This window comes from Carassius gibelio, chromosome B19, assembly GCF_023724105.1.
Source record: "Carassius gibelio isolate Cgi1373 ecotype wild population from Czech Republic chromosome B19, carGib1.2-hapl.c, whole genome shotgun sequence".
In the NCBI taxonomy this organism is placed as follows: Eukaryota; Metazoa; Chordata; class Actinopteri; order Cypriniformes; family Cyprinidae; genus Carassius; species Carassius gibelio.
The window spans coordinates 22,699,837-22,962,331 of record NC_068414.1 but is presented as its reverse complement, the minus strand read 5'-3'; the positions used below and the strand labels follow the sequence as shown (position 1 = coordinate 22,962,331).

The 262,495-nt window shown below is 37.5% G+C and overlaps 8 protein-coding genes across 28 annotated transcripts; 3 read left to right on the top strand and 5 right to left on the bottom strand.

The window, feature by feature from the left end:
- The first annotated feature begins 632 nt into the window (after positions 1-632).
- On the top strand, positions 633-9,832 carry si:ch211-191i18.2 (uncharacterized protein LOC564095 homolog). 2 transcript variants are annotated; one of them, XR_008158546.1, is made up of 5 exons: positions 633-787; positions 5,626-5,715; positions 6,456-6,568; positions 8,073-8,192; positions 8,873-9,832. XR_008158546.1 is itself a non-coding variant. In XM_052583297.1 (5 exons), the coding sequence occupies exons 1-4, from the start codon at positions 709-711 to the stop codon at positions 8,145-8,147; spliced, it is 357 nt and encodes a 118-aa protein (XP_052439257.1). In that variant the 5' UTR covers positions 633-708; the 3' UTR covers positions 8,148-8,192; positions 8,620-8,843. The 2 variants fall into 2 exon arrangements, 1 of the variants encoding a protein (XP_052439257.1); XM_052583297.1 differs by lacking the exon at positions 8,873-9,832 and adding an exon at positions 8,620-8,843.
- Positions 9,833-19,611: 9,779 nt separating this feature from the next.
- Positions 19,612-21,377, top strand: cart4 (cocaine- and amphetamine-regulated transcript 4). Its single transcript, XM_052583264.1, has 3 exons — positions 19,612-20,477; positions 20,810-20,890; positions 20,995-21,377. The coding sequence occupies exons 1-3, from the start codon at positions 20,352-20,354 to the stop codon at positions 21,100-21,102; spliced, it is 315 nt and encodes a 104-aa protein (XP_052439224.1). The 5' UTR covers positions 19,612-20,351; the 3' UTR covers positions 21,103-21,377.
- A 5,664-nt stretch (positions 21,378-27,041) lies between these two features.
- jtb (jumping translocation breakpoint) lies at positions 27,042-30,981 on the bottom strand. Of its 2 annotated transcripts, none has more exons than XM_052583263.1 (6): positions 30,772-30,981; positions 29,796-29,988; positions 29,637-29,677; positions 29,451-29,542; positions 28,036-28,115; positions 27,042-27,694 (listed from the first exon to the last, which is right to left on the bottom strand). In XM_052583263.1, exons 2-6 carry the CDS (start codon positions 29,882-29,884, stop codon positions 27,538-27,540), a joined length of 459 nt encoding a protein of 152 aa, XP_052439223.1. In that variant the 5' UTR covers positions 29,885-29,988; positions 30,772-30,981; the 3' UTR covers positions 27,042-27,537. The 2 variants fall into 2 exon arrangements, with proteins under 2 accessions (XP_052439223.1, XP_052439222.1); XM_052583262.1 differs by having other exon boundaries at positions 29,796-29,985.
- Positions 30,982-31,688: 707 nt separating this feature from the next.
- On the bottom strand, positions 31,689-76,071 carry LOC127978534 (potassium voltage-gated channel subfamily KQT member 4). The gene is made up of 14 exons (XM_052583258.1): positions 74,430-76,071; positions 52,068-52,158; positions 49,759-49,885; positions 48,806-48,981; positions 48,504-48,629; positions 46,164-46,274; positions 45,981-46,076; positions 45,768-45,856; positions 44,613-44,738; positions 39,864-40,090; positions 39,624-39,723; positions 36,133-36,264; positions 35,868-36,006; positions 31,689-35,271 (listed from the first exon to the last, which is right to left on the bottom strand). Exons 1-14 carry the CDS (start codon positions 74,729-74,731, stop codon positions 35,068-35,070), a joined length of 2,046 nt encoding a protein of 681 aa, XP_052439218.1. The 5' UTR covers positions 74,732-76,071; the 3' UTR covers positions 31,689-35,067.
- A 10,032-nt stretch (positions 76,072-86,103) lies between these two features.
- On the bottom strand, positions 86,104-107,649 carry nfyc (nuclear transcription factor Y, gamma). Of its 9 annotated transcripts, none has more exons than XM_052584291.1 (11): positions 107,484-107,649; positions 98,230-98,339; positions 97,967-98,038; positions 95,399-95,512; positions 93,365-93,460; positions 91,828-92,004; positions 89,649-89,720; positions 88,322-88,483; positions 88,082-88,189; positions 87,844-87,903; positions 86,104-87,114 (listed from the first exon to the last, which is right to left on the bottom strand). In XM_052584291.1, the coding sequence occupies exons 2-11, from the start codon at positions 98,326-98,328 to the stop codon at positions 86,992-86,994; spliced, it is 1,083 nt and encodes a 360-aa protein (XP_052440251.1). In that variant the 5' UTR covers positions 98,329-98,339; positions 107,484-107,649; the 3' UTR covers positions 86,104-86,991. The 9 variants fall into 9 exon arrangements, with proteins under 9 accessions (XP_052440251.1, XP_052440255.1, XP_052440252.1 ...); XM_052584295.1 differs by having other exon boundaries at positions 97,967-98,035; XM_052584292.1 differs by having other exon boundaries at positions 98,230-98,336; positions 107,484-107,635.
- A 385-nt stretch (positions 107,650-108,034) lies between these two features.
- Positions 108,035-118,604, bottom strand: LOC127979029 (uncharacterized). 3 transcript variants are annotated; one of them, XM_052584135.1, is made up of 14 exons: positions 118,382-118,604; positions 118,144-118,212; positions 117,943-118,011; positions 115,956-115,980; positions 112,178-112,264; positions 111,721-111,869; positions 111,524-111,640; positions 111,373-111,415; positions 110,537-111,272; positions 110,325-110,388; positions 109,664-109,741; positions 109,473-109,574; positions 108,822-109,389; positions 108,035-108,667 (listed from the first exon to the last, which is right to left on the bottom strand). In XM_052584135.1, the coding sequence occupies exons 2-14, from the start codon at positions 118,201-118,203 to the stop codon at positions 108,441-108,443; spliced, it is 2,325 nt and encodes a 774-aa protein (XP_052440095.1). In that variant the 5' UTR covers positions 118,204-118,212; positions 118,382-118,604; the 3' UTR covers positions 108,035-108,440. The 3 variants fall into 3 exon arrangements, with proteins under 3 accessions (XP_052440095.1, XP_052440096.1, XP_052440097.1); XM_052584136.1 differs by having other exon boundaries at positions 110,537-111,269; XM_052584137.1 differs by lacking the exons at positions 115,956-115,980; positions 118,382-118,604 and having other exon boundaries at positions 118,144-118,216.
- A 1,675-nt stretch (positions 118,605-120,279) lies between these two features.
- Positions 120,280-222,746, top strand: trioa (trio Rho guanine nucleotide exchange factor a). Of its 9 annotated transcripts, none has more exons than XM_052584825.1 (59): positions 120,283-120,553; positions 140,849-140,902; positions 162,917-162,991; positions 165,770-165,884; positions 167,211-167,403; positions 172,994-173,536; positions 174,637-174,759; positions 176,076-176,267; positions 177,559-177,690; positions 177,939-178,169; positions 182,833-182,955; positions 184,264-184,455; positions 185,135-185,304; positions 190,154-190,328; positions 190,913-191,108; positions 192,160-192,326; positions 192,420-192,539; positions 193,999-194,190; positions 194,376-194,525; positions 195,744-195,858; positions 197,609-197,724; positions 198,168-198,290; positions 198,381-198,575; positions 201,897-202,012; positions 202,122-202,188; positions 202,334-202,443; positions 202,564-202,633; positions 202,724-202,813; positions 202,919-203,011; positions 203,095-203,206; positions 203,295-203,485; positions 203,571-203,672; positions 205,101-205,130; positions 205,251-205,402; positions 205,549-205,648; positions 206,603-206,846; positions 206,931-207,226; positions 207,314-207,484; positions 210,296-210,391; positions 210,477-210,625; positions 210,710-210,776; positions 210,867-210,970; positions 211,098-211,167; positions 211,257-211,346; positions 211,546-211,638; positions 211,734-211,784; positions 212,369-212,446; positions 212,538-212,729; positions 212,818-212,998; positions 213,489-214,222; positions 216,413-216,660; positions 216,792-216,936; positions 217,041-217,068; positions 217,153-217,315; positions 217,901-218,022; positions 218,100-218,178; positions 218,258-218,458; positions 218,550-218,688; positions 220,219-222,746. In XM_052584825.1, the coding sequence occupies exons 1-59, from the start codon at positions 120,484-120,486 to the stop codon at positions 220,762-220,764; spliced, it is 9,282 nt and encodes a 3,093-aa protein (XP_052440785.1). In that variant the 5' UTR covers positions 120,283-120,483; the 3' UTR covers positions 220,765-222,746. The 9 variants fall into 9 exon arrangements, with proteins under 9 accessions (XP_052440788.1, XP_052440785.1, XP_052440783.1 ...); XM_052584823.1 differs by having other exon boundaries at positions 213,471-214,222; positions 216,795-216,936; XM_052584822.1 differs by having other exon boundaries at positions 213,471-214,222.
- A 2,541-nt stretch (positions 222,747-225,287) lies between these two features.
- tinagl1 (tubulointerstitial nephritis antigen-like 1) lies at positions 225,288-246,216 on the bottom strand. The gene is made up of 12 exons (XM_052584829.1): positions 246,049-246,216; positions 241,974-242,290; positions 240,019-240,085; positions 236,709-236,801; positions 236,485-236,599; positions 233,447-233,570; positions 233,168-233,318; positions 232,861-233,047; positions 232,509-232,554; positions 231,428-231,551; positions 227,558-227,603; positions 225,288-227,481 (listed from the first exon to the last, which is right to left on the bottom strand). Exons 2-12 carry the CDS (start codon positions 242,281-242,283, stop codon positions 227,317-227,319), a joined length of 1,428 nt encoding a protein of 475 aa, XP_052440789.1. The 5' UTR covers positions 242,284-242,290; positions 246,049-246,216; the 3' UTR covers positions 225,288-227,316.
- Positions 246,217-262,495: the final 16,279 nt, after the last annotated feature.

Below are 262,495 nucleotides of genomic sequence, written 5' to 3'. Positions count from 1 at the left end.
ACTGCTCCCCGGGCGCCGCAGCATAAATGGCTGCCCACTGCTCCGGGTGTGTGCTCACAGTGTGTGTGTGTGTGTTCACTGCTCTGTGTGTGTGCATTTCGGATGGGTTAAATGCAGAGCACAAATTCTGAGTATGGGTCACCATACTTGGCTGAATGTCACTTCACTTCACTTTGTTAAGTGATCTTGAAATATCCTTTCCGAACCATTAACTGCACAGCAGGCAGCAGCAAGTTTATCACTATTCAAGACCAGTTGACAAACAGCAGATACAACACCAGAGTCACACAGCTGCCTGGATGACATTTAGATCTGCTGACCTACCAACATCTTCACTGACCTTTCCGTGGGCTCTGTGACCCACATCCCAACCCCGGCTGACTCTTTACATCTCACTGCCTGTCATCAAATTCATACTACTACAAATAATCTGCTTAAATGAATGAGAATTATGATGCTATTATGAGAATACTATGGTGCAAATCCACTTTCAGGGTTGAGACAATCACTGTAGTATTGTTTAAAGGCGGTGCTCTAGTTAACAGATGAATGAGGCATCTTAAACTTTGGAGTTCCCACCCCCTCCTACCCCTTCCTCCCACCCCTTCTCCTGGCGGTTTCCTCTCCTCACACTCCCTCACATGCTGCAGTCTTTCAGAGGCAGAGCGTGGAGGCTGCACATACACACATCAACACGTTTAGAGCGACATGGCAAGACTACCTCACCACTGTGTGATGATATCAGTGTGTTTGGCAGGAGCTCTCCTACTGCTGCCGCTCTGCTTGGGTGAGTGTGTGTGTGTGCGTGAGAGAGAGAGAGAGTGAGGCTGAGATTGATTATGTCTTTAATGGGGGAACTTGCTATGTGTGAATGTTTGGAATGAGGCACAGATCTAGTGTGAGATAAAGTTGCAAAAATGCTCCTAGGGGACATTATATATAAAAAAGATTTGCTTTTGAAAAGATGTTTGCATGTGTTATTGTATTTGAGGCTGAGAACACTGTACAAAGTGGGAACTTGCAGTTGTTTTGGGAATTTTACAAAAAAATTGATAATGAAAAAATCACCTTTGTGTTGTTCCTGACTTTATTTCCTCCGTGGAACACAAAATAATATAGTATACACAATGTCTGAACTGTTTTAATTGTTAATATAATGAAAGTCAATGGGGTCCAAAAGAACACCGGGCCCCACTTACTTTCACTGTATAGACAAAAACCCATTGAGACATTTTTCAGAACTTATCCTTTATGTTCCAAAGAAAGAAAGAAAGACATGCATATTTTGTTCATTTTTGTTGTTGTAACCAAATGCATTTTGCTTGATAAAGGTTAAATAGCTTACCCATTTTGTCACTGTACTGAATTTTAAGACACTAAAAAATGCCTTAACATGCAAAAATCCACTGACAGGAAAAGGGAGCGTTGAGAATCTGGTTTTGATTTGTGTCTTCTACGTTCTCAGTCTTTGGTTAGTCATCTGCAGCAGGTACAATGAAAATGAGGCAAACATGTGGTAACATCTAAATGTTAAATTGTGATTTAACAGAAGAGAAAAAACAGAAGAGGGAAAATAAATAGGGATTTAAAAGACAGAAGAGGAAAAAAAGTTGACCACAAAACCGTCTGAAAAAAGCATAGCACAAAATTGCTTGGAACAAAAGAAGAAACAGTATTAAGTCACCATGGAACTTGTTAAATCAGTTGAATCCTGTTCATTTCTAAAGTTAGCTCTTGAAACTCAGTTGGAGATAACTTAGTTTAGAAAATGCTCAGTGACAAATTCAGTGCATCTTTATAGAGTTGTACGACAGGGATAACTCTTTGGCATGACAGACAGCCCCAGGGGGTCATAACAATCACGAGGGCAAAGTAATCCCACCGTGTCCCTTGCGCAGCTGTTTTCTGTCGACGCACACTCACAGCTCTGACTTCCTTCTCTTTTTTTGTTCATTGACTACCAACAGAAACAAGCAGGAATTTGTTCTTTTGTGCTGAGGAAGTGACAGAACATCCATGACTACAATAAGTGATAATTAGGAGTAGAAGACTGAATGATATCCTTTGCAAGAATAAAACCTTCACAGAAAAGATTTACCCCCAAACTACTATACACAAGGTGTCAAACTTTACAAACAGCCACATTATTCCTGGTAAACACCAGAGGAATGAACTAATGTGTTGTCTGCTTTCAGTGCACAGAAAATTTACGTTGAAATGTGTTCAACCGAGCACTTGGCAGACTGCCCCGGGAGATGTGAACAAATTTGCCAAGAGTCTTGTGATTTTATGAATGAATTACTGGAAAACAGAAGATAACCTGAGAATTAATAAAGCAGATGTCATGAGATGAGTAACATGCATGCTGGTTTTACTGTTGGACTGAACCCACCACCTCCTGGGGTTCGGGTAAAGCGATAAGGGTTGGCCAAAATCATTATGAGAGTGAATTGTTAGGCTCATGGTTGTTTTGACATTTGTTTGGGATAACATCTTGAAATCACAAGTTTGGGGGCTCTGAATGACTGATGGTGGTTGGTGGGAGTTGAAGGGTCAAGTTCCGCCTGACTAAATTTCCCAATGCCTCACAAGAAACGATGTTTGTCAGTGACTGCTATGAAATGTCCATCTCAGCTTCAAAGCACTATATTCTTAGTTTAAATAATGTTTCTGAGGTTTGTTCCCAGCTTTCATTGCTGTCGTCTATGCTTTAGCGTTCGTGTTCCAACTTGTTGCTCTGTTTGATTGGTGTGACCAGGTTAGGTTTTATAGTCTATACTAAGAACATGAAGTTGGGTGAAAGCCAGACAGTACACTGAACGTCTAAACTCTGGAATTTTGCTCATATCTCAGTGGCAATGGCACAAGGATAATAAGTCTTAGGGATAAAGACTAATATAATGGGGTAAAACTTGTGAAAACCATGTGTTTGAGCCATAGGTTCACAGCTCAGCTTCATTAACTTTCCTCACTAAAGCAGAAGTTGAAAGAAAAACTAATTTAGTAGGGCATGTGAATACCTTCACCCTAAAATCCACCATGTCAATCTGTAGACAAAACACAACACTGTTATTTTTGTTTCTTTATTTGGCAAAGCTATCTGATTAAGGGGCACGATAATGTTTGGATAAGAACCCAGTTGTGAGTTGTGGACTTACACAGGACTCCATTTGCAGTATTCAGATGGAACTTAATAGACAGTGACTGCTTTACTCTAGGGGATGATGACATTTAAATAAACAGCACATTGCATACTTAACACAGACCTGGCCAGACATCCCACTCACTGATAGCTAGAAGCGTTTAGCCTCATGCTGTTTATGGTACCACATGTTTATTGGTGTTGATCCAGGTATTAACTCTGCCTTGTTTCCCACGAATCTCGAGAGAAAGTGAAAACATTATGCTTACAGATATCCTATAGATGACAGTCTCCAAAGAAGTATGACTGCATTATTGCATGTTTGATCATGACTTGTTTGAAAAGGTCAAGAAGAACTTGTTATGGAGGATGGTGCAGCGTAAGAAAGAACTACTCAGAGCTTTCTTATTGCTTGTTCCTTCAGGGATGATTGATATGATAAAGCAAGGTGAGTCTGGGAAAAGGTTTAGAGTCATAATGTTCTTGCAAACATCCATAACCTAAAGGCCAAGTGTCATTTCTTGGTCATGTGTGGCAAAACATTTAGGGTTATAATATGTTCTATGATGCTGTCCATCAAACACACTCCTCTACACTAAGAAATAATGTAATGTGTTTTGTATCTAAAATAACCTCCATGATTACAAAAAAAAAAAAAAAAAAAAAATGAAATCTTTAGAATTAATGTTAATGTAAGTAATGTTTAATGCCATAATTGACTTTTTATCTCATAATTTCAACTTTTAATGTCATAATCATAATTTACCAAAGCATGACTTTTTTTTCTCATGCGGTGGAAATGGACTACCATAGATTCCTGATATGGCTCTTTGTATGAAACTAGCGGGAGTAGTACTGGCTTCAGTTATCCTTTTGCGTGAACAGATATCTAGTGTTGTGTAACGATGAGTCAACAGAGTATTCACCTGACTGAAACCAACATTTAAAGATTAAATCAGACAGAAATAGTTCCTTTCCAGATAAGCCTAAGGCATATGAGATGGGCTTCTTGGGCTCAACTCCCAGGTGTAGTCTGGATATCATTCACATTCCCTCAAGAAAAAAATACTGACACTGATCACCTTGGTCTTCTCTAAACAGCTGCATAAATGAATAACATGTAAAAGGAAAATTCATTTTTTCAGCCTGAGGAAGTAGATTCTCGGGTCAGTTCCCATCCTCTGTAGTTTAAAACTGAGTTCTGTAGAGGGTCAGCACTTAAGGGACTCCTGTGTATCCAGGGGCCTTAAGTCCCATAAATAGACATTGACCCAAAGGTTTAGAAGATTTCCATATGATCCTGAGGAATAATCATCAATCAAGTTTTTTATAGTGCCAGCCTTGATCATGAAACAGATGCTCCATGTCTGCCTGTTACTGAATTAAGAAAAACGGTTTCCTTTTCCAAGCATTCCAAGAATAAAACACAGTTTGGATCTCATTAATTTCACTTTGAAAATATCTGTTAGATAACATACACTACTGTTCAAATATTTTGGGTCTGTATGTGTTTTTTTTCTTTCTTTTTTGAAAATGTAAGAAATTAATACTTGTACATTCTATTCATCAAAACATCCTGAAATGTATTACACTTTCCATGAAAATATTAAGCAGCACAACTGAATTGAACATTGATAACAATAAGAAATGTTTCTTGAACACCAGATCAGCACATTACTGTTTTCTGAAGGATCATGTGACGCTGAAGACTGGCGTAATAACTGCTGAAAATTCAGCTTTGCCATCAAAGGAATAATTGGCATTTTTAAATAAATAAAATATATTTTTTATTGTGATAATATTTCACAATATTATTGTTTTGCTGTATTTTTCATCAAAAATACAGCCTTGATAAGCACGAGAGACATCTTTCAAAAATGTTTTACGGAGCCCAAACTTTAAATGGTGAGTCACACTAGCAGCAAGCTATCAAATCTACATAAATTGTGAGAAATAACCAAACGTCTTCCTGACCTCTTGAGCCTGACTGAACCAGCTTCACAGATGTTACTGCCGGCTCTTCATTCATTAACATCTCAGGCTCTAGTAATCTCACAGTATCACATATGTCACCAAAAGACAGGATGCTTGGGAAAAAAGAAATGTCATGGTGAATAGTCTCACATAACTGACAAATGGCAATAGTATGTGAGAAGCAATACAAAGATCTCAAGTTACTGACACTGCTTCTTTTCAATGGAAAACAATGTCCTCTATGGTTCAGTGAGGTGACTGAGCGGTGATGCAGTAAAGATGGCCAGATAATGTTCAAAGCATTAATTGTATTTGTGAAATGAAGACAAGTCATAATTGATGGCTAACATGCTGTGACAGTCACTGTGTGACTGGTGTGAATGTAAGACCATCAGAAGGACAGACAGGATGAGTGATCTGTCCAGAAACTGACCTCTGCATTGCTTTCCATGTAAAATTTGATGTTTTTCATAAATAATAGCTGAATCGAATCTTCTTTGTCTTCGCAGGTGTCGAGGAGGACCAATATAATTCGAACTACGATACTACTCCAACCCCGGAGTATGACTACAATTCAACATTCGAGTTCTGGTTCTTCAGTAGGTTTTCAATTTTCACATTTTAACATCATTGCACATTTTATTACCTAAGATGTTTCACATTTACATAAGGTTTGTTTAAATCTGGCCATTATGTTCCTCAGACTTGATCAGATTAGTAAGTATATAAGCTAAGAGTTCCCCCATTATTCTAGTCATAGACCCCCTAGTTATTATGATTTAAAATAAATCTTAGTCATAAACTAATTATGCAAACATTTGTGTGGAAAAATATGAGAAATGTCCAAAAGACAGGGTTTTTGGTTTGCCATATAGTTGTAAAATGACTTTTCCCCTTAAAATTATTAAAATACATAACTGTTTTTGAAAATCTCAAAAAATAATTTATAAAAATCTAAAAATTATCTAGCAAATTCAGTCTAATGGGACAAGAAAAGTCTTAATATATAACTATAGGAATGAATTAAAAGATCCTACCAATATACTGAACATCATCAGTGATAATCAGCATATATTATACACATGATGTCTTTTGTAGATAGATTTCATACTTTGTACATTTTATGAATCTTAATGAAAATACTTTATTAAAGTCATACATTTATTCAGCAAAGTTACAATCAATTACATTTGAAAATATATTAAAACAGTACTTGTTTTACTTATTACAAATACATTAAAAGGAATACCTCAAACCTTTGAACAGTACAGTAATGTATGTGTTTTACTTTTTATTTATTTGCATGGTTTTTTATGACCCACTGTATTTGTGTCTCTAGGCAATGTCAGCAGTGAAGAACTAGAGAAGTATTTAATGGAAAACGGAACAGAAACAGAAACCTTTCGAGGTGAAGAAGAGCCTACTGAGCCCACAATCTTTGATACGGATCAGGTATTTCTTGAACCACTTCTGTTGCATTACATTATATACATCTTGATGCATTACAAAATGCTGAATACACAAAACACTCGCACGTGTCACAGCCAATACAGTCCTGAGTAATGTGGTTTATCTTTCCTTAGAAACAAAGGCCTTGTGTCTTTGAGATGAGATTATGAAAGGGGGCTGGCTTACTTTACCATTTTTGTGGGCGGACAGAACTCCTCCACACAGGACTTAGCTGAGGTCAGATGTTCAGCATCTTAAACCCTGTATTCACAAAACGACAAATAAATGATAAATCTGCGCAATAACAGAGAAGTGTTATCTTCTGTGAAATATGAGAGAAATATGTCACTGACCTGTTCTTACACCCCAGGAAAAGAAACAAACATTGTGAAATTCTGAGTTGCTGACCTTTTAGCATATCTGGACGATTTCAAGAGCACATCGCTTCCATAAAACACATAAATGCTATGTGGTGATTAGAAATGAAATACCCATCTCTATATTTAATGCCAGCACTGTACGTTGTGAAAATATCAGTGGAGGAGCTAATATTCATGTTTAATGAGTGCAATAAAACTCTGCTAGGTGAAATGTCATTTTGTATTAGATTAGCTGCGGTGTGTCTGATGAGACACTATAGACCTGCTGATGTGACAAACTGGGAGTGAACATGAATGTAAACAGGTGTCCCATTATATGTATATATATAAAAAAAGAAAAAAATCAAACAAAAAAAAAAACCTGAATCCCTTCCTCCATCTGCTTCTTATCCTCGTGTGTGGGGAAGTTAAACAATGGTTCTGCACTGCGTAAAAGGAAGGCATCTGCAAATAGAGGAAATGCGGAGGGAAAGACAGTCCCAGAGGTGCAACACTCAACCTATTTAAGCATGCACATTTAATTAAACAAGCTACTAATTATACAAAGTCATTTGAATTCCTGGGAGAATGCAAATGCATTTCATTTGAAAAAACAAAACACTTGGTCACACTGCTCCACATAGTGGAGAGAACTATAAAACACTAAAGCGCATGATTCACTTAATGATTGTGTCAGCAACTAGCATCAAATGTACAAACTAGACTGCTGGAAGTACATTAGAGAAGCAAAAATCTTAATGTTGTTAAAACTATATTAAAGAAGATAAGAAGTACTCTACCACACAGCAAGCATTACAAAAGTGTTATCCAGCTCACAACTCAAATATTGTACTTTAAAAGGATTGTCCATTAAACATTGAGAATTAATTTACTCACCCTCATGTTGTTCCAACACTGTATGAATTTCTTTTTTCTGTGGAAAAGAAGACATTTTACATAATGTTGGTAATACTGATTTTCACCAACAATCTATTTTTGTGTAGACTATCCCTTTAATACATTAAACAGAATCTTTTTTTTTTTTTTATAGTTGAGTCTTTCACTTCAACCACAAGCATCCTCAAAATCTCAAGCGTGTTCAGCAGCAGTATATTGATGCAATGCCTTTTTTATTATTATAATTTTAGGCATCTCAGTCAACGCCTCTATGTTCCCTTCTTACTTTGGTTGTGATGGTTCATCCACTGCTCAGACTACTATAGCAGACACACTGCACATTACAGGACCCTCTTACACAATCTGAACAGGTAAGTCAAATTAACCCTGAATCCAATAAAAGTCACAATTCAGTGTTTATTTCCATTTGGGACATTGAGTAAAAAAATAGAATAAATTAATCAGAGATGCACTCATACTGAAATTCTGGCCCATACCAGAGACAAATGACTGATATTAGCCTATATATCTACAACAAAAAGATCAGGCCAACTCTACAAGCTAAAAAGATTTTATGCTAAAATGTATTACAACATTAAAAAGGCTACAATACATACTCCTATTTAAAATTCTTATAATTTTTTTAGTTTGAATAAAAATTATAATAATAATAAAAAAAGCATTTACAACAACAGAAGAAGCAATTATGTTTAGGAAGTCATCCTAAACATTATAAAATCTATAGTGTTTTCGAACCATTTAGTAACATGTCTTATACTGTATGTATTATCTTTGCAGCCTGCAGAGGGCACTCAAACCTTGGTGACGTAACAGGAGCAACAGTACAGGAGCAATGTACTGTGATTTGAAATGATTAAAATGATTAGACTTCTTGACACTCATTAAGTTGCAGTACATTGCTTTATGTGCGCTCTGCTCTCCACCCAATACAACTGCACTCATCATGAGATATATATCTAGCCAATAAGCAAGTGATAACATCTTTTAATATTTTAGACTCAGGAGCTTTCTGTTTCTCCAATTATTCTAGAAGTCCAGGAAGAAGAAGAGCAGATGGACAGATAACCTGAACGAAAGACATGTGGGCATCCATCACAGACAGACACATGCTCATGCACCCACAGAGCTCAAGCAAAAACAACGTTGGATCCATGACAAATCATGACAACACACGGCTTGCAAGCTGTAAATGAAAAGACACATTGTTTGCTATTCTTTGTCACAGCAAAACAGGCACACGGATGTCAGAGGTCTCATAGGCTTGATCAATGGAATGGAATATGAATGTGAAATAGGGCTAAACTAAATGACAGGTTCTTTTGTGGGTATTTTTTTTCAGGTTGTGACTCAGAGGAGGTGATTTGAGGAGTCTGAATAACAAAGAAACTGAGAAAAACAAGATCGTTCTCTTTTTTAATGCAGGCTGTCCACTGTTATGTAAAACAATGCAATTTTTAGCAATAATCAAACATATTTTAATACATTTGTCTCTTTTATAAGACTTTGTCTAAGCATTTTTTTTTATCCGCAGTGCACATCCTTTGATTGCCACGACAAAAATAAATGTGTCAAAGATGTAATTGAGAAACAAGAAAATCAGACATCAGTGTTACATAATGTACTAATTTAGCAAAGCTTTACACAAACTAACTTGGATTCATGTTAAGTTCATTCAAGTTGGGGAACTGTAGAAACACTCTGAAGTTTTACAATTAGACTGAGATTTTCTAGTAATTTTAAGCATCATGACCTCTTGCAGATATTACATGTAGGCACTTTCCTTCACCACTGCACTTCTAAGCCTCACTATTTCTTCAGTAATCCTCGATACAAGCACATTTGTAACATTTTGTAATGGATTTATTATTATACATAAAAAAATTACAAATACTGATGGTGATTTACACCAAAATGCACATGAATTTGTGAGCCAGTTGAGCTTTTTTTATGCGTTGTTACCAATAATGAATAAATATTTTTTCAAGTAATACACCCCTGTCTTCATTTCTATAAAGCCTGAGATCACACAGATGATACAAAACATGCTGAAAATAATGCATTATTCATTATTCAGAATGTCTGTTAAACCTGATCAATTTTTAAATGCAGTCCCATTGTTCTGTATTCAAAGCCACACATACATTCCTTTATCAATAAGGAGGCAAACACTATTCTGAGTCACATTATAAGAGATAGTCAGTGGTTAGTCAGCATTAGCCAATTAAAAGCACTTGAAAACATGCCACAAATGTGTCAGGAACAGCCTTTCTGTATCAACAGCACAAATTAACTTCTGGCCTCTTTTCTGCACTTATTCATTTAAGTGCTGACAGTGGGTGTCAATCAGATCATTAAAACAGGAGAAAAATATCATGCAGCCTGTACATGCGTCAGCCGGTTTCAGCATCAATCTGTAAGATATTCATGATTTTGAGTTGTTATTCTGCTATAACAGTCAATAGGTCAGTGGGAGAAAACACAGACAGAGGCGTCTAGGGGTTTATAAACAAACAGAGTAAGGTCAGAAACGTTGTAATGTGGCTCAGCTCTGATGACGACAGGCGATATCTAAAATGGATTCTTATCAGAACTCTTCAGACAGTTGATGTTCTACACTGCTCATTTTAAAGCAGCTCTCCGAGATGTGCTTCCGATAAAGGGAGCCAGTTCTTCTCCGGAAAATCTCACCGGCTGAATGTGACGTTTTAGTCAGCCGATATGTTCTCTTTTCAAAGACTGGCTCTTAAAGGATAAGGAATGAGGAATAGATCAGACTGACTTCCAGACAGGATACCAGACTACAATTGTTCAGATAAACTGCAGTCTTTTCTCTGCTGAAAACAATAGAAACCACCACAAGTTCTAATGGCCTTTCATTACATACAACAAACATTACAAACCATCAACTGTTAACCATTAAAACCATTACATGTAGTGTTTTAGGCCATATTCCACTTCATTAAGTGGTTTTAACATGCCACCAAAATAATGCAACACATTACCAGTGCATTACCACAAGACCCACAGGGACCATTACAGCTTGCATTAACTCCTATTTTAACCATTAAAACCATTACTTATTTTGTAAGGGATTATCTTTGTTTTTTTCAGCAGGGTTCTCTGACTTGTTCACCAGGGCCCGGGGGGGGGGGGGGGGGGTTGTTATGGAGGCTAGAGCAACTGCCCCTTTGCCCTCATCGGGTGAGTCTCAAATACTCGTTGGACACAATTATTGGCACCCCTAGAAATTCTTATGAGTAAAATATCTCTGAAGTATATTCCCATTCATATTCACACATTTTGAGCACTCCAGCATGATTATAAACATGAAATTTGACTGGAGAATTGGAGAAAATTGTTGAGTTTCTGGTTCAGAAAACCTTTAAAAAAATTGTCAAACAGAACCTACATCACCACATGTTGTTTGAGAGGGTTACAAGAAAAATTATCCTAGCTCATCCAAAAACAAACTAAAGCATATTCAGTTATTAGACACGACTGGAACTTCAAATGGGACTGGCTTCTATGATCAGATGAAACTAAAAATTAGCTTTTTAGCAGTAAACACTCAAGATGGGTTTGGTGAAAACAGGGATAAAAAGTACCCCATGTGTACAATGAAATATACAGCTGTATTTTTGATTTAGTGGGCCTATATTTCTGCTGGAGGTCCTGGACATCTTGTTTAGACACATGGCATCATGGATTCTATTGAATACCAACAGATAAAAAAATCAAAAAGTGTCTTACTCTGTTAGAAATCTTATAATGGGCCATGTTTGGATCATTCAACCGTACAATAATCCAAACACAAACCTCAAAAACAACACTGAAATGGGTCACTGAGCTCAAAACCAAGCTTCTGCTATAGCCATTCCAGTCCTCTGACCTGAACCCTACAGAACATGAGAGGAGTGAACTGAAGAGGAGAAGCTGGGAATCTGAAGGGTCTGGGGTGATTCTGGATGAAGGAATGGTCTCTGATCTCTTGTCAGGTGTTCTCTAACCTCATCATGCATTATAGGAGACAGTTTTGAGCTGTTAAACTGGCAAATGGAGGTTTAAAAATAATTCAATAAAAGGGTGTCCTTAATTGTGGTCTAAATTCTTATTATCCAATGAAAGTATACATTTTTGTGAATTTTTCAAATAAAACATCAAAAGGATTAACAATGCAGATTAATTTTCACAGCCTTATTTGATCATATTTGCCAAGGGTGCCAATATTTGTGGGCATGACTGTAAGTATATTTCCCATTATAATCACTTGTCTTGATACTAGTAATATATAACACATTTTATTAAAACCATATTAAAAGTATGCCTATAAGTAGTTGAAAAATAATATGAATGTTCTAAATTAGTTGTTTATTAGTATATAATATAGATTTGTGCTGTAAAATATTAAATTAAATGTCTAATACTTATAGGGGGTAAGATTAGCCATTTTCAGATAAGTTAAAATGATGCAGAAGTACAATGAAAGTATCTATTCTGTCCTATTCTATCCTAATGAAAGTATTCATATCATTTTAAATGATCAGAATGTATCCATGACAAAAGGTTCTAAAAATATGTTTTCTTATAAAAAAAAAGAAAAAAAAAAAGGAAAAGTGTTCCCATGGCTCAGTTTGCCCAGGGTTAGGGGTAAGTTGACCCTAGTCGAGTCAGTAAAATGACCATCAGACCAAATCTTATTCAAACCAATGTAAAATAAATAATAATTCAAAAACTAATTTAATAATTTCCCTTTTCAAACAATCTTATTTATTTTCATAAAGTTAACTTTAACAACATAAAACCAACCAAATTAAGTTTAAATTTCAAAATTTAATTGTTTGCATTTCTGAAACAATATGTTGAACACCAAAGTTGTAGCCTTCCTAAAATCAGACTAAACAGAGTTTGTTGGCCATTAGTGACTACAGGTGGAAAGATATATCTTTTTATAATGTGAAAAGCATTTTCTGGTTCTTATCACAGAAGGATTTGGTGTACTTGTACAGTACACTGTCCCTATCAAATAAACTACAGATAATATTTATATAAAATAAACTAAACCAGTGATATCACATTAAAACATCAGTTTATAATTCAGAGATTTAACTTAACTACAGTGCCTTAGGGTTGGGTAAGTTAAAATTCTGACTCAATTTACCCAACAGCATTTGGCTCACTTTGCCCCATAGGCCATTTTGGAAAAATAGCTACTGTTGCTAACTAATTCAAGCTAATATTTAGCTAAATGATTTGCATGGTTTTATATGTTGCTAAATCACCTATACATTTATGTATCATAAATATTTTTGAGACCTGGCTTAAATTTGCTTTGGTGTAACAACTATTACATCTGTTATGCTAAAAGTTTACTTTGACAAGCCAAAAACTGTTTTTTAAGTAAATTGGTGCCTTCCATTCCCATGTGTTTCTCATTTTCACAGTCTGGCAGAAATGATAGGTGGTTCCAAAAAACATGGTCACTTGACAGCAAAAGTGTACAGTTGCCAAGAAACAGGGGGTGGATCAACTTACCCACTGGCTCAACTTACCCCATTCTCCCCTACTTCTCCCTACTAAGATGAGGCAGAAGCAGGCTCATAGAGTGACGGAAAGCCCATTCTTATCAAAACATCTATTATCTATTGTATATTTGTAACATTACAATTTGTATTAACAAGCACCCACCCCCCAGTTCCCCTTTTTTGGTTTGGGCCACTGCCCCTCAAAATGTCTGTGCACTGTCCTGTTGTTCACCAAACATAACTTTTCAGGGCATGTGCAAAAAATTATAAATGCAAAAGAGTTGAAATATGCTTAAAATAATCACTTAAGATTAAAAAAACTCCAGATATACCATTCTAGAGACAGAAATCACCCCCTAATGTTGAGATCACATGATAAGCATCATACAATTGACTAACTTTCCACAGACACAACAGTATTATCTAGAGGAATAGAATATATTTTAACTATATATTCGAAAAGAATGAGTGCTAATAAAATATCTAAACAAGCAGTACCTAATGTTGTGGTGATGTTACAAACCTCAAAAACATTGAACCAATTTCATGGATCCAGGCCAATCAGAGTCAGTAAAGAGTTAAAAAAAAACACTGGTGCTACTGGGATGAATAAGAACCAGATAAACAGAACCTAAGGCGCTATTTGTGCCTGACTTGTCTCTAAAAAATGACTTTTGTTGGTGTAACCTCATGTAGAAAGGTTGATTCTCTTGTATTAACTAACTCAATTGTTAAATGAAATGTAGTGAGGTTCTTTTCAAAATGAGAAAACAGGTTCTGTGAAACTTTAACTTCACTGTCATTCAATAGAAACCTGTATTTAAACAAAGTTATCTGACAAAGATCAAATAAAGTATTTTTTTGTTACTTTTTTTAATTAAATTTGTGAATCACTGGGTTTATACAGCCAGTCTGATGTTTCATCCAGTATAACTGATCATTCGCACTCATGGTCATGCTCCAGTAATGATTCATTTCAGCCATGTTCTTTGTTTTCCTGCCCCATTGTGTTTCCATATCAACACTTTCATATCAGTTTTGACAATTATAAGGTAAAGAACAGCTGAGGACGGCGAGGAAGAGGAGAGATGAAGCGAGTTTTTCTTCATCTCTCACCGTGCACAGTCAGAACACTTTCAGTGGTGTTCTAAACAGACCAAGCCATCAGGAGACAGCAGATTCAGATAGGTGATGCAATGCAAGCTAAAATCTGGTGGGACTTGGCCAGAAAAGTATTACTTCAGCTGATGATGTCCCAATGCATTCTTCACATCCTGCCTTGAAACCTGTCAAGTTCTTTCTGTTACATCTTTTTATTATATTCTGTGACGTGTTTACATTGTGATTCATATAATATCCTGGCAAATTAATTATGTGACTTCTCTCTGGACATTTTCTTGGCATGTCATATTTAACTATCAGATCATCAGTGTCAGAAATCTTTGCTCCCCATTAAGTGTGGCCTTGACAGGTTTATTCTAAGTTCATTTGAAGCTCTGTTCTAAAGGTTCTAAAGATTTTTTTTTACTAAAATTATACTTTTAGGATTACAGCAGTTTACCAGTAACCATAAACAGACAGTTCACCCAAAAACTAAAAGTTTATTTTCCTTTATCCATATGGCTTTTTGTGTGGAACAAAAAAGAACATGCGTTAAAGAATGTTGGTAACAGTTTAGTCAGTCAGTAGGAACTCATATAGGTTTGGAATGACTTGAGGGTGAGTAAATGTGACAGAATTTGAATTTTTGGGCAGACTGTCACTTTAAATTGACATCTTTGTACCTTATTTATCACTTATATCTTACAATAAGCAGTGGTGGAAATGGCCAAAATTCACTTGGGGGACTAGGGGTCATCTTTTGTGCCAAAAATTTAGATTTATAAACTTTAACCAAAGATTTTAATTAAACAATAAATTCATTGAAAATATGTATAAGTTACAAGTCAAATAAAATCAGCATCAACAATTCATCTCTGCACAGCACAGAAGAGCACAAATGTGGTGTTAAGGAATATTTACAGACTTTTTGACAAGACTCAGAGGTGGAATTAATGCATTTCATAATAACAATGTTATCAAATTAACGTTTTAAATATACATTTTTGAATATAGGAATATTAAATCATTTAAATTGCTCAATTTACACTTTCAAAATAAAACAGCTGGTAGGTGGCAGCAAGTTACTGTCTTTGTCACGGAGTTATTAATTCATTTGATTCTTTCAAAAGGCTGATTCATTTAGGAATGAAGCAAAAGTGACTCTCTTTATGAATGGGTCATTGAGTCATTGAATCACTAGATTTGTTAAAAAAAATGCAGATTCATTCATAAACTAAATGGAGCGCTGTGAGAGATGGCCCTCATTGCTGAACACAAGATCCAGGGGGCGTGGTTAGATTAAGATCAAACTCCTCCCACCTGACATATAGAGACAGAGCGCATTTAGACCATTCCCACACCGGTATAACAAAAAACAGAGCAATGCCTAGGCAGGCAAGCAGGCAGGCAAGCTCCACGGCAGACTTCTGCCTACTCTCACGTAGCCAGACTTTCAGACTGACGGCTGAAGGTCTTGAATCCATGGCAGCTTTCTTTGGCCAAGGCCCACCCATGAGGCCGACTGACCGACATATCAAACAACCAATCACAGTTCATTTTGTCCAGCAGCACGTTCCGGGGTGTGGAAGTGTCGCCACAATAAATGTGGTTTTATTAACAAAGTTCGGGAGAAGCACGATCAGATAATCATTCAGTTTGGCACAGGTGCATCTCGTTTAGCTAATCATCCTAAATAGCACACAAGCTTATATATATATATATATATATATATATATATATCCAGTCTTCCTACCTCCTGTCCCACGACAGTTTTTTCGGCATCCCTCCTCCACCCCAACTCCTCACTTCTAATCTATTTATCCCAAATTGGGGATAGGGGGCGTTATTTTGGTTCGGGCTGTGCTCCGGGCCCGGACCCCACCCCCAGGACAGCACGCCAAAATATGCCTACTATTCGCCTTCAGATTAGATGTAAGGGTGAACTCGTGAACAGACCAGTGTGTAAAACTCAGACATATTTTAAGGATTCTGTGCTGAACTTTAAATATTTTACATACTTTTGAGAATCCAGTGTTTAGTTGATCCTGATAAGTGCTCGTCGTCACAGTAGTAAACAGGGCGGCTTTCTTCATTCATGAGGGGATTTGGTATCTTTGTTTCCAGGAGGAACGTTAAAGGAACGCGAGACACACGTCTCCCAGAAAACCTGTATAATTCTACCAATCCGATGACGCCTTCAAAACTCCTGAGGTGTTCCACTTTTGTGTGCCGTATGCATCAGACGTTCAGCCAATGGTCTGTGGGTGTGACGTCTGAGGCGGAGACTAATTTCTACATTTACATTTACATTTGATCATTTAGCAGACGCTTTTATCCAAAACAGCTTACAAATGAGAACGATAGAAGCAGTCAGGTCAACAAGAGAACAACAACAGTATACAAGTGCCATGACAAGTCTCAGTTAGTCTGGTACAAAACGCATAGCCAGGTTTTTTTTTTTTTATATAAATGAAATGACAAGAAAATAAGGAAAAGTGCTAGTATGAGTTGGTTAAGTGTTTGTGAAAAAGATAGATGACATTATGTCACAAAATTGTGGACTCAAGATGGAACACAGCGAACCATATACACAAATATATCACACTAGATATATGTGCACAGAACTGGGATTGCTTTCGTAGTCTTTTGAATGGATAAAATACAGATATCACTTTAATTCATTTTAAAATAATCCTAATGAGATGGAAATGAAACACTGCTCGAAATTCAATCCACAGACTCCACGGAAAGGAACAAAGTTATTCCTTTAAGGGCACTGTTCCTGTGACAAGGCTATCAGTTCATGCCTGTATATTTACTTCTATGATGTTTACAAGCGTCTACACACTTTATTTTTCTGTAACAGCAGGCACAGCTATTTGTACATTTTATGGGACTGGCTTCCGGTGTAATTCGTTTCCAGTTATTTTTCACTGTACAAAAAGCTTGTTTAGCTGCATGATTTTGCAAACTAGCTTGTCTTACCATGATATTTTAACGTTTTTTCTTGATTATGAAAACACTGGTTTGTAGTACAGTTTTCCGTTGATTGGTTATTCTTCTTGTATTTCCCAACATCGGTTAAAAATATGTGGGACACACATAGATTCACAAGTTTGTGTGCTATAGGGACCTTCACATTCATGGACTGATTTGGGACATAGGAGCACATGCGTCTTCTTTGTAAGGTCTTTCATTTATGCATCAGGTCATACATTTTGTATAAACCTGGCTCCTCCGTGTGCTCCACAAGGTTACTGTGCTAACCAGATGAAGGGTTGAATAATGGTCTGACAGTCCAGAGATGTGGATCTGTGGCAGATCCAGCACTCCTGAATAATTCAAGGAGCAAACAATCAGCAAACACACATTAACACACACACCTTTAAATGAAGGACCACTCAGTATCAGATATTTAAAATATTGGCTGTAATTTGGTCTTAATTATAGTAAATATCAGTTTAAGTCTAATACTTATTCTTGGACTGTTTATAGTTTATAATACTTGGACACTTTTTAAACTGATGATACTGTTGAACATTAATAATTATTTTTTGTACCTTTCTGAAATCACATCACATAGAGAGCAAGTGAATGGATTTCAGTGCATTACATACATTAATAGATTCTTGTGGGAGGTTAAAAATGAAGCAGTCCTAGTTCTGTTAAAAGACCAGTTCACCCAAAATGTAACATTTGCTTAAAAATTACTCACCCTAAGGACATTCAGATGTAGTTTGTTTCTTCGTCAAAGCGGTTTTGGAGAAATTCATCATTACAGCTCTTGTTCACCAATGGATCCTCTGCAGTGAATTTTACACTGGAGAAATCAATGTTAAATAGGTTAAAAACACCTTATTAATGAATTTGTTTCTTAAAAATAGCTTGCAATTTGGAGACATGAAGATTACTTGTAGATTCTTGCAATGTTTTAATCAGTGCTTTGGACATTAATTCTGATGGCACCCATTCATTACAGAAGATCCACTGCTGAGCGAATTATTTAATGCTTTTTCTCTGCTTCTTTAAGGTGACAAAACTAATTAACATGAACTCTTGACTACGTAAAGATGAATTCCCTATGGACTAGTGGTAGATGTATTGAAGATCTGGTATGGATGAGCCACTTATATGTTCACACTTAAATACATTTGTACCTTCCCTTTAATGGCTTACAGGAATGTGAGCTTTGGCATGAGAAGAGCAGAGCTTTAATTACGTGCTGCTGAGAAGATGAGTAACTCCCCCAGAGGAGAGAAATGAGACACACCGAGGTGGTGAAAATGTCAGACATCTGACCGCACCTAATCAGAATGTACGACATTGTAGAAGATCTGTCTTCATCCTGTCATGGTCTGCTCAGGACATTATGGGGGAAAAAAAACAGAGTGAGATAATGAGTAAGAATGAAAAGAATTCTAAGAATACTTAGAAATGAACTGTGTGATAATTTTTTTTAATTGTAATAATTAGCTGCTTGATCCTTCAATTCATATTTCTTAGGTAATTATTTTCAAAGATATTTAAAATAAAAAACTGACAAAAGGCAAGACGTCTTTTAATAAAAGAATTACGCATTCAATTTAAGAGACAAAAGATTCAGAGAACCTATAACATTTGAGATGTAGTCTGTGAAATGTTTTTCTTTTGACATCACATTTATACATCTAAACTTGTGATGTTGATGTTGGATCATTTCATCACAGCACTTTTTGCAGAAACACTATGTCCATTCATTTAAGATGCCAAATACTCACATAGTGCATCCTAATTAAAACACACACACACACACACAAAACACAGTCTTGTCAAACACAAAACATTTCACATGTTTCAGGTAAATCTTGGCATACAAAGGTCAGAACAAGGCAGTGTTGGATGAAAAATTATCAATTTTTATTCTGAAGGGCATTGACAGATGAGATATAGGTCAGATGTATGTAGGAGAATAACATCTCAAGATATGGTCACAAATCAATGTGACACCTGGACACCTCCCATTGCCAATTAGAAGTGTGTAACCTTCTAGACATGGAATTGATGGCCCACTCAGAGGTTATTTATAAAACCTTTCATTAAAAAAAAAAAAAAAAAAAAACTTTCATTGATGCTCATGTGCTCAGCACACATTTACTGTTGTCGACTCTTTAACTATTGTGGTCACTGCTAAAGGTTCACATAACTTTTGATACAACAACAAACAGAGAAAGTGCCATGTCTGACTTTTAAATACATGATCGACACACTTATAGAGTCATGCAGATTTAAAGAGAGAGAAAAGAATATAAAGACACATTGTACTTCACGATTTTAACAGCTAATTTGTAACCCTTTTTGTACATCTTAATGTCACTTTACAATTTTGAAAATTATCTTTAAAAATGTTCTAATTGGCATTTAGATTCATGAAGAATCTTACATGACACATTTCATCCATTGAATAAAGACTAACTTAATTTTTGTAATATTATGTACCTGTGTTATTTTTACTAAGTAAAGAGCACAATATGCATTATGACACACAACCACAGTCGTTTCAAACAATTGCATATCAATAAATAAATTAAACAAATTATCTCAGAGGACAAACAGCGGATTTAAACTGCACGGATGTCAAAGCGATACCATCTCTGATTCAAACCGACTCTCAGCTGGTTCTTAAAAAAAAAAAAAAAACGGATTCAGTGACGTTACGTGAATACATCAGGAAGCAGGAACACCGTATAAATAGAGAAAGTTTCCAAGCAACTCAGCGAAGCAATAGAAAGCGGCAACAAGAGCACAAGCGCTTAACGCTGTTATCGCTAAAACAGAAAATAGTTATAAAAAGGATTTTGTATTTTAAATTCTCCGTTTTACCTTACTTACGCCAAAGCATCCAGCACCATGGACAGCGTCCGCGCGGCGGTTTACCTGAGCGTGCTCCTCTCGCTGCTCTGCGTCTGCAGGGGTCAGATGTCACTGGACAACCGACTGAGCGCGCAAGAGGAGCAGGACATCAAAAGAGACCTGGTAAGAGAATGAAAGAGAGTGTCATATGGCATGCCTCATCAAGTACATTTTCAACCTGAAAAAAAGTTTCAGCCACATCTGAAAAACTGTATGTGAGCAGCTTAAACAATCAGGATTGAGTTCTCTACATTGAATGGGTTCAGAAAATTCAAGTGAAACTATGTTCATCACTATGAAAGCATGCAATTCGCTGTGCTTTCATTGTAGAAATGGCTGTTACTAAGGTTTCATTTGGATACATATAAGGAATTTAAAAAAATATTAGGAATTAAATTATCGTTTCTAATCTATCTGTCTTCGAAATTCATGCTTTCTCCCCGTTCACTGTTTAGGCTGAGGCGCTCGGTGAACTTTTGGATGGAGATCAGGACGATCGGATATCTGTGGAGAAAAAAGCTAGTGTCATTCCAAGGGTAAACTCGTCCATTTTTTTATGTTTTCTTAGAAATAACGTTCATCATCAAGTAGAAGAGGTTGACTATGCAAGTATCTAATGCGCTGCATCGTGTTGTTTTAGTGTGATGTGGGGGAGCGCTGCGCCATGAAGCACGGACCGCGCATCGGGAGACTGTGTGATTGCATGCGAGGAACAGCCTGCAATACTTTCTTCTTGCGCTGCTACTGATGGAGCTCGAGCAGCTCTCTTCTCTCAGGCACTGTGCTAAGAAACTCGTGACAGAAATGCTTGGGACACCTCATCTATTTATAACGCGTGAAATGACATGGGTGATGTATTGATACTGTTGTTTTGTTCGTCAACTTGTCTATGTGTATATGATTAAACGTTTATTTTAAGTGAATAAAACGTTTTTAGGCTCATTCGTTCTGAACACTGTCTACTCTAAATGGAAGTATGCATACATTCTCTGTGAGTTTTTAATGTAACTGTTTAATAAAACCGTAAAAACTGCTAGAATAACGTCTGAAGTGAGTCATTGCAGGGTGCGATCAATGATGATCAACAAGTGTCATGATCAGCAGCTAACATCTTGATTTGAATAATCATTAATCATTGGTTTCTAGTGAATCCTCTGGAATCCTATAATAACAAAAGGCTGAGATTTAATTAAGTGTTGGGTGGACATTATGTCAGCGGTCATCTTAAAGCTTTAAAAGCGTCAGCGGTTTGTAATTATATTTGTGATAGCCTAGGTCTATACCTAATGCAGTGACAGTCCGATACTCATCGGAAATCACTAGAGATGGTACAGTTGCTATGGTTATCTTCATCTTCTCGGGCAAACTGATTAGTGAGCGTCTGTTTGGCGCAAAACTTGTAAGACATTTTTTGTGGTTAGCCTACTGAAACCTTGATTGAAAACGCTGCTGAAACATAGCTACTTATAAAAATAATTCATAGCCTACTTTATATATTTTTAAACAAAGCTATACATTTTCTCGTAAACACTTTTACAACAAAAATAACTAAGAATAACTAGCCTACATTACATAATGCAAGCAGATCCCAAGCCTGGTGCTAGACCTAGACTCGTCCTGTTTCTTTAAATCTTCTTCGAAACAAATAGGATTAGGCTGTTGTGAGAACGGTCCACAGAAATGATGTGCTCACCAATCACTATTAGGCTATATGAATTGAAGAAAGTGTCTCAGAGGGAAGATAAATCTACATGTAATGGCCCTGATAAACTCTGGACAATCTCATCATCCCGCTCTTTCAGCAGGAGGGGGTCACTGTGACGTAGAAGCAGGTAATACTTTTAAATCCCAAAGACTTTGCGTGAAAACTCAAGCCGGACCCCTCGCGACTAGAAGCACTCCTACGTGACTATCATAAAACACAATGTCAAATGTATGTATACTTCTCGTAGCGCTTCATTGTGTTGTATATATTTATTCTGAAATCAGTGGCGTGGATTCAAGACCACCGGAGCTCGAACCGACCGGACCGTTCAGTAACGACGCGACACACGCGGTGAGTGAAATACTGCGCGCTGGTTATTTGCACCGCGGGCCGTTGGATAATCAGAAAACTAACGGTTTATTTCAGACAAGAGCGGTCACAGAATACTACAACGAAAATCTTCAGAGACAGGTCGTGCCCATTCTGAAGAGAAAGTTCAACCGTCTTCCAGGAGTATGCAGACGTCTCAAAAGGAGGAGGATAACCATTCTGGTACTTCACTTCGGCTTATTAGAAGTCTGTATACATTGATCAACACGACTGTTGTGTATGTTCTGCATGAAAGTAACAACTCGTGCTACATTTAGGATTTAAAGAGATAGTTCAATTAAACAATAACGTGTGTTATGCATTTACCCTCAAGTCGTTTTATGTATGAGGTTCGTTCATTTTGAACGATGTTTGTAGACAAACATTGCTGGTAGCCACATACTTCCATAGTATGGAAAAGAATACTAATGGATGTCAATAGCTACCTGTTGAAAACATTATTCAAAATATCATCTTTCTTCAACAGAATAAATTATTTGATACTCGTTTGGAACAACTTGAGGGTGAATAAATACGAAACATTTTCATTTTTAGATCAACTATCCCTTTAAAAAGGATGACCACATGAAAAAATAAAATAAAACAATGGCTTGTGGTCCCAGACTTTTTTTTTTTTGGCAGATGAACACTTCAAATCGAACACCTCAATTTCTTTAAGTACTTTCTGAGAGGAAGACTAATAGTTTTTTTCTTGTTACCTGTGACACATTATAATGGTCATTATTTTAATGGGAATTATAAAATCACAAGTCCCTTGGGTTTTCAAAAGTCAGTGTGTTCACTTGAGCAAAAACATGAGTAGTAGAGAAATATGTCTTACCATTTGTCTTTTTGTTTCCTTCCACAGTGTAACACAGCAAAGTTCTGTTCTGCGATGACACGTTCTCCGCATGGCCACATCTGCTCCTGTCCAAAAGGATCAAAGTGCACCCATTTCTTTTTATGGAGTTTGTGATTTTTTTTTTTTACTTTCAACACACAATAGATAATTGTCCATCCTGACAGAATCACACGACACTAGACAAACTAGGGCAGACAATTCCTTTTCCGCATTTATTCCTCAGTTCATTATCAACAGAGAACAGGAAACGTCACCCATCTTTCATAAAAATGCACCCTTTACATTTTAAGTAGATCATTAAAATCAAATTCACATGGCTTCCTTTTTAACTTGTGGAGTTAAGTAAAAAACAAAAAACAAAACAAAAAAAACAATCAGTTTTAATAAAAAGGCATTATGCCATCAAACCAATCATAATGTAAATAAACTTATGGGGAAAAGTTATGTCCCTTTGTACCCAAAGCCAGCAGAGTAATGTCTTACTGAAGCTGATGGCACAAAATATCTCCTTCAGCAAACGAGATGCAGATGCAATATTGAAATTAACTGTGAAGTGTTTGCAAAAATATATAAATAAAACAAAAAGGTGGGTTGATTTCAATACATCTCAGCCTCTTCATTTCAAGTCAAGCAGCTATAACATACACTACAATGCAGTCTTGCATTCAATTATATAAGAACAGAGCTGGTATTTTTGAGACTGATGTTATGAACCAAGATGTTTGTTCACATAACTTTATATAAAATATTTATTTTTGCTCAGGAGGGCAAAGACTAAAAGTAAACGTCATGAATGAAAACAAACTAAACAAAACCTTTAATAAAGAGCACCTGTAGAAGTCTCTAAAGAATGTGTCAAAACACTATAAGGGTCATTCTACAGAAACGTCCACATTTGGTATGGCAAGATCTCTTAAAATTGATTTCTTTTTCTAACATTTAAACTTAGACCACATTATTAGATTACCCTTTGACTTTATGAGTACACATAAATTACAGCTTAATGATTTTTTATTTTTTGTGTGCATGTATTTAAAGACCGCATACACCATTTTTTTGTCACTGGTGTTACCTTACTTCTTTAGCGATATTAAAGGTGTTTATGAATTTTTTTTTTTTTTTTTTTTCAGCACATGCAGTCAGAGGTACAGCAAATTAATGATGATCTAACTAATACGGTGATTATGTTTTATTTATTTTAATCAGGTTTGTTAAAAGTGTGACTGAATGATGTTAGTTCAATTGCACAACCATGTATTTGCTATAACAATGAAAATATTTGAAAAAAAGGTTTTAAACAAGCAATAATACAATCATTTAAAGCTTAACTCTTAAGTGCAGCAGAATTCAATGAATTTAAATTGATCATTATGCCACATATGACAGATTTTATTTAATGTGAAAGAAAAAAAAACAGTAACACCAGTGACACAACAAATCACCAGTGACATACATAACATATACAAATGACTCATTTCATAAGAACTGAAATCAGAGTTAGAAAAATATCATAGACAACATTTTAACTTAACATTTTAACTTCATTTCTTCACCATTTCATATCTTTGTTTCTAACCGATGATCTTGTCTTTCAGTTTCTTTATTTCCCTTTGTTTCCTTTGTGCATCTCTCCTACGTTGTCTCCTCCCTCGTTGTAGTTGTCTGTAAAGCAAAATATTTTCTTGAAAAAAAGTTCTCACTCATTTAACCCTAGCTTGAGTGTGTGTGAGAGAGATAGAGAGAGTGTGTGTGTGTGAGAGTGAGCGAGAGAGAGTGCTCTTGTTTCTGTATCATATCAGGACACAACTCTGTATAATGACATGGGTATGATACAGGTATTACAAGGAGAGGGTGACTTATGAGGACATAACCCTTCTCCCTATTTTTCAAAATGCATATAAATCATACAGAATGAGATTTTTTGAGAAATGAAAAATGCACAAAGTTTCCTGTGAGGGTTAGGGTTAGGTGTAGGGTTGGTGAAGGGCCATAGAATATACAGTTTGTACAGTATAAAAACCATTACACCTATGGGATGAACACACTTTACACAAAAACAAACGTGTGTGTGTGTGTGTGTGTGTGAGAGAGTGAGTATGAGTGTGTGTGCGAGAGTGTGTGTGTGTGTGAGAGAGAGAGAGAGAGAGAGTGTGTTTGTGAGTGAGTGTGAGTGTGTGTGCGAGAGTGTGTGTGTGTGTGAGAGAGAGAGAGAGAGAGAGAGAGAGTGTGTTTGTGAGTGAGTGTGAGTGTGTATGTGGAGGTACTGAATGCTATGCACTTTTATATCTCTTTCACCATTTATTTCTGTATTTGTAACAGTTCAGTTTGTACCTTGAAATGCTGGGTGATCTATCTGGTGATGATGGGGGGGGGGGGGGGGTCAATGCTTCTGTTCTGACTCTTTGCATGCATCTTTGCTGACGGGCCCTCCATGCCTTTCACTCATATCTCTTCTCCCTTTCACTCAAATTACTTACTCTCTTTCTTTTTTGTGTGACAATGTCACGGACATAGCTCTGTTTCCTTTTCTGCAAATACTCTGCTCTGTGTTCAGGATCATCATCCCTACGCTTTCTGTATAGTCGCTGTTTCTCAGCTGCGCTCAGTGACCAAAGGAGGATTAACAATGACAAAGAAAAGTTAGAATCACAATTTTAGTGCTATTTTATGCAAAATAACTAAATGAATAGCTTTGAACAAAGTTTATCTATAACAGGGAGTCACTGGTGTTACTGATCTTCACTGGTGTTACCCATAAGGAAGGTGACACCAGTGACAGTAACACCAGTGACATTTTTCATGAAAACTGCATTTTACTAAATGGCTGCTGCAAGGTATCAAACCACATGATGTCAATCATGGTATACTCACTAAATTAAGTAGTTTAATCCATTTGTATTCTAGTTTTTTACAATGCCCAAACAATAAAAGAGGTCATACCAGTGACTTCAACTAAAAGCTTCATATGAAATCATGAGATAAATGAGAAGATTTCTGATAATTGAAAAGAGACAGTGGACTTACCATGGGCTTCTCTTCATAGATCTCCAGAAAATTGGAAGAAGAAAGTCGAGTGATGTCATCAGCGTGATTGTTATTTCACAATAAGAGCTTTTTTGTTAAACGGTAACACCAGTGACACAACTCCAGGGGACCACTACTTTCATTATATATTTTATAATATTTATTTAGCATTTTGTTTTTTATTGTAATTTACATCATATATTTTATAGTTATGGACACATGGTTGTATTTTAAATGGAAGAAAACACTGTTTTTGACCTCAAAATAAAGCATTTTCCCTCTGTACATGACTGTGGGGACGAGCACTTCTGTGGTGCTTGGAATTCTAATTAATTAATAAAAATCAAATATTGCCACATTGATGGCTCAAGAAAGTGTAATTGTTCAAATTACATATTGTTTCATTTTTAAATATAAAAAAATTGTAAACCTAATGTGTTTTTCAAGTGTAATATTTCTGTAAAGGCTAGGGACAGAAAAATGGACATTTCTGTAGAATGACCCATAAAAGTATATGCTGAAAATAAGGTTTTAACAAACAAAAACTGCACATATAAGATTAATTAAATTACTGTTAATGTTTCTGGAAGAAACATGTCGATGTTAATGGATGGACGAGTGTGTCAGGTTGGAGAAAGTCATCTGTGATTCATGAATGGTAGCGTGTTCCAAAATGAATGAAGCCAAATAAACAAACTCCAAAACTTTGCTATTCACTGAAACTGAACCTGACAAACAAACCCATTGTGAAGAAACACTAAATCATACATTCTTTCAAGACTTTGACCATATAGTTCATTCTCGGCTTGAGAAAATACTTCATGTGCTTTTGGATTATTGAAAACATGCATCATACTCATATCTTGTTCTACACACATCACCTTCACAGCATTTAAAAGAACAGGTGTACACAGATCTGTACATCTTCAGTTACAAAATAGGGCCTAGACTCCTGTCTTGCATAAAGTTTGCTGATTTGATGGGATGATCTTGAGATTCACATCTAGTTAGTTAAATCCTGCACAGAAGCAGCATCCACAAGTAATGTCAGTCTGGGGAGTTAGAGCACACTGTGTCCGTTCAGAGCTTCGTCTTTGTGCGTCCAGTAAGATAAAACCAGTGATAAAGTCTGGAAGCTTCCATGAACTGTGGGGTTATGCCCTTTGCTGAGAGTTTATAACACCAGGCCACAGGCCCATTAGTATTTAATGCAGTCCGATCTACTAAATAGACTCGATCTGTCGCCGAACCTTGTCTGAGGCTTGGCGGTCAAGTGAGTGTTGTCTAGTGACCACTAGTATTGCAAAGACAACAGTGAGAGCCAGCATTGCACCCTCAAATTTCCAGAAGAGATGCTCCTCCATTTTGGTAGAGCGACAGCTGAATCGAATATAAAGAGAAAGAGTGAAGTAAATTAGTTTGACCTTTTAATGGCTGGATTTATAATATTGTAAGACGGATTAACATTTGCTATTTTGCACGGAAAGAAGTGGAATGTTGCGAAAACGAAGGGCAGAGTAACACAAAACTGACATTTAAGTTGTAGCTATTGGGAAAGCCACAGTGACTCTTCTATTAAATGTAATAAATTACCCGTGGGTTTAGAACATGTAGACAAAACAACTCAATATGCAACATTTGCATAAATGTTTATAGTTGGAGAACCGGCTAATGATTTCCAAACAAAACAGGATATACGTTTTTGGTGAAGGGCCACTCACCTCTTGTATTCATCTCTGTTAGAATTGGTGCAGTTGATCTTTTCTACAAATCCTGTTTGGCTGCAGGCTGATATAGTTTTCTGTAAAAATGACAGCAGGTTTACAGGTTCAGGTAAACAGAGGAAACTTTTACATTTATTCACAAAAATGAAATGCTCATCTGTGTGTGTGTACACAATTCCTGCATTGTAGAGTTCTAGAATGTTACTAAATATTTATATTGCAAATAAATGCGGTTCTCTTGCAGTTATAAGCCGGTCTTCAAATGCTTTCATTTTTGAACTTGGGATTTTGTTTTCACATTTTACAAGAAAAAATAATAGTCTGATGTGCTAACATAATCTTCACATATTCAGGTTTAGGGAGTCTATTTACACTAAGAGCAAATCTGGTAGGGTTTGACCATTAAAAAGACACCTAATTGAGACACGTGGTGATAAGATTTGACACAACTGACCCAAGTTTGAATCTGCCTTATGCCATATCTTCTTACATGGTATAAATAGAACTTAAAGGGTTAGTTCACCGAAAAATGAAAATTGTCATTATCATACGGACTAAATCTAAAATATCTTAAACTGTGTTCCGAAGATGAACAGAGGTCTTACCCTCATATCATTTTCATTTTTGGGTGAACTATCCCTTTAATGCAAATAACCACTGCCTTCAAAATAAATCCACATCAGAAGAAGTACTTGTTTTAAGAGTAAAACAAAAGATGGATTCTGTGTTATTCTTAATTAAAAATCAAAACAACAATAAAACAGCAAGATACAATGACAAACTAGCTTACAAAACATTTATTAACAAAAATAGAATAAGATGAGGCATACACCACATGCTGTATTATATACCAACTAATAAATTACAGAACGTTAAGCAATCACTGAGGAATCAGATAAATGCTTCAATAACATAACGTGAGATAAACAGTAAAGATAACAAGCTTTTCAAAATGAAAACAAAAAGTAAAACTAAACTTGCTGTCATTGACAGTACCTGCATGTTTTTCCCCCATAAGAATACCAACATGTTCACCTTCTCTGGTTTAAGAATTGTTCTTTTACTTTAGCTTGAAAACCATCCATAGTTTCCTCAATATTTGTGTAATTTTTGCTGCGTGCACCTTTGTGCTCATGCTGACGTGGCGAGTATAAACCAGGCTCTACACTCTTAAGCGCTGGCAGTTCAACAGGTACCAAAGTTTCGTTGAGGTTTTGTTTGCCGTTTGATCTTTCTCATATGCAACAGAAATGGCAGAGCTTATGAATTGAACAATGCGGTGGTCGTGCCAGTCCGACCGCACACAAAATTTAGTTGCACAGGAAGAAAAAATGGTTGGAAAACTAGACCATTTGGTTTCAGTCTGGAGCCCTGGTTTTAAACAATTTGAGTGTGTGTGTTTATACCCTCACCGATTGCAAACCTTCGCATGAACTGCACTCTTTAGCCACCACAAACTCCTCATGCTGCCAACACGGTGCTGTCACTGCCTTTGTCACCGCAACTACAAAATAAAAACAGATGGACAATTACAAGTATATAAACCTGGTACACTTTAGAAGAACATTCTTTAATTTAATCCTGCTTTTTGGAAGTACCTGCTGCCTTCTCATCGCTAAGAAGAGCTGCTCCAAACACTCTAGAAAAAAAGAAAAAAAAAGTTTAAACTTGGAATAAATGAGCATGATTAAAGCTTAGTTTCACATTTCTCTGCATAAGAAAATCACATATGGCAATCTGTATTTTTTTTTTCTCACCTAAGAGACACTAAGCCCCAGAATAAAGCATGCAGGGCCAGGATCCGGGGTCTCAGACATGCCATGGGGATCCTACAGTCACTCTCCATCACTCTGGTGCACGTGCGTTTATGAAGTAACACAACTGACGTTTACTGCCGGCTCATAGCGTAAAGTTTCATCCCTTAGAGCAGTAAAACATCCAAAGTACCTGCTAAGACAAACGTGAAACAAAATGAACACACCAAACGTCATATAAACACTAAACACATATTGCGAGGTTAATGAGACACGGGTCAACATTTTGAGGAGTGTTGCAGTCAAAGGCGACCTTCGACCGATCTGAAATCTGTTCCCCATTCACAATGAGTGCATCATCAGCCTGACAGACTATTTGAAGACAGCTTCTGAAGACGGACATTATCTAGGCTGTTTACATGGTGTATCAAGACACAAATAAAATGTTAAAGAAAACGGAGTACTAAAATATTTATCACTTTTCTGCTATAGTGGAAACTACGCTAGCAGAGAAGCTAAAAACACAGAGGAAGATTAAGTGAAGTTTGCCACTCTTTACATAACATGAAAGCGATTAAACTAACGTTACAATGAAGCCACACATGAAGTTACAGACAAAAACTAGCAAACGACGATAAAGATACTTCAAATGTAATGTCATTTAAATAATAAACTATTAAATGATTTAGTCAAAGCGTGTTTAACTAACGTTAACGTTAACGTAAAGTCTAATGTTACTGAAACACACCTAACGTTACCGTTAAATCAACAGACATGTAGTGTTTGATATAAAAAGGAAGGAACAACCGCCAAATAACAAATGACTTGACTTCGCTCACCGTCGACTGTGGATACATAACATACACACATAAATACAGAAGTAAGACCGCTGATGAGTTTACGAGTTTGATAAACAGAGAAAGTGTGATGAGCTCCAACTAAACAAGTTCCACATCAGCAGGGAACACGCAGTACTCACCCCAAATCACATCCTCCGAGGACATTCCCACGAGAGGACCTCTGAAACACTTAACGGCCAGCGGTCATCGATGACTACACATAAACACAGCGCTTAGTTCTGAACACACCGTAGAAATGTCTTTATTTACAGAGACCTCTAGACGAGGGCCTGGCTGCCATATTGAAACGGAGAGGATTACGTCACAGGAGGCTTTCAGATCAGATTGGAAGAGTATCGCCCTCCAGTGGATCGGCTCTCTATTATATGCATGTAGTTGTAGGGAATGCTACAGTGACTTTTGTATTAAATGTAATAAATTAGGTTTAGAAAAAAACAATACAACTCATTATGCAAAAGTTGAATGCATATGGTTGGAGAACCGGGTACTGTTATCCAAACAAAATAGAATATATATATTTATATTTTTGCTGGAGAGCCACTCACCTCTTGTATTCATCTCTGTTAGACTTCTGTGTTTTAATTGACACATCTAGACCCTCTGCAGGATTTGTGTATGGGAAAACATTACATGTTAATTAGATTTAATTACATTATAAACATTCATTTTCATAATTGTTATATTTTATTTTATAGGCTTTTATACGATTTAAGCGCATTCTATAAATTTTAATTACGCAAAGAGAATGTAATATATTGGTCTTCATTTTGTGCATTTTGTTCTAACTAAAATAAAAAGTTTGGGGTAAGTAAGTTTTTTTATTTAAAGAAAGAAATCATAAAGAAAGACAGAAATGTTCTGCAATGATGCACTAAACTGATCAAAATGGATTGAAAATTCCATGAATTTACACTATTCTTTGAAAAGTATATTTACAGTTTAGTTTAATTTTTACCCTCGCCAACTAAAAATATATACAGAGCATTAAATTACTGTAAATCACTTTCAGAAATCCGCTACACCTGATTTTCATAAACAAAATCTGGATTTATTCTTTTTTTTTTTTTACAATCATGTCAGAGTTAAACATACATATTATAGATCAAGTTATCTCTCACATTTGCAGTTACCAATAATGTCAATGAGGAAAAAAATATTATGTAATGCCTGAAGGTTCAGAGTTCTGTTTAAAGGGACAGAAAAGTTAGAGCGTGTGTGTTCAGGAAGCAAGACCTTCTGAAAACAAGTGTTTGTTTTCAAATACAGTCCAGTAGAAACAAATGTGGTGAAAGAAGAATGAGATTTTCAAAACGCATGTATTGGAATCTGTGAAGGTAGAAAACTCTACTTGAATTGTGTACTCCAGTTCTGTCCATTAGAATAATGAATGAATGCCATGACAAGTGGCCTAAACGATCTCTTAGGTCAACTGTTGTGCCGTAAACACATGGTCAGTGTGCTCTTGCTATGTCAGTAAGGCAGAGGGGTGCTGTATTCCCTACAATCCCCTCCATGCTGTCCGTTACCTGAACTGCATGTCATATAAAGCTGGAACCAGTCCCATAACTGCATGCATAGATATTACTGTTGAGATCATGCATCAATGCTCATCTCAATGACTCGGATTAGTCTTAGTGCTCCCCGATTACTCAAGTCTTCAAAAATTGTGGCAAGTCTGTATATGGTTGAGGGTAAGGTCACGTGCGAGACACTAGGAGAATCTTATTTGTTCTTGAATAATCGGATCAAGAAAAATAATGTATGATAAGTATTTCTTCATGCCGGATTGATCTCTGACCTATTGATCTTTAAGGGATGATGAATGTAGCCAGACAAGGCATTCACTGTGAGGTCATAACCTGGTGAAACATCGTAGAATTAAAGGGATAGTTCACCCAAAAATGACAATTCTGTCATCATTTACTCATGCTATTTCAGATGTGTATGGCTTTAATAGTTCTTAGCCAGAGTAGCACTGTATTTCATTTTGACAGGAATGAAAACGAGTCTTGAGGGATGGAAATACAGTGTGTTCATTCAATGGATTGTACTGTTGTTTAACAATATACTGATTGTTCAGTTGATGAAACATCTTTCTGGAAAAAAAAACCCAAACCTTTAAAAGAGGAAACACCACAAAACAGTTTTGAAAGTTGCGAGTTGTGAAAATGACATGATCTGGGACCATTGTGAAGACTGCAAGTCTGGTCCTCACAGTCTCATTTTCAACTGTTTTAAATTTAAAGAGAGAGCTCACCCAAAAATGAAAATTACCCTTTGATTTACTCACCCTCAAGCCATTGTAGGTGTTGACTCTCTTCTTTAAGACAAACATTATTATATTACATTTAATCAGAATTATATTAAAATGTCCCGGCTCTTCCAAGCTTTCTAATGGCAATAATTTGTAGCATCTGCTGTGTGTTCATGAAAGAGTGGTGTTCCTGTGGACAATATAGGTATAGTGTAAGCTCCAGTGAGAATATGAGAAGTTTTTTTTACACAAAAGGAAAACCATGCTTCTTTTGGCTTATAACAAAATCATAATTTTTCTAGAAATCTTTGTTTTGTACTTAGAATTTGAGGCCGTTTTGTTTTGCATTCTCCTTTGTGTTTTTTTAACCTCCCAGAGATCTATGGAACAATTTTTATGATGGATGGATGCACTTTTTTGGCCTTCAAAATCTCGACCACCATTCACTGCCATTATGAAGCTTGGAAGAGCCACGAAACGTTTGGATATAACGTCTGAAAGAAGAAAACGGACTGCAGCTAATCAATCAACATAATCCCTTAATTATTATTATTTGGTTTGGAAAGATTGCTATTAGGGAAATGTGAATGCAAAAATTATATTTGTATAATTGTTAATGTTGTTTCAATTCACCATTAAAAAGAAGCTTCTACAACTATGAAGACTTCTGCTTTTGGAGAACCCTAGACTCTACAAAAAAGAAAAAAAGAAAAAGGAAAATTTTTTTGGTAATTGTCCAGTAATTTTCCAAACATTTCCACTAACTCTAAAACACAATGCAATGTAGTGCAAAATTCAAACTACGGGTAAAACACCTGTATAAAATAAAAAATCCTAATACTGTATAGTATAGTACAGTATTAATACAGTACATAGTGCCATATTTTTACTGATTTCTTTAACAGTGTAGAAATGTGAAAAATGTCCATCATACAGGTTTGGAAGGATATACATGACCATTTTTTTTTTGTGAAATATGCCTTTAGATCTCAAATAATTGGGAGTCTCATTTGGGGAGAAGATAAAGACTACTTTTGATCCTCTAGTTCGTTTGCAGTTACACATGCTGAATGAAGAGATGGGCTGCAAGGCAAAGAGGCTGAGGATCAGAGAGAAGAGCATATGAATAGCCTCTATAACTAACCCCACTAAATTAAAACAAACCTGCCTGAACTATTCGAACTATACACATGCACTTTAATGCTGGCTATTTCATCAAAGAATATTTTTATTTATTTATTTGATTTGTGTTTTTTTTGCACGGTGGGCTTCTGAGAGATGATGCAGTGGCAGGGTGCTATCGCAGAAGAGAGGGACCCAATAAGCCAAAGGGATGTGAGAAGGAAACATGAGGGTCTCACATTTTGAAGTTCCTTTCTTCCTGGTGTGGCGAGAGGAACCATGCAAGAACATAATGACAGGAGATGATGCTTTGGTGGAAATACTGTCCGTCAGTCAATCATGCTGCATCGGTGATGCCGTTTTCTCAAAGGACATGTTAGTGATAAATAAAGGAAAAGTACTGGATGCAGTACATTCATTAGAAGCTCAGCGACTTCTAGTGGCACAAGGAGTCTATTGCATCAGGCCAAAGTGTAAGGCCAAGGCAAAGGAGAGTCCCAAATTCAAACTCAGTTCAAAATGCCCTGATTTCTTAGAAAAAAAGACAGAGAGAAAAATAGAATTGTTCTGCAGGCCTATTGGTTATCAAAACTCAACAAAACCAAGAAACGATATTGGCACAGAGACTTCCAGAAAGAAATGCCATCAATGAAATGTTTTGTAGCAGTCAGAGATTCATCCTCATTTGTTTTGGAAGACTGATAAAAAGTGATGGTTAAAGACCACTTCAGATAAAACTCTGCCATCTACTGGAAGAAGTCCAAATGTTCAACAAAACCTCAATAACATCTTCATCCACGTAAGAATATTTCTCTAAAACTTTCCTGAATCAGCTGAAATAAAGTAAAAAGAACTGGTACAAATAAAAACTGGACATTGCTAAAAATCAGGGCATAGTTTGCAAGGCAAAGTCTAGAAAGGTTGGCCAGAAGCCACCATCCAGTGTGCATAGGATGAACTCATGCAAGGATACAGCAGTTGTTTAGTTGTTGCCCTGATGCAACAGTCAGAGCGGGACTGCTGCAGTGTGTCTCTGGGGTCATTCCATGTTCCCACTGTCTGAGTGGGAGATATTAAGGGTGTTTGCGGAGGGGAACAGGTCGTGTTGATCGGTGGGACTGTGGTAGTCAGAGGTCAAGTCGGGTTCCAGCAGGGACGACAGGGTGAAGTGGGACGAGCCCTTTTTCAGGCACTGGGAGTAGAAGTTTAGGATCAGGTCCAGCTTGTTTTCGATGGACTGCACCTGAGTAGGGGAAAAAAAGAGATTGTAGTGAAGCTACAATGAGATCTAGTGTTATTTTATGGGATATTATTAAATACCAGCAGTTTTCAAAACCAAAACTCTATTAAGTGCAACACAGTGGGCTGCAATATAACCAGGTGATGATGAATTACTGCCATAACGTGAAAACTAAGCACACTAACATTAAAATACTAAAGATACCTTATAACATTAATTATAAATATCCTCCAAAAAACTTTGATTTGGTAAAACAAAGAATTGGTAGTGGTAGGTTGTTATCAACATGCAGAATCTCAATTCAAATTAAAAGGACCTGAAATTAATTTACCTGTATTTATTTAAATGGAGTTAGTATGATTTTTTTTTTAAATAATACTTTTAGTATTTTTTATTAATACTTTTATTAGTTAAGAATTGATTAAAAAAATGTATCGTACACAGAAGGTTTCTATTAAAAACTGTTTTTAAATTTGCTATTTAAATAATTTTAAAGTATCATGGTGTACAAAATAAAAAAAAAAACAGAAATAAATAAATAAAATATATAAGAGCACATAAGATAGATAAACAGATAGATATTAATATTCATAGCTTACTTGCTTCTCTACTTTCACCACACGTCCCATCATGCTTAATTCGTCCATCTGTTCCAGTTCAGGAGGAGTTTTCTCCCCCTTTTCAGACCTCATTTTTTTATCTGATGGAATGGTACCTCGGCCTATGATCTGATCCACCCTTAAAAACAACAACAACAACAAAAGATTAAATGAGACTTAATAGGAAAAAGCTTAATAGGTGTTAGGGGTAAAAGCTGATGGTAGGAATGATGGCTTGTGTGAAGTTTATTTCTACTGATCAAACCTTGTCTGCAGGCTTTTGATTCTGCCCAGCATATCGAGGTGTCCAGCTGAATATTGCTCAATCACATCTTTCACATCATATGGCCGCAGGGTTTCTTTAAACTTCCTCTTGGCCACCAGGAATTTAAAAATCCTACATTCACGTGAGACACAAAAGCACTTTAGAATGACCCGGAATCTAGGCAGAATGACGTAGAAGCCTCCATGGCCTTACAGGAAAAGATAAAACGGGAATACTGCAAACAAAAGCAAACCGCTGTGAAACAAGTCACAAGATTAATAAGTGAAAAAAGATTAATTACAGAAAGAGGCCTTATGAATTATACTAGTGACTCATAAACAGTCAGCACAGAGAGAGAGAGAGAATACTTCCCCCACTCCACGGCTGGTAATTATTCTGACGATGACACCCTCTTTACACAGAGAGAAAGCGTGTGCGTATGTATTGTGTAATCTAACCTCCAAGAAACCCCACATCACTGTACTGTAGTGTTTGAAGCATAAGATAAACAACAATCTTAAAAAACTGATTTATGTCTTATTGTGTGTATTCTCTAAAGGACAATCAAGACAATTAGCTAGAAAATGAAGAAAAAAGACAATTGTACAGTTATTTATTTATTATTATTTTCAAATTATGCTTTATCACAAATCAATTTAAGCTCATTTTATTTTTTTTAACGTCTCCCCTAAAACTTTGACATCCTAAAAATGTCAGGATTATAATAAAACAAACTGTTTTGTACGAACACTAGTTTTCCTATTTCATAATTTATTTTCTGTTTTATTAATCAATTTTAAAATGGGTGTTGCCTATCTAAACATACTGTCCAATTAGCAGGCAAAATGTAATACAAAAATGAATGTTTTTTAAATCTTCTCATGTGTTTTAGTCATGACCCAAGATTTCTCTTTACTGTTTACCAGGACAGTGGCATCTGTGGTGTCATAGAACAAAACATAAGAAATATATATGCACCCGTATGATAATTCAGTAGATCTCTGAGACTGTCTGAAGGCACAAGCAGCTGAAAATGTACTAGACATCATTGTTTGCGTCAGAGTATGAGCAGAAATGCCCTTGACCGCCACAGTGCTTCATTATTCTCCTAATGTGTTTTTCTTTCCCAGTTGTTAGTCAGAGACAAGTTAGCTCTCTCTAAATCAGCTCTGATCTTTACTGTCACAGTGCACTAGCAAGCCTTGCTGGCTCAACAGAAAACAGAACATGGGCAAATAGATCCACTCAAACTGTCATACTCCGCTGATTTTCTAATCTCACTCACTGTGGTTATCCATCAAAGCAAAGAGGATATCCTGTCTTTAGTACAGAGGCTTTTTATGTTGGATAAGCTTCAGTTACGGAGAGTATCTGCATCCAGCAGGGGGGGAAACCGAGCTAGGAAAGAATTCTTCTAGTGCTGGTTAATTCTACATAGTACTGAGGAGGATTTTTTTTTAAGAGCCATTGTTTCGCAGGAACAGCTTGCGTGTGCAACAGCAAATGTTGAGCTGTGCATCTCTGCCCGGGTGATGGTGCAGTTTCAGTCGGATCTCAGAAGAAGTCCACAGCTGCTCCACAGCACACGTCAACCTCCCCCACAGAACAAACAAGTTTCTTGATGACTCTAGAGTTTAGGCTTTCTGCTGTCTGTATATGTATTTTTTTTTTTTTTTCGGTTTTTAATTTTGCAGGTAGCTGCATATTTTGCCAGGGCGGGTCTCAGGTGTGGATAAAAGAGAGGGTAAGGAAAAAGAGAAGGAGAGAGGAAGGGAAAAAAGAAATCCCATTTATTTCCATCCTCCAAGGGTTTCCTTAAAATGCTGACTTGCTCACTTGATGGCAATGCACTGTACGGGTGTATCATTATACAGTCAGCTTTAGAATACCCCAGTCCACACAAGCATTTGAGATGGAACCTCTAAGAATAGCTGCATGCACAAATATCCCCCCTCATCATTTATCAGAGGTAGGGATAAATGCAAAATAACACACAGGAATCGTTAAATGAAATGTTTTGAGAATATAATTTTTTTTTTTTGTAATCAGACAGACATGATTCATGGCAATCATTTGGATGGTTTTCGAGGTGTGCTCACCAAAAACAAGGAAACTAAATTACATAAAATAAAATATTATTAGACTATAAACTGTGCAGAAAGTAACTCAAAGTTTATTTGAGGGAAATCTGGTTTTAGAGCATTCTACGTTCTTCTGTCCGAAGCCTGAATAGTACGCTGTACACATTCGTGCAGCCGAACACTGATAAACTGTGGGCCTTCCACAAAAGTGAAACCTCAGCACTGTGGTGAAGCTAAAATTTGCCCGTACCTTAACGACATCAATTTTATCGAGGGCTCTTATGTAAAACACAGAATCTTCTTGCCCAGATAACGGGGAATGATGCACCTGTGAGTATGTGCACACCTGGAGCTCTGCTTTGAGAAACTGTGTGGGTCCTCGATCTAATCACCCATGGTATACTGGTCAGGACAGAAGGCTAGAAGATGAGCTTGTTCTCAGAAAGTGTGACATTCACAGGTGCAGTATGGTGAAGGAAGGTGAAAATGTGAGATTTATGCATTACTACATACGGGTGATCCTTCAAATATACGACACCCCTGAAATCCTGAAAAATTAAACTTTCTTTTTTTGTTAAAACATTTATCACATGTCTTCTTATAAAGATCTGATGCTGGCCTGAACCTTTAACTGAATTATATATTACTATACCTGTGATGCTGATGACATTTTTCACATTTGCTTTTGACATTTACATTTAGGATTTCATCCAAAGTGACTCACATTTGAGCTACAGGAATCTGTAGGACAAATTATAATAAGGCTGGAGTACAAAGAAGAAATTCTCTAAAATGCTTTAACAGATGAAATGTAGTTTTTCTCATTCGAGGAGTCGTTTCACTCGAATAAACGTCACAAAAGGGGTGAAAGATTATTGCAACTTCCTTTTCACGCTAATAAACATGTTAATAGAAGAATTAAGCTAAATATAACAGTGTCTACAACGAAACAAAAGCTATTAAACGTCAACTCTAGTGGTGTAGATGGTAAAGTGTGTACTGCAGTCTTTTTGATGTTCCCATAACATCCTGTACTCACTGAACTAGGAGCTCATGCTGCACTGACCAATCACAGACAGGCCACTCCCTTCTCAGTAAGAACTTGATCATATTTTTAGAACATCTTCTATTACTTTCTGCTTGTTTAAGCAAGAAGTAGGAACCCCAACTGAAGGTTGCCATGCCCTTTATGAGTCTTAACCCCGTTTTGTCTCCATAATGGTCAACTGATGTAATTGCGCCGTGAAAAGGTCATGGCTGACGGAGCAGATTCTATACTAAGGTCCCTTTTGCAAAAGACCAACTTTTCATTCAAACTGAATGGCATGCATTGTCTAAGAATACTTGGTCATTAAGTGAACTATAGGACACTGTAGAGCTCTTTGGTGGTGTTTTCAACCCCTGACTCACCTAACAGCACGAATTAGGGTCTTTACTGCTGGTATCACTTCCTCCATGGCGAAATCACAGTAAGATTTGTCCTCTGTGTGCTCCTCTCCCACTCCCTCCACTATGAGAGATCAGTTCGTAATGAGAAGAGCAAAACATACATTACAGTTCAAAAGTCTGGGGTTAGTATTTTTTTTAAAGAAATTTATGTATGTAAATATGAATGTGAATAAAGTTAAACAGGTGGACAGAGATGGTTACCATCTGCAGCGGGGCGTGGTTTTAGGCGAAGAGAGGTACGGAATCGAGTCCGATCATTGAAGCTCCAACTCTTCTGGACCTTGCCAGGGCTGGTGGCTTCAGGAACATTCTCCGTGCTGGGGGAATGCTGAACATTACCTGGAGGTAAAGGAGAAGCCTTGCTCCGGATAGCCTGAGAGGACCGTGAATTGTTCATCCTAATGCGGTCACGGAAGCCCATCTTCCCACTGGCAAGAAAATTAGAGGAATGATCTGATTTGGTGACAAACAAGGAAATTAATCTTTTTTTAAACGTTCCATGATGTAAATTTTTTTTTTTTTCAGAGACTATGTTTGCTTATGTAAGAATACATTTCAATGAAGACAAACAGACAAAAGGGTTAGAAAACAGATCTATTAACAGGTGGTTTGTTTAATTTCATGGTCAAGTTGACACCACATAGAAGGAAAATGGCTTACTGAAGATAAGTTGCCCCGTGTGAGTGTCACGTAATTTCATGGTTTACAAGAAAAAGAAGTCAGAATTGACCTCCTTTTTAGACAATATCCTAGTATTTCAATATGGCCAGGACAGCTTGTGCTAACCGAAAAAAAAAAATCGTCTTATTTTTTCTACTAAAAATAAAATAAAAATCTTTAAAACGAGATTTTCAACTCCATTTAGTTTTTTTCTGGTTTCAAGCATATTTTCAAGACAAATAAAATGATTAGTATTGCACTTGCTTGTGACTCCTTCAAATGAACAAACTGTTAGAACGTATCAAAATGTTTATTTGTATTATGATTTAAAAAGTTAAGAAAGCATAGCAGATACTGAGCTTAATGTCTTAGTTGAATGAGGGGTGATGGTGTATTAACCTGTAGCATGCCATCAAAAGGAGCAACAGTAGAAATGCAAGAGAACTCTTTGAATCCATGGAACCAAGCACAAGCATGCTGAAGTAGGTATTTCTAGCTGTTAACCAAACTAAACCCATAACTTTATTGAAAATAAAAAAAATTGAATAATTGATGAAAACATGCTAGAGATTTTCTACAGTCCTAGTCATCATTTCAGCTTTTCACAAGTTGCTTTACCGCCACATATTGTCATTCTAAATCCTCTTTTAATATTTCACACTTGAAATGTAGAAGTGGTGTCAGCACCACTTTTACCTGTATGGACCCCTGCTCTGGAGAATGTTAAGCAAATAAAAATAAAGAGTGTGAAACGATTCGATATTCGAATGTTATGACAGCCAATCATGTGCCTCATTTTCATCTGCTTTGAACAGTCATGAAAATATTGTGTGTTGTAAAATCAATCGTTTGAGACAGCAAATGTGTGAATTTGAGGGGAACATTTTGAATTGTGACAGAAAACGTGTGAATTTGAGGGGAAAAAGTTAAATGCTGACGGAAAACATGTGAAATTGAGAGGCAATATTTGAATAGGGGCGGAAAACGTGTAAATTGGAGTGAAGAGACTTTTCTATTCTTACCTTTATAGTTCAAAAGGTGCATTCAGAACAAAAATGTATAGTAATCTGCTTTTTAAATGAGGATGTGCAATTATAGAGCATTTATGTACACAGGTCACGTGCTGCATTGTTCGTTTAATAAATGGCACAGACACATTAAATAGAAATATTATCCCAGGGTTGAAGAATGTACAGTGTGAGACCTCATTTTATAAATACCCATGATTAATTATTAACCCTAGGTAAATAACGAGCATTGTAAAATGTGAAGCAACATAACCATGGGTTTAGAATGACCCACGATTAATTATTTCAAGTGTGAAAAGCTGTGGATTAAAATAGTTTCAATCTCATGCACACAGAGGTCAAAAACCTCATGCACACTGCACTTCATTGTCAAGAGCAAACTTTAGAAACCCACAAATCTACATAAGATTACTTTTAGCATATGAACACATGCTTAAACACATTAAAATATATAAAGATCTAAGTCGAAGCATGACTCGTACATGCAGACCTCTCCTACAAATTGTTTAACAGGTCTGTTCTGTTTTTTTATATTCCTGCATCCAAATGCAACAACATGCCATTAGTGATTAAGCCTCGTTAAGTAAAAGTGACATGCATATTGAAATAAACCATGAAGAACAGGTATTCAGGTTTTTAATTACACCCCGGCTGCATGGTTTATCTTTGCCCTGTGAGCTCATGCAGGCCTCATCTGTGTGCATTCAGCAGAGATATACAGTACTCTGTTCTCTGGTCAGCCTCTCACAGATTAAAGGGCAGATTACTGAGATTATTGAGCTAGTGCAGCCTTTGTCTTTCGCAGTTTACGAGGAATGTAATCCAGTCACGGTGACTATGAATTTCTCTTCACACAAGGCATTATGAATCTCCCAGAATGGGTCGAGCTGCACTGGATCAGTAAGGCTCAGAGTGTTTCAGGCATCAGGGGAGGGACGGATCGTGCCCAGTGTGCACAGGCACATCACACATGGATACCTCTGTTTACTGCCAGTATGAATCCGGAAGAAACCCCTCTTTTTAGATATGAGCTGACTGAAGAGACACACAAGGCAGAGGGAGGGATATGTGAGGGGTCGTGAGGGTTAGTTGGCTGTGCCAGGACACGTGTTACACTTGTTTTTAGTGTGCATTTGCTAGAAATTGTTGGCCAACATTTAAATTTCATATGCAAGTATGTTATATAACCCAAGTGATGTTCTTGTAAGCGGAAATGGATTAATCGCTCTGTTAGTTTAGCTTAACATAAAAACATAACTTATATTCAGATTTTAAATTGAAATTAATAATACATCCAAAAATGCTAATTAATTTCTCTAAATTTCAAATATAGTATGACTTTCTTTCTTCTGTGGAGCACAAAAGGAGATGTTTTGATAAATTTCCTTGCTGCTTTTTTCCTAAACAATGAAATTCCTTGTTGAAAAAAAAAACAGTATATGGTGTTTAGTTAAGTTTTGACCAGCTTAAACCAGCTCAAACCAGCAGCCATGGTTCAAAATATATCTAACCAGTATATGCTGTTTTTTTTCAAAAGGACTGGGTGGTCAAGTTCTAAAAATGACAAAACACATCATTAAAAAATAGCATAAAAGTAATGGAACAGGCCAAAATTTAAGCCGCTAACTACTTAAATATTTATTTACATCGATGTATTCGAATCTCATAATGAATAACGTTTTAGTCTATTACTAAAATATATTGTACAGCTTCAGAAGATTTGGAATATAGCATATAAGTTGTATGAACCTCTGTTATAGTGCTTTAGTTTAGTTTTCTTCACAGCTCCAGCTCCCATTTACTCTTATTGAAAATATTGCTTAATATCTCTTACTGTGTTCCACAGATAAATGATAATAACACCAGTTTGCAGCAACATCGAGCTCACAATTAGTTGTGGGCAATAACGTGCACTTCAAAACAAAGTGTAACTCAGTAATAAGTAGAGAAATAAGTGTTTCTTGAGAAAGGGTCGGTTAGCTCACACACACATTCAGGATTCAGGATCAGCACTTGCAGCCTTTCAGCACATCTCTGATTTTTTTTTTTTGCACTGAAATTAAAACCTGCCCCAGGGTTGGTTGAAAGGGCTACAACATGTGCAACTTATAGGGGTGAAAGGTAATTGAGGAAAAGTAGAGTGAGAAAGTCGAGGCAGGCAGGGATGGGGTGGCATGCAGATACTGGCATGTGCGGTTACTGGATTAGATTTCAATGCATCTGAATGCAGCCGGACCATCGTTGCATCTTAGACCCAGTTAATTTCACTGTCACTCTAAACAAAAAAACACCTCAAACTGTAAACACAGCACGGCCAACGACACTTCCCACTGGAAGAAATACAGTCCTCTCAAAAGCCTACCACAAACCTGCATGGAACGTCTGTCCTCCTGAAAACGTGAAAGGATGGAGTGATGGCAGAGAGATGAGGAGGAGAGGAGGAGAATGGAGAAGTTGAACGAAGGGGTATGAAGATGGGTTGTGAGATACACTGAAAGGTCAAAGGGTAAAGAAATAATGCTCACACACAAATGTGTGAAGGCATTAACACACACACACACAGGCCATTGTACCAGTGATCAGCATCAGATATGTGATCAACTATGGAGATTTTCGGTTATATTTAAATACTATTTAACGTTTTACCCTCCAAATTCAAAACAATCTACCATTAATCAAATTGTACAACTTCATCACATATCTGATAAATCTTTCAATGTCCCAGTATAGACGTGTATTAGTATCAGCACAAAAAATAAGACAAGCAAACACAGAAAGGCACACAGAAAACATTAAAAGTCAGCCGTATTAACTGCAGCTTATTGGAGTGTCAGGTGTTGAACTTCTTGTAAACATTTACATTTAGTCATTTTGCAGATTTTTTTATCCAAAGCACTGGATAGACATTGTTCAAATAAGTAAAAGCTAGAAAAAGCTAGAATATATACAGAGAAAGGTTTTTGTTTAGGTTTTACGATGAAGCCAAGTAATTTCGAAAGAGATGAGTTTTCAGCTGTCGCTTGAAATTTGTCAGGGATTCAGCATTCTGGATGGGGAGGGAAGATCATTCCACCATCCAGGAATGGTGAACGAGAATGTTCTGGAAAGTGATTTTAAACAACTTACATATTGACAAATGCTTTAAGTAATGACCTGAGACTACACTATGGTATGCTAGTATGTGAATTTAACGGTATTACTGTAAATTGCAGGGAAGAGTTAGTGTCCTCTAGGAAGAAAGTTAAGCTGGACAGTGTCATACCTGTCCCCAGACAGGTAGGGGGAGCTATACGGCCGGAGCCCCGACAGCAGGGTTTGGTAGGAGTTGGGAAGAACCTTCTTGGTGCTACGCTGCCGTTGGAGGTGACTGAACAGTAATGTCAGTTCTCTGACCCACAAGCAAAAAGTAAAAATAATAAAACATGATAAAGAAACAAAACAAAACAAAAAAGAAAAGAAAACAGAAGCCAAACAAACAGAATACTAAAATGAAATGGCAAATTAACCATCAAAACACTTTAAAAAGACAGGGGCAATTCAGTTTTAAAAAACATTTTATGTCTAAGCAATGTTAAACAGAAATACAAACTTCCCTGTCATTTTAAATGAATGATAATTTGTCCAATTAATTCATATAAAGAAGAATGCATGTGGGATAAATATTATTAAAGGAAAAATAGAAATACATTATGATCAACCCAAAAATGTGGAACACTGAGATGCTTTATAAAAGAAAAATGTAATCATATATTGAATACCAATTATCGAACCAAAACATTGTAAAATTGAGAAAAAATATATTTGACATAGGATCAAAAATATTTGACATAGGATCTTTATGCACTGTAAAAATTACTTATTATTATTTAATTTGTGTTATGTCCACAAATATATATAAATCTCCAAAACAAATTATGATACACGACTTGTTTTCAGAGAAAGCATAAATGCTGGTTACAATTTCTATTTCTCCACATTTTTCATCCCACATTAACTGGGACCAAAACGAAATCTCACATAACTCATGAAAACTCATGTCATAATCTTTGCTTTCATTACATGCAAAAATTAATGTCGCTGATGAATAAAGCAAAATGATAAAAGGAACTGCAAAACTATCAATGAAATCATGATTTCTGGGTCAAAGTACCACTTTTAATTATACTGAAAGGGATTTCATAATAACACTGTGTGCAGGAAGGATTCACTGACTGTGTGTTTATCATGAATAAAGTATTGTTTTCTCAGAAGCTCGATTATAAATCTGTTTGACTAATGCTATTTGGGATATTTTGAAATCATGACCTCGAAACGGCAAAGCCACCAGTCAGTCATATCAGTTACACACAAGGCCAGTTTATTTTGCACGGCTAAGATAAGCATCTCCGCAGAGGGCTCTGTTACAGGTCATACTTACCTTAAAGACGGCAACATACTGTCATAGAAATACCAGGTGGCTGTGAGATATGAGTGCTGAGCATCTGTAGAGTAGAGACGCCATGCAGCCTGGGGAGACAACACGATACAGCACGGCACAAGATCACACACACAGACGTACATGTACACAACACACACAACATAGAAATCATGATTGTATTCGCTGCAGGTGTGTTGCTGACTGAGCAGTTACCTGTATGAGGTTGGCAGCGGGAGTCCTCCTCTTCTCAAAGTGTTTCTGCCGGTGCTGCTCCTGCACTTTCAGAGCAAAACCTGAACCCAGGATGCCCTTACAGAAAGGACAGGGGACCATTAGATTGTTTGGGATCGATGGGAAAAAAATGTCACCGACCTAAAAATCGACGGCAGTACTTACAGCCGGCAGGGCAAAGAAGGACACCCCCAGCAGGGCAAAACAAGCCGCTAAAAGCCGACCTTGCCAGGTGTGTGGCGTCTTGTCACCGTAGCCGATTGTAGTGAGGGTGATCTGGGAAAAACAGTAGAGGTATAAACAACATATAACACAAATAAAACATTTCTAAAACACAACACATGTCAATGGTTAATCACTGAATACAGTTTTTTTTTTTTACGATCGCTATGACAATTTTTTCAATACTTTTAACAATTTTCCAAAAAACTCTTAAGCTAGGCTATACAATTAACACATTTCTTGTCGCTTTGACACAAAATGCAAAGAGTTAACACAAATTTCAAATGCTTGAACTTTTTTTGTTTACAGACAAGCTCAACCAAGAACAAAACAATGTAATTTTACTGACAAATTTTCAAATGCTTTCACACTGTATGTCAGAACAGATAACATCATGTTCTAAAACTAACTTATAGGCTAAAGTCAAAGTGAACATCTGTATTGTTAATTGAAGAATGAAAATGCCCAATGTATTTTATTTTATTACATTGCTATTGATGAAGAGCTGGTTGAAGTTATGCAAATATATAAATTACAGCTGATACCCATCTAGGAAACACACTCAGGTGTTGAGGTTCTTTCAATCGCATGACCATATGATATACAGTAAAAGATGATATACAATAAATGTGAGATTTTAGAAGATCTGTACCAAAGACTGGTGCCAGAGAAAGGGGACAGGTGGGAGACCACTTGCCAATACATGGAACAATGTGGCATTCCGAGCCTGTCAACCAGTCAGAGCCTGGTTTGACACCCAAATCGAGAATGATGTTCCTTTCCATGCCCTTTACTCCCCTTTCCTCAACCCCATTGAGAAGTTTTACCGAGCCTGGAGATGGAGGGTTTTTCACCATCCTCTCTCCAGGATTCAATTGATGCTGAATGCCAAAACATCACAGCTGAACAAGGCCAGGAAGGATAAGGCATAGCAAAGGATTCTACCCAAGATGCCTTGCCAGAGAAGATATCAGGTGTGATGTGGATGAGAACATGTGACCAAACGCAGAAGACCAGGCAGATTAGATTGCATTTATTTCTTTATTTTTTATTCTTCTGTGGCTTTTTGTGTTCTGTATATTTTGTATTTTCACATAATAAATGACAGCTATATTGTACTTTTTTTCTGTCCTGTTGCAAATAAAGCCTTTACTGCAGCAATTCTGTCAACGTCTTTGTTCCCTGTTCATTCTATAAAGCTACTCTGAGTTGGTCATTCGATTTTTGTATTGAATTTCTGCAGCAAAATCAACAAAATGCATGTATTTACTAAACCCCAAAAGAAAAAGAAACTGTAGTGTAAAACACAATCTATGATCAATGCAGTTTCTGTAATTCCTTTTGATGTCAGTGTTTTTTTATGATATTGTGCTATGATTGACTAAATGTGGTAGCATTTTGGAATAATAATTAGATTTTGAGCAATGTTTGAAGTGTTTTGGTAGATGTAGTGTGTAATGTGTTGTTAGGGTATTATTGTAATTTGAAAATGTGTGTTGAAATTTAGTTTACAATGTGTGATTTTGAGCATGAAATTAACTGTTTTGTCAGTTGTATGTTGTAGGTGTGTTGGTGCGTTAAGAGTTTAGGAAGATTATTAGAAGTATTGAAAAAAATTCATAGCAATCGTAAAAAACTGTTATGATAATAGTTATTAATCAGTGTGCATGAAGTGCATTGCAAGGTCTGGAATATCAAAAAGTACAACACAATACAAAATATTTTATCAAATAAAATAAAACCAATATGAATAAAAATGAATAAAACATAAATAATAAAAAACACATTTAAAATGAATGACTCCAAAACTAACTGAAATATAATAAAACAACAGCTTTTTATAGCTTTTTAATAGATGATAAAACTTTTACAACCTGCCTGCATTGAACATGGAAATATTACTAGACAGCAATAACATTAGAACTTTGACCTTGAACCATAAAAACATTTAATGCATAAATTTAAATGCAAAAAACACTTTCTGAAAGATATAAAATTTTAATAGGAATAAAAAAAAAAACACAAAAAATATAATACCCCTTACTTGATACTCACTGGGTGCATGTAGGCGTGATGCTTCTAAAAAACATTTCTAACTCAGCAGATTCAGGGTATTATTCAGCAATCAGTCTATTAGAAGCAGAATTATAATCCCAGTAGAAATCAAACAAAATAGCTGCAACATCAATTCCCACAAAGCTATTCTGAGCCAGGGAACTGACTGAGAGAACATATCTGACAGCATCGACACGGGTCATTAGTTCAGTGGAGGGCAGTACTTACTGTTCCCCACCAGAGGGAGTCAGCATAAGTGGAAAACTCTGGGTTATCTTCCTTCTCAGCCAAATAGACCAAGAATGAGGCAAAGATAAGTACCAGGAAGCCGATGTACCAGGCTGTGATCAGCTCCTACAACAGAGAGGAAAGTGGACAATGGAAAGCTATAAAAAGAGTATTTCAGAAGATTTTATAACACTTCATTGGAGAACTCTGTATTGTATTGGATTATGTATATGTTTTATAAGTTAAAATATGGTTTAAACAAATGTCACAGTGACATTATATTGAATCATACTGTGATGGACCTTGCTGTGAGCGTACACCACAGAGCCCAGAAGCTTCCAGGTTCCTCCCCGGCGGTCCATGCGCACCATGCGCAAGATCTGCAGAAAACGCATGCTGCGCAGAGCAGACGTGGCGAAGATGTTTCCCTGTGTGCCCGCTGCTATCACTGCCAGCGACGCCACAAAGACAATGAAATCTACAAAATGAAAAGCCACAGATGACAAGAACAAAAATCAGAGGAAAGACAAAGAAAATAGGAGATTATGAAAAGAAAATATGCATATATATATATATAAAAAAATTAAATGCATTTTATTCCACTAATACAGGGCAACAAACGTCTATATATCTATACACACTACTGTTCAAAAGTGTGGGGTCAGTAACATTTGTCTTCCTTAAATTAATATTTTTATTCAGCAAGTACATAATAAATTTATCAAATGTGATAGTTAAGACATTTACAGTGTTACAAAAGAGACACATTAAATTGATAAACAGCGATAGTAAACACATTCACAAAGTTACAAAAATGTTTGGTAAAACTTCAGTATAGACCAATTCTCACTATTACCTAACTGCTTATTAGCATACATATCACTAGCATATTGGCTGTTTATTACTTATAGAGCACATATTCGTAATGATCATATTCTTTATCCCTAATTCTACCCAATACCTAAACTTAAAGGGTTAATTCAGCCAAAAATTAAGCCATAAATTCCTCACCCTGAAGTCATCCTAGGTGTATATGACTTTCTTCTTTATATAATAAAGATCGAATCTCATATATGTCTCGACAAAGATGACTGTGGGTAGATGATGACAGAATATTTAGGAGAAACCTGATTGGACTGACTAAACTTAAACATGTGAATGGTGTTTTCTGCTATAGATCTTTAGACAAACACTTGTTGTTCCCCTTCACTTTAAATAGACATGGTGCTTCTGTTCTCAGGCTCCAGGTCTTTACCTATGACGCAGAAGGGCTTCCTGGCGAACCGTAGCCGACCCTGCCATCCTCTGTAGCGACAGCAGCATCCAGCTGCCCAGATCCTCACAAAGTACTCCAGCCCAAAAACCACGATCATCACAAACTCCTGCAAGTCAAACCACATTCCTCTTAATAATGTCCGTCTTGTACTATGAATATGGTAATAAATACATCCAAAGAGCAATAAAAACATGATGACTGATTTTCCGTCAGTAATATATAAATATAAAAATAAACTACCTGGCAGTAAAGATTAAAGTTCTAGACTGGTCAAATACCTCTAATTCATTAAAAATGAGAGATTGTTATGAGAGTTATCATTTACGCCAACTCTCATCCTGTTGCTTGGATTCAAAGAAGCCCATGCTAAACGCTTGCATTGATTACAGATCCTGCAGTGGCACCTTGTGAACAAACACATTACAGACTGAGTCAATAGCAGAACTTGCATGATAGACAACATAGTCCTTTCCTGAAGGAGACCATTAAATGGAATGAAATTGGGAGAGAAAGTCGGTGTGAGAGGGAAAGCACTTCATAATGAATGAGTGATTATAGTATTGCAGCTAAGATTATTGGATGGAGTCGGCTACTTCTTGCATACTCGACAACACCTGAATCCTGCCGTGTGCTTACACTGCCATTTCCCAGAGCAAGGATCCCAGCGGAAAACAAAATGCACACTTAACGCAGCCACAGGGAGACATGAGACAGTACAAGAATGCTTACCGTGTGCCAATCAGATGAGAAATGAATCCGGCCTGAGATGCTGCTAAAACGGTAATGAAAATAAGGCCTAATAATTTTCAAAATGTGTTTCCTTGCAGTTATAAAGTGAGAAAACGCTCCCCTCATGTGTTATAATGGAGCCGTATGCAGAACACTGATAGTAGTTTATCATACTAAATAAAGTTTGCGATCCCTAAAGATGGACGGCATACTAAACATGCTTTCATTTAATAATTTGTAATCACGAAACTTTCTACTGCATATGTACGTGTTTATGCTTACGAAGAATTTCGGCTGGACTAATAAAATAACCTTCTTAGTAACACAATAGACAGCAAAACAGGCTTGCATACACGGCACATTTGATCCATAATGCTGGCAAACAGAAAAAAGACCAAATTCACCTTTTTTGAAGACACACCTCAAAAAATATATACAGACTGTGATTGGATGGACTAACTGCCACAGAGAAAGCCATGTGAGATTAATTATTCAGACAATGTGCTATTATGAATGTATTTAAAGACGCGCAGACAATGTGGATGCTGTTTAGTGAAGGTACTTAGACAGACCAGACAGTCCACGCCTGCCAACTTTGAATTCTCTTTAAACTACAATTTTGGATGTAAAACACAGGAAGGAAGTCAAACCATTTGCTCTACAGGTAAGAGAGAGTCAGCGGATTCATTTGAATGCAGTTCAATAGATATGAAACAATGTATACTGTGTCAGACTTAAATCTATCTGGAGATGAGGAAAGAGGTAGATTCATTCAATAATTAAGGAAAAAAAGAAACAGTTTTCCATGCCTGCTTGTGATTATTCCATTTATTCACAATTATGTGTTACACTTGCATTGCAAAGGGATTAATTCAATCAAAAATGAAAATTCTGTCATCATTTACTCACCCTCATGTAGCCATTGACTTTACAAAGGTTTTTTTTTCACACAATGGAAGTTAATTACTAAAGTCATTTGGTTACCCAAATTCTTCTAAATTTCTTCTTAAAAAAAAAAAAGAAAAAAGAAACTCATCATACAAGAGATCGATTTGAAAGGACATGAGGTCAATAAAGACAGAAATTTCATTTTTGAGTGAACTATGCAATTTTCAGTGCATTTCAGTATTTAAATATGGTAAAATTGGTTAAATGGATCTGAGAGTATACTACACCTGATAGATATTAGCCAAAATATTTAATAAATAAACATGCAAAGTGGCTGCTTCTGGCAGTATATATACCATCTAGGTACAAAAAAAGTCTGGCCATTTATTCTGAAAAGCATAAATTGCTAATATTTGATTACAGTAGATGTTTTACAGTGACTTTTTAAAAGCACAGGCTTAACTTCGCTTTGGATAAAAGCGTCTGCTAAATGAATAAATGTGAATGTAAATGTTTGATGTTCACGCTAAGGAAAGCTGCTAGTGAAGGGTTTGGGGACTGGGCTCTTGTGGTGTCATGAACCAATCAGCATTCTCATGATAGAATTTCCCTCTAAAGAGATTAGTATTGTTATTGTTTAAGGTATAGTTTGTGTCATTTTAACCCCTTACCAGGATGAAGAGCGCCTCGTTGGCAAATGTTTGATGGTCTGGGATGGTGGAGAAAACAGAAAGCACCAGACAGCTGGACACTAGGAGAAAACTGAAACACAAACAAACACACACAAACTAACAGGTCAAAATACAGTACAAAACTGGGATGAGCGTTGTATTTTTATTTGTAAGTTATACTTTATCATGTAAAACAATGTCAGATTTATTATTTGCTCTATACCTAAACACCTCAGGAAACAACAGTAAAAATACAAATCAACAACAACAAAAAAGCACAAATATCACAGCAACACAGCAAAGACTGAACAAAAACTCAAAAACAAACATGTGTTCTACACGTACTAATGACTATTGGCCTCTGGTGGACAGAGAAACTCGCCATGACAGCCCATAATCCAAGCTGGCGTTCAGCTCATACACACAGATGCTCTTAATCACTGCTGTCACAGACCCCGCTTGGAAAGCCCAGCATGCCCACTCAAAACGGAGTGGATAAAAGCAGAGATTACAGCCCCACTTCCTGCCATTTCTCTGGAGCACTCAGACTCTTTGGAAAAAGGGGCCCTTTCGCAAGAAACTGGGGTTCCCGGATGCCTCCAGGTGCTCCAGCTGAAGCTTTGTAAAATAAAAGCTGGATTCGCCCCGCGGTTATCAGAGAAGCTCTTGGAGTCCGACTGGGTCTGCGCAAGCAGCTGCTGCTGGGGATGATGCCAAACCGGACACATCTGGCCCGCTCACTCATACTTCTCAGCTCTGCGATTTCATTCTGTACAAGGACAGAATGAACATTTTCAGCTGTGTTTTTGGGTCTAATGTGACAGTTTGGAGCAACAGCATCTTGGTTGTGAGGAAAAGTAAGATGATTCAAATAGCCACAACAAAGGCACTTCATTGCTTAAAGGGATAGTTCACCCAAAAATAATAATTCTGTCATTAATTACTCAACCTCATGGCGTCTCAAACTTATAAGTCCTTTGTTCATCTCCAGGAAACAGATGAAGATATTTTTGATGAAATCCAAGAGCTTTCTGACCCTGCATAGGCAGCAACGCAACTACCACGTTCAAGGCCCAGAAGTGTAGTAAGGACATCGTCCACGTGACATCAATGGTTAACCTTAATTTTGTAAACTATGTCCTTACTACCTTACAGTCTTGGAACCACATGAGAAATGAATGACAGAGCGTTAATTTCTAGGTAAACTAGCCATAATGAGACCCATAAGTAACTCCTGGGGCATTAACAATCAATTATTGATAGAAACAGTAGGTTGCTAATAGCTAATAGCTAATGAATGAAGAGTATTATGACTGAGAGATCTACATGAGTTGCTGTACACTGATTCACTCAGAAAAGAGGAAGGAGACAAAGATAGGCAAACAGCCAGTTAACATCATCCTCAAAATACAGTACTGATAATACGCTGACATAAGAGGAGCCCATAAACACTTAAAAATGCCAAGGATAATAATACATTTTTCAGAGTTTACAGTGTCTACCATCCGCAATCCATGCCTTCGTGTGTTGGATGGAAAAGCAGCAGAAAACAAATCTATTCTGCAAATCACGGGTGAGTGGAAACACCTGTTGTTTCAAGTAAACAAACAAGATTAATAATACATGGATTTTAGTGCTAATTTAACATGCACAAACACTTTTCAAACGTATTTAATGGACTTGGTTTCTGGAGGCATTTCCAAAGTTTTACTTTTAAACAGTTTCTGAAAGGTTGAAATTTCCCCCATTTGCAGTTCGGAGTGCAAGAAAACAATTATGACTTTAAGATCAACAATAAAAAAAAAAAAAAAAAAAAAAAAAAATATTTTTGATAGCATATATCTTGACTGAGAGAATGATTGGTCTTATTAACATATATATAAGATTATGGGAACTATTAGGGCACTGATCTGAAGTTTTAAACATACTCTTCAAACATTATGCATAAATAATATTTTTTAAAATCTTAGAAGACTAAAAGGTCACTTCATCCCTAAACCGTTTCTGCTGAATGTGACTCATTACTGCTAAACTAATGTACTGTAGGTAAAACTATCCCTCATAAAACAACAGACTGAAAAAAAGGGCAAAAGCACTGAAAGCTAAGGCCCAGTTTCCCAGTCCTGAATCATCAACACTCTGACTGGACGGACAGAGGAAGAAAAATCCCAGAAACTGCTTAGCTGCCCCGAAAAGGTTTCCATCAAAAAACGATGAACACAGTAAAAAATAGATACATTAGAGCATGTGAAGCCCATGTGCAGCTTGCATTTCAGCTGAGAAGCAAGTTTTGAACCCAACCTCCAAGCCCAAAGTCAATCTGCCAAAAGCAGAAATCAAATCCTCAAATCAGCAGAAATGATAGTCTCATGAGGAGAAAACAATGCAGTGCCACGTGTATTTGTATTTCCTGGGAAGCACATGATTTGGCTGTAAATCATGTCGATACCATTCTCTGATGGTGTTCCTGTGTTGACAGTTGGTACAGGTTGAATTTTACACAAAAAAGGTAGCAAAAAAACTTTGAAAAATAATAATAGTCAATTTATAGTGTAAAAAAAAAGTTTCATCAAGAAAAAATGTACAGTGTAGGAAAAACCCATGTGAAATCAAATTCCCAGACATCAAATGGACCTTGTAAATGCAAGATTACTTCATAAGATTATTTCATACTTATACTTCCTTTAAATTGTGATTTAAAGATTTTTTTGTTGCTTTTGCGTTTTTCTTTTATAATATAATGTATATTAATAATAAAATAAAAATAAAAATTTGGCATAGCAGCATTCATGCTAACACACTGCAAAACAAAATATTTAATTAAATACAGATGAGAAAAAAAACATCATATCATATTTCATATCATTATTAATATGAGGGTGAGTGAATGATGACAGAATTTTGATTTTCAATTAAAACTATGTTTTTAATTTCAGGAAAACCAACAGTGTATTATTCATCACCAGATATTTCATACATAATCCAAACAATCCAACCATCCAGGTCTGGCACAAAGAAAACAGAAATCATTGGTAAACCTAAGAACCTTTTCTACTTTTATAAAACTGAATGTGGGTTATGAAATAATTATCGCAATAATGCAGCATAACCTTTTTCGCTGTTCTCATTCTCTGCGATATGCTAAGATGAAGTATGCTGTAGTGGACCCTGCTGTGGTCCTCATTAGACTAAATCTTAGGCTAAATTCATCACTTGGACTGTTAATACGCCATAAAAGCCACAGCGAGATGAAAGCATGAGGACACAGATATGGGCCATGTGGGTAAACAGGGGATGATGAATAGTGAGGGCTTTCACACATTGCTGAGCTGGACTCTTTATACTGTACGCCACAAAACATCTGCGCATAACGGCAGAGCCTCTGACCCTAATTCAATCACTGCAGGCTGATGGACCGGGTATCAGTTACACAACCAGAGAGATAAACATCAAGCTCCGCTGAGAGTGGAAGAAGGATAAATGTTTGGAAATGGAAAAAGTGGAAGGTGTAGTGATTTACCTAGGATTTCTTCATCCCAACACACAGGCCGAATAATATGTAGATGGGTTAAAAAAACTAGAAAACATACAGTACAGCAAATCAGAGAAAGAAGAGCATAAGATTATACCTCTAAGCAGAGGACAAAGGTGGCAGCAGTGGAAAGCTCTATAAATATCCACGTGCCGTGAATTGTGACAGCCTGCAAATTTGTCCAGTACACACAACCACATTGTTAATGCTGCGAGGTGTCTGTGGGGAATATAAGAAAAGGAAAGAAAGGCTGAAGACGCAAAAAAAGATGAATGCCTTGATACTGTACAAGGCTTTATATAGTGCAATTATGTGTGCATGGTAACCCGACAAAAGAAAGAACATCTAAACATCTGTCCAAGTCACTGTTAAAAATGATTACCCAAGCAAATATGGATAATATTAAATTAAATTAAATTAATGCCTTTTATCAGACGCTTTTATCCAAAGCGACTTACAGTGCATTCAGACTATCAACTTTTACATATCATATATATATATATATATATATATATATATATATACACACATATATATATATATATATATATATATATATATATATATATATATATATATATATATATATATATATATATATATATATATATATATATATATATATATATTATTATTATTGTTTATAATTTTGGCTTGTTTGGTAATGTGTAGAGAGTCCTAACAATATCCAGCTTTCAGGAATCCAAACAATGCAGCTTTTTTATAACAATATACTGTGATTTTGAATTGATTTTTCAAATAGGACTACTAGGAAAAACTGATTTTGAGGTTCAATACCATTTACGTTTTCCCAGCATACAATGGTGCAAGAATAATTAATACGGCTGCATTGTTTGACTATTTTTCAACAATCCTATATAGGAAATTTTTTTTGGAGAAAGGATAAATAAATGGATGTATGATGGATGTTTCACCATTTTCTGAATTATGTACATTCTTATTGATGATTTTGTTCATTTGTCTGCATAACACTAACAATAATTTACTTAAAATGATTAAAGTCAACGTAATAATGTTAAAGTTTTACAGTGATTGCAACAATTTTCATATGTAATTAGTTACTAAGTTATTTTTTTTGTGATTAAATTTTTTGCTTTGGTGAGTTAGTAAGAATACTGACAACACTTTAGTGTCCAATTCACACTATTAACCAGTTGGTTATTAGCATGAATATTACAGGGATATTGGCTGTTTATGATTACTTAAAAAAAACACATATTAATGTCTTATTCTGCAATCTGCAACCTTATTCGAAATCCTTAATCCTACCCAAGTCTTAAACTTACCTTTACTAAGTATTAATAAGCAGTAATTAGGAGTATATTGAGGCAAAAGTCATAATTAATAGTTAGTAAATAGTTGGACCCTAATGTAAAATGTGACCAGAATAATTTATGCAGTTATCTATTATTTATTTGAAAGAATTAAAATAACCGTTTCATGTCTATCCTTTTATAATTAACTTGTCGAGGCTGATACAGGAATCAGAAAGTAATTAGTAATTAAATACTTTTTGGAGAGAGTAATTTCTACATAACCTAATTACACTGTTCAAGATGTAATTAGTAACTAGTAATTAATTACTTTTTAGAGTAACTTGCTCAAAACTGGAAGGCAAACACAAATTAAGGAACTGTAAGACATTAAAGTTCAATTATGCAAATTTAAATAAAGTTAAAAAAAATTATGATTAAACTTAAAGCCATGCAAACTGTCAGCCTCATTTTTTTTTTAAATAAACAAATAGAGCTAAATAATTTTATTACTGCAAGAGTATGAAGGGGTATGCGGCCGTCTTCACATTCCAAGAGTTGAAAATTAAGAAAAACAACTCTTCTAATGAGGGGAAACATATTGCTGAAGCATTAATAAAACAAGACACAGGTTTGGCAACATAAGCTCTGCTGGGAAACACTGTGTAAAACCAAACAATCCATCCATAACACAAATCTGCTATCCACAGTCTAGAGAGCTGCCTGCTAAGTTCATAACAATTCATTTAATTGTAAAGTGGAATTGGAAGTCAGTGTTTAATACACTGTACACAGTTGTGAAAGATGTCAAAAAGAAGAAGTAGGAACAGACAACACAAGAGCGGGAAGTAAAGCTGCAACCAGACTGGAAAGCAGAAATCCTTAATGTCAGCGAAACAGGGTTAACACTGATACCTATCATACAGAACAGAAATACTATCAGTGAAAATGAACACAGACACTGCCCAGAAGAAAGCACAGGCTCCAGATACTTAATCATGAAAAACAGCTCTGCATGTGGAATCGGTTATTATATGGTCTTTTTTTTTTTTTAAATCACAAACAAAATATATATATATAAAAAGATAACTGTCACTTTTTATCTCATAATTCAGACTTTTTACCTCTGAGTTTACATGTCGTAATTCTGTTTTTGCTTCCGCCATGGAGTAAAATATAAATAAGACAGTTGCTTTATCATAATTTTCTTATCGCCATTTATAGTTTATATCTCACAATTATGACTTTTATTCCCAGAATTGTGTTCACATCTCACAATTCTCCGTTTATTTCTCGCAATTCTGACTAAAAATATAAACTCAGAATCACAAGTAAGAAAAGTCATAATTGTGAAATAAAACTTGCAATGACATTTTTTTTAATTCTGAGGAAGAAGCAGATTTAATTTCTGCAAGGAGCAAATCATAAAAAAGTGGTTATTCACCTTTGCTGAGGCTCGCACCCAGACTACTATTATGACACTTTTATGCTGTTGTAGTGGGTTTTTTTTTGTGCAAATTCAGCTATGAGAATACCATTCTTCTGCAGTCTTTATGTAAGCGGAAGATCATAAATTACTTCATTTTAATCAGATCACTGATTTTCTGTTGAGCCAACTGCAAATGGCATCTATCAGTGTGTCGCCACTATTCATTCATATCACATCCATTCACCAACACACACACTGTGGCCTTCTGAACACACTCAGCTATCTGGAAACTCTCATTCCCGCTATAGTTTGAAAGGGCACAATCATAGGCCACTGAGTCGCAGTATTGTGAGTGAGATATCTGCTGAGCTTGCTGAGAGGAAAAGCAGAAGAGCAGTGAGAGATGTTAATTGGACGGCAGAAGGATGATGAGAAGCTTGACATTTACAGACAATACAGTGACCATGAGCTGACAATTAGAGAATCCTCTCTAAATCCTGAACAAACAGGATGTCACATGCAAAAACATCTAACCTTCCATGTTACCACATCTGCAATGTTACACACAAGCTACTGCATGTTAATGGTAAATATCAGATCTAGAACATGATTTTATTTTCTTTATACACATATAAGTCATATTTTATAGTGGGAAATTACGCTATTTTTGTTTTTGTTATCAATATATATATATATACTGTGATAATTTTTTTCAGGATTCTTGGATAAACAGAAAATATAAAAGAACATCATTTTTTGTAACAGTTAAAAAATCTTTGCAGTCACTTTTAATAAATTTGTTGCATTTTAATGAGTAAAAGTATTAACTCTTATCACCCTAAACTTTTGAATGGTATTATAGATAGACATATAAAGAGGCAAAGATAAATAACACTAAAATATTACAATTCTATATTATCATCATAAAATATCAGTCAAATATTAAAGATCAAATACATATTTAATTATAAAATACTTTAAATGTTAAACTTCATAAAAAACGGAACTATTTTAATATGTATTTTGTGAACATATCACATTTTTACTTAAATGTGCCCAAAACCACATTCAATATCACACAAATATACATTGCACAGCAGCAAAAGATTTGAAGCAGTGCTTTCAAAGCACACACACCTTGCACACTTGCACTCATTCACGTGCACAGTTCATTGCCCAGATTTCCAGTATTAATGTGCTGACATTTCACCGCTCAATGGACTGCAAACGTCACTCCTAAAAGCCCAAACCCTTGCAAAATACAATGCCTTTATTTACACATGAGGTGAGAAGAAGCCGCTGCATGTGGCCCACAGCTCTGACAAAGAAGCTTTGATTTAATGCAGACTTCATTACACTCCAAACTGGATGCTTTCTGATTCAAACAATGATTGATATGCAAAAAATACTTTCTTTAAGTTACTATTAATATAATATGCATGCTCACTGAAAAAACATTGCATTATGTATTATTTATAAATGTAAAAATATTACATTTATGGGACAACCAAATATTTCTACTTATTTCTGATCATTTTTCATTACTCTAATCCAATTTGTATGGAGAAGAACCAGCAATCTTTCTTTTGATTAAGAGGAACACGTTCGGCATGGAGTACGGATAATTGTTTAATAGGTGCACGGTCAAACTGAGGTCTTTGTTCACTTAGAGAAGTGAACCTGCAATCGAATTGTCAGAAATAGACAGAACTTCTGTTCATTTAGTGGGAATTTCCTTTAGTGGATTATGAGATTAGCAGGAACTGGCCAGTGGATTGAACAACAACAAAAGAAAGAAGTGGCTTTAACTTTTGACCTGAGACCGACTGGATTAAGATATTTAGGAATTCGAGGGTTTGAGGAAAAACCCATTTTTGCATTTATGCATTCATGCATTAATACTTACATTGCACATACTGTATATCTGCACTTTGTTGTTTATGAGGAGAGAATTCACAAGAGAGCCAAATTTAGTCAGAGAGGCATGCAATGAACAACAACAGCAATAACTCATCTGGATAACTCTGATTGGCCATTGCATTCATAAGCTCAACATAATCATGTGTGATTGGTCATAATGAGCAACATTGTAAAAACACAAATAAGTAAGCGCTAATATTACTTACATAGTATTACAAAACAAGAATATAGCAGAAGACAGTAGATATTCCACTTGGTGTAGGCCTTTTACTCTGTAAGTGTTGTATGAAAGTGAAAGTAGGCTACACTACCTGTTCTAAGGTTTGGGGTCAGTGAAATTAAATTTTCTGAAAGGAATTAATACTTTTTGTCAGCAAAGATGCATTTAACTGATCAAAAGTGACTATAAAGACGTATAATGTTACAAAACGATTTCTATTTCAAATAAATGCTGTTCATATATGCATATAGAATTATAGGTAAGGGTCAAAGGTCACCTACATGTGTTTTGGATGTAACATCACAACCTTGAATAGTTAAAATAGCTTTTAAGGATATGAACCAGAGGCTTAAACTTACACTTTTATATATATATATATATATATATATATATACACACACACACACACATTTATTAGTTTATGTACATGTCTTCTTGTCAAAAAAAAAAAAAAAAACTTAATTTGAGTGTATACATTTTTGGGTGTTATAAATACTGTATGTACACACACACACACACACACACACAAACACACACTTATGAAGTATCCTAAAATGTGGATAACACTGGGTCTAAAAAAACAGTTCCTAGAAATAAGCCCCCTAAAAACATTTAGCCAATCAAAGTTACACGAGCCTGATCATGGAGTGTCATTGTGTCTGTTCGGCTGAGATGACACAGAATTGTCCCTTTGACCCTCGGGTGGGAACGTTCTTTTGAAGACAGCCTTATTAACAGACAAGTGATGGGAGCATCTGGCAGCAAAGAAGAGATGTTTATAGAGCACGCCAAAAGCTATCTCACCATTACGCTTATCATACACAGTACTATTTACAAGATCAGCAGGCTACCATCTTTGACCAAGACTTCAAACATGGACCTTCTGGTTCATCTAAACGACTGCAGTGGCACGCAAGAGTGTAATCACGGGTGCAGCACCTTGTCAACACTGCTGGAACTGACACAAAACACAGTACAGAGACTCCACCGCTGCTGTCTCATCACTACTGAGCTTTAACCTGGAGTTACTGATACAGTTACAGTGGATGCAGCAAACACATGTTAGATATAGAATGTTCTCCCATCTAACCTGACAACAAAGTAGGAAAGTAAGATTTCTTTTTTTAGGACATTTATCAGCAAGGATGAATTAATTGTAAAAATAAATAAAGAAATAAATAAGTGACATTTACATTATTACAAAAGATTTCCATTTCAAGTTAAATACATTTTTATGGCATATAATAAGAATCCTAAAGAAATGATCATGGTTTTCACAAAAATATCAAGCAGCATAACATCATTATTAGGAAAGAAATAATAAATGATCATGACTAACATAAATTGCTGCTGAAAATTCACCTTATTTATTTATTAAATAAATAAATAAATAAAATAATAAATAAAAATGTACATGTTAAAGTTGCCAATTGATAATTTGTTTAAAAAAAAAAATTCTGTAATTGTCAAGACAAGAATTCATTTTGTTTAGTAGCTAAACAATCAAAATATATAACTGTTTTAATAGACTAAAAAACTTTTATTTTTTATTTTTATAAATATACAATTCCTATATTGTTTATATAAAAAGATATATAAAGAGGAAGCAAGCAGAAAAGCTGAGGCTGAATAGATAGGTCTAATGCTGATCTAAATGATCTGTTTCTTTTTTTCTAGCTGTCTTGTTATCTTAGTAAAACTACTAAAACTACTAAGAGAGACACAACAAGAAACACTGAGATCATCTGTGAATTCTTTTCCTTCATCATATGACATCTTGTAGAAAACAGAGCCAAGATAAGGCCATCCAGGAAAACAGATGCTAGGGAGCTTTAGAAGCTTCACAAAGAAAAACATGCACAGTATCACACATACACAGATAAACACACACACGTATACTGTATACACACCTACTTGGATCTGTCAGGATTAATAAATAACTTTTAAAAACGTTACCTCATTGTTACATATCCAAGTACATACTCAGTTCAACTGTATCCATAACTAACAACACAGGGAAAACACATCAAAAATATTCCAAAATAAAAACTATTCTTTCATGGAAATTAAAAACTAGAATCTATGATCACAGAAAAAAAAACTCTATTAATTAATAAGATTCCCAGTGAATAAACTGATTTATAGTAGATAATGATATTATGGGGGCGGACTGACTTTCTGCATTCAAAAATTCCATAAAAACATTACTGATTTTCACAAATAGCATTTTTTTATGGATATTGGTACTAGCAACAAAATTTGCGGTTATTAGTTTACTAATATGTTAATTCAGATCAGATACGCAAAAACCAAACCACTTTGTGAGAGTCGTCAGGATGCTAGCCCTTATGAATACCTCTCTATATTATGAATTTGTTTTAGTACTGTTGCTATGGTGAGGTTTCCCGACATGTTTATAGAACCTGCCATTATAAATTAAAGGGCCTTAACAACACTTAAGGGGACTTACACAAGACATCAGCTGCAACCAGCAGGGAGGTGGGAGTAGGAGGTTAGCTCTGTCCATTTTTCAGTAAAGACATTCACATGGGTTCCTTATTTACTAAAGTCTCCATTTCTAATCATTCTATTCTACAGCACAACAGTCCATGATGTAGGAACACCTATGAATTCAGCAATTAATTGAGAATCAGAAGTTTAAGAATCATATGGCAATGTCAAATGTCCGTTTTCTCCACCAACAATTGGGGCACGTTGTCATGAAAGTCAATGCAAAGTATCTTTTTCATGCACAATAGCATTTTTGTAGTCAAAACTTTGAGGCATTATGTCGATTGTGAAAATAAATGTTAGAAAATAAAGTATTGAAAAATAATCACTAGATAATGTGTGACAAGTTTTGAGCCATTTTAACATTTTAAACCATTTCAGTCTGCAAATGTAGAAGTTTAATAACCATGTTTTCAATCACTACATTCTATTGTTCCTGTAAACTATAAAATACTTATGTTTTATGTAAAAGTGCCATTTCTGTGAATGCTCTGAAAATATCTTGACTGCTTATGTTTTAATTTACGACAAATTACTCAATTCATATTAAACATTACAGGGATAGTTCACCCAGGAATGAAATCTATACCGACCCTCATGTCGTTTCAAACCCAAACGATTCTGGTTAATTTTTTTAATTTATGGTGACCATAAAGGAACCATAAAATCAACCCATACCTGTATATTGAGCAGTCCAATCTTATGAAGGTATACAATCATTTTATATGATGAACAGATATAATTTAGACTTTTATTTAAATTTAAACAATTACTTTTGGGATAAACCACTGGATTTGAATGGATTCAATTTACAATGCCTTATTGACCTTTTTGGATTTTTTTTGTGACAATGGAGTTGAAGATCCAAATTCAAGGCTTTATTAAGTGCGTAGTCAGACAGGCTTGGTTAAACAATGGCAAAAAATGATACCCAAGGCAAGGCAAAAGTGTAATCCACTAAAAGACAGTGGTCAGGGCAGGCAGCAAACAATCAGAATCAAGGAAACAGTGCAGTGTCAAAATACAGGCAGGGCAAAACTAAGAAAACACAGGAAGAAACATGGAAACTAGTAATATGCTAAAGGCTAACAAACAATAATCAGTCCTGTGTGTGTCTGCGAGAGCATCTTTTATAGTCCTCCTGACTTGAAACAGGTGACAACAGATAGTTGGTTCCTAGGCAGAAGGTATCTAGGAAATGGAGTCAGGGGTGGAGTGGCAAGGGCATGGGGTGGAGTGTCCCAGGCAAAAGCTTACAGGCACTCCAGCTGGTAATTGTAACACTGGTTACCTGGACTTTATATGGAGGGAGACACTCAGGTTTCAATTTGTAATCCCAAAGATTAACCAAAGCTTTATGGGTTTGGAAAAACTTGACAGCAGTGCAATTGATGACAGAATTATCTAACTATCTACTATCTATTATAAGTCAAAATAATATATATTTTTAAAAGGTACTTTTCAGATCACTTTTAAATAAATAGTGTGAGTGGTTATTATCTGTGCACATACACATGCACACCAGTACACTAACATGCACCTACATACAGATATAAGTTTAAAACTAAACTGTTTCATAGTTTCAATCTGCTGAGTGTGTATTTCAGACAATTTAAGTTAATGGTATTTTACCCATTAATAATACACATATAAAACCGCTGTGACGAACCCTCTTAGTTTGCAGAGTGTTATTAACTTTTACTTTGGATGGCAAACAATAATATGAATAATGTATAATGCCACTGCAAATGAGGAGTGGTTAACCTTAATTCCAACCCCAAAATAAATCCAGGACCACAACATAAACCTCACAACAATCAAAACATCAAATGACTGAAATTCACTGTTACAGTGTTTATGAAAGCAGGATCAAATGCTAGAAATGTCCGCCAGCTACTTACAAAAGACAATGTTCTAAATGCAGAAATATTTGAAGCATCCCTATCATGCCTGAGTCTCCTGTGATGAACTTTGATGTCTGGGGTTGTGAAAACCACCTGAGTACAGTAAGATGGTTACATCCACTTAAAATAAGCCTCGGTCAAAGGCTTGCATCAGAATCTGAATCTAGCCTGGCAAAAATAACATTACATAAACAGAGATTACAGCAGATTAAAGGGGTATCAACACTGGTCTGGATCATGTTACACGGTATGACAGTTGTGCACTCTTGGGCCTTTGGTCTTTCCGTCTCTCTCTGTGCTTTCCAACACAGGTCACCATCAGATCTCCTTGTGAGGGGGTGTATTTGATTCCAAGATTCAGATGAAATTTTTTTTTTTTGATCACACATGGTTGCTTTACTATTTACTCGCTCTAGGAAATCTGTTAAGCATGGCCGACTTTGTGAAAGCAGTGATTTGACTGGCAGCTATGCACTTGCTAGATTAACATGGCAATTAATCACTGTGATTCATTGGGGAAAAAAAATAACACTAACAAAGCGCAGAATACACACAATCTTAACCCTGAGTCAGCGTTTGTAAATTACACTGCGAACACTAGACTATCAGCTGGAAAACAGTCTAAGCTCCTGTTCGTCATTATCCTGGAAACTTAAAACCCGCTGTGCCTCATCCTGGGAGAGACAGGTCGTCCCGCGGGAAACATTTTTGCCCTGAAAGGAGAAATGAATACACCGCATCAGGACTTCTTCTCCAACACTCTGTCACAAGGACGAACCACCACACCAAGCTATCTTTTACTGCAACTGCAATAATTTAACTTTATTTTCATCTTTAACATAATTTGAAAATGTACATATTAACATTTGGTGTAAACTGGCTAAAAGGCACATGAGAACCAGTGATGGGTGTCAGCATGACGTCACATATTTGGATATGCATAAAGATGAATGAGATTTGAGTGTGAATAAAAACGTGGTGTTTTAAAAAAATTGTGTTGTCCCCATACTTTGATTGTGTGGACAAGATCAGAATGAACTCTTATGTTTGAAAAAAAAAATTTGAAAGATTATGTGACACTGAAGACTGGAGTAATGGTTGCTGAAATTCCAGCTTTGCACCACAGGATCAAAATGCATTTTAAAGTGGACTTACAAATTCTACTATTTAACAACCCCCCCTCCCCCTTTTTTATGTTAAATTTTTTTAAATCAAACATTAAAAACACTAAAAAGACCCAGTTTTTTATTGTAATGTATGCATAAATTAAAATAATGTTTTTTTTTTTAAATAAAAATTATTAAACAAAATAATGAAAAATGAAAACTGTTTATCATTATTTCCTGTTACCTACTGTGTTAATATGACCTATTTAACTATACAGTCTTACCATAAGTGTTGCCAAAAGAAATCTTATTTTAGTCTGTCAATCAACTTTAAAAAAGGATGGCATGTTGGCAGCTGCCATAGCATGGATACACAAAATAAAATAAAAAAAACACCTCTCTCTCTCTCCACACACGTTCTTAACATTAGCACTGAATAACCTTCCTTGGTATAAATTTATCAGGAACCTGAGTAAAGCCGGTTGTGCCAGCTGGACGCTTTGCCATGTACAGAATGTGACAGGGTATTGAATGAGACATCAGTTTAGTGTCAGCAGGCGCTGCCACAGGAGTGACTCTGTGAAATCTAGGGATGCAACATTCATCGAAGGAGGCTGGAGAACAAAACTCCCCATGCATGTTTGGACTTGACTGGAAATGGCAAACTTTCTCTCACATTTCCTGAATGTACAGTATATTGAATTACAGTGACCCACCAATCAAACATTTAAAGGCTTTGAGAGTGATTGTTGCATAATCACCTCCTCCATTCTAATAAAATCTAATTAGCTCGATGCTAATCAAATTTTTTGCCTAATTATTGTTTTTTTTTCCAGGAAAAAAGGAGAGAGAAATAAGCACATCTTTCATAGAACCAGTAACCTTCAGCCTACTCTGTAAGTATTTCCTCTGAGAATGAGACATAATGAAGTCACTCAAAGCCTTAATAAACAACGTGAACTAATGCAGATAAAGAGAGCACACCCACACACCTCATTTAACTCAATCTGCTGAGCAACAACCTTCAGTCCTTGACTGAGAAAATAACGGCACCACTTTAATACAGGGCACCACCTTGTGAAAATTTTGAAGTTCAATGTTATGTAAAAACATAGCACAAAACAAAAAACAAACTTAAGAAAAAAAAAATGAAACAAAAAACATGACAAAAATAAATCCAACTTATTAAAACAAACAAACATAAATAAAAGAACTAGATGAAACAAGTACCAAAAAATACAAATACAATAAATAAATAAAATAAAACAGACAATTAAATGGAAACAAAAATCTAAAAAAGAAATTATAATAAAATCAATAAACAAAATTACTACCAAAACAAACAAACAAAAAAAGTTATTTTGAATCGCCTTAGAAAAAGCTAATTGTATAAAACTACACAAAACTAGCTAATTTATTTCAAATAAAAAAAGATCTACTGTATATGTTTCATCCTGGAAGGACAGGGCTATCATATTGATACCTAAGTGAAGCCAAAGACCTGAGGCCACAGTCCACTCACAAGTACTTAACAATCCATTCTAAATGTGCCCTCAACTAGCACTTAGCAGAAATGCTCAAAAGGCATTTCCTATTCTTCCACCTAATTCACCTTATTACCACTATTCAAATGAGTGGATAGCCACTGAAGTGAGTAGTATGGGCATGAGAGGGCCATAGCTTGAGCAGAAATTAAAGGTGGTGTGGGAAAAAGAGATAATACCCTGCTGAAGCATATAGTGGAATTGAGAGTGATCGCTAAATAAATATTGTTTTAATGGGGCATAATTTACACACTCCACTGACGCTAACCAATAAAAACAGGCTAATGGGAAACAAGCAACACTGCAGTCATTAGCAAAATAAATGAAAACGTTGAGCAGAAAGTTATATTCAATAAACAATTTTGGTACTGTAATGGATCACCACATGATTTTCAATATAAAATATAAAATATCCTGAAGGGAAATTTTCATATCTCCTGATTTGTTTAAAGGAACTATATGAAAGTTGCATCCATCTCAATCCTTAATCTATAAATATTGAGGAATGAAACATATTGTCTTAGCCCATATTGTAAAAATCTTAAATATGATCGATATTTATTCACTGGAATATATAAATACAGTGGTGCGAAAAAGAGTTTTACCCCTTCCTGTTTTTTTACTTTTTTTTTTTTTTTTGCATATGTGTCATACTTAAAAGATTCAGATTAAATTAATTTTAATATTGCACACAAGGATAACCTGAGTAAATACAAAATGCTGTTTTGAAATAAAGATTTCATTTATTAAGCGAAAAAAGCTGTCCAAACCTACCTGGCACTAAGTGAAAAAGTAATTGCCCCCTAAATCTAATAATTGGTTGTGCAACTCTTTGCAACAGCTGGCAACGAGTCTCACATCGCTGTGGAGGAATTTTGGCTCACTCTTCTTTGCAGAATTGTTTTAATTTAGCCACAGTGGAGGGTTTTTGAGCATGAATGGATTGTTCAAGATCATGCCACAGCATCTCAATCGAATTTAAGTCTGAACTTTGACTTGGCCACTCCAAACCCTTAATTATGTTTTTCTTGTGCCATTCAGAGATGGACTTGCTGGTGTGTTTGGGATCATTGTCCTGCTGCAGAACTCAAGTGTTTTTGAGCTTGAGGACAACAAACTGACGGCCGGACCTTCTCCTTCAGGACTTTTTGATCGAGTGAAGAATCCATGGTTCCATCAAATACGGAAAGTCATCCAGGTCCTTAAGACCAGACCATCACACTACCACCTGAATGTCTGACTTGATGCTCTTTTTATGAAATGCTGTGTTGGTTTTATGCCAGATGTAACGGGACACACACCTTCCAGTAAGTTCAACTTTTGTCTCATCAGTCCATATAATATTTGCCCAAAAGTCTTGGGGATAATCAAGATATTTGTGGGCAAATGTGAGACGAGCTTTTATTTTATTTTTGTTCAGCAGTGGATTTTGCCTGGGAACTCTCCCATGGATGCTGTTTTTGCCCAGTCTCTTTCTTATTCATGAAAACATGAACGTCATTCATTTATTCATTCAATTAAATAGGCCGATTCGTTCAGGAACCGCTGTGTTGCTCGAAGACGCACAACAATTCTGAATATGAAATGTAAGATGACATATAGGTCTGGGGTCCGGCCCAGTGCATTACCTGTGTTAAAATATTTACATTTTATTTTAAGTAAATATATATATATATATATATATATATATATATATATATATATATATATATATATATATATGTGTGTGTGTGACAGGTGCTTCTCAATAAATTAGAATGTCGAGGAAAATTTCATTTATTTCAATTCAGTGCACACAGACTGAAGTAGTTTAAGTCTTTGGATCTTTTAATTGTGATGATTTTGGTTCACATTTAACAAAAACCCACCAATTCACTATCCCAACCAATTAGAATATGGTGACATGCCAATCAGCTAATCAACTCAAAACACCTGCAAAGGTTTCCTGAGCCTTCAAAATAGTCTCTGACAATCATTGACACCCTTCACAATGAGTGTGTCACAAAAATTATAATATTGAAGTCACAAAGAGAGTATTTTCAAAAACAAAACAAACAAAGAACTAAATGAAAATAAAACCAAACAGAAAAAAAATTAAACAAAAACAAAAAATACAAAATATAATACACAATATATACAGCCACATTTTTTTAAATAAAATAAAATAAAAATAAAAAACGAAATAAAATAAAATACACAAATATATAATTAAATAAAAACAAACACAAAATAAATAAAACATTTCAAACCAAATCACACTAAAAAAAGGCAACTCAAAGCTGGAAACACAGTTGAAGGTATCACTCAACACACTGCTTACTGGAAAAGTGTCTACTATAAAGCATATATATTAAATCATTGCCTTGTCATCCAGAGGTGGACAGAACCAAATATCTGTGGTTTGTCTGGGGCCTACTAATCTTTTTGCTACAAATCTACTGTGCAAATCTGGCATCCTTCATGCTGCATATCCTAAAACGCTTGATGGTCAGCAGCTAGACTTGACAAGGTCATGGCCACCACAGAAGAAAAATCAATGACCTACCAGGATAAGAGGGTCCTATCCCCATTGGATTTATGATCGCTGCATAATTTCTTTAAAAGCACAAAAATGCATTATTGAGCAGCATAACAGCACTATGAGCACAAAAGCATTTCTTACACACGCAATTCAATCCTGCAAGTCTACATGTTTGTGCCGAGGGAGCGCAATTTTTATTATATATTTATTTTCTCAAACTGTACACCACTTTGAGGGACCGAGCACCAGTTCTGGACAAGCTGTTATTTCTGGCTGACTACTTTAAGTTGAAGAATGGGTAAAACTGCAAAACATACTGAATCCTAAAGGAGATAAAAATGCAGGGCTGTTCACTTTTCCCTCTAGTTCTCTCGCCTCCATATTTTCCTTGTCGTTTCGCTACGTCCATCTCTTTTGTGCTAAAGCAGCCAATACCAATGCATATTAAGCTGCAAAGCTGTTTCCATTAATCCAAAAGAAAGAAAGAAAGAAATTAATTCATAAATAGGGAAGTCATTTAACAAAATGAGACCTCGTTTATTGCTTAATTTGTAGGGTGAGGTTGAAGCGTGACTCGGGGGCTGTTCGAGGGCTGAAGATGTTTTCCACTCAAATCACTGCTGTTCACCTCTTCAGTTTGAAAGTGTTTAACAACTCCTGGCACCGTTGCCCCCATTTACAGTCCAAGAACCTTTGTGAAGCTCTGAAAGCCCTTGTGTTTGCTCAGGGCCTGTTAAAAACAGCATGCAATTTTCTATATGTGGTGCTGAGTAAAACGAATGCAACTAAAGGTCAGCTTCGGCCTACTGCGTCCTAGGCATCCGCTCATGTACATTATGTATGTTCACCTTTGACCCCTATCTCTTACAAACGTCACGTCAACACTCTGATAGCTTGTAAGTTTAGCCTCCGACAAGACATCTTAATCTGGGATGAGTGCAGGGGTGATAGAAAAAGAATACTGTCCCATGCATAAACGTTTTACAGGCTACCAGCCATTTGTGTAGAACGTCTAGCAGTGTCAAAGGTTCCTCTCGTGTCCTAGCAATGACTCCGTGTCACAACCAAAGGAATTTGTGCCAGTATCAGCAGCAGGTGTCCTTTTCGTTTGCATGTAATGCTTAAAATGCTTTTTCACAGATGTAATCTGTTATTACCCACCCAAATCAATCAATATATATAATGTGTGTGTGTTAATAAGTGTAATCCAGCTGTTGGTTACAAAGATAACTCCATCCAAATTGTCCTTTACGGTGTTTCAACTTCATGGTCAAAATATTGACCATGTCATATCATTCCCTATTATTTAATTTTGAAGGCATGTTTAAAAAAAATCATCTAACTGCTGGATTTTAGATAAAGAGTGTTCAGAATGAAAAGCATGTTTGAGAAGCTCTTCATGACAGTTTTGCAAAAAACAAGATACCATGAGAGAAACACATTGCCTCCAGCAGCCTAACAGGGCAGAGCTAATTAAGTGATTACATCCCTGCTTAATCGTGGTCTCAATTTAATTATCAATGTGCTACTTCATTTCCCTGAGCCATGCAGTATGGTTCTAATCTACAGTTAAAAGTTCCCATTATCACAGGGATATATTCGCAGGATAATTCAGACATTTAAGAGACTCTGGCTGAAGTACACTATAGCAATTAACTGGAATTTGTCATAAAAGTGTATAGACAATAAATAATTAATCAGACAGCTACTTACATTGATGCCCATGTCATGATAGATGTTCTCGGATGGCACATTCAGAAACCAATGCCATACACTAACAGAATTTACATCACCCAAATGCCACATGGCCAGGTGTTAATAGAAACAGAGAATTAGACACTGAGAGTCTGAAACTTGAGAGCAATAACCTTGACAAGTCAGGTATAACTCTTCACTGTGTTTCATTCATTGGACAGAGAGCTTATGTATTATTATAAGAATGCTCATCTGCATTTTAACTGTGTTGCTCCAAAGTGTTCAGTTTCAAGAGCTCTTATGCAGATGTTCTGTGAGTGGCAAAATATTTTCCTAAATCTTTAAATTTGTCAATTAATCTGCCATAAATGCAAATGAAGTAACTACCAAAAGTAAGATGTTTTTGTATGTAATTTTTGAATATATTTATATATATATTTATATGTGTGTGTGTGTGTGTGTGTGTGTGTGTGTGTATATATATATATATATATATATATATATATATATATATATATATATATATATATATATATATATATATCCATGTATAAAGATCCATTTATATGATGAAAAATGTGAATAATGAGTAAAATATAATTCTGGAAAATATTTACTTTCCATTAGGTAGAGAAAGCAAATATCCACTGTACTGAGTACTATTTGACGTATAAACCCAGCTTAATAAAATAATTATCAATCCCATGATTTCATACAAATCATGATCTGCTAAAAATGTAGTATATTTACAAAATATATTACAGTGAACTTATTTAGAACTTATATTATAAATATATGCGTGTATGTGCTTTTAGTAAGTATGAGTGTGCGGGTGAGAGAGGGAAAGAGTGAAAGAGAGAGGAGGAAGAGAGAGAGAGTGCTCAACATAGATGGTGTAAACAAATAGTGGCAGTGGCTTAGAGACCGCTATACTTGTTTAAATTACACCGGGGTGAAACACGCCAGACCAGACATCTTCTCTTCATGGACAAAAGGAAGGCTCTTTTAGCAGGCTGACCAAAAGTGATTTACCATTGAATAAAGGTACTTCACGTAACACTTACACTTACAGAAACAGTTACTGAGACTAGATTTAGTATTGAAACTTTAGTGACTTTCTGACTCACACTTCACATACTTTACATTTAAAAACGGCTATCAAAAAAGAGTTAATAGATGTTAAAATGTCTGTACATTTTTACCAGTGTTAATTTTTTTATTTATTGTATTAAAGTCAACTTTATAAGTATAAAATACAAACAGATGAGATCAAATCTATAATTTTATTTTAAAAAATACAGAAACATCTCACAAATGATCTTATAAAGCTTTTTCTTTTTTTTCTTCTGTGAACCCCCTGGTCTCGTTTTAGGAAAATCACATTCTGTCTGGCTCCACTCTGATATCCAACACCCCCTTTCCACGTGCTAATCACGGTGGATAAAATCAAGTCCCACCCTACATTTTTTGTCATTGAATATCCTGTTTCACTTAGAAGTATGTCATGTTACAGTAGTAAAAGTGTAAATATATATATATATTGGCACCAAATCACGTTGACTTTAAAGTACAAAAAGATGAATACTGTCATTTACACCCATACTTGTTCAAATAATCCAAATATACATATTTTTAAATCAAACTTGAATTGTTCACCCTGAAGCTGTGTGGTTACAAGTTGTTTTGGAATTTGCAATTAGCAATTAAAACTAAAAGCACTCATTAGAAAAATCAGTGAATGAATTCTGTGTTGTGGTTTTGAGTGAGGGAGATGAATGACAGGAGGAGGTATGACAGACTCTGATAAGCTCCCTTCTGCTCTCAAACTGTAAAAGAATGGAAGCGATGTCTATCTCCGCTTTAATGGCTCACTTATGGGTTTAAACCTCATTCAGAGGATAAAAACCACCAAAAAGGGCCTTCTTAAGAAAAATCACAAAACAGCTTTCAAGAAATAAATATATTAGAATGTTCAACAAGACATCAAACACCTGCCTCCTTTGCACAGGGCTAAAACTACAGTCACAGTCATAGACATCCATAAATGACCTCTGACGTGCCTGCCTGCAGGGAACAACTTTTGACCAGTCAAACACAAATGATATAGTGGATTATTTTAGAATAGGGACCATACAGGACTCTCAACCAAAGAGAAGTGGGCTAATAACTAACTTTGAATAAACAAATGTCGAAGTTAGCATGGTGGAGCACTTGCTCTACATCTCTTACTAAATATTCGGCCCTTTAAGTGGGCAAGACAATGAGCAACAATGAATAAAACATTTAATAATGTGCTGTATTAGAGCATCCCAAGGCATTTTATAATTTCAACCAAGTTAAAGCCATATACAATGCATCTGTAAATGTCAAACAGGTGCTCTCCTATTCAAGAAAACTTGATTTGTTAAAAGAATGCAGCATGGGAATTTAATCCAATTCTGAGAGATGAAAATCAATCTTGGCTGTTGCTGAAATTATATTGTCTATTGAAAGGGTCACCTAATAGGAAGATGTCTCAACTCAGCTTGTTCAGAATTAGAGACTACCACAACGAGTGCATGGCCGGTGGGCCATTTGTGTCAGCAAATTACGTTGCACTCATTAACTGTTTCTATGAGGTCATTTATCAAAACATTTCTTGCTTAGCTTAAGATTTTGTAAAACAAAAACTGAATGCGAAACAAAAAAAAATTGTGGGTGACTTACATGAAGGCATGGTAGATGAACGCCCATCCTCTGGGTCTCTCCAGCACGTTGTACAGGTAGTTCTGTAACTTTCTGTAGCGTTTGCTGGAGGCAGAAGGGGTCGCCCTCGGGCCCGGTGGCACCGGCAGTGGGGTGCCCAGTAAGCCGGTGCGGTGAGACAGGTGTCCACGCTCTGGGGTCGACGGCTCACTTCTTTCAGTGTGAACAGCTGTGAGAGCCACAAACTCAACCCGCCTGTCATCATTGGGTGCAGGGGGGGCCAGCATCCTAATCCCTCCGTTATTTGAAGGGCTACCCAACATTTTAGTGTTGACACAAGCAAACTAGTGCACCATTTACAGTGGAGATTAACCGATATTGATTTTAAATGATTATTGTATTTGTTTAAGTGTCTTACAGCTGAGTCGCAGAACTGTTCTTTTTATTTGAAAATTTGAACACATTGATATATAATGATCTTACTACACTAAAAATACATTATTTTAAATAATAATATAATTAATAATAATTCATACTGTGATTTTGTATTATTATTAACAATAATAGACTTCCTTAAATTTAGTTGCAAAGATCACCATTTAAATTAAAATTCAAACTTAATCTTGACAAACAAAATATATGGACACTTCAATTAAGAATGAATATCTGTAACATACTAATTTGAATAATTTATGCAAATAACCATAAAAAATAAGGCTATTTTAGAGACCTACTGGAATTTATTGGTGGGCTTAACCGATATGGCTCCTTGCGACCGATAACTGATTAAGTAGAACTGATTACACCGAGAAAAAAAAAAAAGATCTCTAATAGCATATACAGTAAAACTCACTCTATCAATCACTTTAGAACAAAAAAAAAATAGAATATAAGGTACATTTAAGTCAATTACTAATTAAACTTAAAGACATGTAATCCCTTTAAAACAACCTGAAAGTGAATAGGCAAAACGTGGCTTACTCAGGTGAAATAGTTGAAAAGCCTCGAGCGCATCTACATGTTATAACTGTTATTTTAAGGTAACTATCCCTAATAACAATGACACGTTCATTAAAGCCCTGACTCCACATTGATATGAATATTTCAGCTCCGTTTTCATCTTAAATCATAACTGGACAATGAGCACTTCATGTTGAGACGCTAACGTGCGAATTAATTACTCAAAAGTTTTGGAATACATCCAGCAGCACAAAAAAAGAAGCCCAAAGCATCCCATAATTCAAGTTTTCCTGTCTAAGCACACAGCAAAAAATGTTTAGAAGTAAACGACATGCCCGGTTTTCCATCTCCGGAGCGCGATGCTCATTCCGCTTCTTTGGGGGGGAGCGGAGCCGGTCCGTGAGAGATGAATTCAAAGTCGTGCCCGTAGTTCGGTAATTTCAAGACTGTCCCAAAAGTCCGTGACATATCATAGTCAAAGAGACGCTCAGCGGTGTAGACGGAGAGAGTGCGTAACCGGCACGTGCTGCGCGCGGCGCGCTGTTGATGAAAGTGAGAGCAGGATAGATGCGAGGAGAGGGAGGGATGACTGGCACCGCCACCAAATTTAGATGAACGGATTATGTTTTCTGTTTTCTCTCAGTACCAGTCACATCTTTTCCGAGATATCCACTGAGGTGTTCGGCGCGACTAATGTAGATGCTACGCCGGGGTTTGGCTAAGAGACATGCTTTAACAACGATTAAGCGCGTGACCCTTGTGCAAACGCTCCCTCAGTGAGTCAACTGTCAAAACAGAGGTGCTTTACACAGCGTGCGTATTGTGGCGGTTTGGGGAGCTCTGGCTCCTCTAATAAAGTCTCGAACATTCTAAAAGAATTTAACAAACATTTGAAATAAGACTCACTGTACCAAAAGTCAGTCATGGCACGTAAAGCTGAGGGGGTAAATACTTTTCCTACGATATTTTGGATTTATGAAATGAATTCCTAACACAAACTAAAAACTTTTGTTTAAAGGGTCTAATTATTTAGGCTACTTTACTTACTGTGACGCCAAATGACAGATTTCGAAATAAAAATATACCCCCGCTGTAACTGACAAACTGTGCAAACATCAAAGATTTATACAAGTGCATGCTGGATCAATGTACTTCTGTGGAAACATGCACTCAGTCGTATGGAGAGAATCAATCAAAAGGCCATCTTGTTGATGTCAAGGCCAAGATTAACCCTTTTGAACAGGTGCTGGGGATTGTGCTGTACAGTATTCTAAGCTCTGGACATGTGCTTCAGTAAATACCAATATTGTTTGCATGTGTCACCTAACCATGAGGACAAAAGTAAAATAAGAATAGTAATAGTCTCTCATCACTCTGTTATACTGCAGTAAACTATGGTTATAAAAGTTAGAGAATTAATGCCTAAGTTATGTGGGTGTTGATGGCTGATGATGGAGCGAAGAAAAGGGACATCAACAATCAATACCTTGCATTTAGTTTATGTAATTTTATGCAGACCGTCCTAATGGCTTCGGCTGCTGCTGCTTTAGAGCAATTGTGGAATGCATTAGTCCTTTGCCTCTTAAGCCTTATGCTTTATTTCCTGCATGCACTCTTGTGCAAGTTTGCAACATTCTTTTATAGTGGACCCCTTGTTTTTTTCGAAACTTAATGACATTTCAGTGCACATTCATTTATCAGTTATTTTTAAAGCTTTGGAATGAAATGTTTTGTGCAAATGAGCGAGGGTGAAAAAATGAAACGCTATTCATTTGTTTAACTTTTAAATGCATCCACCCATTTAGTCAGGAAAGAAGTGTGAAAGTTTAAAAGTGTAAAAGTTTACAAAGATACTTGTGGCTCAGACATTTCTAAAAATGTTTTGGGTTACTTTCCAATTCAGGTGAAATTTTCAAAAGGGGAAAAGCTGGTCTGGACACACTTAGCACACCTTAGCATTCCTGCAGCTCTAACAGTAGAATATGGCATCAGCAATGCCAAAGTCATGGGTTCGATTCCAAAGGAATGATCAAACTGACAACGTGTACACCCTAAATGCAATGTAATTTGTCAAATGCATAAATGTAAAAGTAATTATATCCTTAAAACTTTAAATAATAAGTAAATAAACAATAATAGCAATTAAAATCAATCAATCAGTGGAGATATGATTGGTTAATTATTTTCATGTAATATTAGTCAACATTAAACATGGAGTTTCTATATACTTCTCTTGAACATAAGACATCTGCAAGATGCATGACAAGATTGGTTTTACTTAATCGCATAACATTTCCTAAAATTGTAGACTGTGTAGTCCTTATTCAAGTGTAGGTGACCCATAGCAACCTCAGGATTAACTTCAAACGTTTCACAAGAGAGAATAAATCATGGTCCACCTATTCATAAATGAGCCCCCTCTTAACGCCAGCAATCAACATGAAAAGCGACTGATACAATTCCCAAACCTCTATCCCAGAATTCTGATGACACACGGCAGCTGGGCAAGGTCAGTGGGCACAGGAGAAATGCTCACGATTCTTTTGAGGGCCAAATGTCAATGCTGAGACAAATCTACTGAAAGACATAAACACCTTCTCGCTTTCCTTTGGCACATGGGTGCAAATAGACAACAAATGTGATGAGGGAATATGGGAAAACTTACGAGCTCTTTACACATAAATACTCACACTCACTGGACACATTCACTCATGTCCTAGAAAGCACTGTTATCCAAAACTGAATGCCCACAGAGGGACATTAGGAGAATTTAAAAATACACACATCAGCAGGACTGGTAAGACCTCAGGCCCTCACTTCCGCTGTGCTCTGTAGAACACGGGTGCTCAGCAATGTTTCCCACACCAAAAATATTGTTCGGCTTATTAAATTGTTTCTTTTTCATTGACTTCATCAATACCTTCTTTTTTACAGTCAACGTAAAAAAACAGATGTTCTACAATTGGTCTTGTAGATGTCAGGTAAGGTTAATTGCAGTCATATGAGTTTGTACAATTGCATTTGTGTGATCTGCTTGTAACCCACTGATGCTAGGTGCTTAGACACATTTTCATATGCTTTACTATTACTATTTTGGTCCCACTTTATATTAGGTGGCCTTAACTACTATGTACTTACATAAAAAATAAGTACAATGTACTTATTGTGCTCATATTGTATTGTAAAACACTTTTGCTGCTATTGAGGTGGGATAGGGGTAAGGTTAGGGAGAGGGTTGGAGGTATGGGTAAGTTTAAGGGTGGGTTAAGGTGTAAAGTATGGGTCAACGGTGTAATTATAAATGTAATTACAGAAATTAAATACAGATGTAATTACATGTAGTTTTTTTTAAAAATATAAATACATTGTAAAAACGTATGTACACAATAAGTACATTGTACTAAATTATTAATTAAAATGTAAGTACATAGTAGTTAAGGTCACTTAATATAAAGTGGGTCCACTATTTTTTTTAAATCACCCATTCCCATAGTTACACGAGTATGTATGGTGACACAAAATAAACAGTGGCAGATAAAAAAAAAAAAAAAAGATATCTATAATGTATGGCAAATGACCACTTCGCAGCACTTAGACCTCGGCGCAGTAATATTATCAGTCCTGAAAAATCGCCACTGTTTATTTGTGCCACCATACTTACTCGTGTAACTACTCATATTCCCGTGTTTACATAGGGAAAACATGAAGTGTTTGGTGGCTTCTAAATTCATCCCTGTTTAGATCCTAAGAAATGAATGGTGCTAAGCTACACACGCGCTACAGTGATTAAGTGCACACACTGAGAAGGGAGAGGTACATATCAACTCGCCTAAGTTGAGGGAAGAACATAGTGAAATATGGAAAAATGGTGGCGTTTTCCTTTAAAAGCCTCCTTCCTCCTACCACTAGTAAACCGCAATGCACTTTATTAACTGCTTTGCAATGAAACAGGAACCCAAAAATAATAACAAGAAGTTCAAGAACAGTTCAGAGCCATAAAAAAAAACATGACATAAGGCAAAAACAGCCCAAAACAAATTCAGCTCAGAACAAAACCAAGCTGTTTTAAAACATTACTAGAGCAAAGACAAGACGTGAGAACTTTTACAAGCAGATGGGAAACAAGCTCAAAAGACACATACACAAAGACTAAACAGGACTAATGAACAGCAACCAATAACAAGACAAGACTAAAGAATAAATCAATAGAAGAGGAAGAGGACATTTTAACAATGGCTGAATTCGGAATAGCATATTATCGTATATTTCAGAATATTAAGATAAATAGAAAAAGTATGCTATTCCTTATTCAGCTAGTGACTGGAAAAAGGAAGATACAAAATAATGAAATGAAACATAATGATACAAAATCCTAAAAACTTTGCAGAACCAATTATGTGGAATTTAAGATTATTCGGACTGTGACTAGACAATTACTTTTTACATAAATTATTTATACATCAAATTATACTCTGGGTCAGACAAGCACAAAACAAACACAGTTTGTGCAGTCTGTTGCTTGACTAGAACCTGTCTCTCTTAAACCAACTTCCAGATCCATTACTTCCTTTTCCAAAATGATGTCATGACTCATGTGCTGCCCAGAGGCTGGAACAGAAGCACAGTTGTATCTTCTGCTGAGCAGGACTAGCTGGTGTGGTTCCAGTACCTTGAATGAAAGAGACCTTTTGAAGGACCTGTGAGGGCAGAGACACCTTCCACCTACCCAAATACAAGGCCTTTTTGTGTCTAAACTCCATGACCTAGCATAGAACACATCTGTAAGGCAGTGTCCACCAAAGAGTTTTTTTTCCTGAGGCTAGCATATTTTTGAAATGTGCGTTTTTTACGGACTACAACAATATTAACATGAAAAATGCTTGGAGTAACATTTCATTACACATTAGAGCTCTCAAGCACTCACAACTGGGCGTTGTCAAAAAAGTACCTGGCTTAAAATGTTTTGGTGGACACAAGCTAAGTTTAAAATGTCCTTATATCACCCACCTCATGGTTAAAACATCGATTGCATGTACAGAATATCACAGTAGAAGGAGTTTGCTTTCCAGTTCCTGCCCACTTTTGTCACCTCAATCCCCCAAACATTAAGGCACCTGAACAGCGCAGGATTCGAGCTTGTCCATAAGAGTCTGGGCAAGGGTTGTGCAGCTCCAGGCTGTCTCTGAGATTACTGGTACAGACACTGGTGCAAATCGTAAGGAGCCAAATTCATAAAGCTTTGTCTCAAAATAAATGGGTCAGTCATTTACAAATTCCAAAATTGAACGGAGCACAAGGAACACATGGATTATCCTCAATATAACACAGCACTACTATGATTCCAGTTCAGAGTCCAACAGTTTAATCCAACAGTTATTTTCTTTAGTTTACTGAAAATAAATGCACAAAGCTCTTAGACCAATACCTCTCGCTTTAAAATACAATGGTTTGCACATACACAGAGTAAGAAAATCCAGCATGTTGAAAAAAATCATATATCAATATTATACTGGTTATCCACTAAAATACAAGATTTATTTTATTTATTTATGAGTATATATACTTGATATTATTATATATTTAATCATGCATGCTTACCCTATTTTGCAATTATTAAATGTTCACTTAAATTGAATTATTAAATATGTTTAGCAATTCTCAAAATTAATATCCACTTTTTACTGAAAAATTTTTGATGCCTAAATTCACTTGTAGAAGATAAAACAACTTATTAGATTTTTTTTTTAATTAACAGACGAATTTGTATAGAATCAGTCATTTATGGGTTATACTTTGTAAAATCAACAAAATGCCCAAGTTATATTATATTAAATACTAGTGACGTCTCTCTAGTGACATCTGCTCTAATAATGTTTGCATATGTACTGTTTGCATTTAAATAAGGTTTTATTATTATTTATTTATTATTATTATTTTGCTGTAAAGCTGTTATACAAATAAAGTTAGGGTTAGGTTTATTCAAATTACTTGAATAACCTTTCAAGGTAGACCAAGCAGTACTAAATCAGTATGAGAGCTCAGTAACTGAGGGTCACGTAATGGAATTTAGAACCACATCCAGAGTTGAATCCTAATCCAGTGGGTTTCCCCTTTGATATGATGAGGTGTCTAAACTATCAACACAACGGCTGTGCCAAGCAAACAGCTAAAAGTGCTTTCTCAATGACAACAATAGGCTGGCACAATGTGACCGGCTACAATAATAAATATAGCTGCAAGCAGCAATTACGGGGCCAAGCACTCCAGTGGAAAGTTGAGTAGCTTAGCATGGAATGGAGCATCACACGAAGTGCAACAATGAGCAATTAAAGTAATTTTAGGATGATTGTATTTGAAATGCCTGAAAAATCATAAATACAACCACTAATAATACGATTAAATGGCTTATCACTTTTGACCAACAGGTGGTGCTGTAATCAAACCATTTTGGTGTGTTCTATGAGAGATGACAATGGCACACACAAAGTTTGGTGTCAATATGCCAAAGCATAGCAGAGACACATGGTGAAGTGTCATATTGGCATGATGCCTCAAATTTGTTGCAGTGGTATGCGAAAGTGGCTTCGTGTATTGATACAAAATCCGTAACATTTTGTTACACATATTGTAATGTAGAGTCAGAGACGTTTGGATCCAACTGCGTATGTTTAATAAGAGAAAGAGCTGGGTGATATATCTAACGATATGATAATGCGCATCTAGTCAGTAAATCTGTTTCCGTGATTAGCCCTAAATCGCCTGCTTTCAAATGGAGTGGCACTTAATAGACAGAGCAGTAGATCTCTGACAAGCTACACAATATCGTGTTCATTATCGAAGGCAGTGGTCTACACCCCCCCCCCCCAAAGGAGTGGCTTCCAAACGCCCCTAACTAAGATTAAATCAAAGTTCAGGTGGGAGGAGGAGTGGAGGCGGAACATAGGGAGGGATGGAGGGAGGAGCCAGGGAGGATACAGGAGGGACCTGGAGCAAGAGGAGTCCAGCTGTGCCCAGGCCACAGCCTTAATGGCCCAAGGTGGAGCTGACAGTGGGTGGAGCCATGGAGGAGGAATGGCCACCGACTCCAGGGGGCCGGGCAACATCGATGGAGCAGGTGGAGGAGGAGCCCGAGGCGGAGACGAGATCCACAGAGCCAGGGTGACGGGGAGGGTCCGGAGGTCCTAGGCGTAACATATGGCTATGGCGACTAATGCAGAGATGTGGATCCGGAAGGCCGAGGTGGAGCCAGAGCGACAGAGGACTGAGGTGGAGCCGAGGGGATGAAGGAGCCTGACGGAGCCGGAGGGCCGGGGGGACGAGGGAAGCCAGAGGAGTGGAGTCCTGAGTCATAGGATGGATGATCCCAGACCAAAGCGGAGCCGGAGGGATGAGGGAGCCAGGTGGAGCTTGTGGACTGCCGAGCCACAGCTGAGAGGAGGAAGCTAGGAGCCATGGTGGAGCTGACGGGTCAGCCTCGTCCAGGCCTCAGAGGCTGAAGGTGTAGGTGAGAGAGACTCCGGCCATGCTGGAGGATGGAAGTCCCGCGGAGTTCGCACCGCAATGATGGGCTGAGGGCGAGTAGAGGGACTGCCAGATGACAGCTGTGGAGGAGGCAGGAGCGTCTGGGAGGGTGGGCAATTTGGAGAAGCAGCCAAAGGAGAGCAAGTCTGGTCAGTTAGGACAGAAACAGAGAACATAAACAGGTTAATTACAGCCTTATTGGCCGTGACAGGACAGGCGGTGAGTTCATGGATAGCCTCTGTGGCCGTGACAGGACAGGCGGTGAGTTGGTGGACGGTCTCCATGGCCGTGACAGGACAGACCGTAAGTTCGTGGATGGATGCTACTGACACCTCCGAAGGTTCTGCAGCAGTAACAGTCTCCTTGACAGCAACGCAACAGGCTTAGAGAACATTGCTGGGTGCAACAGACAGGATGAGACAAGGCTCTGGCAGATCAGCGGCAACTTGACTTGTCTCTGCAGATCAGCGGCGACTTGATTCTGGAAGATCAACTGCGGCTGCCATTTCATGCTGGGGACATCTTGTGCAGAAGCGCTGGCCTGGCAGCTATCTTGTGCAGTGGCGCTGGACTGGCGGCCAACACAGGAAGAGGCTCAGGAGTGGTGGATACTGCAAACGTGCCGTGTTCTTCCTCCACAACACCCACAGTATATGCAGAGCTGCTCAGTTGGAGTGCCTGATCAATGTTAAACTGCAGAGTCCAGTGACGATCATGCAAAGGCATGAGTGATAGGCCACCACGAAATAATATCATCAGGCATACCTTGTCGATGTTAGACAAATGGGCCAACTCAACGAAGTCCATCACATAGTCCTCGATGGGCCGAACTCCTTGACGTAGACACATAAGTTGGGCTACTGGATTCATGACTGAACTGGATGTTCTCCTTAAGGTTGCTGGATCCTGGTTTGGCGAAGTGTTCTGTAATGTGGAGTCCGAGACGTTCGGACAGATAGCAGTGTCAGGTATGTCAGGGATATCCAGAATCAGTAACAGAAGATCAAGATCAAAAAACGACAGGAAACAAACACAAGAAAACGCTCAGAAATGCCAGACAGAACTAAACAAGACTTTGCAAAGACTGATAGTCAAAACACAGTTTATATAGGGGAGTGGTAATGGAGAACTCAAGCTTTACAATAAAATGCATAGATATATATTTTCTTTCTGCTGCCAAACATTTGCTGCAGCAGAAGTGTTTATTCCTGCTTTGTAAATGCATTTAAATGTATTACATTTTTAATAACGACACAAAAATGAAATATTATTATTATTATTAAAAATTGTCTTTGATCTTTCGAGCTGTTTAATTGCACAATTGCGGGTGTTGCAGTGCATCAGTCCAAAAGAAGTTAAATAAAAAGCACCCATCCTTAATATAAATTGTCTCACACGGCTCCGTGGGGTGAACAAAGTCCTCCTGTAGTGGATGGATGCATTTCTGTAAGAAAAATAACCATATTTAAAATGAAATAATCAGTTTAATCTAGTTTGGGCCAACAGTTGTACACGTGTTCAGGTGCACGCACTCCACAGTTAATCACAAACTTTGGTTCAAACTCTGAGTTGGGATAGAAGGTTTGTGAGCCCAGTCAACTTGATCTTAACAAGGTTGGCTTTATCGGGTTTTGTCAACTCCAAACTTCCAATTCAGTTTGTTCATCACGCGTCATTTCTCATGAAGAAATTCAGCAGCCAAGACAAACAGAGTTAATTAATCCAAATCATGCTAGGATTAGGTACAGATATTAACCAGGCCCCATATCTCAAATATTAAGATCCAATCCTTACTAATTAATCCAGTAATTGTTCACTGCATTAGACAAGGCATTTTTACAAAATGAAGTTAAGGCCTCACACCACTTACAGGAAGTGTAGTTTTATTTATACTCTATAAAGGCTTTCAGAAACATTTTAAAATAAAATAAATAGCAATAAAAGAAAACAAATGAAAGAATAACACAACTAGCAGCTGTGTTAATAATAATAATAATAAAAATAAAAATAAATCTAGTATTTAGTAAACCACTTGTTATCTCAAAAACTGAACGTTAGGATGAGTTTCTAGCCATTGCTCTGACTGCACATCTGAGTCTTTCTACTGCTTTCTCTGTTCCCTTCTAATCAAGCCTTCCTTTCAAGCTGTAGGCCGGGTAAGGAATGCCGCCTGACCTCCCAAAGCTTAGCGCTCATTCTCATTCACAAACCCGTGACTCAACCGTTTCATTTTTTGGTATTAAAAGGATAAAAAAGCCGAGACGGAGTTTAATTTTTTTTGGGCGGTATGCTGTTACAAATGCAAGCACTCACGCCATTGACACATGTCGTAGCGAGCGATATCTGTCGCGTGACTAAGCCTCAGAAGGTAATTATGTTCCCCATAAATTATCTTTGGCTGCATTTGATGAATCCATAAGTTGGAATATGATGAAGATTGCGTGAACTTGTTCGGGGAGTTTGGCTGTAGTTGTGGTAGAAAGAGCAAAGATGTATCTGATGTAAATGCAAAGTGTAAATAAGTTCTAATTTTTTTTTTGAGTCACTTCAGCAATTCACGGAGTGGCAAATTACAATAAAACTTTTATTAATAACACGACGGCTTAATATGTATTTAGACGTGGTTCTTTGAAAACTAGATTTGATTCGCAGAAATTAGTCTGTGTTCTACTAATCACAAATGTGGCTACAGTGATTGAGCACTAGTCAGGTTGAAATGGCGCCACCGTGTGTTAAAAATAAACACTGCCACTCTCCATCAGAACAGGAACAGAACGTTCAACTGTGACGTCAACCCTAAAGGCAAATCTGATGTACTCAGTGTTAAAAATAAATGTACTCAAAGGTAATAACCTAATGAAAACATTTCTAAATAGCCTTCATTTGGTAGAATGAGACTAGGACATGACATAAGAGGAGTTAAAACCTTCATCTCAAACCACCAGGATGTACATCAACTCAAGACTTTATTTACAATGAACTGTGATATAAAAAACACAACTTCCAACGTTTTTGGGGAATTTTTATTTTCTCACAAACCAGGGTCTGTTTACAAAATAATAATAATAATAATAATTGTACCTCGGTATTGCATATCATGCTGGAAGTCATAACTACATGCAAAGCAACATGACCCAACAATTATAATATGAGAGAGAGAAAAAAAGAGGCCAATAATAATAATAAAAAAATGTTACAACTGGTGTTAAAAATGTTTATATAAAAGGGTTTTTATTTAAGGTGTTGTTTTTACAAGTAGGTAATAGTGGAGTAGTTCACTTTCAGGGGTCAAAGGAAGTCTCTTTAAAACTGGTCCAGAAAGACAAGCAAGGAAAGCACGTCAATTACACATTCACACAAAGAGGACCATTCTGCATGTAGAAAACCCAACAATAAGAAGCCCTTTAACAAACACAACGTTATCAAATTTCAAAACTATACAAGATACCACAACTTGAACGAATACAATTACTACAGAATTACAGAGTTATACTACAGAGATGCAGAATGTGTAGATTATGGCTTTTATCAAGTTTAGAACTCTACACTTCATGAGATGGCATAATCGGTAAAAATGGATGAGGGCTTAAACAACGAACAAAAAAGGTTTATTTATTTGTATTTTTTTCCCACAAAAGAAGTGCCCTCCAGCTCAGGTTTCACAAGTCTCACCCTAATATCACTATCACTGAACAGATCTGAAAGCATAATCTCTACCCATATCCATATTAAACTATGAAACAAGGACATATTATACCTATACGGCAAGGAAGACAGTGGGTTCATAGCCATATTGCAGAAGACATACAGTTGAAATCAATATGGCAGAAATCAAAACTCTGCCACTACACATTGATCCTTCCAGCGCTGTAGAAAAGAGACCCGAACTCGGTTAACAAAACAGCAATACATGTATTTTGGACGGTAAATTATGAAGCTTAAATCTGAAGTTTTATTTTTTGATTGCTGAATTAAACCAGTCGGAGAACTTGATCAAAGTATGGCATGAGATGAAGGGAAGTGGAAGGATTGGTGTTGGTGTGTGGCGGCTCCTCTCCTTCATTGTGGATGGTGGTGTCGGGAGCTCCGTGGACGGACAGCCTCAGTCCGCACTGACCTGCGTGGTGACCTGCCCGTCAGCCGTCTGGTTGGTGGACTGGATGAACATAGGCTGGGTCAGTTCCTGTCCAGCCGGCATCGTCACCTGCTGGATCTGATACAACTGCTGTAGAGTCACAGGAAGAAAGGGAGAGACGTGTGTTAAGGAAGTGATAAATATCTGCATTGAAACTGTAGCTGTGGTAGTAAGACTAACAGACAGTTTGGTGGGTTAAGACAGAAGAGCATGTCAGTATAACATAGTTATATTTTAATATAACATGTATTTTTATTTTGATGCTAAATGCAGAAATTTGGCGTCAGTAACTTTTGCTTAAATAAATTCATACTTTCATTCAGCAATTACGCTTTCAATCGATCAAAAGTGAGCGTGAAGAATTTGTATTTCAAATATATGCTGTTCTTTTTAAACTCGCTATTCAACACAGAATCCTGAAAAAAAAAAAAAAAGTTTTTGCAAAAATATTAAGCAGAATAACGGTTTTCAACATTGATGGTAATAATAAATGTTTTTTGAGAAGAAAATCAGCATATTAGAATTAAAGGATCATGTGCCACTGAAGACACAAAAACATCTTCACAAAAACACATATTCAAATAGAAAAGATTATTATTGGAGAAAATAGGTTAATATAATATTAACATTTAATTGTAATACAATTTTATTATTTTACTCTATATTTCATCAGATAAATGCTGCCGTAAACATTATACATTTTGTCTTCCTGACCCCAAACTTTTGAACAATAGTGTGTGTGTTTGTGTATATAAAAGCCTTAAAACCAATGAGAGAGAGAGAGAGAGATAGAGAGAGAGAGAGAGAGAAAGTAATTACCTGCCCATCAGTAAACTGGCTGAACTGCTGCTGACCCTGTTGTACTTCTGTCTGTGAAATCTGTGAAAGGACAATTCAACAAAATGACACCCATCAATTTAATTCATTTCATCAAATGAAGGAAATGTATTTTATGTGAAATTTACAATTGCGTAACATCTGCACCATTTAATAAAAAAAAAAGTATATCCCCTACTTGTGCCCATTAATCTGTTTACCATCTAAGATGATGATTTACCTGCTGAGTGTTTGTTGCAAGCGTCTGTATTTGTCCTTGAACAACCTGTGTTCCTGAGACAGGCTGAGCCAAGCGAATATACTGCAGCTGGCCGGTGTTGAGCTGCACCTGCAGGACACCACAAGAGGGCAATGAGGAGCACACATCATTACCTCCAACTAGCACAGGTGTGCTGCCTTCACTATTACAATTTATAATCCGTTTGAAAGGTTCAAACGGCCAAAATTCCTAAGTTCTTACTGGAATCTGCTGGATCTCTCCCGTGTTGGTGATGATCTGCTGCATAACCTGCATGGTCTGTCCAGCCGACTGTGCTGCCTGCGCCTGCGCCTGTCCCTGTGCAGCGGCCTGCACGATCTGCACCTGCTGGCCTTCGCCCACCTGCATGGTCACCGGAGCGTTCTGAAAGAGGAAGGAGAAAAATCATGAGGGTGGGACTGTGGATTCAAATTTACATACAAGCTGCAGGTCGATCTGTTGTGTGCCTTTCAGGTCTCTTTCAGCATGAGTGCTGGAGTCGCCCAAGTAGCATTAGCATTACAGCTCACTGGGAAGGCCTCCAAAAGAAAGTGAAACTGAAGAGGTTTTGAGGACCCTGTGCCTCTCGTGTTGAGCGGAGAAACCTGGGCGCTGACTGCAGATGGTGTGACAGATGATCTCTCCTCTTCAGGAACTGGCACCCGATAGGCAACAGTAATTTATTAAGCAGCACAACTTTATCCGGCCTGAAGTTACCTCATGTAGCATCAAGTAGAGAGCATTTGAATTACAGATTTTGCCCTGTGTGAATAATATCTGCTTTTCTTTTTGTTTTTTTGGTAGGAGAAAATGGTGACTTCTGAATTCAGTTAACCACTTAGCTAATCTAACATATCAGACACAATACCATTCAACTGTTCAACTGTGATTTTTTATGTTTTTTAGATTTTCTTTCTCCCTAAGACTGCATTTAGTCGGTCAAAATACAGTTTAAACATTACAAAATGTTCTTCCAATTTAAAACAACATTTCTATTTAAATATATTTACAAACCTCACTTATTCTTATGATGTCAAAGCCGAATGGCTAAACCCTTAATGTCCATAATATTGATATAAACTTCAGCACAAATCGGTTTTCATATATAATAACAGTTTTCTAATTGCAAAATGTTCCTTTTGAAGTCTCACTTTCAGTGACCACAAGATTGAAGCTCAAATCAATAAACACAAGGTCTGTGGTCACATCGCACAATAGAGAAAAAACATACTCCAAGATCTCATATGGACTAAACTATAAAACAACAGTACTTATTTCAATTTGAATAAATATATATACACACACACACACAACAATTCATACAGCCAATAACAGGACTGACCTTAACCTACTTACACAGTTTTGCAGCACTGTTTAATGTATAGTAGGCCTATATGAAATGAGGCTATTTTTTCTGACGTATTGTGCTTTGAAATTCAGTCCTTATTCAACTGTCATGTACAAAAGCCATCAAAAAGCTCCTTTGTCCCCCAGAGAAGGACTTTTGGTGGAAAAATAGGGGCCATTTTGAGGGGTTGGAGGTGTTTACCGTGATAGGTGTTGCCTGTGATTGAGCAACCTGCACCTGCTGCAGCTGCTGCATGGTGGTTCCTTGCAATACCTGAGGAAGAGGAGGAAATAATGCCAGAAAGAGAGAGTGAACTTGACAACACAAGCAAGCACATGCAAAGCACATTCTTCAATGCCATATAAAAAGCAAAAAAAAAAGGCAATGCACTGGAAAGCCAGAAATAGTGAAAAAAAAAAAAAAATGAAAGCATGATGTGTCACATGTAGTATGAACAGACACCATATCCACATTTTTGTAATGACATAAAACATGCATGAAGCTTTCAAAAAAAAAAATGAACAACTCTTGAGTTCACACCAAGCCTGAAATATCACACTGAAATAATATATTCACAATTTATAATTTACAAATAACATATAATATTAACGAGGGAAGTTTCTGCATTTGATTGAGTGTGAATAATTGTGTGAATATACTTTGTGTCATACACTCTGTAATTTCTGGTTATGGTGTGAACAGGCATTAATCGAAGGAAGCAGAGTTTGAATCAGCAGTGGAGATGAAGCATCCGTTACAACAGAGGAGTAAAATAATGGCAGTTTATGGAAGATCTACATTTGGGGAAATGACTGCATATAGTGACACAAACAGCAGTGAGCAGACAACGAGATGAAGCTAAACCACTCTCTGTCCTCAGGTATGAAGATAAAACCCCACTAACAACACATTTTTACTTCAAGAGTAAACAGAAGAGAGTTTGAGCAGAGCCCTCGAAGGAACAGGTCACAGTCTGAAAAATGTGTTGTTAGAACTGTTCAATAAACATGTGGTTACTTTTTCCTTTGCATACATTTTCTGTGCCACTATTTTTCTCTCACCTTATTTCTTTTCGTACATCACTACTGTTCAAATCTTTGAGGTTTGTATAAATTTTTTAATGTTTCTGAAAGAGGTATCTTGTGCGCAGCAAGGATGCATTTTTTGATTTAAAAAAAATCTATTTGAATAAACTTTACAATATAATTTATTCCTGAGATGGAAAAACTGAATCTTTAATGTCATATGATTCTTCAGAATTATTCTGATAAAAAAAAAATACTACATTAATAAAATATTTTTTCAGGATGGTTTGATGAGTAGAAACACAGCACTTCTTTTACGTTTTTCATAATTTTTTGTATCTCATTTCATTTTGGCCTGACATCTACCCCACTGTAGATATTTGTCCCGAGTGCTCTCAAAGGTGACTGCAGCACAGCTCTGCCCAAGTCTGACAGCTCAGCAAACTGCAGCTTGCTGAAGCAGCACTGATCTTTAGAGAGAGAACGAGGAAGAGTGAGAAAGTGAAAAAGATCCTCCCACTGGTGGAATTAAACCAGTATAACCTAACAAAGCCAAAAGTTAATTATACTAAAACAAAAAAGGAGAGGCGTGGAGAGGACTGCTGTGTTAATGCTAAGACGCTGGACAGCTATCACACCAGAGAGTGACTGGACTCTCTACTGATCACCTGATAGCAACGTGTGAATGACACCTCTGGGCTTTCAACCTTCACCAATCATGTTTCAAATGAATCAAAGTAGTCAGGGCTCAAGTGTTGTGTGAGAGAGTAGGTATGATAAAGTTTCAGCCTTTTATCCACCAGACCGTAGGATAATATACACCAGGGTAATTACAAGGGTAAACAGTACCCTCCAGATGCCAGGTTTCTTTCATGTATCCACATATTTCCTATTAAAACTTTGGGCAGGAAAATCAAAAAAGTAGACAGTTTTATTTTAAAAAGTCACTTTAGCTACATCATAGCCATAATATCATGATTTACATGATATCATACATGTGCTAAATATAATTATAAACTACTAAATCTTAATGATAGCTGGGTCCAAAATCAAATGCCCTCTGAATAGGCAGGTTCATCGCGTTGGTTACAAAATGTATAGTATGAATGCATGTTGTATGAATGCCCTCAACATACTATATTTGGCATGATGTCATTGTCATGTGAGCATCCATTAGATGTGTACTTTGGTCAACATTTTGCCTAATGTTTTATGAATACAGTGAAACCAGACACACTACTCCGTTCACATACTGTTTTCCACCTACTATATGAAAGGCGAATTATGCTTACGCACAATGTTGATAGTTAAAAAGCTAGACTCCATATATGTGTTCTTGGGTTTGTGATGATTACCTGGCCCTGTTGGGGCTGAGCGATGATAATCTGTCCGGGCTGTAGTGTGGTGGCGGTGGGAGCAGCCACCTGCTGGCCTTGCTGTTGACCTTGAACCTGCACCGCGCCGGGCTGCTGCGCCAGAGTGAAGTAATACTGGACCGGCTCAGTCGGGGCGACAGCCTGACGCACTTCCTCCTACACAGATTATAGAGAGAGGTATACCTTATAGTGTAGCACACTTCAACAGGATCTTCAGAAATGCAAAAGAGCATCCAACAACAAGAGTTCATAAGGCCTATCTGCTGGTTACATCTCCATAAATTATTTGAGCTCTGTAACACTAGATGCAGGATGAGGATAAACTACTTCTAGGCAAAACAAGAGCGAGTAATGCAATCTTTTAGCTGGACAGAAACGAGACCTTGAGCTGCAGTCTGGCCTGAACTCCTACACTCAACCGCAGTATAATGGCAGGCCATCGGCTGTGCTATTCTGACACACAAACAGCAGGAATACCCAAACGTTTGTACCCAGAAGTGCATCTGTAGATCTGTGCATCTGTAGACCTCCACCCATTCCTGAAGATTTATTTGTGACAAAGAGAGTAAACATCCCTCTCCCAGCTTGGTGATGTCACAGCTGAGAGTGTAGGATGTTTACACACCTGGTCACACACAAAAACAAATGCAGGACCATAAAGCCATCGGGTCAAACCTAGACGGTGGGTTAGCTGAGCTAGAAGGGCTCGGATCATTGGATACAATGGGTAAATTCCTTCTTTCTACATGTGCTGAGTATTCACACCGTGGCATTTCAATTTGCTTTGGTTTTTTAAGTCTCTGGCATTCCTGAAAGAATTCAAGTTTAGGTTAAGGAATGTTTGTTGTATTGATTTCCTTTTTGAAAAATACACACACACACATATATATTTATACACTTTATCTAGCTAAAAACATTATATCCCATAAACTAGAAAAATTATCAAAAGTATAAATACATTTATTTATATCTTAAAGAACAGTCTTGAGTCCGTCTTTATGTTGCTAATGTGCTCTACAGAAGCATCCGAGGCTGTGACATTTCATATATTTCTTTAAATTTCACAAAGTATGTCCCTTATTTCAACTAAAAGAATAAAAATGGCTGGTAAAGCATCCGAGCGGCTGTTAAAATCTGTGATCGACAGGGTTAAAAATTCTTCTTTTAGCCCGCCAATAGCTGTTCTGCTGCCATTGCTGTGGCACATAACCACACGTGGTTGTTTTTGGAGTCAGGCACATGGTGCTATGGCCGCGTTCGTAAAATACACACAGAAGAAATGATTAAATATGATGTCTGGTTGTACAGAGATAGGGGAAGCAGGGTGCTGCAAACATCCGACTGAAAGCCTTCACAAACCCTACACCCAGCTTCCAGTCAAGGATGTTTACAGCGCCCCCAGGCTGCCAAAAACAACACCGCACCATCTCCTCTTCACATATGCTGAAGAAAAAAACAAGCAACTGTATGACAATGATCGATTTTGACAGCTTGAAGCTCCTCTCTTTCCCCGCACCTGTCGTTTTGGAGGCTTGAGGTCATCGCGGGGGACGATGTCAATGAGGAAGTCAAACTGATCAAACTTAGTGATGGCCATGGCGATGTCATTCCTCTGGAAACAGAAAATAAGACCAGACAGTCAAAAACAAACCCCAAAAGACTAAAACATCACATCTAATATTTAGTCACAGGAATAGCAGTGACATACAAATCCCCAAAAAAGGATTATGCTCAAAATAAAACGGTGCAGCAATATTTCATAATATAATACGATAATGTATCCCACACACTACATCAGACAGGTACACGATCTCACCCCACAGACACTCTACTAGTGGTATTTTCCACAGGATATTGGCTGCAAAGACCACCCATTGTCACCCCCCAGATCAGCAGCTATTTTTAGCAGCATGATTAATATCTGGTGGTGAAGGGTCACATCCATGCAGTTGTTCCATTGACAACTGTTGTCGTGGCGACACCGATTGGCGTGATGCCTTCACAATGGAAATGTGTGCCAGCTGCAAGCGCTAATACAATCTACATATTAAAAAGGACAGTCTAACAGTCATTACAGCTTTGTTCAGTGACGAAACCTGTTGCTGAACACTACGTTGGAAAAAGGCTATCTATGCTGAAATGGGCTGCCACAATGACTACTAAAATATGTTTTTATGATATGATCATAAGCTATATATAATAAGCTATTCACATATTTTACATATTTATAGATTTCATCATTTTAAAAATATTTGAATTTAACATTCAGTTAAGTTAAGGAAATGTTATTACACGTCACATAATAATATATATTTTTCATTATTATTAATTTTCAATCCAAGCGTTAAGGGACCACTTTATGAGTATCATTCAGAGTTCAGAACAGTGTTTCACAGCCCAGGGAGGCAAAATCTGGGGAGGAAAAGTAAGTGGGTCATGGGAGATGTACTTTTAGACTCTACGCTACAGTGGAACAGAGATAAGCCCTGGGGGGCTCTTCCCATAAACAGACAAGCTGTGTCATGACTCCAGCACATGTAGTATTAGGAGAGACCATTTTTGTTTTATCATCTTTGGCATAATGATTTGGGGTTGGACCTATTCACGTGGAGAACAGGGCCACAAAGGTTTAGACTCGTCTAACAAGCTAGTCATCTAATTTTTTCTTTATGAATGGTCATCATTTTTCTTTTTTTTTATTCAGTTACATAAAAGCATAGATTAGTCCAACTTAAATCCAAAAATGAGACTTTTTTTTATTGGTTATTTGCTAGTTCACTGTCTTACCACGGAAGTTTAATTTACACAACTGGTCCCTGAAGGTAATAGAACAGTGGCTAAAGGTGCAGTTAACTAAATTTTGGCAAACTTTCACAGACAAAAAAGTATTTTGTCAATAAGGTAGCGATGTATGAAGCACGGTTCACAGAAGTGATTTTCAGATCGAGCAGATTTCTGTTGGTAAACGCAGTTTGCATGACCGACTTGAACATGAGCGAACTCTGCATGGGAATATTGTTGATGAAATAAAAATCCAGTTTGTAGTTATTCCTATTGAAATGAAGGGATTTAGCATATTTCACTTGTTTGTGTTTAATGCCATGCTAACTTCTGTGGCTATTCTCATGGTGAGAAAAATGTATAGCAAAATATCACGTTTTTACAATTTCACGAAAAACTCTAAAACCGTATTTGTCTTAACTGAATAATTATAAAAATATAAAAAGTTTTCTCACAGGGTTGATTTCGCCGATGAAATTTCGCCAAAACAATAATAAGTGTGACTGCACCTTAACATTATACTCTTAATATGTTTGAAACTATTTAAAAATTACTAAACATTGACAAGTGATCTACAAATGTAACTCTTTACCATCAAATTCACAGAAAATAAGGCAAAGTCATAATTTTTTTGGACAGAAAGGGTGCAACCAAGAAACATATTGTGGGTGGAATAAGGAAATAACCCAAAGCTCATATTAAATTGAGACTGAAGTACTATACGAAGATCACTGGGACACATGATTTAGCGGGGATGAACACGACTGACCTGTAGTGTGCGCCGCTTGTTGTCCTCGGTGTGAATCCAAGCTCTGAGAGTGAGCTCCGTGATGAAGATCTGTGCCGCTTTGGCAAACAGCACCGGTGCCTCGGCACTGATCATCTACAGAGGATTACCAAAGCAAATGAATACAGGGGAAATAAAAGGACAACATACAATCATATCCGGACACTCACTACACCCACATGCCCATCATGTTCTGGCCTGCCGTCAGATGGACATAATACGTAGTGGCCTAAGAGGCTACGTCAAGACCTGACCCAGGGTCTTGCCCATGCTGCTGCTCCTGAGCTCTTAATTGCCTTGGCTTTTTTCTCTTCCCACTCTAAGCTGCAGGTTATTTTAAGCGTCTGGACAACACCCTGACCTGACGCCTGCTTCCCACGCGGCTAAGGGCTGTGTGGGAAGATCATGCCCTGTGGCATCTACAACTTCTCAAATTCTTAGTAGCACAAAAGAAAGGAGGAGAGATCTGTCTGCTTTAGGATTAATTCAGCTCATTTTTAAGGGTTAAACCATCAAGCAAATGCATCAAACATTATGACTAGTCGTTTGATTTCTCTCACTCTATGAAACTGCACTACAAGGGCATTCGTGTGTGTTACCGCCACTTAATACTTGGCTCACAGCACTCTTGAAATGACCTCTAGCTCTTTCGGCGGTGCTGATGCCATGTTCTTATTTATACTTGAAAGTTTGTTTATATGCATGTTGCTTTGCTAAAGGATCTATCAAATAGAGTAAATATTGGTGATACATTGAACTGAGGTTGTTATGAGAGAAGTTCTTTTTAGTTCTCGGAAAATGTCTATTCAATGTTTACACACTACCCAATATCAGGCCGTTTCACAGAAAATGGCCCGATGACTCAGTTTGATCTAATAGTTTCTCTATTCACAACGCTCAGAAAATAACAGATTACTGTTTTTGTAGTGGTACAAATCAAACCACACTGCAGCTGAAGCCACTGAAAATATTAGCTTTTCATTTGGAGAGGACCACAGAACATTCAAGTTTGATTTGAAGCCTTAAAAATCAACTAGAAAACCCAAACTTTATAATCATGCGGGCTTTAATGGCAGCTTTTGAATCATATTTGGATTATTTAATTTGTACATTTTGAAGAAAATATCTTTGCTAGGGTGAAGTGGAAGGATGCTAGCATGTCAATATATGGTTGCTAGCATGCTCTGATGGTTTCTAGGAGACTTCTGGGTCATTCTAGGACTAACCAAAAGGATCCCAAAGTGGTGAGGCAAAAAAAAATCGCTTTTTTTCCCACTGAAGCCAAAATGATAGATTTTATTTAGCCAAAAACGAAAACCAAAAATAAAGTTTTGGTAATTAAATTCTGGTAAAAAAAAAAAAAAAAAGCAACTGATGCTGTTAAGAGTGTTATGTCCTAACATTAGTCATGGTGTTCTTTGGTTGCCCATAAATATTTCCTATTTTTCATATCGCTACTCTAGTATAATTTTTGGTCATGGTGATGTATGTTTAGACTGCTGACATGTTTACCTGATCTAGCTTACCAACTTTGTGTGTGCAAGATCGTTGTTGAAACAAACTGAATTTCCTTTACAGATTAGAGCAAAACTTTTGCACTATGTTTTAAATGTCACAAAAAAAAAAGTGTGAAATGACAGCGTTTCTATTTACCGATGCTATGCAACTAAAACTAAAATTTTCCTTTTGTGATAAGTCACGGCAACTTATGTTGGTAGGTTTATGTATAATGGCAGCAACAATGGTTAGAGAGTTTGACTCCTAACCCTAAGGTTGTGGGTTTGAGTCTCGGGCCAGCAATACCACGACTGAGGTGCCCTTGAGCAAGGCACTGAACCCCCAACTGCTCCCCGGGCGCCGCAGCATAAATGGCTGCTCACTGCTCCTGGTGTGTGTTCACGGTGTGAGTGTGTGTGTGTTTGGTGTTCACTGCTGTGTGTGTGCACTTTAGATGGGTTAAATGCAGAGCACGAATTCTGAGTATGGGTCACCATACTTGGCTGTATGATACTTCACTGGATGAAATCATCAACAACATTATTTTTGTTACTTTTTGTTGTAGAAATTCTGGTATATCACCATCCCATACGGTCCCTAGAAATGGCTCTGCACCCCACATCAAAATCTATGGGATTTTTTGGTTGTCTTAATTTGGCAGGATTTGTAAGATCATTAAGATGCATCATACTTATCCTCAAGCCATGATTTGAATGATTTCTATAGAAGAAATGGTGTAGAACATAAATAACTTAAACACTTATGGGTAAGGATTATATATATATATATATGTATTGCTGGCCCGAGACTCAAACCCACAACCTTAGGGTTAGGAGTCAAACTCTCTAACCATTGTTGCAGTTTCATATACCTAACTCTACGTAAGAGTTATAGTAATAACTGCCAGAGCAAACTTCACTAATTATTGACGCAACTGGCCACTTGATGTATAGTTGTCAATGGCTTAGTTTCTCCTTTCTCAAGAATCAAAGAGAGGAAGTGCACTGCCATCAGCTTAGAGTGATTGTGTTGATTCAGCACAGCTGCTCTTACCTTCACATCCTCATCCAGTTTCATAATTTTCTTGATGCGAGCAAGAGGAAGCTCTTGCACACGGAAATCCTTCTGAAACAGTGCGATAGTGCATTAGAGGAGAACTCATAATAACATTAAGAATTCCCATTAATGTACAGTGGTAGACTCTTGTTGAAATACTATGTTGTTGACTACAATTTTCTATTAAAGACTTTTTGGGGTTTGTTTTAAAGGCAGTGTTTATACTGTATCCAAGTGAGAAAGCAGATAAAAACCCGTACCACGGTAAGATTCCTGATTTCTTCCATCACTCTGGGCCAAAAGGACTGTAAGCTCTGCTGGGCATCGCTGCCGCCTGCTCCAAATGAGTCTGCCGACATCTCGAGATCTGCTAGGAGATAAAGAGGGAGAGAAAACAAGACAAGTGTTCACATACAAGCCTCATGACTGACAAACTTCTTGAGCTTCTTGATAATAAACGAAAATAAACCATATTATACACTGTTTAGTTTGGGTTTAAGTAGTCTGAATAATTGTGTGTGATAGCCGTGCGTTACTACAGTAAAATGCCTGGCACAATTGTCAATGGTGCGATTGGTCAACTCAGCCATGTGTAAACTAAGCCAGGAATCCATATGTGAAAAACCTGGAGATCAAAGTCCTCCTTCGTGCCAGTGACCTGAAGCCTGAAGTGCACATCTGGATACCCAAATAGATTTGGAAGAGGACCAAATGTGCTGTTCTGACAGTACGGCTCGGCACTGATGCAATGGAAGCAAACCAAACACAAACTAACGCAAACCGAATACGCAAGAAGAGCAAAGCTGGCAGGTTACTATGGCATGTGAGGAATTCTGCAGGCAGCCTGCCTGAGCTTGCGCCGCCACGGACGCTACAAAGCACCTTTCTCTGGAAAAAACCACAGGACCAGAAATAACAGGGTGGGGTGCCACCGGAGCAAGAGGAAGGCAGTAGAAAAGTACTCGGACTCATGCAGTTCAGCCATAATCCAATAACAAGACAAAGTGCCAAGGGCTTAATGGAGGGGGAGCAGTCGGACTGCAGAGCAGCCTCACTATGTGGGTCAAATGGAGGAGCAACACAGTGAAACATGCGTGATTACTGGCGAAAAGCGCTGACCTGCTTTCATCTCTGTCTCCTCTTATGTATATCAAAGGATTAGGATGGTTACAATCACCCTGATGGTAAAAATCATGTTTAGTGTCACAGTCTTTATATGCCTCCAAAATAATCACGATCTAGCATTAGACAAGCAATACGAATCAATGGGTCATGTGACTCTGCTGATAAGCCCTAGATCATTTCTGGCTGGATTGAAGCGGTCAACTGTCAGTCAAATTCATAATGTCCATGCTTATAAAAAGAAAAACTCTGGAGGTCACAGGCGGCCGCTGGGAAGCAACAGCATCAGGTGTCGATCTTATGACGGTCTTCTGTCGTACATCTGTGAGTGTGGACGTGCCAGCTCCGGCCTGATAAGAGATGATCATTAAACGTCTCAAGTAAGACCATTAAGAAAACCAGCTGGATAATTAGCAGGCGATAACAGCGGCAATTACTGTCATGGACCTGGGAAATTGTGAGGCAAATTAAATGAGATAACACGCCATTAAAGGAGACATAAATAGGTTAAATCAAAGCTCACTTAGACCAGCTGCTTGAGTGGGAGCTATTTTGGATTGCTTTTACCAGATCGAGACCCACAACCTGAGCTGGGAGGAGCGAGAGCTCTGGTTTAGCATTGTGGGTATGTTTTGTGTTGTGTGAAGCAAAATAATAATCAACAGGGGAAACTTACAAATATTAACCAGCTAGATACAGCATTAAAATCACAGAATTTAGCCTTATTGTGTTTTTTTACTTTTATGCCTTCAGAAATATTAACATTTTCATTCAGAAGTTAAAACCATGTTCATCATAGAAGATGTGTATTCAAATTAATTCCATTTTATGCATTTTTTAATTATATTAAGATACAGTAAATAAGTAGAAATGAAAAAATAAAGTGTCATGTCATTGACCAAATGCAACCATAATGGAACTACATCACAATAGAATTCACACTAAGACTTGTAGGCAGACACAAAAGGGTGAGTGAGGCTCGTGCACGTGCTTCAACTCTCGGTTCCAATTGTCCTTCAGCAAGTCAGAACGCAACGGTGGTGTAGGATTTCTCCTGACCTGTTCAGTTGTCTTGACGGCAATGACCGCTGGTGCTCTGTGTCTCAGAAAGTCAATGCCGCTAGCAGAGGCTGAATCAGCAAGAACATCACTGCAAGCCTGGCTTTCCCCGTGCAGGAGGACTGCAGCAAAGGAATGCTCAAATGTTTCAATGTGATTGGGGATGAGCAGTACTCAAACACTTGAGATATCGCAAATTACCCCCTTGACAAGAGATGAGTTAAGATGGTTGTACAGCAGATATTTAAGGGTTAGAGAAAGAGTGGCCTGAGGCCTCCAAGGAAGAGTCATCATAAGTGGAGGAAGTGCTGTGACACAAACACAACAGCAGAACTGCACATACAGTTACTACTGGCAAAACAATTGCCTTTTATATTACAGTTTGGGCTGTTTACTAAACTGCAGATAAATTTAGGACAATCTCTTCCTTGTGCTGGAGAGATTCAAATCAGCTGTGCTGATAAGACAATACAAGGGTTGTGGATGCCAGACGTTGTGTCGACTTGAGATCCAAGATACTTCACAAACATGAAGCCCACCTCTAGAATGAGCCTAGTTTGAACAGCAGGACTTAAAAAGCTACAAAACAATCAACTTTATTTCAAAGTCTGCTTTTTTGTTTGACAGGCCATTATGAACTAAAACCCTTAACTGCCTTCCATTTGAGAAGAAACAGCTTTCCACTGTTGACGCTGTTAAACTTTAATACTTATCTCTACATGCTGTCATACATCTCCATTTTGCTCAGACCCCTCATTTCCAGCATGTCTCTCTACATAGTTTAGGAATACCAAATCTCAGTGCATACCAAACAATGAATGCACATAGAGGTAATCCAATCTTATCTAACATCGGAGCATTCAGAGAGGAAAAAAAAATTCAAGAACACGTGAAGAAAATAATGGAAATATAATTGCAGAACTTTTAAATATTAGTTAAACTTTACAGTTCGATAGACATGTATTTTTAAAAAGTATTTAAATATTAAAATAATCTATCACACATTGTGTCATGTACAACCTGCTTATAACTGCACATGCAAATGCACTTATTCAGTGACTTACTAATACGCAACTCTTTATAACATAAGACTAGGGATGCTCCGATCCACCTTTTTCACCTCAGATACTGATTCCATTACATAGGGTTCAGTATTGGCCGATACCGATACTGATTCCGATACTGATCCGATACCAGTCAAGTTTTATTTTTTATTTATATTTTTTTTTATAAATGTAGAATTTATATATATCTGTGTGTGGAACTTATAATCATTCTTTCACAATCTACTAAATATATACATTCATGAACATATTTATAAGTATATTAGGGGTGCTCCGATCACGATCGGCCGATCGTTATGCGCATCTCGTCAGTAAAGCCGGTTCTCTAATCAGCGGTTAATTCCATCAGGCGCGTGATTTCACATAGAGCAGCTGTTACTACACAGAGCCGTTGTTAATAGAGAAGATGCGCAAATCACGTTAATTTTCAGCGTTTATTGGCCCATCTTCTCAGTTAACAACGGCTCTGTGTAGTAACAGCTGCTCTATGTGAAATCAGGCACCTGATGGAATTAACCGCTGATTAGAAAACCGGCTTTACTGACGAGATGCGCATAACGATCGGTCCGATCGTGATCGGAGCACCCCTAAAGTATATACTATAAGATTAAAATACATTTTTCTTAAACGTATAGCATATTTTTGAATAAGGCAACAACACATGATAGATTCGATAGGACAAAACAAATATATATGTGCATCCAGTGTGCAGAATAATGTGCTCAAAACAACAGGGAGTCAGAGTGCGCAGCGCTTTGCATTAAAAAGTGCAAAGCACAAAGGGAAGTGAAGTTGATCAATGCGTAGTGTATTACATCTGTGCAACCGTTATTGAGCCTTTCTTTTAACAGTTTTAAATTTCAGTTACTGTAAGCGTAAAAAACTATTTATAGTCTTTTCTATAGCCGTGTTTTGTTCTCACAGATACCAATGGCATCAATTAACAAAACAACATTAAACTCAGGCAAGAAGATAAAGTCATTTTTGCAAATCATATACATTTATTTACAAATCAAGTATGATAAAGGGAATACAGAATGATCTTGGAGAGGGCTTTGCCAAGCTGACTGTCGTAACCGAATGCGATCAGGGTTTAAAAACTGAATTTTTGAACGAATGACTGACAGCCACATTGGAGAAAGTTGAACCACTTATGGCAGATGGACTATTTTGACGATGTCTTTCATACTTTTCTGGGCATTGACAGTGTAATTTACTTGGCAGTCAATGGGACAGTCACAATCCTCCTGGTTGTCTTCCAAAATATCTTAAATTGTGTTCTGAAGATGAACACAGCTTTTACGGGTTTGGAACAACAGGGGGGTGATTGATTAATGACCAAATTTAACTCTTTAAGCTATTGTATGGCTTCAGAATTAACACAGAATAATAAACACACTCTCGGATATGGATCAGCCCAGATCCAAAAAAAATAAAATAAAATAAAAAAAATGGCAGTATCTGAGCCAATACCCGATATAAATATCGTATAGGCGCATCCCTACTTAAGACCCTGAACCAAAACCAACCTAAATAATTAAAAGTACAGAACACAGACAAAGCAAGATGTTTTTCTGTGATCATTCTGGAATACAGAAATGCCACATTTCTATCGCTACATTCAGGATTTATTAACTACCCAAACATTCACACAGAAAGGCCAGCTGGTACAAAAAAAAAAGAAAGAAAAAATTGACAATCCTGCTGCGGTTGCTGGTTAACCATTGACTCGGGCACAACAAAATGCACCCAGGCACCTGGCAATGCATTACAAATTAACCAACAAACAGCCGTGCCTGTTTTGCTCTTATGTTCAGAGCAAAAAAAAAAAGGGGCTGGACAGTAACGCCACTCTGATCCATGTCTAATCTCATGGATCAATCACTCCAAAGTTGCCCTTGGTTCGGCCTCGTGTCAACTCCAGGAAGCCGTCCCTGAACTCTCAAGGTCATTCGGTCGGTACTAAGCTGAAAAGGGAAAAAAACTGTTTAGGGGGAGGGAGAGAGTGAGAGCGCACGATATACTATAGTACAAAAAGAAAGAAAATGGAGACAGGTTTTTCAACTTTGACTGCAGCAACTTGGTGACCCTACTGTGTGAAATGATGCCGTCCCTAGAGAAGCATGATGGTGAATGCCCCCCTCTTGTCTGTGCGCCCCTGAGGGATGCGCTGTCCTCTTGGTCTCACACTCTCCCTACTGACGGATCGAATGTGGGAGCCGCTCTCACATTCCTGTGACCTTCATCCACTGATGGGCCCGTTAGCAACAGCAAGGTGCGACGCCGTGTCGACGCCAGCACCAGAAAGCCAGCTGCAAACTTTAAAGGTTCTGCGCTGACATTTCAAAAGAACCTTAAGGCAAAACACCGGGTACAAGAGGGAATGTGCAAAAACCTTAGTCAGGTGTGACATTTTACCCTTGAACAACTGGTGCAGTAAGGAGCTCAAATGATATTAAAACCTTAACTGAACACATCATGCTGAGACGCAGCAGTCAAGGCTCTACCTAGAGTTATTTTTAGTAACTCCTTTCCCCAAAAAGGACCTTAATACCATCACTAATGGAAACTTTCTAGTACATGAGAGAAAAAGAGACTTTAATCCGACCGGATTCTGTGACGAAGCATCGTGTGAGGACAGCCGTCTTTACATTATGAACTGAGGGGGGGGCTAAGAGTCCCCATATAAACCCCAAACAACGATGGTCACGTAGAGCCCACATTCATGCTGTCCCCTGCTCTGCTTCACTGTCACGAGAGTGTAAACAAGCCACGAAACTGGGCCCTGAAAGGTGAACCGAGACTAGCGGTCCTATGCAGCCAGGGCCATCATCTCTATCGGTCGCTGTTAAGCATCACAGATGTACCAGAGATACACAACAGCACGGGACCATCAAGAGGTCCAAAGTCAAACTGAATGAACTGAACTTAGAGGTCAACTGCGATCAAAGAGTACGCCATGCAGATCAACGATGGAAAGTTAAAATTCTGTGTGCAAAACCAGAGAAATTTGCAGCTGGTTAATGTTTACATCATGTCAAACATTGGAAGTCAGGTTAAGGACTTCAAAATGAACAGGACAGGAAACACAAAGAAGTACACTCAGATTTCAAGCAAGGGGAAAAGTAGAGGACGAAAGGAGGAGGAGAAAGGCACAGCGGAGGACAGAGGAAGCATCCCATTACTGCAGTGTGTGAGAGAGAGAGCCTTTCCATCTGATTGCAGTCATAAGTCACACTTACCCCGTGCCCTTCATATGCCGCGCTGTAGATGATGGAGAACAGGAGGACATCTCGAAAGTCTCCTTAACTGTCTTTAGTCCACAGGCTCTGTCCCATGAGGAGACAAAAGGCTATGTGGGACAGGCGATCTGCTGCTGCGTTCAAAGCCTCGAGCCGAGGGGAGCGCGATCACCTACCGCCCCCCGATCCGACCCCTCCCCCTTCCACTAGCCCATCTTCTTGAGCCACCTCCCTCCCCCCTTTCCTAAAAACACAACCCCCTCCCATTCCTCCCCTTTCCGAGTCCCCTGAAGCCGCCTGGAGCCTGGAGTTGGCCTCTGCCTGTTTGTCTTTCAGCTGACCCCTGCCTCGGCACGAGTGACTGGAAAAACAGGCGAAAAAGTGAGGGAGAGGTGGAGAAAAGAGAAGATTGAAAAGAAATAAAAGTGTGAGAGCAATGCAGAGCAGTAGAACAAGTCGGGACAAAAATCTCCTGACTGCTCTCCCTTTAAAACTCGACTGTAATCAATCTAGCTTGCTAAACGAAACCCTTGGCCCGCCTATCTCCGAGATCCCACCCCGTCGCTGGATTCTTCAAATGAGCCCGAGTCTGTCTCTGCTGCTATTGGCCTAGCCAGCCGTCTCTAGGACGTGTCATCCCCCTCCTCCCTGCTCACCCTCTCTACTCCGCCCCTTTCACAGACACTCAACTTCCTGTTTTAAGTTACCTTGAGGAGCAGGATAGGGGTCAGGGAATGAAAAGAATGAGAGAGAAAAAAACAACCAGACAAAAGCAGCAGAAAGTTGCACATAGGACGCAGGGAGGGCAGAGGGCAGAGGATCGTCTCGGTTTGTGAGCCTCTGAAAATCTGTCCCCTGCTGACTGTCTTCTCTACTGTGGCTGGACGGAACTGGACTGAACAACTGACTTCTCAAACAACTGTCCCTTGCTTATTTACAATGTCAAACTAAATGCCTCTTAAGCCCGCCCCTCAGAGAAGCGGATTGGCCGGCCATGCAGTGATGCAAATGAGCCCATGAAAAGTGATTGGCTTAGGGTGGTTTCAAAGAGGGTGCCGCATGCTGTAGCCGCATGATTTAAAGTGGAAAGTCACTCAGGTCAGACTTGCAGTCTCATTTGAGTGCAAGAACATGCATGCAGTGCAGCACATGAAACTTGTGTTCTAAATGAATATAACGTTGACCTGAAGGATCATGTCAAATAAGTGTAACCATACAGCACAATGTCATGTGACTGAAAATTATGCTTTTAACTTTTAATTCATTTATGATTATTCGTGCAACAATCATACAAATGGTGCAGTCGTATTTAACACTGTTAAGCTAATTCACATTTCAAAAATCCAGTCATATCAAATAGGAATCGATGCAATCTGGAATTTTGAATGAAGTCACTTCTGCTTAAGTTTAATCTACCTACATACTATCATCAGTAGACTTTTTCTGCCCACAAAATTCTGCTAATGCAATCACGCCTTTACATGCGGATCTGTTGAATCATACATCATCACTTGATTCTTTTAGTCTCTTTATTTCCAGAAACATCATGTCACTACATGCAAAACAGCCTACGCACCTTCTGCCCAAAACTAGTCAATGCACAGCAGATTTAAGATTTCCGTTTTTTTTTTTATAAAAGCCAACTCTTTGCTGAGAGATCCAATGAGGTCAGACACTTGACTATTTTGCTTCTGTGAGACATGAGCATCAAAATAAAGTCTAAGCTGCTTCACACATGAAAAACAAAGCAACAACTGCAGCACAATGCTTCCTGTACTTTGTTGTTGATAAAATACGCCTGGAAAGCAGGTAAATTATTTACAGGATTATGGCAACAGCTGCTATGAATGCCATTATATATATATATATATATATATATATATATATATAAAAATCAAGGTCAATAACCAATGATTCTGCTTTAAAACGATCACTGTGATGTATCGTAGGTAAATACAATAGTGAGTCCGTGTGTTACGAACCGACCTCCATTAAACCGGTTACATTAAAACCATACTAATTACGTCTTTGATAACAGATTTTACTAAATTTAGTAATTATGACGTTAGTATTTTGTTTTCTAGTTTCATTCATAGGTGATACATTTTAAGCGTATTTGTTTATGCAAATGAATACGGCGACACCATCGGCACATTTTGCTAAATGAAAATACGCGGAATAAATTCCATTGTGAATAAATTATACACATGGAGAGTTGTTTCTTAAACCTTTGATAAATCGTAATAAACATATATTGATACAATTAGAGATGTTTTGACCACTAACGAAGTAACGTTAGACAACGCATTTGCAGGCTACTGGAAGACATGCTAACCGAAACCATGCAAACACTCGGTGTGTATGTAACACTGGTATAGATAGAACCCAGTGTCCGATTGATTTTTTTATTGGGATTATGATTTACATCCCAAAACATCAGTCAGATAGATTGTATGGATATATAGTACTATAAAAAGAGCGACAAAAAGGTAGAGACAGTGCTCGCTATGTTAGCAGGCCGCTTTGTCTGTGAATCCCGTCAAATTAGAAGAGGTGAAATTATGGTTTTGGAAGGCTTTGATCAAGTTTTCCTAAAATATTTGTAAAGCGGTGTAAAGACAGTCTAACCAATAAAGACTACGTTTGGATCTGTCCTTCAGACCAATCAAACCTCGGACTAGATTCCACCAATCAAGGTTTCTAAGGGTTCTGGTAGTTAAGAAACTGCCACCATTTAGGCTCAAAATGAACCAATGAGCCAATAGGAAACCTTTACACCAGAGAGCCAAAATGGCGAATTATGTCCAATAGTTTCCTGACCGCCTCCATTCCCTTCCACTAGCCACCAATAAGCGCTTCAGAGAGCGAGGAGGGAAATGGCGCCTATGTTCATCCTCCAAAACAATCGTCCATTGGATGAAAACTTTTATTGGACAACAAGCCCAAAACGACACCCGCTTCATCCAAGCCAAGCTGTAGATAGCAACCGAACAGTAACGCAGCAAAGTATATAATATTTATACTTACTTTGCGTGATGAAATAGTAGTGTAGTCCGGCTCGTCGTAATATTTAATTTATTTCAGGCTGTTACAGGAACCAAGATGGCCGACGATTTGACAACTTTTTTTTTTTAAACCGGAAGAAGCGTTACGTTGTGACGTATTCGCCATTTGCGCCATTGAATGTGACCGTTCTTACGTTCAGCAAGAGGTTGAGCTGGTTCAGCGCATCGTGTGTATGCATTTCTTTTACTGTCTATGGCATTTACCGTGAATGTAACTGTCTGTTGATTCAAATAAAGATATATATATACATACACATATATATACAAACACAAATAACAATCTGGTCTCAATAACAAAATTAACAGTTAAAAATATACTTTTATATTATATTTGAATCCAGCTGGGATTTTTATTTTAGTTTTATTTTAGTAGGTGTTTTAAATAATAATAATAATCCAAAAAAAAAAAAACTTACATTGTTATATTACAATATATATGCCACACTTCAAAACCAATGTAACTTTATTAAATAATAAGAATAAAAAAAAGTATATAAAAAAGGACCGCTAAAATTTGGTTGAACTGTTTATTTTCAATCATCGGTCTTATTAAATCATTTGAACAAAAGCCACTACAGTTTCATAGCACAAAAACCAAACTGAAAACATAACAGCAAGCAGGCTACAAATCTTGACAAACTAAAAGCAGTGAGAATTAAGGTAGTAACTGAAAACAGCATTAATGAGAGAGAGTGTGTGCATGTGTGTGTGTGTGTGTGTGTGTGGGAGCCCAGAGATGCTGGGATAAGCTCCAGCCCTCTATCACCCTACAGAGGATAAGCAGAATGTATGGATGAACACAGTATTCCCTTAACTGGATGATTTTGGAAGAATTTACATAAAGATGATCAATCACTGTAGACTATTGTTAAGCTACAACCATCTTACATAATGAACTGCCTGACTGATAAGTCTAACTTTATCTACGAGCCACAAGCTCAAGAAGAGTTGAGGCAATCTTGTCAAGACTGGTGGAGCTGGACGCTTCTGGAGGTGGCGAGGATGACGGGTGGAACGGGTCGTAGGGTTCGTCGCCTGGTTGATAGTCACTCAGATGAGACCGCTGCTGTGTTCTCCCAGCATACATCCTTGATTCTTCTTGTTGAGAGATTGGTTGGAAGTGAACGGGATGCTTGCCAAAGCTCTCTGAAAGCAAGATAATCATGAAGAATCAATCAGGAGTTTATATAGATGTTATATTCAAAAACACTTAAAAACACTGTAATGACAAGGTTATTCCTCGTCATCTGCTCCTAAGGAAGACAAAAAAACCATATGAAAAAATTGCATGTATGACTACCTTGATAACCCCTCTCAACATCTTCCTGGCCTCTGTTCTCATAACGCTCTGATGAACGCCCCCAGTTTCTTTCAGGATCCACATTTCCAAAGCCAATGTAATCATCTTCATAATATCTTGTTTCTTGAGTACTTCTTGAAGCTTCTGCTCTTGAATATTCTTCAAAATGTTGTTCCTTTTGTCTAGGATCTTCATGATAACGTCTCCTCTCGCGGGGAAGATCTCGTGGGGTCTCTTGTATCATAGTCGTTTGAAATTCTCTGGGATCATTGGCATATGGCCTTGCTTCTTGAAGACCACTGGGATAATCATCAAATCGTTTTGACTCTTTGTAATCATCTTCATAATGTCTGGTCTCGCTAAGACTTCTGGGGTCATCCCCAATTTGTCGGACCTCTCGAAACATTCTAGGGTCATCTCCATATTGTCTGGATTCTTGGAAACTTCTGGGATCATCATCGTATCGTCTGGTCTCTTGGAAACCTCTCTTTTCTAAATGCATGCCATCTGGATCATCCCGTGTCTGCTCTACCCCTCTATGATCACTGACAGGCTGTGAAGTATGGCCCTTTAGATGAAGGACGACAAATAGAGAACAATTATTTAGACAATTAAATGAAAATCATTCTTAGCAGATAGCACGGTGCTTACCCCAGCACTTCTGGATTTGTTTTCTTGAAACTCCTTCAAAACGGTGCACAGCCTTTCTTTAAGAAATCTGGCTTCGTCCATATTATCAATCTTGATGTCACTCTGTAAGTGAAACAGAATATGTTCAAATGAAAACTCCAGTTTATCAGTTTATAAGTCTTTCTCTTGTTTGTCAAATATTCTCCACTCACAAGTATGTCCAGAACATTTTCCTGTTTCGGATTAAGATGGGATGTACTTCCAGAATCCACAAATTGGTTATTAAACGACTGAAAAAAAACAAAACAATAAGTATTCCAACAAACACTAAGTTAATTTATATCTCACCAATATAATGGAGCTACATTTGGTTAGTGCATAGTCTAGCCACAGTCTATATCTGACTACTGAAGTATATATGACACAATGTGAGATTAAACATTTGAAACACTGAATACATATGGCACATTAATCTGTCTTGAATGTGAAGAATGTAGTTTACCAACTGTAGTTTAATTAATGTGAATACAGTCCATGCTAAAAACAAAGAACAGCTTCAATCACACTATCTGCTAACGTTAAGGTAAAAATGAGTGAATTTCTCTTGTATTCCTTCTAAAATCACTGGAATCTGTCTGCAATATTATTGCAGTATTAGTCTGACTTCACAGAAATGGACTAAAGCGTTTGAATGACATCTTAACAAGCCAAATTGCTTTAGCCCAATTAAAATGCACGTAAATTAAACCATGATAAAGTATATCATAGGAATAGCTATACAACATATTTAAATAAACAAGTTATCTTGAAGTAGAACATTTAATACACGATTGATTTGAGTGTAAATAAGAGTAACTGTCTTTGCAGTTTTACCGGAGGATTTGCTCTAAACGGTGCTCCTCTTGGTTGCTCTTTTAGGGTGGATTTATTTGAATGTCTGAAAAGAGAATTTAGTAAAAAGAAAAAAAGAAAATAAAGAGGAAACATGAAACACAACAGCCTTATGTAAACTGGTGTAAAAATACACCCACCAAATTTCATAATATTTAGCAACAATTATGATTATGAAAGGATCAACCCGTCACCTCGAATGAGCGAGTGCGATTTCCTCTGCGGTAGCATCAGAGAATCTGCTCTTCTTTTTCTTTTTAGCTGGAACTGCTTCGTGTGAATATGTTCTTGGATCTCTGGGTTCAAACATAGGGGGGTAACCTTGTACCTCATTAGCTTTGTCCCAAGGCCTGCTGTGCATTTCTCTCACAGTCCCCCTTTTCTCCTCATTGAAGTTACTTCCATGCATTGACATGGGGTTCATGTCAGGATTTCTCTCTTCATAACTTGCATACTGCCTAACTTCCATTTGCTCTTTCTGATATTCTGATGCTGCCGGGCGGATTCGGAGGTCTTTGTCATTGAATCGGTTTGTTTTACCTCCTGGGAACTGTCCTCTGCTAAGACTTTCTCCTTCATAGTCTTCTTGAAGTCTCCGTCCACCCTGGTCTGCATAGGGCCTAGTATGCATTTCTCTTTCAGCTCTTTCAGGATAATCATCACCTTGTGAGTATCTTCCTCTAATGTCAGCATCTTCGTAAGGTTCTTGATATCGGATTTCTTCTGGATACAACTGTTGGTGGATTGCGTGACTTGGATTATTAGGTCTACTGTACTGTTCATACTCATCGCCTGTATAATAGGGTCTTCCGTGTCGGTCTTCATCCAGGTACGTCTGTTTTTTAACCTGTTCAGGGAAAGGAGGCTTCCTAAGAGAGTCTTGTTCATAGTAGTGTTGTTCATGAACACTAGCCCGTGAATCACTTCCTGCTTGTTAGGGTAAAAAAAAAAAAAAAAAGTAAGCTTCACACACACAAAAAAGTTTTAGTCTATGAAAAACCAGCTGGTGATTGAAATGTCAAATATTCACCTTGAAAAACTTTTCTGAATTTCTCTTGAGGTCTTTTGAGTGCCTAAAATGAAATTACAGATAAATATTAATTAAAATTTCTATGCGTTCTTTTCAAAACTCCTCAAAATAATCCATTTTACAAGCAGCAAATCCACTGAGAGTATAATACCACTGGCTTTCCCCATCCCTCCTGCTTTTCGACCACTGCAGCTTTAGCTCTGGCAACGAGACCTGGCTGTTTCTGGTTGTTGTCTTGCCATGTCACCAAGTCTGGTCTTTTCAGCTCCTGCCAAGATAGATCAAATTTAAACTATTTCACTCCGAACAGTGGAAGGGTAAAAGTAGCAAGGAACAAAGTCACCATACCAAGTATTTTTGTCTGTGTTTACGTCCAACAATATGGGCCACCATGCTGTAAAGGTCCATCTCCACGACACACATTCGGCACTTGTACTTCAACACAGTTTTGCCATCGTCAGCGAGATGATCTGGAATCTGTATCAGGGAGTTGAGACCTGAACAAAAAAATAAGTTAGAGTGAGTGGTGTATTTTCAAGTGAAAAGATATTTTGAGAATGTCTCAGTACTTTTCTTAGCCATAAAATAAAAGTCAGTGGGGTCCAAATTCCAAATGTTTTTTTTTGGATCCCACTGGAAAAAGAACAGTTGAAATGGTTTACAAATCATCTTCTTTCAGTCTAGGTGACATGAGGTGGAGTGAGTAAATGATGACAAAACGTTTGGGTTAATTTATTCCTTTAAGACCACTTTACTCTTTATTTTAATTGTATGTTAATTTTGAATGGTTTTGAAATCGTCCTACCAATGATGGGCTCATCAAGTTTCAGGTATTCCAAATATTCGACTATGTCATTCCATTCTGGCAGTCGAGGTTGTCTCGGAATCTCTCCTATAAGGACACAATTAGCTCATAAAACATGATCACTTCAGAAGTTAAAAAAGAAAGAAAAATACACGAAATAATATACAGTGCACTCCATAAGTATTGGAACATTAAAGACAACATTGCTTTCTCTGCTGTGGAGTCAAGTTATTTGCAAATATGATTAAAAGATAAATAAGCAACAAAACTACAATGTCACATTTTATTATTAGATCTTTCGACACATACATAATCTGTCGAAAGATCTAATTTTTTTTTCTAATTTTGTGATGTGAGCATAAGTATTGGAACAGTTGATTTAAGGCAGATGTAAAAGATTAAAAGCTAATATTTAGTTGCAGATCCCTTGCATGCAATCAGAGCAGTGAGTCTGCAGTCCATAGACATCACCAGACTCTTGGTCTTATGCTTTGAAATGCCTTTTCAGCCTTTAATGCAGCCAATTCTAACGGTTGCTTGTTTTGGGGAGGTTTTGCCTTTAGTCTCCTCTTCAGATGGTAAACTTAATGTTCAGTCAGATTTAAATCTGGAGATTGATTTGGGGAATTTAAGACTTTACATTTCTTTGCCCTGATAAATTCCTTGACTGAATTGGGAGTGTGTTTTGGGTCATTCTGCTGATCCAATATGAAGTGCTTTCTAATGAGTTTGGTGGCATTTTCTTGAATATTGGTAGCCAAGATGATTTTGTACCCTTCCAAATTCAGTCTGCTACTGCCATCATACATTAAGTCATCATTAATATTCCAAAATTCCAAGTGATCCAGTTCTAGAGACAGCCATGCATGCCCATGCCATGACACCACCTCCACCAAGCTTTACAGATGAAGTTGTATGCTTAGGATCATTTTCAGTTCCCTTTTTTTTCCTTCACACCTTTGCTTTCCAATCACTTAGATAAAGGTTAATCTCGGAGTTCGACTCGGTCCATCGACTCAGTTCCAAAACACTGCTGGCTCACATTTATGAAGAATCTTGCCTTCTATTTTTGGTGCTGATCAGAAGTTTGCATCTTACTGTGTAGCTTCTGTAATTCTGTGACAAATTCTCCTGTGGACTGTAGATTGACAGAGCATCACCCCCGCTTTCTGGTTGTTGGTGATTTTACAGACATGCATTTTAAGGTCAGTAGTCATCAACTACGGTTGTTTATCTCAGCCGTTTAGGTCGTTCTTGGTTGCTGATGTCACCAGTAGTTTACAAACTCTTGATTTCTCCTTTGTTTTTCCTATAGTTCTAATTGGCTTCCACTTTACTTTATGCATCCAAACTGCTTGCTTTTCTTTCAGAGTCGACTTCCTCGTCTTCATCCTGGTTTGTGTGTCATCATCGAATGCAAGAATGTAGAAGCAATGGATATAACGGATTAGACACATTCCCTGCTTTAATATCTGAAGAATTAATGCAACAGGACACAGCTGAACACTTAGAAAGACCTGTGAGCCAACTGTTCCAATACATATGCTCACATCAGATAGGGAGATGAAACAAAGTGCTGATCTTCTTAGCTGGTAAAACATGTTTGTGTTGAATCATCCAATGATAAAATGTGACATTTTGTAGTTTTGTCTCATATTCATCTTTTAATCATATTTACAGACTTCTTGACTATACAGCAAACAGAACCATTTTGTCTTTACTGTTCCAATACTTATGGAGGGCACTGTATATTCTTAATGTCTGAAAGATCCTATATTTATTCTACTGCAGCAGAATCTGCAAAATATGTCTGAAATATGTCTGGTGCATTGTCATGTGTTACGTTATTATAAGCGGTATCTACCTGTTCAAACAGGTCAGATCACAGAAAAATGATTGTTTTTTTGGTACAAATTCACCAGTGTTTTAACCTTTTGTGGAAATGTTTCCACAAATCAGCTGTTGAAGGCTCCTCTCGGTGTTAAAACAAAATGTTGGTATTTGCTTCTATTTGACCTACTATCAAACAGACAAAATTCATTTCCACAAATATTGTTTCTGCTTTAAGGCCGTTGATCTAGCTCTGAGGCTTTTTTGCAGGTAAAGTAGTTCTTGAGTCATCCTTTGAACTGGTTTATAATGGCTACGTCCACCATATCTGTGCTGAAACCTCACATTTCCATTAGAATCCAGGGAGTCCAGCCAATTTTTAATCTTGCATGACAGACACCACTTGATGAAAGAAAATCTGATCTTGAAATGTGGAATAATGCTGAAACAAGACCAAACTGTCCAATCCATATGGGCATCTCTGGAATCTATGAAGCTTTGGGAAAATCCTCCAGCATCCAGCAAAGTGATCTTTCATGGTGCAAGAAACAGGCTTGGTGATGAGCTGGTACACCGATTGTACTAGCATTTACAAATTGCTATGGCAAAACAGTATCCCCAGGATTGTGACCAAACCAGATGCTATAGAATTTCATACTTATCCACCTGTGATACTGTCCATACACATAATGTGTATGGCATGCCTCTCGTGTTCTCCTCAATGCCTGCTTTGGTAATCACCAATTTGTACGGGGACACTTTGAAGTTGGAAAAAAAACAAATCTGCTGAGCACACTGGAAGCACTGTCCTATTTAAAACATGTATGATGTCTTTGGGGTTAATCAAGTTAACCATCTCAAAGTGAACATAAAAAAAAAGAAAAAACCTATTGCAGGGCACAAACAATGAATTGAACCATAAAGTCCTGAGAGTTAAAATATTAAAGATCTATGTGCACGTCATCATTAATATTTTTTTAAACATGTCCTCATAATCTTTAAATCAAAAACATAATTGCAACAAAGTACACATCAGAGAAGAGAGGGCAGGGTGCTAAGGTTGTCCAATAGTGAAACTAGTTTCATTACTTCAACACAACAACCTGACATGAAACGATCGCAGCGATTTATCAAATCCTGATAAACAAACTCAAGCCCCATTTTTTTTCTCATTCAAGAAGCCGTTTCACTCGGATGCGTGGTATTATAGGAAAGAAAGGAAGGTTGCATTTTCCATTTAAAGTTGAAAAACCCATGTTTCCTTTAAAATCCTGTAATGGATACAGGTCTTACTCTTTGAATAACAAAAAAATGTTATTCTTTTTTATTTAATCTTCCATGGTTTCACTGCAACCATGAAAAATCCACTTAATGGATAAAAAAAAAATCCAGGTTTGTGTGATTCCAACATGTTTAGGTTTCTTTTTTGTCTCAAAATCCATCACAGACCAAAAAAGAAAAAAATGTCTTCTAGGTCTTCAGTTCTTGTGATGATTCCTACCATCAGTGCTGAATCCTGTGAGATTTATAGCTGTAATGTCCACACATTTTAATGAGAGAAGGACATCCTTCTCTAAGGAAACTCTTCGGAACTTATGAGATGACACCTGACAATCTGGATACTTACAAACTCCTTGAGATTTCGGTTGAATTTCCTGACATGATACAGTATATGTGCTTTTAAATAGCACATAAATGTCAAAATAATCTTTTTCACAAATAAATCAATTTGACTTCGGGACATTTCATATAATCTTATGACATTGATGATAACTCTGTCTGAACAAAATTTGATCTGACTTGTTTTAATTTATTTTATCACATTAAGAACTAAATCACAGGAATATCATAAACTCATGTGTTTCACTAAATCCAATAGAATCAGGGACCGTGAGATGCCTAGACAATAGAAGTAATTCTGGATAAAGTTGTAACTTTTACTACTTACCTTGTGAAGCTAGGGTGTCCTCTTTCTTTGAAGAGATAAACAGTGGAGGAAAAACAGGCACAGGTGATTATACATTTAACTTATGTGCACTTCATAGGACCTACTTGCAATGCTGAAATAAAGTAAACACAGATTAATAACACACAAGCAACAAAGTGTTGTGATGGTAGATAGTCCACGCCCCAATAGGGGAGACCTTCTTTTACCATTGGGCTTTTGATTAAGGCACTTTACCCCAGGTGCTCTGTGGAAACCATACTGTGCCTCATTCTGGACAAAAAGATCAAGTTTGAAGAACCGCAAGTACAGTTAAGATGAAGGAAGCATTGGGTGTGGGAAAATGAACCCCAAAGTTTCCAGAAAAAAAACTACAAGGTTGGTTTTCACTCGTTCATGAGAGGAACTGAAATGAATGATGAGGCATTTCACAAAAGTAACATGCCATGGTGGAACTGGAAAAGCTCAAAATAAAAAAAAAATCTGAATGAGAAAGTTCAGAGTCCAGTCAGAACATACTTGATACAAGTCATTCAAAATAACAAACATGAAAATGTGTTCCTGGATTTAAGCTGGACTCTGTGCCATTTTATAAAACAACCAAGCTACTAAGTGATAACAGAAATACATATGGATTATTTACTGTCCAGCCCTTAGCAGCCAGTAGCTATAATGGCACAGCAGTCTCCACAAAGTATACTCAAAACAGATATAACATGGGAAGATGTGTATGGTCGGAATTCCCATTTGACCAAAGATAAGTACAACTATTTCCAAAGCACAAATCTGAAATCAAGCTGAATATGTGATTGTGCTTGAGGAGTGTCACTCAAGTATCTTTCAAAGATTCAACGGCAAGAATCTCACAAGCTTTGGAAGAGCTGAAAAAGCTGGAAAAGCTGTGCAGACAGACTCCTGGAAACATTGTGGCCAGCCAATCAGACTGGAACTGGTAGATTTGGACAACTCCTGCCATTTAGCAGTCTAGAAAAGGAGCTTGTCTTCTTGCTGGACCAACAACAGCCATATTGGCTATAGGCTGTCAAACTACAGCACATTTTAGTGCAGATGACAACTATTTGGTTAGTGTGAGGATGCCCTCAGACTAAAATTACAAACAAATAAGAGCTCTTGAATCTTCTCAAATAGACAGAAGTGTACAAGAGTATACTTCTTGTTTCAGGCAGCTCCATCTGTTCTGGAGATTGAAGATCCATGACAAGGGTTCCATGACAAATCCAAACAAGGGTTCGGGGATCGAAACCATTGTTGAAGCAAAAAGATAAACCTCTAAAATGATAAAGTGCATTTGGTTCTCAAAATGGAATGTATTCACACTGGTATCTTACTGTCTAACAGTAAAGACAAAGACAAAACAAACTGTAATCAAACAGTCCAAAACACCCCAGTGTCCACACAACTCCTCCTAATTTGCTTTAAAAGCAGAAGAACAAGCAGTTTTTTTTATGGACAGGTAAAGAAATTCAGACATAACCCGTATACTGTGTATACAGTGTCTAAGACAAGAAATGAACAGGCAAAATGTTGTTCGCTGGTTGACCTCGATTTCTTAGAAATCCTACAGTTGAATAAGGCAGAAAAGTGAGTAAAACAACACATTGAAATATTATGATCTGAAACCACTTAAAATATATTAGAAATGATACTTCAAAACATTTAAATATAAAATTATATGTACTTAGTCAACAAATTTGGAAAAAATTAATATTTTCAATGGTGATAAAATCCTTTTATTATCACAAAGGATGCATTTATTTGGTCATAAATACAATAAAACATACTGTGAAATCAATTTGAAAGAATCGTTTCTATTTACTAATTTTAAATGTATTCCTGTGATGGAAGAGCTTAATTTTAAGCAGCCTGTTCCACGTTTCTTAAAAACTCAATTGAATATGCTGATTTTCTGTTTGGTTATTGTCAATTATTATTAGTACTTTCAGTCACACACTGGATTTTCTCTCCTTACCTTCAAATGTTGTAAAGTGGTCACGTGGATTTTGTAATGAGTGTCTCCCCGTATTCTTTTATTGCAGATCTGAGGACAACATTTGAACAACATTTATCGATAGTCCCACAGAGTTAGGTCAATGAATTTACATGGTGTTAATTAAAAGGGGAAACATGAATAACATTGTTTGCACTAAGGGTCATAATGAGACCGGTTTACCGTGCAGTCGATGAAGCTGTTGGCCTGCTCGTCGTCGTACACAGTCAGTAAATCGGCCATCTTTCCTAACTAAAATAAGACATTGTTGTGTTATTGAGTGAGTGCTATTCCTATAGTATGTTTTTGGTCAAGCAATGCAAAATAAATGCAGCAAAGAAAACATGAATCAAGTAAACGTATTAGGCTTTGCATTTTAAATACATCTAATGTTACGTAATAAATAATATTTGCGACGCACCTAACGTTGCCTCGCCTGCAAAAGATTTAGCACACGATTAGCGAATTAGTGATCTGCGCTTTTAGTGCACTCAACATGAAACTATTGTGTTCAAATTATCCTTCTTCTTTCCAATTACTTCTTGGGGAAAAAAAAATCTACGTTAATAAACAAAAATGCTCTAACGCAAATGTTCCCCGGTTAGGCCGCTTCCTTAGTCCTCGACTTCTTCTCTGGTACAATTCTCTTTGCTCCAAAATCTTTCGCACCACCTAGTGGATGGATGAAAAATACTGCTTCAAAAAAAAAAAAAAGTGTTGTTCCCAACCTGTATGACTTTTTTTTTTCGTGGAACATAAAATTATATATTATGTACAATGGTGACCGAGACACATTCTGTTAGTGTTTAACATATTCTTGTGTGTTTCACTGAAGACATTCATACAGGTTTGGGCAAAACAGACTGATTTCCATATAGATGAGCTAGAATCAGCATCAAATGCAGCACACATTGGTTACCTGAATGCTACACATTGGTGCACATACAGTTTTCTCCACCAGATGCCAGTGTGATGCAAGAAGTGAAGGCTTCATAAAATTTCCCACAGACAACAGTGAAAAATACAATACAGTAATTCCACTGACAAACAGAAATGTTTTTTTAAACATTATGCTCTACTCTTTTTTTACAGTTTAATTTAAAAAGATTGATAAAATTATCAAATAAAAAAGCAACAAGATTTATTTTAAAGCATGCATACATAGCAGCATAGGCAAACTTATATTGATCTGGGCTTGTGTTCATGTTTGAAACCTGAGATAGTGGAACATGTGGTGCTTTCGTGTAGAAAATATGACCTACAAAGACAAGATCTATACAGAGAATTGTGAGAAATTAGTTTGGAAGAAATATCTCTGAAAAGTATTTTAGAAGTAGGGGTAAGCAAAAACAGAATTTCTTGCTTAAGTCTTTTTACATTTTTATAGACTCTGGACTGTATAAAAGGATATAGTGAAATGGCATAATAGATCCATAGATGACGGCAATGCAACTTATTGGATGCCGGCTGCCGTAAAATCCCATAGAAGAAGAAGAAGTATATTGATCTGAGAAACTGATTTTTAATGTTAGATTTGACCTGCATTAAAAGCCAATACAAACTGGATACAGGTCTAAAGATTCCCTAAAGAAATTATATATATAACCTATATTTATAACTCTTAATGTATATCACAATTAACATGAAAAAATAAAAAAATAAAAAAGCAACCTTTTTCTGCATAATTTCAGTTACCTTTAGAATTTCATAATATCTCATGTTTTATAGCAATGAATGTATTATTTAATTAACTTGCAATTAAACAAACTGTGTACTTCAAAATTGTGAAATTCCATTCCTCCTTAAAAAATAAAAAATAAAACAATTGTTGAGTTGCTACAGGTGTTTATGAAGTGTTGTGTTTTTTGTTGCCATGTAGTGTTTTAAGAGAAAACTACAAGGTAGTTTGATTAAAATTGGAGCAGAAATGACCTGAAGAAAATATGAGAGTAAAATTCGAGTGTTCAGTCATTAACAAAATATTGGTGCTCGAGTCACCTCATTATTATGTTTAAATACTACAGCAGAAATGGGTTTTGCAATAAAAACTTTTATCTGAGGTTTGATAGAGATAATCAATTCCAAGAAGACATCTGTGGTACATCAATTTGTACTTTATAATAGATATAGATCATAAGGAGGCTCTGAAGTGTCAAGGGAAATTGGATGTTTCAAAATCCATCATATTCTACCTAGGGGACCCAGTTAAGGTCACTGGAAAGGGAAAAGGCTGCAAAGAGGCATTTTCGGAAGCGGACTCCCGCCCCCTGCCGTCTTTCCTGACTCTAGTCTCCGCTAGGCTCGGGAGAGCCGCCGGCCGGCGCTATTCATTTCTCTTGTTCAAGATGGAGGAGGTTTTGTGATGTTCCCAGCCCTCAGAAGTGATCCCTTTTCCGTCCGTGTCAGATCAATCCTCAGACACAGGGGCGGACTTTTTTTCTAAATCCTTTTGCCTGTGGGGGAAATAAAGAACAACATTAGGATTTGGATATTAGTTTTTTTTTCGTGTTTTTCGCCACAGCCATGAGCTCGGGGGAAGGGGCCGAGGAGGCGGCGAAGGACGCGGCCGATATAGCGACGTTCTTCAAATCTGGTAAGCGACGCTCGCGAGGCTGCTGTGGGACATTGTTTGGTGCACTGTAGGGTGGGTGGGGAAGCTGGATCGCCCTGGACATTTGCAGTCGGTTTTGTACCATATAATGCATTAAGTGCAAAAATCACTACTATGCTGGTCTGACAACTTGCATTAGGTTGAAAATATGGTTTATAACAGCCTGGGTGGAGAAATTTCACTTGGTTGTCGTTAGCTCGTGCGAGCCATTGGTGCTCGTTGGTTAAAGGTTTCTGATAGATATTTACAGAAATCACGTTAATTTCTTATAGCTTTTATCAGCTTAGTCAGTAAGGGATAATAGAGATCATCATGCTAAGTAACTATATTTGGGTCGTGCAACTTATTGATAAAGAGCTTGTAGCTAGAAATAAGGTTAGCTGGAGTGTTGTGCAGGCCACCCTATGCAGAAAAAAAATATACTCACAGATAAACAGTTTTTATCCACAAACCCTCCTATGAATATAGTCTATTATCTTCTTTAGTATTATTTCAATAATTTGGATTTAGAGGCAGACATTAAAATGAGAAGTAAATTCAGAGTGCCAGTTCCATTTATTTATGCCACTTTTAAATGAACTGTTACCCATCGAATATTAATGAAATGCTTCTATTTTCAAACACATAGCCTTATGTTAGTCAGACAGTCAATATTATGTGAAAAATCAGACGGATCTGAGAATCAAAGGTAGTCCGCAATGTAAACAATGACCTGGCGTGGCTTTCTCGAACTGCCTGCTAGCTAGCTAGCACGGTGTGATGGATTTATGTGCTGAAAGACTGTTTCCTACCACATCGCTTAACGTTATAAGGCTGTTATTAACCTAAAAGATATCCGCAGTCACGATTGTGGTTATTTCGGTTAGATTTAGCCACCAGACAGGGTTGCTCTGTTCCCTGATTGACTCGTGTAGCATTTGGTTGCTAAGTTAGCAAAGCTATTCCAGAAAGATTGATGACATAATTACCTTGTCTTGAACTAGCATATGGAATATTTGATTAATTTGAATCAAATATTAGATTGCTTTTATGTCTTTGAAGATGTAATGAGGTGCATACAGGAAAACAGATAGCTTTCTGATAATGAAGCTGTATACAGGATTGTATAATAACTATATAGAGAATGACACATATCTTACTGTTTTTCTGATAGCAGGATCTACAAGCCCTGGTTAATCATTCACAAGATATATTTAAATGCTTCTGCAGACTGCATCAAGGAAATATTTAGCACAAGACTAGGTCACAAAGTCCTATCCTGAAGAAAACAACATCTTAAACCAGCCTGAGCTGGATTGTTGGTGTTCCAGCCTGGTCAGGCTGGTTTCACATGGATTCTGGGACCATCAGTTTGTCATTCTGGGCACCATCTTGTTGACCAGCTGAACACCAGCTTGGCCAGACTGGGAGCCCACCTTAAATAGCAAATCAGGTTTATAACAGCTTGCTTTTGTTGGGTAACCTTTCCTAAAGTAGACAAGGATTTGTTTTGTAAAGTATTTCTCTAAGTTGTGTTACATCAAATTTGGCATAAATTGCAGTACCCTCTTGAGATGCAAGCAAAGTGGTTTTGTTTTGGTTTAGGTTGTGAAACCACAGTTGGAAGTACTACCTCTTTCTGTTTTCACACCGGAAATCTCTGGTTGTTCCAGAACCCTCAAGAGTTCAAACATCTTGTTTCTTTTTAGCATAGCTGCTAAGTTACTGTTTAATATTATTACTAATTTTACAGAACTTGATGTTTGTGTTATTTGTCTCGTCTGCCTGTGTGAGTAAGTTCTGTCTTATTCAGTTTTTGCACAGATTGGTGTACTGTCATGTTTGAACACGCAGCAGCTCACAGACCACATCTCTGTCTGTAACCCCACCTCCTCACCCCTGTACTCACTGAACACCTTGACCCCGTGTTTATCATCCGTCTACATGCCATTGAAATGAATCTTCTTGTCTGTTGTCTAATACATTAATGATGATATACACCACTGTTCAAATGTTGGGGTGGGTTTGATATTTGTTTTTGTTTATTTTTTTTTTTAAAGAATTTCATAATTGTGTTCAGCAATGGCACATTAAGTTGATCAGATGGGACAGTTTCCACAAAAATATTAAGCGGCACAAGAAATGTTTCTTGAGCACAAAATCATAATGATTGATTTCTGTAGGATCATGTGACACAGACTGAAGTAATGGCTGCTGAAACGTTGTCTTTCCGCGAGTCTGGGCAAATCTTCACAATTTTCGCTAAGTTCATTCGTTTACAGCTGTAGATATTTTTAACAATTTGAAATTGTTCTGCCACTCTTTTGATTGGCTTCATCAGTAACTTTTTGCTGTTAATGTCTTGCTCTTGGGAGTTTGTGTAGGGACTAATCTGTGACTTGTTTATTGATTACTTAAAGAACAATTTAGACTAGTTTATTTAAGTCATGAAGAAATATTTTTTGCACCACCAAATGGAAATGGGGGAAAAAAAGACTTTTCCCAAACACTTTCCAGCTGCCATTGGCCAGAACAGATCGCCCCACCCCCAAACATGTGCCATAGGTTGAGCCACACCCTAAATAATGTGTTCACAGCGCGTATTGTTGCACATGAATTTGCCTTAAATCTCATTCTAATGTTTATGAGAATTCTAAATGAGCTTGTTCTCGAAGTTAAACACACTCAAATCTTTCTGTAAGGGCTTTCCACACAACCTTTCTTTTACAGCCACTTTTAGCAAATATGACACTCTTTAAAGACAGAACCTCAAGCAGCGACAAATGTGCCAACCTCAAAACCAGTTCAAACACTATAAACACCTTTATACAGACCCAAACAATGGATCTTTCGTTAGTCAGCTATATAATCTGTGTTGTTTTTAAGGCTGGTCCGAATACCATTTTTCTGAGCTTCGAAGCTTCGGTAGTAATCAACACAGAATATTCGAAGTTTCGGAAGGAGGGGCTGAACATATTCATAGTCTGTCTGCCTGCTTGCATTTATATTATGTTGAGAACCGTTCATCCAGTCGACTTCACATTTGGCTGGTGTGTTACTGCGGACCCATGGGAGTGCAGTGTCGCATTTTGGTGCAATATGGACTCTAAACTATATATAATATATATATATATATATAAACAATATACTATAGGCATACTCACAGAACTCTGAAGATTTTTCAGCCTTGATGGGCTTTTCGCATATCTGGCACAATGCCTTTGTCTTGTCCTCACTCAATTTAAAGTGCTCCCACACAGCTGAGGTCTTCTGCATGTTTGTCTTCTCTTCCAGATGAACTGAATCATGACGGTCATGTTCCTAATGAAGCCGCTTTTTCACTATCGGGTCGAACGGTTCTCTTTGCTTAACCGTCCCATTCCGTGCCGATCTGGTCCAGTCAACATGGATACGGTTTCATTTTCCACTGTGGTGCTTATAACAGAGCACTTTGGAATGCAATACAGATGTGTCAGTTTTTGCCTTGGTGGTGTAATATAAACGGCGATATGGACGATGACCAGAAACATGTTTTTCGGACTCATTTTTTTAAAATCGGATATTCAATGTTACTTCGTTCAGTAATGAAAAAAAAACTCTTGATGTGAAAAATTAAATAAACAAATGGCAACGACTGGTATAATATCAATAAGCGTCAAGTACTCTAACAGCACGCCGGCCGAGAACGGTTGTTTGTAATCGTGCTACACCATACCATGCTCACGTGGAAATACAACTGTAACCGTACCTGAGAGTCCTTAGAACCGTTCATCCTGATAGTAAAAGAAAACGGCTATATTCAAGCGTGAATGAAGACCGTTTCACGGAGGATGCCAGGTGTTCAATAAAAAGAAGAGAAATAAAAGAAGAAAATAATTTTTGAAATCTCAAATTTGAAAATCGAATGCCAACCCACCCAATGAATATTAGAATAATCGAATATTCTGGTCCAGGCCAAGTTTTTTTCAGAGAGAAACCTTGCAGCTCAATAACGCTTTAATGCAGCTTTCGAAGCTATGCAGATTTCACACACACTTTGTGATATCAACACTTAGTGGTATCAACATATTAAACTAGGACTGAAGAAGGTATTTTAACTTAATTACTATAAATGTCCTTGGATATATCAGAATTTTTAAATTTTATTTCTTTTTGAGTACTTACTCTTATTATTAAAAGTCTATTATTAGTTGTATGTTCATTCTCGTTCCTGTAGAACTCTTTTTGAACTTTGCATTGTGTGCTAAATTGTTCTTCTGTTGATTTTGATGGTGCCTTTGTCCTTGGCTAATAGGCCCCCTGGTAGTTTTTGGAGGCCTGGCAGTGGCTCCGTTTTTCTCTGTGTAACGTTAGATGAATTTTTCTGACACTTAGACGTCATGTGGTTAGCATTGAAGAGTTACATTTTCTGTCGTTGACTGTTACCACCCCAGCTGGGTTGTCCCTGAATTCAGCCCATTCACCCCAGGCTCTTTCTCTCTTTCTCCTTTTCTCCTTCTATGTCTCTGTTGTGTCACGGCCTCTTGATTTATCCAGCTTGTCTATCTTTCCTTCTCCCTGTCATTTTTCCCTCTCTTCCAGTTTCTGGTTCGGCTCTTCTCTCTGTCTCCATGTGTGGTAAGGAAAGGTCGTATTGACCTACATTCGCTGGGTTAGGAATGGTGCTCTTGCTGCCCCCTCTGTCTCCTGGCACAGCACAAGAAGATCCTACTTATTCAACTGCAGAGAGAGACATGCCAAGACAGCTTCCGACAGTAAATCACAGAGGCCAATGCGGGATCATCCTGAGAGAAAATGAGGGACATCGTTAGAGGGAGAGGGCAGATGAGAATCAGAAGAGACAGAATAAGGCCTGAAATGAGGTTGCGAGGTAAAACATCTCTCATAGAGAAGCTGTGTGTGCAGGAACATGTGTTATTGATGACAGAGTATTGGAATTAATTCTGTTTGATGGAAGCTTGTCAGTATGATGAGAACACCAAGGCTCGAAACTGCGACCATTTTGGTTGCATATGTTCCCATAATTTAATCTGTGTGACCTCAAAATATACTTGGCAGTATTTGTGAAACTGCATATAATTGTTGTAGTGCGACCTGTTTTAATTTCTCTAAAAACATTCACAGTTATGTGCCGAACCTGTACTGACAGCATATTGGTTTTCAGCACATATAATATTAATTGATCTTATTACAGGGGTTTTAAATTTTTTTTATTCCAAAGACCTGTAAATATGATTTGTCTTAAAATATAATGATGTTTAAAAATACGACTATAAATGAAGATCCATTAATAATTTGTGGAGAAAAATATTAAGCATGATATTAAAAAAGATTTCATTATTATTATTATTATTATTATTATTATTAAAAAAGTTGTATTTTCATTGAATTAAAAAATAAAGTTGTGTGGAAAATATGAACTGTCCGTGAATAATAGTGATTAATAAGAATAAAAAGATATTAACCGAATATGTTTAATGTATGATGTAAACGTTGACAGCCCTTTTTTTATTCTGTAATACTAGATTCTGATTGGTCCGTCATGGTGTTCTGGTTTCATTTTTTGTTTGACCTACTAAACTTTAGAATTTTTCCAGGAAATATTTTTTCATTATTTTTATTATTTTAAATGTTTAATGTCTAAAAAAAATAGCTGTGGCGAATCTGGCGATACAACATTATTAATATATTTTTATGATGCTGCATCAGTTGTTCATTTATGCTCTAATTCTAGAGTTAATTTAATGAAGAAGCTTGTCAAATAAGCATAAACTCTGAAATTATAGCCAGAGGTAGCTGGTGGTACACAGCTCTATTCATGTCCATTCATACTTTAAAAGTATTTTACGTCTGAGTCTTGATCACTCTGTTATGTTTTATTTTGCTTTAATGATCTGCTTATTGTATATTATCCCTGACTTGATAATTTTACCATAAAAATACGCATCTGCTTCAACCTATTAGCCACATGCGCAATGCGACTTGATTATATTAGGTGATATTACCCGCTTGATTTCATCTCTTTGGCCATTGACAAAGCTACAACAGTATAATTCCTGGTAATCATCAGGAATCATTCACAAAAGGAAAGCATTGTTGTTTGAATACAATAGTGCAGAAGTCCAACTTCCCTTTTTGAAAACAACTGTGCTAAAGAAATGTTTGTGTATTAAAGGGTCCCTTAAAAGGCACACCTGAATCCTATTTCTGTTAAAAAAGCCCCCTGACATGTGGCACAGTTCTTTCATTACAATACGTAGGGGCATTGCATGAACCATCAAAGACATCAAATGTTTGGAGGGCGATGCCATCCATCCTCAAATAGATTTTTACAGAACATGCATTCATATCCAATCCTTGTTTTGCAAACTGCCTCTAACTCTTTTAATCCAGGGCAGCCTAAATGTTAATTGTCGTAGGTTTGTTGTAAATTTTAGTGTTTCCTCAAAACTTGGAGGCCTTGAGAAGGCACAGCTGCATCACTTTGAGTCCTGTGTAAGACTGCTATGAGCTTTTGCTTTCATCACGTTGGCCTAGTTCCTCAGTCAGCCATCGGCTTCAGCACAAGACACTAAGGATTCAGGGGTCAGTTGTTCTCTCATCCCATCTCTGCCCATGCTCTGATTTCAGTTTTCACAGCCTCTCTCATTTTCTTCTTAGGGATGCACCGATATGAAAATTTTGGTCGATACCGATAATTCTTTATCAGTTATTTTTTTTTTACTCTTTATCGGTTATCTTTATGGGTATTATTTTCAGGCCAAAAACTTAAAATTGCCAAAAATGACCCAAAGTTTGGATAATTCTATTTTTTTTTTTATTATTATTGAAAGAATAATTTTATGCTCACTAAAGTAATAATATAATAGTAATATAAGTACTTTATTTAAAAATGAATTTTACTCATGTAATGACAAAGCTGAGTTTTCAGCATCCATCACCCTAGTCTTCAGTATCACGTGATCCTTAAAAAAATCATTATAAATGGCTTATTTGTTCCCAAAAAACAGTTCCTAAAAAAATCTTTTCGAAGACTGTTTTATGAATCTTTTTCGACCATAAAGAACCTTTTCTGCATTTGAAAGGTTCCATTGTTGTTCAAGGTCCCTCATAGAACTATTGATGCCCATAAAGAACCTTTATTTTTAAGAGTGTATACATGTTGAGAAGCTGTGAGGAGTATAAAAAATAAATAAATAAGTAATCTTCATTCAGCTTGTTGGGACTGACTGCGTGTTGACCTGCATAATAATGTCAGTGAGTTTTCCTTTTCTTTCGGCGCTGTACTCCTGGGGCCTGTTTCAAAACGATGCTATAATGAGCTCTAATATAACAGCAGACACTTGATCGCAAAGCTCAACTCTCATTTGGGGGACGTTTGCGAGTGCTTGATTGGAGGCATGAATGAATCATGTGGAAGAAGGCCTTCCTAAAATCCATAGACTTGAGTATGTGCTCATCATTTAAACATGAGGAGGGTTCCTGTCTTTGAGAGCATGAAGTCTAATGCCATTAAATGCAGTGCGCTTTCCTATGTTCAGTTACACTCATGTTTAAACTAGGGAAGTGCAAAGCTACGCATTGTCATAAATGGCTTGTCTCAATTATTAAAGGGGTCATATGATGCTTTTGTAGGATCATTATTTTGTGTATTTGGTGTAACAGAATATGTTGACATGCTTTAATGTAAAAAAACCACATTATTTTTTAAAATACTGTACATTATTGTAGGTCCTCTATGCCCCGCCTCTCTCAAATGCATAGTTTTCTTCAAAGTCCCACCTTCCTACAAGCGCAGTCTGCTCTGATTGGCCAGCTGACCCAGTGCATTGTGCTTGACCGAACTCCACAATCACTCATCAGAAATGTAACACCCCTTTACATAATAGTGAGCTTCTTCTTTTAGAATTTTTTTTAAAGACGGTTAATAATGTCCTTAGTTTTACCATCAGTTCAAGCGAGAGACAGAGTGGAGTGACAGACACAGTGATGAGCTCGTATGTGTTTGCAGTACACAAGCCACGGACGGTTAAGACAGCTGACTACACTGTGATATTGACCCCTGTGTCTCTCCCTCTCTCACACACACGTGCGTGCGCACATACACACACACACACACACAAACACACACACACACACACACACACACACACACACACACGAGACGTGCAAAACTCTGGTACTTCGATACCAAGTCGGTTCTAAAAAAAATTAAATGTCATGGTACCAGGTTTCTTTAAGTACCGGTGTTACTGAGTACCCGGTCAACCCGGTTCTTGATGCATACAGGGCTATGATTTTCACAAAGCAGAAAACGCAGACGGAATCTCAAAATCCAGACATGAAAATGAAACTTACATTTTAATATGGACAGTAACGGAATTTGTCAAAGTTGGCATAAATTTATCAAATCAAATCTCCATATGGACCAGTATCTGTAAATGTTAAGCCGCAAAAGTTGGTTAAAATATGAATCCTGCATGTTCTGCGCATCTCAATGTGAATCAGTGAATGGCAGAGACGTGCGGGTTTGTTTACTACATAGACTGAAGCGCGTGACGCTTGCAGTAATGAGGACATAAATACATAAACAGTCTTCACTTCACAAGCATTTTACAGTTTCATCTAAGTAAAACCAGTGTCAATTTAAAGGTATTCATGGCAACCGGTCAAAATAAAACTTCATTCTTAAATAAAGGCATTGTTCTAGAAATATTACTATTATTTAGTAGAATGTATGTCATACTGCTAGTACTATTGATTTTTTTTTATAAAACTTTATTTTTTTAAAGAAATAAAATCACACAATATTTCTTCCATGTTTTAATTTTAATAGCAAATCCCCTTTATTTACCAAAAATAAAATGTGTTTACATTTCATTAATTAAATTAAATTTTAATCCAAACTTGTTTACTGTTTTGCATTGGTTTTATTCTTAATGAGCATATTTTTGTGTTTTGCTTTGGTACCAAAATTGGTACCGAGCAGCGTGGATTTTCACTTGTATCGGTACCGAATACTGACATTTTTGTACCATGGCAACACTAACTTAAAGTAATAACCAAACACTTCCAGTATCTGATTCAGAAGCGCCAGATTGTCGTAGTAAAGTCAGGATTACCTCCTCTCCTAGGTTCACGAAACAGTTGTCCATAAAATGTGTTGCTGTTCTTTTGTAAGTAATCTTAAATATTCCTAAATGCACTTCAGAAGACCAAATAAAATGCTTTTGCTTTTGCCTAGATACACACAGCATCTCCCTGACATGGCTGCTTCAACACTAACTTTCGTTACTGAAACCACAGCTTCTTTCTTAAACATTTGGGTGACATTATGCAAATATTTCCACATAGTGACATAGACATGTGGGGTGTGTTTGAATGAACTATTTTAGACTTTGGATTTGAGACTTTAGTCTTTGTAGCTTCACAGATCTTCTTTATGCATCAAGAGCTTGTAACGCTCCAAAGAAAAAGGAAAAATAGAAATCAAATCATATGACCCCTTTAATAGGCGCACTGGCCAGTATAAGTATGTGCATTTTTTTTCTGGGTTGTTCATAACACCTTTGAAGTATTTCTGTTATTGTAGGTACTTATCTGTTTCTGATCTGGGTTTTTTGTGAAGTCTTCTGAGCCAATCTTTATAGGTTTTTTTTTGGGATGTCATGAAGCATCACCTTCTTCATCGCTGTTAAGGTCAAGGAATAGGTATGAAAGGAGGATGAAAAATAAGAATGAGAGAGAAGGGAAGAAATGGAGACTGTCAAAATAGATCAGGGAATGAGAGCAGGGGAATGGGGAGATCTCTCACTCTCTCTTTCTCTCTCTCTCTCTCTCTCTCTCTCTCTCTCTCTCTCTCTCTCTCTCTTTCTTGCTCTCTCTGTCTGTGTCCTGGTTTTGTTCGATTGATTCCTATGTGTTTTTGGTCTTTAAACAGCTCGGCCTTTGCCTTTTATTTGTTGTCTCTTTTTTTCTTCTCACATAAGCGTACTTCACCACTTCAGTTCACAATTGTCCAACAATTTTCAATCGGTTTCGTTTTAGCTGGTTTATTTTCATATAAAAATATGGCATGCAGATTCTTCAAACAAAGATGTAAACATCATTAATTTACTCATAATTAATACATCACAATTTCTTATAAATAATCGACAGTTATGATTTTTGTCATAATCGTGCAGCCCTTATACACACACACACACAAACACATTTTCTTTCTATCTTAGTTGCTTAAAACTGATGTGTGATCTTTTCTTTCTCAAGATTAAAGTATTTCTTGTCAGGTTAATGTACAGAAACAACTACAAGTAAGTCATTGGTTGATTTCCTGAGAAGTGTAAACACTCCTTTCAACATGAAAGCTCTTTTTGTTTGAGCAGATTTGCACTGCAACATTGGCTCAACCAATGGGTGTGTGTTTGGGGTGGGACTATCTGTAAGGCTGAACAGTGAAAAACGGGTGGAGAAACCTGTTTGGTAATTAGGTTATCAATATTTTTGCAGTCCCATTTGGTTCTGGTAGTGGTACAGAAAAGTCACACTGCAGCTTTAAGCAGTTTAACTCTTCGTGGCCTTCGTATTTTCACTAGCACACAATTAAGGTGCACGTCAGCATGCGTCATGCCGTCTGTCTCCTAGCAGAGCATATTTACTGCAGCTCTCGAGTCTTCTGGGTGCTGCTCCATGGAGACATCCAGAATTAGGCCTGTGATGAGCATCTTTGCATCTTTGTTGATTTGATTCTTTTGTGATTTTTTTTTTTTTTTTTTGATAGTCCAGACATAACATTTCACATCTATTTCATGGTCTACATAGTTAAATACATTACTTAATATTTCAACTAAACAGTTGAATGTGTGATTTTGTTTGCCATATTAACCTGACTGAACTAAAGCAGCCTGTTTATAAAACTCTGTTTTGAACTCTAGTGACAGGTCAAATTCCTTCTTGTTTGTTTATTAACTTGCTTTTTGAATCCATTTTGGCAAATTATTGCCGAGTAGAAGTTATAATTTGAACTATTGCTGTTACTTATGCTCCTGAGTATAAGGATGCAAGACATACAAATACAAAAGACACACAATTCTTGATTAGCATTTCTGGCGCATTTAATGCATACTAAACTAGCTGGTTTGCGAGTGTTTAATTAGGGTTGGAACTTAACTCTGCAGGATAGAGGCCTTCCTGGAGCAAGATTACACACCCTTGGTTTAGAATATCCATACAGCCAAATGCATAGTAAACTTCAATTTTGATGTACGCCTAGTGTATATGTACAGCTAAAGTCACAATCTTTTCTTCAGATCGTAGTGTAAGTGAACACAGGCCCTAAAATGCATGCTAGAAAGTTCCATCCTTGTCCAGTGTCTGTGCTATCTCTGTATAGAAACTACCAATAAAAAATGTATTTTTTACACGTTTAAACTAGAGTTGCGGTTATCTTGTAAATCCCTTACACACGCGTCTGTTGCTATTGGTTAGTTGTTGTTATTGTTCTCTGTTATTGTTAAATAAAATAGAGTTTTTAAGTTGATATGTTTAGCATTACAAAAAGCAAAAACGCAATTTGAATCAGTCAAATTAAAAAAAAAAAAAAAAAAAAAAAATCATTACCTTTTTTCCACAATATCGCCCAGTCTTTTGGAGCACCAACATAGGCCTAGCTGCCTAACCTTCAAAATATCAGACATCAACACATGAAAGAGCCTCAGATTTGGTGGTTGAGCTTAATCTAATTGCACCATTAGGGAATACATCCTTTTGTGTGTGATTGGTTCTGAACGGCTTCAAGGACAGCTCAGAGTAGTAAAAGCTCTGAAACGGAGTCATGCTTAGGACTTCTGCCACAGCTTTGTAATTTGTTTGTTGCGGCGACCCGATTAGGCCTGGATGAGCCAGATATCAAGCATGTGGCAATGAGAGGGCTCTTTACCTCAATCACATGATTCACGTATGAGTCTGATCGATGACTACCCACCTGCTGCTCTACAAAAGGAGGGTCCGATCACAATCACTGGGCTTGTGTGGTAAGAAAGTGGCAGGGCTGTAGACACGTGGGCTTGAATCACAGCAGCCCTCTGCTTTTGTTCTTGTTTTGGCTTTGAGTAGAGGGGCTTTTGGGTCTGGCTAAAGTTGTAGACATGCAACAAACACGCATCTGACCTTGTGTGTGCGTATCTTTGTATTGTGAGCCTCTTTACGTCACTAGCTCATTTCCTGCCTGGTCACACCAAAAGGAAAGAAGGGACTTAACAACAATCCAGTTGTGTTTATTGTTTTTTTGCCCGCATATGCTTTGCAGTCATTTGAAATTCAAGTCTTAAAATCACTCTCAGCAACATGCAATGGCTCTTTTGTCTTCTGTGAGCTACTGAAAAGTTTGTGGTTGCTTCCTGCGAGCAAACTGCTCTTTGCTGGGGATTTGGAATGAAAGCGGAAAAGTTATTTTTCTCCCCAGGAGTGGATTTGAACCAGGCCTTTTCCACTGTGCGCTTAGCTTGTTTTTCCTTATTTGGACTGGAATAGTATGCCTGATCTTGTAATCGGTTGCTTTCAACAGTTTAATTTTGAGCACTGGGCTGTGCATGTTTGTATGATTTTTTTCGAATGTGAGTGGATTATAATGAAACGGACGTTTCATCTTTACCACCTCATGATAAATCACCCATTCATCTAGTCGACTTTTCGTTAAATGTCTGGGGTGTAAACAGTCTTGACTGACATTTTTGAGAAGCGTTTTTGATTTACTGGAGGCTATGTTGTGGGGTCTGAGTACATGTGTTAGCGCCATGCACATTAAGTGTCCTAGCAGTGAGTAACCGTGTCAGGCATGCGTTTGGCATTGCAAGTATGTCCTACGTGTTTATATTTGGTCTCCAGTCTCTATTCAACCTCACTTTGATGTTCCACCCTACAGAAGGAAAACATAGCAGATGGAATTTGTAGAAAATGGAGTTATGATTTCTACCAGCTTTTGCTAACAAAAGCACCAGAAAGTACTTTATCTGACTAGTGTTTTCTGTAGAAGTCTTTTTTGCACCTACACTGAAGACTGAAATAATGGCCGCTGAAAAATAAGCTTTGTCTTCACAGGAATAAATTACATCTTAAAATATATTTAAATTTAAAACCGTTATTTCAAGTTATTAATATTTTACATATTATTATTTTACTGCTTTTTTTTTTTTTAATTGGTTGTCCGCGAGCCCTCTTGATGAGGGAAGTGTGAATCCTTTTAAGGGAAAACAACTAACGATTCCTAACACAGTGTCTACACCGGAAACAATGATCTATAATAGAGATTCATTATATATAGATCAGTCAATAGAACTCATTATAATCAGTGATGCTGTCTGGATGTGGCGCGGCATGACACCACAAATCCTTAATAGTAAACTACTGTAAATTTTATTTATGATGTGCTGACACAAATTTCGAATGATTTTCAACTGTCGCATCCAGTGTAGACAGTCTTTAGCTGATGTCTGATTGATAGACGATGGCATCATCCATCAGCCCAATGCTCAGAGAGAGCGGGAGTATTGAACAGAGTTATTTTTGCCACTTGAATAGGCGTTGAAAGGTTAAATACACACACTTTTATCAAAATGCTTTTCTTTGTAAGTTTCCTCATAAGCACAGTAATTTAGTTCTTAAGTGAAAGCAAACATCTGAGAAAGAAAACACGTGTGTAACAGTATATTAGATCCGGGAAGCTCTTGAAGTGAAAGTAGTCTAATATTCCTGTTGTCTGTCATCTATGTTAAACAAACAACAAAAGAGAGAAAATCTCGGACTATAAATTGCACCTAAGTATAAGTCGCATCAGTCAAAAAATACATCATGACGAGGAAAAAAAACAGTCCCGCTGGTAGGGCTGGGATAAACGATTATTTTTTAAACGATTAATCTAGCGATTATTTTTTTGATGCATCGATTAATCTAACGATTAATTTTTTCATACCGATTCGATTTCGATTATCTAGTCAATTAACGGGGGTTAATTGACTACTAACAATTTATACATGTTGATTTACATATCTGAATGAAAAAAACATGAATTCCTTAACATTGCAATATATGTTTATTGCTCTTAAAATTACAAAATAAAAGACTGACTAAGAATGCATTACTTTGCACTTGTATAGAGATAGCATTCAATAAAACCTTGAAGCCTTGAAAACACATAGCTTACTGAACACATAGGGCCTAGCTTACTGAAAAAAAGTTTTTCTTTCAGATGAAAATAACAACAACTTGATGTCTAGCATTCAATAAAAAAGGTCACCCAAAATACTTGTTTAGAGCAATTGAAAGAATGCAGTAACCAATGTAAACTTGAGGGCTTTAAGCTAATACAGAGAGTGCTTTTCCAAAAAAAAAAAAAAAAAACAAATTAGCAGTGGGAGCCAGCAGCCTGTCATGTAGAAAAAAAAAATCTCAGAATGCTCCACGTGAAACTTTTGCGTTCTGCCCTTTTTCTATCGTGTCTAATGATTTTGGTTAATATGCACGAGGGAGAGAGAGAGCGCGAGCGCGCAAGAAAGCGCTTGTGTAGTTTGAAGACTGTGAGTGCGTGAGCAGGCGTGAAACTTTGGTGTTTCGCCCCTTTTCTATCGTGTTTAATAATGATTTTGATTAATATGCACAAGGGAGAGAGAGAGCAAGAAGCGCTCCTGTTGTTTGAAGACTTTGAGTGTGCGTGCGCAGCCGGGGTCAGCAGCGGCAAATCCACCTGTCACTCTAGTGGCCACGCCCTTAATTTAGGGATGGGTGTTTTCCGCAAATATCTCATTCGAATATTTGAGCTCACAAAAAAATGAATATTCGCATATTCATTTATTTAAATTAAGTTTAATGAGACAGACTTTATTTTTCAGCAACATTTATTGTTTCCATCATTTTGAACAAGCTTACAATGAGCATGAACATTACACATCGTGTTTTGTAGCTGAAAACCTTTAACAATGTGTGCAAACAAACAAAAGTACAGATTAAAAGCCAAAAAAAAAAGTGAAGCAGCCTGCAACAATTAGGCTATTGTAGATCGTAGCCTACATTTAGCTTTGAAACTTTTAAACTGTCAGCAAATCTTTTTGTTTTACATGTTCTTGTTAAGAAACACAGGCATGACGCGAGAAGATGAGTTTTCACTGCATTCTCTAAGTTAGCGGTGGTTATTTGTTGCTTGAGAGATGCCGCAACAATGTTCTTGAATTCGGTCACTTTCTGTGATTCTCCACGACATATTTGAAGTACTGTAGAAGACCGCAGTTCTTAAAGGCTGTTCACATATCGCTTCTTTTGTGCGCTCAAGTTCGTTATTTCCAATGTAGGCGTGCGGCATGCACGCTCATAATGGAAGCGACGCAGTCGCAATGCGCATTGAGTTAAAAACATCTCAACTTTTCAGAATGCCGCAAGCGCACCGCGGGTCATGTGATAAGAACTTAACATTCAGCTTCATCCTTTCCCGTAACAACGTTGAAGGCTCAGCCAAGATGAAGGAACAGCTGATCATAGCTGTATATGGATTGCCATCTTGAAATAAATTTAGTAGCAGAGCTACTGAAAGCGATTTTTTTTTGTGCTGCAAATCCATTTATCCTTTGCTGAAATTTCTGCGTCTTCATGGAGAGAGTGCTTTATAGACGCCTCAGGAACGCTTCTGCCTGAGCACTTTGGAAAGAAGGAGAAAGCGGCGCGCCTAGCGTTTTCCATGCATTTTTAGGCGCGATATGTGAACGGTCCCTTATTCATTCATTAATTATTTTTTGCTTGCATACATCTTCAAATATGCGGTGGAGAATCACAGAAAGTGACCAAAATGCGAATTTTTTTTTTAATTCGAATATCATTTTTATTTATCGAATAATTAGAGCAGAACGAATATTTGAATGTTCCACTGTCCGTGCACAATCCTACCTAAATTATGCAGAACTTTAAGGCTTAATATAATTTAAACTGATGAGTTATAAAAAAATTCACCCCCTTCACAGTTGTCGTGAAGGACAAAATTAGCTATATAGACCAAAATAATTTTTTGCATCAGGCTGTAAACATGTTTTTTCATGGATTAACTCCCTTTTGCAGCCAGCCTCAAGGGGCCAGTCGATGAATTGCAGTTTTAATCACTTCCTTGTTGGCTTCACGAGAGCGAGCGGGAGGCTGCCGCCTGGTATTCAGGCGCTGCCACTTTCAGCGCAGACAAAATAAAAGTCCCACCTCGAACACATCCGCCAAGCAGAAAAGCTTATCAGCCGATGCAAATATTTGCAAAATGTCAAATATCGGCCGATATACCAGCCAAGGCAATATATATCAGTTGCCCACTATTTATAACACTTATCACTTCATTGTCTCACAGGACCACTCTCTGTGACATCAGATGCAGATGGGATGTTGTGGTGGTGTGTATCAGATAGAAAGAGGATCTGAGAGGGAGAGAGAGGGGGTGTACTGCGCCTCAGATCCTGTGTCTAATAAAGAGACCCTTTTCTGTCAGCAAGTCTCTTGCTTTTCCCTCCCCCACCTGGCAGCCAGCCACACCACACCTACAGCGAAGACCAACACACAACACACAAAGACTCTTCCAGGAAGAGCATTGTTAACATACCTGTTGAGAAATGTAGTGGGAAGTCATATGTCCTCTGTCTAACGTTGCATGTAATTGCAGCCAGCGTTAAATTATGGTATGTTGTTCTTGTCACGTGACATGGCCTGACTGCAGTCGTGTGATTGATTTTCTCTCTTTGAGTGTGGTGTTGAATTTGAACCACAAAGGAAATCTAACGGCAGTATCAAATATTAAAATGATCCAGGTATTGGGGGTGTGGGGTCTTACAAGGGTAAATGAACTGGTTGTTTCAATAAATTTATGCATTTAGCAGATGCTTTTATCCAAAGTGACTTACAGTGCATTCAGGCTATCAATTTTTACCTATCATGTGTTGGGGAATCGAACCCCCAACCTTGCGCTTGATAGAACATTTTATGTATTTGAGGTCTGAGATGTGGGAACGATGAAGAGAGAGAGGGCAAACATTTTGCATTTTAAGTCAGCATTGCCATGTTATCAGCCAATATAGTCTTAAAAATAACTTGCTTAGCACTTCATCTTTAAAAACATTACAGTTTGACCAAATATATTCAATCAATCAAGATTTTAAAAAAGTTTTTGTTTTTGTGAAATTTTTTTTGACATACAAGGTAATAAACTATTAAAAAACTTTTTTTTTTTCAAACAAAATTTTAAAGTAACTATAAATTAGCATGTAAAGCAAATGTCTTTAGAAGAAATTCTGTGTGGAGCATGCCCCCAATCTGCGCAATGTTCTCACCTGTTTGCATCTCTTACAGGGGTCATATGATGCCGCTAAAAATAACATTATTTTGTGTATTTGGTGCAATAAAATGTGTTTATGTGGTTCAAGGTTAAAAAAACACATTATTTTTGTTTCTCCTCTATGCCCCACATTCATAAATGCTTTGGTTTATAGAATATGAAATTGATATTCATTCAGTATTGTTTCTAAAAACATCTTAATTATCATTAACCCTAACCCTAACCCTCTAACCCTAATTGATTTATCAATAATAAATTCATTAATTTTTTATTTATTTACTTTTTTGAGTTGGTAATGTTCTATTACAATGCCATTGATCTTTTGAAAATGATACTTTTTTTCTTGTGACGTCTGCAAGCTGAATGGCTTCGCTTATAAGCTGTGAATGCAGTAAATGGCTGGTCTTGCTAATAAAACTGGCATGAAGAAAGTACAACCTTTACAAACTTTTTGCACACACTCTTCTTTCATCCTGCCCTCACATGTTCCATATTTTGCCCGTAAGCATGTGACTACATGCAACATGTGCCAATAACACAGCTTTTTGCGTCCTTATAGAACAGAAGCTCCATGATTCTCCTCTGTCAGGCAGTTTATGCCTGATACAGAGGTCAGAACTTCTGCTGGATTAGTCCAGTAACTGGTGCCCAGATTTAAAGATTAACCTCCATGCCAAAATGAACATGTTTTAGGTTCAGTGGAGCAGGTCAGCATGACAGTTTTCATGTTTCCAGAGCTTGGGTGTGGTGTTTATCCGCCAGTAACTGAACTGAAGCACATAGAGTTAAAACTGATGTTAGTCGAATGTTATCTGTGTGAGAAAAAAAAACAACAAAAAAAACTTCCCCAGGCACCACAAGCACTGAAGATCTTAAAAGGCTTTAGTCAGCATTCAAGGCTTCAGACAAAAAAAAAAAATTTTTTTTTGTAAGGAGCAGTTGGCTCCTATGTACAAATCAGTTTGTTTTGCTGCTTGATATTGACAATTGATGTGTCTTATCATATTATTTTAATCTGTTATCGTAATTAAGAACACACTGTTTTGTACTGCAAACAGTTCAACCGTTTACTGCACGTCGTTCTTCTCCTCGTTATATATCTATATCGGCTAAAGAAACGGAAGTCTCACCCATAGGCTTACTTCCGCGTTGATCATTACACAGAATCTGTACCAATATCATGGACCATAAACATCACTTGGCAACTCAGTGTAGTTTGGGCTCCTCCTCAAAACATCCTATAAATGTTGTCTTATGTCTTACACATTCAGTGTGTTTTTCTTCAGTACTAACATACAATTTTATAGGACGAGTTCAATCATGTAGACAACAGGTTAAGTAAAAAAAAAAGAAAAAAAAACATTATATGCAATAGCGCATAAATATATCAAAATGCTTCTCTTTGTAGTTATTTTTCTGGTTATTCTTTTAATTGTTGTTCTAAGGTAAATGTATTATTACTATTATTATTGTATTATTATTAAGTTTTACACGTTTTCCACAATTTGAAAAAAAAAGAAAAAAAAAGAAAAAAATAATAATAATTTGAAGTTGTGTTACTCAGTAACTTACAGAGGGAGCTGACTTGTTTCATTGTAATGGCTTTATATATACATATTTCCTTGAACTAAGTATATTTCTGTGGCTTTTATTATGTTTAAATGAAAACAAAAGGAGTGAGTGGTATTTGATATCCTATTTTGTTTAATTGTAAATATACAGTGAGGAAAATTGCAGTAGCCAAGGTGAGCTGACTGATGTTATCAAGTAGGATGCTGTTTGCAGAATTACTGGACTTGTGTCTTCGCGGACATCACACTCCCGAGTCGAATGCGCAAAGTCTGTACTACTGAGCATGCAAGTCCGAAATGTACATACTTTTATTGAGAAACGCGGCAGACTTACGTCACCAGACTATTTGCCCAACCGTCACTGTACTTTAGACCACGGTGGAAACACAGAAAGCAACAGTGGGGAATAGTTCCTGGGGAAAAAAGTTCCTGGTACAATTGTTCCAGGTCATTTCTGTGGAAATGCAGCATATGTTGTTGTATGTTTTTGTTGTTATTTTCAGTAACACTGTACAGCAGTCAAGAACCTAAGCGTTGTGTTTGATTCCGATTTATTCGACAAGCAGATAAATTGATTACTGCAATTCACTAAATATGGGTTTATCTCATTCCTCTATACATTGCTTGCAGTTGGTCTAAAACGCGCCAGCTAGACTTTTGACGAGCACTAGAAAGAGAGAGCACATTATTCCTGTTCTCACTTCCTTGCATTGGTTACCAGTTAAATACAGAGTTGATTTTAAGGTTGTGCTGCTTGTTTATAAAGCTCTGAATGGGCTAGCACCTCAGTATATTGCTGATCTCCTTAAATCATATTCTGTCATGATCTCTCCGCTCTTGTAACCAATTGCTTCTTCCCTCGGTCATGTGTAAAGACTAAGGGTGACCAAGCTTTTGCAGTTGCGCACCTCAACAGAGAAATGCACCTCCAGTTGCCATGAGATCGTCTCCCACGTTGGACACTTTTTAATCTAGAATGAAGAATCATTTATTCTCTTTAGCCTATGGTGTTACCTGAGAATATTGGGGTGATAAAGTTTCTTTTGCATGCTTTTATTTGTATCTTATGTTTTTTATGTATTTGTTGTTGTTTTTGATAATTTGTTTGTGCATAAATTGTACACCACACTTGTTTTTTTTATGTGCTCTATAAATGTAAACTGATTTATAAAACAATTATAATATTGAAACTTATGAGAATCTACAAATCTGCTATTTTTGTTTAATTTTAAAATTTTTTGTATTTTATTATTAATAAAAATGTTCTTAAAATAATACACACACAAAAAAACATAACGAACAATTATAACGAAGCTGGTATTTTACACACTATCTGTAGTTGATCTAACTCATCTTTTTTTGTTTTGTTTTCCTTCATAGATTGTTCGCTTTCAAAATGTGAGCCCAAAGCCGATGTCTCCAATCAAATAACAGGTAAATAACTTCAAAACTGTTGATTTGAGTTTATGTATGCTGTGTTCTTGAGGCTGATTGGCCGGTAAACCTCAAGCTTCATCACAACCTTAACAAACATCTGAATTTGCTATTTACTTTCACCTGTGTTTTTCTGCTCGGCAGGTTTTGGCTTTATTTGTTTTGTCTGTATATTATCATGAAAAGAAAGACGTGTTTGAGAATTCTTGCCTCTGTTTGATGTTTTGACTGGATGTCTCTTTCTGCAAAGGAAGCACAGCAAATAATCATGTCTGCCGGATTAACATCAAACAACAGAAACTATGTTGTGTATACACAAAAAACAAATGAATTGTTTTATCCACGACTTGAACCCTGACTCTGATCAGCCATTCGTCCATTAGTATACCCTTTTTTTCTTTGTCCATAGCGTGGGCATGGCTCGCTTGCCATGATGGGGAGCATATGTTGTGTATGATACACATTCTTTACATCTCTGACATGACTTGGAGTCAGGAAATGACTGCTCCCAGAGCTGCAGAAATGTTGACAGTTCACAGTTGTGGGGTTAAAATGAACCACATGTGCGCAATAGGGAGGAATCTGCCAGTGTTTTCAGAGCGAGACATCCAGCAGTTCTGTCATGAACACTTTTATGGCATGTGCCTGCTGTAAGGAAGGTTTTACTACACTAAAGTACGCTTCTCCAAATAACCAGTCCATACTACTATAAAACTAATAGTATCCAGTGTTGGGGAAGTGATACTGTCATATTTTAAAGTAGCTTAGATGGTCAAGCTACTCATTTGATAATGTAGTTTTTTTTAAATCTTTTTAAATATATGAAGATTAGATGTAACAAAGGCTCAAATACAGTAAATGTGAACTGTTTCTTTTATATTGACTTTTAAAGTGACATCTTGGTAGTGCTGTAACAACAAAGCTGAGAGTCTGATGTGAATTTGCTCTGTATAGTGTAATCTGATGCATAATTCATCCACCATCTGTTGCATTATTTCCTGCAAACGTTTATTTAATTTTTTGTATTCATAATAGTGTATGTTTTTTTGTTTGAATATGTGTATAGTCTCTCAGCTCAAACATGCAAATAGCTCCTGAGAAACAGCTGTGTTTGTGCCTTTGGCTATGTTTGGAATTGAATACTAGGTTATGAGAAGCAGTATGCAATGGCAAATATGTCAGTATGCTATATTGTTGTCACATGACACTCCATGTTTCATTCTGGAAGTGATATTCCAGTTGTTGTCTCAAAGGTATGGTTATTTGCACTTGCATGCAGAAAGGTGGCATACTGCACTTACTAGGGATGTAACGATATTGACGATATCGCGCTATCGCGATGGTAAACGTGTCTCGATATCGTCGTGGTTGGGTTACAATATTAAAAGGACAGGTCTCCGCCAAAAAGCAAGAAGAATAAACACAGTCCCGCGGAACACATCATTGTTAACTACATATACCATGATCCTTTGCGCTGCGTCGTCACAGCAACCGTTGTTAAGCCAATAGGATTGCATGCTGTCCACACAAGCTCACAGCATGGCCGACAGCGATACTGGATGAAAACAACAAAACCGAAGTTGAGATCGTGCCAGCCCCTGCAGCTTTTAAATCAGATATCTGGAAACATTTTGGTTCCGTGTCAAAAAACGCAAAAGGAGAGAAGGTGGTGGACAGACAATGGACTATGTGCAAGCACTGCCACAGTAAACTGCGATACAACACAGGAAACACAAGCAACATGAGTCAGTTTGGGGATCCCGAATCATTTGAATCAGTTCGGGAGTTCGGAGCGGGATCGCGAATCATTTGAGTCAGTTCGGGAGTTCAAAGCGGGTTCGCGATTCATTTGAGTCAGTTTGGGAGTTCGTAGCAGAAAAGAAAGTTTCTAAAGAAAAACTTGAACATTAGCTAAAGGATAGTTCAGTGTTTTTCTGAAGGCTTTTTGCCAGGCTGTTAAGGATTTTTTTTACTGTTTTTTTTTTTCTTCTCCCTTGCAATGTAGATATTTTGATCTTTCTGATGAAAGACGTGAACATAAGCTAAATGATAGGTCAGTGTTTTTTTAAAACGCTTTTTGACTGACTATTTTATTTAAGTTTAAGTTATGTTCCTAAATACCAGTTTTAAAAGACTGCTTTTATTTGCCTTGCACATTTAAACCTGACTTAACTTGTTCTTTGTTTGCACTTTAAGTGAATTCCCTATTGTTTACAATTGTTCTAGGTGCTTCTTAACTTGAACATTGCACAGAAGAATCAGTTATGCAACCAAATATTACAATACAGAATATTGATGTTCCTGACTACAACTTGCACTTTAAAAGCACTATGTGATCAGGGGTTTATGTTGTCATGGATCCATAAATACAACAATAAATTACCTGTTGACTGGCAAAAGCAGAATAAATGTCAGTATTTTTTCGCTATTATCATCACAAACACTATCGTGAGCTATTTAACAATACCGTGAGCTTTTACACAATATCGCAATAAATATCGTACCGTGAGGTCAATATCGAAATTGTATCGTACCGTGAGATTTTGATATCGTTACATCCCTAGCACTTACTGCAGAAATGTTAATATTATAGTTAGGTTTTTATTGTGTATTTTATTGTGCAAGTCATTTGTAGTCAAAGATGTCTGCTGTTTTGATGAGACTGAGAAACCACCTAATTTCTGATAAACTGTAGACCATCAATACCCTTCTTTTAATTAATCTAAAGGTTCAATGTTTGATTATTGGCTGCTGTTGATCTTTGCTTGCTGCTGATTGGCTAATGGAGCACCTGTCTGTTTGATTATTGGGTTAAGCAGCATGACTCAGCTGCTGCAATCTCTCACATTCTCACCTCTCTCTGTCAACCAGTTTACGAACATGAGCCCCCTGGAGGACTTATTCATGACTCTGTGCCAAACTGCTGTCCCTAAATATTTGATCCAAAATGACTTCCATTGAGAGACTGAACCACTTGCAGCTCTTTTACCATAGTACAGAATACGGCTTTAGACAAACTCATATAAGTTCAGGCATTGTAACGTTATAAATGGAGTATTTATCGCACAAGATAGGCTACACATTCTCTCACAAACATCCTGGCACAGAAAAGTTGCTTGCGTCCTGCAGCTGTGCTTTCTATAAATAGACGCCATGACCCACCCCATCAAAGACTCTTTGCCCCTTTCAGTACCCACAGAGCACATGACCAACGGATACACAAACATGTGCTCATAGGCTGTTCTGACGTCAGAGTCACAGGAGATCACTGTCCAAACAAGATAGGCCTGGATCGAAACGTTACAGTGCTATAGTGAGTCTGAATATAGACATAAATCTCCACAGCATTCAACAAATTAAGCTAGTTTTTAGCATTTTAACACCCTTTTAAATCTAGTTAGTGATTTATCCAGATTCGTGACACGCAAGGCACCAAAGAGGCTGATCACTTTTTAAGATTTTTATTAAAATTATTTCATTTTATCATTGTTTGTATATTTTTTAAGTGGACATCCTGTAAACATCTCCTGCAATGCAATGAAATAGAATATATTTGAATGTTGCTTGCACAAAAAAAAAATCTATTTATTTATAACATGGCTGATTTTAAATTGAGAGAATTTTTTATTTTTTATTTTTTTGCAACATCTACCAGTAGAAGATCATGCTTACCAGCCAAACCATGGTTTCATGGGTATTATAGCGTTCAGGTGCATTCCTAACTGTCCTTAATCATTATGACATTCTGGACCCTAAATTTGGCTCGTATCCCTCTATTTTCTTTTTTCTTTATTTGATATCTTATACTTTATTTTATTTTTAATTTTTTCCTTTATTTTTATTTGATCTGTTTTATACTTTATTAAGACTAAAAAACTGCCAGACAAAAAACTAAATCTAAATGTTCAGAAAAGTAATAGTGCACCTGTCACAATTATTTGAAGTAAAATTGATATCCACAACCTTTATTTAACTTTTATAACATTTGCGTGAAGACGGTTTGTTCAAATGAAAATAACACATTAGATAATAAAGCACACTTAAATTGAAAGGTTTTGTTTGTTTGTAATATTTGAAGTTGTGTTGTGTATTGCCTTTGTTTTACATTAAGAAAAGAGTGGAGAAAAGAAGTGGGATAGTACAACATAAGGTACTTAAAATTGTTTTGGCTAACTGGATTACAGTATGTGCTCTTGTGGATTAGGATTTAGTGTAGGCACTCATGTTGGACTTTTCAAACTGTGTTTAGTCTCCTCCTCTTTTTTGGAGTTGTAACGGTCATAACGGAGACTCAGGAATTTCAATAACGGAAAACTCAGTCAGTCTGAGTCTGATGATAAGTCACTCATTTTTATGATTCGTTTGGAAAATGTTTGCCAAGCTCCAGCCATTTTAGCTCATTATGCTCCCTTTCTACATTCTTATTTCAAATCAAAGGCGTTTGGGTTCTTATTGCCTTCTCATAGCCCTATATGGACCTCAAATTGTCTCAGTCAATATGATATGTGAGGCTTAAAGAGTTACTCCACCCCAAAATAAACATTTTGTCATTAATCATTTACCCCCATGTTGTTCCAAACACGTAAAATATTTGTTTGTCTTTGGAACACAATTTAAGATATTTTGGATGAAAACCTGGAGGCTTGTGACTGTCCCATAGACTACCAAGTATATTACACTGCCAAGGTCCAGAAAATAGTCCATCTGCCATCAGTGGTTCAACCATAATGTTAAGTGACGAGAATACTTTTTGTACGCGAATGTGTCTCTCCACATCAGCGTAGCGCCATTTTGGAGAATATGAGCTGAATGCAGGCAGCTTTTTTTGGGTTTATTCGCGTACAAAAAGTACTCTTGTCACTTCATAACATAAAAGTTGAACCACTGATTTCAAATAGACTATTGTGACGATATCTTTCATACTTTTCTGGACCTTGACATTGTTATTTATTTGGCAGTCAATGGGACAGTCACAAGCTCCAGGTTTTCTTCCAAAATATCTTAAATTGTGTTCTGAAAAGAACAAAGCTTTTACAGGTTTGGAATGACATGGGGGTAAGTGATTAACCACAAATTTTAAATTTTGGAGTGGACCTTGATTTACAGTTCTTTTGGTGTCGGACAGCACATGGGTGTGATTATAGTAGGATACGGATAGAATTTGGGTGGGTGGAGGAAGGAGTGAGGGACAGGCATTTAGTATGTAGAGTATGGCGATGAGGTGGCCAGAAGAAGTGAATTAAAAGAGGATTTGAGGAGGAATATTTGACTCAGAAGACTGAGTGGTAGAGCAGTATGAGAGGCCGCCATGAATTGTGGGTGATCTAGAGAAGTAGAGTTGCCCTGGTCCACTTGTGTTGAAGGTCAGGACCCCAAATTGCTCAGGTGGGGAAATGGTTTATTGAGATTTATGAGCTTCTGAAATAAAAAGTGCTGCTCTGACTAGGGGTGTCACGATTTCGATTTTAAATCGAAATCGATCGAAATTAAGTCACAGTCTCAAACTTCGAATTAAAAAATGGAATCGTCGATGCTGCCATGCCCCATGTTGCGTCTGGTTACTTGCCAAGCGGAAAAAAACACATGTGTTGAAGTGCTGCGAGTCAACCTCCTCTAACAGCCACTCGAAAGATAGCATGGCAACTGCAGATGCAGGAGACCCATGGACAGAACTCGAATCCCCTCCTCTTTCACTGAAGTCGCTGGTGTGGAAGTATTTTGGATTTCCAGTGAGTTATGTTGACAACGTTCGCGTTGTCGACAAAAAAACAACAGTTTGCAAGCTGTGCTATGTGCGTGTACCATATTCTCTTACTGGCAGCACGACTAACATGGCAGGGCATCTCCGCAGGCACCACAAAAACATAGATTTATCTGTTAAACCAACAACTACACAAACTACTCTTCCGTCTTCATTTGGAATTAAACTTCCAAGCAACTCAACTCGTGCAAATGCAATTACGCGTGCGGTAGGAGTATTCATAGCTGCGGACATGCGACCTTATTCGGTGGTGGAAAACTCCGGTTTTAGGCATTTAATTAGCGTGCTAGAGCCATGCTACGAAATCCCAAGTAGAACGCATCTCACAGCTACGGTGATTCCCTCCATGTACAATAATGTAAAAGAGAAAGTTATTGAAGGTCTGAGCAGCGCACATTTAGTTGCCTTGACTACAGATTGCTGGACATCCAGAGCAACACAGCTTCATGACTGTCTCAATGTAAAAATCGAGAATCGAATCGAACCGTGACCTTAGAATCGAAAATGCAATCGAATCGAGGATTTGGAGAATCGTGACACCCCTAGGTCTGACGGCCAGAAAAGGATTAAAATTGTTGCTATGGTGGGTAAATAAAGTTTAGAATTTAAGGAATCCCCTTTTCAGTAAAAATAACTGATATTGATATTAATATAATTGATCATTGATTCCCCCCCCCCCCCCCCCCCGTTCCGGTGGTTAGAGATGTGCAAAATAAAATGGCACAGTTTTAAAAAGCAATTAGTCTGTGGGTTGCCTTAAGGTATGATCAATCAAATCCATCTTAAATTGATAGTTTACCCAAAAATGAAAATTCTGTCATCACTTGCTCACCCTTTCTTTCTTCTGTTTGAATGCAGAAGATTATATTTTGGAAAACATTGGTAACCAAGCAGTTGATAATAGCCATTGACTTTATGAAGAAAAAAAAACTGAAAGTCAATGGTTACTGTCAACTTGAGGGTGAGTAAATCGTGACAGACTTTTACTATTTGGGTGAACTATCACTTTAAAGATCCAATATAGTCAGGGGTACACAACCAGTCCACATGTACACATATGCGACCAAAATTAAAAATGCGCTGTTTAAATAGGGTTATACACCACATTTGCATACCGACATGGTTCACAGCTGTTATTGCACAATTACCAATTTTGATAGACAAACGGTACTGTACAATATTTCTTTTCAAATTGAAAGCATAAATCTAGGCTATCCTCTGCCATTTTAAAAGCACAATGCAAAACTGTGCCATTTTCATTCATTGAAGCTCTTCAGTCATCAGCACTAAACCCAGAAACGCATATACTTACTTGCCGGCAACCCGCCAAAATAAAAGCTTGTCTATTTTAAGATTGAAAATGATGAAAATTCTACTTAAAATAATAATAATAATTAGCCTTTTTAATATTTACTATAAACTACTACAAAATAATTGTATTTGTATTTAATACTCACTTTTTATTTTAAGATAAAATATTATCACACTTTATTATATAGTTTATTATTTTATATAAAAAAAACTTACTACAATATTATCACTATTATAATTTTCTTTATAGTTATAATTGATGGTTCACACTCTGGGAAGTGTGAGGACCAAACCAAATCTCTAGGTTCTCATATGAGAACCAGGCTGAAAAATGTATGGGCACACCTGAATATAGTGATCCATTACATAACCTCCAGATACATGTCTGTCAGTCAGTCAGGGACGTCTGCTGGCTGTCATAAGATGTTGAGGAAGAGATGTCTAATATTATTTCCCCCCCACTTACATGCAGTGTCATTATTAAATACATTTGGTTTTAATTATGACTCTATATTTCCAGTCTGTTTCTGTGCTTTTTCAGTCTCCCTCTTTCAGAAGATCTTCTGTGTGTTGCGTGAGCTTCTGGTTTTCTCGACCCTGTTATTAGGGGGCCTGACCTCAGAAAAGCTGGCAGGGAGCAGCCAGATGAGAGAGCAACACATCAAATGCTTTCTGGCAGTGTGAATGCACATGGAAAAAAGATAAATATGAAATGTAAAGATGTTTTCCCTATGAAATGCACAGATATTAACATGCACATCTTTGCTCTTGTATGTCTCAAGCAGAGGTTGTCCTACAAATGCACATTCCTGCTCTAATTTTATCCGTCAGTGAAATTTCTTTATCTTTTATTCTGTTCTCGCAGTGTGAAAAAGGCAATGTAGATGTTTAGTAATCTGGTGACTCAATTTTATGAACATTATCCAAAGAATTATTCCGGTGGACTGATTAGAATGTCTCATTTCTCTCCTCAAATCCTCAGTCACGTGTCTCTTTCTGTTGTGGGGGTGCTTTAAAACTTAATTTTCTCCTCTTTTTTTGGCTTCTAATCCAAATTATCTTCCTTTACAAATAGAAATGTTTCTGAAGTTGCAGAAAGAAATGGACAAAATAGTTTTTCCCGTCAAAATGTTGAAGGGATAGTTCACCCAGAAATAAAAATTCTGTTATTTAATTACTGAACCTTATGTCTTTCCAAACCTGTAAGACCTTTGTCTTTAAGGGTGCTTTCACACTAGAACCTTTGGTGCGTACCCAGCTTCGACTGACGTCAGAGTTCAGTTCATTAGGATAGTGTGCGAACGCTGTCGTCCGTACTCTGGTGTGCACCTGCAAACCGTACCAGAGTCCGCTTAAAAACGGTGGTCTGGGGTACGGTTCATGTGAACTCTAGTACGGTTCGCTGCTGATGTGAACACAGTCATACCAAATTGCGGAAGTGAACTGCTATTAATGACATATTATTTGATGAAAATGTGTTTGTGTGTGTGTTTCACTCATTTTCCTGCAAGCAGAGAGCTGTATATTCTTTTTTGAGAATTTGCAGTACTTTCATAAGACAAGCGTAAGTGCCGTTATGTACCGAAGCTTTGTAAACAAAATAATATGAACGCAGTTGTAGTTTGCTGACAAGCTATTCATAACCGAATGCGATTCATTTGCGATTATGACACGGTATTGCGTAGCTTGTTAGCGAACTACAACTCTGTATATTAAGTGCTGCTCCATTTGAAAGCAGGTGATGGACATTTACTGCTAATCACAGAACCGGCTTTACTGACGAGACACTCATGACAATCACATGCGATTAATCGTGCAGCCCTAAACGCAGTCCATCAGGAGGAGGGGGGGGGGGGGGAGCAATCGCTCGTTGTCAGGTGACGTCACACTCGTGGAACACGAAATGCATTATGGGTATAGCCGCCATTTGTAAGGTATCAATGCTAGTGTGTTCAATTGGGAGGATTGTGTTGGTCTTAAATGTGGTAAAATTGTACGTTCTTGTTGTGCGATAGGCTGCATATCTAGTCTCATGACAGAACGGGTCACGAAGTTCAGATGCTGAAATTAATGCAAGCGTCATGCGTTTCAGTCTATGTAGTAAACAAACCCGCAAGTCTCTGCCATTCATTCACACAGAGACGCGCAGAACACGGATTCATATTTCAAACAACTTTTCCGGTTTAACATTTGCAGATACTGGTCCATATGGAGATTTGATCTGATTAATTTATGCTAACTTTGACAAATTCCATGACTGTCCATATTAAAATGTAAGTTTCATTTTCATGACTGGATTTTGAGATTCCGTCCTCGTTTTCTGCTTCGCGGAAATCATAGCGCTGAACCGGGTTTGAACGGGACCTCGGTACTACCGGTACTTAAAGAAACCTGGTACCGTCACATTTAAAAAAAAAATTTGTAACGTTACCGACTCGGTACCGAAGTACCGGGTCTTTTGACAACACTATACCATAAACAAGATAATTTACAATGTCTTAGTATGAGGATGAAGGTAGCAATGCGGGGTCAACACTCCAACTTAATGCAGTCAGCTCATATGGATCTATGTTATGAATGGATGACAATTTCTCCATATAACGGTCCCTGGCATCTTTATTGAATTTATCTCGGTACGGCCTTTTCTCAATCTTCTTTTGCTTCTCCAGGTTTGCGAGTTATATTTACTTATTATCTAGATAGTTATTTAAGTAGTTATATTAGTTATTTATTCTATTATTTACTTCTATTCTTTTAATCGTGGTTGTTTCAGTCAATAGTGATACCTCAAAAATGGCGCCGCGGTGACATCAAACACAACAAAACCACGTGGACTGTGGTTCGGATCAGGCAAGTGAACCAAGTGTGAAAGTACCCTAAGATACTTTTGATGAAATCCACAAACATTCTGACCCTGCATAGACACCAACGCAACTACATGTCGTTCCTAACCCATAAAAGCTCAGTTCGTCTTCAGAACACAATTTAAGATATTTTGGATGAAAACCTGGAGGCTTGAGACTGTCCCATAGACTGCCAAGTAAATAACAGTGTCAAGGTCCATAAAAGGTATGAAAAGTTGTCATCAGAATACGTCATCTTCCATCAGACGTGCAATCTGGGTTATATGAAGCGACTGGAACACTTTTTGTAAGCACATTTTTGTAGTTCAATAATTCCTTTGTCAACGATCTCCTCTGTGTTACTCCTTATCACCGTGCTGTGTGTGCTCTTCTGTGTCCTCCGCGCCACAAGGCTGCGTTGTTTGATTTCAAATCAAAGCTAAATACACGTAGAAACCATGCACCCTTGTTTTCTTTGCTTACAAAAAGTGTTCCAGTCGCTTCATATATCCCAGATTGCACTTCTGATGGCAGATGGAGTATTCTGACGACGGCTTTTAATACTTTTTATTGACCTTGACACTTTTATTTACTTGGCAGTCTATTGGACAGTCTCAAGATCCAGGTTTACATCTAGAATATCGATCTAAATTGTGTTCTGAAAACGAACTGAGGTTTTCCAGGTTTGGAGCGACATGGGGGTAAGTGATTTAATGACACAATTTTCATTTTGGGGTGAAGTAACCCTTTTAAAAGAGGATCTTCAGCAGGAGAAAATGAGAGAACAACAACAAACATATCGAGTGAGAGAACTTGAGAAAAGCAAGATGTTCGAGACATGTGGGGAAGTTCCATCATTTGAAGAAGCAGGTATGACAAGCAAGCAGTAAACAGAGCACTGAAGTGAGAAAGAACAGACACATTTGAGTGAGAGAGAAGGATTTCAGGTAGTTTACGGGGCCTAAAGGTCTGTCAGTGTCATTATATTGACGGGCAGCAGTGACAACTGCATTCATCACTGTCAACTCACTGTCATCAGATCTACACGTCCATATGTACGTTTACGCTCTGGCCAATCTTTCTTTCTTGCTATTCCTGTCCATTCTACATGTGCCATTCATTTTCATTTGAACCTTAATTGTCTTTTGAAACAAGGTCTTTTCATAGTTTTGCAAGAACCACATCCAATTTTTCTTTCATTATCTGATGTATTTATGAGTCGAACAATATTAAATCACAAAAAATGTAAGATGGTACTTGAAAAGTGGCAGTTATAAACCAGCAAGTTATTACATTATAGAATTCTACCATTCAGAGACTCCTAAAAAAGTATCAGTTTCCACCAAAAATATTAAGAAGCACAACTGTTTTAAACATTGATGATAAGATATGTTTCTTGAGCAGCAAATCATCATATAAGAATGATTTCTGAAGGATCGTGTGACACGATCTGGAGTAATGACTACTGAAAATGTGGCTTTACCATCACAGGAATAAATCACTTTTTACAAATATTAAAAACAAAACAGTTGTTTTAAGATGTAATATTATTAAAATTATAAATTAACAATAAAATAAATCTAAATTGCATTTTTATTTTATAAGAGGTCCCATATTACTAACTGAGACTTGTTATAGCACTTATATATCATTGCTCTTTTTGCTGTTTTTGATTGCTTCCACTGTCCTCATTTGTAAGTTGCTTTGGATAAAAGCATCTGCTAAATGACTAAATGTAATGATGGGGTTGCTGTTATTTCAGTCTAAAAATAAGGTTACAATAAGATTTCGTAACCTTTAACTTAAGCTTGAGGGTATTTTGTAGGCCCAGTGAATGGATGAACGCCTTCCTAGAGCAAGTGATTCATCACAGAAAATCTGAAGAATTCTCACACTTCCTTTTCCTGAAATATCCCAGGAATGTAGAGTACAGGCCTGTAACCATGGCACCAGAATTGATTGGAGTGTGTGTGGTCAGGATGGCTGGCAATACATCATGCGAGCGTATGGGGGAGACTGTGATTTTTATCTGCTAGCATTAAACAGGAGGAGAATACGGCTGAAGGTGTTTTACGAGGTGATGATATGCATTTACATTTTACATTATCTCTTTGTGTGTGGTTTTGTGGTATTTTTATGGATTGTAAACACAGCACTTTTGTTTTATTTGGACCTTTCTTGAATACTGTATTCATTTAATACTAAGTATCTTAATTGTTTTAAAAAAACCAATCCTATCTGATTAGTGCTTTGACATACATTCCTTCCCAAACAGATACCCTTATCCCTCATCTTTTTTCATCCAAGTTATTTTTTTCTCTCAGGCAGGACAGAGATATAGGTCACTGTGCAAACACGATGCATTTGGCAGATATAAGCAGCTCATGTTGTTGTGACTCTGAAACGTTCAGCTGGTGTTGGGTCTGGATGAGTGATTTCACCGAGATCAAACACAGCCACACACCAGGCGACGTTTGACCTCTTAATTTACTTTTAACATCCAGCACGTGTGCGAGTTCTGAACGGCTCCAGGCCATCTCGTGAAGCAGAAGAGGACTTGGTCTTTTAACGCTAGCAGTGTGCTCTCATATGTCAGGATATGAAGCATGTTCTAAAGCAGTGACCAGGGCACACACCCTTCTGGAGGTCCAACTAGACTCATCTCAGCTCTTTAAATTCAAGTCTGAAAGATTTAATTGTGTTGCAAGAGCCTGTTGGGTGTTTTAATTAAATAGATGTAGACATGGAAAACCTGATATGTTTGTTCAACAAGAAGAAACATGAATGAAATACAAGTCCTATATTGTTCATCTTGTTTTGTTTCTTCATACTGGATGATTCTGTTCAGGTGTCTTATTATGCTCCACAGCGGGGCTCAATGAGCTTCCTAATAGAAGGCCTGTAAAATGCCATGCAAACATGCATTGCATTTCTTTCTTTGTTTCTTTTTTGCTTACTTTATTTAAAAGGCTTTTAAGAATTTGGACTCTTTTTGTCACCTTAGTTTAGCAGATTTGGTCAGACGTGTGTTTGTGTGCGTGTGCGTGTTTTTTTTTTATACTGAAAGAGGAACGGGCTGTTCTTGAATTCGCAAACTCGCTTTCTCTACTTCCTCTATTTAATTTCAGAGCTGGACAACACCCTTTACATCTCAGTATCAACACGATGATTCATTCATCATGCCTTTTTTTTAACAGTATATTGTGATGCCTGAATTCTCTTGTCCCATTTAAAACATTTTTGTTTTAATTTAAGACAACATTTTTAATATAAATATTTTGAAATATTTTAATATAATTTTAATATCTCCATTTTGTCCATATCAGGCTTATCGTTATTGACAAGAATAATTGTTTTGCTGTTTTAACCCTGAATCCTGTAACAAGTTTTTGTTTTTGTTTTTTGTGCAACTAATGGGTTGTTATACTTCCAGTTTAATTAGTCGAATGTCACACATGAAGACCGTTTTCACTGTCCAGTAGTGTGGGTCTCTTTACTTCTAATGGCCTTCTGTTGTCCATTGTGGGCAGGCTTTAGGGAGGAGGCCTGAGGCGTGATTCAAGCTAATCACTTTCTAAGCAGCTTCTGCGTAATCCTCCAGTGCGGCCAGTCATTTCTGCTCCATCGACAGATTCTGCGATTTCTTCATTCGTTTCATGATACATTTCAGATTTGTTTTGACCTCACTTGGTTTCCTCTTCTTGTTTTTATTTTTTAATTCTAAACCATGAATAGTTTGTGAATCAGAAAGCAATGCTTCAAATGCTTATCCATTGGAGTAACTTGAGTGCTTATTGATTTTTGTGTTTTTAGGCTGGAGGAAAGCCAGCTGTGGTTCAAAAATGCTTAATGATCTTGTTGGGATGCGACGGCCCATCCCTCGGAGTTCAAACTCACTTTGTTGAGTATTAAGAATAGCAACAGTCCTGGACAAAGCCTATTCTCCTCTAAATCTGAGAGAGAAGACAGACGAGAGAGTTAGAAGGGGCTTACATATGCTAGCTCTTCACGCAGGGCAAAACTATCACTAACTACACCATGAGGAACATCGAGGCGAACGTATCATGCACGACCCGTTCAGGAATCCCAGTGAGTTTTTAGAGTTGGAAGTGGCAGACGTTGTAGTCATGTACCTGCACTGTGGTGGGGTTGAGGATACGGATTCACTGTCCAGCTGGTGGAATGGGAATGTGGCATCACTTTTGGACAACCACAGGTGGCAGTACGCACAGACGGGCAACACGCTGATTCAGCTGCCAGGTAAAGCTTTGAAGCTCATGGGCACATCTGATACCAACCCACCATCTGTGGATAACACCCTCCATTGGTGAAATAAGGGGTGTGACTTGGTTAAAACTGCTCATGTTATTAGCCTAGCAGAATGACTAGCTGTTTTTGTTGAGTTGTAGATTGGTTGTGAGTTGCTTTGCAGGGTTTAGGGAAACAAAAAATGTTAAACTCTTTGCTTGTAATTATATAAACTATATAGGGACCATTTATGGACAAATGAGTGATTGATGAAGAATAATGGCAGCTTTACTCCTCCGCATTGAGGTTGCTCTCCTGATGTGTGTGTACAGTATAATTGTCTGTAGACCTGCTGTGATTTTAACTGCTGGGCTCTTTATTTTTATCCTCATTTCTCTCTCTCTCTCTCTCATCTAAATATCCCCTTTCGTTGTTCTAACCTCACTATGGAGGGAGAGAAGCTGTCATCTCCTTTTTCAACTAGTCATCCAGCAACCAACTACTTTGTTGGTTCCCATCTTGTTCCTGGCCACATTTTGGTTGTGTCCCTAATCAAACACATCTTATCTGGACCAGTGAAGTGTTGTCTGATGTTTTCTTCCTAAATGTGCACATATGTGTCATTGTTTGTGGTTGTGCTCCTAACAGGAGGAAGCTGGATTGGATGTTCCTACACTTGCATTTCCAATGACCTTTACTTGTGGTTTTAATGGTCAGATAACAAAACTAAAACCTTTTTTTTTTTTTTGGTTTTGCTGAGAAAAGTAATTATCAAGCTCTATGATTTGAGATATTATTTATATCCATAGCACACACAGTGCAGGAATAACACAATGCTTGCCTTTTATTCTCAGCTTGCTGTATATAGAGAATAGAAACTTCATACATCACAAGTGGAAAAAATTGAGATTGGAAAGGTGTGTGATGTACAGACTGTCTATGGAAAAGGAGAGGAGAGAAAAAAGGACAGACAGACTGATGGAGAGGGAGGACAGAAATAGAAAGGCTGTGTCTTGAGGATGCGACTCCCCTCTGTTTCTGTTGCTCTGAGAGAGCAGGGCACCACATTGGACCTCTATGGTGGTCCTAACTAAATTTAGGCAGACCAACAACAGACAACATAGAAACAATCAAGTATAATGCTAAAGTGGTCAAAGGTTTGAAATAAATAAATATATGTATATATGTGCTTTCAATTGAATAAAAAACTTTAATTAATCGCACAATTTTCTGAAATTAATCACGATTAATCCAACCTAACATTAAAGTTTTTAAATATACTTTTATATTAAAATAATTTCACATTTGTTCTTCAAATTAATGTACAAACAACAAAGACAGCATTTTATTTTATTTATTTTTTATTTTTTGCTTAATGGCTTTTTTTTTTTTTCTATGACTGAAGGCCAGTATCAGTGATTCCAATACTGATTTCTCAATAAACCCCCCTCCCCCACCCAATATTTAAACATTGACTATAGCCATTCAACATTACAGTATAATTAAGAACTATCAATTTTAACATTTATCAGACTTTAAAAAATAACTACTAATTTAACTGAACTTAAAACAATCTTCACATAAACCCATTATAATAAATGTAATATTTTTCTGTGCCCTTCAGAAGAAATAAAAAAAAATAATTAATTGAAGTTATCAAACACTAAATTCTAAATTAAATATAGATGAATCCTTAAAGCTGTAAAAGTTATAGTTTCCTCTTTTTTCCCTCTTTGTCCTTTGATTAAAAGACATCACAGCAGCTGGTAATTAGGTTGTTTTGGCTTCTATTTCTTTAAGAGCTAACTGCTGAACATAACACGGATCTGACGTGCATCGGATTTTCTCTCAACTCTTTACCTTTTCTGACCCACTTCAGGTCTTAAAGTCTCTATTAATGATCTGACAAGTTGAATCGTTTGTTTTAGATGAGTGAGAGAGTGCTGGGCTGCTCCAGGAAAGTTTTGAAAACTATTTCAGAGACAAATTCTTAAAAAGGGCTCATATAAAATATATTACATGCATGCACAGTTTTAAGGCAGTTTAATCTGCTTTTTGGTAACTTCATGACTTAACTGACCACGACATTGCATGCACATACAGTATTTTCCGGACTATAAGTTGCACTTCTTTTCATAGGTTGGCTGGTCCTGCGACTTATAGTCAGGTGCGACTTCAAAATTAATTTGACATGAACCAAGAGAAATGAACCAAGAGAAAACCGCGAGAGGGCGCTCTATGCTGCTCAGTGCTCCTGTAACCGTTCATGTGTTATGTTAACATACGGGGCACCTATTGTATTGGTTCTTGGTTCTAATTAAATGCGACTTATAGTCCAGTGCGACTTATATATGTTTTTTTTCCTCGTCATGACGTATTTTTGGACTGATGCGACTTATACTTGGGTGCGACTTGTAGTCAGAAAAATACAGTAGTTCATTTCGCGCTTTGATATGAAAGTATACAGGATACAGGCTACAGCGCGCAATGGCACCTTGAATTGTGCGTGCAATTGAAGAGCACATGCTGCGAACACTGTACCACTCGTTTGACTCTCGACTGGCACTGAAGTGAAGTTAAGCATGTCTGAAACGTCTCCCGTTCTCAGTTGTTCTGCGACTGAATCAACGCACTTCTTGTCATGAGAAAAAGTGACACGATAAGCAGTTGTGAGTGGGGTGGCTAAAAAAAATTATTCGTCCTCGTTAACACTCTAACTTCAACACCTCAGGCTTATATATATATATATATATATATATATATATATATATATATATATATATATATATATATATATATATATATATATATATATATATATGCGCCTGAGGTGTCGAAATTACAGTATATATTATTGTATATATTCTTAATAATAGCATTTGTAGTACGTGACTTTGTACGTGCAGGTGGCACATGCACTTTCAATTTGTTAGGGTACAAAAATTAAGTATACTATGGCCTTAAGTATGTATTTATGTGATACAGTAAAAACTTTAAATTATTTTACAATTTTAAAAGAACTTTTGTATCTTTGTATCTATCAGACTGCTGTTCAGTCTGAGTGAATGTGTGTGTCTCATTCAGTGTCGTGAACTTTGAGCTGGTCCTGCGCTCCACATACTGTGATGTGGCATTTTCTCTTTTACCAGTCTTCTGTGCTTCACTGTCCTGAAGTGCTCCTCACCCTTGATCACATTACAGTATAGGAAAAACAGGCTTTGTGTTCACGCTAACAGACTCTACCTTCACGCTTCACGCACAGCATTGATTGTAATGAAGCAAGCTGAAGTGACCTTTTCATTCAGTTTGTGAACTGTAAGTACACGTCAGTCCTGTGCAGTTAATTTTAACCTGTTTGGTAACATGGTACCTTCATGAGGTTAACAGTGTCAACATGACTGGGCCAATGAGAAGAGCTTGAGCTCTGTGAACTCGAGTGTTAACCCGGTTCTGCAGCTGTTCACAGGGTGATGGGTCAGGTCACATGGGTTGTCTCCTTGATATCTCAATCCTCTGGAGCATCTCAGGTTAATAGGCTAATTGCCGAGATTCAGACTCAAGCTACACCCCAATAAGAAGCCAGGTCTACTGCGCTGAAGTGATTTGATCTGAGCCCACTGTTGTGAGGTTACAAGCTACAGGATGGAAATATAAAACATGCTCGGGTGTCTATAACCGTCTGCTTTATACATGAATACGGGTCATATATTTTGTGGTTTAAGGTTAGCATCAAGCAAAACTATTTAATGATTTAAAAGCAATCTCATTTTAATCCAGTATTGATTCTTAAAATTTGTTCAGTGATGGATGTTATGCACTGCAACAGGCCCAAATGTATTATTCCCAAATGAATAGATGCAAAATAGGAATTGAATCTGTAGCAGGCCGTTTAATATCAACTCAGTCCATTATAGCCGCTGAATTGTTCAGGATTCATTTGTCTTCTGTTCATTCGGCAGGACCAGTCGGAAATGAGCGAGTGAGTGGACGTGTGAGGCTGGTGTGGGAAGGGGGTTCATTAATGTGCTCCGTAATGTGGCCGGCAGAATGAGTGATGCGATTAGCGGCTGCTACACACACAGGCACATACTCGTTGAACCTTTGACCCTTGTTTGCTTCAGTCTAGCCCACAGTGAGAAAGTGTGATGGGGGAGGGGAAATTTGAGAGTAATCTGCAGCCTCGTATGATTGGAATTTATTCATGGATTTGTTCATTTATTTTTTATACAAAGGATTATTAAATGCATGCAAATTAACTTTAAGCATAGTTAATAGTTATATGGAAACAAAAGTGGTTAACATTCATCCCGTTCTTTGTCATCAGTAGTAGTATTAGTAATTTGAATTTTGTGAAGGGGAGTTTCTCTTTTGCTGATATAAGCCGGTCTCCGATGCTTTCACTTTTTAATTTGCTATCTTGATGTCACTGATTTGCTTACATACATCTACACACCTTTTCCTTTTTAAGACTAAAACAAAAGATGGATTCATAGTTATTCTAAATTAAAAAGCACAACAACTATAAAACAGTAATATACAATGACAAAATATTTATATAAGGGGTTATATGATGCAATTTACATTTTTCCTTTTCTCTTTGGAGTCTTACAAGCTCTTGGTGCATAAAGAAGATCTGTAAAGTTACAAAGACTTGAACCAAAAAGCAGAAGTGGTTCAGTCAAAACGCTACATTTATAACTGCATGAGAGGATGATAAGGGCTGTTAGTTTGTCATTTTGCAAGCTTTATTTAACATCACAGCTGACAAACATATGGAATACTCTAAGTCAGATACACAAATTATTACATTTTGATGTCACTAAAGGGAAATAACCTGATTTATTAGTAGTCCTGTAACACAGCATACTTGTATTGTCAGGTTACTGATGTGTATGTGAACGGGGAAACCTGGTTATTTTAATAAGCTAATGTTTGTGAGTTATGTAAATGTGCTCATTGTCTCTCTTGTCACTGTAGTTCAGCTCGGTGTGGCCACTCTGCTGCCATCTACCACAAATCCGGTGCTCTGCTGTTTAGATGTAGAGAAAACTGTTGCCGGTGTACGTGAAGCGATGCCAGTTTCAGGTTGTCTGAAGTTACTGTTGTTATCTCGGGTCATTACTACTACAATATCGGGAAGATCAGGAACCTATTACCTGGAAATAGCAAGTTCTTTTAGTTGTCTGTTCCTTCCTGATACCTAATAAGCCATGATAAGCCCTAATCATCTGTGAGAGATAGAAAAGTTAGGCTTGGAGGAACCTACAGATGCGCTGATACAGATAGATTCAGTGGCTGTGTGCAGTCTTTCTCCGTTTTAGTCATTTGTTTTGAGTGACCTTAAAACTCTTCCCCGATTCACCTTCCTGTCACTAAAGAACAGATTGTTGGTACCACAGTGTCCTTTTGAAGTTTCTCCTCTGAAAAACTGCTCATGTTATTTTTTCCCCCAGATTCCTTAGTTCTTTTTCCACAGACTGTGAATTCCCAACCACATTTAGAGCTCTTTCAGCTCTGGGAAAGAATAGCTGTCTGATTTTCTCCAAGCGTAATGTCTCTATTTGTTGAAGTGGTTTGTTATATTTCGGTGGTTTGGATGCTGAAATTATGGATTTAAGACGTTAGTGAAATATCCAGTTACCCTGCATGTATAGCTTGAAGGACAGCGGCACGGCTGTGTAATTGGATTCATTTTAGTGAGATGATATGTCGGGAACGGTCATCTCCTGCACGAGGCACTTCAGATGTGAGATGGCGGTCATTTCTTTGTCTTCTGTCATTGGTGAGGAAATGAGGAATTAATGTCAAATCTATACGATAAATGAAATTGTTAGCCCTACGGAAACCCCAATTTTAACATAGAATGATTAGTTTTACACAGGTTGTAACCTTGTGTGTATGTGTGTTAGCTGTAGTTTAATCTACAAGCTGTTTAAATCTGAAAGACATCCAGGAGTGTTCTCTTTAAAAAATAATAAAAAAAAAACTAACTGTAATAATTTTATTCACTAAAATAATAAGCTTAGTATAATACCAAAAAATATAACAAAATAATAATAAAAGTTTATTATTATAAATTTTTTATGAATATTATAGTTAAAAAATATTATTCTATTCTATTTTTATTATAAAAAATAATGTATGTATAGGGTTTTAGAATTTGTATAAATGTATTATTATTATTACTTTTATTAAATTACATTTCAATTTATTCTTTGGTGAAAAATATTTTAGGATTTTAGAATGTGGATTCTATTTGATACAAGTATAAAATGTTTTTATTTAGCTTGTGTGTGTGTGTGTGTGTGTGTGTGTTTGTTTCTATAGACTACCAGAGAAGCGCATCTGTGTTCAGATGACTGTCGCGTCAGTCATTAGAGTCATATTGTGAGCCTTTATTAAATGTGCTTCTCCCTCTCCTGTTTAACTGCAGTGGAGCTCACTTACACACACACACACACACACACACACACACACACACACACACACACACACACACACCCCATTACATCATCCAGCTGTAGAAGTGAGAACCTCATTTGCCCTACTGTGCCGCGAACCGTCTCTCTCAGACTCTGAGGGAAGAGTGTGGGTTCTCTTCCTCACACACTCATGCATGCAAACCGATATTATCAAGATACGGAAGAGAACCTGAACCCTGGTCTTCTCTGGTGTTCAGTGCGGTTTAGAGAAAACCATACGGTTACTGAAACCTCAGCCCTTCTGTCCGGCAGCACTATGTCTAATTTTCCCAGCCTCCACATTTAACTATAACTGAAAATTCTGTCCAGTTTATCTTTACTGTTCAGTCCTGGAGAACACTGCTTAAAATGACCTTTTCCTAACCCCAACGATTTGCCGATCCTGAGCACCAATGACAAACATCTAATCTTGTCAAATGTTTAGTAAGTGTTACCGCTTTCATAGTATAAAGTCCTTGTGATCGCGACTCTCGAAAGTGAAAGTAAAATGAGAGCACCCAATCGAAACCGGTTTCAATAGCGGCTTCCTGATGTCCGCTATTTAAATACAGACGCCTAAATTTAACCAACAATATAATTGCGAAAAAAACTATTGTATTTTTTTTTATCGTCCCATCCCGTAGGCTATTTATTCCCTTTACGATTACTGTAGTCCACTTCGTTTCCTTTCTGAACATGGAACTGGGATGCGGCTGGTGTCAGCCATTGGCAGTGGACGATGGTATCATCTGTTGGCCTAACCCTAACGTCCGTAATGCTTTACTATGAAGTATTGTGCAAAACCCGATTCTTCCAGCAATTGTCCTGCTCTGAAATCATGAACTAATACCATATTATTTCTTAAATTATTTACATGATTTCTTTCAGATAATCCATGAAAGAAATGAGAGGAAAAAGGTAAATTATGTAATCCAAGCAAGGTTATGTTTTCATGATTGGGAGTCTAGGTGCTCTGAGAGACCAAAGTCAGTCTGCTGGCTATGCATGACTAACTCAGCTTTGGCACAGACTCGTAAAAACCTAGTCAACTCAAACCTGTGAATCATAAAAACAAATGAACAGAAGTGATGATGCTTCATCCAGGTTGCTGCTGATCTCATGCAAAGAGCTTGAACGAGGTCCAGTGCTCGAGGTGGTATCTGCTCATGCCAAGAACAGAAGAACAAACGATGATGTTTTTTTGGATTGAGAATGTGAAATTGATATTCATGGGCCTTAAATGCACTTAGATTTTAGTTTGCAGGCCTTAGATGCAAACTTAAATTTCAAGAAAACAGAGCATGCACAGAATGCTAACCGCCAGACCAAGGCTCTGATGATGATATGCTTGCATGGATTCTAAATTCTGTTCTGTCATTTTGTTTTTCAGGATTTCGTAGGAATGAAGAGATGAAGGCAGTGGAAGTTTTGCCCATTCTAAAGGAAAAAGTGGCCTTCTTGTCAGGTGTGTTGTTGATTTTTAGTGCTATTGTTGCTATAACTATGTGTCTTTTATATGTCTAGTGGTCATAACATACTTTCTCAGAAGGAATTGCTCTACATATGGTCAACAAGAGCGTGTATCTTCAGCATTTCCAGAACAGAAAAGCATTGTTTTAGTTTGATGAAAGTTGTAAAATGTTCATAACTGTACACAAGAATAATCCAACAAGATGGTATTGGCTTTGACTTTGTTAAATAATCAAAATTCTAAATTGATGAATTCATAAATTGATTTTCAGTTTTAATTTTCAGTTTATCTTTTTATAATAGCCTGTAATATTATTATGTGCTCTTGCCATTTCTATTAGTTTTTGTTTTAAATAGTTATATTCTTCAATTTATAACTATTTTAGTTTAAGCAGTTCTAGTCTTTACATTTACATACTTATTTTATTTGAGTTACGTTTTTAGTTGTTGCAGGTTTATGTCAAATATAACCACCCTTTATCACAATTACAAGACAACGTGTTTTTGACCCAAAATAACTTTTACTCAATATTACTGTAACTTCTCAAAATATTTTTAGTTTGTGTGTCATTGAGGCCTGACACATAATTTGATTTAGACTGTAAAAAGCTGTCCTTCTCTCTCGCTCTCTGAGCTTCTGTTTGGCTCTTTTAGTCATATGACTAACAGACCAGCACTAAAATGACTCTGAAACAAAGGCTACGTCTCCATAGGGATGAGTAACCGTCACAAACATGTCCCATGATACAACAACAAGCACAATCAACAGGCGTGAGAGTGTGCTTAAAAAATAAAGAACTGAGCATAGGAACTGAATCTGTAGAGCCCCAAGTGTGAACACACAGCGATTTCTGCATAAGCATGCAATTACGTGCTTTTTATTTATTTATATTTCTTAACGTCAAAGGATAAAATGGATTATCCTATTACAAATACACTCCATTATTGAGATTCAGCACATTCGCTGGAGAAAATCCTGATTGATATCCCAGCTGCTCAGTGAGTTGTGCTGGAGTTGAGGCCTTTTGGCTTAGTAACACAACCTGTATGAACTGGAGCCGTGAGAGGACGATCAATGGGAGCAACACATTGATTACTTATTTCTCAATGCTAATAAACTGGGGTTTGGTTTATTTGGTTTGGTTAAAGTTGAATTGTGATATATTTATGCAGGTCTAAATTATCTTTACTGTTGATGTTATATTTTTAAAGGCATATTTTACCCTAAAACTGAAAATGTTGGGTAAAATAATAATTTAAATGGGATTGAAAGTACAGTGTTGTTTTGGAACTCATTGACTTTCATTATATGGTCAAAATCTATTTTAAAAAAATCTCTTGTTTTCCTCAGCAGAAAAAGTTAAATGATGACAGCATTTATTAGAAATTACATTTATTAGAAAAACAAATCTAGGTAAGCTAGTCAGCCTCACTAGTTGTTGGAGGTTGGGTAGTCTCACATAGCCAGGCCTTCAGATAGACAGCTGAAGGTCTGGAATCTATGGCAGCTTTCATTGGCCAAGGCCCGCCCATGAGGCTGTTTGACCGACATGTCAAACAACCAATCACAGTTTCGTTCAGCGTCACGTTTCGGGGTGTGGAAATGTGTGTAAAACTCTTGGACAATATTTTAAAGATTCTATGCAGCAAACATTAAATATTTGACGTACTTTTGAATATACAGCGTTTCGTTGATCCTGAAAAGCGCTCGTCGTCACAGTTGTAAACTCGACAGCTTTCTTCTTTCGTGAGGGGGTTTGGCACCACATCATTTTTGTTTCCAGGTGGAACATTAAAGAACGAGACACACATGTCTCCCCGAAATCCTGTATAATTCAACCAACCCAGTGACGACTTCTACCCTCCAGAAGTGTTGTGTTCCATATGCATCAGACGTATAGCCAACGTTTCGTGGGTGTGACGTCGGAGGCTGAGACTAGATGTTGGGTGACTTATTGACCACCCTGGCCCACTGATCTTGACTCGTTTGGATACAATTATATAGTACATAAATGTACAGATTTCTGAACTTAAATTTCTACTTATTCAGTCCATTTTCCTTAGCACACTTATAAACTGAACATTTTTCCCAGACACTAAAAAGATCTTTCAGAAAGACTTATTTCAAGTATCTACCCACTTGAAAAGTGAACGGCAGCCGAGTCATTCAGAGCGATTTACAGTCATGATATCAAATCATGTAACAGGGTCTCGTCTTGAATTTTCTCACAGTTACCCCGAAAAACAGTCTGTGCTGTCATTCAGTATTACCTAAAGAAAGACACTGCGCTGAAAAACATTGACTTGATTTAATGGTAACAAGATTATTTCAATAATGAGTGACTGCCTGATAATATCAACAACAGCTCCAGTCCAGCAATGTGCTGCTTTTTACACCTCCAGTGTGTTTTATCCATGGTCCTTTTTTTTTTTATAGACTATAAGCTTTAGTCAGAGTAGAATTAATTAATGAATTTGGCATGAAAACAAGTCTGTACAACATATTGAATGAAGTGTAGTTTCTGCCCTTTTAGATTAGTTTGTGCCATATGCTCTTTTGTATGCCGTCTACTCCGAGTATAGCCTGATACAGACATTAAATACTAAATTACCCAAGGTGACAGGTAAATGTGCACCAAAATACAGAGTATTTGATGTTGGGATTATGGGATATAAGAGGCATTTTAAGTCTATTTCAGTTTTTATTTGCTTATTTAATGTCTTTCCCTTTCTGTTGACCCTCTTTATCACTCCTGCATTGTTATTTCTCCAGGGGGCAGGGACAGACGTGGCGGTCCAGTTTTAACATTCCCATCACGAACCAACCATGACCGAATACGACACGAGGATCTCCGCAGACTCATCGCCTACCTCGCCGGCATCCCTAGGTATTGACACACTCACTCGCTTCTCAGCTAGAACGAGCTCTGCCCACCAGGAGCACATGAACTCCTTCAGGATATTTTAAAAAACATCCCAGGATGCACCTGCTGGGCATTGTTGACTGCTTTTCTTTCACTATCCGTTCAGACTCATTAGTTCCTCTGAATCTCTCTGCAGAGCAGTCGTGCTCTATAAACATGGTTGTTTATGGACCCCTTAGTGCCTTTAGAATAAAACGCTAGCTATGAAATTATATAGAGTTTTCTTCTGTTTTACTCCTTTCTCTTCTCAGAATGGATTTAATGTCTGAGAGCAGAATGACTGGATGGTTTATCATCATATTCGTCATATTTAATAAAATATATTCCTTGGCCAGTAATCGCTCTATACTTTTAACAGAAGGGAGGGGAATAGAAAGCGAGAGATTTTATAGATATGAGAGAAACGCAAGAGGGGACGCGATAGGAAGAGTGGTATGTGGGAAAGGCAGCGTGGGCACGATCAAGAACCTGCCACAGTTCAGCCACTGCCAACAGATCTTCCTCCTCCTCATCATCCTCGCTCACAAACTCTGTCCCCTGCACCCACACAGTCACACAAGAGAGGGAGATCTGCTGTTACAAAGCAAATCCCCTAGAGAGAAAAAAGAGAAACACACAGAAAGATGGGAAGAGATGTATCACTGTAAAGAGAGCGAGAGAGCAGGAGCAGTCATCTTTAGAGATGGAGAGCAAGCGAGTGTGCAGGAAAAAAATGGGAGGGCGAGTGAACCAGTGAGCAAGACTGGGAGAGAGAGAGCGAGAGAGAGAGAGAGAGAGAGAGAAAGAAACCGTGTCGCATTCGCACAAGGCGGTGTGTTCATCTATAGCTCATCATTACCGAGAGCTCTTCGATCAGACACTTTCTGAGATGAAATCGGAAAGGCAGATGTTTGACTGACAGCTGTGTGAGAGCCACTCTGGATTTCAGAGTAACGGACTGATGCAGTCGGTCAGCAGCGCAGCTTATGTCTTTTAAGACAGGTAGAATACTGACAGATTGGATACTGAAGGCCATCAGCTCTCTGAAAGCAGCTCATTTCATAGAAATTTGCAGCTGTGCTTAATGGGTAAGCTCTGCCATGCATCCCTCCGTCTGCTCTTTTATATGTGCATTGATATATATATTTTTTTTGATCAGGAAAATCTTTTTTCCCCTTTATTTTTAGTTCCTCCAGTTGCGGTTGCTTTCGTTTCTTAGCTAGGAGGATGCACCATATATTATGTAATGCAAAAAGGGTTAAAGCTCATATTTTGTTCTCTATCTCTTTTTTTTTTTCTTCTGTCATCCAGCGAGGACGTGTGCAAACATGGCTTCACGGTCATCGTGGACATGCGTGGCTCCAAATGGGATTCCATCAAGCCTCTGCTGAAGATCCTGCAGGAATCGTTTCCCTGCTGCATCCACGTCGCCCTCATCATCAAACCAGACAACTTCTGGCAAAAACAGAGGACCAACTTTGGCAGCTCCAAGTTTGAGTTTGAGGTACGGTCATCTTTCAATCTCTTACTTGTAGGGTTGTGTTGCTGGAGGTAGATGTTGACGTCGTTAGAGCTTTGCTGTCCATCACTACATTAAAAAAAGTGATTATGTTTTGCATGCTATAATTAGTTCTGTTTACCATGATGATGTGTGTTAGCAGTGTTAAAATCTGTATTTTTGGTTGTCATCATGATATTAATTTTGAAAGAATTAAAGGCATTTCAGTGGTTGTTGATTACTAATATTTTAGATCATTTCTGCAATCCTCAGAAATGTCATGTGAAATGCCTTTCTCTGCTGCATTTTTTCGTCTTATTAATTAATAATCTGCAGATTTGTCTGTGACATCTGATCTGTGTTGGTGTGGGCATGTAAAGGCGGCTCTGGTTGTGTGGGAGTGTGTGGGTGTTGATGTTCTGTGTGTGTGTGTGTGTGGGTTAACTAGATGAATGTCAATGTGGATGCAGCAGAAATGCTTTTTCTGCATATTTTCTGCATTTGTTATATATTGAGCTGTCTCGATTGCAAGGTGTTGATTTTTTTATTATTTTGCTCCCAGAGTGAGTGGAAAGCTTTTTTCTTTTTCTTTTTTTATGCTTGTTTTTATTTGAGTGCAGCGGTGTTTGTTTTTATTGGACGAGAGGCTTTTGTGTGTGCATGCATTCAGTTTGACAGTGAAAGAGCACATGTGGAAAAAAAAAACATAGCTCATGTCACAGCTGCAGAAATTTCCAGTGCAGGAGAATAATGTTTTAGATCAAATGATAATTAGTTTCTCAAGCCACCATGAATAAAACATGATTACGCAAATATGTGATAAAGACCAATTGGGACCTGGTACGTTACAGTGACATCACTGTCAGTTACACGTCATGTCGGAATCACCGTAATTAAAAAACAAAACAAAAAAAACATCTGAGATTCTGCTTTGAGCTTCGCATCACATCCTTGGACTTGTTTCTATGGCAATGTTCATAACACCAAAAAGATCAATGTGCTGCTGTGATCTGAATGACAGTAAATTCTTCACTGCATCAGTTCCGCTCTATCTTCTCATGTGTAATATTGAAGAAAAAATAAAGGGCACCAGATAAAAGTGTTTGTAACAGTATATAAAACAGAAATTTGAAGAGATAGCCAAAGAAGCTACCTTTAACTAATGAGGCTGCTGCCATTAAGAACTCTGCAACAGTCAAATGGGAGAAATCTGAGCTTTCCAGTACAAGGAATTATATTTTTTGGATGTAATATGATTTCAAAAAGCCTTATTCACACTGTGAGATGATTCATTCCAGTGCTTTATGCTAGATGGCCTATTAGTATTAATTGGTACATATATGATCACAAATGGGATTTATTGCTGTTAAATCTGAGATGTCAAACAGTTTTGGACAGTAATTCCATTTTCTTTCTGCTAAATACTGAACATTCTGTTTGCATGGGGTGGGCGATATCTCGATATTTAACATATATCGAGATATTTTTTAAACACGGTATGGATTTTGACATATCGTATATATATATCGATATATTGTTTATATTTAATTCTGATTCTGCCACTTTGCTTGTTTGCGTTCCCCCTCCCCTCGCGTGTGGTCTCAGTGAACATGGCGGCGTCCGCAACCAGCCCGGATGCTACAGAACTAGTCTCAAAAAAAGGACAACTGACTCCATTATATGGAGATACTTCGATTTTAAGGTGTCAGATGAACAGCAGGCAGGTGTCTACTGTAGTGCCCTATGATTTCCACGATGCAGAAAACGCGGAGGGAATCACGGAATTTACAGTTTAACGTGGAATGTCACAGAATTTGTCAAATTTTGAATGAATTAATCAAAAATATGTCATTGCACTTAAATATATCAAATTGCGATATGGACTAATATCTGTAAATATTAAGCCGGAAAAGTCTATTTAAATATGAATCCTGCATGTTCTGCGTGTCTGTGTTGATGAATGGAGCAGAAGCACATCTTCGTTCATTACACACACGTGCTTGATGTTTTTGAAGTAGTTTTTGGGGGGTTATTTTTCCTGTAAAGATATTGAGATATATATCGTATATAGAGATATAGCAAAATATATTGAGATATAATTTTTTGCTCCATATCGCCCAGCCCTATGTTTGCATGTTAACTGCATCACTTAATGAACAAGCTATGCTATCTTTACTCCCATTGGTATTGGCCGTATTACTTTACTGCTCATTTGCATAAAGGTCAACTTTTCTCAGCTTTGTTGAGTTGTTGACCAAGTGATTCACCAGCATCAATAGCTATTGTTGTCCATAAAAATCATTAACTCTCATTGAAAATGAATAATTTCCAGGTACTTTATCACTGCCTGTGAGAACTCCTCGTAAAGTCAGTGGAAATGACTTAAATAATAAAAGTTTAGTAAAGTGATGTTGTAATTAACTAAAGCTAAAACTATTAAAATAATTCAGTTAAATGTATAAATATAAGATGCAAAATATCATGTTACTAGCTAAGATATAAATGCTTTATACCTGATTTAAAAGCATATCTATAATGTGTTTAATAATTGTTTTTTCATACTTTATTAATGATCAATTTATCATTTCTAAATTAAGTATAGCATTATTTACACACAAGTTATTAAGGAGTTGTCAGTGGTTCATAAGATCACTTAGAAATTGTAAGTAAATGATTAATAAATTATTAAAATGTGCATTCATACATCATTTTATTCTGACATATAGTAATAGTTACTTAGTGTTAATAAATGGTTTATTAACATGTATTTCTACTGTAATTCAGGGTTAATTCAGGTTAGTTATAAAACATATGTAGTTAGTTAACTATTTTTGTGAGCTCATCTAAAGTGAGGACTATTTATGCCTTGTAAAGCTTTTACAAATGAGATTTAAAGGCTGTTAATATTTGTATGTTCTGTATCACTGTGTTGTGTTTGTTTCCGTTTTTTGTTTAGAAGATAACTGAGCCTTTAAATATCCTTTATAAATAATTTACAAGGCATAACTAGTCCTCACTTTAGATGAGCTCACATAAATAGTTAACTGACAACTACTAAATACTACATTTCTTGTGATCTTATGAATCACTGGCAACTCCTAAATAACTGGTTTGTAAATAATGCTATACTTCATTGAGAAATGATAAATTGATCATGAATAAAGTATGAAAATACAATTATTAAACACATTATAGATATGCTTTTAAATCAAGAATAAAGCATTTATATCTGTATTTATAAACTGCTTATTACTGTCTATTAATGCTTTATAAATTATGAATTATCTATTTACTAATGCTTAATTAATGATTAATAGTGTGCAGTTATTATAAAGTGTTACCACTATTTTTACTAAATGTAGATAATTTAATAATTAATATAATAGATCATATTAAATAACTTTGTATCAGAAAGGCTCGGAGGAAGTGAGATTTACTTTGGCCAATCACAGGTCAGCATGCTCTTGTCAGTCGCATATATTCCTCAGTTTGCCATATTTGGCCACTTTTCTTCCCTCACAATACTGTGATATTGTGCATGAATTGCAGTGGGAGGATCTGAAGCGCTCCCTACCATCTGATGGTCCATGGAAGTCCAAACAAGTGTTAAGCACAACACATGATGAAATGTTTCTGGTGGGCAGGGTCAAGGAATTTGTCATAGGAATGGCTGCAAACTCTCATCTCGCCCACTGCTCATGACATGCCACATTTCTCATAATTACCGAACAACAAAATATGAGCAGAAGGCAAAAAAAGCAAATGCAGTCCATAACTCACATTCTTCTCATTGCATTTAATGGACTAATAGGCAGCGTGCTCATGTTGATGCATATCTGTCAAAGGCTGCAGATGGTTGTATGACAGCAGGAGTTGAATTGATGAATAGTTTTAGACCTCATTTACCTTGAATTCACAAAAGAGGTGCACACCTCCGCTCTCTCCTCTTTCAAGGCTTTGGTGAAGCTCGCTCCTGCACATTTGTTTTATTTTTTCTGTCCTCCCATCTATTCATTTGTAGAAAGGAGAACACTATTTTTTAGATCTCTTGGAGCACACAAACAAAATGTGATCAAGAAATAAATGAATGGAAGAGTGGAAGCACACTCATATACTCATACTAGTATTGTTAACTAAATCTAAAATCGAATCTCATCTGAAAATATTGAATTAAAATAAAAAAAGTGTGTTTAAATTGAAGTACTGATATTACTAAAATAAAGAAAAAATGACAAAAGCATATGAAAGATTAATCAAGCTTAAACTAAAATTAAAACTGTAAAAGCTAATTCAAAATATTAATAAATATTAGCTATACATAATATGAAAATAACATTCACTCAATTTCTCAAGCCTATTTCTGTGCCAGTTTTCCCAACCAGGTATGTAGTGAAATAGTGACATGCCATAAAAGCTACCTCTTCCATGTTTATTCCAGTTTTTTTCCTAACCAGTCTTGAGACACGAATGGACATCATGGGTTCAATGTTTAAGTTTAACTCGTTCATTGTAATTTCTTTCTAATGATTAAATACATGCATCTATTTTCATGAAAAATGTCTATTTTAATATAGGCCGACATATCAAAAAGCTTCAATAATGAATATCTATCATAAATGTAGTAATGAAACTGTCATTTATAGACTTGAGGCCCTTGATAAACTGCTGTTTTAAAATAAACAAAGGTACTACAATGTGTAGTAATTGTTTAAATATGTAAAAATGTAAACAGGGCAGTCATATTTTATAAAACAATTTTCATTAATCAATGCTAATACTGAAAAACAGGCTGCTGATAGAACACTTTATAGATTTCTGCTGCATTAAGGCCCATTCACACAAATGATGGAAGGGATAAATCATAGTATTCACTTACAGAACCATTTTATCCAGCTGATGAACAATAAAAACATTGGCAGCCAATCAGAATCCCCTCGACTTGAGCATTAACGAGGCAGATGTAACTGCAGCGTGTGCTTATAATAAAGATAACATTGTGCGACGATGTGGACCAGCGTGGAATCTTATTGGTTGAAAACAATATTGTTATTGAACATCAGGTATGCTCTGATTGGATATGGTTGTTATGCCACAGTTTTACTTTTGGCATGAATTTGTCGTTAAACACTTGATGCATGCATGGAGCATAGCAAAAACCAAAGTTGATTATTCTAATGATTTTACCAATTTGGTATGCATGCATAAACAGTTGTATACAGCTTACCAGAGGCTCTTTCCTGCTTCAGGTAGTTCAGAGCTGGTTTGTGTTACTGTGGTGCTGATGATATCACCCTATCTGACGCCCTCAGGCTTCATGCTGGGAGTCTGTCTGTCTCTAGGTAGTTTGGACCTCATGCGGTCCCTGAGTGCCTGTATGAAATTAGATTTATGCCCCCAGTTAAAAATAGCAGTCCCACCTTGCTGGCCATTAACGGAGCCTGGAATGGCTGCATCAATTGACATAGGTTTTAGGGCATTAGAAGTCATATTGTGCATTCTAGTACTGTGCATATTGATTAATTTTCATATTCCACCCACATCCTTTCTCTCTGTCCTGTTCTGGTTCCTTCCATTCCTCCACCACATCCACCTTCAGACCACCATGGTTTCCCTGGAGGGATTATCTAAGGTGGTGGACCCATCCCAGTTGACGCCCGACTTCGAGGGCAGCCTGGACTACAACCACGAAGAGTGGATTGAGATCCGCGTGGCATTTGAAGACTTCACGGGCAACGCTCGTCACCTTCTCGCCCGTCTGGAGGAGATGCAAGAAACGGTCACACGTAAAGACTTCCCGCAGGACTTAGAGGGAGCCCGGCGCATGATAGAGGAGCATGCAGCGCTGAAGAAGAGGGTGATGAAGGCTCCTGTGGAGGAGGTGGACAGTGAGGGCCAGAGGCTGCTGCAAAGGATTCAAAGCAGCGAGAGCTATGCTAACCGAACTCTGCCAGTCCCGCCAGGGCAGAGAGAAGGGCAGGGACAGCCCAACGCAGACACCCAGGGCCTGGTGCCCCGTATTTCAGCCCTACTGGACAAATTGCACAGTACCAGGCAGAACCTGCATCAGTCTTGGCACGTCCGCAAGCTGCAGTTGGACCAGTGCTTCCAACTCAGGCTTTTCGAGCAGGATGCTGAAAAGGTGAGAACCACACATGCATACCTGTATAGACACAAAACATTTTATACCTAGAGGTAAATCCTATTTATTTATTTATTTTGGGATTTGGTCAAGTAGAAATTTGATGTTATGCAAGTTGATGCAGCTAACTTGTGTAGAGTGCAGAATATGCTTTAAATCAGTGGTTCTTAACCTTAAAGTTTCCCTTTTGTTAAACACAGTTTTCCAACCTCCTCACCATTTAGGATGATATTTTTTATGTATTTATGACAAAGCTGCTTGTTTTATTAAACTTGCATTATTAACAGAAACTGGAAGTATTGATATATTAATTGAATGAACCATAATTCATTTTGTGATCCAGATGTTTTAACAGTTATATGTTCTAATAGGCCAAATTTCATCATTTTAATTGATATTATGATTCGATTATTTTAATATATGAATAATTTATTAATTGAAATAATAAGTCATCAGGGAGTACCCTTTAGTTTGTTGAGGTCCCGGTCCCCTGGTTGAGAACCTTTGCTCTAAATTGACTCAAACCCTGTGTTTTCATTCTGTCTGGATCTACGCACATATTTACAAGTTCTCACTAATTCGTCTCAATGTTTCTCAAAGTGGGTGGAAGATTTGCATGTTGCTAGGAAACCAGCAGCTATTCTTTGCTCCTGAGAAATGGGTCATTTTTATGATTTTCTATTTTTACTAATTTCAGCTGTATGAACACAACGATGCACGTGCTAAAACATTCACCCAACGGGATATCTTGCATTACACACATAGATACACTTAACCTGCTTCCAGTCAATGTTTTTGTGACATATCAGGACACAACTCTGTATAATGACATGGGTATGACACAGGTATTACAAGGAGAGGGTGACTTATGAGAACATAACCCATGTCCCCATTTTTCAAAATGCTTATAAACCATACAGAATGAGGTTTTTTTCAGAAAGTAAAAATGCACAAAGTTTCCTGTTAGGGTTAGGGTTGGTGAAGGGCGATAGAATATACAGTTTCTACATTATAAAAACCATTACGCCTATGTGATGTCCCCACTTTGCACAAAAACAAACAAGTGTGTGTGTTTGTGTGTGATTGCTGTGTCTCTGCAGATGTTTGACTGGATCATGCACAACAAAGGGCTGTTTCTTGCTGGATACACTGAGATTGGCAACAACCACCCCCATGCCATGGAGCTGCAGACCCAGCACAACCATTTTGCCATGAACTGCATGGTAAGATTTCAACTAGGATTTTCACCAAAGATCAAAAATGTCACCGTCACTGCATCACTACATGCATCCCGTAGTGCCTTCACGACGTTTCTTTTACTAACTGACCAAACTAGGATTTTTCTTTCATCTAATCAGTATAATGGAATAATGGTTGTAGTCTTTACAATGCAAGCGTCGATTCTTTATTCAGTGATGGTGACTCATCGTATAATCAGAGATGGAGCACAGAGCATGATCCACCTAAGTGCTTCCTGTTTGGGTGGCTGCCCACCAGCTGTGGACCCTGTTAGGGGCATCCTTTAAAAAAAACCATTACTGTAGAGAGAAGTATTGATCACTTCCTGTTTAAAGAGGCAGGAGGAGGATGGAGGCATATTGAGCTCTGGCAAGTCTTCAAATGTTGATCTAAAAGTTTAATGAAAGCATTAATTTCGCTTTTTATGTTATAAGCCACTACAAGGTATTTTCCAGAACCTTGTTGTTAATGTTTCATCACTGATTTTTTTTCCTCCTCATAGGATATTTTTTTCTTTAAAAGGAGCCTCTAATGCATTTATTTTATTAAAAGAAAAGTTAAATGATAATATAGTGAAATATTTAAAACAACTGCAATTTGTTCCTGTAATAATAAGTTCAATCTTCAGTGTCACACGATCACTCAGAAATCATTCTAATATGCTGATTTGGTGCTCAAGAAACATTTCTTACTATTATCGATGTTGAAAACAGTTATGCTTCTTAATTTTTGGGTGGAAACATGATGTTTCTGCCACTTTTGCCTTTACGGTTTTTGCCTTCGGCTGAAAGGAAGTATTAAAAAAATCCAACTTTTAACAGGTAAAATATCTTCTAGAATAAAGTCCCAGTGTCACTTTATTAATAAGAAGGGTTACATGAGAGAAAACAGAGACAAAGAAAACAAAGGCATGTTCATTTTCAGTGAGCACTTTTTACATTTTGTTATTCATGTTCAGATTACGTTGTAATGCTTTGTTATTGATCAGAAAGTAATCAGACTTGCACACTACTGATCTTCTCCTGATGGATGACTTGCATATTAAACAGACAAGAATCTGCTGGGATGTGTAGTGTTGTGTTTTGTGAACAATCCATTCTGAAGCAGTTTTCAAAATGTGATCTTGTGAAAGGATGTCAGTTTGAAATCAGTGTTGCACTGATGATGAAACTGGTTGATACTATGATACTAGCCAATAAACAATAAATGGCTAATATTAAAATTCTATACTAAAAACTTTAATCATTAATCATTTTGTATTGGCATTGTGCTGGTTAGTAATATTTTCCATCTCCCACAGAATGTTTACGTAAACATAAACCGCATCATGTCGGTGGGGAACCGTCTGCTGGAGGCGGGCCACTACGCGTCTCAGCAGATCAAACAGATCTCAGGTCAGCTGGAGCAGGAGTGGAAAGCCTTCGCTGCTGCGCTGGACGAGAGGAGCGCCCTGCTGGAGATGTCTGCTACTTTCCACCAGAAATGTGACCAGGTAAGAGAGAACGCTTGCAACGTCTTTTCTTAATGAAGACTCATATCAATGAGCACTCAGCACAGAGATCAGTGTGTGTGTGTGTGAGTGGATTTCAATGGATTTCACATGCTGTTAAAAGTGTGTGATAAACAGACTTAGGCTTTGATTCATTTGAATCAACAGCAAGAAATCCAAAGACAAGATCATTTCAGAAAAGAGAATGCAAGATCTGTCCATAGACATCGTGAACTGCCTACCGCTACATAGATAACTGCCTTCTAGATAAAGGTCTTCAAACCTCTCATAAGGTTTTAAATAGATGACAGCTTATAACGCAGACTGATTTTAAAGGTGTTTGATGGTAGCGTGTTGCTAAGCTATTGAGTGAAAAACAATTATTCTAAGCAGTTTTATAGGTGTTTTTAATAATCAAATGTGGGAAAATTCTTCAAAATGTGGGAAAAGCATATTTGAGAGACTGCAGTAGAGAGCACAGATGAATTTTACCTAATAAAAAATTCCTCTCACACATGCAGTGTTTTTTTTTTATATATATAGAGGAGCTACATCAACAACATATCTCCCTTCCAGAGATTTCTTTTCCTTTAAGCATCACCACAGCCGCCAGTCAAAAGGCTGTCTGGTTTCGGCTGTCCTCATGCATGAGATTCTGTTTGAGTTGAACCAGACTCTGAGCCCCGTTCTGCTCTTCATCTCTGAAGAAGAGTGAGATGAGATGAAAGACAATTTGATTTGAATTGATATTCAGAGTGCGGCATATGAACCATGTCTCCTGCGTTTGCCCTTTTTAGTTTTAATTCATTCCATTTCCTTTGATGTCAGAGGACTGTATGGACATAATTTACTGGAATATACAATCAGATGTGCACAAAATGTACAACATTGTGACGAGAGTTATGAGATGTTCAATTTAGAACTTGCCTTTATTTTAAAGTGAATTTTTAACGTACATGCTGTTTTAAGGTCTTTGAATTTTAATGAAGATCTTGGATAAAATCATGTTCTGAGGAGAAAATTATGTTAAGAAATAACTTTGTATGTCTAAGTGCACTTTAGATGGAAAAACAAACTGTAAAAATATTCTTCAAAGATAGTGTAGAATAGTTCTATAGCAAAGCTTTGAAGATTAAACCAAATAAGTTGGTCTGATCTAGTTTTTGGCACTAACAGACCTAGTCCATTACCTTACCTCTTACCTTACCATTACTACCTCTTTTATTATAAGGGGCTTGATATTATTGTTATTTTGTCATTGTAAGTGTGTGTGTGTGTTTGTGTCTCTCTGCAGTACATGAGCAATGTGGACTCATGGTGTAAAGCATGTGGGGAGGTGGATCTGCCCTCTGAGCTACAGGACCTAGAAGACGCCATCCACCATCACCAAGGCCTGTATGAGCAGATCACCGCTGCCTACTCTGAGGTACCATGTCTCGAAATCACTTAATTGCCAGGCACCTTTGAAAAACCATATAAATGTACTGATCCCAAAGTAAATGGTACTTGCACATTATTGCAATTACAGGCACGTCTAAAGTGGCAATTTTAGCTAATTATATTTATTATAAAGCGCAGTGCTATAAAGAGTTACAATGCATGTGACAATACAACTTCATTTAGTCTATTAGGGTTGTGCAGTTGTTTTCTCATCATTGTCCCGCTCTTTCCCAGGTGAGCCAAGATGGGAAAACCTTATTGGACAAACTTCAGCGCCCCTTGACCCCTGGCAGCACTGATTCGCTGACGGCTTCCGCCAATTACTCCAAAGCTGTGCACCATGTTTTGGACATTATCCATGAGGTTCTGCATCACCAGAGGCAGCTGGAGAACATCTGGCAGCACCGCAAGGTCCGGCTGCACCAGCGTCTGCAGCTGTGTGTATTCCAGCAAGATGTTCAGCAGGTAAAACACACACACACACACACACACACATTCATTCACCTGAAAATACCACACTAGATCCACGTGGGTCCAAGTGTGGTACTGAGAACTACACGTGGCATTTCATAATACCCTTGGGGGATGATTTAAAAAGCATCAAGATGATACAATAGGATGGAAGGATGTGAGAGGGACATACAAAGGAAAGGAAGTAGAGTCTGCACGAATAGCTGAAAGGACTCCATAGACAACTGAGCTTTTTTGCCAAAGTCACTGTTGTAATTTTTGTTGTCCCTAACATAAAATTTTAGCAGTCAGTTATATCTCCTTATTTTCAATAGTAATTTTGATACACACACAAGTATTTTTATTATAATTTTGGTAAGTATTTTTTTTAAGTAAATGAAATACAAATGTATATAAGTATGTATATAGCTTTGAAAATTAAAAAAATAAGATTTTCCATGTTCCATAATTTAATGAATTTTAATAATAATTAAAATCTTAATAGAAAATGCAATATAAAATAATATATAAAGTTTATATAAAAAAATGATTGACTAATATAATAAAATAAATATAATTAATTAAAAAATACAAAATCTTAATATTTTCTGTTTAATTTAATATTTATGATGTAATATGGCACATAATTTGACAATTTGTGTCCTTTGTAAACACTTTTACTTTTTTTTTTTTTTACTCGCCACTCGATAGCACGTCAGCTGATCGAGCTAAATAATGCAGTCCGGAACGCTGTTGCTTCTGCTTCCTCTCGTACCACTTGTGGCGCCTCCGCTGTGGGCAAGATGCAGCAGTGGGGGTCGGTGATGATGTAGACCTCCGGAGCAGAACGAGATCCCGCGGCTATTCCGCAAAAAATGCAGTTCTGTCGACATCCAGCAGAAACTCACGACTGTATGCATGCTTAAAGACCGGTAGATGCGATGACAACGTACAAAACACTGCGACTCATAAGACAAAAAACACGAAAACATTGTTCTGTCGGGACAGAGAGAAGCCGCTGCGTGTGGACACGCTGCCATCTTTTTTAACTGTCCTGCAATCGAGCGGACAGAGCTCTCGTCGCGGGAGGAAAAACCCGTGGGGGTGGGCTTTGTGTTTACATCAGTGATGCCTGGTGCCACAATGCTGTTGTGATCTGCAAACACTGCTCACCCCTGGTGGAGTTTATGGTTATTAAGTGCCGGCCGTTCTATCTGCCGAGGGGATATACTGCCATACTGCTCGTCTTGGTTTATGTTCCCCCGAACAACAACAACAGCAACAGTAACGATGCACTAAATGAACTGTACCAGCACATTAGTGAGCAGCAGACAGCACAGCCTGATGCTTTTCTCATCATAGCTGGGGATTTCAACCATGCTGACTTAAAGAGTGTGTTTCCAAAAATACACCAGCACATACACTTTCCAACACGAGGTAAAAACATTTTAGACTTTGTTTACACCACACAGAGAGGAGCTTACAAAGCCCTCCCCCTCCCCCACCTCGGTGCCTCAGACCACATCACTTTCATGCTAATGCCTGGATACAGACCACTCATTAAAGTCGCCAAACCAGTTCAAAAACAGATTCAAGTGTGGCCAGAAGGATCATCACAGGTTCTTCAAGACTGCTTCGACACAACTGACACATATAGTAACACCACTGACCTCCAGGAGTACTCAGAGACTGTCACTGCCTACATCAACAAGTGTATTGATGATGTAACAGTCACAAAAACCATCACTGTCCGGGCCAACCAGAAGCCATGGATGACAGGGAAGGTCTACAGACTTCTGAAGACACGGAACGCTGCATTCAGAGCTGGAGAACAGCCAGGGCCAACCTGTCCCGCTGCATCAGAGAGGCTCAGAGACCGCACTCTGGGAGGATAGCCCATCAATTCAGCGACAGCAGTGACACTCTGAGCCTGTGGCAGGTGATACAGACCATTACGGACTACAAGCCCCCACCACGGACCTGTGACAGGAACATCTCTCTGCCGAACGAGCTGAACACCTTCTTTGCTCGCTTTGAGAAACAAAACAGCTCCAATGCACAGTAGACTCCACCTCCTCCTGGCGACCAGGTGATGAGGCTGACCCCGGACAGCGTTAGGAGATCCTTCAGCAGGATCAGTGCATGCAAAGCTCTGGGTCCTGACAACATTCCTGGGTGTGTACTGAGAGACTGTGCAGCAGAACTCACTGATGTCTTCACAGACATTTTCAACATCTCACTTAGTCAGGCTGCTGTTCCCACATGTTTCAAAACTATCAACATTCTTCCAGTCCCGAAGAAGCCATCTCCATCCTGCTTTAATGACTACAGTCCTGTTGCACTTACTCCCATTCTCATGAAGTGCTTTGAACAGCTAGTCATGCACCACATCAAGTCTTCCCTTCCCCACTCCCTGGACCCCTTCCAGTTTGCTTATCAGTCCAACCAGTCGACCAATGATGCCATTGCCACTGCCGTCCACTCAGCACTCAGAAATATAGGCAAAAAGGACTCATACATCAGAATGCTGTTCATCGACTTCAGTTTAGCATTCAGCACAATCATCCCTCAACAGCTCATTCACAAACTGGTCAACTGGGGCTCAACACTTCGCTGTGCAACTGGCTGTTGGACTTTCTGACTGGAAGACCTCAGGAAGTACGGGTCGGCAGCAACACATCCAGCACCATCACACTGAACACTGGGGCCCCCCCAAGGATGTTTGCTGAGTCCCCTCGTCTTCACTCTGCTGACCCACAACTGCACACCACCACACAACTCCAACCTCTTCATTAAGTTTGCGGATGACACGACTGTGGTGGGTGTCATTAGCAACAAAAATGAGACAAACTACAGGTGCCTGGCCGGGTGGTGCAGTGACAACAGTCTCTCTCTGATTGTGGAGAAGATTAAGGAAATTGTTGTTGACTTCAGGAGAGCGCACACTCAGCATGCTCCTCTGACCATCAACGGTGCAACTGTGGAGAGAGTGAGCAGCACCAAGTTCCTGGGTGTGCACATCACAGAGGACCTCTCATGGACCAACAACACTGCAGCACTGGTCAAGAAATCACAACAGCATCTCTAGTTTCTCCGCAAACTGATGAGAGCCAGGGCCCCACCCCCCATCATGTACACCTTCTACAGAGGCACCATCGAGAGCATCCTGTCGAGCTGTTTCAATGTGTGGTATGGCGCCTGCAACTCGTCCTGCCGAAAGACTCTGCAACGCACAGTGAGAGCAGCTGAGAAGATCATTGGTGTCTCTCTCCCCTCCCTCCAGGACATTTATGGAACCCGTCTCTTCCTGAAAGGCCTCTGCATTGCAGGTGATCCCACCCACCAGACACACTGCTTCTTCAGTCTGCTGCCTTCAGGGAGGAGACTGCGGAGTCTCCACACCACGACCAGCAGACTGAAAGACAGCTTAATTCATCAGGCTGTCAGGAAGCTGAACTCGCTCTCAAACTGAACTATGAACCACACCCACCCCAGATCCCACATCCCCAGGTCCTTCCACCCCCCCCCCCCCCCCCCCACTTACATAAGATGACATGCACCAGTCACTTTGTGCAGCATTGGTCTGCTCACTACCTCATTCACCATGGAATTGATGTCATTCTACCACCTCATCAGTCAGTTTAATAAAATAACTGCTCTTGAGCCCTTTGTCACTTTAATCAGACTGAATAAGTTTTTTTTTTTTTTTATCTGAACAGTTTGTTTACTTCACTGGTTTGCACTCTGTCTACAGTGTGCCTTCTGCTGCTTTATTTAACTTTATTTTTTTATTTTGTGTTTTTTTTTTTTACATTCCTTTATTGTATAGTTGTATCTTATATTTTATATTTGATCTTAGGTTCTACTGTTAGTTTTATCTGTATGCACTGGGGGTCTGAGAGCAACGCAGTTTCGATTCTCTGTATGTATGTACTGTACATGTGGAAGAATTGGCAATAAAGCAGACTTGAGAAAAAAAAAAACAAGACTGGTATAGTTACTTTTTTTTCAGTGTTGACTTGGTACTAAAGTACCAGTACTCAGTGTACTGAAAATATTTTTTTGTTTTTGGAGATTTCCACATTCATACTTTTGGGCGGACTTTAGTTTAGCATGTAATTACTGTTACCACTGCCTCTTTACTACAGGAGAGAAAACACCACCACAACATCTTGGCTCAACTTCCCTGAGATTGTATTTGTTTACACACAAACAGAGATAGTCACGCATAATTTAAAGTCAAGGACAAGCCGCTGCTGTAGCTTTATACTAGACATCTCTCTATTGTACATTAAAACAATGTACAACCTGACCTGTGTTCAGAGGTTCAAGGCTAGTTTATTGGTGCAGAGATTGTGGTTTTCTGCAGCGAGGTGTTCGGCCGAGAGAATGCAGAATGGCTAATTCTGTGGCTGAGGGAAAGTGTTGCCATGGAAACCACTATTCGGGTGCTGGAGATGCGATGAACTGCAGAGAGGGAGAGCTAGACTGTGAACGACACCTTTATGCAAAAAAATATCTGTCTTGGACCCTTCAGTATCGCCTGTCATGGTACCTTGATTTGACTCCCATTATCTGACAGGACACATTCTCACCTAGAAAAGAACTGGAAAGCTCTGCTGCTGTCTCGCATATTCATTTCATTTTTCCCTCTTGTGTGCATTGTGTGTGTGAGTAGGTTCTTGATTGGATTGAGAACCACGGTGAGGCGTTTCTCAGCAAACACACAGGAGTGGGGAAATCTCTACATCGCGCTCGAGCCCTGCAGAAACGCCATGAAGACTTTGAGGAAGTTGCTCAGGTTCGCCACCCTAAAGTCTCCCCTTCCCTTCAAGATTCTCTTTATTCTTCCAATTAAGTCAAAAGCACAGCTAACAAAAGCACAGCTAATAAGGATTCATTAAAGATAATATAACACAAAAGGTCTTTCCCAACTATACATTTTTAACAGTGCTGGGTAGATTACTTACAAATTATAGCATGTTATTCATTACAAATTACATGATGGAAATTGTAGTTAGTGATGTAATCTATTAGATTACTAATTTTAGGTAATGCATTCTGACTACTTTTTTGATAACTCTTAGATTACTTTCACGGATCTTGTTTATCCCAGTTTTGAATAGGAATATTTTATTGATTACAATAATACAAAGAGAAGGAAAATATGTTATATCCTTTGTGAGAGTAGAGTGCAACATAGGGTGCATTCAGCATGAGGTTTGTGAAGGAACTGCAGGGTTTTGTGAATTGTTGAAAATGGTTTAAATTCAATTATAAAAGTGCATCATTAAAACACTAAGTCCTTTCAGTATAACAATATTTGAACACTAAAAGTATAAATATTTTGTTTGTGTACCTGCATGTCAATGTGACCATTAACTAACATCAGAGAACTCTGAAAGTAAATTATTGAAATATTAAAGAGGGTATACAAGTAAATATTTTTTGTCAAAATAATGTATGAATAATTTATCAGGTAATCCAATCAAAAGTTATTTTAATATTACTGTGAGGATTTTTAAATGTAATATAATTAATTCAAATGACTTAATTTTTGGAATCCAATTAAAGGGAAAGTTCACCCAAACATTTTTGTCATTTATTCACCCTCATGTCCTGTATAAGTTTCTTTCTTATGTTGCACACAAAAGAAGATATTTTTGAAGTTTTGAAGAACCAAACAGCTATTGGTCCCCCCACTGACTTCCATAGTTAGGGAAAGAAATACCAAAGAAGTCAATGGGGACCATCAACTGTTTGTTTACCAACATTCTTCAAAATATCCTCTTTTATGTTCAACAGAAGACAGAAACTCATACAGGTTTGGAGTGACATGAGGGTGAGTAAATGATGGCAAAATGTTTATTTTCAGGTAAACTATGCCTTTAAGTAATCCATTTAACATGAAATGAGTTATAACTGATCACTGCTAGTAGACTAGTAAATGTGTTATTTTTAGCTTTATATAAATGATTAAATTTTTTCTACAGTCATATGGACTAGTGAGAACTACTGGACTAGTCACTGCTAAAATCCATTGAAGCAAAATATTCTTACTGGTTGGCATGAGGATCATAATAGTCCACATATGTCTCCTCTTTATCAGAATACATACACAAATGCTGATAAGCTGCTTGAAGCTGCAGAGCAGCTGGCCCAGACAGGTGAGTGTGACCCGGAGGAGATCTATCAGGCCGCTCATCAGCTGGAGGACCGGATCCAGGACTTTGTAAGGCGTGTGGAGCAGCGAAAAGTCTTGCTGGACATGTCAGTGGCTTTCCACACCCATGTTAAGGAGGTAAGAACTAGGAATGGTTGAGTAGTTCCATCTAAATTTACAAAATAGTAAAAGGAAAAAAAAAAGGATTGAACCAAAAAATGCAACCTCTAAGGACAGTTTCAGCACATGTTAAACTATCTGTTTGTTAAAATCCTCTCAGAAAGTTAAACTCTTTGTCTTCAAATTCATGTTTTTAAAGCACCTCTGGGGAGCATATACCCAACAACCATCAAAGCGCTGCTTTTGTAACAAATTCACCACCTTCAACAATAAACTTCAAAACAGTTCGCCTGAGTCCTCAGATCGCCTGCTCTGAGCAATGTTCCCGGTTTTATGCATAATGTGGAGGGTTTTTTTTTTTTTGTAACTACTGTGATTTTTGTGCCTTAAACTGATGTAGATATTTAGCATGCTTATTTATTATTTATTTATTATCTTTTTTGTGCACCATGAGAATGTCAAGTAAAAAAATGTTTTAGTTGGACATTCAACCCAGTTATGAAAGCGTGTACACACTTTTACACATTTGCACCAGAACCACATACGTTAACACTCAATATCAGATAAGAAATTAGAAACTAAATTAAATATGGGATGAATGTGCAAAACATGCAAAATTTATGTGCAATTGAAATAATAATATAGAGCTCTCTAAACAAAGTAATAAGTGATTAATGCATGTGTCTTTTGTGCATAGCTGTGGACGTGGCTGGAGGAGTTGCAGAAGGAATTGTTGGACGATGTGTATGCCGAGTCAGTGGAGGCTGTTCAGGACCTGATCAAGCGTTTCGGGCAGCAGCAGCAGACCACACTGCAATTCACTGTAAATGTCATCAAAGAGGGAGAAGATCTCATTCAACAACTCAGGTGTCCTTTCCTTTCCTGTCTCCTCCTGCAACAAATCCTTTAATGTTGTGTACCTCAAGTTTGATTCCATTGAAGTGTGGTTTGTAGCATTAGTGTGAAAGACATCTTTTGAAATCTTACACACCAAGGAGCCAACTAAGGGGTTTTAAGTTTGCAGTCTGAAGACAAGAGTGAGAGACTGTGTTCCACCAAATAATACACAGATTTATCTTCAGCGGTTCTTTACAAACAACAGAACCAGTTAACATATATATATATATATATAATACAACGGCAAGAAGGAGGCGGGAACCGGCGCACACTCAAAATGAAACTTTAATAATTCCAAAATAAACAAAACAGCGCATCAGCCATCAGCCCCTCACGGACAACTGATGCGCCAAAATAAAAACCAAAACACAACTAAACGCCCAGGCCTGATCCTCTCTCGTCCTTCACTATCGTCGCTCCAGTTTTATATCCTTCCATCTCCTACGTGGGACTCGAGACCGGCGGTGGGGCGCAGGTCGCTGATTTCCCAATCATTCCGCCGGCCTCACTCCTTGTTCCCACGTCCCTCGGCCCCCGCCCCACTCGCCACAATATATATTTAGCACCAATTACTCTTCAAGTAATAGAAGAATCATTAAAGGCGACATAAGATGCCCATTTTCCCCAAGTTAATATGATTCTTTAGGGTCTTGATGAAAAGTCTGAAAAATAATTTGGTTAAAATTTCTCAGCAGTGTAAAATAACACCTTTTTTACTTTGTCTAAAACAGCTCTATTCACAGCGACTCGTTTCGGTGCTTGTCCCTTTAAATGTTAATGAGCTCAACTCACCCCACCCTTCTCTTACATATGGTGACGAACCATTAACTAACGGAACTTGCTAACTAGCATATTATTATGAAAGCTGTTTTGCAAAGATAAAAAAAAAAAACCTACACTCACTTCCTCTGTAGGTGAAGCTCAAACACACATGATTCGCACAAACATAAACACATTTAGGTAGATCGGGGCGCTTTCCCTTTAAAAACATTATTTTAATAAGTTATTTACGCTATCTTCAGCCTCTCAGGTCTCGGAAGTAAATTCCATTCAACAACAGATCACCTCGATCGCTCAGGAGACACTCTTGTCTACTCCTACTCCAGCACCGAAACAGTGGCGGACTGTTGACAGCTCACTTAGGGCAGGTCTATATTGAAATGCTAGTGTTTGTCTACAGCCGTGGGACTGGTCTGGGCCTGTGTGACATCACTCGGACAAGAATCTTTGAACGGCTCGATGAAGATTTATGAAAAAGCACAGGGTGGATTTTTATCATTATATGGTGGTTGTGTACACATAATGCCAACACATTTTTTTAAACACCATGTAAAAGTGTATTACATCTGATGTCCCCTTTAATGGAGTTCTCAAGTGTAATTTAAATTCTATTCAGCATTGTGTTTGTACTTGAGCAAACCATTAGTCATCCTCGCTTGATCAAACCTGTGGATGGTTCAAGCACTCATTTGGCCCCATATGTCATCATCCACTTTGCATTTGGTATACTGTGCTCTCTTTACTTTACTGTAACTTGGTGAGAGACTTGATGCCCAGTGCTAGAGCTGGCGGTCGGTCACATGTATAATCTGCATGTGGGAAGGGCTGCAGCAGCAGAAGAACGTGAAGGCTGAGATTCAGTAAAGCTGGATGCTTCAACAGAAAGTTAAGCAGGCGAAGGAGAAGAAGAGAGCACCAGAGGCTGTTTGGAGTGGAGTCTCTCAGCCCCCTCAGGGCAAACTCACTGCTCTGCTTCCAGCCGCTCTCACGTGTTCAGCTCTGCCACATTTCATCAGTACAACTCTGAATCCCTGACTACCAGCACTACTGCAGTGGGCTACTGCACAACACTGCAAAATAACAAGATATTCAGGGCTTGAGCAATGGTTTGATGCATCTCAAATGACTTATTTTCATTACATAATGTCATTTTATAATAACGGGTTTAGAGTTTTGAGGAAACATATTGGCTTGTTTTGAATATGCAGTATATTTGGAGTTTGACTGAGATGAGCCAGAAAAGAGATGCTTAACCACAAACCACAGAAGTGGAAAGATATTACTGTCGAAAAGAAGAAAAAAAAAGAAGAAAAATGTACATTAATAGATGCATTTGATTTATATGTGTTAAACAAAATATACATTTTATTAAATATTCTATGTTATATATATGAAATTTTATAAAATAGTAAATTTTATTTTCATATAATGACTGGTGCAATTAATCATTAAGAAATTAAATATAATTAAGTCAAGGGCACCTCAGTCATGGTATTGCCAGCACAAGACTCAAACACACAACCTTAGGGTTAGGAGTCAAACTCTCTAACCACTAAGCCACGACTTTCCCCTGTAATTAAGTATTATGTATTTTTTATTATATGTTATATAATTTGCAGTAATAATAGTAGTTTCTATGAGCCATACATTTTATTTTAAATAGAAAATAATGTAGGAATATAAATAAAATAAATATAAACCTGTAAATGTTGATAACTGGCTAATTGAAATTAATTATATATTGTTTGTGTTTCATGTTTGAAATTATATTTTAACATTTATTTTATATGTTCAACTTTTTGTATAATAACTAATGCAGTTTGACCTGTCAGTTTAACAGGCACTCTGCATTTCTTAGTTTAAGCTTTTCTCTTTTGACATGTGGCTTAATTCTCCTCCTCCTCCGCTTGCAAATTGCTCTCTACACATGTGATTTTGAGGATGGCTATCCCTCCATGTGCACAGTCTCTCTCTCGCTCTGCTCCTCTCTCTTCCTCTAGTGTCTTACATAATCCTGCTTTCATAAGCGCCCAGTTAAGTATGCAGAGGTAATACTTAAAGCCCAAGAGCCCAGAGGTACAAACAGAAAGGTCCCCAGCACACACTAACACACAGAATGCCTGCACCGCAGAGATATTACGCACTTACACAAGAGATATCCGGATCTCAGCATGGCACTCAGTTACTCACATTACAGACCAAGTATTTGTCTCTAATCTAATCTAAACCCCAGCCTGTGTTGTGGTTATGAATCGGTGATGAAAGTGTTAATTATTCTTTTATTCTGTATGAAGTCCACTCAGCCTTGCAGTATGATAAAAGCACATCACCATGGGAACAGACTTTCTGCAACGATTCATCAGCATCTATTAAAGCGAAGGCCTTTATTCCCCCGAAAACTGTGATGTTACTTTATTACGCCATTTGTTTTTAATCCGCTTGTATCCTTTCAGACGGGATGAAAGAACTCTTCCGTCTTTTTCTATCCCTTCCAGACTAATTTGAAACTGTTGCTTCCTTGTAACCCTCCTCCAATCACCCTCTTACAATTATTACTAAAGCTGTCCCTGATAATTAACCTTTTTAATGAAAAGAGGATAGTGTTGCATATTTTACATATTATCTTTCCAATGGGCTTGTAATCCTCTCTCCCATAACGCTTTTATGACCGTATAATTTCAATTTCTTTTAATGAATTTTTAATCTCATTAGTGCTGGCTTTTTGTTTTATTACATTTAAATTTCAAGCCTGAAGTCACATCCTCTTTCGCGCCCTAATATTTGTCGGTTTTCGTTAGTTTTAGGGTTCAGTATTCTGCTGATCATTTACTTATATCCCACGGAGATTAGAGCTGCACAATGAAACTAAAGTTTGCTTTTCAAACCCCACTAGCCCCTTTTCCACCAGCAATGCTGAAGTGTTGTGCTGCACTTTCTTTTTGCGCTCTGTCTAAAATAAAACTATTTTGCTATCATCTAAATTAATAGCTGTGAATTTTGTTACGCGTTTCCATCAAACGCAGATTCTGATGGGAAAAAGATGTTGAATCAAATTACTTTAGAGGATAAAATAGAATCACAAATAGCAAATTGTGAATGTGACAAAAACATTTTTTATTTACAATCTATTTACCATTTCAAAACCTCTTTTGGTAACACTTTAGTATAGGGTCCAATTCACACTAATAAGTAGTTGCTTATTAGTATGTCTATTATTAACATATTGGCTGTTTATTAGTGCTTATAAAGTACATATAACGCATGACATCCCTAATCCTACCCAATACCCTAAACTTAATTACCTTATAAACTATTAATAAGCAGCAAATAAGGAGTTAATTGAGGCAAAAGTCATAGTTAATGGTTAGTTAATAGTGAGAATTGGACCCTAAAATAAAGTGTGACCCCTTTTTTAAGTAAATCAGCAAAACTGAATTATTAAATGCATTATGTGTATTAAATGCAAGATCACAGCTCGAAGTCCAATGACTGTCTTGGTCAAAAAGATGTAAGTCATTTTCGATCAAGCTCATAGTGAGTTTCTCTGTTCATCTACAATGTTTTTATATACAAATATTATCTGAATTGGTAGATACAAATTTTGGAAGATACTGAACCAGATGAGTTTTAAAAAATAGCATCTCAAATATTGAACATTTGCAGAAATATTAAAAACAATAATAATGGATCAGTCAAACAGATTCATGAATCAGTATCAACACCCATGACTCGTGAGGTATAACAACTTGAAGTCATTTTTTATCCTCAATTGTTTTGACCCCACTCAATCCATAAAGGAGATAAGAGTTGGGAAATCCAAATTGAAGCATTGTGCCGGTTTAAACAAAGTACAAACAGAGAAAAAAGCAAAAATTTATAAGATTCCATGAAACTTGGGCTTGAAAGTTCCTAACATTCCTAACATTTATTACAGTTTTGACTTTCCCAAAGGACATTATTGTAAGAAGTAGATGTTTCTTCCTGTATCCCTTGCATACTCCAAACAAATGTAAATTTGTTGTAATGACTCTTCCTGCAGAGACTCGGCCATCTCCAGCAATAAGACCCCTCACAACAGCTCCATCAACCACATCGAGAGCGTCCTGCAGCAGCTGGATGAGGCTCAGGCTCAGATGGAGGAGCTCTTCCAGGAGAGGAAGATCAAACTGGAGCTTTTCCTTCAGCTCAGGATCTTTGAGAGGGATGCCATTGATGTGAGTTCACTGTATACTTGATCAAGTGTCTGTGGGGGGTTTAAAGAAATTATTCACTGATCATCATCATTTACTCACCCTCATGTCATTACAAACCCATATGATTTTTTTTGAGGATACTCAAATCCAGTCAAATTAGTTTTCATTGTATGGGAAGTAGCAGCCAGTACTTTTCTGTTCCACAGAAGTCGTCGTCTTAACAGGTTTGGAAATAATGAGAGTAAATAATGACAGAATCTTCATTTTGAGTGGGCTGTTCCTTAAACTAGGGCAATGTTCCCATCAGCACACAGTTTGCTTCTCCCTGATGTCTAATATGATTTGCAAGCAATTAATAAGCAGCAGTCTTCAAGGATGATCTGCACCCAAAAGTAATTACTCTCTTTCTTTGGTTTGCACGCTTTGTAGAAACACACACTCAGAGAGAGTTTATAAAGTGATGGAGGGAGTTACACACACTTTGCCCTAAACATATAAGAGCAAGTCAGGACAGGTCATTTTGTTTCTGGTCTGGGGTGACGTCGCATTAGTAATGGCATCTGTGACTCTCAGACTGCGCTCATGTGTTCACTCTTATTTTTCAGATTATCTCCGATCTGGACTCGTGGAATGAGGAGCTGTCACAGCAGATGAATGACTTCGACACAGAGGACCTGACGCTGGCCGAACAGAGACTGCAGCATCACGCTGATAAAGCCCTGACCATGAACAACCTGGCCTTCCACGTCATCCACCAGGGCCAGGAACTGCTGCAGTACGTCAACGAGGTGCAGGCGTCTGGTGAGTCAAATGTGCCAATATTGGCTTTTGATTATATATACATAATAGCTACTTTCACTTTGAGTTTGGGGTTAGTATTTTTTTTTGTATGAAATGAATACTTTTATTCAGCAGGGATGGATAACATTTACTGAAAGTGACATTTGTAATGTTTTCATGTAAATGCTGTTCTTTTAAACTTTATATTCAATAAAGAATCCTGAAAAAAATTATAATAATCTAAAAATTTTTTAAAAAATTAGGCAGCACAGCTGTTTTTAACATTGATATTAATTAGAAATGTTACTTGTGCACCAAATCAGTATATTACAATGATTTCTGAAGGATTATGTGACACTAAAGACTGGAGTAATTACTGCTAATAAAAAAAAAACAGCTTTACCATCACTTGAATAAAATACATTTTAAAATATTTTAACATTAAAAACCTTATTTTACTTCTATTTTGTAATAGTATTTTGCGATATACTGTTTTGATCTTTTGAAACTGAGCTTTATACATCATCTGAAAGCTGAATAAATAAGATTTCCATTGATGTATGGTTTGCTAGGACTGTATTTGGGCGAGACACAACTATTTGAAAATCTGGAATCTCAGGGTGCCAAAAAATCGAAATATTGAGAAAATCGCCTTTAAAGTTGTCCAAATGAAGCCCTTAGCAATACATGTTACTAATCAAAAATTACGTTTTGTTATATTTATAGTAGGTTTACAAAATATCTTCATAGAACATGAGCCTTACTTAATATCCTGATGATTTTTGGCATAAAAAAAGAAAAATCGATAATTTTGACCCATACTATGAATTGTTGGCTATTGCTACAAATATACCTGTGCTACTTAAGACTGGTTTTGTGGTCCAGGGTCACATATATATTAATATAGAAGGCCTACAGTTTAGACCAGTATTCGTCTACTTTAAAACATTGTCCTCAGCTAGTGCTCAGATCTTTGAGCTCAGACTGGCATAAAGGAGACATCTCGCATAAATGATGCTATAGGTAATGTAACATGAGAACTGAGAGTGTGTCATTTCTTCATGTTTTCCAGGTGTCGAGTTGCTGTGTGACCGTGATGTGGACATGGCCACCCGTGTACAGGATCTGCTGGAGTTTCTTCATGAGAAACAACAAGAGCTGGACTTGGCCGCAGAGCAGCACCGCAGACACCTGGAGCAGTGTGTGCAACTGCGCCACCTACAGGCTGAGGTCAAACAGGTAATGCACAGGCTGTGTTACTACATACTGCTCAGTATATCCTTTATTCACGGTATATAACAGTTTTTTTGTTAACCCCTTCACTTGTTGCAGGTTCTGGGTTGGATCCGTAATGGCGAGTCGATGCTGAATGCAGGTCTGATCACGGCCAGTTCACTTCAAGAAGCTGAGCAGCTGCAGAGAGAGCATGAGCAGTTCCAGCATGCTATCGAGGTCAGTGCTCCTCATACTTTGGTTCCAATCTTTTCAACATTTCCTTGCCCTTTTCTCAGAATAGACTCATTATTGTAATTATAATAGCTCAAACCATAATTATGTTCAATATGTATTAGCGCTAGCGTGCCCCAGCATATGCACATAGATGTTTTATCAACTAAGTGCAATTATACCTGTGGGCTACAAACATAAACTCACAAAAAGTGAAAAAGTAGAAAAAAAGTAGTTTTCACTCTAATTACTTTATAATTTGCCCACTAATAATTTTTTCTCGAACCAACAAATGTCATTTCCACCATGTCAATTTATGTACCAACATTAATAATAATATTTTACACATTTCCGAAATAACACATAAGGCAATTCTGTTATATTTAAAGTGACCCCTTTTCTTTGTTTTTGTTTTTTAATCCCATATTTCATATTTTTCAAGCTCGCTCACACTGTTGTTCTGGGACAAGTAATAATAGTAAAATAAAACCTGTACCGTTCAAAAGTGCACATTAAAATCATCGCAAGTGACTGTAAAGACATTTATAATATTAAAAAGGATTTTTATTTCAAATAAAAGCTATTTCGAATTAAAACTTTCCATTTATCAAAGAATCCTGAAATAAATAAATATAACACGGTTTCTAATATTAAGCAGCATAACAATGGTAATAATAAGAAATGTGTCTGTAAGCATCAAATCAGCATATTAGAATGATTTCTGAATGACCGTGCGACACTGAAGACTGGAAAGGTCACTTTTGCCATCACATATTTAAATTTCCTTAAACTGTATTTTTGACCAAATAAGTGCAGCCTCGGTGAGACCCCATACTTTTATATGCAGTGAAAGGTTTTTGAAAAATACCAACTGAAGGCATGGTGTAAGTTTTACTGTGACCTTAATTCAAAAGTTAAAATCTTATTTAATAAACAATCATCCACTTGGACCTAAACATGTCGTTGAAGAAACACATGCACACCGCAATATGAAACCTTAACATATTGATTGATGCTTTAGTTGGCCATTTATCTGCAGCTGTAGCTCATATATGATCCTGACAAGGTCTTATGTGCTCCTGCTTAGACAATCTGTTTGCTCTCCACTTCCCTTCCTTTAATGAAGAACCAGGATAACATCAGATCCACTGTCACTGTATCACTATTGGGCACCTAAAGGCACACAGACTGCCTATCAAAGGAGCCTTCTCATTTCCTCCTTACATTCCCACTCCTGTTCTTGCCGTTTCCGTACTGAATACTGAGGGATGCTCTGTTTTTCAAGATAGAATCTGTAAACCACACTTTGTGGATGAATAATGAACTGTCAGTCGTATCTCACCGTCTGTTGTCTTAATCTGACTCCTGCCCCTCTATCTTCTTTAATCTTTGTCCATTCAGGCCTACTATTTTATTCCTTGTCTTTGTGTGTCTTATCTAACTCGTTTTCTCTTCCTCTCAATAGAAAACCCATCAAAGCGCCCTACAGGTCCAGCAGAAAGCCGAGGTCCTGCTGCAGGCTAATCACTACGACATGGACATGATCCGAGACTGTGCTGAGAACGTGGCCTCCCACTGGCAGCAGCTCATGCTGAAGATGGAAGACCGGCTCAAGCTGGTCAACGCATCCGTGGCCTTCTACAAGACCTCCGAACAGGTCTGTAGAAGGGTTTGTGTGACCGATGTTGTGTCACGAGTTGTTGTCACGTCATAGCCGTGGATTTAAGCGTAGCTTGAACAGTATTCATTGACCAGTCACATCCAGCTCTTTTTATTTCATATTGTAATGAGTTCTAAAGGCCAACAGGAAGTTGAAGGCTCATCTTCCTGTCTATGCTGTAGGTGTGCAGTGTGTTGGAGAGTCTAGAGCAGGAGTACAAGCGGGAGGAGGACTGGTGTGGAGGGGCGGACAAACTCGGGCCCAACTGCGAAACAGACCACGTCAGCCCAATGATCAGCAAGCATCTGGAGCAGAAAGAGGCCTTCCTTAAGGTAACGTGTCCAAAACCAGAGGGAACATCATTCTTTGAGTCAGATGTTTCTGAACCGTCTGAATCGATCTCTTACTGAATCATCTGAAGTCAGGCAGGCACTTAACTCACGATGTGATATGATTCACTGTATTGATTTCACAATACGATTTTCATACTTTTTTTTCTCTCTTTTTGCTAAATGTGATTCAAGACAAATTATAAACGAAAATGTGTCATTTTATAATAAATAATAACAGCATTGGCTTGGATAAAATGCTGCATGGTTCTTTGTGAAACTTAATATGTGACTAATGGACCACAAAACCAGACAGTATTTTTTTTTATTGAGATGTATACATCATCTGAAAGCTGAATAAATAAGCTATGGTTTGTTAGGATAGGACAATATTTGGCTGAGATACAGTTATTGAAAAAATCTGCACTTTGAGGGAGCAAAAAAAATCTAAATATTAAGAAAATTGCCTTTGAAGTTGTCTAAATGAACTTCTTAGCAATACATATTACGAAAAAAAAAAGGTTTTGATGTAATTACGGTAGGACCTGTACAAAATATCTTAATGGAACATGATCTTCATATCGTAATGATTTTTGGCATGAAAGGAAAATGTATCATTTTGACCCATACAGTGAATTTTTTGCTATTGCTACAAACAAACCTGTGCTACTTAAGACCAGGGTCACATATGTCAAATAACAAAACTAATTTTAAAATTCTAATTTTAAAACAAACCCAAATCAAATAAATAATACAAATAAAAGAAATCTCTTCATATAGACAAATGTTTTGTCTGTACTCTTTCCATTTACAATAAGAGGCAACTGTATTTTAATCACGATCCAAACAAAGATGCCTCATGCAGCATGAGCAGTTTTTTACTATAAATTATTATAATTTCAAAATTTTAAGCAAACGCATAATGGTCTGACTTATGCTTTGTGAAACTAAATGTAAAACATATCTGCACTAAATAAAAAACGGCAGATGGTCTGAAGGAAAGCACAAATTCACTCTCTGCCAGCAGGTGGCGCTTATGGAACAGCTAAAGACTCTCAAGTCTTACATAAGTGTGTAATAGTTACATGAATAGCAGACACACTAAAGCAGACATAAAACTTGAATTTTTAACATTAGCATTTTCTGAATTTTTAGTGTTGTTTTTGCAAAAAACGTTTTGACAGTGTTTGTGTAATTTCTTTGTTGCTATCTCTGTTGCAGGCATGTACGTTGGCCAGACGGAATGCTGACGTGTTTCTGAAATACATGCACAGAAACAGTGTCAGCATGCCAGGGATGCTGAGTCACGTCAAAGCACCAGAGCAGCAGGTCAAAAGTGAGTTCTGGCCACAGCTTGACGTCAAAACGGTCCCGATTATTACTTAGAAATATTGCATAAAGGATGATATACAGACCGTGTATTATCCTGCTAATGAAACAGCTATGTATTAAATATATTAATAAATGGATAGGAAATATCAGTTTTAGTGTTAATGAGCTGGTTTTGTGTGAAGTAGAAGGCTTCAGACATGACTGGGTTAGCATTCAGTCATGCATTTTAGCGGACTTCATGCAAAAATATATAAACTGTAGAGTACCACAACTGACCAGTCAAGCATTCCAGAGAGACATACAATAAACACATGGAGCCCCTCTTATGTCCCTGTTGTATGTCAAATCCTGTTCCACTTTTCAAACCACAAGGCTACAAATGCTGCCTCTCTGCATGTTTTCCTCTTATTTACCAGTCTTCCCTCTGCTGGCTCTCTGGAGATATGACAAAACACAGTCTGTCTTCCCCATAGGGGTTTATATCCAGTGCATGCATGTTGATTTTACATTCTGCAAGCCATCTAAAATAGCTGTGGTACCATCTAGTGGCCGAGCAGTGCACTGCAGTATCACTTGAGTTTTTAGCAGCTGGCCCACTTTGTCCCGCTTTAACCCAGTTTAGAATGTGTGCATTGTGAATGCGGCCCTGTTCTGTTCAGAGTGTGCTTACAATGACTCAGATAAGGAAACCGTAAATGGGTCATTCCTCCGCTGCACAGATAAGGGCAGCTTACTGCAGAATGGTGACAGCATTACTCCACTGGGGATCGTCACTTTATCTTTATGCTTCACACACACACAACATTGTAAAGTGCATCTGCTTGTTTAGCAATTTTATCATTAGTGCTCTCAATTTACAATTTATTTAGTCAAATAAATTATGTAAATGTAATTTTATCAAATATTAAAAAGGTGTTTAATGATAATAATGATAATAATAACAATAATGGATTTTCCTGTATTAGAGAAATTAAATCATCACCCCTTTAATTAAAATTTTTTAAATTAACAATAGATAATTAATAAAATTAATTATTCTTAAAATGTTTTAGTTATGCATTAATTCTATCAAACAATTATAATAAGAAACATTTATTATTATTGTTGTTATTTTCCTACCATCAGTTAAAGCAATGACTATTCAAGATTTAATTACTCGTTTAACTTTACATTTTATAACTAAATATATTAAGTTTTATATAAAAAATATTTCAATAGCTCAAATTTAATTTAATATAATATAATATTTTATTTTATTTTATGATAATAGAAGGCAATATGTTACTTTTTTATTATTGTTTATTGCTTTGAAATGCACTGATGGTTGGCTAACCTTAACAACAACAAACAACGTAATAAAAATAAAAAAAAACATTAGTTTAATTATTATTTTCCTACCATCAGTGCATTTCAAGCAATAAACAACAGAATTCAAGAAATAAACAAAATGTTAACTTCTTAAGCAACTCTCTGTAGTGTCCGTTCAGTGATATACACGTCTGCCCACAATATTGTTTTGATCTTTTATCTTCATTTGAGGGCGTTCTCAGAAACATTTAATTAAATAATCTGTACATCTTGTATCTTCTCATTTCTATTGATTGAGAGGACTAGTTAAAATAAATGCATTAAATGTAATGGTTAGCATGATTTCAGTGGCTTGCCCTAGCAGTTAAAGATCTGTGCTGATGTTCAAAGTGCTTCAGAACTGCGTTGTACATCGTGGTTAAGAGTGATTATGTGTGATTTTGTAGATATCCTGAATGAGTTACTGCAAAGGGAGAATCGGGTCCTGCACTTCTGGACCATGAGGAAGAGACGGCTGGACCAGTGTCAGCAGTATGTGGTGTTTGAACGCAGTGCCAAACAGGTCTGATGTCTCCTTCTTCCTCCATCTGTTCCTTTGATGTCTGATCAGTCTGATTATTCACTTTTTCTTGGCCCAAGGCTGAGACTGACAGACTCATGACTCACTGCCATGGCTCTAATTAAACTGCACAGAGACATTATAATTTTGACATTTACCTTCTTCATCCTCTGTTTGTATGTGTGTGTATTGAGATGAGCATGACTGCATATGCCATAGCATATCTTCTCAGTTCAATGTAGGTTTAGTTATGAAAAAAAAATTGTTTTAAAACCAGATTAGGGCCATAGCATTTTCTTTGAGAATGACTTTTAATAATAAATATATGGAAAAAACCTATTTGTAACCATGCACATTTATGTTGATTTGTGATTTGTTTTTGCATTTAGCATTGAACACGCTTGCCATGAATCACTATTATAAAGTGTTTCTTACTCTCTGTCCAGGCTCTGGAGTGGATCCATGACACAGGTGAGTTCTATCTGTCCACACACACCTCCACAGGCTCCAGCATCCACCACACGCAGGAGCTTCTGAAGGAGCACGAAGACTTCCACATCACGGCCAGGGTACGACTGCACCACAGCGATGACAAACACCTGGGCTGCACCTTTTAACTCTACAGTAACTTAAAGCTCATTCTCTTCCTGTGTCCACAGCAAACCAAAGAGCGTGTGAAGCTGCTGATACAGCTAGCGGATGGTTTCTGTGATAAGGGTCACTCCCACGCCGCTGAGATTAAGAAATGGGTGACGGCCGTGGACAAACGCTATCGAGACTTCTCCCTCCGCATGGACAAGTATCGCACGTCTCTCGAGAAAGCCCTCGGCATATCATCAGACTCAAACAAAGCAGTATGTGTTTTGTTTCTCAGAATTGTGTGATATCTTATCATTTTGAGTGAGTTTGCATGGTTTTGGGCCATAATCTGGTTTGTGTTTTTACCATCAGGCTGTATTTTCATCAATCATTTTACATACTCATCATTTGTCATGTACGTCATTATCTTAAAGATACAATTTGTAAGATCAGGGTATCCGCGGGGCCATAAAAAGTCATAAATTTAACAATAAAAATTTAAGGCCATAAAAAGTCATAAAAACGTCCGGATTTTCCATACAAGGTCATTAAAAGCATTTAGCCACGTCTTAAATTGATATGCTAGTCCATTAATTTGTTCTTCCATCAAAATGCGCTTGCAGCGGCAACGGCATTCATTTGTTTCACCTTTTGTAGTTCTGTATGAGGAATCTTTGTGGTATCACACTGGTATCACAGCGTTCCAGAACTACAAGGTCCATGCGGCAGGATACAGACTTGTCAGAAGGACTTTCACAGAAATTCGCGTGAACTCCGAACATACTGTATCATACTGAGTCAATGCTTAGCTTATTTGAAATCATCCTGGCTATCACAATGTGAAGATGTACCTTTAACGATCTATGGCTCGAAGACGGTGTGTTTAGTATCTGGCTCAAGCCCGTCGCTAACAATCGGTATCAAGCATCCAAACACAAGACGCGGAAAAGCTGAACTGAGTAGCTGGTTACTCGCTCGCTCCTTGTTCGGTGCGGAGAGAGAGCCGCGTATCACGGACAGTCCCTCCTGCACATGAACAAACAAATACTAATCGCAGTTTTGAAACAAACAAAAGGATGTGAAAGAGCCCAATTCAGTACCACGGTGTTCTGGTGTTCAGGACTCACGCAGAGAAAGGCGTCTCAAAATGTTTTTACCTTACACCGAATTTGTTTCTTTTTGCTCTTGTGCCGACAAATACATACAAACTATGTCAAAATACCCGCCTTGGAAAGTATGCCCGATAAAACTTTTTTTTTTTTCAGTTATTTGTCAGTTATTTATTAAGTGAAAGTAAACGGTTGAGGAAAAAGATCATCGTCTCTTAAAGTGCCTAATTTAGCTACTAGCTGCTGTAATGGTAATCCAAGAAAATGAAAGAAAAATCACTCACTGCTCTTGACTGCATTACTTTGTAGTTTTAACAAGAATTTATGCACAGTCAAACCAATAATTATCCAGACTCCAGATATAATTTTTGATATAAATATTTTACTAGTAGGTACAGGACACTAATACATTTATGTAGGTGAGTATAAGCAAACTGTGACATATTATACCCAAAGAATCTTCATACAGTGAACTACTAGTGAAATAGATCGATATAAATGTTTTATCTATCTATCTATATATAAAATTGGGAACAAAAATTATTCAGCACCTTATAAAGCACCATGCATTGCTTATGTGTTATTTTTTCTGAATTGCTAATGCAACCTTTTCACACCACAGTCTGAACAAAATGAAGCATTGCTGAATAATTGGTCATCAAAGTATTGATAGTTGTGTAAATATTGTCATAATAACAGTTGTCTGTAGTTTTAGTTGATTGCAATCCATTACGTACATTTATATCAAAGTTATGACATTATCAGACGAATTTATTCTGACAGAGTTTAACTTTAAATTCTTGTCACATTTTATAACCATTTTAGAAGCAATAGCAAATAAACTGTAATAATGTGAGAAATGTTCAAGGTGTCTGAAAATATTTTGTAAAATAAATTTTGGTTTGATTGTATATTAAATTTTTACATTGATGACTATCCAGCGCTATTTTACATTTAATTATTCGGTTTCTGTACCTGGACACCTACAAACTTGAAAAAAACTTAAACATTGTGTAAATAGCAAAAATAAATAAAAATGAACGAAGATACAAATTAAACAATTTCAAACAGGGCCCACTGTTACAAGCTTCAGCGGGGCCCCACTGACCCCAGCTATGGCCCTGCCTGTGGGTGTTGAATACTGTGACCAAACACCAATAACACTTGTTATTTTGGAAAGTAATGCCATACAATAATTGTGAATTTACAATGTTCCAATTGTTAAATGTTCCTGAGTTCTTGATACTCAAGAAAAAGAAAGCGAAGGCTTAAGTTTCTTAATCTTAAGAAATAATAGAATAACTCATTAATAAAACGTGTTACTTTCAATGAAAGTCAATAATAAAAAAGACTTTTGAAAGGAATTTTAATGACTGAAGTTATTTATCGTAATTCGTGTAGGTCATAAATTCAAATCCTAATAGTCATAAAAAGGTCTTAAAAAGTCTTAAATTCAACTGATTAAACCCTGCAGAAACCCTGAAGATATTTGCAGTAAAATATCCCAAAACCACTAGGCTAATGTTATATATTTTGTCCAGCTGATTACTAACAATATCTCTAATGTTTTCAACTACTTGTAAATCATGAGAAAATTCCCATTCTAAACAGTGACACAGGGCAGTGCAGTCGCCTGTCAATGACGATAGTTACCCTTTGTTACCGCCTTTACTGATGTAGAAACCACATGACAACAGTGTCATGGACAAATGCAGAAGTAGCTTCGCGACAAACTTCAACTAGAAAGAGATGCCGATCTCGCTTGTGTTTTACTCGACAGGTGAGTTGTTTTGATTCGTATCTTTACAGAAAACGTATGCTATTATAACGATCAACAAGATTAATATTATGGGGCATACACGCCAAACGCTGTGCATCGCGTCTCAAAACCTGTGCGAGGACGCGTCTGATCCATAGTCTGATCGCGCATATCGTTGAACTTGCATTAAATCCATGATTTATCTTTCCGTCTGATTGATGTCAGTGGTTGGGTAGTAGACAACAAATCCCATCATTCCACGCTCCTCCTTAACGTCATCAAACCACGCGATTGTTATTGTTTTGATAGTGCGCCCTCTAGTGGCAGGTCATACAACCTGTACCTAGAAGATCTGTATTCTGGTCAAGTCTTTTCAAATAATTTTTCATACAAGATTTAGATTAATAAACATTCTGAATACATTAAATCTTGTATTTCCTGATATTCTTTTCTAGAAAGACTTGTTTTAATTGTAGCTGTACATAATAAATGAATAAACAATTCACATTCATGTCCATAAAAATGCAATAAATTGCATACTGTTAAAGTATTTATTTTTAGATTTTGTCATTTTAGTACTTCCACTTCTTTAATTTAATTTTAAGGTTCACATCTATTATTTATCAGAATATATTTTGTGCATGTAAACATAATAACTGGGAATAGTCCTGAAAATATGTAAAGTCAGAAGACTGTGAGACTAAAACTAGTTGTTTTTTCATTTCCAGAGTAAAGACTTGCAGTTGGACATCATTCCAGCCAGTGCTCCAGGGTCAGAGGTCAAACTCCGAGATGCTGCCCATGAGCTTAATGAAGAGAAGCGCAAGTCTGCCCGCAGGAAGGAGTATGTCTTACTTACTGTTAATCATTGACCGAAAGCTCACAGAAATATTCAAATAAATTCGTGCAATTTTTTGATGTAATAATTTTGTTTCTTTTTTCCATTTGAATAGCTTCATCATGGCTGAGCTGATTCAGACAGAAAAGGCTTATGTGCGAGACTTAAGAGAGTGCATGGATGTGAGTATTTTATTGTATATTATTAAAGTTCTTGTTTGGATCTTGTGTCCTGAATGATGGAAAAACAAAGCAAATTGATACATTTCCTTATTTCAGACTATGATGTAAATAGATCTGTCCATTTACACCTTTTCCTCTCATCCAGACATATCTGTGGGAGATGACCAGTGGCGTGGAGGAGATCCCACCAGGGATCGTTAATAAAGAGCATATCATTTTTGGTAACATGCAGGACCTCTACGAGTTCCATCATAAGTGAGTTCATTTAGAATGCAAATGCTTTAAGCGTTTTAATGAATTAGTTTCCTGTCCTCTGTAAGCAGCTCATATATATCGCTCTCTTTTTTTTCTTCTTCTTCTTCTTTCTCTCACCAGTATATTCCTCAAAGAGCTGGAGAAGTATGAGCAGCTTCCTGAAGATGTGGGCCACTGTTTTGTGACTTGGGTGAGTAGAGTTAATTGTGTTTGAAAGCTAATATTGTATCTGCTTCTTTCAGATTAACGTCATTGAAATGCCTCTTTCATCTTTCATCAGGCCGATAAGTTCCAAATGTACGTAAACTACTGCAAGAACAAACCAGACTCCACTCAACTTATTCTCGAGCATGCTGGAGGATATTTCGATGTGAGTTGAATGTTTCTGTTGTGATTTTATCCATTTTGACCATTCATCGTTTCTTCCTGTCAGTGGCCAATTGTGAAAGTGGGTGAATTAAAATTCTTGTTACAGGAAATCCAACAGAGGCATCGCCTGGCCAACTCCATCTCATCATACCTCATCAAACCTGTTCAGAGAATAACCAAGTACCAGCTGCTCCTCAAGGTGAAAACATCTTGAATTCATCCCCAAACTTAGGGATTGGTTTGCTTGTAACCACTTAGAGGTAATTGGGTTTGCGTTTGTAGGAGCTCCTGACGTGTTGCGAGGAAGGCAAAGGTGAAATCAAAGATGGGCTGGAGGTTATGCTCAGTGTTCCCAAGAGAGCCAACGATGCCATGCACTTGAGCATGCTGGAAGGTGAGCGGACGCACACAGACACACAAAGACACACAAAGACACATCTGGGGCGGATGAAACGGTTTCTGATGGCAGTGAATGTTTTCAGGGTTTGATGAGAACATTGAGTCCCAGGGAGAACTCATCCTGCAGGAGGCGTTCCAGGTGTGGGATCCCAAGACCCTGATCCGTAAGGGACGGGAACGTCACCTGTTCCTCTTCGAAATGTCACTGATTTTCAGCAAGGAGGTTAAAGACTCCAATGGCAGGAGCAAGTACATCTACAAAAGCAAGCTGTTTGTAAGTTTCACCTCAAGATCAAAGCACTGAACCATGTTTTCATGCAGAAGATCTGATTGTTTGAAATGCTTTATTTTGGCTGCAGACCTCTGAACTGGGTGTCACTGAGCATGTGGAAGGAGATCCGTGTAAATTTGCCCTCTGGGTCGGACGGACCCCAACTTCAGACAACAAGATTGTCCTCAAGGTAACCCTTTTTTTGTTGTTCTCTTTCTCTTGCTTTGTTGACAAGCATGGCAGTGTTTTGGTCCAGTCTACGTCGCATCTCTGTGTAGCTTGTCTCTTTTGCACTTTAACAAGTAAAAGGTTGAATATTTGTAAAATCCTAATATTCAGCATGAAGACTTGTTTTTACTAACTGGGGAAGGGAATGCCAATTATTTTCTGTAGTAATTGACAGCATGCCTCAGGTTCTCTTGATATGATTTGACATTACATATTACAAAAAAATAGAACACCTAAAGAAAATTTGTATCAAAGTATGACAGTGGTTGTGTTCGAAGATCATAGCCCGTTCATCTTTGGTTGTGACTGCATGTTAATAAAGTGCAAAGAAACAAAAACCAAGAATAGTCTCCACTGGTGGTGGCTTTTGTGCATTGCAAGTGGCTTCTGTCTCACAGTAACTGTTAAAGCTGCAGTTGGTAACTTTTGACGCTCTAGCGGTTAATAAACAGAACTGCTTGCGTCTTGCGGAAGAACATCGTAGCCGGATCTACTTCTCTCTGTTTATGTCTATGAAGAATCACAAAGGTACTGGGTTACTCCGCCGCGGTACCCCCGGAGCAATCTAAAATAGTCCGAATATAAACACTTATTATAGGTGCACCCTAGTGATTCAGGACAAGCTGAAAACACGTTCTGGAAAATGGATTGATGGTGTACTCGCTTATTATATAAATATTTCTACATTTTGAACACAAACAAAGTTACGGACCGCAGCTCTGATTGGTTGTTTCTTACCGGGAGCGGATGGTTTTCTGCAAATGGCAATAGGACCACTGGGAGGAGCCAGAGGAGCTGGATTTTTTCACAGATTATCTGTCTCATATTCTACTGTCAGGACAAAATGACAGGTTTAACAAATATGTAAAAAATATATTTTTACAAAAGTTACCTACTGCAGCTTTAACTAACCGCATGCTGCTTTAAAACTGTAAGGCTTCTATGTTTCAGAACTCTCTTTAGTGAAATGTGACAAAATTGCATAGTTGTTTACTGTCCATATATATGTGGTTTACAAGCTGATGAAAAAAATATTCATATTAAAAATACAAACGCATATCTTATCGCTTATATATATTATACCTTTTTTCAAAAAGAAAAAGACAATATATTAAACTATCATATATGTGTGTATATAAAAGCAGTAGCTTCTTTTTGTTTGAAAAATAGTTTGAAATTCTGCTTCTTAATCACTATTTACATCTTCAAATGGCAGTGACTAATGTATAAATCATGTATCACAACACTTTGGCAAAATTGGTTCTAAATTATCACGAAATATGTTTATTAATGTTGTCCCTATGTCTGTCCAGCCACAGTGTCATGCAGTATGATATATGGCATTTTATAAAGCAGTAAAATCTTGTATATTTCTATATTTCGAATGAAGCTAAGTCAGGGATGCAAACATGGATCCATGGTGAGTACAGCCCCACAGATAACTCACCCTTAGTTCAGCATAGAACAGGAAATCAGTGTGTACTCTTGCTCAACGTTTTGTATTTCTCTGTGTTTTCTTTCTCCACACACATAAACACAGGCGTCCAGCATTGAGAACAAACAGGACTGGATCAAGCACATCCGTGAAGTGATTCAGGAGCGCACTGTGCATCTGAAGGGGGCGCTGAAGGAGCCCATCCACATCCCCAAACCTTCCACAGCCAAACACAAGGGTCGCAGGTACACCCCCAGGCGAGTGAAACTTCTCTTTTCTTTCTTAAATATTAGAAAGAATTATAAGAATATTCATTTTGTGGTTTTTACCATTTTAGTTTTCTTAGTGTGTGGAACTATACTAGGACTAGGAGTTAATTTCCTGTGTGTGTGTGTGTGTGCAGGGATGGAGAGGATCTGGACAGTCAGGGTGACGGCAGCAGTCAGCCAGACACCATCTCACTGGCCTCCAGGACCTCACAGAACACACTCGACAGCGACAAGGTGAGGACACACCTCCTGTCTGAGAGAATGACACTTAAACCTTTCAGAGCTCCTAATGTTGATCTCAATAAAATTACTAATGAAAAGGTTTGCAGCGTTATTTTACCATTATGTATATACTGATACAGTATTTGTATTATTTTGAAATGGTTCGTTTTAAGTTTTCGTTTTCATTTTAGTTTAGTTTTTAGTTAAATTGTATGTGCTTTGTCATTTTATTAGTTTTTATTTAATACATGTATTTTTAATCATTGTAGTTACAACCATAAATCACCCAAACATTTCTGTCATCATTAATTCAGCCTCATGAAATGAAATATTAAGATGTTGCCTTGGCAACTTGATGAAATAAATAAATAAAAGTTTTATATATATATTTTTAAATCTTTTTCAATTAATAGTAAAAACAAATTTGTCATTTTACTTAACAGTAATAACACTGAATATTGACCAAACATTTTTTTGTTAGCAATATCAAGGACAAGGCAGAGACAAAAAAAAATAAATAACAGTAGAAAATATTAACAAAACAGCTTACATATTCAAAGAATCATACACAAAGCACACTGTTGCAATAATACACTATAAATAATGTACCAGTAATTTATATTATCATAAATGAATTAATTTCTAAACAGCTTTAATGCCTTCTTATTCTATTATTTCTGTTCTGGCCAGGTTCATACATTTAAATGAATTTTTAGACATTTTTCAAAATGGTTTGATCTGGAGCAATTTGACACTTTTTTAAATTAATTTTTATACAACTTTTCATATTACATTTTTTTTTTTGTTACTGATCTTTTGTTACATTTCAGGCAAAGTAAAATCAACTAAAATTAATGAATATAACATGGCAAAAACTTCACAACATGTAAAGGACATTTTGGTCTTAAGAAAATCCCTCTATCTTAAAACATGGCTCTTTTGTTGAATCTTTATGTTTCTCTTCAGTTGTCAGGTGGTTGTGAGCTCACAGTGGTCATCCATGACTTCATGGCCGGTAACAGTAATGAACTGACAGTGCGAAGGGGACAGACGGTGGAGGTACTAGAGAGGCTCCACGATAAGCCGGACTGGTGCTTGGTGCGGACCACTGACCGTTCCCCTGCCCTGGAGGGCCTGGTTCCCTGTGCCATGCTCTGTATCGCCCACTCCCGCAGCAGTATAGAGATGGAGGGCATCTTTAACCACAAAGGTGGGCAAATGTCCGAAATGCTTCCTAATAATCCACACAAACCTGTGTCAGATAATAATCACAAGCTTTTCTGTATTTCTCCAGACGCGCTTTCTGTGTGCAGCAACGATGCCATCCTGCCAGGCTCCTCTGCCACCCTGCAGCCAGGTCATGTGATGGGCTCCCAGAGTTCCCCTGGGCCCAAACGCACTGGCAACACATTACGGAAATGGCTAACCAGCCCTGTAAGGAGACTCAGCAGTGGTAAAGCTGACGGCCACGTGAAGAAGCTGGCGCACAAACACAAGAAGAGCCGTGACGTCAGAAAGAGCGCAGACGCAGGCTCGCAGAAAGACTCTGACGACAGCGCAGCCACACCACAGGATGAGACTCTGGAAGAGGTTTGAATATTGTTCATATACTTTTATTCATACTTTTTATATAGAATATATAGTCTAATATATGGTTTTGTCCCTGATCCTCCACAGAGGGTGCGGAACGAGGGTCTGAGCAGTGGGACTCTCTCCAAATCCTCGTCGTCAGGAATGCAGAGTTGTGGAGAGGAAGAGGGAGAGGAAGGAGCTGATACTGTGCCACTTCCTCCACCCATGGCCATCCAGCAGCACAGCCTCCTCCAGCCGGACGCACAGGATGACAAGGTGAGCCGGCACATGACAGAGGAGGGGGGTTGGTACGAGTGAGAGTCACTAGTTTAGATTTCTTTCTTTCTTCTTTCTTTTCTTCTTCTTTTTTTTTTTTTTACCACCAAGCGTTACCACCTCAATCCTGTTAGATATCCTCAAATCAGTTCTGTGTGCGCCCGCTTTAAATAATATCTCCTCCTGGGATATTCAGTTTTCCAGTTCTAGCTCAGTTCCGATTCACTACAATGCAAGTATTGTTTTTCTAATTATTTTTAAAACTGGAATGGGAATCTTGTGTCACATTGACCCCATCACACCTTGCAATAACATGCGACTTTTAAGACTGGATCATTTTGGAGATGATCATAAATGGATTCTGGTCACATTTATTGAGCTGGAAATGTATCACAGATCAGATTATTTTTTTTGATAAGCTAGAAAAAAAATATTTAAAGCTCATTCACAATGGTGTGAAGCGTTTTTGATATATGTGTACATATACGCAGCTCGTAACACGTCTTTATACGCGTGGCGCGCTTTTATTGTGTGCGAGAATGGAGTGTTGGTATCGAATTGAGCTCTATTTCATTTCTAATTCTTGTGGTGTAAAACTGTTTGAACATGTAAATTGGCAAATTAATCTGCGAATCATGTGCGTGCCAGATCAGAGCAATCTTTCATTTACATATTTAACATGAAATCGTCAAATTGCTACTCCTTATCAACCGCAAACAATAAATAAGAACAATCATTAACACGCAATAAATAACAAACTGTGATTTCTATACACATTTTTCCAAGAACGTTCTTGCGAGCCCGTAGCAATTCGTCCATGGCCCGGTAGTCGGTCGCAATCCGTTGGTTGGGTACTTAAAAGTATTTAAATGAATAAATTATTATTAATATATTAAAATAACCGTACCGAATTGAAATAAAGATCAACAAAATAAATTTTATTCTGGTTCGGTAGTGTAAGATGTCAACACTACTAGGTTTTTTTTTTTATATATATAAGAAATTGAAAACAAGCAGTTTTGTCAGAATTACTATAGAAACACTTCTCCTACATTGGGGGAAGGAGGATCCTTCAAATATTGTGTTGGGCAGCGGGAGGCTTTCGAGTCAACAAGGTTGAAAACCACTGGTCTACATACAATCTGAACATGAAATGCATGTTAATGCCAGCCTAAGAGATAGAGAGAGAGTCTGTTTTTAAAAGGCTACGGTAGGATGAAATGCAGGAGTTAAAGCTGGTCTCATCGCTGCCCAAGAACAGCTTGTGACACTAATTTGTTTTTCTCTTTTGTTTTGTTTGGGCTGTATTGTTTGCCATAGCATTACGTTGATTTGTGTCCTGTCTTTGTTTTATCTCAGTTCCCATACCTCTCCATCTGACTCCTCCCTTTCTGGTCTCCCTCCTTTCATATCACTTTTCATTGCTTTCTTTTCCCATAACCCCCGGCTTATCAAAGGATCCAAGAACCCCCTTCTTTCTACTTTTAGTTGCTGTGTTTTTTGGTTCTTGTTTTCTTTTCTTTTTTTGCTAGAGTTTTAGAAGCAGACCACTTTGAAGTAGTAGTGTTCTTTTAGAAGCGAATTCCTCGTTTTGGTTTGATTCCGTTATTGCACTTTCATCCAGACAAGACTCCTTCTGTTGTTTAAATCTTTCTGATTTAAACTTAGAACTTCAAAATGCCCTTAATCATCCTTTTCATTTTTTTCTATCTTCTAATCTTTTTTTTTTTTTTTTTACTTGTTTTATGTTGTTGTATATATTTAGTCCCACCTTTAATAGATTTTTCTTCTAACGTGCTGGTTTATGACTGGGTTCCTCAAAGACTTTCAAATGCAGAGTATAAAGGCACATGTGGTGTTAGAAGTACGTGTGCAGGTCTATGCAAATGTGAACTTCAGGGGGCCGCGATTCTGTAGAAAGAGGGTCATGTGCCTTACAATGTCTCTGAAACTCAGAGACCACCCTCACTCTTTACACCTCTAACCAACCCTCCAAACACCGCCCATTCACACCCCTCCCCCCTCCCTTCTGTGCTTATCCCCTCATTATTCACTTTGCTGTCTGATTGGCCTGTAAAAGCTAAGCAGACCTGAGGCCACACCCAGACACAAATTGGAAAGTCTGGAAGGCACAGCAAGGGTGAGACTTTCTGCTGGATTTCCCTCTATTTCTATTTGATGAATGTTTCTGATTGCCAGTTTACGAACCTAAAGTACAGAAAGCCACCGCCTATCTCAGGTGTCGAGCATCAAGCTTTTGTGAACCTAAAGTCTGTCATTTAATTTTTTTATCATCCATATGAATTTAAGACCCCATGAAATGCAGCAGATTTCTTTGTTGTTTTGATATATTTCCTATTTTGGTCCGTTTGGTTGCAAGGTAAAGACTGCACATTTGATGTGTGCTAAAGAGTATGTTAATATATTGATATCGCATGAAATTGTTTTGGCCGTTTTAAAGCCTTTTTGATTTCATGGGGACTTTTTTTTTTATGAATAATTGGTTGAAATCAAAATATCTCCTGTTTGCAAATGCAGATTTTGTATGTTCACAATGGTGTGAAGCCAGACTCATCATCATAATATTAGCGTTAGTTACAGATGCATTTAACATAAGGCTGAGAAGCTATTATAACTTCTGTAATAAAAACAAAAAACTGCATAAATGTCCTTAAGGTCAAAGAGAATCAGCTAAATCCTAAATCCATGCCTGAATGAATCCCGATTACAGTTTAGCTCCACATGGCTCATATTTCCTCTGTGTCATTCAGTCTGGCTTTCTTCCCTCTTTCACTGTCTTTATTTGCGCAGACCTCTTCCCGTCACTCGGTCCGACCCTCCAGTTCTGAAACCCCCAGCGCTGCAGAGCTAGTCAGTGCCATTGAGGAGCTGGTCAAAAGCAAAATGGTAAGTGCACAGATATATATATATCTCATATAATGCTACAATATACCCATCATATTATTTGGTCTGATTTCTCATGTCCACGTAGGGTCTGGAGGACAGACCCAGCTCTTTGTCTGTGGAGCAAGGGGACAGCAGCAGCCCCTCTTTCAACCCATCTGATAACTCCCTCCTCTCTTCCTCCTCTCCGATCGATGAGATAGAGGAACGCAAGACTGGCTTCCACAAGAGACGGCAGTATGTCATCACACTCTTCTCTCTCTGTTATTTTGCTCATTTATTGTCAGAGTCTATAAGAAGTGTCCCCTTTCCTCTTCTTAGTTTCGTACTGCTGGAACTCATCGAGACCGAGAGGGACTATGTGAGAGATCTCAGTCTGGTCGTGGAGGTAAATGAAGGGTGTTCACGGGATGCTGAGATAGAGGGTGTGATCATGTGACTAGATCTGAAGCACGCACTTGTGTTGTGTGTCTGGCAGGGCTACATGACCAGGATGAGGGAGGATGGAGTTCCAGATGATATGAAAGGAAAAGACAAAATAGTTTTTGGAAACATTCAGCAGATATACGACTGGCACAAAGAGTAAGTATCTAGTCTGTAAGGTATTATATTTTCCGTTATTTTTAAATAATGGGCACTGATGGGGGGAAAAATCAGCAAGTTTATTACAGATCTTGAAGAGATTTTTTATTAATCCTTAATGTTTCAGTTTCTTTCTGGGAGAGCTTGAGAAGTGCCTTGAGGATCCTGACCGGCTGGGCCCTCTCTTCGTCAAACATGTACAATTTTAAGCTTTTTTTAGGCACATAAACATACTTTTTCTGTTATATGATATTGTACATGCTAATGAACTCATCATGCCTTTCAGGAGCGGAGACTGCACATGTACATTGTTTACTGCCAGAACAAACCTAAATCTGAGCACATTGTCTCGGAGTATATCGACACCTATTTTGAGGTGTGTAACTGAAGTCTTGGAACATCATGTCTGCCCATTATAGAGCTTGCATTTCCTTATGAAATTTATTTTGGATTTATGTCAGTATACCACCAGATAGAAATCACATAGAACGTAATGAAAGCTTTATTATGTGATATTGAATAAATGCATTATATAGAAGCATCAAGATCTGTTTGTTTTTGACCCTCTCTTGCAGGATCTGAAGCAGCGTCTGGGTCACAGGCTTCAGATCACTGATCTGCTCATTAAACCCGTGCAGAGAATCATGAAGTACCAGCTGCTGCTCAAGGTTTGTCCATCTGGTCCAGTGCATCTCATTGTTCTGGCCCTATTGACAGAGTAATCATGATTCTGATGTCTCTGCTTTGGTTTATTTCTTTCCAGGATTTCCTCAGATTTTCCAAAAAAGTTGGAATTGATTCAGTAGATTTGGAGGTTAGTTTTTTTCTATACTATATACTGCAATTCAAAAGTTTGGGATTAACATTTTTTTTTTCCTATTGTAATTTGCTTAAAAAATGCATTGTAAAATATTATTGCAATTTAAAATATTATTTATTCCTGTGAATGCAAAGCTGAATTTTCAGGGCCATTACTCCAGTCTTCAGTCACATGTTCCTTCAGAAACAATTCTAATATGCAGATTTGCAGCTCAAGAAATATTTCTTATTACTGTCAACTTTGAAAACAGCCTTAATAACAGCTTTATATTTTTTTTCTTTGATGAATAGAAAGTTTAAAAGTAGAAATCTGTATTTTGTTAAAATAATAAATATCTTTACAGTCGCTTTAAATCAAGTTAATGTGTCTTTGTCAAATAAATAAAATGCATTGACCCAAACTTCAATGTGTTTATGTATATGTTTATATATATATATATATATATATATATATATATATATATATATATATATATATATATATATATATATATATATATATATATATATATTTATATATTGTTTATTGATTGATTGGTTGTCTTATGTACTTATACTGAAGTTATTGATATGTTGTAGAGAGCCCTTGAGGTCATGTGCATTGTACCAAAAAGATGCAACGACATGATGAATGTTGGTCGACTCCAGGGATTTGATGTAAGCCAGCTGTGACCTTTTTCATCAGTAGATTATTATCAAGAATAATTGTGGAGTTTTACATGTAAATCGGTCTCTCTGTCCTTCACAGGGAAAGATCATTGCTCAGGGGCGTCTCCTCCTGCAGGACACCTTCATGGTGGCTGAACCGGATGGTGGCCTGCTGAACAGAACGAAGGAGAGAAGAGTCTTCCTTTTTGAGCAGATTGTTATCTTCAGTGAACCTTTAGATAAAAAGAGGGGCTTCTTGATGCCTGGTTACCTGTACAAATACAGCATCAAGGTACAGGCATCCTCGTCTTGTGCCAGATTCTGTGATAAATATAAAATTGTATAAAGACGATCAAAACATTCTGTTTGTATGTGTGTAGGTGAGCTGTCTGGGGCTTGAGGATAGTGTGGATGGAGACCCATGTAAATTCACACTGACCTCCAGAACGTCCAATGGCAGCAAAGAGGCCTTTATTCTGCACTCAAGCCACCCTGGAGTCCGACAAGTCTGGATGCTGCAGATCAGCCAAATCCTGGAGAGCCAACGCAATTTCCTCAATGGTACAGCCACCAGCAATTCTTTTAAGTGTATATAAGTCTTTAAATGATCTAGAAATTATCTTCAGATTGAAATAATCAAGTGTTGTGTACATGTCAAGTTCATGAAGTCCAATGCATTAGCTAATGCTAATGAGTTGTGACCATGGACCACAAAACCAGTCAGAAAATATTTTCCCAAGATGCAACTATTTTAAAATTTAGAATCTGAGGGTGCAAAAAAATCAAAATACTGAGTAAATCAACTCTGAAGTTGTCCAAATGAATTCTTAGCAATGCATATATTTGATCAAAAATTAAGTTTTGATATATTAACGGTAGGAAATTCACAAAATATCTTCATGGAACATGATCTTTACTTAATATCCTAATTATTTTTTGCATAAAACAAAATTCGATAATTTTGACCCATACTATGTACTGTTATGCTCATGTGCTAATTTTTTGTCCTCACTAGATGTCTTACCTCCTGTAGCGCTTACATCTCCTATAGACTACCAGAGGAACCATGTCGAGGGGCCTGGTGTCTCAGGCAGCATACAGGCTGGAGGTAGCGGGGGTCAGGTCATGGTCTCTGGAGGAGGTGGAGGGGCCCCGGCTGGGTCGGGTTCCCGCTCGCGCCCCTCCCGTATCCCCCAGCCCTCGCGCTTGCCTCAGCCACTCCGTCATCACTCTCCCGCCATGGGGCCCGGACCCCACGAGCCTGACGGCCCCGACAAAATATCAGGTATGTCCCCGAGACCTCTCTCCAGGGGTCCCTCACCCTCTTGCACCACAGAGCCTGATCCAAAGGTGAAGGTTCCTGCAAGCCCTCACCCTAAACAGACGGACTCTACAGAAAACGCTTCCAAAGAGAGCAGGGATGGAGTCAGCACAGTCCAGATCCCTCGGGCCACTGTGGCCCCGCTAGCACTGGTCAAGCCCAGACCTGGAACGGTCTCGCCCATGGCCTCCCCTTTAGCAACACATGCTTTCAAAGACTCCATCCCACCCTGCAGTCCTGGGCCAAAGACAGGCGGAAGCTCCAACTCATTCTGGAGCTCTGTTCCCGCGTCCCCCGCCAGCAGGCCTGGTTCCTTTACTTTCCCCGGGGAAGCATGTGACACACTGGGACGGCAAAACCAGAACCAAAGCCACCGGCATTCCACCCACAGTAAGGATGCAGACCGAATGAGTACCTGCTCTTCTGCCAGTGAGCAATCTGTCCAGTCCACTCAGAGCAACGGGGTAAGAGACACACTCCTGCCCCGGTCAACCGCAGCGCTTCAGCTCAACTCTGCTCCTGTCTTCTCTCATGAATGACTCTCTAACTCACCTGGATTCTGTCTGATTTCTGCCTCTCCTAACCTGGTTTCTACTCTGTGGACTTCCAACAGATCCTTAACTCTGCATCTCGGAATTCTAACATATTTCTGCTTCTGGCCAGATACTAACTGTTTATGGAGTTGTAAAACAAGAACCAGGTTTTTCCCTTCCTAAAAAAATAAGCTCTTAACTTCAAGCTTTCTTTGTGGTGTGTACAAAACAATCAGCTTTTCCTAAAGACTAAACGTATGGTCACGTTTACTGTTGTTTTCTGAATATTCATGGGTGAAATATAGTCATTTCAATAGGAATCACCACGAGCGGAAATCTTGCATCAGGTTGAAAGATTTCTGGACACCGATTTCTTAAAGAGGTAGTACTCACCCTCATGGCATACCAAACCCTTAAAACCTTTGTTCATCCTCGGAACACAAATTAAGATTTTCTTGATGAAATCCGAGATTTCTGACCTTCCATGGACAGCAACGTACCTACCACATTCAAGGCTCAGAAAGGTAGTAAGGACATTGTTAAAATACTCTGTGAAATCAATGCTTTAACTGTAATGTTATGAAGCTATGAGAATACTTAAAGTAAAGAAAAGTAAAGAAAAATAATGATTTTATTCAACAATTCTTCTCTTCCATGCCAGTTTTTGATGCACATTCATGAGAATATGACGAAAAATGCCCAGCACATCCAGGGTTCTATGTCAGAACGCACGTCGAAGACTGACTTGGAAGAGAAGAATTTGTTGAATGAAGTCGCTATTTTTTGTTTTCTTTGTGCACAAAAGTATTTTGTTAGCTTCATAATATTAAGGTTAATAGTCCATTGATGCCACATGGGCTATTTTAACAATGTCCTTTCTACCTGTCTGTGCCTTGAACAGTGAGGGTCAGAAAGCTCTCGGATTTCATCAAAAATATCTTAAATTGGGTTATGAAGATGAACAAGGGTCTTACGGGTTTGGAAAGACATGAGGGAGAGTAATTAATTAAAGAATTTTAGGGTGAACTGTCCCTTTAATGGTTCAAATTAGTCACTTGGATTTGCTACAGTACATTGCTCACAGCAAGCTGCTTGATTTGAAAGTGACTTCTGTGTGAGCTTTGCTTCATAAATTCATTCACTAAACTATTGACAATGGACACTGTTTTTTTTTTTCTCCTTCTTTGTCCATAAAATATAGCTATTGTGACTGCATCTTAACACTGTTAATTTTACAAACCTAATGCAGGAAACATCTGGATGTTTTGATTCTGTCTATCATGTGACCTGCTTCCGAATTTGAGATCTTTTTAACAGGCTACTGTGACTAACATGGGTTCTTGTCTCACTTTCTTTTCTGTTTCTTATCTTTTCTTTGACAATTCTTGTTAATAATGCATGTTTTCAATGCAGTGCACTTGCAGGGTTAATCAAAAGCTGTCAATCAAAAGTAGTAAATATTATTGTGCATGGGAGTTAATATGGAATGTTTTGCTGTCTAATAACAAAAAATGAAATCCAAAACATACATTTATTATGAATATACTAACCCTCATGTTCTGTTTGGGTTCTGAGAGACCTCAAGGCTCTAGTTTGTTACAACTGAAGTATCAAGCTCAACTGTTTCCAAATATAATGAAGACTGATTTCGCCTTGATAAAACACTTCAAATGTCCTCCATAACAAATATTGCAATGTTTCTATGGGAGAGACCCGAAAACATATAATCAATTATTAAACGGTTACTTAAATTAAAGATTAAATAAGAATTTCCACATTATCATTTTCAGTGTTTACTTTTATAATAAATGATTGTTTTTCTTTATAGTAAAATTAACCATAAACAGAATGATACTAAAAAATATTGACCTTTATTTAAAATAAGTAAATAATATGTACTTAACACTGCAATTTACTGGTTTTTGGGTAGGTCAACCGGACATATTACAATATTTTTTTAAGAGGACGAAAGAAGCTATTTTCTAACTTTTTTTAAACACAGAACATGAGGGTTAATAAGTAAACCCCCAGGAAAACCTACAGTGTTGTACACTACAGGTATTTGTGTTAAAGGTATAAGGTGTATGTAAGACCTGTATTTGTCTTTCTGTCTGTCCACAGAGTGAAAGCAGCAGCAGCAGTAATATCTCCACCATGTTGGTGACTCAGGACTATGTGGCTCTGAAAGAGGATGAGATAAATGTAGGTCAAGGGGAGGTGGTGCAGATCTTGGCCTCCAATCAGCAGAATATGTTCTTGGTGTTTCGCGCCGCTACTGACCAATGCCCAGCCGCCGAGGGCTGGATCCCTGGATACGTGCTGGGCCACACCTCCGCCATTATCCCTGATGTACCAGAGGGGACCATTAAGTAAGAGCTCACCTCTAACCATTTACATAACACATCCTGCTATAAAATCAAGTGGTTATTTAGTGTTTATCATCTGTCGGATATTTAACATGTTGTCATCATTATTTTTAACATAATGGGTTACTTTCCAGCAGGAAATCATCATCATCATGGCATACAACCCTCCGTATCCGTAAGAAGTCAGAGAAAAGAGAGAAGGAAAATAAAAAGGAGACCAAGCTTGAAAATGGATACAGGAAATCCAGAGAGGGACTAACCAACAAGGTCTCTGTAAAGGTAACACTAATGAAAACACAACCAAATCTGTCTCTAATGTTGTTTTCTGGAAAAATCCCTCCGAAAAGAAATGTATTCTCAAAACTTTGTTTTCCATTTTGCAGCTTCTAAATCCCAGTTATATCTATGATGGTAAGTTTAAAATATTGATTAAGTGCATCATTCTGTTTGTTTCGAATTATAAATAAGGGGTTGACATAGATCTTTTTCCTCCAGTTCCCCCGGAGATCCTCGTCCCGCTGAGCGATGTGACCTGTGATAAAGGGGAGTGTGTCACTCTGAGGTGGAAAGTGTGTGGCCGCCCCAAAGCCACAGTCACATGGAAGGGACCCGATCAGAAAACACTCACCAACAACGGCCACTTTAGCATAGCATACAGGTGTGAACAAACAGACAAGCTTATTTCACACAGTATATGTATATCAGCACAGTATATGTTATAACTTTGTTAATATACATTTATTTACTACTGTATTTTCCGGACTATAAGTCGCAATTCTTTTCATAGTTTGGCTGGTCCTGCGACTTATAGTCAGGTGCGACTTATTTATCAAAATTAATTTAACTTGAACCGAGAGAAATGAACCAAGAGAAAACATTACCGTGTACAGCCGCGAGAGGGCGGCTGTAGACTGTAATGTTTTCTCTTGATTCTTGGTTCTAAATAAATGCGACTTATAGTCCAGTGCGACTTGTGTTTTTTTCCTCGTCATGACATATTTTTGGACTGATGTGACTTGTAATTAGGTGCAACTTATAGTCCGAAAAAAACGGTACTTTATTTTAAGGACCTCAGTAAACTTTTGTTAATTTATGTAATAAGATAACTAGTACTTTGATTTTTCTTCTGCATGCAAAAACAAAATATTAAGATTTATCTTTTTGTAGTTATTAAACACATTTTTTGCTAAATGAATGGTTTTGTTTTCTGCATAAATCATTATTTCTTTCCGCTGCATCGCAGTGAGACTGGCGAGGCCACTCTTCGTATCGTAGGCGTGACCTCGGAGGATGATGGCATGTACACCTGCATTGCAACAAATGACATAGGCAGTGTGACATCATCAGCCAGTCTCAGAGTGTTGGGTAAGAATGTGTCCACCTGGGGTTTTAAAGATTTATTTGTGCGAAGGCTATGAACTTAACGGGACTGTTTTTCACAGGAACTACTAGTGATGGAACCCGGGTCATGTGGAAAGACAACTTTGAGTCCTTCTACACTGAGGTAGCAGAGCTGGGCAGGTGAGACACATGGGAATTTATACACTCATATGGATTCCCCTATAAAATTGTAATTGTGTTAATGTTGTTTCTCTCTTAGGGGAAGGTTCTCTGTAGTAAAACGCTGTGACCAGAGGGGATCAAAGCGCACCGTCGCGGTCAAGTTTGTGAATAAGAAGCTCATGAAGCGAGACCAGGTCACCCATGAGTTCAGCGTCCTACAGAGACTCCAGCACCCTCACCTAGTCAGACTACTGGACACCTTTGAGACCTCCAGCAGCTATGCACTAGTCCTCGAGATGTGAGAGCTCACAAACACACACTTTAATATGAGAATGGACTGTGTCACACTCAGATATGTTTGTGACCATGTGTACTGTGTGATTGCCCAGGTCTGATCAGGGCCGTCTACTGGACTACATTGTGAGCTGGGGGAACCTCACTGAGGAAAAAGTGGCCTTTTACCTCCGGGATATTTTAGAAGCTTTGCAATACCTGCACAACTGCAGAATAGTTCATCTGGATTTAAAGGTTAGTGTTACATACCTAATATTATATGTCACTTTATAATAAATGTTTATAAAATTGTCCCTTTCAATTTATTAATATAGAAAATATACAGTATCAATAAATATGTTTAATCAAATAATGAATAATAATGAATAAATTAAATCATAAAAATAAATTAATAATTAATAAAATATACTAATTAAAAATAACAAATTAAAATAAATAATAAATGAAATATAAAACATTAATAAATATAATTAAAAAATAAATATAAGCTAAACATTTTTTTTATAATAAATTATGAAAAAAGTATGTGGTTTAATAAAATTTTTTCTTCTGAACGCTTGCATGATTACATTTTTTTTTGTGAAGCACATTGATTGTCTATTGAATCTGCTATATATAAAAAGTATGCCTCAAATTAAAAAAAATAAATTGTTTTATATTTTATTTATTTTAAACAACATGCTTTCTTAAAAGGTTTTATGTCTTTAAATGAATTTTTAAAGCACTGCTGCAGCAATACACCTTTAGATGGATGTTTTTGAACAAAAGGATGTTGTTCTATTTGGGCAATTCTTAAAGGGATAGTTCACCCCAAAATACACATTCTGTCATTAAATACTTACCTTCATGTTGTTTCAAACACTTATGACCATTGTTCATCTTCGGAACACAAATTAAGATATTTTGAATATCTGACAGATCTCTGACCCTGCATAGACAGCAGCACAACTGCAATGTTCCCAGTCCCAGAAACGCAGCATGGACATCAGTAAAACAGTCCATGTGACATCAGTAGCTCAACTTGAGTTTTGCGCGGCTACCATAATACTTTTTGTGTGGTAAGAAAATTTAAATAATATAATTTATTCAACAATTCTTCTCCCTAAGTTACCATCTTCCAGCATCTTGGAAAGTACCACAATGCACATTCACAACCTAATAAGAGCTGTGCTCCTATGTTAAGGAGTAAATGCATACATGCTGAATGTACACAAGTTGATATTCTGGGGAAAGTGCGTAAATGCATTGTGGTACTCTCCAAAATGGCGGAAGACAGTAACTCAGGGAGAAGAATGGTTGAATGAATTGTTATTTTTGTTTTCTTTGTGCATAAAAAGTATTCTCGTAGCTTTGCAAAATTGAAGTTGAGCGACTGATGTTATGCGGACTTTTTTATCGATATCCTTTGTACGTTTCTGGGACTGTGAACATTGAAGTTGTGTTGCTGTCTTTGCAGGGTCAGAGAGCTCAAATTTGATAAAAAATATCTTATTTTGTGTTCCGAAGATTAACGAAGGTGTTAGGGGTTTGGAAACGACATGAGAGTGAGAAATTAATGGTGAAATTTTCATTTTTGGGTGAACTGTCCCTTTAAGAAATGTGCGAGAGCCAGTGGAACGAAAATCAGCTTATTGCTTCAAGGCTTCCCTGCAAGAGTTACAGAACTGGTCATTTAGACAACCTACAGATGGGTTTATTTAAAAAAAAAAAATATTTGCACAATCCTACTTACAAAGTGATGCTGATTTCCCACTTTCTGATCAGCCTGAAAACCTCGTGGTGGAGCAGAGCCCCTCCCAGCCGATGGTGAAACTGACGGACTTCGGCGATGCAGTGCAGCTGAACTCGACTCCCTATGTTCACCCTCTGCTGGGCAGCCCAGAGTTTGCGTCCCCCGAGCTGGTTCTCGGGGATCCTGTCTCTCTCTCCTCTGACTTGTGGAGTCTGGGCGTAGTGACGTATGTGATGCTGAGCGGGGCGTCTCCGTTCTTGGATGAGAGCGTGGAGGAGACGTGCCTCAACATCTGCCGCCTAGACTTCAGTTTCCCCGACGACTACTTCCAGGGTGTGAGCCAGGCGGCACGGGATTTTGTGTGCCTGCTTCTCAGGACCGAACCTTCCAAGCGGCCCCCGGCTGCCACCTGCCTGCAGGATCCCTGGCTGAGACCCAGAGGTGGTCGTCGCTCGGCCGAATGCATCGATACCTCCCGACTCATCTCTTTCATCGATCGGCGCAAACACCAGAACGACCTGCGGCCTCTCGGAGGCATGAGAGCCTTCCTGCAAAGCAGGCTACAGCCCAGGATCTGACCCGAGAAATATAATCTCATCCTCTTTCTGATGCCAATTCACAAGACTTCAGTCCTGAGCCTATCAAAATGTGTGCTGACAACCATATCTGCCAATCAGAGCCTTCGTCGGCAGACGAGATTTTAGATCGTTAGTCCTTTCCCAGTTTGCTGCTGCCTTGTTTCCAATTTCATGAAGACTTTTACGCAGAGATTAAAACAATGGAATATAAATATAAATATATATATATATAATATTTCTCTGATTTGCTGAATGATCAACAAATCTACATAAATGGACGAATATTTTGTGTAGAACAAATGTACCTGCACAAACGTGGCAGAGGTTTTTGAAGAGAGCGATGCAAATGCAATTTAGTGAGGAGAACAACCCTTTTTCCCTTTCTGTTTTGCCTGAGCCAGAGAGCAAGCGGCTGTTTTTGTGCTTTTACAGCATTTCTTAATGAACCTTTAGACAAAAATGAACAGCGCATAATAACAATGACATTTTCAGGTACATCTTTCAATAAAATCAGTCACATCAACTCAAGTCTGAATGAACGCAACACACAAATCGTCAGCAAATGAGTAGTTGAAGCGTTTTCAGTGGAAGCTTGTTGTGGTCTCCTTGTGTAATTAGTTGCTGATTACGGCACATTTAGCTGCAAGATTTTTATTGGCTGCAAGTGTTTTTTATTTTATTTTATTTACTACGACTAGAACAAATCGTGTTGTGCAATCTACATATGTATACGCCTTATTCTATACTATGTGTCTGCCCTGTTTCTTTCTTTTTAAATGCAATGTCACAAGGGTGGAGAGCAGCACTCCAGTGGGAGACCAGTCAGCTTTTGGAGAATGACGGAATACTGTAAATGCACTCACGTTGTTTCCAGTTCTTATCACGTGCAATGTTGCAGCTTCAATGGTTTATGCAACTATTTATGAAGACATCCGTTAAACCTTTAATAAAAGCGTAGTTGTTTATTTAATCCGGTCTTTATCATTAAGTATTAAAGCCCTGTCATTCTATAGGGTTGTTGTCTACATGGCACTTAATGCTAGTCACTTTTCTGTTGATATTCATATTGGTATGCCAAAGCTCTCCATGCTTTACGAGAATTAGTTTTTCTTTTTGTTTCCCGACAAACATTTTACACCTTAGCTAGCTATGACTGGTTGTTTACATGAGTTATTCATAGCTTTACATTTGGGAAGAATTGTTTCTCTTTGTTTATTTTATTTTTTCTCGGTGCCCATGTTATAGACATTTCACATTTAATTTTTTCTGTTCATTATTGGAGTATTTCTGAAATGCACCTCCTGTTTAGACTAGGCAGTCCTTGACATGAGAATAATTTCGTCATAGCAAGATATCATGGGACAAAAAAATGTGAAGCCTTTAAATTATGATATTTATCTTCTCATATAGATAGTTTTAATGCAAATGTAGGTCCTTTTAGTTTTAAGGCCTCTGCTAGTTTTTGGTGACAGGTTATTCATAAGAAGCTCTCGACAGTTTCAATTGTCACTGGAACGAATGGTTTGCAGTCTGTAACCGTCGGCCTGTTGCTCTCAATACATTGATTTCCAGTGATCCTCGCATCATACATCAGTCAACTGTTATATTTGAGATTTTGAAGCGTGGTGGACAGTGACTCTTTCCCGGTCGGAAGGAACATTGTTAATTCATCTGTATAGACCCATATCATGTCCTCTAATTTATTTGTCATTGTAAAGTTGTACAGAAGCCTTTACAGCGTGGGAACTTGGACTGGATACATTTTTTTTTAAGTGTTTCATTGAATGTCTAAACTTAGTTCTGATCTCATTGTATTTTAATGTATGTATTATCATTATAGGCTTGTTTTATTTGGATTATTTGATACTTTTTGCATGTGTATATTTCTTTGTACAGAAGCCATAAGTGTTTACGCGATGTGTGCTGTAAATATTTTCAGTTTTGTCATCAGTTATTTTGAAATTAAACATAATGGAACATAATTTTGGATGCTGTGCTTTATTCAGTTTCGGTTTCAATTTAAAAGATGTGAGGGACTTGCTGATTGAAAACAATGCAGATTTGTAAGCACTATTTGAAGATTTGGGTTGGGCCCCAAGAAGCGTTTTCATTTATTATTGCTTTCAGTTCCATTATTTATTTATTTTTTTAAATGAATGGAGGGCAAAACTGTTCCCTGAACTCCTAGGGGTGTCTGATTCCCAAAAGAATGGCTCTTATTCTTCATAGTGTGTCAACTAATGCATTAATGACTCTCATTAGCTGGGTGTTTTAGTGAATCCCTGAAGTATGGCTATCATTTAATACCTATACTAAGAACACACAAGTCATATGTATTTATTTTGTGTGAAACTGATCTGGTGACCAACTGCCTGGTTCAGGTCTGATATTCTTGCGCTTGCGGCATTCTGAAAAGTTGAGATGTTTTTAACTCGATGGGGTGCGGACGCGCCTGGAAAAAACGAGCGCGTCGCGACAGCGTAGCTTCCATTATGAGCGCGCTTATCGCGCGCCTACATTGGAAATAAGGAACTTGAGCGCGCAAAAGACATGAAATGTGAACGGCCCCTTAAAAGACAGCGAGCCGCGAGACAACAGTCACAAACCACCGAGCTACCCCGAATCAGCTCCAGATCTCTGGAAAACATGCTAAACCATAGCAGAAACCTGACTACATTTGGCAAATTTATGGCTACTGTGGTTTAATTATAAACGCTATCATAAACTCATATTTACCATAGTAAAATAATTTTCTTTGCCTCTTTATAATTTTATACTGTAAAAACTTCAACCACATTGGTTGAAAATGAATAAAGGTTGAAATATTATATTAGAAGTTGTACTTATATATTTTTGTAAAGTTATCCAAAGGATTCATTAGCTAATAAAAAAATAACATTAAATTAATTATTTATTGTAATAAAAATAATCGTTAGATTAGTCGACTAATCGAAAAAATAATCGTTAGATTAGTCAACAGAAATATTAGTCGTTAGTTGCAGCTCTACGACAGAGCACCCCGATCTCTCCTTACAGTGTTGTGGCACTGTTTCCAGCGCATGGGACAGATGATGTCTCAGACCCCCGCTCCTATTCAAAGAGGGACGCTCCACCTTTACATGAATTGCTTCCTTTAGTCCTCTTTCAAACCACCTCTCTTCTCTATCCAGTATTCTCAGCTCATGGCCGTGAAAATTATTATTATTATTTTTTTTGTTGATGCAAGAAGACTGCCGAATCCTGCTCTGAAGAATTTACACACCTCTGTTGAGCCAGCGTCGATAAAGTGGCTGTTTTCTATAAATCCTCACACTGCTAACTACACTTTACAACATATACAACATTACTTTGCACTGTACAGATTGCACTGTATTTTACGTATTCACTGTATTTCATGTCAAAGCATTTTATATTTTTAAATGTTTTAAATTAATTTTAAATAAGTTTTTTTATCATCTTAATTTTTTTAAATTGCTTGTTTTATTTTTGTGATTATTTTTCTTCATTGTTATTTTACTTTCTTTATGCACTCTGAATTACCATTGTGTACGAAATGTTCTATATAAATAAACTTGCCTTGTCTTGCCTTGCCTTACTTCTTTGATGTTTAGGAATCCGGTCCTTATGATGGACTAAATGTTCTCAAAGTAGTCATTGGTTTGAAATACACAGGATTCTTATGCTTGGAGAAAACCCTTCTAAACTTCTCAGATACTCCAGCCACAAAAGGGATCACCACATGTTTTTTCTCGGAAATTATGTATCCTTTGTTCTAACTGTTTCACCTCCCTTTTTCGTTTTGATACATGTCCAATTTGGGTAACCACATTTGTTTAATGCTTGTTTGATGTGATTATTATCTTGTTCTCTGGCCTCTGGAAATTTAGGAAATTTGTTGTTATACATGTCCAAGTTTTTTCTTTCCACTTCCTCAATGTACAGATCCGCCACTATAGGTGACACTGGGGAACCCATCGCACATCCATGCTTCTGTAGATAAAACTCATTGAAATATGTGGCGTTCAAACACAATTCCAGCACTGAACCAATCTCTTCCAGACTTAGTGTTCTCTCACCCAGTGTGTGGTCCTGACTCAACCTCTCCTTTATGATTTCAATCACCTGTGCTGTCGGCACACAAGTAAACAATGATGTAACATCATACAACATCACAGTCTCATCTGATTCCAACGTGAGTCCTTTGATCTTAACAACAAAATCCTTAGAGTTCTTTATATGCCGTTCTGTCTTTCAAAACCATGGCCAAATATTTAGCCACATTATAAGTAACCGAATTAATACTACTCACCACTTTCTCCAAAAGAATTGCTAATAAAACCAGAATCATTGAGAAATCCAAATCTCTTAACATGTTGCCATGTCTAACTTGTAAGGATCTTTTATGCTATTATGCAGAAGATAAAACCAGCTACTTGTGTTTGAATTTAAAGGTGGTGTGAAAAAGCTTTTAAATGATAAAACGTTAAAGTGTAGGGGAGAAAACTGATGCAAGTATGAAGAAGTGGGCTGTAGGACTTTTATTGCATCACACAGGTGAATACTACAGTGATTTGCATTGTGCACAGACAATACGAGGAACAACATGCACAGTAACATTGCACAGTAGTAACCAGCGATTTACAAACAGACTTTGTTCTTAAATAACACATTAATTCATTACAGAACTGCAGAATGTCTAAATGAGAACGATTCAGCTTGGGCTCAAATCAGTGTATAAAGTGAACCGTAATGTAAAATCTAGCAATATTAAGACACTGAATATAACATAAGCCCATATGCTAGACTCATCTGGCTGCATATAACTGCTTTATCTCAATAAAAACTTCTTGCATGACTAATAGAGAAGACATTTCACCGAATGCTAATGGACTGGTGGGCAGAATACAGGATCTGTTGCTGAATTTATACTGAAACACCCCTGACTTCCTGTCTGTGAGTCTGTATTGCTGAATCAAATGCCTGCCATAAGGCTTCTGAATTAGTCATGTCACCATAATAAGGACATTATCATTATCATAGTCAGCAGATGGGATTGCTTGGAGCTCTGGTGCAAGCACAATATTATAGTTTGCAATGTTTTATGCCCTTGCAGCAATAGCTGTCTCACGCTTATTAACGCACAATAATCTCCATATATGTGTAGATGGATATTTGAGAAGCAAATGCCCTATGATGTCTTGTAATATTGCAGTTTTGCTGATTTATATAGCAAGACAGTAGTAATTCAGCACTGAACCCCAAACCATGCGCACTTTCGACCCACTTTCAAAACCTCATATTTCATTTTTTTTTTAATGTAAATGAATAACAAAGAATTTTTTTTATACTAATGGTAATGGTAATTAGTTTTTTACACTCACAATCGTATAAGTTCACAGAGTACATTAGCTTAAGACTTAAGCAGATTTTGTTCTTACATGGAAACTGTGGTATTTACATGTATATATTCCAGCACAATTTAGCCAACACACTACAACAGAAAGGTTCTGACGATAACAGTTGTCTTTGCCTTTGTATAGCCCACTATTTAAGCGCCAGGTTGACCAAACCACTTCCAGCCTTTAAATTCATGTAGATTTTAAAGGGTCATTTAAAATCGCAGTAACTGATGTCCATTTATTTGGTCTCATAGCATGAAATAACATTTTGGTTTGCTTCCTGTTATATTTTTCTCAAATGAGAGTGAATAGCAGTGTCTGCATCTATACAGTCATTCTTTAAATTTGTTTAACAGCCAACCAAACAGAATCCAACTTTGTAACAAAGACTGGAGTGGGATAAAATGCTTTAAAGCAATTTTACACAACCTTAACCTCAATGGAATGCAGAGAACTGTCATAAATGTAATCTAGCCTATGTTTGGAATAAATTATTGGTCCTAAAACCTTCTTCCGCCATCCTGGTGTTCCTCCAACCCTCTCCCCTTTTAGCAGAACGTATGGAGTGCTGTCTGACTGTCTGCCTTGGTGTGTAACGATTCCCAAACATAGGAAAAAAAATACAAAACAAAAGACAGATCCTAATATATGACTATATTAGACATTTGAGACAATTACATTGTGATGCTGAGCGCATGTGTGCCTGTGAAGTGTGTCTTTGGAGTACTGAGTCCTGAGTGTGTCTGAGTCCTGTGGCTGCCCAGACAGCAAGCAATTTCGGCCCAGGTCTGGCCCACATCTGGCCCACATGGATTTCATGTGGGCCAGATGTGGGCCGGATCTGGGCCAATACTATGTTGCTGTCTGGGTGTAGCTGTTATTTGAGGTCCAGTCAGGGAGTGTAACAAGCCGGTTTCCACCAATAAGACGATATAGGCTGTATACACAAACTGGAGTGTTACATTCGTCCAAACCAAAACTCCAGTGGAGACGCGTATTTGGACAGAGGGGGGCAGTGGACACCACTTTTTGTGGATATGACATGAAGAGATACTCAGAAGGCACTGGGATTTGGTGGAAATCAGACTCTCACAAACCTGTAAAAGACCTGATTGACTTTTAAATCATACAGTGAGGCGTACACTGCAGATCTCTACTTGCGGCGTCCGTGATGGTGGTGATGGTTGTGCATGTCCTCCATGGTGACCCTGCCCCACGCGCCGATCACAAACGCTTCGATCTCGCACTCATTTACACCACGAGCAATCCGGAAGTAACCATCCTCACCCCAGTTCTTCCCCCATGAGTTGGCTGCAATCTGTGGGGTGAAGGAGAGATTGTTTAAAATGTGTAAAAGCTCCCGTTGAAGAGAAAAGATGGATATCATTTCTCACCCAGTATTTGTGTGTTCTGCCGTTGTAATCTCTTTCCTCTCCCCATCTGGAAACGTGCAACAAAAATCAATATGCTATTGTGCATTTACCAGACATTAGTAGTCAAAGAAGCTCTCTAAGAATAGGCTCTAAAATCAATGCCATCATTGATCAGATTTTCAACAAAAACATTAAAATAATGGAAAAGAAAAGGTGTACACAATCCAACTCAAGTTGAGTAGGCCTATAGATGCAGGGCATTAAATAAAATCCATCTATACTATAATATAATATAATATAATATAATATAATATAATATAATATAATATAATATAATATAGTATAATATATAATCTTTATATTTTACTTGAAGACAAGGTAAAAATATTCATTAAACAGTGAGGAATATTCACACTTTCAATCAAAAAGTCTAATTTAATTAAACATTTTGGTCTTTTTTATGATATAATATAATATAATAATATAAACTTTGTGTATTTATTTGTTATTTTATGTTGTTATTGGTGGAAAAAAAGAAAAAGATTGAGGAATATTTACACCTGAGATCTTGAACTCAAAACTAACAACAAATCTGAATAATAATTGGAAAATCCTTAGACTAACTAAACATCCTGAAATGGTGCATAGGAAGGACATGAGCACCAGGAAGCAGCACACACCCGACCTCTTACATCTCAAGTCAACAACAATCCGATGGGTTGAACCTTTACTATGCCAAGAACTGCATTATGCTTCTCCACCCGTCCTGGTTCTTGGAGTAATAAGAGGAAGCCATTGACTTCCAATGTCTTTTTATCTGAGTTCAGAACATTCAGCTTGTCAATCACTACATGCGTCCAGGGGCTATTTATTTATATATGTCCGGAATAAATATAGTGTAGACCACATCTATTCTAAGGGAAGAGTTCCATCAGACTCGGGAACATATCATTCTGTTCCCAAATAATACTTATCTGCCTTCCATCCCCACAGGGGGGAAGCTGGTATTCAGTACACTCAGAAAAATAACAAAGTCACTTAAAAAGAAAGCAATGTAGCTCCAAATAAAATACATGGGAGAACTGGAGGGTCAAAACCGGTGGCTGTGTGGCTCAGAGTTCTGCTACGCTCTTATCTCACCATGTTTTCTGTCCTTGGCTTTTGGACAATGACAGACATACCACCACATCCATCCATCCATCCCCTGACCTGCGCTGGTTTAGGCCTCTCTGTCTGCACTGAACAATGCCATTTCCATTACACTGGACATCAATGAGCTTTCCACAAACTTTCCCAGGCCCTGGGCTTAGCCGAAAGCACCACGGTTGGATTTTCCCAGTAAAAACACTGCTGCTGCCCCCTCGTATGCCAACTTTATTGGGCTATACAGTGTCCTCTGGACGTCTAGAGCAGCGCGAGAAGCGCAGCGTCAGCGAGTGACAGGAGGCCAGGAGAAAAGCCGGGGTTCAGACAGACTCACGCTCATATCACCGTCACCACTGAAGCATGTCACACTCACAGACACCAGCGGCAGGTCAGGCGAGGTTACCGGAGACGTACCTGAGGAACATGGCCTGACCCGACCGTGCCTCTCAATGTCTGACTAAACAATCACTGTCTGGGAAAGACTATAGTGCTTCTGTGCAGCTCAAAAACCACATTTATCCACAGCAGGAATCTCTGAGGCACATTTGTTAAAAAAAACCTCCATTTTTAGAGAGACTGTTTCTAAAATAAAATAAAATAATAGTCTGAGTTGTATTTTTTATGACAATGTATAGTGGATCCTTACTTACTATGTAGTGTCATGTAGTGAGGCAGTGCTTTTAAGGTGTGTTATGTTTGAGTGAGCATAGCAAAACCATACAAAGGCTTTGAGGGGTGTGTGTGTGTGTGTGTGTGTGTGTCTGGGGCTGGGACTGGAAGGCCAGGCATCCAGGTGTTTTATCTGCTAACAACAACAAAAACATGTCTGTACTGCAGACAAATGGGGCCATGATGGAGTTTGTCTTGAATATTATAAAGTCCCTTCAAGGCAAGTTAGTTCACTTCTCAGCCATCATCATGGTGACGGCAGTCAGGCAAACAAAGCTCTGGTCTGCTTAACGGGAAAGACCTAAATCACTCAAATTCATTGTCGATATTACATTTCAGTTCAGACCAGAAGAGCGTCTCACCTCCATAAAAAAGTTCTTAGTTTAAACCAGTGGTGTAATGTTACGAAGCAAGAATACTTCATTACAGTAGGCTACTTAAGTATTTATGGGAGTATCTGTACTTTCCTTGAGTTTCTATATTTCAGCCAACTTTTACTTTTACTTCTCTACATTTCCTAATTAAAATGTATAAGTTTACTCCGATACATTTACCCGAAGTATATTTGACTGCAGGAAAGCAGGTTTGACGAATCAGTGGTTTGTGTTTGCAAGTTAGACTCCTAAAAAAACACATTTGCACAAGTGCGCTGATTATTTCATTTCCCACTCAAGTCGAGTCTGGGTCCTGTGATACAGCATCGTCTGTGATAATATGGTAAGTGTTGTTGTAAGGATGTACAGTCTGACGTTATCAAGTATATCAGCAAATCACACACAGAGTGCACGCACATTGATTTATTAGTCTATTAAAACTCAAAATTTTAGGTATTCTAAATTGTAGTATTGTAGGTATTGTAAACTGTATGTTTTTCATATTTATATTATTTCACGTAGGCCTAGTTAACTTAATATCACACAAAGAGAACCGTTTTTCTGCAGATGCCTCAACACTCATTAACATTGCCAAATGCTTTGTTTCTGAATGAATCAGCTGTTTAAAAAAGAATCGGTTGAATCTCAATGACTCACTCATTAACAGTCACTTGCTGTGACCTACTGGCGGTTTTAATTTCACATTTTGACTTCTTTTTTTCATGTTTTCAATTATTTCAAATATAAATATTAAACTTTTAATGTACAAAAACTGCAGTTTACTCTGAGATACATAAACTGTGTAAATGCTATTTCAGATGCAGATTGCAGAAATGTTTTCTTATGTTGGAATGAAAGACCTAAGTACTGGATGAAGTGCTCCTTATTCTTACCCAAAAATACAAAATGGAAAAAATAGTTAAAACTGAACACAATCTTGCTACTCAGGCAAATTTTTTTACTCATATCTATCTATATATCTATATCTATATCTATATCTATATATATCTATATCTATATCTATATATATATATCTATATATATATATATATATATATATATATATATATATATATATATATATATATATATATATATATATATAGATATAGATATATATAGATATAGATATAGATATAGATATATATTTGCTTATTTTCCATTCTGCATTTACTTGTACTTGTATTTTCAATACGTAAGTACATTTAAGATTTAAAAGGTAGGGCCTACTTTTTGTGCTTAAGTACTATAAATATCACACCACTGCTTAAAACAGGATTAATTTACAAGAGTAAAATCTGTATATTTTAACTTTTTATATATTATTGTACTATTTGTCTTTATAAAATATATTTATTTTAAACCATATATTAAATTGTTTTATTAAATTTAGTATATTTAGTGAGGTAAATTAAGTTTTTATTATAAAAAAAGTCTAATAAGTCTTAATTCTAAATAAACTGAAAATAATTTTAGTTTTTGATGTTTTACAGTTGTTTACAACTATAATCTATCTATCTATCTATCTATCTATCTATCTATCTATCTATCTATCTATCTATCAGTATCTACAAAAACAAATGGTAAAAAGAAATAAAGAGATCTTTTGTTGTTTAAGAACATACTCTGAAACACTGCCAAATACTCATTTCCTCTTGCTTCCACCATTAGATATGAAAGGTTACACAAGGCTAGAGCTTACCCTGTTATCCTGACAGAGTGTGTTGCATGTTTGCGATACTGTGACGGTTTGTGGTAATTGACATCTGTATGCCGGTAAATTCCACTCTTGTACACAAAGAAATCCTCATGGACCTCCAAGATGGCTAAAAAGGGAAAAACAAATATAACACCCATTATGTATCCTTAAGTACACAATTTTAAATAGAATACAAATTACAGTAGTACCGCAATTAAATACAGAAGTCTTGTATTTATGTCCAAAAATACTTGATCTCCATCGTTTAATCAAGTTGATCTTTGACCTTCAGACATCATTGAATCAAAATTATGTAATATCCCACAAACATCTTGTTCCCTTGCAGATCAAAGTGAGATCAAAGTGACCGCTACTAATTGTATCTCAGTTCAAATAAGCTCAAATCCAAATTGCATAAAGACCCATTGCTTAAATTCACAGGACAAAACTTTAGTGGGTGGGTTCCTGCAGCAACCCTCCCGAGGACACCCGTGGTGGCATGTGAAGAACAGTCAGTTGGGTTCAACATTCTGGAAAACACTGGATTAAAGGAATTACCTGCACCCTCTCACACACTTTGGGTTTTTCCAAACATTACTAGGAGATCCTAAGCAGTAAACAAAGTCTAGTGAACACACAGACTCCTGCACATGAACAGTATCTTTTCATCCAGTTTCTCAATATAAGCCGAGAGGTTAGGCAGAATTTTTGCAAAGATTAGAAGTGAAAGCTGGCATAAATCCAGTGCTCCCTCCTGTCCTGTCTGGGTGGAACAATACAACAGAACACTGGCACAGGATCACGGAGCTGCTCTGAACAACGCACAAACACACACCCTCATCATATTACTGCAGGGGACTTTTCTCAAGAATTCACTGCGCATATATGATGAGTTTAGGCTTTTTGTCCAAACTAAATGTCGTATGGGCATCTACAACCTCCATGATGACTAATACGACAAAGCCTGATCATTGCTTACTGTGTTAACAGTCATTAGGCATGTGCTTTTTACTATTCTTATCCTCTGGCTCACAGTATTGTGCAAACACACACACACACACACACCAACTGGAGAAATCCATACCTTGCACGGGGCCATTATCCATAATCTCTTTCATAATCTCATTCCCCTGTGAGTGGAAAAGCAACAAGTGAGTTCAGTTAACAGCATACTCCAGCCTAATGCTATTTTTACACTGCAAATTCTGTATATATATATATATATATATATATATATATATATATATATATATACATTGCACCATGAAAAGACATCCGCATTTATAATGAAATTACTGTATTAATAATTGTTTTATATACAGTATGAGCAGTCTTAAGATGCATGGGTAAAACCATTTCTGTAAACGTCATAAACATTCATGCAAGGTAATAAGACTTAGTCAATTCCTAAAAGAAACGGATTTCAGCGGACTTACATTAGAGGACAATCTGTATGGTGGGGTTGACTGGTAAATATCATTGTGGTAGCTGTGGCTGTTGGGACAGTGCGCTGTGGCCTGCCTCTTTCCCCGGCCCACCGCTCGACTTTGCATCATACAGCGAGCCACTTCAGCAGGACTTTGCTGGGGTGAAGAGAAAGGGTAACACTCCTCTGTCACAACCCTGAGAAAAAAAAAATATATATATATATGTTTAAATAAAAAGACTGTATTTTTTGTCAGATGTGCACCATTTAAAGCTCTTCACATCTTTGATGTTATGCATAAAACATAAGTGAATTACCCTCTTCTCCTTAGGTACCACCAGGCCCCATCAATACGCCCACCGGAGCAGCCGGCCTGATTACGTGTGTCACAGGAAATCAGATTCTGAGGTGAGAGCTGAGGGGTCATGTGACCCATTGACTGAATAGAGATCCGGTCTGATGCAACAGCTAGAAGTGAGTCACAGGGTTCACAAATGAGTGACAGGACAGAGGATCTGCATTATATAACATCCAAACAGTGCTGTTTTCTGCAGTATTCTTCTTCTGTGGTCTTTGTGGTGTCTTTTCTGACTCACCTGCAGTTGAGAAAGCCCAGGATGCATTGCAGTTCCCCTGATCCAAGGGCTCGTGGATTTTCCCTGGCCATTTGTCTGCTGCGTTAAAGTAACTTGGCAGATGATCGTTTCCATTCATATTCATCTGCAGAACATAAAGCAAGATTGAATGTTTTTTTTTCTTCTTCAAAGGAAGTGACTTTTATGGCTTAATGGTGGTGTTTGGCATTGAAGACATGAATAACACTGAATAAAGATTTCCACAAATGCATCCATGGTGTGATTATGAGTGATTTTGGTGGCATAATACAATCATTTTCATACGTATTATTTTTCACAGGACCAGTGGGTGAATGAGAGGCAGTCTAGGTCTCCAAAGTCCAAAACACTGTATAAAGCCTTAGTGTGGTTATATAAGGGTGATCTGTTTCAGAAGTACTCCAGGGGAATATCCAACAATTTCCAACTTTTTACCTGTTCCATCAATAATTAAGAAAATAAAGACTAGTAAAATCCAAATATCACAATAATCTAATTTATCGGTCCAATGGTCCACTTTTCACCTGGTATTTTTTAGTTTTTCAGCTCCAGTCTTTAGTGTCACTTTTTGTAATCTTTGATAAATAGACCAAGAATGAAAACTTTAAAGATAACTATAAAGTTTATGATATTAGCATCCACACCAACCACATATAGTGTTTAGCCCATAGGTCTGAAAAAAAAAAAAATCATTCTGTAAGTGATTCCAACAATATACTTTCTCTGTGCCTTTATCGTTATAGTTGTGGTGTGGAGTCTGCTATTCTTTAATATTGAGAACCATTTTTAGAATATTTCTTTATTGTTATCTGTAAAAGTTATCATCCTTGGTGTGCACCAGCCTTAACAGCAACCTTTCTGTATCTAAACAGAATTTATTTGTAGTTAAACTGAATTTTTTTTGTAACACTATAACTATCTTTACAGTTACTTTTGATCTATTTAATGCATCCTTAGTGTATAAAAATATCAATTTATTAAAAAGAACTTACTGAACCCAAACGTTTGACCAGTTATGATCCTGATGACTACTTATAATATATTTCATTGAATTGAGGGTCCTGTCAACACCTGTAATTAGCCTTCAACTCATGATTGGAATAACCATAATTGATGTTAATACCAGGTATGAACATATAACCCTAAACCTAACCTTAACAGGGTCACATTCATGCATGGTCTACACCTTCCAAATCTATATCTCTCCCCAGACCACTTTCAGTCATATTTTACATCCCAGAGTTTCTTAAGTCCTGAATAAGGAATGCATTAGCTCTTTCTTTTGTAAAGGCTCCTGTGCGTCTCTCCCTCTTTGGTAATGCACAGCTGCTGGTTGTCATCCTCCTTCATTCCAGTCTGTGAAATTGTCATGATTCTCCCTGACAAGTACAAGATATGATCCTGTGGAATGCAGGTGCTCGTCAAGAGTCCGGCTCTGCAGTGGTGAATTGTGGTGGTTAAAGGGCCCCTGAAGGGCCACGGCTCGCAGCAACACTTGACCCAACAGAGAAAGTGAGCACTCACGCTGAGCAAAGAGAATACTCCAATGAGAAAGTTAAGAGTGTGTGAGAGTGTGTGCGGCACTCAGCCCACTCATTAGTGTGCGTGCCGAGTAGGTTTTAGACAGATAGAGGCTTCATAAACGACTCCAGAGACAGGTGGAGACGTGTTGGAAGATGTGGGCTGGAGAGGAAAGAGAAAAGAGGAAGGGGAGGAAGATACGGGCATGGGTTCCCATCTTTTTGAGACTATAAATGAATTGCACCAATCAACAGCAAACCATTTCCAGCCTTCTCAAATTGCGGTATCAGCTCTTATGTAATGTGTTGGTGTGGATCACGGGCAGCTTTTTGCAGAGAGACACTGAATGCCTCAGCGAGCCACATCAAATAGCACACTTCCAGACAGACACATCTAGGATGCATTCATTGCACTGCACTGCAACCAGCTGATGAATAGCAAAGATCAAACAACAGTCTGATTTCTGAATCCGGCCTCTTATTCTTGCTTTGATGATTTCTAACGGCATGCATTGAGCAGAGCGTTAGAGCGGATAATCAAAGAGCCGTCAATGGGCATAAAAATGAGATGATGAATAACTTGATTCTGACTGGTCAGTCAAGGCATTCTGGCAAAGCTTTATGTCTCTAGCACATGATCTCTTTATTCAAGTCAAATCAATGTTTTATGTTCATTTATTTATATAGTAAATGGCCGTGAAATAAACAGACATTAAACGCAGCAAACTGTTTTCTTAATCAGTATTTTTTTTTTTATCCTGTTTTCCAGTAAAAATATCTACGTATCCGTAAAAAATGGCAAATAGCCTTTTTGTATAAAATAAGAAGACTTGATTTCAGAGATCACATCGTGGTAACACTTTAGTATAGGGGCCAATTCTGACTATTAACTAGTTGCTCACTAGCATGCTTATTATTAACATATTGGCTGTTTATTAGTACTTAAAAGCACATATTCTGCATGATCATATTCATATCATATTATTTTAGGCAAAAATCATAGTTAATGGTTTGTTTAAAGAGACAACTTAACCTAAAAATAAAGTGTGATCCTTTAAGTTTATTTTTTTCCGGTTGAATGTTTGGGGTCAGAGAGTTTTTTTAAAGAAATAAATACAAGAAATGAATGCAAAAATATACAAAAAATAAATGCAAAAAAAAAAATAATCATATGGCATAAAATGTATCACGTTTTCCAAATATTTGTAACGTTAATAACAAGAAATGTTTCTTGAGTGTCAAAGCATATTTCACAATATTTCTGTTTTTACTGTATTTTTGAGCAAATAAATAGAGCTATAGAGACTAACATCACTACATAACAAAACTAACATCACAAAATGTCAGTATGTGTACAGTAGTAAACCCATCTGAAAAATGATGATTATATATTTTTAGTGGAAACAAGACCAAGTAAACTCTTTCAGGATAATGTGACGTTCTGCTTTGCATCTGGGTCCTGCATTAATGAACATCTGGCTTGCTGCAGAAGACTCTTACCTGCATCTCATTCATGTTCATAATGGTCCTTGAGGGGCGTTGTGTGCCCAGACGATACCGCAGACCCTCGTCCAGCGTCATACCCCAGAACTGACTGTAGTTTGAGGCCCTCCAACTGTATGGGTAAAAAGAGAAAGAGAAATACACTTTTATTAGTGCACTTGTTTATATACTGTAGATTGAATATTAGTAACACCAGACTAGATGGGATTCCTGATGCTTACCCATAACCTCTCCTGTTGATTTCCTGGATCATGTCATCCTCAATCAGACAGGCATGATGCTCACATTCCCAGCGCCCATTTTGACCACATGTGCTGCAGGAGACAAATAAAAACTGATACTGAACACATTCAGAAGATTTACAATCTACGACAAAGCCAAGTGACTTTAAAACCCCTTACTGTTCTTTCTGAGGACTGAAGTCGACTGTAGATTAACTTTTAGAATAATAAACAACAGTGTGTTTATGTAAGTGTTTTAAAACAGAGAAAGAAAATGTAGACGGACGTCAGACCAAACCATAGAGAGAAACAATCAAGCATTTCAGGCACAAGAGAGGGAAACCGAAATAGAGAGAGAGGGCAATGAGCCTTTTAAGGCTGCAGCTCTTGAAGAAATATCCATTTTTAGTCAGTCTGTGCTTAGAGAGGAGGTCCAGGCCTGACGTTTGAGAGGAGCATGCATTAAAAGAGGAAGAGCAGAGGTGCACTGCAGCTGAGACATTAGAAGAAGAATTAAACTTCAAGCCCATTTGTACCAGTGATGCCTCAAATGGCATGGCAAGGAGAGGTTGGCTATTATTTTGTGTGCTGTTGTTTTTTAATTTGGACCAGTACGTTTCATCCTGGCAACCAATGTAGCTTTGGGTTTTGCAAAATCTAGTAAAAACCTCTTCTTTCTGTCAGGCGACACACATTCAAAATCCTAGTGTTCAACCTTCACACAGTGGTTCAGACTGAGACATAAATTCACACACTAGTGCACACTTACTGGTTGAATGTAACAAAAGGCCTTTAGAGTGCAAAGGTGTCAAGTGACCTGTTGTCAGCAGGAAGCTGAGTTTCTCACTCTGTCACGCTTCGCTGTAATGCTCAAATCAGCATCCTGATACAGAGCAGACATATTTATGTGCTTTCTCTGTGTTAACATTTCATAGAAATCTCAAAAAGATTACAGCGGGCTGAATGCACGGGCTCCGGCAGGGATTCATATAGAGTCTGTGATAGGGCCTAAAGAAATGCAATGGCCAAAATAGATTTAGATTGATAAAACTATCTCTTAATTTTCTTTTATGAGTATTGTGTTTTGATTGTCATAACTTGGATAACTGACAAATTATGAAGATTTTACATTCTTCTCATAATTCTAGCATAAAGATTGCAATCATTTCTGACATTATAGCCAGGTGTATGTAAAAGAGAAAGAGTTATATTGAGACAGCAGTAGCGCTCATCACATCCCTGACTGAGGATCAGATCCTGCAGAAGCCGGTGGATCTGCGGCCCAGTCCAGTGAGGCTTGAACTCAGGAAATCTCAGGATTACAGAGGTGAATGTGAACCAGAGGGAATAACAACTGCACTGGGACGGCAGCCAGTATTTCATCAATCTCTGCCACCACAGGAAGCAGATCACTATATGCAGAAGAACATAAAAAAAGATCCGGATAAAACGAGAACTGAAGAGAGGGGAGATAACGGGGCAATGCCATGAAGTGTGATCACAGAAAGCGCCATCACGCCTAACTAACAGATAAAATCATATCACATCAACAACAGAATGAGTCCGACATACAAACATCAACACATCGGCAGACAGAACATACAACATGAGGATTTTAGAATGCCTTCAGCTCAAGATTAAGTTTTCAAGTCAAATATATCTAAAATCAGAGAGATTATGTTTTATCATCCTGATCATTTGTACTAGCTTGTAGAAATGCTTTTCTCCTCAAAAGACTCTCAAACCAGCACTAGGGCATTGCAAGTACTGACGGCTCTCATGTTTAGGTCTTAATGTGTTCAAAAAGTAAAATTCACACCTGTCATAAAAATTTGCAATATGTGACCATGTGCACACACTACACCAAAAACAAACAATCCCTGAGACGACACCACACTGTGTTCCCAGAGACAATACCTATATCACTGCTGTGTGAAAAACCTTTGGCAGTGGGGTAAGGAAGTACTGTTTTTTTGTTTTGTCTAATCATCACTAGTTTCTCACAAGGCAAAAAAACATGAAAAAGCTGTGTTTTCTGAAAATCAGATGCTTTTAGACCAACAAACATTATACCATCCAAATTGGATGACAAGACAGCATGTAAGTAAAAATCTCAGAATAACACTCTACAAAATGCTGGGTTAAATATGGACAAACCCAGCGATTGGGTTTGTTTTCAACCAACAGTTAGGTTCAATGTTTAACCCAAACTTCTGGGCAGTTACCCAAATGCTGGGTTTGTCCATATTTTATGGGTTGTATTTAACTCGGCATTTTTAGATTTTATTTCTTAAATATAAGAAGTCATTTCTATATATATAGTGACTTTAATTCATCATAAAATCAACTTCAAATCAACTTTAAATTAATTTACATTTTTAAGGCATTTTATGGGCCTTTTCATACCTTTATTTTGTCAGGATAGTAGAGAGCAGACAGAAAAGCATTGGGTGAAAAAAGGGAAGTGGCATCATCAATTGACCTTGAGTTGAGACCGGATTGAACTCTGGTGGCCGTGCGCTTTATGTTGGCAAACTAATCTTGAGGTTTATTGGCAGCGACAGCAAATGTACATTTTTAAAGCAAATTTTAATTTACAGTTTGTCAAGTGACTTAAAATGGAGAAATCTCACAGCAGATCTCAGCTGGAGGTCATGTAGCACACATGAACAGCTCAGTCAGCTAGTGCGAATAACTACCTCTCCATGCAAAACAAAATACAACCATCACCAATAAACAGAAGGGTCATTTTACAGCCAAAGCAGTTCGTTTAGTGATTTGTATTCTATATACAACTGTATATTCAATTTCAGCATACAAAATGATTGTTCCCATTTGGTGGTCATTAACTAAGGGGGTTTATGTGTCCACGGACTCTTCAAACAGCGAGAGGGAATGTGCTTCGACCATGGCTGGTGCAACGGATTAAATTCTATGAGGAGAGCTAATCCTATTAGCGAGGGGTTTTGTGTAAAGGGAGAGAGACATGCAGTAGATATCATGAGATGTATTTGTGCTGTACATTATCCTGCAGTGTGTTTGTACTGTTCACATTGTCAGGATCACAAGGGCGCTGAAGGTGAAGCATATGTATGGGAACTCAGGAATGTGTGTAATCGTTTCAGGACCCGAGGGGTCCCACCGTCCTGCCCACTGAAGCAGCCCAGTCAAGACTCTCTTGGTCAGCCGATAAATCCTCCCAAATGAGTGTTGATGTAGCCAAAAAATGGCATTGGATTCAGAGATTGGAAAACGAAATGGAACGAAGTAGGAGGATTTCTATATAGCTTTGACTAGATTTCACACTCACCATAAATTACAGTTCTCTTTGTATGTTGCTCCTGAGTGAAACCTCTGACCATTCCTTTCACAAGAACCTGAAATCAACAAACAACAACAATTATGAATCAATCTGCAGGAGATTTGAGGAACAGCCACACACACATACTAAACACTTGGATTAAAAGTTTGTCTGATGTAGTCTGTGGTGCCCGCAGTGGAATGTTTTCTTGGCTTTCCATTGCTTTCTCCGAGACTCGCTGTCGTCATGCCTTGACTGGCTTAATCAGAGATTGCCACATAGCCTGGCTGGAAATGGGCAAGCCATCTTTCCTCTCCTCCTAATATACTAAGTACAAACTACAGTAAGAATAAACTAAAAAGGAGTGGATGCATATGTAGGATGTCTATCTTAAACACTATAACAGACACATACATAAAATCATGTAGATAAAAATCATTTTAATGTCAAGTGCATAATGTCTGCACTATTAGTGGCACCGAATAAAATTACATAACACTGGCTCAACCTAATGCTGGAAAATGGGAGAAGAGGAATGTTTAAAACTCGTTTGGAAACAGGGGTCACTGTTTGGCTGGTTAACATGATACAGTTGGCCGTTTCTGGTAGATGTTGTAACTTTACCATCTGGGCCCAAAATGGGGTTTTCTCCATTAATGACAAATTAAAAGATGATGTGCATTTGTGGCCATGACATCTAGTTTTTATGTGGCCACAATTAAATTAAAATGAGTGAACAAATGATTAAAACACCACCCTAATTAAATAAATCATTGGAACAAACTCTTAATTTATGTTTTATTTAATTTTTTTTTTTTTCAAGTGACATACAAAATGAAGATTCATATATTGTAGCGGATGTTTTAACAGTGGCCAGTCTTTTTTTTTTTTTTTTGAAGGGCTCTCAAAAGTATGACGTGACATGTTTGCTGCCTTTTACATTCAGGAAAAGTTCAGTGAAGAGACTGGAAGATTTTGCATCTGTGTTTGTAGGACGTTAAATCTTTTGAATAATCATTGCTTTTTTTTTTTTTTTTTGCTTGTCTGGTGTTGCCTTTTGCACACTTCATTGTTAAGTATTCAAACTTTTAAACTTTTTTTACTTGCATTTATCTTTTTAATGAAACTAAAATTATTTTTATAGGGAAGTTTAAACATCAAAAAGTTAAGCTGCAATTTCCCAAATTCCTAAAAGAGTAGGAATGAAATGAAATCGGCTTTTCATAGAAAACATTTACTGAGATTTAGCAACACTCTCGGTCTGAGTAATGCTGAGCTCTGATCCGTGAAGTCATACCTGCCCTATAGACATGATTGTCCCTCCTTTAGCAAACACACATTGTGCACATACATGTTGTGATCCCTCCCTGCCCGCAGTCACTCTTTCCACCCCTTCCCTCCTTGTGCATTACAGGCATTCTTTCAGCTGACCTCCATTAATTGCTCCTTCTTCAGTCCTACCCTGTTCTGTTCTTTTCATGAGAATGTCACTGTTCTCTGCCCATTATTAGGTCATTTTACACCTCAGTGGCACTACAACAACCACAGTGAGGTCCATGAAGCAAGAATGGCAGGAAACATTAACAGGGAAGAATTTGGACTTGGTTTTCCATTATGTAAAGGTGTAGACTTCAAACACTGGCTGTGGACCAAAAATTCTTCCCTAAGCATTCCAATGATTGGCTTCCCATCTTGATTAAAAATGACTAATCCCAAACTATAGATCTTTTCTGTATGAGAACAAGATTATATGTTTCTTGTCATGGAGGAAGCTAAAACAGGACTAAACCTGAACCTCTGCCATCTGGGGATCCAAACTGAAAAAAAAAAAAAGTCTGAAGTCTTCTGAAGTCATACAATAGTTCTGTTATAGTGAAAATTATGTTGTTGCAAATACATGGAAAAGAGTGACCAGCACTCTCAGACTCGGCAGTCCGCAGAATTCACTTTCTCCTTCAACTTACTGGGAGGATATGGAGGAGTTGTTCCCAGGCAGTGGCTCCAGAAGTCAGGACAACAGTCGGACACGGTGCGGTTGCAGAACAGGTCGCAGTAACAGATGGTGTCCAGGTATGGCACAGTGCACTGGTCATTTCGGCCGGGGCAGCAACCTCCTCTCCTCTGGCAGTAGGAGCCATAGGGGTCCCGGATCCCCCTGAGGTGCAGCGGGCTGGCCAGTTGTCTCTTAGTGCGGGACTGAGTCCTTGCCGACATTCCCCCCTCCGTCAACAGGAGGAGCGCTGTGATGGCGGCCAGCATCAAGAGCTTCAACATTACTTATCTGTCATAAAGAAATCAATTTAGCAAAACATCAGCCATTAGGGTCAACTTTCAAATCAGAATTGAATCTAATGCACCAATACTAAAATACACTCCAAATATGATTACAGCAGTAACATCATTTTAACATTTGATCTAAAACAGAAACAGAACTTGGGAGTGTTAGCCAGAGCAATGCAATTCCTAAGGTCAATGGTTTTGTTTTGCACTTTCCTGAAACAGACTGAGCTCGTGGCTATGGGCCAACAATCTGCAATATAAACATCACTGATAAACTCCACTTGTTCTTATTCTAATAATGCACTCATCCTGCAAACACAATAACGGCACGGCAGTAGACGAGGTTAGAATGATCATTCTGAGGAGAAATCCATTATCCTTGATTGAAACTACTATTATCAGTGTGCTTGGGTTTCTGTGGGACGGTCCATACATTGAGGTATGTCTAATAGAAAAGGTGGGGTCTGTTACTGTAGACTTCCACCACTTTTATTGTTACTTGCTAAACTTCCAGGAAAGACTCACAGCAGTGACTACGTCTATGTAAATATTGTCTTACACTAGACTCTTCCTTTTGAGAGAAAGCACAATAGTCATAATAGACGGCCATTGGCCAGTCAGTGCAATGTCTATATTTGATCTCTCTTGAGACATTTTGTCTCATTTATAATATTTGAGCTATGAGAAAAGATATTCCCAGTACAGTTATCGTGTCAATATGTGCAATGTCTATATTTGATCTCTCAAGACATTCTGTCTCATTTATAATATTTGAGCTATGAGAAAACACATATTCGCTGTACAGTTATCGTGTCAAAATACTTGGCACCATCATGGATCACATACTGAGCAATACAGAAAATATGTATGTGGAACTTAAACCCATAAACTAACCAAAACATTACATAATCCACCCGGAGTGTTTACATTTACACAGAATTCAAAAAATGTGCTGTATGTAATTGTTTAATTATTGTGCAAGGATAATTCATGTTTTGCATTCGTGCTGCTAATGCATTTAGTTACCTGGTTCTCTTGGAATCATTTTGGAGAATTTAAACTCAACGGTAAATACTATTTTTTTTTTCTTGTTTACTTAAAAATTGCGTTTGTATGTAAAATGTCAAGATAAGATGAATGTCCCTTTAAAATGTTTGGTTTAAATAGGAAAATGGACTTGTTTATCTTCATATTCCAAGAAAGGAGACAGTAGCTGACGTGGTGGAAATAATGTCAGTATCAAACTAATGGAGTCGAAACTTATCATTGTTACAGAAACAGCTACTTCCTGTAGTCAAAACCAAGGCAGACGCACAAACAGGGTAAGTCTGTCCATCTTTCATAACAAAATAACACATTTTCATGTAGGTTTATACACAAAATGTTAATTATATATGTTAAATATAAATCATTATTTTTAGATTGCCTTCCATAACACAAAACTGGAGTTTGTGATGTCAAACTCCAGTAAGGTGGAGTAATGACTGGAGTAATGATGCTGAAAATTCAGCTTTTCCTCAGAGGAATAAATTATATTTTAAAGTATATTAAAACAGAAAACTTATTTTTAAATTGCAATAATATTTCACAAAATCATTTTTTTCCCTGTATTTTTTATCAAATAGTGCAGACTTGATGAGCAGAAGATACATTAAAAACATGAATAATAATAAAAAAATTGAATAATTATGCTATTTTAATGTCTTGGAAAAGAAGTATCTTATGCTCATCAAGGCTGCATTTTATCAGAAATACAGTAAAAGTATTGTGAACTATTATTTCATTTTTTTGTATTAAATATTTTAAAATGCAATTCATTCTTTCGATGGCAAAGCTGAATTTTCAGCAGGCATTACTCCAGTCTTCCGTGTCTCCTGATATTTCCATTATACAATGTTATCATGTATAATACACAATATTTTATAAGTTACACATTAAACTGATTTCTATCATTTTTATTTAAAATGTATATATATTTGTTGTCTTCTGAAATAACATACGGCTTTAAAGTTAAAAAAGCCTTTTAAAGCTCACTGTTTGGGGCGGCCTTCCTCCTCTTTCTCCTCATTTATTTGATCAAATTACTGCTCCTCACTTCCACTGATCCTCCTCCCTGAGAACAATGTCTTAAGATCACACATAATTGAGCTTAAGCTGCCTGTTGTGGTCTCGGGTTACAAAGAAAAGAGACTTGACAAAGACGAGAAGCTGGTGAGCAAATGACAGAAATAGCATCATTAATTACCCAATCAGCCCACCAGGCACAATGTCCCCCATACAGACAAAAGAAGTGCCAGAAGTCCATTGCTGTGCAGTTTTCTGCGTGACTGTGCCTTTAGTTGAGCAGAGCTCAGCCTCACACACACACTCAAACACATGGCAGCAGTCTCACAGCAGTTAAATGAGATGCTCGTTTCACCCCGTTGTCATGACGAGCACTCCGGTAAACATCAGTAATGATGTCACTACAGTAATGTGGATATTTTGGCTTTTAAAGGCTCGCCTGTTTGCTCTCGACGACGGGACTGTAGCATGTAGAGACGTGTCGACATCACAAACACCCCGTATGATGCTTGATGCTCAAGACTTCCATAGTGCTTTTGATCACACAAAACTTAACTAACGAACTGATCAAGAAAATACAGTATTATAGTCATATCTCCAATCGTAGTTAAATGTGTACAGGTTCAACACAACATACTGACACAAACACCACAATCAGAACCGGTTAAAAATACAGTCTTGTAACTTCACCTTAAGTATTTCAGTTTCACTAACAAGTCTTTGAAAAAAATACTACATTTAAGGTTGATGTTTAACATATACCTTGGTGATTGTAGAATTACACTTTATGGACTTTGAGAGCAGGTCTAGAAGCTTCCATATCAGTATCAAATAAAAGAAAGATAGCGGACTAAGGAAATTTCTAGCAGATTCATGCATATCAGTTATGACACAGCTTCTTGAGCTGTCAAAGGAGTAATAGCGCAGACACCGCCTACTTCTCACTGACATGCAATATTGAAAGTGATGACCTGAGTGATATTTGACATTATACAGAATTTTCCTGCAGTTGTTTAAATGACTCTTTAACTCTCCATCTAAGACACATTTGCAGTTTAAAGTCATCCACTAGGCCTGCATTATCATATATTTCATGTTCATTTCATATTTAATTTATCTGAATGTGGTGTCATTTTCTGACAAATAACAAAAAAAAAAAAAAAACACACACTAAAATTAAAATGTAAATGTAAATGTAAAGCAGCAATCCCCAACTAATGTTTGATGTCAAACTAATTATGCATTAGAAATACAACATCAAATTAATCCAACCTAACCCAAAGTTCAGCTAAGGCTATACAAGTGTACGGCCTTGTACACAAATAATTGTAATTAGCATATCATTTTATTAATATGGCACTAAACACAACAAAGACTAAAGTATCAAATGGTATTTATACAGTAGGCCAGGCTTTAAATGCAGCTCTTGAAAAAGGTTGAAAACTGATGTAGAATATTCTAGATTCAGTGACAGCTGAAGTAATAATGCTTTCAATTTCATAACTTAAACTACCTTGACTTCATGAAATGCCATTCTTGGTACATGTAAAGAGGATAATGATTGTTGTAGGCTGTAGAGCTGCCGGTCTGCTGCTCTTAACTACGCACCTGTTTGACACACTTGCATTGAAATAAGGAGGGAGGAGGTTTCACAGAAAGCACAGGATTTAAATAGCTCAAAAAACAAAACCTCACCTTGTTAAGTGGAATCAAATCCTTCCTCTGGTTATATCCAGTGAACAAAGTGTGTGCTGGTCTGTTTCAGCTACAGGTCAAAGTACCGAACAGAATACTGCCTCTAGTCACACTCCGATTTCCCTCTTTATATAGAGCCACAAGCCCTCCTGCTTTGCCCTCCTTCTCTTGACTTTCTCCCTCCCACACAACTCATTTACACACAGACAGGAGCTACTTTAGGTTAAACCCCTTTCCTTGAGGGTTTTGACTGCTTGTATCAGTTTTGGGGCACTTTATCTATTCATGCCATGCTTTTCCTGTTGGTTAATTCATTGTGGATCATTATGTTATCTGTCTCACACTACTGTACTTGCCGTTCTTGTTTTTGAGTACACAAAGGTCATTTCAGAGGTAGGTTCCTCCCTCACCACCTGCTGGTCAATCGGACTACTACATGTACAGTTCATGTGACATCACATCAGCTGCTGAATTACCACCAATGAAGTTTCCAGAAGAAAAGCTGAAAAATTAAGTGAAAAAAAGAGAAATTGGTGTTTGTAATGCGCTAAAGAGCTCCACTGGAGGCACATGCGTGCAGATTTATCCAGAAACTGATCTTCATTACACAATTGGAGACTCATTTCTGCGCATGTTGCAATTCACTTTACAACATGAGCTGACAGGCTCTTTGCAAGCTTTGACAAGAGGACACTTTAGAGTGCCAGCTTTGCTTTATAATCAGCTGTTCTGCCTTCAGATAAGTTTTTTCCAGATGATCAGATTTGTTGTGAAGTTTAGGCTTAAACAATCAGTGTTTGGTGCTTGTACATTCAAGTCAAGTCAAGTCACCTTTATTTATATAGCGCTTTAAACAAAATACACTGCGTTAAAGCAACTGAACAACATTCATTAGGAAAACAGTGTGTCAATAACGCAAAATGTCAGTTAAAGGCAGTTCATCATTGAATTCAGTGATGTCATCTCTTTTCAGTTTAAATAGCGTCTGTGCATTTATTTGCAATCAATACACAGTGTCATTCACCTATCATTTCCTCTCATTTTAGGGATTACTCAGGGTTAAGGTTAGGTTTAGGTTTAGGGATATGGTCAAGACTGCATTTTTGGATTAAAATAGTTATATAAGGGCAACAAAACCTGTGACCTAGGAACACATCTATCTCAGAAAAATCAGGACATGCCAATGTGTTTATCATGAGTTGGACATGATGTGAATATATGACACCAGTCCATCAAAACCAGTATGATAATGGATATGTTAGATAAACTATAACATGAGAATTAGTATGGAACAAAGTTAATTATATTTAAATGCACCAACCTTCAGTACTGCAATCCACAACTCTCCATAAAAACCCATGACTTTATCTTGTTCCACCTCAGCGGCTGTGAACTGTTTGACTGCCCGCTACAGTTGAAGTCATAAAACAATCTTATAATTTAGATATAGTTTATCGAACTGATATTCAATTAATTGTGTAAAAAGTCATTTGAATAATAATACATTTTATCTGAGAAGAAAATGATAGCACACATTTTGCATGTAATTTCTTTTTCTTAACATTGCTTGACTGGCTCAAAAACATTTATTTTCCAAACGAAATCATAATTTTATAATATATAATACTTATAGGTAACAATTAACTTAAAGCCTTAATGTATAATGGATTATAAAAGTAGTTATAAATAATTATTATACACACCACACACACACACACACACACACACACACACACACACACACACACAAGTATTGCTTAATATCATATATTATGTTTAGTATATATGAATTAATATATGTACTGTACATACGCGTATGTATGCATGCATATGTATATTTTTGTGTGTGTATATGCACATACTGTACACTCATAAAAAATCTATGACATTCAAAATATTTACATATTTACATGAGAGAGAGAGAGAGAGAGAGAGAGAGAGAGAGAGATTTTAGCTATATATATATATATATATATATATATATGTGTGTGTGTGTGTGTGTGTGTGTGTGTGTGTGTGTGTGTGTGTGTGTGTGTGTGTGTGTGTGTGTGTGTGTATAAGAATATGAACTGAACATAATAACAGATTTTGAGGTTGACAACCAAATTTTTCTAAAGTTTAAGCACCCCATTTCACTGAACATGGCAGATAACAACTGTTAACCCTATTGATGGAAAGTTCCATTCGGTGTTGAAAAGAAAAGCCTCTTTACCACAAATTGGCATTCATGCTTCCTCTTGTGACTACGCTCATTCACCTAAATTCGGTTTGAACTGTTCATCTGAGTCATGTACAGTAACCTCCTACATATATCAGTAACATTCTAATAAAGCTGCGTGAGTGAATGAGTCAGATCGGGAGCCCACCACATATTTACGTTTAGCCACAGATGTGAGCATAGAAGTATGCAGCAGATGGTCTGAGATAACTCTGAGAGTCCCTACCCTACTCAACCTATTCATTAGCCTTCGCTATGAGTTACTGTACACGCATGTGTGAATCAGAGATGATTCACATAACGCACATGATAAAGATTTCACAAGGGAGTGTGATATACAAGACATGTGAGTCACAATATTAATGTCCACTGTTCCATCAAGAATGAAAATCAGTTCCCAAAAACAATGCTGATAGTGCATGTGTCAAAGGAAGTTGGTAGAGGGTCTGACGTCGCCCATCGTAAAGTCATTCTGGAACAATCTGGCTCAGTCTCCTTGAGCAGTAGAAACCCACAAATGACCCTTAGAACAGATGCAATGTGTCAACGTGACGACAGGCTCTCAATACTCCTCTTTAACATCTGCTCGTGTACAAGTTTGTTGGCATGTTTAAGTGTTCAGTAGCCTATGAGAGCTGCAGACGAGTCAGAAACAATGGAAGCTCATGGAGCAGTTTTAACGACAAATTCAGATATGCTAGTCAAAAGGGCAAAGTGTCCTGAACCTATTTCATGGAAATATGTAAAAGAATTTGGCTTCAGTTCATGTGTCCCCAGGAACACCCCCCCCCCCCCCCTCCATAATTTGTAGATCTTCTTGTTCTAGATTTAAATAGAACAGAGAAAACAAAATACGCTGTTGTTCTAAGTTGAAATACATTTTCAGTAAAAATAAAAGCACACCATTTATAGTTTGCTTTGCTTTGTAAAGTGTAAACACTCATCAAATCATTTCTCTGTTTTCATTCCAAAAAACACAAAGTTACAACATTGGTTCAACCAAAAACATAAGTCCACAGGCGGACTATCCATTTGCCTGACCACTTATTGGGAAAAACCTGTTTGAAAACAGTTATTAATGCCAATTCTGTTTATATATTACAGACTTCCCTTTTAATTATAACAAAATGATCAGAATATGCATTATATCAGGTGCTGCTGCCACAGCTATGACTGCTTTTTTCCCAACAGAAAAACAGCTCTTCTCCAGAAAGTGCATACCTGTCTCAGAGCGACCTTTGTTTAGAAAGGCACATTAGTGGCCTAGTCATGATGTGAGGCTTGTATTACTTCAAAGTCAAGACTAAGATAAGAGATTACATTTCACTCTCAGTTTCTCTTTGCCTAACTTCTTCTATTCAAGGTTTTTGACATTTACTGAGTAGGGGAAATCTGTTGAAGGTTACCTCACTTCGAACATTCATTCATTGATTTGAACTGTGCAACATCTGCACACACAGACAAGTGTAACATCATATAACCTACCTCTGTACATAAATACAATTTAAATTCACGTCTCGCACACTGCAGTCATGGTGGAATATCCTGTGATGTCCACTTTGCAGGGCACTTACATTCGAATAGAACAACCGTCCGAAGTCATAAGAGAAACATACAAAATGTGCAGAGCAGGGGGGCGTGAGGACTGGAATTGAGAACCGTTGTCCGAAAAGATGTTAAAAATCCTTCTAAAAATATACCCAACATTAAAAATTATTTGAAACTGACAGTAATGGGATCATATACAAGGGTCATTTTATAATCTAATAATTCTACTGAAAAAAATGATGAATTAATTAATATGTTTGAGTTTTCTTGTTTGATCCCATTCGGAATGGTTCCAATTTATGATTATGTTCCTTTAACATTCCAATGTGAATATAGTGTTTAACTCCTCAAACGATTCAAAAGTGATTAAGAAATCGTTTTACTGAAGAGCTGTCAAGGTGCAGATGATTTACAGGAATATCTGTAGTGTTCAGTGGAAAAGCATCACGTGACATACTCGGAGTCATTTCATTTTAGCCCATCTTTCAACAGGACTATTTCCATAATTGTCTGACTTAGTTAAACTTAAGCTCTTTCTCTCGACTGCACTTCTACGGTTTTCACTTTGATTTGAACTGTACGGTTATTTCTAGACACTTTCAACAGGCCTGGACCTGCTCTCATCCCTCTTGTTTCCTTCAGTTTCTTCAGTTTGTAGCGGCTCTGCTCTCTTGAGCTGTACCTAAACTCATTTTTCATCTTTGATGACGATTACTCAACATTCAAGCATACCTTAGGAATCTTGTGCAGCAAAATAAGAAAATAAAAGTTGTTTTCATTTTTCTGCATTGCTTTAACAAGGTTGATGATCAAAGTATAATGGTGACTGTAATTAACACATGCCGAGACATGCTGCCATTTCTAATGTCGACTGTAATGTGTGGGAACTCTTGCTGGTTCTTGTTAGTTCTACCAAGTTAACATCCTCTATTACTCATTCTCATTTAAATTGATAGTTAAGAATTCTGTCCTTGTTTTCTCACCCAATTTGTGAAGGAAAAGACATCTTAAAACAGCCAAAGCTGGTTTGCTGGTCTTAGTTAGTCTCTTAGTTGGTAAACTGGTTAGTTTTAAAGGGCGGTTTTCAGCTGATCAGCAGTCGAATGCTCATCTAAACCAAATAAATACCAGCTCGACTCAGGTTGGGAGACCATCTTAAACCAACTAAGTAGCTTAGGCTGGTTTAAACAGGTTGTTTAAAAAAAAAAAAAAAATGGAGAAAACCACCAAACATCCTCATGAAGGGAAATCTAATTGTGAACACTGTCACTGAAGCGGGTCCAAATAAAAATCAGAAAACTTGAATGTTCTGTAGGTCCCTTAAAGTCAACTGAAATTTGGATGAAATCTGATACGCAGATCTTTCTCAGAGGGCCAAATGTCTCCTGAGGAGACAAAAGCAGAATCTTATTGACCACAAAAACAAATCCTCCACTTTTCAGCCAAAGCAAGCAACGCGCAGGCCCCCCCAACAAATCCCAAATCTCAACGCTGCTTTTTTTAAAATTCAGTCTTATTAGTAGGTTTGGAGAGTTGGGGTCTCAGGTGGTCAGATGGACCCACAGGGACTGTCCCGTCTCCTGCTGTCCATCAGTGTGTGATCAATGTCTGTCACCCCAGCACAAACCTCCCCCACCCTGCCCTCAGCCATATAAACTGTTCAGACGGTCTTACTGTACCTGATGATTAATTCATGTGCTCAGAAGTGGAAAGATAAATGAGATCGTATCAGAGAAAGTATGCTGACCTAGAGGACTTTGTTGAAGAACTATTCCAGGTTTAATGCAAGATAAGCTCAACGGACTGCATTTGTGCTGCAGTGTTCAGAAAAAATAACATTAATTAGTCCTTTGTTCTCTTTAGGGGAAGTCGTGGCCTAATGGTTAGAGGGTTGGACTCCCAATCGAAGGATTGTGGGTTCTAGTCTCGGGCCGGACGGAATTGTGGGTGGGGGTAGTGCATGAACAGCTCTCTCTCCACCTTTAATACCACGACTTAGGTGCCCTTGAGCAAGGCATCGAACCCCCAACTGCTCCCCGGGCGCCGCAGCATAAATGGCTGCCCACTGCTCCGGGTGTGTGCTCACAGTGTGTGTGTGTGTGTGTTCACTGCTCTGTGTGTGTGCATTTCGGATGGGTTAAATGCAGAGCACAAATTCTGAGTATGGGTCACCATACTTGGCTGAATGTCACTTCACTTTACAAACAAAAATCATAAGGTGCTTACACTTAAAGAAAATACTGCCAATTTTGAAGTACAATTTAAAAGCAGAAATGTGACGTTTTTACATTTGTAAAAGAACATTACATTCTTTGTTTAGAAAAGGTTAGTGCATGGTTTTGGCACACTATAATCTAACCAAACAGTTGACGGTAGCCATTGACTTCAGTTGTATTGAAGTCAATGGCTACTGTCAGCTGTTTGGTTACCAACATTCTTCAGCATCTTCTTTTGTGTTCAACAGAAGAAAGGAACTCAAGCAGGTTAGGGACAACTTGAGAGTGAGTAAATCTTTTTGGTTGAACTAACACTTTATTAGATTTTAACATTTTCTTACATCTAGTATTCCATTAAGCTGAATCAATTGCTTGTTTTGTTGAAACTTCCAGTTATGTCATGCTTTTTGTTCATATGGTTTTTCTATATTTTCTAAAACTGCTTTTGGACATTCAGTGACATATTTTAGTATAGAGAACACCAAGAGGAATCAAAATAACAAAAACAGAGCACTTTTACAAGGCTGAGAAGAAAACCTGTGGGGGCAGATGGAACAGTCCTCAGTGCTCAGTTCTTAAAGGTTAACCCCTCTTGTTATTGGGTTTGATGTCTATAAGGAATCTTTCTATATATATCAAAAGCAGTTTATAAACACTGAAAAGAAAGAGGAGATAAATGTTACATGACAAGTACAGTTCTGTAAAGCTATGATCTCTCTGGCCTCATATCAGCACATTTATGTATGTGTTCTTTTGGCCGCTTTGTTGTGTTTGTGTCTGTACACAGCAGGGAATACTTTGATATTGGTGGATGACAGGAAGTGATGTGAAGACCCCTGTGTTCTGGACTCGGGTGGGCGGCTTCATTCAGTTTTTGTCTCAGAGCCAGAGCCGTCACAGAGAGGGAATTGTCAGTTAGGTCTAGTTATATCTGGGTCTACATTCTCCTGTGGAATAAACAGCGTCAATGTTCCCGGTTTACAGTCACCGTGGAGATGGAATGAAAAGTTCCAGAGAGAAACTTCCTATTGAGTAGGAACAAGTTACGGAATCACACCAACTTAATTAACCTCCACCAAGTCAAGAAAGGGTTTTTTCTTTGTTGTTTGTTTTCTATAAATCACATTCCTGATGCTTTATTAAAGTCAGAGTAAAGACATTTATAAAGTTGCAAACTTTTTATTTCAGGTATTTTTCAAGTAAACCTTTTCAAGTTTTTCCAACTATTTGTATTTCCAAGTAAATGTTATTTCAGGTAAATGCTGTTCTTTTGAACTGAGAAAAAAATATTAAGCTGCACAGCTGTTTTCAACAGTAAAAATAAGAAATGTGTCTTGAGCACATACTGTAACCCAAAAATGAGAGTTATTTCTGAATCATATAACACTGAAGCCTGGAATAATGGCTGCTGAAAATTCAGCTTTGCCATCACAAGAATTCATTTAATTTAAAATACATATAAAAATAGAAAAACGTTATTTTAAATTGTAATAATATTTCACACTGTTACTGTATCAAATAACAGCAGTCTTGGTAAGAATAAGAAACTTATTGATCTTATAATGGCCCGTACTTAAAAAGTATGAGTTTTTAATAAGGCCTAATTTATAAACAGTGGTCTATAAATCTTCAGACATAATGAACTGCGAGAAGGCATTTATAAAGCAGTTCTATGACATAAATGAGAGATGATATACTACATTAAAAACTTAGGAGAACGCTTTTAAACAGAAACTTCATTTTATAACTTGTGCGGTTATGTAATTTCACTGAACGGATTAATGTCAAGAGAAAAGAGTGAAGAATGAGACAGATTAAATTAGCTTCAAATAATTGTAATTTTTTTAAATACCTACAATAACAGAATGAGTTCTTTTATAAAGTACATATAAGAGGGAACATGTAAAAGAGTCACAACTACTTAGACCATCTCAGAAAAAAAAAAAAAATTGGAGCGTCTGGTCAGTTTAATCTTGACCGACTGCATGACAGCTGCACTCCAGCAGGAAGTCAGAACTTCCGCTGACATGAAGCTCTTTAAATCATCAGACATCAAATCCACGTAAAATACCATTTCTTCCCTTATATGCTGAAAGTGGAAAGGGTATATATAAGCAGTACACTCAGAAATGCTTTCTTCTCTGCTGATGATTCTACAACGATCATAACCCTTCTTTATACCTCTGACCCTTTACCTCTATTGCAGATGGTTCATGTTCTTGCTGCTTTATTGCTGCATCTACTGCATATTATAATGTATAACATATTATGTATATTTGGGAATGCAGCCTCCATGAATCTTACACTAATACTGAAAAACACATCGAAATTAACTTAAATGTAGTCAGTATGGCCAATGTTCAGCAATCTCATTCCACAGCAAGCAGAACCACCAGGACAAGTTTTCGCATGACCTTCCCAGCCCAAACCTTCAGAATTCTTCAGAAGTGTTATCACCATGCTTAATGAAAAATAAAGCAACGAGGGAAAACAATAGAGAGAAGAGAGCCAAGACAAAGACACAACAATGTCAGAGTTGCGAGGTGGGAGGCAACAACTTACTTTGATAAATCCTGGATTCCTCCTGAGAGCTTCACCACACAAAAGAACCTTTGAATGATCCTGAAAAAAAAAAAAAAGCTGGCTTGATAAGAATTAGGATTTTGCTATGGCAACATTATAACAAATTTAACCCTTGTATTGTGTTCTGGGTGAATTAGACTGATTTGGATTTTCGAGCTGTCGGAAATACCAGTTAATCTGTGATTTAATTCTTGATATTTTGTGACTTTTTCTCATTTAGGGCCATAAACATGCATGCAAAATGAAGATACACTGATGTGTTTTGAAGTGCACGCAAAAACAATTTCTGATGATTTGATGTTTGCAGGTCATTTTGACCCACTTTTATTTATTTATTTTTCTCATACATATGGCAGATATGTATGGTAAAATTCTGAGATTGTTCATAATCAAGCAGATGATGAACAATGATTATATGTTGCAATCAAACTTGTAGCAAGGTTTGGTAGTTTATGTTGTCTCAGGGTTGGCATCATCTCTTCTCAGGTGTTCGGTCATCTCAGGTCTTTGGAAGAGCTGGAGCCAGACTGGAGCTTGTGTAATTCCTAGTAATCACAGAATGTCAATCCTGTGGCAGAAACAGAGAAACAAATAGAGAAATAATTATCATAGCAGCTGTTCCAACAAAGCAAAAATTATTTGTTCAACCCAAGCTAAGGAATAATAATGTGCATTTGATCAGATATAACTGCAGTACAAGATTATGAGATGCATTATTTGAAGAGATGTGTATTTAATCTAGATTTAAACAGAGAGTGTGTCTGAACCCTGAACATTATCAGGAAGACTACTATAATATTTTGTAACTGATACAGAACTTATTAGGTAGCCAGTGCAGAGACTGTAAAATTGGGGTAATATGGTCATATTTTCCAGCTACTGAATTTTGGACTAGCTTGTTTATTGAGGATGCAGGATAACCACCTAACCGTAAAGGTCTGAAAGGAAATCTGCTAATCCTTTTATGAAATGTGTATAGGGCCTTGTATGGTCTATACACAGTAGCCAGAGCAAGAGATATGATAGATTTCTTTTGCATATCTGACAGTGTAACATTAACATCAAGTATTTCAAATGAGTTAAACCTGTATCCTGTTTTCTGACCAGTCTGACGGGGCTCTTGCTTATGACAGACAGTACCTTGGTGAAGTAGACTCATTTAGACCAATATAATCATTTGCTTTGAGCCAGGTTGCAGTCAAGCAGAGGTCATCAAAACTATTATCTGTGATCATTTAATTTACAATAACTGCTTTGTTCTGAGTGATCTAATGTTTAGGAGCCCAAACTTTAAAAATTGTTTTTGTTCAATTATTTTGCATTATTCTGTTTTATCAGATTTTTTCTAGAGCCTGCATTAAATTTATATTTTGACCTCACTATTCGAAGGAACAGACACAGTCTTTACTGATTGGACAGCACAAGTACTTCGATCATTTATCTGGGTAAAACAAAAGCAATCATAGTATTTCTATTTTCAATGTATATGGAATACATAACTTATTTTTCTTCCAGAATTTTTTTTTTTTCATTTAGGGCCATGAACATTTCTAAATAAGTTGTGTTCCAAAAATCAGTGATAAAATAGTTATTTAGGAGTCAAAGCCTGGCTCACACTACAGGATTTTTTGCCAGATTTAGCCCTGATTTCTCCCTCCTGAGAATCGGAGCAAACATCTTGTCGAGCACCTCGATCGCTCCCGATGTTCTACGTGGAATATCTGGTAATGTGAGGCTTTCACTGATCGAATCTTGCACCTCCAGATCTGCTCGCACACAAATCGGCGCAGCCCCGATTAGACTTTTCCAATGATATATACATTACAGACCAAAAGTTTGGACACACCTTCTCATTCAAAGAGTTTTCTTTATTTTCATGACTATGAAAATTGTAGAGTCACACTGAAGGCATCAAAACTATGAAAAAAAGTGTGAAACAACTGAAAATATGTCATATTGTATGTTCTTCAAAGTAGCCACCTTTTGCTTTGATCACTGCTTTGCACACTCTTGGCATTCTCTTGATGAGCTTCAAGAGGTAGTCACCTGAAATGGTCTTCCAACAGTCTTGAAGGAGTTGCCCGAGAGATGCTTAGCACTTGTTGGCCCTTTTGCCTTCTGTCTGCGGTCCAGCTCACCCCTAAACCATCTCGATTGGGTTCAGGTCGGGTAACTGTGGAGGACAGGTCATCTGGCGCAGCACCCCATCACTCTCCTTCTTGGTCAAATAGCCCTTGATGCCTTCAGTGTGACTCTACAATTTTCATAGTCATGAAAATAAAGAAAACTCTTTGAATGAGAAGGTGTGTCCAAACTTTTGGTCTGTACTGTAGTTTGTCATGATTTGATTAGGATTTAACTGCAACCTAGAATATAGTAACTTAGAAGTAAACTTCTACCAGCAGGAAGATAATAGTTAAGGGGTTAAAAAATGTGGTTCAACAGATTAAAAAAAAAATCCTGCTTTTTGATATTAATGGTTTGCACTGTGTGACAAATACTGATATAATTTTTTTTTTTTCATACCTGACCATTTTTAGAATGTGATATTTAGGGAATTGCATTAAAAGGCAATTAGGGTCAATTTGACCCACTCCATCAAAATCGTACCCAGAAATCAAACATAATACACGGGTTAAACGTAAGGTAGAAATGTGTGTGTGTGTGTGTATATATATATATATATATATATATATATATATATATATATATATATATATATATATACACACACATATATATACACAGTTTTCTTTTTTTTCTCTTTTTTTTTTTACATGCAGTGTTATTAATGTGTTAAGTATGACTCAAACACATGTTGATGGTCTATTATGGGGAATGAACAGTGATGTCCTTTAGGCACATACCTTCATTAGGGGTGTAAGGGTCATGGTATTTTTGGGAGGGACCATCATCACAGCATACCTGGACCTGAGACAGCTTGACCTAGCAGGACATGTCCTGAGGATAGTAATGTGAAGAAATTTTCTAATTTTGTCCATTTAAATTACTTTCAAATAATGAGTTCAAGCCATTGTACATTAGTCTCATTTGTCCATTACAGAGCAATGGTCAGATATGCAGCCTATAATATAGAAATATATTATTTTATAAAACACAATATCTAAACAACCTTAAAATATCCTAAATGTATTTCCAGTGTAGCAAAATAAATGCTTTCCAATGGGATAAGTAATCTATTGCAAACGTAAAAGATGTCATTTTTTAAAACAAACTGAATTGTTGCTTATCAGGTATTTAAGTCTGCTTAGATGCTTTTACTGGTAAACCAAAAAAATCTATAAAAACAAACAAACTAAAAACTACTCATTAAGACATTTACTGTATGCATTTGAAATTGATGCAAACTGCAAGCAAATGAGGCTAACCGCTCAGCTAACTTGGACTGTCTGGACAGCTAAGACAACTTGAACTGTTGTAACATTGTGATATGAGTCATCTAAAGAACTGACAAGTGATATTATTAAAAAGCAGAAAAGAAACTGCTAACATTACAAGTGACATTTAAGTATGACCTTTTTTTTGGCCCACGAGTGTGTAAAACCTTTAGAGTAGAGCTCCATACCTGTTAAGAGATAAGACGCAAGGCTGAGTCCATATTGAGCTTTCTCCACTAAATAAATCTTCATTAAAAACCTAGTTGAGTTTCAGAGCAGGTGACTGAAAGAGGATCAATGCTAAAGGAAAGTTATAGTGATCTATGGACACATTACAGTAGATATATGCATATTTTATCTTCATGAGTTTGAAAGTCCTTTTAGGAGTTTGATTTGATAGAGGTAGATGCTAAACAAAGAACTGAATTTCATTATAAGGGAAATATACACCATGAAGAAAAGCTCCTGATTTAATCAACTGTCTGCCTTATGAAAATTTAATGCTCAAACTGTGTGATGAATGTACATTTTGATTTTGTCATCTTCAAGGAGGACCTACTGAGGGAGCACAAATGGACATTGTGTACAAGCTCGGTTGCACTATACAAACTGTCCTGTTAATCGGAGTGAAAGGAAATCAATAGAGATACTCTTTAAAGTCTCCTGAGCAGATGTTCAGGCCCCCAAACCTCCAGACAACAATCAAAACTGTCATTACACACTGAGCTCCACCTGAACCCCCCATACAAGCACTCAGCATAAAATGTTATTCTTTAATGATTTCATTTGAATCAGGATAGAATAAGTTCTGCAACACAGACAAGCTGGCTTATGATTATAGGTGGCCTATATCTTTCAAAAAATATTAATAAAATAAAGGTTTTTTTTGACAAACCACATTTACAGTAATTAGAACATGTAAATCTAGTGTTCAGTACAGTTTAGAATTCAGGATAGAATATTTTCTCTGGTCATTCATCTATGTAATGGCAATGCTTCTAACCTAATGACAACAGCTTGTGATTTTCACCTTGAATTCCACCTCAGAAATGACAAAACCTTCATTCATTTCCCTTGACAGTCTCAACAAGCTGCATTGAAGCTGTATGAGAGAGGATGATTGGCTGTTTGTTTAAAAAACAGCATTCCTTTCATTCCCAGCCTTATGATTGGAAGAATTTGATGGAATTTTGAGGGCGAGACTTTCACACTAGACATATGTTGACATCAGGAAAAGAGGTGGAAGTGAAGGGACTGTCTGCTACAGCTGCCACCTTCTCAAGGCCAGAGGATAAGAGCCGAATGAAGACCTCATCCACCCCCTGGACCGAGACTCCTGTCACTATTATCTCAGCTGAAGCTGAGCTGTTCTGTCTACTAAGAAATGGTACCTTCTGTGCATCTAATATTACTGATTTACACAAATTAATACATTTTATTTAATTTCTGTAAATTATATAAATTTAGTGAGTGGATACGTCTGGTGAGAACTTTTTACAGACTCCTTTATGCTTTGGATAATGGCTAATTGACCCTTCGCAGGGAGCTTTATTGACAGGCGACCTGACCAATCATAATAGAGAATCCACAATTTTGTCCGACAAATTTATCACACAGAAGAGTCGATTAACTTCAGTGGACTTAGAAATGGTGTGTACTGATGTCTTTCCACGGTTGACCTAAAATACCTTCTGATTCATGTTTATTTCAGGCCAGGGGCCGATTTAGTGATTTGGGGGCCATAAGCAAATTCGAGGTATTGGGCCCCAACAGAATAACTATGTGCTCCTTTACTCCTAACCCTTATTTTGTTTGCTCGCTCTCATAGTTTATAGTTTATTTATCTCTTCACAACCAGTAATATGTCAACCTGATGCTGTTATTAAAGCCATATTAGCCCCCCCCCCCCCCAAAAAAAAAAAAAAAAAAAAAAAAAAAAATGTTGTCACTTGTCCATTTAATAAATTGTAAACCTTTTAATTATCCAAGTTCCAAGTGTTCTGAAGGCATACGGTAGGGTTTGCAGAGAAACAAATTAATACTGTATGTAATCCATGTTAGCATATTATTAATCATTGCATTCTTGGATTTGTACGAATGCTCGGCCATTCGCACCAGTGCACTTAAGAAGCACACAAGCCACAGAGTCATTTTAAAACATTCAGATAAAATGATGACTTGACACACAATAATCTCTTTACTGAGGTGAATATCCCTATTCTAAGACAGTCAAACAGTATTATACAGCCTAGAATGCATGAAAAGAGTGCTCCCTCAAACATAAAGTTGCATCTCAAAAAAATTTAATAATAAATACCTTTTCCATGATATTCTAATTTTTGAGATGCACCTGTATCTATAATGCGACTGATTTTACATGTAAAGGTTTACACGCCATCCTCCACTAAAAATGAGCAAAAATTCAAATGAAGGCATTTGCAGATGGATCTGTCAGTAAAGAATCACTCAGTGTGCCCACTGATGCAGAAGACTACACACAGTACTGCTCAACACTGCCCTCTATTGCTGGCAAGAGACTGAAAAATTCTAACAATCAGACAAAATGATTCAGCCTTGAAGAGATCACCGGTAATCCATTACTACCAAAACAAGCGAGTCTGAGCCCTGTAGCTGGTCTGATGACGGATTATTCCCAACTGAACTTCATTCCAAAGTCTTGACATCCACTAACCTGCAGCCTCTCCAGACACGCTTCCCCATGAGATGTAACTGAGAGAAGCTGCCACTAAACAATGCGTGTGCAAGTGGAAATGACATGGAAATTACACTGATAATCACTAATAGTTTGCAGTTGCTGAATGTTTATGTAGTGGCCTGAGGACAACATTCTTGGAAAGACAGAAAATGAACCACTACAGATTTCCAGGGGGATGCTTTTCTGGAACATTTTATACGATGTGGATTTTAAATCTTTTCAATAAGAGCTCTTACCCAACCTTTGATTACATTATCTGAGAATGTAACTACAACATGAAAATGACACACGTTGTGACCCCGGTCCTGCCCAGATGTGTAGTTCTGACCCGTTAAACGCTCAAGGTCAGAGAACAGAATCTGCTCTGATCCGAACATAACATCCCTCCGGACCCCAGCACACCCTTTGTTGCATCTGCACTGTGGCCCAGGAGCAAAGGTTGAGTAATACACAGACATCAGAGCAGGTGGGCGCATGTTGAGCAATGAAACACACCCCAGACAAATAAAAGCAAAGTGGAACACAGGAAATATGTTTGTGGGTTGATTCCCAGAAAAATAAAACCATGTGGGCAGAGCATAATTTTAGATGTGGATATTGCTCAATACAAGCAAGTCATGCATGCACACAAAGCAAGAACTGAACGGTCTGTCATCAACACTATTAGATATTAGCTCACCTATTACGTTTGCAAAATGGGGCATTAAAGGGTTAGTTCACCCAATAATCAAAATGATGTTATTAATAACTCACCCTCATGTCGTTCCAAACCAGTGAGACCTGTTTATCTTTGGAACACAGTTTAAGATATTTTAGATTTAGTCCGAGAGCCCTCAGTCCCTCCATTGAAACTGTGTGTACGGTCTACGGCTCGGTATTCATCTTCAATTCTCTCTTCACAGCAGTTCAGTCAATGTACTGTTTGAGTGCATGCATTACTCCGGGATATTGATTTGTTTTAACTCAGAGGGAGTGTCAGCCACATTAAAAAAAGTTAACAGCTTAAGTCATTTGTGGATTAATGCGTATTGGAGACGCGAACAGTTTAAAATGATTCAGTTCGATTTGGTGAACTGGTTCAAAAAGATCTGGTTACATCGAATGATTAGTTCGTGAATCGGATTTCATTGAACTGTTGTTTTGAACTTGCTCACAACAGACACAGAAGAGAAGACAATGCTGAATAAAGTCGTAGTTTTTGCTATTTTTGCACCAAAATGTATTTTCGATGCTTCAGAAAATTCTAACTGACCCTTTGATGTCACATGGACTACTTTGATGATGTTTTTCTTACCTTTCTGGACATAGACAGTATACCGTACACACAGCTTCAATGGAGGGACTGAGAGCTCTCAGACTAAATCTAAAATATCTTAAACTGTGGTCCAAAGATAAACGGAGGTCTTATGGGTTTGGAACGACATGAGGGTGAGTTATTAATGACATAATTTAGATTTCAATTTAGATTCCAAATAGAACTGAATAGTTTTAAACTGTTCGCGTCTCCAATACGTATTAATCCACAAATGACTTAAGCTGTTAACTTTTTTAATGTGGCTGACACTCCCTCTGAGTTCAAACAAACCAATATCCCGGAGTAATGCATGCACTCAAACAGTACACTGACTGAACTGCTGTGAAGAGAGAACTGAAGATGAACACCGAGCCGTAGAGACCGTACACACAGCTTCAATGGAGGGACTGAGAGCTCGCGGACTAAATCTAAAATATCTTAAACTGTGTTCTCACAGGTTTGAAACGACATGAG

Excerpts from the sequence above, each read along its gene's own strand:
- tinagl1 (XM_052584829.1), bottom strand. The coding sequence starts at position 242,283 with ATGTTGAAGCTCTTGATGCTGGCCGCCATCACAGCGCTCCTCCTGTTG. Across the intron at positions 236,802-240,018 it reads AAAGAGAACTGTAATTTATG|CACATGTGGTCAAAATGGGC; the intron begins GTGAGTGTGAAA and ends TGTCTCCTGCAG. Across the intron at positions 231,552-232,508 it reads GGATAATGGCCCCGTGCAAG|CCATCTTGGAGGTCCATGAG; the intron begins GTATGGATTTCT and ends TTCCCTTTTTAG.
- jtb (XM_052583263.1), bottom strand. The coding sequence starts at position 29,884 with ATGGAGAGTGACTGTAGGATCCCCATGGCATGTCTGAGACCCCGGATC. Across the intron at positions 29,543-29,636 it reads TAGCGATGAGAAGGCAGCAG|TTGCGGTGACAAAGGCAGTG; the intron begins GTACTTCCAAAA and ends TTTATTTTGTAG. Across the intron at positions 28,116-29,450 it reads CATGCGAAGGTTTGCAATCG|AAAACTATATCAGCCTGCAG; the intron begins GTGAGGGTATAA and ends TCATTTTTACAG.
- cart4 (XM_052583264.1), top strand. The coding sequence starts at position 20,352 with ATGGACAGCGTCCGCGCGGCGGTTTACCTGAGCGTGCTCCTCTCGCTG. Across the intron at positions 20,478-20,809 it reads AGGACATCAAAAGAGACCTG|GCTGAGGCGCTCGGTGAACT; the intron begins GTAAGAGAATGA and ends TTCACTGTTTAG. Across the intron at positions 20,891-20,994 it reads AAGCTAGTGTCATTCCAAGG|TGTGATGTGGGGGAGCGCTG; the intron begins GTAAACTCGTCC and ends GTGTTGTTTTAG.
- trioa (XM_052584819.1), top strand. The coding sequence starts at position 120,484 with ATGAGCTCGGGGGAAGGGGCCGAGGAGGCGGCGAAGGACGCGGCCGAT. Across the intron at positions 202,634-202,723 it reads GCCACTGTTTTGTGACTTGG|GCCGATAAGTTCCAAATGTA; the intron begins GTGAGTAGAGTT and ends ATCTTTCATCAG. Across the intron at positions 210,626-210,709 it reads GGCTTCCACAAGAGACGGCA|TTTCGTACTGCTGGAACTCA; the intron begins GTATGTCATCAC and ends TCCTCTTCTTAG.
- LOC127978534 (XM_052583258.1), bottom strand. The coding sequence starts at position 74,731 with ATGTTGGGTAGCCCTTCAAATAACGGAGGGATTAGGATGCTGGCCCCC. Across the intron at positions 46,275-48,503 it reads ACTCCCTCTGGTGGGGAACA|ATCACCCTCACTACAATCGG; the intron begins GTAAGTACTGCC and ends TGTTTTTCCCAG. Across the intron at positions 35,272-35,867 it reads TGGTGAAAGTAGAGAAGCAA|GTGCAGTCCATCGAAAACAA; the intron begins GTAAGCTATGAA and ends TCCCCTACTCAG.
- LOC127979029 (XM_052584135.1), bottom strand. The coding sequence starts at position 118,203 with ATGGCCGATTTACTGACTGTGTACGACGACGAGCAGGCCAACAGCTTC. Across the intron at positions 112,265-115,955 it reads GGACACCCTAGCTTCACAAG|GAGAGATTCCGAGACAACCT; the intron begins GTAAGTAGTAAA and ends GTGTCCTTATAG. Across the intron at positions 111,870-112,177 it reads ACTTGATGAGCCCATCATTG|GTCTCAACTCCCTGATACAG; the intron begins GTAGGACGATTT and ends TTTTTTGTTCAG.
- nfyc (XM_052584291.1), bottom strand. The coding sequence starts at position 98,328 with ATGTCGGCAGACTCATTTGGAGCAGGCGGCAGCGATGCCCAGCAGAGC. Across the intron at positions 98,039-98,229 it reads AAATCAGGAATCTTACCGTG|AAGGATTTCCGTGTGCAAGA; the intron begins GTACGGGTTTTT and ends GCACTGTTTCAG. Across the intron at positions 93,461-95,398 it reads ACAAGCGGCGCACACTACAG|AGGAATGACATCGCCATGGC; the intron begins GTCAGTCGTGTT and ends TTCTGTTTCCAG.
- si:ch211-191i18.2 (XM_052583297.1), top strand. The coding sequence starts at position 709 with ATGGCAAGACTACCTCACCACTGTGTGATGATATCAGTGTGTTTGGCA. Across the intron at positions 788-5,625 it reads ACTGCTGCCGCTCTGCTTGG|GTGTCGAGGAGGACCAATAT; the intron begins GTGAGTGTGTGT and ends TTGTCTTCGCAG. Across the intron at positions 5,716-6,455 it reads ATTCGAGTTCTGGTTCTTCA|GCAATGTCAGCAGTGAAGAA; the intron begins GTAGGTTTTCAA and ends TTGTGTCTCTAG.